The sequence below is a fragment of the Haliotis rubra genome, unplaced genomic scaffold (assembly GCF_003918875.1).
Source record: "Haliotis rubra isolate DU_JTF1 unplaced genomic scaffold, ASM391887v1 Scf2, whole genome shotgun sequence".
In the NCBI taxonomy this organism is placed as follows: domain Eukaryota; kingdom Metazoa; phylum Mollusca; class Gastropoda; order Lepetellida; family Haliotidae; genus Haliotis; species Haliotis rubra.
Genome location: NW_025766002.1, coordinates 1,438,599 through 1,686,200, shown reverse-complemented (window position 1 = coordinate 1,686,200; position 247,602 = coordinate 1,438,599). Strand labels below are relative to the sequence as shown.

Here is a 247,602-nt window from a genome sequence, read left to right as displayed (position 1 = left end):
GGTCATCAATTTGTACACGTTTCTAGGGGGTCATCAATTTTGTACATAATTTTTGTTAAATGCCATTGATTTTGTACATGACATGCAGGGGGTCACTTACTTTGTACATACATTTTAGTGTGTGTGTGTGTGTGGGGGCATTCACATTGTACATGCTTCTCCATAAAAATCACCATCACTCTCCCTAGCCATAAATTATGGACGGTCCCTTATCTCTTTAGAGCTACACTCACGAGCCTTATTAGAGATTACAAAATGATCGCAGTATAAAGTAAATTGATTGATAGCGCAATGAAAATTTCCCTTTTTGTAAAGCAGCCATTTGCCAAACGATCGTCTCGTTAACGACGTTATCTTTGGTAAACCTCATAGTGATTCTATGTACTCTTAGGTCCTCGATATCCGATGACCCAAATCAGTCAATGACGGTCTCTTCGGTTTTGAGTTGACGTATTTGTCTCTGCAGACTATTTTTCAGAGTCAGTTGGGTTTGCGTGCGTGCGTGCGTGCGTGCGTGCGTGCGTGCGTGCGTGCGTGCGTGTTTTTCTACTCAGTTGTCCGTCTCTGGACATGTACAGGTATCCTCTTGAAACATGTATCCACTGCCATCTAGAATTTCAGTAATGAATGATCATACATTGACATGTAATATATATGTGGGGGTGTGTGGTTATGTATGTATGTATGTATGTATGTATGTATGTATGTATGTATGTATGTATGTATGTATGTATGTATGTATGTATGTTGTAGATATTATCATCCATAGCTACACGGTTACAACAAATGCAGACCCTCAGGCGGGGAACATATTTGTCTTCAAGTATACTGTCTCAGACATCTGCGTTTCAACTTTTCTGAATTATTTCTCTAAATATAAAGTTTCTGATCTTTGCCTACTACAACCTGAGTTTCGTCTGAAGATATAACTTTGAACCAATGTTTGGTTTAACAGTCCAGTGTAGATGGCATCTGGCAGAGGTCCTCCAATTGAACCGAGTTTGAGAGGATGTGGTTCTATTCTCTACTACCCGCCTGCCATAACCCTTTTCATCTAAACGACTGACGGCTGACGAAAGGATTGAAAAGAACTGGCTTTTGTGGTGGCGAGTTGGTGTCTTCCAGGATTGGACGCAACCCAATAATGCTAGAATGTACTAATATACTAGAATGTATACTTTACTAAGAAAGTGTAATCTCAATCATAATGTTTGGTGAATTTCCTAGAAATTTGCAGAAACATCTATGTGATTCACATTTTCGAAAATAATTCAGCAAATCTGAAGGCTCGTTCCGAATTTTAAAGAGCAGTGCCAAAATGAAGGGACAGTAAGCGAAACTTTTATGGAAGATTTGTGAGTAACAGTCTTACCCTGCTTAGTGAGCATAGAACTTGCGATTCGTTACATACAAATATTAATTATGGATTATGAAAAAAATGTTTGCTTTCAGAAACGCCGAGTGGCGCATCCAATTTACGACTTCATCAAGCTTCGAGGGCATGTTTGAATCTCTAGAAAAGTCTTCATGGTGGAATGAATAAATGTTTTATTGTGTCTTAAACCACGTTCTCCTGTTTAAGCGACGAAGGGGACCAACAACCGCCACACGAAACGGGATTTTGTAATATCCAATATTATGGAAAGGCCACTCCGGCATCCGTGCTATATTTTCAGTATTGTTTTACACGATTCTAGGGTTATCGCTGACTTTGTGATTTCACTGAAGACAAAGATATACACGCTATTTCCTCTGGGTTTGTTTCCTCGAAACAAATGGCCGATCATCTAGGTATATTGTCACTGATGGGGTCTTAACACTACCTAAATAGTGATAAAACCCCGTCAGTGACAGTATTTACCTTAAAGCCAGGTTTTCGCGTGACAAGTCCCTGTGCTAATATCAGTCGATTGGCAAGGGGAGGTTCCTGTTGATTACGTTGATCATTGAGTGCCCCATGTTCTGTAAGGAGATTCACCATGTAGTCATACGAAAGGCAAGATCACTGAGCCACTATCAAACTATTCTCGTTGATGATATGACTCTTTATGACATTTAACTGCGCGCCAACAGCGGTCGGTAACATAAAGAAGATAGACTTTCGTCGGACCAATGAACTCCTACACCATGTCCTCAAGTTGCAGTTTTCTCTGAGTTTGCACCTCTCCGGACGCTCCTGCATGTTCCTGTTCTGTGAGGAAGAGGTGTCTGATCGTTCCAGGTCCTGGACGATCCTTTACTTCACTAGAGAATGGGTCTTCAGCAACCCATGCTTTTCCTGGGATTAACGAGAACGGGTGGTCAGGCTAGCTGACTTGGTTCATGCTTGTCATCCTTTCCCATTTGCGTAGATCGATGCTCATGGTCTCAATCACTGGATTGTCTGGTCCTGACTCGATTATTTTCAGACCGAAGATAATACAGGCCATAGCTTAAATATTGGGGCGTTGAACAATAAACAGACAAAACAAAGAAATCAGTTCAGAAGATTGTAGTGCACATGCAGCTAATATGAAGTATATACAAAAAAGTGCTTAGCGCCTTCGCAACACGTGAACATGCGATTTGTGAAGCACGTACTTTACATGTATGTACATACTAGGGTATGATCGTATGTTTGGGCGAAAATGATGTTATGGGTGCGGATGAGGAGTGTGTTGGTGAACATATGACGCACTTCACATCAATTACCTTTGACAGGACCCGCAAAATCATTCTGATTCTTGTGGACTTGATCCCCTCCCAGCATACCTACTGAAGCAATGCCGTGAACAAGCGCTCCCTCTGATCACATCCATCATAACAAATCACTGATGGAATCACACGTTCCTGACTGTTTCAAGAGGGCCTATGTCAGACCATTGCCGAAGAAGGCTGGCCTGGACAACTTAACATTCATGTCCAAAATCTTGGAGAATGTTGTGTCTTCTTGTCTCCAACTTCATCTTGCAACAGACCCGTGAAAATCCGGGTTAGAAATGATCTTCAGTAACCCATGCTTGTCATAAGAGGCGACTAAAGGGTTGACACGTGTCATCGTATCCCAACTGCGTAGAGCGATGCTCATGCTGTTGATCACTGGAATGTCTGTTACGGACTCGAGTATTTACAGACAGCCTTCAAATGGCTAGAATATTCGGCGTAAAACAACAAACGCATTCGGTTTTAAAATTACATTTAGCGGTCTTAAATCAACAATAAAGAACCGCAAAACTGAAAATAGAGTAGCTTTATCTTCTAATTATTAGGGGCGGTGGGGTAGCCTAATGGTTAAAGCGTTGGCTCGTCACGCCGAAGACCCGGGTTCGAATCCCCACATGGGCACAATGTGTGAAGCCCATTTCTGGTGTCCCCCGCCGTGATGTTGCTGGAATATTGCTGAAAGCGGCGTAAAACCAAACTCAGTCAGTCAGTCAGTCTAATTATTATCTTAGAGACATGTGCAAGTCTAGCCCGGCTCGGGAACAAAGCTCTTGACACCGTAAAGGTGTCGTCAGTAGGTAAGGAGCTTGGCCTGGTGCAGTTAAAGGGGGGTAACTCTGTCAAACCGCTGGCAAGGTAAACAAAATGGCAGAAATCAACTTGGTGCCAGTGCGTCTTGTACGTGGTCAAACCTGTGCATTATGTTCCTCTTTCATATTCCGGAAGTCGTATCGGTCCCTACAGTCCGAAACATCGGCAATATACCGAAAATATCTACAGCAGTTGGATGTGAAAATCGAAGGACTTATTTGTTCATGCTGTGTTAACAAAATTAACCGATTGAACAAAATCGACAATGACATCTTGACGAAAATGGATATTTTGCAGGCTGCAAGACGAGAGCTGATAAAAGAACTGTACGAGTCACACTACAAGGAAACATATCCTCCGATGACAGAAGAACAGAAAAATGAAAACGCCTGCAAATATAATGTTCAGTCATGAAGTCAAATCACGAAGTCGATATGGTTGTTGTCAGTTTCGACCAAAAGGCTGTAAACACACGTTTGGTAAGGCTTAGGCTAAGAGACGGAAAGCGATTTTGGAATCACCAGTTCCAGCAAGCAACAGACAAAGTACATGTACCTACATAGCTATCTTGCATAGCTGGTCATGAGAGATGTAACCTGAGGCAGGTGCAGATTGTAACAGCTGAGGCAGTTGTAGACAATAACAGCTGAGACCAGTGTAGACAGTAACAGCTGAGGCAGTTGTAAACAATATTTGCTGGCTGAGGCAGGTGCAAACAGTAAAAACTGAGGTCGGTGTAGACCGTAACAGCTACAGTGTGCAACATATCAGGCCGACACAGGACTATAAGCATGCACTTTGTAATGATTTAGTATCACATATCTATGATGTGAGCTTACAGTACAAGACTTACAATATGTCAATGGCGATCAGGTTTATATGCTGGCAAATGACCCAACTTCATCTAGGCCTATACAGGGTTATAAGTGTATCTGTTACATGGTTCTGTGAAGTGCTTTGAAGTTAAGGGGGTCCATTAAGCGCCAATCTGCAAAATGTCTTAATTCAAAGGCACCCCTAAATTCTCAAACTCTCCACATTAGGATTATGACCTGTAATCATTCGTGTATATTTTGAACACTGCTATGTAATTGGATTGATGTACATCATAACATTTGGCTTACCATTCAGACTTCAAGTTGTTCGAATGGCTTGATGTTTTGTTAGGACTGTTAGGTCCTGAATATATTTGGTTAAAGTGGAGTCCCATTTAATTAAGTGAAAACGTACCGATGAATTTCACTTTGGTATGTATTATTGGTATGTATTACAAGGGGGTATGCACATTAAATGAAACCCCGAGAACAAGAAGGGTTGGTTTCTACGGTAGTCTTAGTTAACGCTCATCACGGACCGCACGTGTGCATTTTTATTTCACTATTCCAACTACTGCGCGTACCCCCTTGTAAAACAAACCAATAATAGCTATTTGAAACTATGATCGTTTGTTAATCAGCTCTTAATTTCACTTTATGTGATTTACTTTTGTTTAAAGTGAAATTCTTCAGTACATTTTCACTGCAAACAGACTATAGTTCATTTTTGAGAATTCTTGTATGTACCATCAGAAAACACTGTTTTCCACTTTAATTTTATGCTTAACAACATGTTGAAGATTATATTTTGAACTTGTAAAATTAAAGCGATGCATCATATCCTGCTAGGATACTCATTTGTGGCCCAGCATTGCATAGTGTGTAATATTCACTCTTATGACACTTACAATAAAAGGTGTAACCGTCTTAAAATGTCTAATTCTTTTGTCAGCATCATAGGGCATTATGTACTATATCAAATGATTATTTCATGTATGTTTATCTAGTCATTTATTTATGATATTTTCAAGTACATGTAATACTGTAAATCAGTCATAACAACTGTTAGACATTTCACCTTTTATTTGTGATGTAACTGCATAAGGGTGCTTAATTGTACATGATGTATATGCTTGACAGTCTCTTTGTCGAAAGCAATAGCGTAAGGAATAAAAGATGGCTTGTTGTACATTGATATTAAATCTAGGTACATTGAGGTATGTAACTGGCTATTAAGATAGATTTGTAATTGTTATATAAACATCAAGCGATTATCAATGAATAGCAGAGAAAGAACTTTGAGCAGAAGTGCCAAAATGTGCAAAGGAAATCAACTTTATTCACATCACTGGTGAGTGGTGACACATTCATGCACAAAAAACAGCATCCTGAAACATGAAATTAAGAAGAAACACAAGTTTGTTGTTCATTTAGAAATGAACTATTATCAACATTGGGGTTTAACGTCAATGAAAGGGACCTCTTGATTTTCATTCTTAATTTCTAACACTGATTTTTATCGAGTATATGCAGATTAAATGTTATTTCCTTACTATTTATTATTTTATTTCCTTCTCACTATCCAAAACCACTGTGATCAATGTGATTAAAAAAGTAGGTTCACCATGAAAAACATTTTTTATTTGAAAGTACAAGTGGACATGAGCATGTGTCCACATGCTGTGGGTGAGGTGAGCTGAAGTGGTGGGCTGAGCTGGGGTGCAGTGGGTGAGCTGAGCTGTCTAAAGCGCCAGGCTAGTGATCCACCGAGCTGGAGGTGTCGGGATTCAGCCCACCTGTGACTGGAGTGTAAAACCTTGGAGTCAACATTGTGTGCCGACTCTTTCAGTGTTGTCACAACCCTAGTGTACAGTACACAACCCTGTGCATTTAAAGAACCCACAAATCCGTTGGTACATGACCAGATGTGACATGAATATGTGGCCACATGAACGTTCAGTGTACAAAGTACTGTGACTATGTGTCCCTCGTTAGGATGAAAAAGCCACAATAACTTGGTATTAGCCTCTAGTGGCTGCAAGAGTTGTATACTCCCCAGGAGTTGAGATTGATAATATGATGTGCCATTGAGATTGACATCCAATGATCGAGGGGAAAAAATACCAGCCTTGAGGCATGCAACTAGTTGTGTGGATATGTAGACTATATAAATATCCTATAATAAAAGTGGGAGAGTAAGGTCATATGGGTTACACATAGAAACAACCCTTTCTATATGTAAGTTGATTTCACGTATATGGACCATACAATCTTGTGATTGACATCCATGCAGTTCATGGACTCTGATGACCCTAGTTCATTAAATCACCTCTTGTGCCAAGCAAAGGCAATTTTACTGTACAAAACGATTGTCCATATCTGCATCATGCTTATATCAGTGTAGTTAAATAACAGTTTGGAGATATGCCCACTTTGGCTTATTACGAGATATCATGATGTCAGTCTGTAAATAACTGGACTGGAGACAACCAGCAACAGTCCAAGCCATCAAGCTGTGATGACCTACAATTGCCAAGTTGTACATAATGGAAAGCCTGCTTGCCTATTCTCATTTGTTGTCTCAAGCTGCAATGGTGCCCTGGCTCTTGTCCCAGTGTTACTCTTGATATGTTAACAAGGTTAGAGTATGGTAGACCCTTTCAGCAGAAGCAACAACCATGATATGACTTTTGTCAGATTGCATTGTATGGAGCATATAAGTACTTCTTGATGGGCCATCTTGTTTGCATATTTATTGGATTGTGATACCAAGTTTATTGCACTGATAACAGGAGTCAGTGTATGATGAGGTGAGGTGAAATTGGGTTTAACGTCCTGCTTGAGAATATTTCGCTCATATGACGACGCGCATGCGTGTGTATGTGTATGTGTGGCTGCTTGTACTAGCCCAGACTGAAGCTGGTTTTATAGTGCTAGCCCACTGAGATACCATGCCGCAGTGAAACATGAATACCCCACTCAGACACATTATACTGACTCGAGCCGACCAGTCCTTGTTGTACCCATTAATGCAGAAGCCAGGCAGGGACCAACAAGTACCATATTTTAATGTCTTTTGGTATGACGCGGTCGGTGATTGAACCCGCGACCTTCTGCTCTCCGGGCGGACGCTCTAACCACTACACCACGGAGGCGGTCCAGTGTATGATGAATTATGAATCCAACATTGAAGCTGCTTTGTCTCTTACAGAAAGGTTTGTTTGAATGTTTGGATAAAGTGTGAGTGGAAGTGTTTTGGGCAAGAATGTGTACCTCTAAGGAGCAAAGGAACACCCTGTCCACAGAGCTATTCCTACTCACAGAACTGTGTATATATCATCAAGTATACGGACTGGCTAGCAATTCTGCCATTGAGTAAAGTGTAACAATTTACATAACAACATAGACAAATATTCAACAAGAAATGGTTTATTTAGTGGTAAAATATATTAAAAAACAATGTTAATAGAAACACTTGTAAAGTTGATAACACTGCCATAGTAATTAATTGCACATTTCATGGACATATTTATAAATAATTTTTGTACATAATATCAAACGAAACATGAAGGAGTAGTAATAAGATATGAATACAATTAGCAGAGATGAATATCCTCAATGTTTGTAGTGGGTGATTTCATTGTTATCCACTATCTTGTTAAACATGCAATTTTCAGATAAAATATTTTAATAAAACTCAGTTAATTAAAGTAAGGGCTCAATTTAAGCATTTAGAACTTGCACTAGTGCAAAATGCATTCTCCTATTTATTTATTCATAGAGTTCACATTCATTAAATGTAACCCATATGCAACAAGTTGAACAACAAAAGTGTGATTTTGGCTTTTATTCACATTGTGATTTTGTAAACATATGAACTCAATTTCTCTGAAGATTTCAAGGGTTACTGATATTATATTGACTTGGGCTAAAGATGGATTTCATGTTCCAAAGCTTTGTAAAGATATATATTTCCTACAAATTTGATACAAAACATTAAGTTACAGTGAAATATCTGCTTGCTTTCATTACCCATGAGCAGTTTACTCTGATGAAACATTAAAGAAACTTAAAGTTGAAATTGTTTTACCCCCAAAACATTAAAACAGCATTTGGTTTGCTTTTTGTATTCTGAGGGCCATAGTTGTAGGTAATATAACAGTTATTATACATTTTTATAGACCAAATATGGATATGGCCACTTTTTTGTTGAACATATACCAGCATTTGTTACACATAAAAGTTTTTACTGGTCTATCTCATTTCAAATCATATCTTTACTAACATTCAAACTCTAAAGAACCCTGTGAGTTTCTGTTGACCCTTGACCTGAGGCAGGAGTTGTCGACGGCAACCCTTCTTTGAAGCTGGAGCTTTTTTCTTCCGAGCAGCTGTTGGTTGTGACAAACTTGGTTGAGACAGAGTGGGTTGAGATAAAGTGTCATCTGTGGTCTTCGTGTTTTTGCTCACTTTGTCACAGATCTTTCTCTTCTTGGCTGGTTGATCAGACTTCAGTGGGGGCTTTGTACAGAGATTCTCCTTGTCCAAGGCAGCACAGGTCCCACGCTTCTTGGCAGGTGGCATTCCCAGCAGGATCTGGGCCGTGTCAGGGCACGCATGGACAACTGTTTTACTGAAATGAAGATGTGGAGTAAATTATAGAGTTGCTCAACTGTCACTTTTAACTGTGTCAAACAACTGCAATTATAATATACATTGGTCATTTGTGTCAAAAACTTCAACCAGTATCAGTGTGGATTTTTCATGTTTATTAAAACTGACTTGTTAGATAAGTTCTTGTTACATTCAAACTGTTGAACTAGAAAACTGCAAGTTCTTTAACCTCTACTAGCGAGTGAACAGTTATCGCCGCGCAACAGTTATCGCCAATACATCAGTATCACACGTGCGCAGTTCCGGTCAATTACAATTCTGGTATTTTTCCCACGGTATTTCACAACAATAAAGGACAGCAAAAGAAAATTCTTCACGGCAAGTAACATAAGAGAAAAATTAAAGATAAAGTTATGAAACCTATAAAAAAAGTTAACTTAGTCGGGGGGATGTCCCACGACCTATATCATAGCAAGTTGATGTTCACAAGTCATTAATTGTTTCATTCCCTATCAATCTACTGTAAAATAAACACTCAAATAGTCACAAAATCAATTATTCGAGGTTACTGTGTGATATAAATATATATTATTTCATGAATGGCATGAGAAATTCTGAATGGCGATAACTGTTACAGTTAGTTGTGAGAAAACATCTATTTATACTGCCATGATTCCCTTATACTGCCGACCGCTTCTATATAAATATGATCGGCGGCAGTGAACGGGCTGGACACACGGTGAATAGCTAATAAAGTATCATAATTAATTCTGTTTCATGAATTTAACGAACGACAGAGTAATTTTGCAAATACCGCTAAAATATGGCAATAACTGTTCGCTAGCCAGCAGAGGTTTGGAAATGAGGTGATTATAACTGAGTAAGAGTGGAATGAGCGAGTATAATTTTATGCCGTTTTTGGCAACATTGTGCCAACATCACAGCAGTGGTCACCAGAACAGGGATTCACACATTAAAAGCTTGGCCTTTTGGCTGACGAAAGTAAATACTTTATGACTAAGCTACCTCTCCACGCTTGAATGACCTGAAATGTCACCACAAATTTATCTTTTCGACAATTACTGAACACCACACACAATTGCCTGATGTCTCACCTTGGAAACACAATGACAGAATTGAGCTGTTTACTTGGGTCAACTTTTCTCCACATGGCAACACAACTTCAGAATTTTCCTAAAAGGAAAACAAAAACGTAAGTAATGTGTTTCTGCAATAAAAGCAAATTTTAACAGATCATAAAGAAACTGTTTCAGTTTCATACACCAGCAAAAATGTTATAATTAGGAGATAATCCATTTGTGTTTACATTTTGGAAGTGATTATAGCTGGTTGAATGTTGCTAAATGAAACATTTAGCAGCGTTCAACCAACTATAATCACTTCCAAAATGTAAACACAATAGGATTATCTCCATTCTACCATGACATATGCACCATGAATAAAAGCACGCGTTTTAAATATGCACTCATTACCCTTTAGCGTAGTGTTTTGACAGGCCTAGACTACAATCCCATTACCCTCAACAGCTTATAACAACGGTTCTGCACTGCTTCCTGTTACCTGTTACCGGACAATGGACTAGCCCAAACACATGAACACACAAGATTTAATGTTTTAATTTATGGATTTAATTACACAAATAAATGTATATAATACACAGATATCTTCCTGGCCGTGACATGAATATGAGCAGCAGGTCATGTTAACTTTTTAATGTTAATTTTTGTCTTTAAACAAGTCTCTCATCCCAATTTGAGGAGATGGCCCACAGCGTCAAGGAACTGCATTGGTGTTTCTGTGAACAACATCTGGATGCCAAACGCATCTTCGTACACCTTCGTGCTGCCCTAGTCTATCTGGGAAATTTTCGCTTCTCAGCTTGTTCAACTTTTCCTGGACTCTCAACAAATCGGTAGATGTTGGGGTGTCGGCGTGGGAGACCCCAGGCGGTTGGGAATCCTCTAGTTGTTGTTTGTCCTGACCTGTTGAGTGATGTTCCACAGTGGCAGCCGAAATCTCAAGGCTCGTCGGTCGCTACTCCAGGTAGTCACCTTTCATAATCGCTGAAGGTGGCCGCCTTCTGGTACATCGGGAGCTGCCGCCCATGGCGCTAACCCACGGTCCTGGATACTGTTTCAGTAAAAGGCAGTTCAGTCAGCCTTTTCTTACCTGACATCTGGATATTTCCTAGATCCTTCCTGTAAGCAACAGCAAGTCTCAGATCCTGACCTTCCTCCAAATGGCCCGACAGTAGTGTAAGAAGCAAACCCTTCACTTCAGCACTCGGAAACTCTCTCTCTCTATAGCATGAATAGAAACTGGACATTATGATGTTTACATACTCATACCTTCGGTACTTAGAGTTACTTTGGGTGATTGTTCAGTCATTTCATGTTGGAACCAGTATGGGTCAATATTTTCCTCCATATCCGATCCAAACACATCAAAGAAATCACCGAGGTCAAAGCGTAACAGTTTCAGGCGACATGTTTGTTTACTGTTGTAAGGGTTAATGAGTGCAAAATATTCCTACTTCTAATTTTTTTTAGTAACAGCCAATCAAAAAGAACATGCTTAAATGTCATGGTAGAATATCTGATATATTCCTGATATATTATCAGAACAATATGAAAATAATTAAGATATACACTATGCTCTACTCCAATGTACTGACTGACTGACTGACTGAGTTTGGTTTTCGCACGCTTTTAGCCATATTCCAGCAACATCCGTCGGGGGACACCAGAAATGGGCTTCACACATTGTACCCATGTGGGGATTCGAACCCGGTCTTCGGTGATGACGAACCAGCGCTCTAACCATTAGGCTAGCCCACCGCCCCTACTCCAATGTACAGTGTAATAAAGTACTATTATAGTTAAAGTACAAGGACACTTGCTGTTGGCACCTTTGCTCTTTCATTTAAGCATATTTAGAATAACTATACAAATATTCTGGTAGTTTGGGCATGTGACATGCTCACTTGCTTGTGGCAGACAAGAGGAGTCACTGACTGGGAGTGGGATATCATGACAACCATGTTATAATGATGGAACTAGGAGCATAGCTATAGAGGCTAGTCTCACATCATGTCAGTAACTATCAAGTTCATGTAGACATGCTCTGCTGATGTATTACCCTGACTTACATAGGCTGTGATGTTAGTCCTGTCGGACAGTCGGGTGACATCAGGCTTGTCAGGGCTGTCCTCTTCCATGGCGACAATGTCAGGGGACCTGCAACAGGAGAATGTAAATGCCTACAGTACAGAGTACAACATTCCCTCTGATATCATCCGCGATAGTCCAGGTTAGCTATTCTCGAAACGTTCATAGCCCTATGAACTTAAGCCCATTCTTAACACATTGGCTACGATCAAAGTTAACAAGTCTTAGGGCTACGAACGTTTCTGGAATAAGGGTCCAGGGAATTATATCTTGGTTATGATAAATACCCTGAACCCATCTCCATTATACCCATTGATATCATAGGCTTTGTTTTTACAAGGGAAATCTCAGTCTCTCCTGTCTCTAACTGGGCCAAGAATTGTTCTTGCTTATGAGTCATTTGATTGGATGACAAGTTTTAGCAACTTGCAATTCTTAATGACAATAATGGTAAGATACTCTATGGATGACAACATGTTAATCTATTATGAGACATTTCGGTATATATCCTTATACCATTGCCAAGCAAGAATGTCACATTCTACCTATGTGTAGAATTGAACCTGGGCCATTTGCCAGAGGAGCAAACACTGTAACCACTTGGTTATCCATGCCCACTTCAACCTGTGAAACCATTGTGTAGGTATCAGTCGCTGTGTCCTGCTACACACAGAAACAGGTTCTTCACATACCTGAACTGTGACATGAGGCACGGGACTCTGGTTGGCGTGGTGGGGTTCAGTGCCATGTCACTGAGGTACATCTCACAGGAGTTGTCTCCCCTTGGGTACTGGCCATTTTGTCCAGCAGTATCTTGATAACTCTCAGAGTCCGTCGTCCTATCAGAGATCCTCCTTCTGATGCGGGCTGCAACATCATTAAGTATAAAATTCTAGTTTGATGGTATTGTTTATTACATAATGCAAAGTTTTCATTCACATTCACTGGCCTAAGTGCAGTCACATCTCAGCAGACTGAAACACATATAAACTCCAACTCAGATGTGATAACTTATGGTATTCACTTAAGTCATTAAAAACAGAATGGGAATTACAAGGAAGTGGTCTCACCAACCCTTAGCCAATCAGATGTCTCCATTTAATGGAACCTCCTGACAATATTTTAACATATTGTTTTCATCTGATAATGCAGTTATATACCTGTTTTTCTATAGACCCGAAAATTCAGTATTGACTGAAGAAGAACTCCAAGGTTAAAACAAGGAAATGACATCAAATAACAATTGCATTTCTCCTAAAAAAGATGTACAAATATTTAACTGACAACCTCAATAACTTTTAGTAGTGCCTTTTTAATATTAGTATCCATTTCCTGACAACTAATGTTTGGTTCAAGGCATCACTGGTGGTAATCTCATCACAACTGTTGCACACATTTCACACACAATTTTGCTGAAATTATTATCAACACTACTAATTAAACATATAAATGAAATAAATATTGATACATTGAGTAAGTGAGTTTAGTTTTACCGGTTTTAGCAATATTCCAGAAATATCACGCAGGGGACACCAGAAATGGGCTTCACACATTGTACCCATGTGGGGAATCAAACCTGGGTCTCCAGCTGATGAGCTTTAATGCTTTAACTACTAGGCTACCCCACTGCCCCCCGATAAATTGAAAACACTGATATGGACTACAGATTTGATGAACACATTTTGGTGGTTTCTTGCAGATCGTTATATCCAAGTTTTCTTAGTATTTGAAAAATTGAGACCTTTGTCTGGGGTGTGAGCAGTCCTGGTCTCGAGGTCTTCGGACAATCTGTGAGATGCAGTCGTAAAGTTGCTCAGTCACCACCTCTACATCCTCCTTCCTCAACTTAAGCAGCTTACATTTGACAAGTCGATTCTTCACAACGTTTAAGATGCTACATGCAGACCTGAAATCACCACAACATAAGTACAACTTTAGAAAACATTTGAATCAACAAACTGTTGCATGCCGATCATGTTGGGCTCAGGGACCTAATTATTTCCCCCAAATCCAATGGTCACTCATCTTGACCTCATCTATGTCTGAACTGATTTAAAATCAGATACAAATTCTTAGGAATCTTTAAACAAATCACAGCTGGGATATGCCCTGGAAGGTGTCACACCTTTATAGTTTAAGAGATGTGAAAAATGTAAAAGTGTATGAGGTGAGGTTTTATGTGGCATTCATGATAATTTTACCTCTCACATAGCAATGTATACATGTGCAGCTGCTTGTATTCATTGTATTGTACGGTAGACATGATGTCACAGTGTAACATGAATAACCAACTTAGACATGTTATACTGACTCCGAAGTCAGCAGTCCATGTCTAATTACCTTAAGGGCATTTATCTTTATCACCTTGTTGTTGGAGGACGAGTCGGAAGGTGATGCCACTTCTTAGATGTCAATCTCTGATTTGTTGTGACCCATACACACCTGAATGGTTCTGACAAATCTAGAAAAAACAATCAGGACGTAATCTAGGATCCTGGGTGCCTAAGGATGTAACTCTGTAACGTGGAATTCATAGCCATAGACCAATCGGGCCAACTGTACAAGAGAGTCAACAATTGAGGGCTAACCTGGAACATGGACATCTATTCAACAGAACGACAGCATGAAAAGTGAGGTAACGAGGTAGACGGCTTAGAGTTACCTGCTCTTGGCTGTAGGGGGTCCGGTGGGGCCCTGTAGGATAGTCTCACAAGACAAAACTAATTTTTGTTTTGTAAACATTTTATTAAAAAATATAGTTACAACTGTCGAGGATTTAAAATGGACATTTAAATGCTTATATGTACCCCAAGCGAGGACTTCTTCTGAAAAAAGAACTAGAAGAACAAACAGGACGATCTTAATCTAGGATCCTGGCGTCTAAGGGATGCAACTCTGTGAATGTGAATTCAATGCACATAGACCACTGGGCCAACTAAAAACAAGAGAGTCAACAATTGAGGGCTAACCTGGAACATGGACATCTTTCTTCCTCTTGGCCTCGGGTGGTTTTAGAGCAGTGAAGGTGATGGTGGTCCAGCTCCCGATCTGGTACATTGAAGATCACTTTAGCTGATCTGATATCCCTTGTTATAATACTCTAACATCAACTTCCTCTTCTCTAAATCATCCATACTGAAGATCACTAAGAAAATGTCGTCTGCTAGCAAGTAAACAAGGGGGATAACTCTTCACAAACTAATAAAAGGATTAACAGATTTATCTCTCTTGAATGAAATAGAAGCACTTGATAGCTGGTCAAAGTTGTTGTTTACTACTAAATCCAATTAAACATCTTCCTAAAATTCTCAATAATTTCTGGTCATGCTATAACTCCTGATATTTTGCCTTACGTCGGTTATGTAAAAAGAAAAGTAACATTAGGGACCGTTCATAATTTATGGGAGAGGAGGGGTGGGGTGGGGGTGGGAATTTGATTTTTAAGGAGAAGTGTCTGACATTTTGTTCTGGGGAGGTAGGGGTCATCGTTGTGTACACACGTTTCTAGGAGGGTCATCAATTTTGTACATAATTTTTGTTAAATGCCATTGATTTTGTACGCGACATGCAGGGGTCACTTACTTTGTACATACATTTAAGTGTGTATGTGTGTATTATTGAAAATTCACATTGTACGTACTTCTCCATAAAAATCCTATCACTCTCCTAGCCATAAGGTATGGACGATTCCCTTATCTCTTTAAGAGCTACACTCGAGAGCCTTGATAGAGATTACAAAATAATGATCCGCAATTATAAAGTAAAATTGATTAGTAGCGCAATGAAAATTTCCCTTTTTATAAAGCAGCCACATTTATGACGATCATCTCCATTAACGACGTTATCTTTAGTAATGGAAATCCTCGTGTGATACAATAACACTCTTGGGTCCCTCGATATCCAATGACCCCACGTGAGTCAATGACAGTCTCTTTAGTTTTGAGTTGACGTATTTGTTGCTCTCTAGATATATTTTCAAGAGTCCAATTGGGTTTGCGTGCATGCGTGCGTGCATGCGTTACCACGTACGATAACGTCTGTCACGTGCCAGTTATGTCTACTCAGTTGTCCGTCTCTGGACCTGTACAGGTATCCTCTTGAAACATGCTTGTCCTGCCATCTAAATTTCAATAATGAATGATCATACACATTGACTTCGCGTATATATGTGAGGGGTGTGTGGTTGTATGTATGTATGTATGTATGTATGTATGTATGTATGTAGCATATGTATGTATGTATGTATGTATGTATGTATGTATATGTGTAGATATTATCATCCATAGCTACACAGTTACAACAAATACAGACCCTCGGGCGAGGAACATATTTTGTCTCTTTAGTATACCTGTCTCGGGCATCTGCGTTTCAACAACTTTTCAAGATTATTTCTCTAAATATAAAGTTTCTAGTGCTTTGCCTACTACAACCTGAGTTTCGTCTGAAGATATAACTTTGAACCAATGTTTGGTTTAACAGTCCAATGTAGATGGCATCTGGCAGAAGTCCCTCAATTAATTAGAGTTTGAGAGGGATGTGGTTCTATTCTCTACTACCCTTGCCATACATAACCCTTTTCATCTAAACAGCTGACGGCTGACAGAAAAGGATTGAAAAGAACTGGCTTTTGTGGTGGCGAGTTGGTGTCTTCCAGAGTTGGACGCACCTTAATAATGCTAAGAATGTACTAATATACTAGAATGTATGCTTTGCCTAAGAAAGTGTAATCTCAATCATAATGTTTGGGTGAATTTCCTAGAAATTTGCAGAAACATCTATGTGATTCACATTTTCGAAAATAATTCCCACAAAATCTGAAGGCTCGTTCAATTTTTAAAAGGCAATTGTTAAAAATGGAAGGGACGGTAAGCGAAGGCTTTATGTCGATTTGTGAGTAACAGTCTTACCCTACTTGATGAGCATAGAACTTGCGATTCGTTACATACAAATATATTAATTATGGATTATGAAAAATGTTTGCTTTCAGAAACGCCGAAGGTGGCGCATCCAATTTACGACTTCATCAAAACTTCGAGAACATGTTTGAATCTCTAGAAAAGTCTTCATGGTGGAATGGACAAATGTGTTTAAAGTATTGTGCTTCAACCCGCGTTCTCCTGGCTGTGACGACAGAGGAGCCAGCAACCACCACACGAAGCAGGATTTTGCTTGTATCAATATTATGGACGACCACTCCGGCATCATTGCTATATTCTGAGTATTGTTTTACGATTCTAGGGTTGTCGCTTGACTTTGTGATGATTTCACTGAAGACAAAAAGATATACACGCTATTTCCTCTGAGTTTGTTTCCTCGAAACAAATGACCCGATCATCTAAGTATATTGTCACTGATGGGGTCTTAACACTACCTAATTGGTGGTAAAACCAGTCGGTATTAATATTCTGTACAGCCAGTTTTCACGTGACAAGTCCCTGTAGCCATCCATGGCCATCCAGTTGATTACGTTGACCATTAGGTGCCCATGTGTTCTATGCTGGAGATTCACCATGTAGTCATACGAAAGGCAAGATCCACCAGAACCACTATCAAACTATTCTCGTTGACAGTATGACTCCATATGACATTTAACCGCGGTTGACTATGTAAAAGAAAGATAGACTTTCGTCCGGACCAATGAACTCCTACACCATGTCCTCAAGTTGCAAAGTTTTCTCTGAGTTTGCACCTCTCCGGACATCCTACCACATGTTTCCTGTTCACCAAAGCGGGGAAGAGGTGTACAGATCGTTCCAGGTCCTGGACGATCGCTCAACTTCACTAGAGAATGGGTCTTCAACAGCCCATGCTTTCCTGGGATTGCTGAGAACAGGTGGTCAGGCTAGCCCCGAGCTTGAGATTCATACTTGTCATCACTTTCCCATTGCGTATGATCGATGCTCATAGATTCTCCAATCACTGGATTGTCTGGTCCTGACTCGATTATTTTCCAGACCGAAGATAAGCCTGAGCCATGGCTCCAAAATATTAGGGCGTTAGAGCAATAAACAGACAACAAAACAAAATCAGTTCAGAAGATTGCCGAATTGCACCTGCAGCTAATATGAAGTATATACAAAAAAGTGCTAGCGCGCCTTCGCAACTTATGGGCAATACGATTATTGAAGCACATTACTTTATATTTTGCCACTAGGGGTATATATAGTGTATGATCGTATGTTTAGACGAAAATGATGTTATGGAGTTACTTGGATGAAGTGTGTTGGTGAACATATGCTGGCTTTTCACATCAAGTACAACTGACAGGACCCGCAAAATGCATTCTGATTCTTGTAGACTTGATCCCCCTTCAACATACCTACTGAAGCAATGCCGTGAACAAGCGCTCCCTCTGATCACATCCATCATAACAAATCACTGATGGAATCACATTCCTGATTCTTTAAAGGGGAGGGACTAATAATAGACCGGCATTGCCAAAGAAGGCTGGCCTGGACAACTTAACATTCATGTCCAAAATCTTGGAGAATGTTGGTAATGTCTTCGCTATCTCCAACTTCATCTTACAACAGACCCGTGCAAATCCGGGTTAGAAATGGTCTTCAGTAACCATTCTTGTCATATTTGAGCGACTAAAGGGTTGACACGTGTGTCATCGTATCCCAACTGCGTGAAACCTTGATGCTCATGCTGTTGATCACTGGAGATCTCTGTTACGGACTCGAGTATTTACAGACAGCCTTCAAAGTGGCTAGAATATTCGGCGTAAAACAACAAACGCATTCGGTTTTAAAATTTACATTTAGCGGTCTTAAATCAACAATAAAAGAACCGCAAAACTGCAGAAAATAGAGTAGCTTTATCTTCTAATTATTGTGGGGCGGTGGGGGTAGCCTAATGGTTCAAAGCGTTGGCTCGTCACGCCGTGAAGACCCGGGTTCGAATCCCACATGGGCACAATGTGTGAAGCCCATTTCTGGTGTCCCCGCCGTGATGTTGCTGGAATATTGCTGAAAGCGGCGTAAAACCAAACTCAGTCAGTCAGTCAGTCTAATTATTATCTTAGAGACATGTGCAAGTCTAGCCCGGCTCGGGAACAAAGCTCTTGACACCGTAAAGGTGTCGTCCAGTAGGTAAGGAGCTTGGCCTGGTGCAGTTAAAGGGGTAACTCTGTCAGAACCGCTGGCAAGGTAAACAAAATGGCAGAAATCAACTTGTTGCCAGTGCGTCTTGTACGTGGTCAAACCTGTGCATTATGTTCCTCTTCATATTCCGGAAGTCGTATCGGTCCCTACAGTCCGAAACATCGGCAATATACCGAAAATATCTACAGCAGTTGGATGTGAAAATCGAAGGACTTATTTGTTCATGCTGTGTTAACAAAATTAACCGATTGAACAAAATCGACAATGACATCTTGACGAAAATGGATGATATTTTGCAGGCTGCAAGACGACGAGCTGATAAAAGAACTGTACGAGTCACACTCATAAGGAAACATATCCTCCGATGACAGAAGAAACAGAAAAATGAAAACGCCTGCAAATATAATGTTCAGTCATGAAGTCAAATCACGAAGTCGATTGATGGTTGTTGTCAGCTCTTGACCAAAAGGCTGTAAACACACGTTTGGTAAGGCTTAGGCTAAGAGACGGAAAGCGATTTTGGAATCACCAGTTCCAGCAAGCAACAGACAAAGTACATGTACCTACATAGCTATCTTGCATAGCTGGTCATGAGAGATGTAACCTGAGGGGCAGGTGCAGATTGTAACAGCTGAGGCAGTTGTAGACAATAACAGCTGAGACCAGTGTAGACAGTAACAGCTGAGGCAGTTGTAAACAATATTTGCTGGCTGAGGCAGGTGCAAACAGTAAAAACTGAGGTCGGTGTAGACCGTAACAGCTACAGTGTGCAAATATATCAGGCCCATTACTACAGGACTATAAGCATGCACTTTGTAATGATTTAGTATCACATATCTATGATGTGAGCTTACAGTACAAGACTCCTACTATGTCAATGGCGATCAGGTTTATATGCTGGCAAATGACCCAACTTCATCTAGGGGCCTATACAGGGTTATAAGTGTATCTGTTACATGGTTCTGTGAAGTGCTTTGAAGTTAGAGGGGTCCATTGCCAATCTGCAAAATGTCTTAATTCAAAGGCACTCCTAAATTCTCAAACTCTCCACATTAGGATTATGACCTGTAATCATTAGGTGTATATTTTGAACACTGCTATGTAATTGGATTGATGTACATCATAACATTTGGCTTACCATTCAGACTTCAAGTTGTTCGAATGGTTTGATGTTTTGTTAGGACTGTTAGGTCCTGAATATATTTGGTTAAAGTGGAGTCCCATTTAATTAAGTGAAAACGCACCGATGAATTTCACTTTGGTATGTATTATTGGTATCATGTATTACAAGGGGTATGCACATTAAATGAAACCCGAGAACAAGAAGGGTTGGTTTCTACGGTAGTCTTAGTTAACGCTCATCACGGACCGCACGTGTGCATTTTTATTTCACTATTCCAACTACTGCGCGTACCCCCTTGTAAAACAAACCAATAATAGCTATTTGAAACTATGATCGTTTGTTAATCAGCTCTTAATTTCACTTTATGTGATTTACTTTTTTGTTTAAAGTGAAATTCTTCGGTACATTTTCACTGCAAACAGACTATAGTTCATTTGAGAATTCTTGTATGTACCATCAGAAAACACTGTTTTCCACTTTAATTTTATGCTTAACAACGTGTTGAAGATTATATTTTGAACTTGTAAAATTAAAACGATGCATCATATCCTGCTAGGATACTCATTTGTGGCCCAGCATTGCATAGTGTGTAATATTCACTCTTATGACACTTACATTTACAATAAAAGGTGTAACCGTCTTAAAATGTCTAATTCTTTTTAGCATCATAGGGCATTATGTACTATCCAAATGATTATTTCATGTATGTTTATCTAGTCATTTATTTATGATATTTTCAAGTACATGTAATACTGTAAATCAATCATAACAACTGTTAGACATTTCACCTTTTATTTGTGATGTAACTGCATAAGGGTGCTTAATTGTACATGATGTATATGCTTGACAGTCTCTTTGTCGAGCAATAGCGTAAGGAATAAAAGATGGCTTGTTGTACATTGATATTAAATCTAGGTACATTGAGGTATGTAACTGGCTATTAAGATAGATTTGTAATTGTTATATAAACATCAAACGATTATCAATGAATAGCAGAGAAAGAACTTTGAGCAGAAGTGCCAAAAATGTGCAAAGGAAATCAACTTTATTCACATCACTGGTGAGTGGTGACACATTCATGCACAAAAACAGCATCCTGAACATAATATAGAAGAAACACAAGTTTGTTGTTCATTTAAACGTCAACATTGGGGTTATGAAAGGGACCTCTTGATTTTCATTCTTAATTTCTAACACTGATTTTTATCGAGTATATGCAGATTAAATGTTATTTCCTTACTATTTATTATTTTATTTCCTTCTCACTATCCAAAACCACTGTGATCAATGTGATTAAAAAGTAGGTTCACCATGAAAAACATTTTTTTTATTTGAAAGTACAAGCGGACATGAGCATGTGTCCACATGCGCGGTGGGTGAGCTGGGGGTGCAGTGGGCGAGCTGTCTAAGGCGCCAGGCGAGTGATTCACCGAGCTGGAGGTGTCGGGATTCAGCCCACCTGTGACTGGGTGTAAAAACCTTGGAGTCAACATTGTGTGCCGACTCTTTCAGTGTCCCCCGCCGTGATGTTGCTGGAGTATTGCTAAAAGCGGCGTAAAACCAAACTCAGTCAGTCTTTCAGTGTTGTCACAACCCCTAGTGTACAGTACACAACCCTGTGCACTTAAAAGAACCCACAAATCCGTTGGTACATGACCAGATGTGGCCACATGAATATGTGCAAACACCTTGTGCCGGTACAGCAACGTTCAGTGAATTTGTACAAAGTACTGTGACTATGTGTCCCTCGTTGATGAAAAAGCCACAATAACTTGGTGCGCCTAGTGGCTGCAAGAGTTGTATACTCCCCAGGGAGTTGAGATTGATAATATGATGTGCCATTGAGATTGACATCCAATGATCGAGGGGAGGAAAAAATACCAGCGCCTTGAGCATGCACTAGTTGTGTGGATATGTAGACTATATAAATATCCTATAATAAAAGTGGGAGAGTAAGGTCATATGGGTTACACATAGAAACAACCCTTTCTATATGTAAGTTGATTTCACGTATATGGACCATACAATCTTGTGATTGACATCCATGCAGTTCATGGACTCTGATGACCCTAGTTCATTAAATCACCTCTTGTGCCAAGCAAAGGCAATTTTACTGTACAAAACGATTGTCCATATCTGCATCATGCTTATATCAGTGTAGTTAAATAACAGTTTGGAGATATGCCCACTTTGGCTTACTATGACACAGTCTGTAAATAACTGGACTGAGACAACCAGCAACAACCCAAGCCATCATTGTGATGACCTACAATTGCTAAGTTGTACATAATGGAAAGCCTGCTTGCCTATTCTCATTTGTTGTCTCAAGCTGCAATGGTGCCCTGGCTCTTGTCCCAGTGTTACTCTTGATATGTTAACAAGGTTAGAGTATGGTAGACCCTTTCAGCAGAAGCAACAACCATGATATGACTTTTGTCAGATTGCATTGTATGGAGCATATAAGTACTTCTTGATGGGCCATCTTGTTTGCATATTTATTGGATTGTGATACCAAGTTTATTGCACTGATAACAGGAGTCAGTGTATGATGAGGTGAGGTGAAATTGGGTTTAACGTCCTGCTTGAGAATATTTCGCTCATATGACGACGCGCATGCGTGTGTATGTGTATGTGCGGCCTCTTGTACTAGCCCAGACTGAAGCTGGTTTTATAGTGCTAGCCCACTGAGATACCATGCCACAGTGAAGCATGAATACCCCACTCAGACACATTATACTGACTCCGAGCCGACCAGTCCTTGATGTACCCATTAATGCCGAGCGCCAGGCAGGGACCAACAAGTACCATATTTTAATGTCTTTTGGTATGACGCGGTCGGTGATTGAACCCGCGACCTTCTGCTCTCCGGGCGGACGCTCTAACCACTACACCACGGAGGCGGTCCAGTGTATGATGAATTATGAATCCAACATTGAAGCTGCTTTGTCTCTTACAGAAAGCTTTGTTTGAATGTTTGGATAAAGTGTGAGTGGGAGTGGTTTGGGCAAGAATGTGTACCTCTAAGGAGCAAAGGAACACCCTGTCCACAGAGCTATTCCTACTCACAGAACTGTGTATATATCATCAAGTATACGGACTGGCTAGCAATTCTGCCATTGAGTAAAGTGTAACAATTTACATAACAACATAGACAAATATTCAACAAGACATGATTTATTTAGTGGTAAAATATATTAAAAACAATGTTAATAGAAACACTTGTAAAGTTGATAACACTGCCATAGTAATTAATTGCACATTTCATGGACACATTCATAAATCCTTTTTGTACATAATAATATCAAACGAAAACATGAAGGAGTAGTAATAAGATATGAATACAATTAGCAGAGACGAATATCCTCAATGTTTGTAGTGGGTGATTTCATTGTTATCCACTATCTTGTTAAACATGCAATTTTCAGATAAAATATTTTAATAAAAACTCAGTTAATTAAAGTAAGGGCTCAATTTAAGCATTTAGAACTTGCACTAGTGCAAAATGCATTCTCCTATTTATTTATTCATAGAGTTCAAATTCATTAAATGTAACCCATATGCAACAAGTTGAACAACAAAAGTGTGATTTGGCTTTTATTCACATTGTCATTTTGTAAACATATGAACTCAATTTCTCTGAAGATTTCAAGGGTTACTGATATTATATTGACTTGGGCTAAAGATGGATTTCATGTTCCAAAGCTTTGTAAAGATATATATTTCCTACAAATTTGATACAAACCATTAAGTTACAGTGAAATATCTGCTTGCTTTCATTACCCATGAGCAGTTTACTCTGATGAAACATTAAAGAAAACTTAAGTTGAAATTGTTTTACCCCCAAAACATTAAAACAGCATTTCGTTTGGTTTGTATTCTTAGGCCATAGTTGTAGGTAATATAACAGTTATTATACATTTTTATAGACCAAATATGGATATGGCCACTTTTTTGTTGAACATATACCAGCATTTGTTACACATAAAAGTTTTTACTGGTCTATCTCATTTCAATCATATCTTTACTAACATTCAAACTCTAAAGAACCCTGTGAGTTTCTGTTGACCCTTGACCTGAGGCAGGAGTTGTCGACGGCAACCCTTCTTTGAAGCTGGAGCTTTTTTCTTCCGAGCAGCTGTTGGTTGTGACAAACTTGGTTGAGACAGAGTGGGTTGAGATAAAGTGTCATCTGTGGTCTTCGTGTTTTTGCTCACTTTGTCACAGATCTTTCTCTTCTTGGCTGGTTGATCAGACTTCAGTGGGGGCTTTGTACAGAGATTCTCCTTGTCCAAGGCAGCACAGGTCCCACGCTTCTTGGCAGGTGGCATTCCCAGCAGGATCTGGGCCGTGTCAGGGCACGCATGAACAACTGTTTTACTGAAATGAAGACGTGGAGTAAATTATAGAGTTGCTCAACTGTCACTTTTAACTGTGTCAAACAACTGCAATTCAGAGTTGCATCCCATTACTATGAAAGGATTAGCATTTTTTGCTGGGAATGCCAAATTACCTTGATAATAACCATTGGTCATTTGTGTCAAAAACTTCAACCAGTATCAGTGTGGATTTTTCATGTTTATTAAAACTGACTTGTTAGATAAGTTCTTGTTACATTCAAACTGTTGAAGTTCTTTAACCTCTACTAGCGAGTGAACAGTTATCGCCGCGCAACAGTTATCACCAACACATCAGTATCACACGTGCGCAGTTCCGGTCTATTACAATTCTGGTATTTTTCCCACGGTATTTCACAACAATAAAGGACAGCAAAAGAAAATTCTTCACGGCAAGTAACATAAGAGAAAAATTAAAGATAAAGTTATGAAACCTATAAAAAAAGTTAACTTAGTCGGGGGGATGTCCCACGACCTATATCATAGCAAGTTGATGTTCACAAGTCATTAATTGTTTCATTCCCTATCAATCTACTGTAAAATAAACTCTCAAATAGTCACAAAATCAATTATTCAAGGTTACTGTGAGATATAAATATATATTATTCTGAATGGCGATAACTGTTACAGTTAGTTGTGAGGAAACATCTATTTATACTGCCATGATTCCCTTCGGCCGCGTTCTATATAAATATGATCGGCGGCAGTGAATGGGCTGGACACATGGTGAATAGCTAATAAAGTATCATAATTAATTCTGTTTCATGAATTTAACGAACGACAGAGTAATTTTGCAAATACCGCTAAAATATGGCAATAACTGTTCGCTAGCCAGCAGAGGTTTGGAAATGAGGTGATTATAACTGAGTAAGAGTGGAATGAGCGAGTATAATTTTATGCCGTTTTTGGCAACATTGTGCCAACATCACAGCAGTGGTCACCAGAACAGGGATTCACACATTAAAAGCTTGGCCTTTTGGCTGACGAGTTAATACTTTATGACTAAGCTACCTCTCCACGCGAATGACCTGAAATGTCACCACAAATTTATCTTTCGACAATTACTGAACACCACACACAATTGCCTGATGTCTCACCTTGGAAACACAATGACAGAATTGAGCTGTTTACGCGTCAACTTTTCTCCACATGGCAACACAACTTCAGAATTTTCCTAAAAAGAAAACAAAAACGTAAGTAATTTGTTTCTGCAATAAAAGCAAATATTAACAGATCATAAAGAAACTTTCATACACCAGCAAAAATGTTATAATTAGGAGATAATCCATTTGTGTTTACATTTTGAAAGTGAATATAGCTGGTTGAATGCTGATAAATGAAACATTTAGCAGAGTTCAACTAACTATAATCACTTCCAAAATGTAAACACAATAGGATTATCTCCATTCTACCATGATATATGCACCATGAATAAAACACGTTTTAAATATGCACTCATTACCCTTGCGTAGTTTTTTGACAGGCCTAGACTACAATGGTATCCTCCCATTACCCCTACAGCTTATAACAACGAAGTTCACGGTCCAATGCACTGCTAATCCCCTTCCTGTTACCTGTTACCTGGACAATGGACTAGCCCAAACACATGAACACAAGATTTAATGTTTTAATTTATGGATTTAATTACACAAATAAATGTATATAATACACAGATATCTTCCTGGTCGTGACATGAATATGAGCAGCAGGTCATGTTAACTTTTTAATGTTAATTTTTGTCTTTTAAACAAGTCTCTATCCCAATTTGAGGAGATGGCCCACAGCGTCAAGGAACTGCATTGGTGTTTTCAGCCCAAGATTGAGCTGCTCCTTGAGGCGACACAAACGATGCTCCATCTCTCTGTACACTCTCTTTCTGCTCCTCTGTGCTGCTCCAAAGTCTATCTGGGAAATTTTCGCTCTCTCAGCGTGTTCAACTTTCCTGATCACCTCAACAAATCGGTAGATGTTGGGGTGTCGATGTGGGAGACCCCGTTACAGGCGGTTGTGGAATCCCTCTAAGTTGTTGTTTGTCCTTGGACCTGTTGTTGAGTGATGGTTCCACAGTGGCAGATCGGAATCTTCGTCGTCGTCGACCCAGGTAGTCACCATGTAATCGTTGAAGGTGGCCGCTCTTGGTACATCGGGGCGTCGTCCATGGCGTCAACCCACGTGTCCTGGATACTGTTTTGGGGTAAAAGGGGTAGTCCAGCCGCTCTTCTTACCCATCTGGATATTTCCAGATCCTCTCTGTAAGCAACAGCAAGTCCCAGATCCTGGACCTTCCTCCAAATGGCCTGACAGTAGTGTAAGAAGCAACCCTTCACTTCAGCACTCGGAAACTCTCTCTCTATAGCATGAATTGCCGCCAGCTCAAAGTCTGTCTGGACACAGGATGGGGCAAGCAGCCGGTTAAGTCTCTGCTGAACTTCACTACAACGCATAGAAACTGGACATTATGACGTTTACATACTCATACCTTCAGTACTTAGAGTTACTTTGGGTGATTGTTCAGTCATTTCATGTTGGAACCAGGCTGGGTCAATATTTTCCTCCATATCCGATCCAAACACATCAAAGAAATCGCCGAGGTCAAGCGTAACAGTTTCAGACGACATGTTTGTTTACCTTTGTTAGGGTTAATGAGTGCAAAATATTCCTACTTCTAATTTTTCAGTAACAGCCAATCAAAAACGAACATACTTAAATGTCATGGTAGAATATCTGATATATTCCTGATATATTATCAGAACAATATGAAAATAATTAAGATATACACTATGCTCTACTCCAATGTACTGACTGACTGACTGACTGAGTTTGGTTTTACGCCGCTTTTAGCCATATTCGAGCAACATCACGTCGGGGAACACCAGAAATGGGCTTCACACATTGTACCCATGTGGGGATTCGAACCCGGGTTTTCGCGTGACGAGCCAACGCTCTAACCATTAGGCTAGCCCACCGCCCCTACTCCAATGTACAGTGTAATAAAGTACTATTATAGTTAAAGTACAAGGACACTTGCTGTTGGCACCTTTGCTCTTTCATTTAAGCATATTTAGAATAACTATACAAATATTCTGGTAGTTTGGGCATGTGACATGCTCACTTGCTTGTGGCAGACAAGAGGAGTCACTGACTGGGAGTGGGATATCATGACAACCATGTTATAATGATGGAACTAGGAGCATAGCTATAGAGCTATTATCTCACATCATGTCAGTAACTATCAAGTTCATGTAGACATGCTCTGCTGATGTATTACTCCTGACTTACATCAAGTTCAGGCTGTGATGTTAGTCCCTGTCGGACAGTCGGGTGACATCAGGCTTGTCAGGGCTGTCCTCTTCCATGGCGACAATGTCAGGGGACCTGCAACAGGAGAATGTAAATGCCTACAGTACAGAGTACAACATTCCCTCTGATATCATCCGCGATAGTCCAGGTTAGCTATTCTCGAAACGTTCATAGCCCTATGAACTTAAGCCCATTCTTAACACATTGGCTACGATCAAAGTTAACAAGTCTTAGGGCTACGAACGTTTCGGGAATAAGGGTCCAGGGAATTATATCTTGGTTATGATAAATACCCTGAACCTATCTCCATTACTATCATAGGCTTTGTTTTACAAGGGAAATCTCAGTCTCTCCTGTCTCTAACTGGGCCCAGAATTGTTCTTGCTTATGAGTCATTTGATTGGATGACAAGTTTTAGCAACTTGCAATTCTTAATGACAATAATGGTAAGGTACTCTATGGATGACAACATGTTAATCTATTATGAGACATTTCGGTATAGATCCTTATACCATTGCCAAGCAAGAATGTCACATTCTACCTATGTGTAGAATTGAACCTGGGCCATTAGCCAGAGGAGCAAACACGGTAACCACTTGGTTATCCATCCCCACATCAACCAGTGAAACCATTGTGTAGGTATCAGTCGCTGTGTCCTGCTACACACAGAAACAGGTTCTTCACATACCTGAACTGTGACATGAGGCATGGGACTCTGGTGGGCGTGGTGGGGTTCAGTGCCATGTCACTGAGGTACATCTCACAGGAGTTGTCTCCCCCTTGGGTACTGGCCATTTTGTCCAGCAGTATCTTGATCACTCTCAGAGTCCGTCGTCCTATCAGAGATCCTCCTTCTGATGCGGGCTGCAACATCATTAAGTATAAAATTCTAGTTTGATGGTATTGTTTATTACATAATGCAAAGTTTTCATTCACATTCACTGGCCTAAGTGCAGTCACATCTCAGCAGACTGAAACACATATACACTCCAACTCAGATGTGATAACTTATGGTATTCACTTGAGTCATTAAAAACAGAATGGGAATTACAAGGAAGTGGTCTCACCAACCCTTAGCCAATCAGATGTCTCTATTTAATGGAACCTCCTGACAATATTTTAACATATTGTTTTCATCTGATAATGCAGTTATATACCTGTTTTTCTATAGTCCGAAAATTCAGTATTGACTGAAGAAGAACTCCAAGGTTAAAACAAGGAAATGACATCAAATAACAATTGCATTTCTCCTAAAAAGATGTACAAATATTTAACTGACAACCTCAATAACTTTTAGTAGTGCCTTTTTTAATATTAGTATCCATTTCCTGACAACTAATGTTTCGTTCAAGGCATCACTGGCGGTAATCTCATCACAACTGTTGCACACATTTCACACACAATTTTGCTGAAATTATTATCAACACTACTAATTAAACATATAAATGAAATAAATATTGATACATTGAGTAAGTGAGTTTAGTTTTACGCCGGTTTTAGCAATATTCCAGCAATATCACGCAGGGGACACCAGAAATGGGCTTCACACATTGTACCCATGTGGGGAATCAAACCTGGGTCTCCGGCGTGATGAGTGAATGCTTTAACTACTAGGCTACCCCACTGCCCCCGATAAATTGAAAACACTGATATGGACTACAGATTTGATGAACACATTTTGGTGGTTTCTTGCAGATCGTTATATCCAAGTTTTCTTGTATTTGAAAACATTGAGACCTTGTCTGGGGTGTGAGCAGTCCTGGTCTCGATGTCGTCGACAATCTGTGAGATGCAGTCGTAAAGTTGCTCAGTCACCACCTCTACATCCTCCTTCCTCAACTTAAGCAGCTTACATTTGACAAGTCGATTCTTCACAACGTTTAAGATGCGGCGACATGCACACCTGAAATCACCACAACATAAGTACAACTTTAGAAAACATTTGAATCAACAAACTTCTGCATGCCGATCATGTTGGGCTCGGAGATCTAATTATTTCCCCCCAAATCCAGTGGTCACTCATCTTGACCTCATCTATGTCTGAACTGATTTAAAAATCAGATACAAATTCTTAGGAATCTTTAAACAAATCCCAGCTGGGATATCCCCTGGAAGGAGTCAAGGTTACACACCTTTTAGTTTAAGAGATGTGAAAAATGTAAAAGTGTATGAGGTGAGGTTTAATGTGGCATTCATGATAATTTTATCTCTCACATAGCAATGTATACATGTGCAGCTGCTTGTATTCATTGTATTGTACGAGTCATGATGTCACAGTGTAACATGGATAACCAACTTAGACATGTTATACTGACGCCGAGTCAGCAGTCCTTGTCTAATTCCCTTAATACTGTGTGCCAGACAGGGCAACAGACAGTTGAACTTCATTCCACATTTATAAATCAGTAAGAGAGTCGAACCTGATATCTGAAACCTCTTCTGCGACAGTCAACAGCTTCTGTACCAACTCCGTGAGATCCCCGAGCCCCTTGACATGCTGGTTCAGGGGACACTCTGTATCAGGGGCATAGCCCTTCCCACCCAGTCTGATACGCATCAGGAACGATGTGGCAGTCTGTAAGAATATTTTACTTGTTTCAGCTGTTATTTCAAATTGTAAAGAAACTGGCTCGAGTTTGTGAGTTTGTTTTGATGCCACTTGACAAGGGCATTTATCTTTATCACCTTGTTGTTGGAGGACGAGTCGAAGGTGATGCCACTCTTAGACAATTTCTGATTTGTTGTGACCCATACACATCGGAATGGTTCTGACAAATCTAGAAAAACAATCAGGACGAATCTAGGATCCTGGGGTGCCTAAGGGATGTAACTCTGTAACGTGAATTCATGTGCCATAGACCACCGGGCCAACTGTACAAGAGAGTCAACAATTGAGGGCTAACCTGGAACATGGACATCTATTCAACAGAACGACAGCATGAAAAGTGAGGTACGAGGTAGACGGCGAGAGTTACCTGCTCTTGGCTGTAGGGGGTCCGGTGGGGCCCTGTAGGGATAGTCTCACAAGACAAAACGAATTTTTTTGTTTTGTAAATATTTTATTAAAAAATATAGTTACAACTGTCGTAGGATTTAAAATGGACATTTAAATGCTTATATGTACCCCAAGGAGGACTTCTTCTGAAAAAGAACTAGAAGAACAAACAGGACGAATCTAGGATCCTGGCGTGCCTAAGGGATGTAACTCTGTAGTGTGAATTCACGTGCCATAGACCACTGGGCCAACTGTACAAGAGAGTCAACAATTGAGGGCTAACCTGGAACATGGACATCTTCTTCCTCTTGGCCTCGTGTTTTAGAGCAGTGAAGGCATGGTGGTCCAGCTCCCGATCTGGTACATTGAAGATGCGGGCCAGTGCGAGCTCGCTGCGGGAGTTCACCAGAACGTGGAGATACGCCAGCAGCACTCTGTGAGTGAACACCTACAACAGTGGATGAGAAGGTTTACTTCCATTCATGTATAATCTGAATACCTGCGGGCAGGGTTATCGCACATGCATCTTTAACTTACATATCGCAGGAAATTAGGTATCAGCTTCATGTGGAGGAGCTAGCTCAAATTTTAGCTGTTATTGAGCAAGTTTATACCTGTTTGTATATACCTGAATTCTTTGGAGGGATACAATGTAGTATACTATGGTGTGTATTATAAAAAGGAACAAATGAATCTTGTGATAAACTGAGATGAGATAATGTGTCATTGTTTGGTTTTTTTATATTAAACTGGTTATATTGTACAAAATGTATGTAGAAACATTCCTTTTACATTTTCACATGTTTGGATGAGAAGACATGTTGAATAATTATTAATGAAAGAGTGGATTTCCAGGCGGTGAGACTATTCCCAATTACAGCACATGTGCTCTGTATCGAGTTTGAATCGACTTGGTTATATTGAACAATATGTACAACAAAACATTTGATCTCACATTTTACATTTTTGGATGACATGTTGAATATGTACCAATATATACCACCAAGACAGAAAGAGAAGTATGAAAAGTCTTTACATCAGTTCAATCTCACCAACCTGTTGTATGGAAGCTGAAGTAGGTCTTGATCCCTTAACTGGTGTTTCCACAACAAGGGGGAGTAACTCCTCCAGCGATCTGTTACGTTGACTGATGGTTTCAGTGTCTTCAGATGTACCATCATCGTACAGCTCTGTGACGTCACCACCTCTGCACAACTGTCTCATCAGCAGTTTCTACAACAGCGAAACATGCACACCTGTAATTATGTATGTAACCTTTTCATGATGGACCATGGAGTTATCACAACAGGAAAAACAAATCTGATCATATTAAGGCTATTCTGGTGCCAGACATCTTCAACATGGGAAGTGGCGGGGTTATGGATCCACCAAAAATAAAATAAAATAAAATTGACATTTCTGATAATTATAAATACTGCCACCTCTAATGCCAAAGGCTAATGGAATTGAGTAATTGTTCAAAGAGGATTCATTGTGAAATGTGAAATAAGAAATACATTTTGATACCATCAAATCATGTCTTTTTGACAATTTCCATAGAAACTGGGCCCAGCAATAACTGTTTTCATTTTTAGTCCTATTTCTTTTATCTGTAGGGGTGGTTGAACAAGACAAAGATGAGTTTTTTGTTTTGTAAATATTTTTATTAAAATAGTGTTACAGCTGCTGTAGGGTTTTAAAATGGACATTTTAATGCTTTTATGTACCCCAAGGAGAACTTCTTCTGAAACAGAATGGGCACAGCAATAACTGTTTTCATTTTTAGTCCTATTTCTATTTTTCTAGCAAACATCTGATCATCATACCTCAGTTTGACTTCTTGGCACACCTAGAAATACAAGTGTTGTGGTCGACAGATCTCTCTGGAGCTCCGAATCTGTGGGGTCTTTGGTTAACTCATTATTAAAGGCTGTCACGACATCCATGATGTCCACATGTCCACAAGCAGCCAGGAAGGAATTGTACTGAGTCAGCAATTCTACACCAGTCTGGGAGGACAACACTTCATCTGGGTTCAGCTTCGCCGCAGATAGTTTCTGGTAGTAGTCATGAACCTTGCTTTTTTCTGCAGATAGTTTCTGGTAGTAGTCATGAACCTTGCTTTTTTCTGCATCAAATGAGTCCCCTTTCTGCCAAGAAAATGAGACTGGCACATGTATGTGGTTCATTAAAAGTGTCTAGTTAGAAATATTCAAGATTTATAAATGAGGCCTGTAAATAATTGTACCAGACACACCTGTACAGTTGACTCACCTCCTTGTTTATGTTAGCCAGACACACCTGTACCACAGTACAGTTGACTCACCTCCTTGTTCATGTTGGCCAGACACACCTGTACAGTAGACTCATCTCCTTGTTCATGTTGGCCAGACACACCTGTACAGTTGACTCATCTCCTTGTTCATGTTAGCCAGACACACCTGTACAGTTGACTCATCTCCTTGTTCATGCTAGCCAGACACACCTGTACAGTTGACTCACCTCCTTGTTCATGTTAGCCAGACACACCTGTACAGTTGACTCACCTCCTTGTTCATGTTAGCCAGACACACCTGTACAGTTGACTCACCTCCTTGTTCATGTTAGCCAGACACACCTGTACAGTTGACTCACCTCCTTGTTCATGCTGGCCAGACACAGTTGTAAAGCCTGAAGACTCTCCTCCATAGACAACACAGTAACCCGAGGGCTGACCAACAGGCCATGGCTTCGACACAGTCGCGTCACAAACTCTCCCACAGTTGGGTATTTCCCAACATCAGGTATCACAGAGTTTGGACAAGCTGGGGAGATAAACTGGACATTCTCTTGAGCTGAAACAGTGATACTATTTATACAGTAATAGTCTTACACAGTTCCAGGTACAGATTTCATCATCAGGTGGCTGATTCAACTTGAGAGCTGTATTTCCTGAACACTATCATGACTGCAAGAATAAGTTAGCTTCATTTGTCCTGGACCCATAAACTAACCTACAAGCTATACATTAAGAATGGCCATGCCCATGTTAATCTTTGCTACTGAGAGTGTTAACAGGTAGATAAACAGTTTCATGGGGTGCAAAAATAGGTTTTTAATTATTTGAGATGGTCAAATTTATCGCATTTTCCATTAAATAAATCATGGTGATTATTATTTTTTATGATTTTATGTATTCATTTGCCAGGGGACATTGAAAATATTTCAACTATGCCATTTCAATATTTACCATTCCATGGCACACAAGTTAAGCACTATTTCGATACCTGACATATTAAATTTTTATGAAGTTAAAATTTGTCTTTCCTCATTCAACATATTCAGAACTTTTTAGCTGAACAACTCTATTTTTTAACCAGTGATCATTATGGGAGCACAGATGAATCACAATATGAACTGGCACAGTAACGTATGACGACAGACTTCTCTTTATCATGTTTATATGCATTATTTTCATCAGTATTCCACATAATCTTTAAGCATTTTTCACCTACAGTTGCACCTTTGCTGTTGTATTATGAGCTCTTATGGGTATTATGTTAAAATTTCAGTTATTATTGAATAAACATTATAGTATCATATATAGGTCCATTGACAACAAAGAACTGGTACAGCATTCAATATTTGTATGTCTGTACAAATATGACAAGAAGTATCTCATTACCTGAGTCAGTTTGAGTTCTGATGTACTTCTCTACACTTGAAGCAGAGGTAATCGCCTTTTGATGTATAAATAATCTGCACGGCATTGTAAACGTTTCCACACCGCAATGAAGCCTGAAATTATATACGGTTGTTGGTTCAATTGGCAAAATGAAATAGTTAAATACTGTCATATCCATATCATTTCAACATATTTCTGCACAGGGAATGAATAAATAAAGTCTTGAATGTGACAAAGCATATGTTGTTAATCAAAGATTTGAATTATACCCCCAATGAAATATTGTAAATATTAACATATGAATTATATTATAAACAAAATTTGTGAGTTGCATTGTCGACAAAATAATAGATCTGATCAGATCAACTAAAGACTTGTCCTTTATTGCGAACTTCGGTTCAAAATGTTTTTGTAGAACTTTTAGCTGCCATCTTTTCCTAACCGAGAGCTGCCCTACAGTCAATTACATGATTAGAACCCCGTCGCGGCTCTCGGCTAATCTTTTCCTGTTTCTGAATCTGACTCACGCGTGTTCCATATTCAATTATTGTGAAAGAATATTAGTTTGTGGACATTGTCTGCGTAGTATATTTCGAAAAAACTCGTATGTACGTTTGATGTTCCGTCAAAGTCAAACATTGAAAATCATGAAATGAATTTGCGACACTGTATTAACATCAATAAAAGCGATGAAACAGATCTGAAAAACCCTACAGATGTACACAATACCCAGATGAACCTCTTGTAAAAGCTTTTTCATTCATCAAAAACGCGACAAAGAGTGTGTTTTTACCCTCAGATCAATCAGACGCCACTGTCCGGGAATATTGTTTTCAAAATATACACCACGGCCTGTATCGCCAAGTTATTATCCAATCAAAATACAGCCCTGAAAGGGAGATAACTGATTAAAACTCCACACATGGTCGTTTGAGGAGTACACTGTTGAGAGATAACGGCTTGCCCCAACGGCTTATTTCTTGCAATTGCGTGCCGAAGCCAAACAAAAAGTGTCTGAAATCACACGTTAGATTTTTATGCTACATTATCCTTCAATAAATAATAGAAAAGCAACCCTGAGAAACACTTCATTTTCAGAAGCTGAAATATCGTAAATTTGAATGAGTGAGTGAGGATGATGGCCTTTTCGCAATCTTCAATCAGTATCACGGCAGGGAATCAGAAAAAGGCTTCGTATAGTCCGTATACGGGGACCCGGGTCTTCGGCGTAACGAGCGAACGCTTTAACCACTAGGCTACCCGAACACCCTAGCTGTTTTTGGATATATCAATGTCTGTTATCAAAAGTAAATTAATATATTCATTATCATATTAGACCCAATATGTATAAAATGAATATCCTATTTAACAATCAATTAACTTTCAATTTTGTTGTAAAATAATTATGGCTTTATTTAAGAAATAATTTCAATAATTTAATATGTAACTTGCTTGATGTACTTTGCAGTTTGCAGCCTCAGTGAATAAAGTTCAGTTCAGTTCTATTTGAGTGCATGGACATGAAGAAAGAACCTACATATATATGTCTTGTTATTCGTTGAAAATATGATTTGTTGATGTGTAATAAACATCAAGTTTTGTCTGATATATCTTCTTTTGTCATTTTTACATCTTGATATCAAATAATGCAACATGGGAAAATGTTATGAGTATTAACAAATAAAAAAATAATGTCTGGCCATTTTGACTTTTTCTATGGCCATTTTGACTTTTTGATGTAGCCATTTTGACTAGGGGTTTGTGGCCATTTTGACTTTTTTTGTGGCCATTTTGACTTGGATGTTTTATGGACATTTTGACGTGTGGCCATTTTGACTAGGACCCTGTGTATTAGAGACTAATGTACTGGTACCAAACTTAAAATGCCACCCAGTTGACGTTGAACTATGCGGGATATTTAATCTTCACCATGCGTGTTTCAATGTTTTTACCAGTTTGCATTTTAAAAAAATAAACTGAGAAGCATGAGGAACTATCTTTTAGTTGATTTTATGATATGTTTGATATACATCTGAAAAATGAACCGTCCTGACACTTACCACTCAAATATCCCTACTACATTGTTCTAGATTTTCAAATATAATTTGATTTTGTGTTTGTATATCTTAAGAAAGCCCAAATTACACAACTGTTGATGGATGTCTTGGACGTGTAAATCTTCGAACATTTATAAAGTTATAAATTTTACAAAATTACATTTCATACCGGCTCACGTGGCTGCAAATTCATTTCTTTATCCCGTCTAATTATCATGGTACACATGCACTTAAATATAGCCTGTTGTCCTCGATGTACGTTTGGGTGGTTCTGTTGTCTTGTTTCGTTTATAGAATTGTCATATTAACATATATGAAAATTATAAATGAACAAATTCACTGTCTCCATAATATCTGGTCGGTCGCCTGGTAGTGAGGTATGTTTCGGAGAGGGTGGTGCCGTTCACAATATTCGAATTAGAAACTAAAAGTCAACGTTGAATACACACTGCCATTTAGAAAGTGGTCAAATGTGGCATATGTTATATTTGGGATTACACTTTCTCAGTGATCGAAGCACACATTCTTGCACCTAAGCATTGGCGGATCCAGAGGAGGGGTTCAGGGGGTTCGACCACCCCCACCCCCCTTTCAAAATTCCTGGATCCGCCCATGCTTAAGTACATGTATATGCTAAACTGTAACTTCCTTCTTCAACGAATAAAAAATGAAAACAATTTTTTTTAAATCTACATTTTCATGGATCAATACTGAAAAAGTAGAAAGATAAGTTAAAACATAGGGCTCTACTAAACACCAATATTCAACTTTAATGTTAAAACATAAACTGGAAGGTTCGGAGTGAGTTTGTCATGCGAAGCTACCAAAGCCATCGTTTGAAAGCTGCTGTTTTGAAGATAACTGCTGCAGGGAAGTGATAGTACGGGCTGAGCTGATGCAGATGTCAAAAGTCAGGTAAATAGTCATGAGTTCACCAGCGTTCTAGGCCCCCTTTCTGTTATGTGGTGTACACTTTACATCATATATATCTAGGATGTGCCTTGGCTCAGTCGTAGTGGGCTCCCATTCAAGCCGATAAATATTTAAGAACCTGATAAGGAAGAATTCATGTCAACCCAATGTCACCTGTGTCTACGCCCATGTTAGATTTGACTCCTAGTTTGGGAAGGGATTAGTGTTAATTATTTGCTTTACGAGAATCTGAATCTGTGCATTATCTGTGTTGACCATGTAATCGATTAATGTTGACATATGCGATGTTCATATGTAGGTCAATTCCCGAGCTGATACATCACGTTCAGTTGCCATAGCAGCCCGTGTAGCTTTTATACATGCACTTTATGATCATATTTGTTTTACGGTTCATGACCTTCGCTGCAGCCGTACCCCTCCTCCAGCTACACAACGTATAGCCTCACCCGGATTCAGGGATACAGCTTTTTGAGAAAGGGGGCGGTGTGTGTGTACAGTTCATTTTCACCCGTTTTCACGAGAGTTCCAATGGTCATTTAATAAACTTTTAGGACAAAAGGGGAGGGGTGCGCACCCCTTCAAATCCCCACCCCCACACACCTATGGACGTATTATATCATTCACAACAAATCGATCAACAAGTGATGGTGCATATATAGAGTCGTGCCAAAAGTATTCGGACACTTGACGTAACTTCCATAAACTTACATGTTGATTTAGTGTAGCATTAATAATTTTCATGAATTTCAGTTTTGTAAGATCCAAGTCAAATTTTGCACATTTGTGAGGAATCATCTTACCTACAATCATGTACATATACTTTCTGTTTAATTTTCCATTGCTTATTTATCGAATTGTTGCCATTCGATAAATAAGCAATGGAAAATTAAACAGAAATTATATGATTGTAAATAAGCTGATTCCTCACAAATGTGCAAAATTTGACATGAATCATACGAAAATTAAATTCATGAAAATTATTTATGCTACACTAAAATAACAGGTAAGTCTATGGAATTTACGTCAAGTGTCCGAATATAACTGGCATGGGTCTGTATGTACAGTGCCGTGAACTCCTTAAACATGGCGGACTATGGGATTGTGCATTGTGGAACCATACGTAAGCTGATAAATGTGATGTCATTAGTTAAATAGTTGTCGGAAAATTGAACTGAAATTATGTGCACAGAGCAGAGATGATTTCAAATTTGCCTGTCAGTTTTTACAAAGATCCATCCTAAACTCACTTCATGAAATTTATGGTACACCTACAGAATACCGGATACCTACCAGCAATATTGTTTAGTGTCATGTCACCCTAACGCTAACCCTAACCCTAAACCTTACCCTAACCCTAACCCTAACCCTAACACCTAAACCGTACCCTAACCCTAACCCTAAGTAAACTCGCGTGCTTTCAAAGATGGCAGAAGCTATCCGGTATTCTGTAGTCTTACCAAAATTATTTATGCTACACTGAAATAACATGTAAGTCTAGGGAAATTACGTCAAATGTCCGAATACTTTTTGCACGGGTCTGCAGTTCAGCCAGCTAAACGTCGTGTTCCTACTAAGGTATACACCGACGGTTGGAACACGACATTTAGCTGGCTGAACTACAATAGACTAACAGCTAGTCTCTGAAATGAACATATTTTACTGAAAAAAAAGTCCATAATAAAAAATAAAAAAATGTAATGAAAAGGAGCCCTGAGACCTTCTTCATTTTCTGAAGCTGTGGAAATCTAGACTTGCCACATTTTCTAGACTTGCATGGGCTTTCTTGGATATATTTGCTTCAGGGTCTGTACGAGAGACTAGAACTTCAAGTGATGGTGCTTATAGATGATGCTGTGCGATATTGCTATGTACATCAGTGTTCTGTTGGGGACCAATCAGTTACCAGTTGTTTCTAACCTATCCAATAAGTGAAAACGAATTTGATACATTTTGAAGCAAACCATATTTTTTTTCATTTTAAGATAACTGTTATCTGACATGCATGAATGAAGTAATCTATTTCTTACACTAAATTGCACTGTTTTGTTATAAATGTTTGTATTGATTTGTCTCATGACGGTGGCACATGAAACATATTACAACAGCTGTGAGATCGAACCTAGTGCTCACTACTCAAACACGAGAATCATGCTGGTTGAGCCAATTAGTCACTTTGAGCAGTCCTATACGGCAGTTATGACATACTCAGATATGATATATAATGCATATCGTCTAGCACACTAAGATTCATTGGGCGTGTGCCTGCATTGTAAGTTGTATCAGTACAAAGGGAAAGTTGATCAATGGTCTTGAAATGACTTTAATAGAAATAGCACAAAGACTGAATAATTATGCCTAATACAAATTTCAATAACTTGTTGAAAAAAAAATGAAAATCAATTTAATGTCTTCCAGAAAGTGTATTTCCAACACGTATGACTGAACATGATTATAGGAAAGGAAGCAACAGATCATGACGTCTCAAATATGGTGGCACATGTCACATGATCTCTTTCCAGGAACCAATGAGAGTTGGTGGGTCAAAGAGCCAAGTGGCTCAACTAGTCCGACTCTCTCTTAAATAACAGTCACGATCCACACATGGAATATCAACATGGAATATCAAGGTGAAAATGATGATGATAATTATAATAATGTGTCCATTCATATTGCGCCAAACTCCACACTAGGTATGCTCATAGCGCTAACAATCAAAGCACAGCACATTATTACCCCGGATAACCCAAGCTGCCTGTTAGGCACTATATGGTTATAGTCACATGACTTTTTCCACCAGGTACCCATTTTCCTGCTGGGTAAACAGAGGCAATTTTTAACAAATTCACATGAGCCCACATGTATCACATGCTTTGTTGTTGGGGCAGGACTGAAGTCCTAGAAACTCTCAGGAGTCAAACTGCCAAACACTTCACCCATCCAAAGATTCTCACGATGCTTAACTTCCAACAGATTTGTGACCTGAGCTTTGTGCACAGGACCACATGTTGACACTTACATAAGACCTCAGAACATTTATTAACACTCTAAAACCATTACGTTTCAACACAGACATAAGTGAGTTCAGAATCACTAAATCAGGGCAGTAGTCCCTCATAGTCTGACCTAATTTCAGGTTTTTAACCCAAAGGTGTTTGCAAAATAAAAAAAATATTACACATTTGGAGAGGAAAATAAAAATGGACATTCTATAATAAAATTTTAAGTGCATCTGCATATTGTCTTTTCAGGGAGGGTCATGACTGAAATGTACAAGGACTTTTGGAGAGTCAGCTAAAATATTACATATATTGGGAAGGGTAATTATTTTCAGTACATTAAAACATCAATAACCTTGTCAACCTCTCATCTAACCCTTATTCAGTTATGACTTGCAGGAAACTAAATATCATTATTTATTACAATATATTTATACAAACTGTGAAATTAAATACAGTAATAAGTGCTCACTTTTCAACCTGACAGTATGGCAGATAGAAATAAATTGAATGATCCCAACAGAAATGTTATGATAGTGGGCTGGCAGCTATTTTAAACAGTGGTTTGAACTAAGATTGTTCATTAACGCTCAGTGTCTGAAAACAAATATGACTCGTGCATGGATTTAATAATTGCCCTGTTGTAGTTTTGTTATGATGAATAGAGTATGTGCTATGCATACATACTGAACTTTTCACTAAGGGATGATGGACTGCCACAGTGATGTAGTGGGTAGAGTGCCTGTGTGGAGAGTGTCAGCTCAGCGGTTCAGTGCCCTGTCTATCATATACTCCTGAGCAGAAATTAAGCAACGAGTATTTTCAGTGTAATATCTTTATCAATCACAATAGCAATTTTTGCCGACATGCTACTGAAAGGTAAATATTCAAAGAATACATAACCTTTGGAGATTGTCAAATTGATTTATCTGATAACATTGACAACATCACCCGAACACAACCACCCTCAGAAACAACACGCAAAATGTGTGACATGAATGTTCTCCGCTTTCACACATGCACCCTGATCAGTGTAAACCTACCTGTAATCATTCCTCTGGTACAATGAAGGAGTCCTAAATTCATTTTTATGGATGATAATGCCTGAGAAAGAGTTGTTAACGATGTTGTTTAGATCAACAACATCACACATATGGACTGGCCTGCAAGGTCTTTTGATCTTAATCCCAGAGGCAGAGTCACAACAGTCGGAAATGTTTTGAAAAAAGTTAACATGACCTGCTGCTCATATTCATGTCACGACCAGGAAGATATCTGTGTATTATATTCATTTATTTGTGTAAATAAATCCATAAATTAAAACATTAAATTTGTGTTCATGTGTTTGGGCTAGTCGATTGTCCAGGTAACAGGTAACAGGAAGGGGATTAGCAGTGCATTGGACCGTGAACTTTGTTGTTATAAGCTGTAGGGGTAATGGGATGTAGGGGTAATGGGAGGATACCAACATGCTTGGGACATTATTGGAAGTCGTGTTTACAGTCTCCGTGTTCACCACCAGACTCTGGATGACCTTGAGCAGGCGTTACAGAGAGAATGGCAGAACATTCCACAACAGCAATCTTAAAAGGAGCAACCGATTTTATGTTGTATGTAGTGTTGGGAATCAGGTTTAATGAATGATGAGATCATGATTCATAACTGGATCATTCTCACCTATCATGCACCAAGTTAGTTTCATTTTGCTTTTTGTCAGAACACAGAGGAAAAACAAACACAAGTACACACTTGAGAATGTTATTTTGCCAGAAAGTCTGTCCTCTCTTGTTTCCATGTAATATATATGCTGACAGTAGGTTGTAAATAAGTCTTGATGGTAGGTTATAGCAGTGAGACTTGACTCTGTCCTCTCTTGTTTATCCAGGTAATAAGTATGCTGACAGTAAGTTGTAAATAAGTCTTGATGATAGGTTAAAGCAGTGAGACTTGACTCTGTCCTCTCTTGTCACCATGTAATAAATATGCTGACAGTAAGTTGTAAATAAGTCTTGATGATAGGTTATAGCAGTGAGACTTGACTCTGTCCTCTCTTGTCACCATGTAATAAGTATGCTGACAGTAAGTTGTAAATAAGTCTTGATGATAGGTTAAAGCAGTGAGACTTGACTCTGTCCTCCCTTGTCACCATGTAATAAGTATGCTGACAGTAAGTTGTAAATGACTTGATGATAGTTAAAGCAGTAACTTGACTAAGTCCTCCCTTGTCACCATGTAATAAATATGCTGACAGTAAGTTGTAAATAAGTCTTGATGATAGGTTAAAGCAGTGAGACTTGACTCTGTCCTCTCTTGTCACCATGTAATAAATATGCTGGCAGTAACTTGTAAATAAGTCTTGATGATAGGTTAAAGCAGTGAGACTTGACATAGGATGCCAGCTGTTTTGTGTTCAGCTATTGTAAATTGTGTTTGTTTGTGTCATTTGGGCCTTCAAAAAACACACTTTCTTGTTTGGCACCCACCAATCATCAGTCCAGAGGCCTGGCCACCATCTGTACCCTTCACAGGTACTGTTTGAGGGATTTAATCTAATATAAAACCACATTATGTTTCACTTTTTTTGGATCTGTTGACAGTAAATTTGGTTGAAATGGAAAAACACATCCGAATTTTCTCTGAACAAGGCCTCAATATTATGATGTTTGCATAAAAATTAAGAAAGAAGAAAGTGCAAAATAGGTATTCATAGAGATTGCTTTTTCAATCTGTTTGTTTCACCTACCTACAGTTATTTCCTGTAAAGTTATAAATCTTGTGGCTTAATTGTAGAGCGAGAGCCCAGATAGCATTCGGACGTTGGCCCAACGTTGGCAATGTTGGCAAAACCATTGCCAACGTTGGGCCAACGTCTGAATGCTATCTGGGAGTAAGTTGATTGACAGTTTGTATCATCTATGATGACAGTGTTATCATTGTGTCAGATGATACACAGTACTAGGGGCAGTATGAATAGCTTAAACTGAGGGTTCAGTCGGTCTGAACTCAGTACTGAGAGTAGTGGTGTAACGATTCATCTATAGTATCGATGTTTGCATCGTCAACTACGCGATACAAGTGCATTGATACAAAACACATTTAGGCAATTTATCAGGATATTTATATCGCAAGGGTCCACGATACATCAATATATCGCCACAAGAGACGATATATCCCGGTACAACTTCAATACTAGTTAACGTTGTAAGGAGTATTGCATTAGGAATAGGAAGGGAGTCTCTTTGAAATTCTTCTGAATTTTAAAAACAAATTGAACCATTTAGGAATTTGTTTGTGTCTGTTATCTTTGTTACATGGACAAAGGAGTTGGTGTATAAGTGAAAGAGTGTGAACATTTTTCAAACTCTTTGAACTGTAGAATACTTGTCTTTAAGTAATTGAAATATGTTTTAGTTGTTTGACAAATAACACCATTTATTAACAACTGTGAATGATGTCTTAGCTTTGTTAAGAAAGAGAACAAAGAGAAGATACAATTTAGAAAGCATACTTAAGAGTTTTTTTCAGTGATTCTGAATTCTGATATAAATTACATTCAATTGTTTGTGAGAGCATCGGTGGAGAAACACACCTTCCTCAAAGGAAACTTCGGTTTCAAACTTATATATGTTAGATCGAAGTATACTAAATATGTTTGACTTTAAAAGCATTAAATGCTGAACCTGTATTAAATGAACAGCTTTTTAATTGTGTGTGAATGTAACACAAGATATGCTGTATAACAAATAAAGTTTCAGTCATTTTATCTATCATATATGTTCTACTATTAGAAATTGTAAAGTATCGGGATACGTATCGTATCGCCACCGTTGTATCGTGATGATAATTGTCTCGCAGGTTCCTTGCCAATACTTTCATGATGTATCGTCTCACCTAATTAAACTGGTATCGGGATATATCGTTTTGCCACTTAGACCACGATACACAGCTCTAACTGAAAGGGAATGGGATCTTTGAAAGGACGCTTGGTCATTGAGTGAAGACAACCTGTTTAGGGACCATTCATGATTTATGGCTAGGGGGTGATGATGATTTTAAGGGGTGGGGGTGTCACTCATTATGTTCTGGGGAGGTATGGGGTGTCATCAATTTTGTACATAAATATTATGCTTTAACATTTTGGGATTGATTTTTACATGACATGCAGGGGGGGTCTCTTACTTTGTACATAAATTTATGGGGGTTGGAGATGGGGTGTCATTCACATTGTACATGCTTCTCCATAAAAATCATCATCACCCCCTCTAGCCTTAAATTATGAATGGTCCCTTACAGATTTCTGTTTGTGAGCAAATGTGGGAAATGACTGCAATGGTGTGCATGTTCTTTGTATTGTGCTATGTCACCCTGATATGCTCATGCATGTCTGTCTTGGGCTGGAAATGTGTACATGAATATTTAACCTGTCTTGTCACGTGGAAAGTTATCAGGGTCAACACAACTTTATGCCCCACTCTGAGCTCACCTTACACGGCGTCTGAGGTAGGAAATATTTTTATGTTTGTTTATGTAATATGTCCAGGGTTACTGCTGGTTGCAGCCGATTGCTTGTCCTTCAATGTGCAGACACTGTGATACGAAGTATGCTGCAGCAGTCTGTATATAATACTGTTCTTTGTCATATGAGACAGTACATATGTCTTAGCGCGGTAGTTTTTAGTGTGCAGATAGGTTTTAGAATGCAGTCTACAGAAATCTACCCTATCATGATGTCCACGACAATGTATTGTTTTGAGAAAGATGGCATCCTGACACTTGATAATGATTACAATGATTTAGCAACAACTACAATGAATCTTATACAATGTTATGCCTCTTGCAGTGAAAATAATCAAAACGAAAATGACTTTGTGAATGCAGATATTTAACAGTACAGATCACAGTGGCCAGCATTTTGAAAATCTTTTTTAAAATTATTTTTATCACTTTATTTCTTTACTTATTTACAGATACAATTATATGAATAATTTGAGATATATGTACATGTATATTTGACAATATTGTATATAATATATATGATAATAGCTTCATTTGTACATTGAGCGAACATCGAATGAAAGACATTAAGTAACTTCTTTCATGTGATGATGTTTTCACATGGTGACCAAGAATTGAAAAATAATTTATCATATGAAGAGATTATGACATAAAGACCAAACTTTTCTTTGTCGTCATGACCTTTTGAAGCATGTTCATCTTGACCGAGGCTGACTGTATGAAGCCAAAATTGTGTAGAGCAAAGCCCATTTAAGTATATGAGGAAGACTTCATATACAATGTCAGTAAAGACTGAAATGCTGCTAAAACACGAGTAACCAATGTTCTTACACACCACTGGCGGATCCAGGAATTTTGAAGGTGTGTGTGTGTGTGTGTGTGTGTGTGTGTGTGTTTCAGGGGGTTTGAACCCCTATAGGCCCCACCAATGCAAATTTATCTTCAATGTGGTCTTTAAGTCAATTTCAGCAAATGCACACCTGTTGGTGGGAAAGAAACACATATGAGATAACTGGTATAAAGCATATGTATGAGACAGAATTCCAGGTTCATGATTGGCTACTCCATGGTGATGACCTAAGGTCAGATTAAGATGGTCTACTTTCCTGTAACTGTTAAGTTACTTATGTTTCAATGAACCACAGACCTGTTACTCATGCCAAGCGCCTCTACACCTTTGAATATACCTTTTTCACAGTGGTACAGTAAACAAGTATTAATGGCATAAACAAACTTAGATAACAGCATGGGTTTACTCCCAAAAGTTAGATGTCCCAAAAGTCAGACAAATCAATCAGGCATGACTGTGATTACAACCTAGTCTTACCCAGTGATATAAGGAACCTGCCCCATACAATAACGAGATGGTTTTCACTTTTGTACAGAAATACTTTGATCAGAATACTAATGTTGACTGGCTTACTCACTCACTGGGTCCTCCAAATGTGTTTTCACAATGTTCAATTTTGTAATAACAAGATTATAGATTTTGCATGCTTGTTTTTACAATGTTCACTTTGATCAAAACATTATTATAGATTTTGCATGCTTGTTTTTATGATGTTAACTTTGATCAAAACAAGATTATAGAATTTGCATGCTTGTTTTTACGATGTTCACTTTGATCAAAACATGATTATACATTTTTTTATGTTGTTGAGTTTCCATTAACCTAAAGGAGTTACTTCCTTCCTAGCATTGTTTTTCCAGCATAAACAATATAAAATATAGACAGAAGTACAGGGTGTAGGGCTAGCGTTCAATTATAACTTCCAAATAATAGGAAAACATTATCATTATCACTCTACACAAAATCAACCTTCATCCAAACGGCAAATGTATCACTTGCCAAATTCCTGAAACAATAGCCCACACTATCTTTAACTGCTCAAAATATAATAAACAAAGAAACCCATTTATCAATGCTTTAAAACAGTACCTCAGTAATGCTAACTCTTCTGATCTCAACATTCTAACAAACCCAAAATTAATTAAAACAATCACTAAATATCTTATTCATACAAAATTATATCAAACAATCTAGAAACAAAAACAATAGTACAATAATTCCACTTTTTACCATTTTAAAATTGTTATAAATATGTTTAACTTAAACTAATTTTTTAACCTTTTATTATGTTCATCATTATTCACTTAATATTTATGTTTTTAAACATAGGTTGGTTGTAAAGCAACATATTAACAAGAATACAATCAAATTGTTTTGTTTCATGTCAAATAAAGTCATTGTCATTATCCATAATCTCTTCTCTTTGTGTTTGGATTAGTATGTTTGGAGTAGTCCATTAATTAACTAAGGTAACAGTGTAGAGAACCTCAGTGCAACCAACCATAACCTTTGTTGTTTTAACGCGTTTAACTTTTGGGACGTCTAACTTTTGGGAGGTCACCACAGCATGTATCTATTTTTCTTTTTTAATTCTCTTTGTTACCATAATCATAAATTCAAAATGGCTTGAGCCATCAGTAATACGTGTATGAACAATTCTGTAAAAATCACTGGTAAAGACAAAGGATATATTATCACCATTGTGGCTACCCTGGGAACATGCAACATGTACAACATTGGTACATTTCCTGGAGAGATGTGACCAGTTTCTTGAATCATCTTGCAAAAATACCACTAAGACGTGTTTGATGTTAATGACCATCAAAGACTTTTTCAAGTTATAAATTATATATGTTATGATAAACGCCTGATTGTACATTAGACGTCCACATGCTACTATGGAATTAGTTGTATGGAAACTGTAACATATTCAACACCCGGGTCATAATGGCAGCTGATATGTGGTAAAAAACAAACGTGAGTTTTGTGCCAATGTGGTCATGAAATAGATATGAAACTGTTCGCTTATGTGATTATATATGTATGTTATGCCATCTATGAATGTTAATAAATGATAACAAGTATGTATTGTTAGTATTTTTTATTTCTGTGAATAGTTTTACATACGATGAATATAATTATATCTACCATTTCTGATATGCATGCAACAGTATGACGATCATGACATTTAGTAACCATTGATATTTTCACACAAATACATTAATCCGATATTTCCATTAATCCGACATTTTCGTTAATCCGACATATTTCTCTGCAACCACAAGTGTCGGATTAACGAGAGTTGACTGTACCTGACATGGTAGCATCAGAGCATCCCCCAAGCAACTGATTATTGTTATATACTACCCATCAAAAGTTTAGACTCACTAGTGTAAATGTAGCCACTTACTTGTCCTCTGTTCTAAACTAGCTTTTTGCAAAATATTCCATACTGTTTAAAGGTACTGTTTAGTTATGAACTGGTGTATTGTAAAACATATTCGTAACATTGAAAAGATTATTGTCATGAGTTCAGTAAATGATTAAAATCTGTGAAAATTGGCGAATTCTTAACAAAACTTTACACCAAAACGAATCTGTTCACATGCACGACATTTGCTCATGCCTTTCGCAATTTGAAGCATCATCCTTGTGCAATTCATCTGCATAAGGTTTTCAGTTGGTTCCCCCAAGTTGGTGGAGAAATTCATCTTCGATGTAACCACATACATATACATAACATATAGTGAGTGCTTTAAGTGAGTCTAAACTTTTGATGGGTAGTATATTAACCAACCCGTTCATGACAATCAGAACCAAAACTGACTGACAGCATCTGCAATATCCACACCATTATTACATGTATAAAATAGCCCCGATTCTCTTAAGTTATGTGTTACAAACCTGGTATACTGTAGAGGTACACACATCTAATTGAATTGTTATGATAAAGATATTGTAATTGTGAGATACACATTTTATCCAATTGGTATGATTTGTTTTCAAGATTGTTTTATTATTTCAGGTGTGCAATGAAGTTTCCTGATAATATACTAATTTTTTAGGCCTTTCATAGGGATTGCTCTAACATTTCAGATCTTCAGTGGTTCATATTTTTACTTAATAACATTTTCATATCATGTTTCTCAGTTTCATGTGTGTGATAGGTAATAGTGTTGGTTGTTGTACCAGATGTTGTGTTGCAATCTGAGATCATTGTCAATACTCAATAGGCAGAATATGCACTGTATTCCTCAAACAAGACAAAGGTGTACAAACCGTGTCAGGTGTTGACCATCTAGCATGTTTGCCTATAGTCCGTTTGTCTCAAAAGCGGACTGATGAATTGCAATCTAACTCGAAAACAACTAAACATAGAATACTCAATGAAACACTAATCATAATCATAACATCAGACCAACTGTGATTTTTTGCAGAATTTTTACTTAATAAAATAATAATTGTTTAGCAAACTATCATTAAAATTTTGACACAGTTCACTATTAGTGGTTTTGATGAATGTTTACTAGCCAGCATCAATTTCTACATCATTGTCTACATGCTGAACATCATTGTCTACATGCTGAACTTTGCTTTTAGTTATTTACAGGATCCTTCAACACGTTCATACTTCAACCAATGTTAAACTATTCATTCTAATTCAACTTAGTATGTAACACGAGTTCTGATTGGTCAATGCTATAAATTTCCGACCGTATAATCAGCATATACGGTCGCAATTTGAAAACTGATTCACCGAAACCTTTGAATGTATCCCTACACTATTGGGGTAACGCTGTTTCGCAGGACATTGTCATTTGCAGAAGCCATTGGTCCCTTATCCAACAAAAAAGAGTGGAATTTGTGTTAAAGGTCACATAAACCCTAGGGGGTACAAATACATAAATCACTAACTGGCATCGTTATAAATGAAACCCCGTCATTAAAACTACTCATTTCGACCTTTAATTGACTTAAATCGACCTTTTTGACAACAGTGCACAATTCTCACCCGTGAACGAAATTTCAACCAATCAGAGCGGCGCGCCTCTGTGACGTCATATGAGGAATAGCTTTGAGGGCCGATGCAGAATTCATCTACATTTTAGGGGGTAAATTATCGTGTTTACAGGCTTGTATAAACCTGAAATCGTGACAATTGTTGTGGAAAATGAAAGCTATATGTTCTCACAATCTACTGTCATTTAATTTTGTCTCCTGCTTTGCCTAGTTTCCGAGTTACAACTTGTTTTCATAGACGATTCTGTCAAAATCGATTGGTGTCGTTAGGCCCTATTTGTATAATGACTGATCCAAATTGACCCCATTTCTGTGTTGTTTTACCTCGATATTTAATCATGTCATGTCAAAATCTGTTTGTATTCTCAAAACAGTGTCGGACCATAAGTTTTCACATGCAATACAGCAATTAATACTCCCTCGTTGTAACCCGTGTTAGGTGGTATAAACCTACACATGTTATTTGTCATCATTCACTTGATGGTCAGTTAATGAATTTATAACAGGTATAATTAGTGGTAACACACTTAGATTACCCGACAAAGGTTCCCATTTCGCATTTCTTGTGTCTGGAGTAAATATTCAACATTATAAACATCGATCAAAGGATTAACCGATAACACGCTGATTGAATAATTACTTTTATCTTACACAGCGGAATTGTCAAAAGGTAGTGTTTATGTATGTAGATTTACTAATCTATACTGAATACACTCTGTCGTGTCGGTGTCTGCGTAAAAACAACGTCCTTCTTTCAAAGGATTAACCGGCAATACATTGATTGATTGCCCATTATTGGCTAACTAAATTACTGTTTTTAAAGAAAGGTGGACATTATGCAATTAGTTGCCAGGTGTGCTATCTTGGGTGACCAATGAGACTATACACCAATACGTGAAAAGATTTATCACTTTTTCGTATATTAAACTGTTAAAAGACACATAATTTGGAACAGTTTTGTGGATATTGATGGATACATTCCTCGAACAAGGTAATGGCCTGATATTGTTCCTATAACTTTAATCTGTTTTAATTTTAATATTTGCATTTTGTTTTTATTCATTTGTCGTAGCATTCAACAGAATCATTGTTTTCGCCGTGAAGTGTAATGAGACAGACAACATGCACTAGGGTGTGTGTGCGAATTATGATTCACATTGGCAAACTATAAAATGTCTAGATATTACAGTTCTGTTATAAATTCACTATAAGTATCAGCAGATCGTCTGCTTTTATTTAGTTTCAAAATGCATACAAGTGTGATAATAAACTAATTAGGATTGTAAGACCAAATATAAAGAGGCGCACATTGACTAGTATCTACATACTGGTGAGTGGACATTAACCATGGGAATGTAGCAAGAAATTTATCGCAAGCAGTATTGTGACTTCGACCCCACCTCGCTTCCGTGGAAGAAATCGTTATGTTATAAGTTGTGTCATGCAAAATCCGTTTGGTTATGATTCCAATAAATTTTAACAACGAGTAGAAAGTAGTCTTGATTTTCTAACTTGATGAAAACAAACTATAATCTCATTAATTCTAACAGATTTTTTTATTTTTAAAATGGCGGCTACTCTGTCGGGAACATCCGCCAGTCTGAGGATAAATGGTATTTAGGTTTGTTTTCACCGAGTTACAAAAATCAAAACTACTTTCTACTGGTAGTAAAATATGTATTTTATTGATGGCCAATAGGATTTTGCATGACATAGCGTATATCATAACAATTCTCTCGTGGCAGCAGGTGGGTGTCAATATAATACTACTTACAATATTATTGTTACTTCGACCACAACCTCACTTCCGAGGAAGAAATCGTTATGTTACAAGTTGTGTCATAGAAAATCTTTATGGTCATCAATCATATGCATATTTTACTACAACTAGTAAGTAGTTTTGATTCTTTAACTTCCGTGAAGCGATCTGAACACAAGTAAGATATCGTTTCAGGCTTCCACAACGCTAAGCCGCGACTAACAAACATAACCCATTTAGCACCTACTGCGCGGGTCCTGTGGAAATCTGTGCATGGGGACACCATCACCCGACCCCTAGGAGCAATTGGCGACAAAGCAACGATTCGGCATGTCGTCGTTGATGTCGAGAAATCATCAAAATGATGAGCGTGCTACACATTTTCTATACAACTAACTGAAAATCGTTCCTCATATGACGTCACTGCAGTGCTCTGGCGACAGAGTTACGTAACCTGTCTGTGGTTTCGTTGGCGGGCGAGAGGGAAGCAGGCGACTTTTTGGCCACTTTTAATCGCTTGGTATTAATTAACCACAAGTTTTTTAAAGAATAAATTTGGTGTTCCGCATAAGACTAACCACAAATCTTTCATATGTAATGGTTAAAAGAGTAACAAAAAACAAAGTTTAGTGGTTCTTTAAAATGGACAAAACAGTATCATAAATTTAATTTTAAGTTCAAACAACTTACTCGCAACGGGCTGTTGACTCAACACTGTTAGATCATGAAACAAGGTTTATGACGTCACTATGGAGCGTGACGTCACCTGCTATGACCTCATTTGACAACAGAACTGATAATGGCCCGTAGTTGAGGAATCAGCGGGCCGCTCATTTCTGTAACTAGAGGGCGTTTTCATCATAATACCGTCCATTTTATCCATAATACTACGATCTATTCATCATTGTCAAATTTAGTCTGTGTGCACATAATAAACGTGTGTAGTTTGAAAAGGGGAACTACTTTCTCTGGCGATGGTGTAAGTTGAAGGAGTGATATGATTAACCTTTGACCTAGAGGAACTTTGACCTGGTTTAAGTAATGAATTTCTTTCACGAAAAAACAGCGTAAAACGAGTTGAATTAGAATGGGGATAACTGTACTGTGTTTGTCGCAAATTTAACGTTATATCGGCTCCGCTTACGCATCGCCGATATAACTAAATTTGCGGCTATATAACCACCGGTATACGCCCCCAATTCGTCAAACACAGTACAGTTATCCCCTAAGTGTATTCAATTCACTCATCTGTGTAGCATTTTCCTACAACTGTTGATGTTTACAGTGATATATGTTAAAAGATTAAGCCAGTTCTGAACAATTATAGTTTTCCCTCAGTAGTAAAAAACTTATTAGATTTATGAAAAGTGTTTGATGTTTTTGTGAATATGTGTTTGATTATGTTGAAAGTGTTTTTATTGATTTATTTGGTGAATTGGTCACTTGTAGTACCTAGTGTCTGCCATGTTTCAGGTGATTCAGAAGATAGACCAGCTCAACAATGGCAGAAACAAGGAAGGGAATGATCCAGACAGGTAAGCTGTTGTATAATCTGCTACAGTGGTTGCAGTTGGTTACAGGAGACAAAAACAGGTCAGAAAACACTCAAAACTACTTTCATAATTTGGGGAAGATCAACCATGTGGTGAAGTGAAAAAATGAGAAACATGATGCGTATGAATGTATGAGTCTGTATGAGTCTGTATGAGAAGTCTGGATGTGCAGGGAATTAAAGCAATATTTCATCTATGTGATGGCATTTATATTACTTAGTGTGATCACCAGGAATATTGGAATATTGTCTAATAGTCAAGTAACATTATCTGACTATTTTCATAAATGGCTGCTGTGATGAAGCTGAATTTGTTTGTATCCTTCAGAAAAATATTTTAGTGTGACTGAATATAATATTCAAGATATTTTGTTTCATATTCTGATTGTATCTTTGGGAACTCATCTGCGTAATCAGCTGTATTCTGTATAGTGTTTTCCTACAACTGTTATTGTTTACACTGACCTAACAGTACTCCATGAGTGTTTTCCTACAACTGTTATTGTTTACACTGACCTAACAGTCCTCTGTGTAGTGTTTTCCTACAACTGTTATTGTTTACACTGACCTAACAGTACTCCATGAGTGTTTTCCTACAACTGTTATGGTTTATATTGACCTGGCGTTCTCCTACATTGTTGTTGTTTACAGTGACAGGGCTGCTTCAGCCTGACAAGCTTGGTGTGACTCTGACCCATGAACACCTGTGGATAGATTCAGGGGGCTTCTATGTGGAACCAGACGCTAAAAACAAAGCGAAAACGACCATGTCTTTCTCACTCCCCAACTACGGGTGGATAACACATAATCCGTAAATATTGTGCCAATGTTCTTCTTTTCATTTCACATTTAGGCCAGACCAATTTTATTTCTTGTTTTACGGATTTTTGTCCTCAGAAAACCTAAAGGCAGGAGGGAAAAAAATTAAAAATAAAAATCACCAGTCAAAGTACTATTCCTTTTAAATACTAAAAAGTATTCTATTTTGGCAATTTATGAAGTGTATATAGGGCAAAAAAAACAATCCCAAAACTTTTTGGGTAAGTTTACATTTTTGGCCAATATAAATATGAGGATTTTATTTTTTGAGTGAGGAAAAATAATTTTAATTTTTTTTCTTAATCTTGAAAAAATACGACTGGCGGATCCGTAAAACAAGGAATAAAATTGGTCTGGCCTTAGTTACATTTCACATTTTATTATAAGAGTGTATAAAAGTCCTTCTGTGTATAGTATTGTAGTATACATGTATGTTTTAAGTAATAATTTGTGAATATTTTGAGTTTGTTTGAGTTACTTATGTCGGGTGTGATGCGTAACAGAAAATACATTGACAGAAAATGTAAACTGAAAATATCAGGTACATGTATGTTTACTTGCCCAGATTGCACCAGTAGTTGTGCAACTATACTCAATAGTCTTACTTGGGGGGAAAAATTCTACAATAAACATTGCTTGAATAATAGGAGTATTTCTTTTCAGAAATTGGCAGTTTCAGTTTGATTAGTGTGGCCAAATAAAAAAAAGTTGTGGTTCCAATTACACCTCTTTAAAATTTAGGGTAGGTAGGTAGTATTTCTTTTTTGATTTTTTTTTTTGAAGTTAAGTACAAGTTAAAAACACATTTATCAATGTGTAATTGTTTATTCAGTCAAGCTTGCTGCCATCATGTTGACTTTCTCTATCAGAATGACTGATGTCCGTCGGTGCAGGGCAAAAACAATTGTATCTGAACGTTTGTTTTATTCATACTGTTTAAAAAATAGGGTCGGCACCAGAATTCAAGGGTCGGTCGGGTAATCGGAACCACAACACATTTTTATAGGCCTCAACATCTCCTTTGCTAGTTGAATTCTAGGGTTAGAATGCATTTTACCTGATGCCTCTTTTAAGAAACTTGCAAAGCTCCTCCTTTGTAATGGTTCCTAAGTTTTTGAGCTACATCGCTAAAATAAGGTCATTATTAATGACAAAAAATCTGTATGTGTTGTTACGTGTCCTGATTGAGGACATTGATGAGGCTACCAGATGCCAATATGGAAATTTAAGTTTTGATGCTTACTGTGTATGTCAAACCTTTCCTATTGTAGAATTGATTATGTATTTTGAGGTTTAGTTATACTAACATGGTTAAGACATACAAATGGAAGTTATCTTTGTATGTTATTGCCCTGTTTTCCAAATAGTCACACTATTGCATACAGTTATTGCGATAACATCAACAAACAGTTGTTAGGTAAGGTGCATTTGTACCCAATTTAGTAGTAAATGATGACTAATTATGCAGAATCATTGTCTCATTTTCAATTACTAAATACTTTCACTAATTAAGTAAGTTTTCATTTGGGTAATAATGACGTCAAATCCTCCATTTCAAGTTGTATTATACGTTGCATGGGAGAAGTGTTAACATAAGCAGTAATGCTTGTTCACCAATCCCAATTCATCTTCATGAATAAACATATGTTTAAATCATTGGGGTAATAATGACAATGTCTAGATTGAGAATTTTAGATTCTAGACTGTTCAGCATTGACCCTCTTAAAGGGAGACTCCACTCACACCATTTGGCAGCCCCTCATCCCAGTCAGCTTGATTTCATGTCATCAAAACTCTCTCTGTCAAATCCTTTGGTGCATATAAATCTACCATTTGCTGAATATGTCCTTCTACATTGAGATAATGCCAGAGTTTCCCACAAGTAATAACAACAAATAACAATGTCCCTTCCGTCTGGAAAAGGATTGCAGACTGTGGAGCCAAGTGTCCCTTTAAATGAACTTGTTCTATGTCAGATACAGTCACAAGCCCAACCTCAACTATGGCCCTGATGAGAAAGGTGATCTCGCTGAGGAGATGATGTTCTTCAAGGTAGGAGGTGCCTCACATTCCTTTGATGTTATTCTGGCTTTCATCTGCATCAACAACAGTATGTGTGACTATCGATAGTTTAGTAAATGACTTTTTTAATTGTTGGGGTGCAGACTTGCAGCTTCATTGAGTTAATGTTTTATCTGTTTACTTGATCTGGGTTTCAAGTTTCTTGTCAGTTATTAAAGAGGCTGAAACTACTTCAACATGTTTCATATAAACTATACATTCATTTGGGAAATGACTTCAAATCAGACAATTCAAGGAGGACAAAAACTATTGCAGATATGTTGCAATAGACTATCGCTATCACAATAGTTGTTTCAGCCTCTATAGTCACCCCTAGTCGTAGGTATCGGGTATTGTTCTTCACGTCATGTCGATGTGTGAAGCCCATTCTGGTGTCCCCCTGCGCGATTGATATTGCTGGAATAAAAGGCTTCATGTACAGTTCCATCCATCCACCATAGCTCATGAACTGTTTGATATTTCATCTTGTTTTTCAGGAAATATAGTTTATTTTTGTGTTTCCATTGCAATACGTTGGACTTTTTACATTCAAATGAGTGTAGGTTATGTTGGCAATGCTCAATGCTGGGCACCCCTAAGGGGGTCATCTAAGGCACCACAGTTTGCTATTACAGCACTTAACAATGCCAGAAACGTGTGATAGTGGATTTGACTCCTGTTCCCTCTGATTGTGCTGCTGGATCTGTTGCCCTGTACCCATGGGCTACCTGCTCCGCTTCAGCCTTTCCTCTCACGTTTAGCAGACGCTGACAGCGAAATTATGGGACAACTGGAATAATGTTCAAAGCAGCTTGAAAACCAGTTGATTTACTTAATTGTTAGAAACACTGGCCATTTAGACATGTAGCTGCCTGAGAGTCCTGTGTTGGGATTCAAACCATGGATTTTATGATTCATTGTCAGACACCTTGTCCTCATGACCAACATGGCTGTAAGCTGACTTAGAAGGAGTGTAGCTGTGTAATAACTCTAATCACTGCTGAAGACACAATGATGATGGGTTGCTCTGAACACTAACTCCAAGGTGTATTTTTTAACTTGCCATTCCAGAACAATGGTGGCAGCAGTATAGTGGAAAACACAACTATAGGCCTACATCCAAATATAGAATTCCTGAAGGAGTTGTCAGAGAGAACAGGGATCAACATTGTTGCTGGAGCAGGTATTGACATCAAATGGACTTTTTTAATGTATTTTCAAAGCATTTACTTTATGATACAGCATTGGTCTGATTGAAAGATGGTAAAAAATGTGTGACCTCAAGAGAGTGGAGTGTTCCAATGTGTAGGGTGTTGCAGTATGTAGGGTGTTGCAATATGTCAGGTGTTGCAGTATGTAGGGTGTTGCAATACGTCAGGTGTTGCAGTGTGTAGGGTGTTGCAATATGTCAGGTGTTGCGGTGTGTAGGGTGTTGCAGTACATCAGGTGTTGCAGTGTGTAGGGTGTTGCAATGTCAGGTGTTGCAGTGTGTAGTGTGTTACTGTGTGTGGCAGTGTGTAGGGAGATGCTGTGTGTGGCAGTGTGTAAGGTGATTATGTGTGTGTGACAGTGTGTATGGAGATGCTGTGTGTAGGATGATCCTGTGTGTGGCAGTGTGTAGGGTTATGCAGTGTGTAGGGTTATGTTGTGTGTAGGGTGTTGCAGTGTGTAGTGTGATGCTGTGTGTAGGGTGTTGCAGTTTGTAGGGAGATGATGTGTGTAGGGTGTTGCAGTGTGTAGTGTGATGCTGTGTGTAGGGTGTTGTAGGGTGATGCTGTGTGTAGGGTGTTGCAGTGTGTAGTGTGATGCTGTGTGTAGGGTGTTGCAGTGTGTAAGGAGATGATGTGTAGGGATATGCTGTGTGTAGGGTGTTGCAGTGTGTAGTGTGATGCTGTGTGTAGGGTGTTGCAGTGTGTAGTGTGATGCATTGTGTAGGGTGTTGCAGTGTGTAGTGTGATGCAGTACATAGTGTGATGCTGTGTGTAGGGTGTTGCAGTGTGTAGTGTGTTGCTGTGTGTAGGCTGTTGCAGTTGATGCAGTGTGTAGTGTGATGCTGTGTGTAGTGTGTTGCAGTGTGTAGTGTGATGCTCTGTGTAGGGTGTTGCAGTGTGTAGTGTGATGCTGTGTGTAGGCTGTTGTAGGGTGATGCTGTGTGTAGGGAGGTGCTGTGTGTAGTCTGTTGCTGTGTGTAGTGTGTTGCAGTGTGTAGTGTGTAGGCTGTTGCAGTGTGTAGTGTGATGCAGTGTGTAGGGTGATACTGTGTGTAGTGTGATGCAGTGTGTAGGGTGTTGCAGAGTGTAGTGTGATGCTGTGTGTAGGGTGTTGCAGTGTGTAGGGGATGCTGTGTGTAGGGTGTTGCAGTGTGTAGTGTGATGCTGTGTGTAGGGTGTTGTAGGGTGATGCTGTGTGTAGGGAGATGCTGTGTGTAGTCTGTTGCAGTGTGTAGGGAGATGCTGTGTGTAGGGTGTTGCAATATGTAAGGTGTTGCAGTGGGATGCTTTGTGTAGGGTGTTTGTTACGCAGTGTTCTATAAATTCAACTCTCAACACTGTGACTAATCTATTTCAACTTTAATTCTGTTTTGTTTTGCACAAATGTATACAGTTGGTACACTGTTCACTGACTATAACGAAAAACTATCGAGAGGCGTTACAGAATGCAGCCTATCAACTGGCGAGTTACAATGCAAAAATATAATGATAGGCCATCTAATATACGACCGCTCGCCAGTCAAGTTCTAACACTGTGTTTTAGGACAGGTCGTTGAAAGCACGACCGCTAAAGTCCGAAGTTCTAACAAATCTGTTCAAAACTGCTATCGGAGAAACCTCATGCAGGTTCAACTCCATGTGTTTCACGTAGTGAAATTTTCCGAGAAGTACATTGCTTTTGCGCGAATGTTCGTATTTCAGAAACATAAACGCACGCGAATATTCTATGTTTACAAACACAGTTCTCCAGAACAGTGTTGTAATATGTAAGGTGTTGCAGTGTGTAGGGTGTTGTAATATGGTCTTTGTTTTTGTTTTTTTAAAGTGTTTTATATTCACTTTATTTGGTTGAACAAGATACATGGGTAGAATATAGGGTTACAAACAAAGCAGACAGTATGATGTATATCGTATTGGGAATATTTTTTTTATTGATAAATCTCATAAAGGTCCTTTAATAATGTTTTGTAACTTGTGAAGCTAAGTTTTTGTCCTTTTATATCATGTGTTGGTTTTTGCTGTTTTCAACTGTAGGTTATCTGTAACAGACCGACAGTTTAATGACCTACATGCAATGAATTTTTAAGCTCATACAAAACTAATACATCCTGTTTCTTGATTTAGGTTACTATGTGGCCACATTTCAGACGGAATCAACCAAAGCCTTGACCTGCGAGGCGATGGCAGACTGCATACGTCATGACATCCTAGAGGGTGTGGGGAAGACAGGAATCAAATGTGGCGTCATCGGGGAAGTGGGTTGTGCTTGGCCATTGGAGGGTAAGTCGTTGAGTACCAGGGCCCTGTTTCACAAAGCTCTTGTAAGCCTAAGTCCTCGTAACTGTTCTCGTAGCATTCGTAACTCCTATACTGTAAGATTGACTTACGATAGTCGTAACGCTACGAGAGCTTTCTGAAACGGGCCCTTGAACCCCATTATTGAACAGACTGGTTCCCTGCATGCCATGCTTGTGTTAAGAGTTGCCTGAGATGTTGATTCGGTGGACACAATGAGTGACCCGTTTCACTATGTGACATCTTACCCGAAGGCTATGGATCAGAGCTCCTGAGAACAACAATTGCATTGCATGGACGGATTTGCTTATATAATAATCTGCTTCAATGTTTTTTGCATATTTGCAATCATTATTGAAACTGCCTACACTGTCTTTTTACTAATCTGTCATACAGACCCTGAAACGAATATATCAAAGAAAGCACATGCAAGTCTAGAATATGTGGCGAGTCTAGGTTTCCACAGTTCCGGGGTTTTATTCTGTAAAATATGTTTATTTCAGAGACTACAGGGATAAGTTGAGAACCGACCTGACAATTGACCCGTGTTAGCATGTATGAGTGCCACCCACTGGCGCTTGTCATTGTTAGCGAAGGGGCCCCAGGTTGTCCGCGATCAAGTGTAGTGCGACTTGCTACACCGACGTGAGAGTCTTATGAGCAAGGCATGTGCAGCTATGCGAGAAATCAATTTCATAATGCCATGCACGTGCACTAGCCTACATCTGCTCTACCTTTCACAAACCAATTGGGTTTGCTCATTGCCGTGCACCACCTACTTCCCGTAAACACATTCTCTGCGCCTTTCCAACTTATCCTTGTTTGCCAGTAGTTGTTAGTCTATATTTTTACGTGAATACCTCCATGAACACATAAGTGTACTGAAGTCAGTTCTTAAGAATACTTACGTCTTACAGACTGCTTATTCAATAAAAAACATAACTTCAAGGAAAAGATATACAATATATCATATCTTCCAGCGCAGTTAAGTCATACATGCCTTGCATACTCGCAGGGTGGTGGTTAAAGCGTCTGCTCGTCACGCTGAAGACCCTGGTTCGATGCCCCACATGGGTACAATGTTTGAAGCCTATTTCTGGTGTTCCCCACCATGATATATTAGCTGGAATATTGCTAAAAGTAGCGTAAAACCAAACTCGCTCACTCACTTGCATACTTGCAGTGGTCAAATTGTTTTGGCATATGGAAGCATTAACAAAGATGATATTGCTTGGTTACCAATCAAATAACCCGCTCACAATGTATTTATTCTGTGATGTGGATGGAATATTAATAACTTTTGTGTTGAACAACTCACTTCACGTCTCTGTCTTGACTGGACACCTACAAATGAAAAACTGTCAAGCAAATGTGAGTGAATGAATGAGAGTACATTTTGTAGCAAAAAGTATAATGTCTATTTAATAGCAATCAAACCAGTGGTCAATGGCAAGAGTACTTATCCATGCTGTAGTGGTTCACTAACATCATCCATCAAGTCATCATCCCATTGTAATCTTCTCTTACCACGTGCAACAGCTAGTAACAAGCTTATCACACAGAATATAACAAAATGTAACAAATCTGAACCATTGACTCCTCTGGAAGATCGGCTTATGTTGATATTATGTTTTTATAGGTCATGGGACACAGGTTATCTGCAATTTGATTGGCTGAAGTGTAAGTTACAAACAATGTGGTGAGGTGAGGTGAAATTGGGTTTAACGTCGCGCTGGAGAATATTTCGCTCATATGACGACGTGCATGCGTGTGTATGTGTAGGTGCAGCTGCTTGTACTAGCCCAGACTGAAGCTGGTTTTATAGTGCTAGCCCACTGAGATACCATGCCGCAGTGAAGCATGAATACCCCACTCAGACACATTATACTGACTCCGAGCCGACCAGTCCTTGTTGTACCCATTAATGCCGAGTGCCAGGCAGGGACCAACAAGTACCATATTTTAACGTCTTTTTGGTATGACGCGGTCGGGGATCGAACCCGCAACCTTCCGCACTCCGGGCGGACGCTCTAACCACTACACCACGGAGGAGGTCCTACAAACAATGAAGGTAGCAGTGACTCATAGACATAAAAACAATGTGTCAGTTTCTTGTATGATATTTTGTGTTGTATGTGATATACAACCCCACGTGTGTTACAGAGTTTGAGAGACGGTCAATACAAGCCAGTGCTGTTGTCCAATCAGAACTCGACACTCCAGTCATCGTCCATCCTGGCCGTAATCCAGATGCACCTTTTGAGATTCTGAGAATATTCCAGGAAGCTGGTGGAAAACTCCACAATGTAGTGATGTCACATCTAGACAGTGAGTATATATTTATATCCTGTGTAGAGGAGGTGAATATATAAAAATCCAGTCAAGACAATATTATAATTTGTTCCAATCCAGACTAGACAGTGAATAGATAATTATATCCTTTGTAGAGGAGGTGAATACACATTTTATATCCAGTCAAGACAGTATATATGTTTATATCCAGTCAAGACAGTATATGTGTTTATAACCTGTGTTATATCCAGTCAAGACAATATGTATGTTTATATCCAGTCAAGACGGTATATATGTTTATATCCAGTCAAGACAGTATATATATAGGTTATCACGAGTGTGTTTTGGGATGGTTAATATCCTGCATTAGGAATAATCATTGTATTTAGCACACTATTACATAGTGTTTATTCCTAATGCAGGATATTAACCATCCCAAAACACACGAGTGTCATAACCTATTTATCATACAATGTCATTTTTGCTTTATAATTTAAAAAAATGCGATTTCAAATGCCACAAATCATGAAACTAAACTTCGTGGAATGTCTATGACGTCACAAATATGTGCGGAGTAATACGTTACGTCACAAGCCCGGTGACATAATTTTCTCCTGATCACTCAGCGGTCATCTAGTTCCCAGTAAGCTTTTATGCTAAAGCACGTATTGTTGTCAACAAATCTTAGCTTACGTTTGAAAAATAACAACAAACTCACGTGGAACTTCAGAAACCTTCAATTAACCTTTTGAACAACCAAATACGCTTTAATGTTAGCGTGACACTGTACACCGTTCTCTCGCTAACACTGACAGTCGGTCGGGGAACTGATGTTGGTATCTTCGTAAGCCTATGAATTTCTATCTTCGCTCTGTAATCTACTCCATCTATCAAAACCAGGCATGAATTTTCTGGGATCAAAGCACTGGCAGTACCGTAACCACGGCCGTTAATCCGGGACACGACCGCCGACCCTTGACGCCATGTTTGTTTACACTGTGAAAGTAGTCCCTGAAATTTGCATATGACCTCTCTAACTTGCATCAATATCCGTATATGACCCCAACGGCTACCGAAAACATCCGTTGGCTTTATCCTTCCGAGAACACTATCCATTGTATGATAAATGTTTATATCCAGTCAAGACAGTATGTACGTTTATATCCAGTCAAGGCAGTGTATATGTTTATATTCTTTTAAGACAGTATATATATTTATATCCAGTCAAGACAATATATATGTTTATATCCAGTCAAGACAGTATATATGTTTATATCCAGTCAAGGCAGTATATATGTTTATATCCAGTCAAGACAGTATATATGTTTATATCCAGTCAAGACAGTATATATGTTTATATCCAGTCAAGACAGTATATATATTTATATCCAGTCAAGACAATATATATGTTTATATCCAGTCAAGACAGTATATATGTTTATATCCAGTCAAGACAGTATATATGTTTATTACCAGTCAAGACAGTATATATGTTTATATCCAGTCAAGGCAGTATGTATGTTTATATCCAGTCAAGACAGTATATATGTTTATATCCAGTCAAGACAGTATATATGTTTATTACCAGTCAAGACAGTATATATGTTTATATCCAGTCAAGACAGTATATATGTTTATATCCAGTCAAGACAGTATATATGTTTATATCCAGTCAAGACAGTATGTATGTTTATATCCAGTCAAGACAGTATATATGTTTATATCCAGTCAAGGCAGTATATATGTTTATATCCAGTCAAGACAGTATATATGTTTATATCCAGTCAAGACAGTATATATGTTTATATCCAGTCAAGACAGTATATATATTTATATCCAGTCAAGACAATATATATGTTTATATCCAGTCAAGACAGTATATATGTTTATATCCAGTCAAGACAGTATATATGTTTATTACCAGTCAAGACAGTATATATGTTTATATCCAGTCAAGGCAGTATGTATGTTTATATCCAGTCAAGACAGTATATATGTTTATATCCAGTCAAGACAGTATATATGTTTATTACCAGTCAAGACAGTATATATGTTTATATCCAGTCAAGACAGTATATATGTTTATATCCAGTCAAGACAGTATATATGTTTATATCCAGTCAAGACAGTATGTATGTTTATATCCAGTCAAGACAGTATATATGTTTATATCCAGTCAAGACAGTATATATGTTTATATCCAGTCAAGACAGTATATATGTTTATATCCAGTCAAGACAGTATATATGTTTATATCCAGTCAAGACAGTATGTATGTTTATATCCAGTCAAGACAGTATGTATGTTTATATCCAGTCAAGACAGTATGTATGTTTATATCCAGTCAAGACAGTATATATGTGTATATCCAGTCAAGACAGTATATATGTTTATATCCAGTCAAGACAGTATATATGTTTATATCCAGTCAAGACAGTGTATATGTTTATATCCAGTCAAGACAGTATGTATGTTTATATCCAGTCAAGACAGTATGTATGTTTATATCCAGTCAAGACAGTATATATGTTTATATCCAGTCAAGGCAGTGTATTCTTCTTACTACCAATCACCATGCACCAACCATTCTTGTACTGCAGTAACATGTATGGACATTCTTGAGTTTGCTGGTTTACCCTTACTTTCCATATAACACCTGCCACTCTTGAATAGGCAGGACATTTTTAGTAAAAGAATGCATACTGGAATTGAAGGAAAAGCAAGTTCTATGGATAGTCAACTTGTTTATTGCAATGAATGCGGCATTTCAGTGTAGATACTAACACCGTTATCAAGTATCTACACCGAAATGTTGCTAACATTGCAATAAAGAAGTTGACTATCCATAGAACTTGGTTCTCCATCTTTACGACTTCTAAAATGACTCTCAAAGAAACCTACTGGGATTGGCTGTAAAACACATACTTTCCCGAAAACATCAACTTTTCTTTGATTGCAGGAACATTTCTGGACAAGGAACGCCTTCTTGAGTTTGCTGCTGAAGGTGTGTACTGCGAGTATGACCTGTTCGGTATTGAGACGTCCCACTACCAGCCCTATCCCCCCCTCGATATGCCCAGTGATGCTCAGAGAATCCAGATGATCAAGACTTTAGTGGAGAATGGCTATGAGGACAGAATCTGTATTGCCCAGGACATACACACCAAACACAGGCTGGTAGGTATTCCTCAAGGTGTAGTAGGGTTGCTCAGTGGTACAAATAGTGGCACCCTGAGTTTTATTTCCAAAACAACTATTACATGTACAATGGTTATGTTTTAATGTTGTCTTGCTGAAATCAGTATAAAAGGTTATGTAGGCACTACTCAAGAATTAGACAGACAGTGGACTCGTTTAGTCACAGATGGGCTGCCATAGTGACAAAGGTTATGTTCGTTGAAATAATCTTTAAGTACCACATCAGGAGACCGCCTCCGTGGTGTAGTGGTTAGAGCATCCGCCCGAAGAGCGGAAGGTCGCGGGTTCGATCCCCGACCGCGTCATACCAAAAGACGTTAAAATATGGTACTTGTTGGTCCCTGCCTGGCGTTCGGCATTAATGGGTACAACAAGGACTGGTCGGCTCGGAGTCAGTATAATGTGTCTGAGTGGGGTATTCATGCTTCACTGTGGCATGGTATCTCAGTGGGCTAGCACTATAAAACCAGCTTAAGTCTGGGCTAGTACAAGCAGCCGCAACATACTCATACACATGCATGCACGTCGTCATATGAGCGAAATATTCTCAAGCACGACGTTAAACCCAATTTCACCTCACCTCACCACATCAGGAAAGCAGGTTACACATCAAAATATTGATAGGTTTATATGTGAGTCTTTAGCTTCAAACCCTTACATAAAGGCTGTGGTTAGTTAGTGTTATATACTTCTGCACTCAGCAATAGTTCACATATAACAGGGTCAAATATGGACTAGAGGTTGATAGCGAGAGCAACCTGACATGAAGATATTTCTTTTAGAGTCTTTAGTCATTAAATCTGGCTTCACCCTCACATTAGCTTTCACACCTTTTCATGGGCTTTTGTAACCATATCTCAAGTCTCAAAGAAACAGCTTATCGTTGATGGTGCCATACTGAAAAAAACACAGTACTAACGCTGTGGTGTGAAATATTTTACTGTTTACAAGTGAGTTGGAACATGTAAAGCAATTATTCTGTTATTTAGATCTATCCTTGGGTCATATTAGACATGAACTAGTTACAGTAATCATATGGTCAATTAAAAATGTCATAATGATCAGTGTCTCCGCTGACTTCATTATTTATTGGACACTGTGTCAGGCAACTGAATTCTGAGTCTATAATTTAATGCTGCTGGTTTCTTTCCAATCCATATTTTTAGGGACTAATTTTTTATTTCTTTATGGACCTTGAACAGATAAAGATTCAGTACCGTTGCTTTTCCTAATTATTACCAGTCTGTGTTTTATATGCTAATACTTTCAGTTTCTTTTTCAGACCAAATATGGCGGCCATGGATTTTCACATGCACTGGTCAATATCGTTCCCAAAATGCTCAGCAGGGGAATATCTCAAGAAGCTGTGAATAAAATCTTGATAGATAACCCCAAAAGATGGCTTACTTACCTGCGATAGTTAATCAGAAAAACAGGGTATTCCTAAATATATTCTGATTTTTGTATATTTCACCGTGCCTTATCCAAGGTCCTCAGTGAGTTACAGATGGACCATCTTGGGAGTGTTGGAAAACAATTCAGTGTCAATACATTTGAATAATAATAATATTTAAAGCTGGACTTTTGACAGTCATTAGTGTTTGCACCTGTAACACATTTAAGTACTACTAATAATAGTCAAAGTTTAACCTGTGACAACTATTAGTGTTAGGGACTGATAATTTGGTATTTTGGCGGAGGGGTGTTGTGGGATTTTATTGAAAAAAATTAAAATGTCAGAAGAAGATCATTATACTTCTGACTGTTGAAAAAAGGGAAATGGTCTGCCTCAAGGGTTATTTGGTTGCAAAATCATTCTTTTTTAAATTAATGAAAGCTCATAGTTCTATTTTTAAAAATACCTGTTCTAGCAGCTGTAGCGGAAAATATATCTAGTCTCTAAACAAACACCCAAGCATCACCCCTGAATTTCTGATGGTCAGCATGTACACGATATTAATACTTATAAATAATAAAAGTTGACATTGGACATGTGATAGTCATTACTCAAGATTCAAGTACAATGTGACATGAGCCTTTGATGGGCATTTTGAAGTTTGAAGAAACTGAAGACATTAACAATTTAGGGTTAACAACTATTGTGCTAGTAATCACAGTGAGCAAGTTGTTGTCCATGAAGTTTCATGTGTTCATTTAATGACAGAACATACTGCTTTCTTAACAACTTATTGCATGTAGCAACATCTGTGTGTGGACAGTTACAGTGTTATCCAGCTGGAGTGAGTGAGTGAGTTTAGTTTTACACCGCACTCAGCAATATTCCAGCTATATGACGGCGGTCTGTAAATAATTGAGTCTGGACCAGACAATCCAGTGATCAACAACACGAGCATCGATCTACACAATTGGGAACCGATGACGTGTCAACCAAGTCAGCAAGCCTGACCACCCAATCCCGTTAGTCGCCTCTTACGACAAGCATGGGTTACTGAAGATCAATTCTAGCCCGGATCTATGGGTCCCAGCTGGGGTGAGAGGTATATATGCATGGTATACTGTGGTAAGCAGCAGGATAACATTAACAAGACCTGATGGATAACAAGTAGCATTATGATAACTGGCTGAAGCCAGATGTACAGTAAGAATAACAAATAGCATTGCAACAAAATTTGTTATCCATAAAGTTGTATAATTTCCTTATTTACTGACCAACTTCTAGAATGCCAATCAAACTGTTCATGTCATGCCGTACAGCAAGTCATAGGTATTATAATACACAATGATACAATATACTACTCAAAAGAAGTTTAGAACCATCTGACTTTTTCATATGACAAAATAAAGATCTCTCAGTGTCAATTTTAGCAACACGAAGAAGTTCATGTTGTTCCATATGTTTTCATTCAATGGAGAGGACCCATTAGTTATGTTTAGTGTCATCCAGGCGCAACCAGCTTGATATCCACCACAGATGGTGGGCAGATGGGGCAGATAACTCCAAGGCCCTTTTGTCTATTACCCCAGTTCCACATTCATCAGTTAAGTGCATACCTCAGATTTGAGGCATTCCTATACATACCCCAGTTTGAAAGTGGAAGACAGTTATTGGCAGACAAGTGTACTGTCAAAGATGGTCTGAAAGTATAGTGTGTTTCCAGTGGTATTCACTGGTATTACATTATTTATTTTCTTCCTTATTAAAGGCACTATTTCACACCACACTTCTAAAAAAATAAATAATGCATTTCTCTCTATAATACTAACTATCAACCCTCAGGGAAGCTACCATTTAATTTATTACAACAAAAATTACATATTTGGATTACAGTATTAAATTAAAAACTTCGGAATGAATTAATGCAATGTTGCATTAAATCGACTCTCGAGCCCTCTACCAACCGAACATTATTTCAAGCGACCCCATAGAGTTATGTCCCTTGGAGTGCTCTTTACGAATATCCTATAACGCAACTTGTGATTGAAACCAGTTTGGCAAACAGCAACAACATCGCTTATGACAGTATTCGATGTACGGAGGAATTGTTTACATTCCATATGGGGTAAGTGTTCTCTGTTTGGAAGCTGCTCGCCTCAAAGTTTCAATTAACAATTTCAGGCAAGTCGTAAAGGATAATAAGTCTTTTATTGCATCAATAGGAAGCTAAAGTGAGTGCATATGCATATATATATATATTATAGGCCAAAATATTGTCGAAAATGTGTGAAATTGTGCCTTTAATGAAGTGTACCAAGCAGCATTTGTACCATGCTCTTGATAATACTCTATGATGTGCAAAAAGACTTAAGTACTCAGATTGCTCAAGAAACCAAGTCTAACCTGTAGCTATCATACATAGACCTACAGTAAAATACCTTTATAAATGAACTCCAGGGGACCACTGAAATTAGTTTGTTATATCCGTAGTTCCCTATTCACTTTTTTATATGATAATATAAGGTTTATTCGGGACTTTTACAACAGTTCGCTATAGCCGTCAGTTCAGTTATATCCGTGTTCGTTATAAAAGTATTCTACTGTATATGTTGTTATAGATTATAAAATTGTAAAATATATCTGTTTCAGCTGGTTTCCTGCATACCAGCAGTGTTCTCAATCATTGATAGCTAATGTAGCTACATAGAGAACATTGAGAATTTTGTTAAATGAAGTTATTGCAGAGATTTCAGTCAATATTGTTAGAATACTGAATCAGTTAATTACATAACTTGATGATGTGATATTGTGAGATGTTATTGTCTGATCCACATGAAGTCTGTGCAGAATCTGTTTTTAGTGCTAGCTTACAGGGTTCGAATTCATTTTTCTTTCAATGCCCGCACCAGGTGCAACCGAGTGAATTTATAAAAATATTGCTTGTTTTAAACAATCCTATCGCTGTCACTGACTGAAGACGATTCTTTATCAGTATTGCATGCTGCTGGAGGACCCGGAGGACACATCGGGTTTTATCTCTTCATAGGAGGGGCGGTGGGTAGCCCAGTGGTTAAAGTGTCTGCTTTCGCCACGTGGAGGACCTGGAGGACACATCGACCGGGTTTGACCATAGGGAGGACACGTGGAGGACCCGGAGGACACACACCGGGTTTGATCTCTTCATAGGAGGGGCGGTGGGTAGCCCAGTGGTTAAAGTGTCCGCTCGCCACATGGAGGACCCTGGCTCGATTCCCAAAACAATACAATGGGTACAATGTGTGAAGCCCATTTCTGGTGTCCCCTGCCGTGATATTGCTGGAATATTGCCAACAGCGATGCAAAACCACACTTACTCACTCCTTCTCAGGAAAAGCGTTCTCGTTCTTGTTGTGAACTGCTGTGAATGACTACTAGTCAGTGTCTGTAGTAATGTGATTTAAGACATAGTAAATACTTCACAAATTTGCATACCCAATTTTCCTCCATCAACCATGTATACACAGGGTTGATATGTGTTGTGGCAGAGCGGAGCGTACAGTTGTAGTAGGCTATGGACATGAGGCTGTGACTATTTAAGTCAAATGAAATACCAAATATTAACCATAATTATAACGTAAACATTCCCTCTGGATTATGGTAGCCTTATTCCTGTGGATACACAGAATACATACAGAAAATCAAAAGAAATTTTAACACTAAGTCATAGCTATTCCTAGTGGTATACCTAATCTACCCCTGAGTTATCTCCCTTGATCCTGACGTCACTGTATTGTTCTCCTAGAACCCTTCATAATTTTTCTGTATGGTCCACATGCATGACGTGCAGAGAATCGAGTGAAATTTCATTTCAAATCAAGACTTCAATTCTTCATATATAGGTCAGTTACAAATAGCATTCCATTTAATATTCAATCGCATTGCTGTTTTGCATTTATATTAGATATATTTCCAACGTATTTAGGATCTGAAGTTTTCCCGCCCTTTTTGATTGACAAGTATGGCGCAGAGCAAATGTTTGCAATGTCAGAAATTCATGGCGGATGTTGATCCCCACTCTCTGTGTGCTTCCTGTTATAAAGGCTTACCTTGCTCAATCTCGGATCGATGCTTATTGTGTCAGGAAATGTCTGAAGAAGATTGGTTGTTGATGGACAAATCTCGTTCCTTAGTTAGGAAGCGTAAACATTCATCGTCATCAGAATGTTCTAAGTCGAAGAAAGTTCAGGGATCTCCGCCTTTATCTATTAAATCTGAACCGAAGTCTCGTTCTAGATCTAAATCAAAATCCTCTCCCCAGTTGGATATATCTGCGTTCTCAGAACTTTTGGCAGGATTTAAATCCGATGTCCAGGCGGCCATGGATAAATCTGTACGGTATATGGAGATGAGGAATGAAGAAAAATTTAATCACCTGTCAAAACATTTGGAGGATCCTGTTTTATCCGGCAAGACGGCAGATAGCCGCAGTGGCTTGGTGGTCGATGGCAAGAGCCGGGGGCCAAAGTCACTTCCTCCTGAAACCAGGGATGCAATGACCGGGAAAGCCGGTTATCATGCCCTGGCGTATGTAGGAGGCCGGTCCCCTCAGGGGGAGAAGCCTAGGGCTTCAAGCGACAGGGATGGAGTCGGCCCAGCCAGCTCCGGATCCGGGGTGACCGTGGCTCAGGCTACACACTCTGCGTCCTTTGTCCCCGGGAGCCAGTTCTCCGTGGCTACTCCCTGTCGCATACAGCCTGCTACCTTCTCCCACAGCGAGACCGGGCTGCAAGCGTTTCACGGGTCTGACTCGGTCAAGATGGCATGTGATTCCTGCCCCGGCTTTAGCCAGGCCACTGGGTCGGCTGCTATGGATAACGGTGTATCAACCCAGCAGTCTGATTTGCACGGGCCTAGCGGTTCAGAGGACACGGCTACGGACCCGCAAGGTTATTTTGACACAGACAATCCGCCCTTAATCCCGTTAGTGTCTGATGTGACGGACCAGGAGGATTCATCGGTTTATCCTTTTTCACAACCAGAGTTTTCCATGAAAGAAGGCTTGTTGACGGTACAACCTATGGACATGTCAGCACAGGATTTTAAGCCGGGCTGGTCATTTAAAGAAAAGCTGGAACTTTTGCACGGACTTTATCCTAATACTCTACCACCGCCGTCGGACGAGCAGGAGATAGATATTCCCGTGGAACTCGGATTATCAGGTTGCCTTCCCCCGGAACGGATGCCCAGGCTGTCATTACCACATTCATCATCACTTAAGAAAGTGTTGGAGAATTACAACTTAGGCCTCTCCAAGGCTACGAACTTGAGTTCTTTGCCTAGGGTTTCTCATAAACCCATTTATTCCATTCATGATCGTGTTATCCCAGCCAATCAACCAAGTTTAGACAAGGACTTTAAACAGTTACAGGATGCTAGAGGCTCTCGTGACTATGCACCGGTCTGTACTTTCAAGGATTGTAAGGAATTGGATACAGCAGCCCGTTCGGCGATTGACACCATATCTTATTCAAACTGGTTTTCAGCGGGAGTTCACACCTTGCTCCCACCGGTGTTTCAAGATTATACGGGAGTTAAGAGAGACACTTTGATTTCCATGACTGCTCAAGAGGTGGTGTTAGCGCTTTCGTTTCTGGATGTAGTGTATCAGTCCTTAGCCGATGCGATGGTGACTCAAGTGAATATATTGGGCCGACTTACAGCTATTGAGCGGATACAGCGGCTAGATTCAGTGAGGAATTTACCGATTGTTTCAAGGGATTTTCTATTGCACCAGCCCTTGGAATCGGATAACACCTTTAATGGACAATGTCAACAGGCTATTGAGGCTAGAGATGCCTTGACGTCGAGGAACTTGAATCAACGTTTGGCGTCGGCTCTTTTATTCCAAAATAGAGGAAGGGCTGACACTAGATCTAGAAGGGGTTCCAGTGTTACGTCTCGTTCTGCTCCATCTTCAACAAGTCGTAGTCAGAATTTTCAGAGATCTGCCTTTGATCGTGCTTCGGATTCAAGAGCGTGTTCTACAAATGTGGCTTTTACTAGAGGTAGAGGTAGGGGAGGTAGATCTTTTCGTGGATCAAGATCAACTTCCAAGAATATTGACTCAAGTCTCACTGTTCAGCGTTCTCTTCCTTACGAATCGGAAACGTTCCTCGAAATGATATTGGATTTGGACTTTTTATGTCCGGTGACACATCTCCAGTAGGGGGCAGATTGGCCCAATACTTAGACAATTGGAAACTAATAACATCAGACGAGTGGGTCCTGTCTGTCGTGAGCAGGGGGTTTATTCTTCTTTGGCTCAAGCAGCCTCCAGTGACTTGTTTTCCAGAGGGTCGTCGGTTTTGTCTTCAAGGCCAGCGTTTAGCGGGAGCAAACTTAGCGATAAATCAGCTACTGGAGTAACAGGCAATCATAGAACTTCCTCCAGGGGATCAGACATGCGGGTTTTATGCACCGGTATTCCTAGTCCCCAAGAAAGATTCGGACGAAATGCGCATGATAATAGACTTGAAAGTGTTTAACAAGCTATTTTTGAGGAAACAACCACAGTTCAGGATGCAATCAATTGCAAACCTACGCACCTTGATTCCAAGTTTATAAGCATAGATCTAAAGGATGCGTATCTTCATATCCCTATTCATCCAAGATCTCGCAAATACCTAAATTTGCTGTGAACAGCCGCAGGTTTCAGTTCAGGGAGCTGCCGTTCGGAATATCTCTAGCGCCGTGGTTGTTCACAAAAATAATCTCCCCGATTCTGGCTTTTCTTCATCAACGAAGGATTGCAATACACGGTTATCTGGACAATTTCTTGGCAAGGAATGTGGTGACAGCGGATCTCATGAAGCAAACCAACTTTATAATCCACGTGTTTACTCATCTGGGTCTAATAGTTCATCCTACCAAGTATGAACTGGTCCCTTCCACGAGAATCAAGTTTCTGGGAGCAATCTTGGACTCAAAAGCAGGCCGTATTTATACTCCTCAGGATCGTTGGTTGGAAATATCAACCCAGAAACCCTCATGTTACAGAGGCCAACTGCATCAGTTCGTTCATGGATGTCTCTTCTAGGATCTCTAACTTCAATCCCGGATTATACTGTAAGAGGAAGACTAAGGTTGAGAATCCCGCAGATCTGGCTCAACCAGTTTCGGATGGAGGACTTGGAATTTCTCATAACTTTTCCAGACAGAGTCCGAAGGGAGATATTATGGTGGACGGTGGACGTGAATGTGTTGCCAGGAGTTTCATTACATCCTCTGACGCTTTATGCGGATGCCTCGAACACGGGTTGGGGTGCACACTTGGACATCTGGCAAATTCAAGGTGTGTGGAATCTGTCAGAGGTGAATCTGCATATAAACTGTCGGGAGATGTTAGCACTGTTAAACGCGATCTGTTGGTGGGGGAATCGCTTGTACGGGAAGAGTCTCATGTTAGTGTCGGACAATTCTACGGTAGTGGCTTACATCAAGAAACAGGGAGGTACCAAATCTCAACAGCTCCTCGGGATCACTCAGGATCTGTATCAAGCAGTGGACGCTATAAATTGTTTAATCAGAGCGTGCCACATTCCAGGTCGGAAGAATATCTTAGCGGACTCATTTTCTCGACAGGACAGAGTGATCTCAACCGAATGGACTCTCAAGGAAGAGGCATTCAATTTGATAGGACAGACGTGGGAAATTCCAAACATTGGCATGCTGAAGCCCTATCCATATCGATTATAGGGATCAGAATCAAGACTTAATTGATCTTAAATTCTCCCCCCATGAGATTAGAGCCCTAGCTTCATCCTTAGCGGCTTGGTCGGCAGTTCCGTTAGAACAAGTTGTGTCTAGTTGTCAATGGAAATCTCCTAATACCTTTACCCATTTTTACCTGAGGGATGTTGCTCCCTCTATTGAAGGTTTACATTCATTAGGACCTTTAGTAGCGGCTCAGCACCTTGCTTCCGCCTGACTGCCCCTCTTTTTTTTTGGTGTGTGTGTGTGTTGACCTGGCATCTACATCTTCAGGAAGGATGACGCAGTGAGAGATGGTGCCTGGGACTGTCTGAGGGACCACTCGGAAGGATGATGGATGAATACTGGTCAAGGGACAGCATGTAGCAAGACAAATTGACATGGTAAGAGAATTTACATTTAGATGTATCACCTAACCAAGCACAATATGGACAGATTTTCTAACTTCTGAGCTAGGTTTGATGGCTTCACGTTAGATTATGATTTACAAGGAATATTAGGTTTAATGACACAATTCGGGAGTCGAATAGAATCATGATATATTCATAGGAATCTAGCGTAATCCGGATTTATGGCGTCAGGGATTATATAATTCCTACTAATACGGATTAGGATAATCATGATATCTATTATATCAACCATAACTATAGGAAGTTAGAAGACTCTCCATCTCTGGGAATGTATTCCCTCACTGCTACTGACCAAACTGGAGATATAAGTTATTTATCTCTGACTAAGTCATAGTTATTCTTAGGAGGTTGAGTAATCAACTCTCAGTTAGTGGTATAGAGGGTAGTATCTTCCAAGGGTAACCCTCCTTCCTTGCTTGGGATTCAGGCTACCATAATCCAGAGGGAATGTTTACATTAAAATTAGGAACAATTACATGTATTGTTAGTAATTGATAGTAAACTTACCTCTGGGTTATGGGGAGTAGTTCCCACCCTGTGTCCTCCCCGCGAATTTATCCTTAGAAGATATCATAGATGTGTTGTTTTTAGAAAAATTATGAATGGTTCTAGGAGAACAATACAGTGACGTCAGGATCAAGGGAGATAACTCAGGGGTAGATTAGGTATACCACTAGGAATAGCTATGACTTAGTGTTAAAATTTCTTTTGATCTTCTGTATGTATTCTGTGTATCCACAGGAATAAGGCTACCATAATCCACAGGTAAGTTTACTAACAATTACTGACAATACATGTAATTGTTCCTATGTATTCAATCCTGATGGAGGTCAGTGTGGCAGCCTAGTGGTTAAGCTTTCTCTCATCTTGCTGAAGACAGGTTGATTCCTCACATGGGTACTACAATGTGTGAAGCCCATATCTGGTTTCCCTCGCTCTGATATTGCTAGAAGCAGCCTAAAACCATACTCACTCACTCACTCACTGGTGAGGCGGATGTTATAACAATAACGTCTGAAATATTTATGTTAAATTTTGTTACAGATTGCGTAATATTTACCCAGAGTTAAAGACTGTTATATGCTGGACTGTTGTATAGTCAGGTTTCCAGGAATATTGTTACTGTGCTGTTAACCAGTGCCTTGTTGATTCAGAGGGCTCTTACTGTCTTGTGTGTTATGTATATTAGATAGAAAAGTTAACAATGTATTAAATTTGGAATGAATTGGTTACTGTTATCTATCACTGAATATTACTCGTATATCGTCTAAACATTGTATATGGATATATTGAAAGGTTATACAGCAAATATTATTTACAAGATATTTCAAAAACATTATTCAGGTGTAAATGTGATATATTGATGTATTGGTGGACTTTCTGGCTGTGATACTCTCACCAAACATAGCGATGTAAAGATCTCAAAAATGCATTTGTGATATATCGCCAACTGTGCAATATGTCATGTGTTGTTGCAGTAACAGACTTGATGGATTGGTTTATATGACTACTTAGTAGCTGATCTAACATGACAAAGTACCCATGGTCATGATGAAACAGGTGTTCTTTAACTCTCTTGATTAGTATACAACAGCTAGGAGATGCTGCATTCATTCTCCCAGACACTCCAGCACATTGTTGTACTTGCCAGTACATTGTATTACATGCCAGCACATTGTTGTAGTTGCACATTGTTGCATGCCAGTACATTGCCAGCACATTGTATTACTTCAGCACATTTTGTTGTAGTTGCCAGCACATTGTATTACATGCCAGCACATTGTTGTAGTTGCCAGCACATTGTATTACATGCCTGCACATTGTTGTGTTAGCACATTGTATTACATGCCAGCACATTGTTGTAGTTGCCAGCACATTGTATTACATGCCAGCACATTGTTGTAGTTGCCAGCACATTGTATTACATGCCTGCACATTGTTGTAGTTGCCAGCACATTGTTGTACATGCCAGCACATTGTTGTACATGCCAGCACATTGTTTTACATGCCAGCACATTGTTGTACATGCCAGCACATTGTTGTGTTTGCCAGTGCATTATTTTACACATCATTATCCACTGGTCTGTAGTGACCAAATTTGACATTTTTGTGTACCAATAGATTATGATCCTCTTATACTTTCAATACAAAAGTACAGGAATGTTATGGCTTTATTACAATGTTACTCTCAAAATAATTCAAGGAAAACAAGAATGACTCATTGTCTCATTGTTAGCAAACATTGGATATTTTTTCTTGAATACTGGCATTTTTGCATTGCATGCATATGGCACAGTAAAATATATTTACCACTGCACAATTCTTTCTTTTGCATAAACTTAAACATAAAGATATTACTGAAATACTGTTAGAATAGTGCGACTCACAATCAGTGTTTGCCCTTAAACCTGAAAAGCTGCAGGCCCTATGGACCCAGGGCCTAGATTTTCGAAGCTCTCTTAGAGCTAAGATAGTCGTAAGTGCCATACATTAACATTAGCTTACGACTATCTTAGCGTTAAGAGAGCATAAAAAATCTAGGCCCTGGGTGCTGTTGTTCAAAACGTTAGCACCAAGGCTACCTTAAGCCAGTGTTAAAGTATGGGAGTTACGGTCACCTTAGCGTTAAGATCGCTTTGTACAACGGCACCCAGGACCATAAATAGTTGTAGGCCCTGATCAGAATGTGTAGGCCCTATATTTTAGCTACAGTATAAGTAATTTCCAGCAAAAACAAATGTGACAACATTTGCTAAATTGCTTCCTCGAAAATGATAGTCGTTTCACTTACAGACGACAGCTGTTGATCGAGATAAAAACTAGAAATTGCTGAATGATATTTTCTGAAAAATAATACTCTATAATAGTTATCGGGGATGAAAAAACTCAGTCAGCTTCGGGCCAAAGGACCAACATAAATTTGGAATGCTGCTCACAATGGTATTCACTGCCTAGGCAATGTAACCATGGTAACTGGAGCCTGTAAAGGCCAGGAACTGTCCATATATTTTCATGTCTGTGTGTTTAAATTAGAAATGTATATGTCATGGACTAATAGGCTAGTAATAGCTGCAGAGGATGAGAATGTTATGTGTAGTGTTTCGTTTGTGAACTGTTATCCATAAGTGACTCAACATTATTTTGTCCATATGTAGCATGCACTGTTTTATAATATATTGTATTTCTAATAAATATAGCTTTGTTATATGTGTTGCCCAAGAACTGATATTTAGAAAATAAAATATTGTTCATTGCACCAGACAATAGTCTACATTTTGTTTATGCTACCACCAGGTCATCCACCAAATCATCATGGCATCCTCTCAACCATCATTAGGGGTGGTGAGGTAGTCTAGTGGTTAAAGCATCTGCTCATCATGCCGAAGACCTGGGTTCGATTCCCCACTTGGGTACAATGTGTGAAGACCATTTCTGGTGTCCCCCGCCATGATATTGCTGGACTATTGCTAAAAGTGGCATAAAACCATACTCACTCACTCAGTGGAGGATGGGCAGAAACAGTATGTGGTTCCTATTTCAGCATATATAACTCAAACTAACATTGGTACCACGCAACTATCAAAGGTAAAGTGTAATATATCAGTAAAATCCTGGTTCATGGTGATGCTGCTGATCATTGGTTGTCTGGTCCAGACTTGAATATTTACAGACCATGGCCATGTATAACACATGTTATATACTCAGCAGTAAAAAAAACATCAGTACAAATTCAAAATAAGATAGGCACTGTACTCAAATCATTACAGAAATAGACATAATTACATTTTTTGTGTACAATATCTTGACACGTCAATGAATTTCAAGACATTACGTGAATGTTTACAGTCCATTCAGACTCTTGACTTCAGTATCTAGTGTGACCACCACGTGCGGCAATAACTGCAGCACAGCGTCTATGCATGGAGTGCACCAATCGATTGATGAAGGCCATTGGCACCTGGAACCACACTCTGAGAAAGGCCTGGTGCAATAAATCGGCTGTGTTCGGCCTTGGTATGACATTATTCAGTCTCCTCTGAATTTCATCCCAAAGATGTTCAATTGGGTTTAAATCAGGACTAAGGGTCGGCCACTGCATAATGTTGACACCATTCTGCTGTAGGAAGTCCCATGTAGCTCTGGCAGTATGGGCCCGGGCGTTATCAAGCTGGAAATGTTTCGGTGACGTGCAAAATATGGTATGACGTGGGGTCTGAGAGCTTGGTCGATGTAGCGCACTGCTGTGATGCCGCCTCCTCTCCCTGGACCAAGGTTCTGGAACACCACAGGACCCACTCTCTTCCACCCCACACCATGATGCTTGCACCTCCCCATGAGTCTCTTTCCATAACACATTGGTCCAGTAACGCTGGCCACGTCGCCATATTCATGTTCTGCCATCTGCAGTTGATACGCAGTATCGACTCTCATCTGTGAACAGAACAGTTCTCCATTGCCTGTATCGCCAGTTTTTGTGTTGTAGGGCAAACTGTAAGCGTTCACGCCGATGACGAGGGGTGAGGATAGGTCCACGGTAAGGTCTACGGCAATGGAGGTGCTGTTAAGACATCAGCATACTGTATCAGTACTGACATGTCTGGCGTGCTGTTTCGGATGCCTGCATGAAGGGATTCTGAACATGTCTTGTCGTCGTTTGTGGTCACCCTTGGTCTGCCAGTACGGGGGCGATCATTTGTGGTGTTGGTGGCCCGGAAACGTTGCTGCAGCCTGTAGATGGTCCGAACGTTGACCTGGAAGTGATTGGCAACGGCTTGTGCAGTGTGGCCAGCTTCAAGTCTTCCTAGTGCCTGGTTCCTCTGAGCTGTCGTGAGTCGCGACATCCTGCTGACGTTGTAATGTGAATGTTTCAACCAGGTTTGGGCGTGCATTTTATAGGGCTGGTCCTTGTGAACAGCACGTGCAGCATGGGTTGCATGAAAAACATGGAGAACACTGTACCTTCTCCGAGATCAGGTTGCGTTTTTGAGACCATTTCCTGGGTTCCATTCTGAGTTTGGGAAGGAATGCCTTTGCTCAGGTAAAGTTGGAGATGTCAAAAATATACAATCAAACCATTAAATGCGTTTGCAGTTATCCGTTTCTGCGAAGGAAAATTCCAAACTGACGTTTCTTTTGCTGCTTAGTATATTTAGGATTACACTTTCTCAGGAAAGTACAGATTCTAGTACTTTTGTTAGGTTGAGTCCCATCCGGGTTCGAATCCACACCCTCAGAGTTAGACACCTAATCACCAGCACACAAAGTCAATGGCCTAATCTGCTCAGCCCCTCCAACAAAAGTAGTAGAATCTGTACTTTGCTGAGATAGTGTAATCCCAAATATAACATATGTTACATTTCACCACTTTCCATGACATCATGTATTCATGGCCATATAGCTGAAATATTGCTGAGTGCACAGTTAAACAACTAACAAAACTATTGTAGTGATATGGGGACAGTGTTCAAAGAGTTTGCTCCTCGCTTCTAACCCCTACCACCCACCCACCCCCACACACACACACACACACACACACTGTAGACACAACAACACTACCCTCTGGAGAGGCTTAAGCTACACCTGTAGTCAAGCTATTGTTTATTCACCTGATGAATTAAGTACATGAAGTTTTACTGAAGGGTCATCCTCCTGGTGTACCAGCCTACATCTCCTGGGGTAACCAGCTGTACAATGCTGATGCCCAGTCCGTGGACCATGTTGGACCAGCCATAGGTATTCAATACCAGTGTTGGAATGTATAGCTCTCTCTCACACAACCTGTTCTGTTGGTCTGACCATCAGCTCGCTCACCTGGAAACACAGGTAAATACAGGATACCAACAGCAATGATACAGGCATAGATGGTTTTAGTATTGTTGTGGAAAACATGAGTACAGCAAACTCACTCACAGCAGGTGTACGATTTAACAGTTGTTCACCAGATGTATTTCTTGTCCTCTCATTAATTACCTATTTTATATTAAAATATTTCTTCATAGAAGTCATGTATGATTAATTGGAGGAATTGTGACCCACACATGATCACACAGACCTGTAACTGGTGCAAATGGATCACTATATTCAACCAAAAAATATAATTTATCCAGAAAAAATCCTTTTTTTGTTTCATATATTTTCTTGGGCAAACTGCCAAGACGCAGAATGCAAAATGTATTCCCAAATCTCCTAATAAATAATATCACTCTTGAACCAAACTTTATTACAAATATACAAACATAAATCCCTTGAAAGTTTGTTCTATTTAGCATAATTTAAGAAAGAAAAACATTTTGCATAAAGATGAGAAACTCCCAAAACATACATCTGCTGACTGGAATGTATTCTAGCATAGATTGCGGACTTGAATATTTTTGGGCATAGATCTGCTGACGTATTTTGGGAGCATAGATATTCTGACTTGCATATTTTTGGGCATAGATATGCTAACTTGCATATTTGGGGGCATAGATCCGTTGTCTGACGAATCAGAGGCAGGCCTTCCCAATAACCTACCTGGACAGTGGGTGGAGCAGCTAAGACAAACTCAATAGTCTGGGCCATCTCCTCAGCTGTCAGTGCCTAGAATACAAACAGTACCTATACCAAAACCATACAGTAAGACCAACTAAACTTCCAAAATCTTATGAATATGAAACAAGGATTCTCACAAATCAATAAACGAAATCCAGAAGGTATTATTATATTATTTGCCAGTGTTTATCAATTAAAAGAAATAATTCTATTATTTATTATATGTATTTGTAAATGTATGCAACAGGCATGAGTGGGTGAGTCAGTATATTCTATGTTGCTTTTGAACAGTATTTGAATTAGAGAGTGAGTGAGTTTTAGTTTTACAACGCTTTTAGCAATATTCCAGCAATATCATGATGGGGACACCAGAAAAGGCCTTCACACATTGTACATGTACCCATATGAGGGAATCATTTCACCCAGGTCTCACATTGTACCGGCGTGACGAGCGAACGCTTTAACCACTAGGCTACCCTACCGTCCCTGATTCAAACAAAGGATCATTGTTTTGAGGATACACTGCCTGGCGATCTGCTCGGCCTCGAGAGAACTTGGGCCAACAATGACACCCAATCGTCACCACTCGCCATTTTCAGTAACCACCAAGAGCCTTGTCCCGGAATTATGCGAGTGGGTCACGAATGCCATGACCCCATGTGTGACCATACCTGTCATTCCTGGACAATCCTTCTTGCAGGTTACTGAAAGTCGTGACGCCATGTTCTGCGCAAGTATACATGTCATTCAGAATGGGACGTTGTCATGTCACATGCAGACGTCATTTTGAGGACATGGACGGGGAGGATGTTCTACCAACTGAAAACTAATGTCTTATACGTGGTTTTAAGGAAAACCTCGGTATCATTTCTTATGTACTAAAAAAACATATCCCCAACAAAATATTATATACAAAACGTCCGTGGGCCTTGACTTTGCGTGGGTTTATTGTTCTTGGACCTCACCTGTCTAGAGGCGTACACTTCTTCTGCAGCCTTTGCATCTCCGAGCATCGTCTCAGCAAAGTGAGTTTTTATCAGGCCGGGGCTTATACTCTGAAAATTAACGTCAGTACTTGCATAATCAGGGCAGACTGAAACTTGACAAAATGAACAGAAATGTATTTTCTACAAATATAACATGCTGACTCGCGTTTACACATCCGTCGCCATCCAGAAAACGTCCATACCTCTGGTATTTAGGCAAGGAAACACGTGGAGGTGGAACAATGTGCGTTCTAACAACCCAGGTCTTGCTCTAGTCTTAATGCGGACATTCTACGATAGATTAGAAGAAAACCTAAAGATCACGTATGTATCCACATTAATATACCTCTGTCTAGAGACAACATCAACGGATATAATGAAGAAAAAACCACTCAATTTGTGATACGCAGATAGAATGAATACACAGTACCATTTAGACAGTGGTTTAGAATCTGTACTCTACTGAGAAGGTGTAATACAAATATTAATATTACATGTGTTATACGCCGGTTTAGTTACGTGTGTATAGGTTTAAGGGCACAACATACGTAAGTGTAGGTTTTCATGCCGATTTAAGCGCCTTCAAACAGTTTCATGGAAGGGGCCAGGCGTTCCCATGTTCAGATCCTACAATGTTTTCACCACCAGTCTATACCGTGTATGCCCAGCTTGAGCCTCAAACAACATCATATTTACGGCAATTTGTTTTAAAAAAACAAAACAACAACAACACACAAACAAATGGGATAAACTTATTAGGTGTTAATTGATTACTCACTGTGACTCTGATATGCGAGTTAATATTGTAAACACAAAAGTTAAGTTCCCACCGTGTCTCCTCGAGTTAATGACGTCACAGTTTTTCAACCAATCAGATTATTTTGTACAAGTTAACTGATTACTCACTGTGAGATAGAGTTAATGACTCTTCCCAACCCGGTGACCAGATAAGCTGAAAATGGAGAGGTGAGTGAGTGAAAGTGACTCTAGGCAGCACTCAGCAATAATCCATATATACAACGACAGCCCGTGCAAACGAGCCCGGATAAGTCAGTGGTAGGAGAAGGACCAGCCACCCAGGCCGTAAGGGAAAGGTGAAAGACCATTCAAGCCAAGGAACCACCCAATACCCGTACTTGCAATGGTTATCTATTTTGGACATCATTAAAAACGGTACCAATGTGCTGACAATATGTCACTCTGGACCTTCAGCGATAGGGCCCGGCGAAACGCCTTGAGAGACAATTCACGGAGTCTGTCCACTTGATTCATTTCGTCAACTCTTATCATAACAATAGGCTAAGAATCCATATACTTTCATTTGTTGTGTTTGTTGTTTAATGTCTGTTTAATATCCCAGCTATGTGAGGGCACCATGTAAATAGTTAAAAAAACATCGGCTGATATTATGAACAACATCGAGTGCTGCCTTGGTTCGACGGAACGTTGCCATTCAAGTCACGGTGCCTCATCACCGGATCCATTTACCTCCCTACCTTTCCTGACAAGCATATAAGCTATCATCATTACCATGATTTCAGCGTGGAATCAACATGATTTGGAAATCAAACAGGCATATCATTGAATACATATATCATAATGCATTTTAAATATTTTACACGCGTATATTTCTTAAAGGTATACCATCAATCTACTAGTCCAGCGTATATAATAAATATGCTAAATTGTGTGTAGTCAGTCCCTGGGACCAACTACACTCAGGTAAGGGTCACTGTAACCAGCCCCGTTACAATACCTGTAGTCTGTCTCAGTCCCTGAACCACATTATTTTCTCTACTGCTAAGCCCTCTCTGCAGTGTTAAAGCCCTAAATAAAACAAGTCTAGATTTCCTCAGGTTCTGAATCTCTGGTCTCCCCGGGGCTCCTTTTCAATTTAAATGGGCTTGTTTGTTACTATCAAACTTATATAGGAAGGCGTTTCCTATTCTCGCGGTACTTACGGATATCGGCTGAAAAAATAACATAAACAATTCTTATCGTATGAATGCTTGTTGTTTTTAAATGAAGGGTCCTCTCCTCTATCATCTACATCTATCAGCTGCCAGATCCATCAGGTGAATTACCACTCATGAGCCCGGTGATAAACAATGCCATCCGCCATTGACGAAATGAGGCTTCTCCTATTCTCGCGGTATTACGAGGAATTAACGTTATTGAGTGTATGTAAGAGTCATCCTGCCGGAAAGGGCGGGAAAAAGTAATGATATGTCCAAGTTGGTATAAACTCCCCAATATTCGTGACACTGCAAGATTTTGATTATTCACCGACTTGGTCCACTTCCTAGTTACCAGTCGGTGATGTAAACAACCGCTAAGTGTCACGCATCGGCGATTTCGGCAGAAAACGTATTTACCGCGAGAATAGGAAACCCGCGAGAATAGGAGACGGACCTATATATATTCAGAGACTAAGCATTTGTCTACAAACCTGTTGATGTTGATGATATGACCATCGTCCACTCCACGCTCTCTCATGGACTTGACGGACTCTCGCGTACACAGACACAAGGCCATGACATTCACCTACTGACAACAATGCATTATGCAGTTGACACCATAGTTAATAAGTTATCGGAATCGCCTACATTCGGCCCACTACCAATTTGTTCAATGGGTTGTTTGGGTTTCCTATGCTATATTGACCAGATCAATGAGTGTATATTTGGTGTGACGCCGCTTTGAACATGGTAATGCCCTAAGTGATGAAGGTCTGAGAAGTTTACTGGTGTCTTCGAGGCCAACATCCCGAACTCGGGGGAAAGATTGCGTGTAATCTTACATACCTGCAGGTGACAAACCTATGTAAGCATAACTGGTATCAAGCATACATTTAAAATCGAATTCCAGGTCCGTGATTGTTTATTCCATTATGATGGCTATGACGGTTTTATGACGGACTATTTAATACAATTTGCAGATAAGTTAGTAGTGAGGCGGTCGAACAAACTTACTTCTGTGTTGAAATATTCGGCATGTGAATAAATGCTATTATTCATATCTAGTTTTTATCACCACCTTCGCCAATACGAAGGATGTGTTTGTGTTGAGGGACACACTAGGTAGGGGTAGTAAGCAGTAAGCCGGATGACATCACCCATGTGACCTTTGTGAAATGTATTACTGCGCCGGGAATAGACAAACTACATGTCGATTTGATGCTAAAGCTTTTGCGTGTGTAAAGAACAAATTACTGCACTCGTGCTTCATTTATGTTTCAATTCGTTGTCAGGTAAATATTTTGATTTCCCTCGTGAGTACATTGTGTGAAGTCCATTTCTGGTGTCCCCTTGCTGTGATATCGATGAAATATTGCTGAAGTGGCATAAAACCATACTCACTCACTCTAAGAGGCATGACTGACTGACTGACTGAGTTTGGTTTTACGCCGCTTTTAGCAATATTCCAGCAACATCACGGCGGGGGACACCAGAAATGGGCTTCACACATTGTACCCATGTGGGGATTCGAACCCTGGTCTTCGGCGTGACGAGCCAACGCTTTAACCACTAGGCTACCCCACCGCCCCTAAGAGGCATGAAATCTGACAGACACTCGTGTTGTATAATCTTTATTTCCCGCTGCAGCAATGCTCAAAGATGATTGGTCGGTTCAGTCATTATGACGTCAAGTTGTTCATAACAATACGATCACCCGTCTTGCATATTGTTCATGACCTCACGAAATGACAACATTATATCAACAAGTTCATCTACTCAAAATAAACAAAATCAGTGGATATATAATCAATGGATTATATGATTCGACGAAGACTTGATGTTAATAAAAATGCGCGTTTCTTTCATCTATTTATAATTGCAAAAACTATACCTCCCACATATTGTTCCACTGCTCACTATCGCCATCGATGATTGGTGCGTCCAGAGCGAGGCCAGCGTTGTTTATACATACGTCAACGCCGCCCCACTGACCTTTGATCTTTTCAAACATAGCCAATATCTCATCCTGTTTCCGCAGGTCAACTTTGATTGGCAGAACCTCGCCCCGCCCAGATGATGAAACGCCATCAGAAAGTTTCTGGCGAGAAAAAATATCTTTTAAGTATCGAAATTATATTTTACCAGATACTTTTTGTCGATATTTTGTATTCAACAGCATATCTCTTTGAAATGACATTGATCGCATGATAGCAAAAGCACGGCTTGAAAATAGTGGGCACATCCAATGACATCTGCTGGAAGACATTATTCTCGGGTGAATGTTCTGATCTGTTTGTTTGTTGTTCACCTGTGAGCACCTGGGTGAGAATTATCTTCAGCAACCTATGTTTGTTCCAAACAGTGACTAAAGGGATCGGGTAGCCGGCTACCTGACTTGGATGATCCATGTCATCGTATCATAATTGCGTGGATCGATGCTCATGATGTAAATCGCTGGCTTGCCTGATCCAGATTCGTTTATTTCCAGACTGCCGTCATATTTCTGGAACATTGCTGAGTGTGACGTTAAACAAACAAACAAACATGCCTTGTACAGTAAGGAAGCGTGGTTCCTTCTCAGAGTAACATGTAGCCCGGCTCTGCAGCCTACCCTAACATTGAACCTAAATACCCTTAGGTCCGTGTTAGAGCAGAACTATAGGTCAATACTTCAGTGGCGCAGTGGTTTTGCAGCTAAACCGAAGACCTCGTACGTCACAGGTCAACTCCCGGGTGATCGAGGCAATCTTGGTAGTCTTTGGATTGGATTCATTTCCATCATGATACCCCCCGCCAACATAAAACGCCCGTGTCAACGGAACTTTGAAAGAATGTATGTATATTCTGAGGTGAAGTATTTAATAGTAAATATGAAAATGAAGGTTTATTCGTCTCTCACACCTTGAGTTTGTCCTCGCTTCTTGCACAGGCCACAACCTTCATTCCACGAGACGCAAGCAACTTCACAGTTGCCTCCCCCCTACTCCCATAGACGCACCTGTTACCAAGGCAACGCGACCCTGCCACCGATCCATATTGATACTGAAATGTGGAAAATCGACTTAGTTTCCTGCTTGTACATACTGTTAACGTGTGTTATATCAGTAGTTATATACGTATACTGATTGCTGCAAAGACCAACACCAGCAGCACCATCCTGTGAAAACAACAACAATCGTCAATAAGTTTGGTTAATTATATGAAACAAAAACAAACAAGTTAACAACAAAAAATACCTTCTGACTAATTATATCGTATTATTTGAAATAAAAATAATTGTTATACATTACAAGCCACCATAACTAACACAAAATCATACTTAATAACTGTGTAATGATTTGTGATTAACTATTACACCATTTAGTGACCGTTTTGTATGGAATGTGTATTTGTGGTCTAAGTGCAGCTGCATGACGTCGGCCAGTATATTATCGAGTCTGCACAAGGCTATCTAATGATCGACATTATGAACACTTTTCCACGATCAGCGACCCGACTGTGGTGCACGGGGGGGGTGTAAGGTTACCAGTATACATGTAGGTCTCTTCCGTGTCATTGTTCGTGCCTCTGGGGTCTAGAGAATACAGGCCGTTGGGTAGCCTAGTGGCTAAAGTGTTCGCTGGTCACGCCGAAGACGAGGGTCGATTCTCCACATGGGTACAATGTGTGAAGCCCATCTCTGTTGTTCCCCGGAGTGATACTGCTTGGGTATTGCCAAAAGCGGCGTAAAAACATATAACAACCACTCACTAGGTGGATATAGCGACAGAGGCGGGTGTTCGATACCCTGATCGCCTCATACGAGGATCATGTTAAAGATGCTACTTGTTACCCTAAATATAGGGGATGAAACACGGTCAGCTCGGAGTCTGGGTTGAGAAACCATGTTCATCAAATGGCGGCATACTCTCTCTCTGTGGGCGTGTCGTCGTAAATAGAAACGTCAAAATCCTTTCTACAGTCATAAGAAATCTCTGCCAAAAGCAGAGTCGATTGTACGTGACTATATCACCAGCAGATATTTGTTTCAGCAGTATTACAGCAGTATGCTGTTGTTTGTAAACAAATCGGGTCTGAACCAGACAATCCAGTGTGTTTATGAATCACAGTGATGATACCAGGTGTTCGCGAAATGGTGAACGTATGCTGCCCCACCGGAATCACCCGTCATGAAATATATGATGATACCAGCCTAGTTCATATGAATAAAGGTGATTCCAGCCAATGCTTGCGAGCACACCTTGGTAGGCAAAGTCGTCTAAACATATGCTGGAGTCTAGCCAGCCATACAACTGCAGTAGTTTTAACACGACCTTAAACCCCAGATGACATCACTGCAGGTAATTCTACGGTTCCATTTGTGAATGTTGAAGCCCTTCCTTTCCAGTTTATACAACTGTAGGCAGCATTAAAAACCCGCATGGCCTTTTAGTGTGGGTGACAGAAGTGAACCACTGACTAAAACTTTGATTAGAGAAAGAGTTGTTGTTGTGTTTGGTGCTTTTGAGGTCGCCTTCGCCGGTTGGCATGTCGGCAGACCTATGAGAAAGAGTCGCGGGGAGAGCTTTATATACTCGCGGTATTGATAATGAACAACGTTCGTATTTCTGTGGCGTCTCTAGCTTGTGGAATCGAACTATTCAACCAACAAACGTGCAGTATGCCAGTTTATATATTATACAACTGCCAATAATCGAGTTACAGTCCAGTGAAATCCACGCTGCCCGGGTACGATGACAAGATCTCAATGTAGTGGTCGAGGCAGATCACTGATCCGTTTAGTCGTCTCTTATGACTGAAGGGTTATGGACAATAACTATCACTCAGAATCTGCAACGAGCGTGGGTAGCGACGAACACCTGTGATTCAAACTGACCTCTGGGAGAATATTAAGAAATGTTAACACCATTATATTATTCTGCTATACACAACTGATGTATGACATGCCTTTCTAACACTGGACATAATGCATACAGTGTCTGCTATATTTATTTCCGGGTTATACAAACACCTCCTTCTGAACGTTAACACACGATGTGTGACAATGTGGTGTGCTGAACTACACGTGTGTTTGCTGTGTCAACCCGTCTACCTACCTGTGATTCACGTGCAGACTGCAGGCCGTTGTTTGCACCACGTGTACACTGACGTCAACACAAGTCCAGCATCGACCGGAACGGCACAGAACGAGGGATTTTAGTGCCGCTTCTGTCAATGAGGTGGGAAGTAACGATCTCCCAGTTCAGAGATCTCACATTTGTTTCAATATTGGGACACAATGTGTTTGTACATCATGTGACTGGAATAATGCTTAATTTTGAAGAAAGGAGAGATTAGATGAAATCTGTGTAAAGTTGACATCAAGCTTACAGTGCTAGTAAAACTGAGATACCATGCATGAGATGAGTATACATGATCAGTGTCTGGACTGGGTCCACGAACATGCCGAATCTATATCTTGTGCTGTAGATGAGTTAATTAGTATTGTATTAGTAAATAAATACCAATAACTATATGTTTACTGTTATGGACCATTGATACTGCTATTCCTGTGAGTGGTTGTTCAGGTAGGTCCCCAGTGCACTGCTTTGCAGGGGGTTATTTTGCAGTTAAGATGGCTCTGACCTGCTCCCATAGTCTGCAGGTGTCCCTGAAGAGACATATATTTATTATATGGTCTCTGGTTAAAGCCAATAATTCCCGATGAACAAAACCTAACTACATTTGGGTGCAGACATAGTTTGTGCAGGAAAGGGATTTCATCACACTACCAGGTCATACCAGTCATGGCAAAGATTAGATTGTGCACAGGCGGATACAGTGGGAAGGTGCTGGGGTGCGCACCCCATTTGTCCTGAAATTTATTTTAACCATTGAAAGGCATCGTTCGCACACACACACACACCACCACCACCAAAAAGCTGTATTCGCCCTTGTTGTGTATTACCTCAGCCAACCAGCAGTAAACTGAGATGGTTGATCAAAGTGAACCACCCATATGCCACTGCTTTGAAAGTCTTTCAATTCTGTCACATGGCCTGGGCCTAATGAATAAGAAAAAACCCAAAGTGATTCAGGCCTTTTATATTTATCACTTGGCCAAATCCATGAGCATGGTTGTGGTGTGTACAAAACTAGAATCAAAAGTTAGGTGGAATTTTGATTCAAATCCTTTGTCATATAGGTTCATGGCACACAAAAGGGAAGCAACTCCATATAGCAAAGACTGATTGTGTTTCTACAGATTGCTGTACAGGAAGGATTGATTTTAGATTCGTAGAGTGCATGTGAGAAAGATGCAGATAACAGCCATCATTGTCTTGCAGCCAGGATTAGCAAAGGATCAAAGATGATATTCAAACCCAGACCAACACACACACACACACACGCACGTACGCACCAGACACACACACACACAGAGCAAAGGAAGTCAACTCTCTTCCTGGCGTGTTGAAATGCTGACCATGTAACTATCTGAGCAGTCAGTTGCACAGCTGCATTAAACACAACTGAGTGAATGAGTTTAGTTTTACGCCGCCTTCAGCAATATTCCAACAATATAAGGGCAGGGGACACCAGAAATGGGCTTCGCACATTGTACCCATATGGGGAATTGAACCCGTGTCTTTGGCATGACACGCGATTGCTTTAAGCACTATGCCCCCCCACCACCCTACAATGAACATGACATCACAACAGTGCTTATTCTGTTTGAATCACCTTTATTTATATCAGTTGGATCAGATATATTTGGTTTCATTTTTTCACAAAACTCAATTTTTCAAATAAGTCTATAGCACTAAATCAACAACTTTTACCAAATTAAAATTAATCTTATTGAACATGGATAAAATAACAATAAAGTCTTGTCAGGTAGCTTCTTCAAAATTAACAGACATAAATCTGAAACTGGCCATAAATTTTGTATCTAGAAATGCGTCTTGAGTTATTAAATATGCATTTTTGACAAGGAATAATTGCATACGGTGGGTGAAAACTGCTGAGTAAGTAGTATTTTATAGTCATTACAACTGAAAATACTATGAAAACCAAGGATTATACTTCTCTTGATCCATATCTAACACTTGCATCCATAATTTTGTTCACAAATGTATTAAAATGTCATAATAAAATAATTCCCATATGTTGACAGTTCTCTGGAATCCAAGAAACATCTGTACATTTCATTGAACAGTGCACAGAATCTATGAAAATGACAGATTAAAGAACAAACACAACACACAAAACAAATATGCATTTGAAATACGATAACCCCTTGCCAGTTTCCAAAACCTTAAGGTGTCTGCTGGTATAATGCTGTGCTTCCTGAGCAACTGGAACTTGTTAATACGGCCGTTCAACCACATAATCTGAGTCAGTCTATGGCCATATTAGTGCTGATGAGACATCACTGGAGGTCCATCACAGATACGTCATTATGTGTCGAACAAAGACAGGACTAATGCCAAGACAACTTTCTACTACGATTAGATTGTTTGTGTGTTTGTTATTTCATGCTACAGTCAGCAGTATTCCAGCTATATGTAAATAACTGTGTCTTGACCTGTCAATCCAGACATCAGGAGTATCTATCTACACGACACGATGACATGCACCACACAATCATGTGGGTGGCCTCTTATGACGATAAGATTGGGTTCCTGAAGACTAATATTCTTACATGGAACATCACTGGGGAATAAAACTCATTCATACATACTGACCGACACTGGCTGATATAGCTATATCTCACCATGTTACAATTTTAGGGAATACTCAAATTAATATTTTCTATGTACATGTTAAAAGATAAGCCCACCAATTGGTCGAAAAAATGATGTTTTCTTACATGTTCTTTTCACATATGTTTACATAAAAAAATTTAGTTCTTATTAATTACACTATTAGGCTTATTAAGCAAAATTATGAAGATTGTGAGTGATTTGCCTGTATATGGCGCCTGTCATCAAGAGTGGGAATATGGCACAGTAGTACTTACCACAATAAAATGCACACTAACACCCTTGTTTTGAAACTGGCAAGGTACATCAAATCTCTTAATTCTAAAACTCTCAGAAAAAGTAAATAATCTGAATACAGACATATACATATTCCTTCATTGGTCTCTACTCTGTCCAACAAATCAATCTTAACATCACTAACACTGCCATAAGTGAGTGAGTGAGTGATTTTAGTTTTACGCCGGACTCAGCAATATTCCAGCTATATGGCAGCGGTCCTGCTGTAAGTTTAAGTTAGAGTAAGGAGCTACAACCACTTAGCACTAAGATAGCTTTACAGACCAAGGGTTGCAATCACTTTAGCGCTAAGAAAGATTTGTTGACTGGGTCTGATCCTGAATAATTTTACACAATCATTTTACTTGGCCTTATCCACCCTGACTCGTATTAAATTCCATAGAATGAATTTCACAAATATTACAAATTCCTTCGTGACAATGTTGACAAGTTTCACAAAGCCATCTAACATCTCTATCATGTCTTGAGTTTATTTAAAAGTAAGGAGCTAGAACCACCTTAGCACTAAGACAGCTTTGTGGACCTGGGCCTAGATTTTCGAAGTTCTCTTAGCGCTAAGATAGTCGTAAGTTAATATTAATGTATGGCACTCACGACTATCTTAGCGTTAAGAGAGCTTCGGAAATCTAGGCCCTGGGTCTGATCCTGAATTATTTTATACAATAATTGTACTTGGCCTTATTCACACTGACTCGTATTAAATTCCATAGAATGCATTTCACAAATATTACAATCTTTGTGCATAACTTCATCGATTCTTGGTTAATTCTAGGCATTATTTACATATGCACAATATCAACACTATACCAACATACAGATTTCAACAAGAAATGGGTTAAACAGGGAATACCTGCTTAATGCAGAACATCTGGAACCTTCATTCATCATTCTTTCATTCAATCAATGAAACATCTAAGCGAGATACAATTAATCATTGTCAACATCATAGAATAATATTCGGTAAATATTGCAGAATTGACATGGTATAAAAGTAACATATTTTGTATAATTTCAACCAGGTTTCATTAGATTAATTGAGTCAGATGCAATAATTCTGATGATAAAAACATCATATAGTGGAATGCTCTGATATGTAGGAAGAGCAATCTAAACAAATATCTCTACATGAAATGGAATGTTTGTTCTGTGTTAAGTGTACACTTCACAGGGATTACAGGGTTATCTCCCTTGGACTGATTGCCTGCAAGGCTAGTGATTAAAAAAATGGGAATAGGTGAACACATATTTATTGAGTATCATCATTGTCAGGTAACATGTATTTTATCTATCATGTTAATCAACTCAAATGTTTAATCAATTACAGGTGAGACAAATTTGGTTTGATCAGGTTCACGCAGTACCTGATTGCAATTAATAAGTCAAAATTAAGTTATTAAGTACTTAAAGATGTAATAAATATCTGCTTCTACTGCTTGAATGATCAGAATTTCATGGCTGTTGTATACACTGTGTAGTAGTATATGCAGTGTATGCAAACACATAAAGTACTGAGAATGACAGCATATTGAAGGGTGACATGTGCCCTTGCAGTCTTTTAACACATCCATCATCGCTGCACTATCATTTGTATTACCGTTATTACAGCTAGTTAAATTTAAGATGGAAACACAGTTTTCAATAAAAACAATTTTACTTGAAACAATACAAAATGGTGACTATCACAGAAAATTAACTTTATTTATTTGTAAATTGCACATTTTAACATTAACGTGAACACTTAAATTCTTTCTATCTAAATATTGTCAGTTAATGTAAGTTAGTGGGAATACATATCTAAAATTATGATAAATATTTACAGTCTGACTTCTAATAATACTGTTTCATGGTCTTTAATGACCGGACCTGCTACAATCCTCTACACCTTTAACACTAACAGAGTGGAGGAAGCGGGTCTGAAAATGCAATAAAACGTGACATGGCCTATATATCATGATAATGATATCATTGGCAGAAATATGACGAATTTTCATAAAAAGAAACATTCTTGGAGAAAAGTTACCTATCGTTGATTGGCAGTAATGAATAACATTTCCAATGCTGATGAGAAACTAGAGCAGCCTTATGATTCAGGTATGTGTAAGAATTTGATAAAATCAAACTGAAAGTAAGAACATGTTTCCAGATTGAAGGTAAGAAAAGATATATTCAGTCATAAATCTAAAATCTGGTCTTTTCAATTTTCCCATTTTTCTTCTCCCTTGTACTAACACTGTGTTATTGTCCTGAAAATAAATCTGTTATTATCTGTTATAAATCTGTTAACTACCATAGTTCAGTTGGGAGCATGACCTTTGCTGAAGGATGGGCACCAACAGTTACACAAGGTAACAAGGCTAGTTTAGTACCACTCGACAGTCACCGGAATCACTGGAGAGACTCTCCACTGAGTATTTCAAATTGATTTTTGTCCCTACACTTCCCCCTTCATCAAATTTCTTGTCCGTGTGAAATGTGATTTAAAATAGCTTTACAAAAAGATCGAATACAACCCTGAAGCCCCAAATGTTTTTTAAACTAAAAAAAATCAGCTATAAGAAGGATAACTAAATTTGTAGTCAAACATCAAAATATTGAACATCACTTAAACAAATTTTCTCATATAACCAAAGCCCAGAGTCAAATTTCCAAGTCCAATCCAGCTCGATACAACACAATCAATCTCTGTCTTGATCAATAAATGTAATTTGAGAGTGAAATACATAACAGTATTTTACAAGCTATTTGGTAGTAACTCAGCTGGGGTTACTGTGATAGAGTGTTTCCTGGCTTCCTGGCTTCTTAATTGTTTACATTGGTCTGAGCTGAAGTTGAAAATACAACCATGGAAATACATTGATCATTAGGGGGAGGCGACCTCACAGCAGATTGTTGTATGGAAAACTAGCATTTTATATTTCATGGATATTTATGAACAAACTATCTTTATCAAGGATATTAAGGAACAGATTTTTTTTTCGTAAAGGCAATTTGGAAACAGATTAAGTTTTGACAAGGATATATTAACAGAATACTCATCAAAACATTACAGCATAGATATACCATGACAGTCACCATTCAAAACTTGGGTACATTGGGATCTGAGATGCTACTTTCCGACTACAGAATATATGGTAGTTGACGTACATCAGTAAAAACCTTGAAACACAAGCATACCGATGTAGAGAATTAGAAATAAAACATAATTTTTCTAACAAAAAAAATAATTTGGTTTTGAAAGACAATAAATTTTCACCTGAACAGAATGCTTATGTTTTGCTCATTTACTGAGAATTCATGGGTGTTTCTTTATTAAGACATCAAGGTGTGATGGTGCTGAAAGTCTCAATAACAAGATATATATCACAGATGTTTCCACTTGTGACACTTTGCATCAAGAAGAAGATGCAATGCAGAAGATGCCAAAATATCACTATGGGAATTAAACCTGGAACATCTCTCCAAGAAGCAAACACATGACCTGCTGGGCCACCACAAGGTTCTTGCTCCTAGCATTGCTCTCACCAAGCTAATCCCAGAGAGCAACACTGGTATATAGACTATATCAGTAAGATCTGAATTAACAAGGAAGGGTAAGTGATTACACAGTTGGGACGGACACAATCACATGGTGTGATCTAACACTGGACGTTACTTCACAGCTGCAAGCCGTATCACACAGCAATCAATACCATCAGTCATTTCACTTACGCATTAATGAATCATGAAAATTCAAGCACAGAGCCAGACTGCCTACCTATCGAGAAGCATAAAAATAGTGCAATTCAACAAATTAATCATGACATTGGCAACTAATCTTGCCACCAAATATTTTTTCTACCATTAAATGAATATGCAGGGCAGATAATCAAATAGATTCTATTATGTGTTTGATGGTGTTGTTATGAAAATGTCCTTGTCGGTCGTAATTCCAACATATGTTCGTTATTGTTAGTGAGGAATTTGCATTGATTCTTATTATTGAGTGCCATAAAAAGAGAGACCTGTCATGAAAATGTCAAATGTATTTGATAGTTGTAATTCATACAATGACTTCAAGTTAATTCACCAAGATTACCATAAGTTCGGAACATCATTAATACTCTTAAATGAAAATTGTCATAATAGGGGATTAAAGTGCAGCCATATAATTTTGTCAGTGAAAACATAAAATGTTATTGGCGCCTTCTGACATTTACTTGTATCGATGTTAAAGACATGTTCATGGCATATGATAGGTTCTTGCAATTTATTTTACCTTAGATTGACTCATTATACCAATAACGGAATTGCTGAATCGCATGTAGTTCACATTACTTTAGCTTGACATTAAAGACTTATCAATGGCACAAATGACTGGAAACCATTGTTTATTAGAAGTTCATATTCTTGAATAATATCATATTGATGAAGAACGGCATTAATGGTTGGAAAAGTTCAAAAAGTTTCCTGAAAAGAAACACCTGGGATGTAAATGTTCCTTGAGACAGAAACAAATCAATCCTTAAGCTGGGAGTACGATGCTCTCTGTTTACAGGGCCAATCTTATTGAATACCTGGCTCAGCATCCAATCTGCCAGTCTGAGAGATGCGGGAGAAGGATCTGCCTCCTTACCAATGTTTACCTAGGTCATTATTGGCTTTATTGAAAACCTTGGTACCAGCTGGTCTCACACACCCAGTCTCCAGGAACAACTGTTTGGTCTGGTGCTGTAGGTTACCATAGTAATCCTGGAAATTGGTAGTTCCATGGTTGGTCTCATTGTGGAATATGTCAGATGGCAGGGACCTCAAAACCTTGACATTGTATTGTCTTGAACACTCCAACAATCCGTAACAGCCTGGTGCTGTGTGTTGATAAAAGCGATTTTGGAAATGGTTGCTCCATGGTTGGCCTTATTGTGGAACATGTCAGATTGTAGGGGACTTGAAAACATTCACGCTAGATTGTCTTGAACACCCACTAACCAGATATGGCAGGCTGATAGTCTGCTGCTGTGGGCTGGTAATGGTGATTTCTGGAATTGGAAGACCCCATGGAAGGGGTGGGTTGGTAGACTTGACTTCTGTTCGATGTTGTTATTTCCTGTCCATACAAAGCAGCCATTGTTGTGGGTCTTGTGCTGGGAATGCAACTGTCTGGACCATGTTTATCCCCTGTTGTGAATCACTGTACTGAGTCCTGCAGTGCTAGTAAAATTCTGTCCGAAACAGACAAACGTGATACAAAACCTGGGGCTGTCATCTCTTAATCCTACATATTATATAATTTTGCAAATCAGTTCAATTTCTTCAGATCATATTTATTGCTGTGGTAATATTTTATTTCTGTACAACTGGTCACCATTTCCAACAGTCGATACAAACCATGCCTTTCAGAGCTAATCTCACTGTCATACAAGCTGTCACAGCTGACCCAGCTGAGCAATGAAGCTGAGCATTAAATCAAAGAAAACATATAACAGTTTGGATTAATTAACTGAGGGAAAGCCATAATTTTAGTAATATCAGTTTCAGTAGACATTCACTGCCATCAAAAAATAATAATTTTCATGAAAATTTCAATACGGTAACATATACTATTCAACATTTGCTAAGGATCACTTTAAAGATGACTATATAGATACTTAGCAAACATTGAGTGGTATAATTGAATTTAAGGAGGATTTCTCCTGTAATCATAATAGTATACACACAGTACTAGTAGCCATTACAAGTGTAAAATAACATTTTCTGGAAATTGTGAGAACAAAAGATAGGTTTAGACATTCAACAGTTAGCTTCTCTTCTTGTTCTTGGTCCAGCCTTGCTGTGAGGGCAACTTGCCTGTACTTGATCAGGTAACTACCATCCACTGATGTTTGGGTTGATGCTTCCAGCACAAGGGTATCATCCACCATCGGTGTATTAACTATCACACATTCATTCAGTCATCAGTCTTCACTCCACACAAAAATATTTGCATCTGTGTCTATGTACAGTTGTAGATATACATCTTATGCTGTCAGCCAAATGCATCCTCTGCTGGTGGGACGTAGGAAAAGCCCTCGAACACGCCGTCTGCCTCCATGACACTAGCGCTGACTAGCTTGCAGCTGCCTGCTGACCGGCCAATAGAAGCTGTGAAGAGAATGGGCAGCATGACATCACTTGAGAGCTTGAAACTAAATAAACATGTTGATAAGGGCAATAAATTGTGATGAATTATTTATTTTTACCACTTAAAACAACAACATAATTACACCTTGAAATAACTACAGTGACAGTTGCAGATGAGATGGGTAGATTGAGACACATTCCACAAAGTGAACTCACACTAGGATTGTCATCTGTAAATATCAGCATGGGTTTGTGATTGTCTTAGCACTAAGATGGGTCTGTGGAACTGAACACATCCATATTTACCTAATGGTTCCACAGTAACTTACCAGATATGGGCTCACGAACAAATTCTGGGTCAAAATGTTTTAAGTCCAGCTGGCCGCTCTGAAACAAACAAAACAGTAGATTAAGCAACAATATCCAATAATTTTGTTATTTGGGGAATGGGGTATGATTTCGAACCAGTATCAAGTAATATTGTTAATGTCTGCTTCTCCACTCACCACATTGGGGTTGTACGGAGGTTTGACCTTCCTGTCATCAAGGTCAGCCCAGTTGATTTCTACGAAGAAGGCATGGTTTTGAATCTCCTGGAAGTCTCGCTTGGCACCAATGCGATTCTCCTTCTCTTTTTGAAGTAGCTGAGAGTAAACAGATTATCATCATCATCATCATCATCATCATCATCATCATCATTGTTGTGATACATCATCATACCCATCCACCCTATGTTTATCATCAACTGCATGTAAAACCTTGATTATCCCCAGAATGAGTGAGTGAGTGAGTGAGTGAGTGAGTGAGTGAGTGAGTGAGTCTTAGTTTCCTGTGGGAAGAAAGCCCTAAATGATCCAGATGTTATATTATATGTTTACTACTTTTGTAAACACACCAGTATGGTGCAGACAAACCTTGAAATAAGCAGGATGAACAAGGGTAGGACCCAATGATCACATTATCCCCATAGCTAATCACAACTAGCGCTTCAAGACGTGCAAACATAGTTGACAAGTGACGATAATGGGTCCCAAATGCCTGATTTGCTCTGATGATGAACCTTTGCTGCACATGCTCACTGGTTTCATCAAAGACGTATGTCAGCCTCATTGTGAGCTTACTCCCAGAATTAACCTCACAGAAAGTAAGATGAATGAATTACCACTAAGCCTGACTGACTCACTCATACACTGACAAGCAAATTTAAATGCACACAGGTAAATTGGATATAAAAAGTCCAAAGTACACCTATTAAAACCATTTCAAATATATAAACCATTTCTTGTTTCGAACACTTTTTGCCACAATCACACATGGGGTTAAGTTGTTTGTAGCTGACTGTTTATATCAATCAAATTAAATTTTCATGGTCGTGAGTCGTACATCCAAATGTATCTGCAAGGATTTTTTTCAACAGATTCTACTGATTTCTCCAGAAATATTTGATCTTTGTGACCTACCCCTTCTAATATAGACCGGGCAGAATAGGAGACATTGGTGCGCAGTCGAAGAGGTTTATACAGGATGTTGTCGTACATCTCCGCAGTGTCGCGACTGTAAAACGGAGGCTACAAAAAAGAATGTGGTTGTGATGAAACAACTTCGTTATTGAGGCTGCATATTGGAAATCCATCTCTGATATGCCTCACAAGGATGCAATTATACCTGAAACTTATCAAATCAGTGCAAGAGAGGTTATCCGTCATAAAGGTAACTCAAAATGATAAAGCCTTGCATTCCATTGTATCTTAGTCACTGTTTATGATAGCTCCGCAAATAGAATCAATTCTTATATTGATTAAGTTATTGTTAGCTTCAACTCCAATCCAGGATTAAGATATCTGTATGACAAATGAATTGGACAGACATGCCATAGATTAATGTAAGATAAATGTATTGCATAAACTTTTCATGAAATTATATTTTTTGTTGAATTATTTTTCTTCCAATAATTGCAAGAAGGATCTTTACACATTAATAAAAATGCCTTTCAGTTAATTTTAACTGACAGTCTGAATGATTGTATTTTTGCTTCTTTGTTGTTTAAAGATGCACTTAACAATATTCCATGTATTGACATCAGACAGTATATAATCAAATCTGGACTAGACAATCCACTGATTGATATTGTAAGCAACAGTCTATGCACTCAAGGTACAAAGACACAGTTTGAACCAAGTCATCCAGCTTGACCATCTGATCAACTGATTGCATGATATGACCAGCAGAAGCTGCTGTGGATCTTGCCTGAAATACCCACAGGTTTTGAGACAACTGGGCAGCACCATTGAGAACTGCAATTGATTTGGGCTCGGCCAACTTTTTACACCATACTGATCAGGTTTTCCAGCATCATCCATTATTCAAGACATTTCTTGTTCCAAACTCTTTTTCACTTATAAAAAAAATGTCAAGATGACTTCACACAAGAAATAGATCCTTCACACTGCAAAAACAATTTCATTTAATCTGTTTTTTAACATACAAAATAATATTAAAAATGAGGTCTGCATCTCTCTTGAAAAGGTTTGGACCTTTCAGCTAGAACTTGATACTTGAAGTGAACATTGATGGCTGCATACAAGAGCAAGTAAGTTTTCATTAATGTCCATGGCCTAAAGATCTTAGGCTGAGAGGGCAGAAAAGCAATAAAAGACATTCTTACCAAACCATACATCATCTCATACAGCACCGCTCCAAGGCACCACCAGTCCACGGTCTTGTCATAAGGCTGTTTCCGTAGCACCTCGGGGGCCAGATACTGCAAATTACAACATCGTGGTGAGGAAGGCATACGGGAGTGTTGATGGTGTTGAGAAGGGGGGTTGGTTTCGACTGGAATATTTTTGTACAATGATGTCCAGATGTGGCATCCATAAACCAATCTACATAGTCTTTTAAGTATAAAAAGTGACTGTTGATATGGACACCATATTGATTTGGATAAACGGTATATATGTTACCAGAAACAAGAATAATCAGTGATTATGTATAATGCCTGTTTCATTCAGGGTTATGTTTAATTACTGAAATTTTCAGTAATTAGATATAATCACTGAAATGAAGCAGAGAAATTATACTTGTTTACTGAAAACATATTCTTGGGTATAACTCCTTGTGTTTATATTGTACAATGAACTCTTATACGAAATAATACTGTAACAAGGAAGAACCATGTTTATTAGATTTAATCTTAATTTACAAGACAACATTAGAACGTAAACAATGGTCAACTACATATTAGGAATCTTTGATGATCACAGGCTGAGTCATTTGTGCAGAGAGACTGTTGAACGATACATAGATCATCTTGGTCATGGAAACATTTAACATTCCACAATAGAAGTGTTTGTTTGTTCATTTCAGTGATTATGTCTAATTACTGAAAATTTCAGTAATTAGACATAACCACTGAGTGAAACAGGCATTAGACATAATCACTGAAAATCTCAGTGATTATACATAATCACTGATTATACTTGTTTCCTGTACCATATATACCATCATGGACATTTAGAGAGGGGATCATGAGAGCAAAGGATCATGGGACAAATATAGAGAAAAGGATCATGGGACATATACAGAGGAGGATCATTGGAAACATAGAGAAAAGGATCATGAGACATATACTGAGGGGGATCATAGGAGATAACAGAAGGGATCATGGGAAATATAGAGAGAAGGATCATGGGAGATTCACAGAAGGATCTTGTTGAAGCTGACTCCCTTTCTGTGTTTGTCACCATTATACTAACACTCGAGGATTTCACCCAAGAGACCTGGGCCTAGATTTTCGAAGTTCTCTTAGCGCTAAGATGGTCGTAAGTGCCATACATTAACATTAACTTATGACTATCTTAGAGCTAAGAGAGCTTCGAAAATCTAGGCCCAGGTCTCAGCCCCCAATAAGCTGACATGCCATGATACAACTTGAAAACTGTCTTAAAGGGGCACAAAACACGACTCACTCACTTACTCCCAGCAGATTTGCCAAAAGGTACTAATATGACTTACTGTTGTCTACAAGACTTGGTTACGCTGATATGACTTAAACCTCTATGGTTAAAATGTATAAATGACTAAAAGAAAGGGTTAGAAGACATTCTAAGATTATTTCAGATGGGCATTGGAATCAAGACTACAATATGGCAAATCAAACATAAGTTTGTGGGGTTCTGAGGTCGAATCATGATTCTTGCAGTCAGAAATCTGAATGGCAAGTTGTTGAGAGAGTAGACGACAACCTTACGTTCACTATGGCCAAGCTTCAACTGGGATTGACAGTTAATTCCAAGAAAAGTTGTTGTATTTGTTTCTTTAGCTTCATTCTGAAAATGGCTCGCAATCTCAGAGAATGAACCAACTTTAGGTCACAAATGGGCCTGAAATGACTCATGTTTTTCACCACAGTAAGGATCCAGCTCTGTCTCTCAGAGAGCAGATCGTGGGTGATGTGAAGTATGGGGTGAAGTGGGACTGTAGGGGGATAATGACACGATGAGACACATCATGCAAGAACAGCATCTACATCCATCTTCAGTCTGACCACTCAGCTCTTTTCCGTTCTCCCACATAATCCGAAATACTTCGGTCATTACTAAAGCCAGACATTGTGAACAACAGAAAGAAGCTTCCTTTCTGCTTATTGGGCATCTTTATCATTAACAGGTATTGACTGATTGTGTCAGGGAAGGGTAGTTAAGTATAATCCTCATCAGGAACATGATGAGACTATAGCATGAACTGAGGCAATAGGAGTGAGTGAGTGAGTGAGTGAGTTGGGCTTAACAATACTGTATTGCACTTATATCATGGAGTCAGCTCAATGAGTGAGTGAATTGGCTTATAACAATGCTTTTAGCAGTATTCCGCCAATATCACAACTGGTGACACCAGAAATGGGCTTCACACATTGCATCTGTGTAGGAAACTGAACGTGGTGCTTCGGCATGAAGAGGCCACCCCACAACCCTGCTGAATGAGGAGGGGAAGATCGAAAGAGATGCATGACATTTACCACTTTGGGTGAAATCCACGAGTACTGGTATGGTGCCTACAAACCTGGAAACATGACCAGGATGATCCAGGATTTGAATACTGCCCAAGGGATACAACTCCGCGAATTGCATCACCTTTAACCAATTGGGTACCCATGTCCCCTAAATTGGAATACACATATGGTTGAAAGTAATATTATTTAGAATACTAAATCTCCAGCATGATTCCACCATGTATCAATAACGTACAGGATTTTACAAGCTGAAAATATGTAGTACCCTTGACCTTCGATCTTGAGAGTTACAAAGGTGCTTCTAGTGTGATAGGTCCAGTGTGCTCCATTATGGACACAACTCATTACAATGGCTGAGCAGCTACACCAGTGTGTACAGACAAGAGGAGCTGGAGGTGATTGATTCTTGGACCACACCCGACTGTTAACTATATTACACAATATCAGGGTGCTTTTATTTCCACACATATAATTAGATTAACTTTTTTGCTGCACAAATAATGGGTTCAATCATTGTGAAAGAAATGCAACTCACTCACTCACTGTGTATTTTCACATTAAGTGAGTGAGAGAAGTTTCTAACTTTCATTAATTAAAGAAATTATGGCTTTTTAAAGAAAAATGGCATCTATTTGATAAGTAGAAATCAAAATACCAGTAGATTATATGACCCACAGTTTGACAACTTATTATGAAACATAAAAAAATCCTATGCAATAACCTGCAAGGTCACTATAAAGCCAAGCTATCTTGAAAGCAACATAATCATAAAAGCATAAAAATGCAACCAGTCTTGATAATATCATTTCTTCTCTATAGATTTATCATTCTTCTATTAATAACTGCAAACCATATTCATGAATAAAGATCTTATGAGAGATTTATGCACAGATTATTACAGAAACCGATGCTCGGCAAAAGAAAATTCCAACAACAGACATGATGACTGATCAGTGACCCTCTACGATCTGTCCAGCTCAGATGATCGGCGACGTTCTTGCTTGTCATCACATCAGAAATATAGAACAATCATACAGAATATTTAGTTACCCTGGCTACTATTGGAGAAGTGACATTCCCGACTGCTGCCATCAAATCAGATACAAACATGGCAGGGGACATCGCTCAAACTATGTCACACGTCACAACTGACGTCATACACAGCATCCTGTCATAGGGAATTTACAACCAAGACAAGTGACACGTATTTATCCCAGAATTCCTTGTTATGTTCGGACCACACACAGCGAAGATGATGCTTCATACGTCTCCCATCAATATCGTGCTGCTTATTGCTGGGTTTGCCGGACAACCAAATCAATAACTAGATGACTCTCCGTTTTCCATCTCTTATGGCCTCATGGACATATTTTGTTTCAGCCATTTTTTCTGTATTTATATCACATTTTTAAATGATAGGACTTTGTAGATTAGTTCAATAAGGAAAGTGACAGTGATCTGTCTCACCACTTGCACGTGCTGTCTCACAAAACCTGATTTATTAGTTTCGTGAGGAATATTTTTCACAATATTGATGGGAACGGTAAAATAAATCGTGACTTCAGTATTTATATTTAATGCCAGCCAACATTGCTAATGCATTTCTGTTGTCTCTGATCTCAAATGACAATTTTCAAATCATGTGCACATAGAAGTGTTTGCTTCTGAAATTAGTTCAGCCAAATATGCATCAAAAAGTTTTCTCTCCACCTAACAACCTGGCAGTCTAATGTTTCTGTCATGTTCATTTCTGTGTGACTTGTTCGAGATACAAGCTATTGAGGACTCTTTCACAAAACAGTAATTAGGTATATTGCGTGTGAATATACTTTGAATACGGTGGCATGTATTTTGTGGTATATGTGTGCTAAAGACTTAGGGGAGGTAACTTGAGTGAGTGAGTGAGTGAGTGAGCGAAACACGGCTTTGAGGAGTATTGCAGTAATAGGTCAGCTTCATACAGCAGTAACGCCTCTTGCAGAACGTAGATGATAACATTTTGATGATCCCCACAAGTGCTGACAAATCTAGACACAAAATCCGGGTAAACAGAACACAAGTGAACGAGGGAATTGTCATAGGTGGATCCATAAATTTTCAAAAGGGGGGGTTGGGGGTGGTTCAGCCATTGCAAATCATTAACTTCAATGTGGTCTTTAGTCATTTTCAAATGGGGGTGGTGGGGTGTTGAACCCCCTGAACCCCCCCTCTGGATCTGCCACTGATTGCGACACCTTAAACAACCTGGCCAGCGGTGCAGAATACATACAACTGGATATTCGTGACCTGCTCACCTCAGGAGTGCCACAGAAGGTGGAGGTCGTCCCCATTCCTTCAATTCCTTCCTTACACAGTCCGAAGTCTGTCAATACTACATGACCCTGAAACAAAACAAACGACATCATGAAAACGTATTTTAGGCTACAATAAATTAAGCAGTATATTTTTTTTAAATGCACAAAAGCTGTGATTCACATACAGGGGCAGATATAGCTTTTTGAGAAAGGGGGGTGCACAGTTCATTTTCATCCATTTTCACGAGAGTTTCAATGGTCATTTAATAAACTATGCACATACAGCATGAATGTTTAACATGTTATATTCTGAGTAAAGGGAAAAGAAAAATAACATAAATTTTCTTTGTCTTTGGATAATTGGGACAAAAATGTGAAATGGGAGGGATAAAACTACAAATAGCCAATGGTCATCTACACCATGAATATGCATTCAAAAGGTAATTCGTTGACTGCAAATCAACAGCTGTAAGCACACGATTACCATGTGTACTATGTTTTATCTTCAAACCGAGCACTAATGATAACATTTATTACCCTAAATGTGGGTAACAGGCAAGGGAGAAGTGAGTGAGTGAGTTTAGTTTTATGCCGCACTCAGCAATATTCCAGCTATATGGCGACGGTCCATAAATAAGAGTCTTGACCAGACAATCCAGTGATCAACAGCATGAGCATCAATTCAACCAATTGGGAACCGGCGACATGGGTCGTCATATGAGGAAGCAAGCCTGACCACCTGATCCAGTTAGTCGCATTCTTACTACATTTCATGGGTTACTGAAGATCAATTCTAACCCCGATCTTCACAGGTGGCAAGGGAGAAGGTAGCATGTGTGTCCATTACCAGTAGTATCATATTGATTCCCCTGGAAAATGAAACCTATATCAACTACAAGCACGCCATTATTTCATATTTAATATAAAATCACTGCTTTTAGCCTCCTATGAAATTTCATTTAAATATTAACAGAAAATAAGAAATCCAAGCCCATGGAGAGATGACATATCACAGCAGAATGTATTTGCGGCTAATGTGACACAGATCAGGTGAATTTGGAAGTCATTATTGAAATATGTCTGATCACGCCCAGTATGAAGATGTATTTTCAGAACATATTTGTGATGGATGTCGGAATCAATGTCAGGCTTTACTGAGCATGAGGTTTCCTGTATGAGTGAGTGAGTAAGATTTTATGCCACTTTCAACAACATTCCAGCAATATCATAACTGGGACACCAGAAATGGGCATCACACATAGTACCCATGTGGGGAATCAAACCCAGGTATTCAGTGTGATGAGCTACCACCTTAACCACTAAGCTACCCCACCAAACCTTCCTGATATCAGAGAATCCCTTCTGTACAACCACACTGGAAAACAGTCCATCTGAATTTATATACAGATGAGAGAGAGTTGGGTTGAACACAGGTTGGACCAGTATTCCAGAGTGTCAGCTTGAGGTGGGAGGAATCCCCAGCCATCAAGTTCCATTACCTCCTCGCGCATACGGTGACCCAGAAACATAGTCGCAAACCAAGATTTCTTTTGCAACTGTGTAGCTTAACCGCAGCACATGTAAGGATTAACTCCCCCAACCCCCATCGCGTCCCATTGTGTACAGATGAGCACATCAAGTAAGATGATGAACTCTTCTGAAAAGTGAATGAGCCATGGTTTCAGTAATCAGCCCTGAGTAGCATTTGTGGAGCAATAGACTAATCTGAAGCCCATGTCACTGAATCTCCCCACCTCTATTGGTGAATTATGGGGGCTTAACTACCTAGGTCTTACGCATAGATATTGCCAACTGAATGCTCTACACCTCAGCTTCTTTCAAAGGATTAACCGGCAATACATTGATTGATTGCCCATTATTGGCTAACTAAATTACTGTTTTAAAGAGAAGGCGGACATTATGCAATTAGTTGCCAGGTGTGCTATCTTGGGTGACCAATGAGACTATACGCCAATACCTGAAAAGATTGATCACTTTTTCGTATATTAAACTGTTAAAAGACTCATCATTTGGAACAGTTTTGTGGATATTGATGGATACATTCCTCGAACAAGGTAATGGCCTGATATTGTTCCTATAACTTTAATCTGTTTTAATTTTAATATTTGCATTTTGATTTTATTCATTTGTCGTAGCATTCAACATAAATCATTGTTTTCGCCGTGAAGTGTAATGAGTCAGACAACATGCACTAGGGTGTGTGTGCGAATTATGATTCACATTGGCAAACTATAAAATGTCTAGATATTACAGTTCTGTTATAAATTCACAATAAGTATCAGCAGATCGTCTGCTTTTTATTTAGTTTCAAAATGCATACAAGTATGATAATAAACTAATTAGGATTATAAGACCAAATATAAAGACGCACATTGACTAGTATCTACATACTGGTGAGTGGACATTAACCATGGGAATGTAGCAAGAAATTTATTGCGCAGTATTGTGACTTCGACCCCCACCTGGCTTCCGTGGAAGAAATCGTTATGTTATAAGTTGTGTCATGCAAAATCCGTTTGGTTATGATTCCAATACATATTTAACAACGAGTAGAAAGTAGTCTTGATTATCTAACTTGATGAAAACAAACTATAATCTCATTAATTCTAACAGATTTCTTTATTTTTAAAAATGGCGGCGCCCTATCGGGAACATCCGCCAGTCTGAGGATAAATGGCATTTAGGTTTGTTTTCACCGAGTTACAAAATCAAAACTACTTTCTACTGGTAGTAAAATATGTATTTTATTGATGGCCAATAGGATTTTGCATGACATAGCGTCATATAACATAACAATTCTCTCCTGGCAGCGAGGTGGGTGTCAATATAATACTACTTACAATATTATTGTTACTTCGACCACAACCTCACTTCGAGGAAGAAATCGTTATGTTACAAGTTGTGTCATAGAAAATCTTTATGGTCATCAATCATATGCATATTTTACAACAACTAGTAAGTAGTTTTGATTCTTTAACTTCCGTGAAGCGATCTGAACACAAGTAAGATATCGTTTCAGGCTTCCTGGCAGCTAAAGCGCGCTCACAAACATAACCGATTTGCTTACGAACTTCGGGGTCCTGTCGAAATCTGTGCATGGGGACACCATCGCCCGACCCTAGGAGCAATTGGCGACAAAGCAGCGATTCGGCATGTCATCGTTGATGTCGAGAAATCATCAAAATGATGAGTGTGCTACACATTTTCTATACAACTAACTGAAAATCGTTCCTCATATGACGTCACTGCAGTGCTCTGGCGACAGAGTTACGTAACCTGTCTGTGGTTTTGTTGGCGGAGAGGAAGCAGGCGACTTTTTGGCCACTTTTAATCGCTCGGTATTAATTAACCACAAGTTTTTAAAGAATAAATTTGGTGTTCCGCATAAGACTAACCACAAATCTTTCATATGTAATGGTTAAAAGAGTAACAAAAAACAAAGTTTAGTGGTTCTTTAATCTTCAAACCGAGCACTAATGATAACATTTATTACCCTAACTAAATGTGGGTAACAGGCAAGGGAGAAGTGAATGAGTGAGTTTAGTTTTGCACTCAGCAATATTCCAGCAATATGGCGGCAGTCTGTAAATTATCAAGTCTGGACCAGACAATCCAGTGATCAAAAGCATGAGCATCGATCTACGCAATTGGGAACCAATGACATGTGTAGCCGTTAGTCGCCTCTTACGACAAGCATGGGTTACTGAAGATCAATTCTAACCCCGATCTTCACAGGTGGCAAGGGAGAAGGTAGCATGTGTGTCCATTACCAGTAGTATCATATTGATTCCTCTGGGGTATTTAAAATGAAACCCTATCAACTACAAGCTACGGCATTATTTTATATTCAATATAAAATCACGTTATAGCTCTCCTATGAAATTTCATTTAAATATTAACAGAAAATAAGAAATCCAAGCCCATGGAGAGATGACATATCACAGCAGAATGTATTTGCAGCTAATGTGACACAGATCAGGTGAATTTGGAAGTCATTATTGAAATATGTCTGATCATGCCCAGTATGAAGATGAATTTTCGAACATATTTGTGATTGATGTCGGAATCAATGTCAGGCTTTACTGAGCATGAGGTTTCCTGAGTGAGTGAGTGAGTGAGTGAGTGAGTGAGTGAGTGAGTGAGTGAGTGAGTGAGTGAGTGAGTGAGTGAGTGAGTGAGTGAGTGAGTGAGTGAGTGAGTGAGTGAGTGAGTGAGTGAGTGAGTGAGTGAGTGAGTGAGTGAGTGAGTGAGTGAGTGAGTGAGTGAGTGAGTGAGTGAGTGAGTGAGTGAGTGAGTGAGTGAGTGAGTGAGTGAGTGAGTGAGTGAGATTTTCTGCCACTTTCAACAACATTCCAGCAATATTATAACTTGAGACACCAGAAATGGGCATCACACATAGTACCCTTGTGGGGAATCAAACCCAGGTATTCAGTGTGATGAGCGACCACCTTAACCACTAAGCTACCCCACCAAACCTTCCTGATATCAGAGAATCCCTTCTGTACAACCACACTGAAAACAGTCCATCTGAGCTATATACAGATGAGAGAGAGTTGGGTTGAACACAGGTTGGACCAGTATTCCAGAGTGTCAGCTTGAGGTGGGAGGAAATCCCCCAGTGATCAAGTTCCATGTTTACCACCGTGCATACGGTGACCCAGAAACATAGTCATGCAAACCAAGATTTGGGATTTGCAACTGTGTAGCGAACCGCAGCACATGTAGTCCCAACTCCCCCCAACCCCACGTGCCCCAGTGTACAGATGAGCACAACCGCAAGATGATGAACTCTTCTGAAGGCGATGTGAATGAGCCATGGTTTCAGTAATCAGCCCTGAGTAGCATTTGTGGAGCAATAGATGGCGATGGATGAAGCCCATGTCAATTTCATTCCCCCACCTTCCCCATATTGGTGAATTATGGGGGCTTAACTACCTAGGTCTTACGCATAGATATTGCCAATCGTCTGAATGTCGACACCTCAGCTTCTCAAGATCACTTATGTGACGGAATTACACGCAGGTTCTGAGGTCACTGCATGTTCTTTCACAGAACTGGCAGATGCCAATAAACTGTTATCAGGTTATTAATCTTGAGTGGAGAATCTTTCAATAAAACCCTTGGCCATTTTATCAACAGTGAGTGAATGAGTGAGTGAGTGAGTGAGTGAGTGAGTGTGAGTGAGTGAGTGAGTGAGTGAGTGAGTGAGTGAGTGAGTGAGTGAGTGAGTGAGTGAGTGTGATATATACTACTCACAAGAAGTTAAGGAACACCTGATTCTTTCATATTGCATAGCAGATTACCTTTACTAATATAATAGAATCTGGTTTTCTTTGACAACTTTCAAGATGGCTTGCACAAAATGACCTCTTGGCCAGTGGTTGATAGAATGAGCAAACAATTGATCACAAATAGTAGAACTACCAGAATACCATTTGTCCCTGATCCCTGTTAGTGCAGGGACCTATGCTGCTGGAGGTCCTGGAGGGAAACCCAACTGGGGAATCTGGCCATGCTGAACACGACTTACTGAAGCATCTCCCATATGTCTTAGTATAACAAGGGACAGTGGAGTAGCTTAGCGGTTAAATCATCGGCTTGACAAGCCAAAGGTCAAGGTTTGAATCCACAAATGAGCAAATTGTGTGAAGCCCATTTCTGTTGTTCCCCAGAAATGTAACATATGCAGCTTAAAATAAACACGCTTGCTCACTCACTCACTAATTCATTCAGTTCTAAAACATATTCCTTTCCCACTCTACTAAAACTTTATTACTAAAGAAGTGAGTGAGTTCAGTTTTACATCGCTATATTCCAGCAAATAATTATTATTAAAAAGAAGTACAAAAATAAAAGTTTAATCTTTTATAAAAGAATTGTCCATGCTAGTCTTTATACCAAGGAGGTAAAGGAGTAGCTTAGTGGTTAATGGTCAAACTTGGCACAACAAATACCTGGGTTTGATTCCAGACATGGGTACAATGTGTGAAACCCATTTCTGTGTCCCCTGCTGTGATATTGCAGGAATATGGCCAAAAGCTGCATAAAGCCTTTGCACTTCATCTCAAGGTCCCCTGCCATGATGTTATTGGAAAATATCCAAGAGTGGCATATTCACGCATACCTTATTCTCAGTCATTTTATCACACAAGCTGATTGACTTTAGTTTTCCCTGGTCACACAATGGTGTCCATATTATACAACCTTCTCTACCACATGTAAACAAGGTCACAGAATTGGAGAAATTACAAGGGAAGGAGTATCTGCATGCGTCATATCAGACAGAATGTGGTGCCTCTCGTATATTTTGCTCCACAGTGTACAGATCAGGGCCTAATACCTGTCAATAAACATGGCCTCTGCACGGTGTGGGCAGTCTTACCATGGCTTCACTAGGCTCTGGGTAAATCATGTACTTTTTACGTGACAAGCTTATCACTGATATTGAAGGAGCAAATTGGTAACATAGCTAGCATTTATCATTGTTAAATTATATCAAATACCACACAGAGCCAAACATTTTGACATAAAGTAATATAAAAAATCCTGGTCTGACATGTGAACTACTTCTTCATGGCTTACCTTGCGTAATCAAATAATGTTTGCATGTCTTAAAATATTTCAATGGATTTTCTGACCATATGTTTCTATATGGAAATAGACTTACCTGGGAATCTAATAATATATTTTCTGGCTTGAGATCTCTGAAAATTGAAAATAAAATGAAATAAGAATGGATTTGTAACTTTAGATAAGTATTGTCTGAATGTAACTTTAATACTCACATGCCATACTTCACATCAAATTTAGACAAAAAACACACATTGTGAAGAAATGAATTTTGTGAAATTACCCAGTTCTGATTTTTAATAATTTAATCGTGCATTCATTTTGTCAGTTACGTCAATGATATTAAAGGAAGGTTGGAATCAAATTTTGAAAGTCAATATACTTTGTCCTTATACAATTCTCTTTAAAGTAAGCCATGTAAACTAGTACAAGTCATGACAGAATGCAGGTGACACTAACCCAATGTTTGTAGCTCACCTGTATATGATATTATGGGAATACAGATAAATCACCCATATCTGAACGATGGTTACTCACTTGTATATGATATAAATGATATAAAGGGAATACAGAAAATGCACATGCATATCATAATGAGGGATTACAGGTAATTCATCTGATGATAATAAGGAAATACAGGTAACTCATTTGTATATGATATTAAGAGAATACAGGTAATGCACCTGTATATGATATTAAGGGAATACAGGTAACTCATCTCTATATGATATTGAGGGAATACAGGTAACGCACCTGTATATGATAATAAGGAACAACAGGTAACTCATTTGTATATGATATTAAGGGAATACAGGTAACGCACCTGTATATGATATTAAGGGAATACAGGTAACTCATCTCTATATGATATTGAGGGAATACGGGTAACTCATCTGTATATGATATTAAGGGAATACAAGTAATTCACCTGTATACGACACTGAAGGAATGCAGGTAACTCACCTGTATATGATATTAAGGGAATGCAGGTAACCTATTGCACTAGCCATCTCTGCTGCATAAAATTTGGCACGTGGTTCAGGGAAGTATCTCTCCCTTTGTAGATGAAAAAACAACTGAAAAATAAATGAGATTAACATCAGTATCGGTGTACATTGATACCCAAAACAACAAACAGGCTGTATCGCCAGGCATCTTGATGAATGCTACCATCAAAAGTTTAGACTCACTTAAAGCACTCACTATATATTATGTATATTTATGCAGTTACATTGAAGATGAATTTCTTCACTAACTTGGGTTAACCAACAGCAAAACTTATGCATGAATTGCAAGAGAATCATGCATCAAATTGCTGAAAAGCATGTGCAAATATCGTGCATGTGAACTGCTGCGTTTTGGTGTAAAGTTTAGTTAAGAATTCACCAATTTTCACTGTGTTTCATCATCTATTGAACTTATGACAATAATCTTTTCAACGTTACGAATTTGCTTTACAAGATATCAGTTCATGTAAACGGTACCTTTAAACAGTATGGAATATTTTGCAAAATCTAGTTCAGAATAGTTTACTGAAGTAAGGCAACATTTACTCTAGTGAGTCTAAACTTTTGATGGGTAGTATATTTCCTTGATGTCTGTTTGTCACATGAATATTTCCTATAGAGCCTAATACCGTGTTAATCTGCATAAAGTAAAATAGTGTTCATTTGCCATGGAACATGCCACTATAAAGAACCTTATCAATCACGCCACATGCCACAAAAGTTACTTTACACCACCATTGCCATATCTGCCATGGAAGAATTAGCAATGGTAGATTCTATAAACTGGAACCTTATCAATCAGGCCACATGCCACAAAGTTATCTAAAATCACCCTTGCCATATCTGCAATGGGAGAATTAGCAATGGTCAAGTCTATAAACTGGAACCTTATCAATCTGGCCACATGCAACAAAGTAGTTTAAAAATTATTACAAGCATAAGGGCAAGGTCATTACTTTCAGTGCATGAACAACCTCTCAACCCCTGTAATAAATGGCTGCTCCCTAGCAACTTCCTTCATTTTACTGTATTGTTTGAGAATCAATGATGAAAACCTTCCTGCAAGCCATCACTTGTGTCTAACAATTCTTGTAGCAAAATGAGCTAAATCACAGCAGCTGGCACTGACAAAATGCAGCAATGCTATTGCTTCAAGATGTTATCATGACATATCTGTTTTCATTTGGGCATTCCTTTGAAGACGGTAACCAAAATGCCCCTAGACGTCCTCACCAACATCTTCTGTATGTCTTCATCACTACGATTCTATTCTATTACTGTGTAGCATTATCGTATGCCCTCATGCCTACAGACAAACCAATACTTGTTTCCTAACCAAACACCGGAATAACTCAATCCAAGAAAGACCAAAACTTCAGGCCTTGTAACACGGAGACCTGGTTCTCTATCACTAGGGATGCCATGATACATCGATATATTCTAAGACGATAAAATTATTGATAGATTCACAAGTGTATCGATATTTAGTTTTGAAAGTATCAGTTTATGTATCGCTTACATTTTGCAATTGTATCATGTTTTTTTATGTTATGAGAGTTAAAAATGATTATTTTTATGCACAAAGATGGGAAATTATAACTTTTAATCTCTGAGAATAAAAAATGCTGATCTTTTCATGGACAATTATAAAATATGAAATATTAATATTCAAAATGTAACTAAATACACAATAATGCTGCAAAAATAGGTATCGTGATACGTATCGAATCGTGACACATATCGATTCATGAAACTTATGTATCGTGACATCCCTATCTATCACAAATGCAGATAATGCCTCTTCCCGATCTCCCAGACTTTACCAGATTCGTGATTCCTTATCATTTCAAGCAGTGTAATAACTAATGGTAAAAAGATCAATCTCTATTGGTAACTAAGGTGACAATTATTATGGGGGCCATTAATTTATGTTACAAACAGAATATGTTTAGTCACTGCCTTTTCATTTTTTTTCAGAACAATTGTTTTTTTCCTGAACAAATACATTTACTTTTTTCAAGGATAACCTGAGGCTAACATATATTGATCTAAAACTAAATCTCTGACCCTATATACTGGCTGGTCAGTAATGCTTGTATATTCTACTGCCCTAAGGAATAGCATTGATTGTATGGCCAGGGGTTGACTCTCAAGAACAGTACAATGTGTGAAACCTATTTCTGGAGTCTCAAGCCGTGGAATTGCTGGAACATTGTTAAAACCATACTCACTCACTCAGGAATACAAATCATGGATGTGTTCCTTATATATTGGCACTGACTTAATCATTCATTCTGAATTCTATATTCTATCCTAAATCTGTCTTTCGAACAGTATATCATAAACTGTATCTTTGAAACTATACATTTTAAAAAACCCAAACACCTGGCCCCTAGCCCATTTTATTACAACACTTCACAAAAAACACACTCTTCCCCCAAATACCTTTTTTCATCAACAACAGGACGTGAGGAGCATCCCACAGAAATTCTGCAGCCAGTATTGACTGAGGCCTGCAGCTTCAGGCTATACATGTTCTAGTTACACACATGAAGCTGCCGAGACATGATGGATTGTTCGTAGTAAATTCCACAATCACTTTGTGAAAACACAACCAGGAACACAACTTGATAGCTCCACAAACAAATAAAAACCACTGACCTCATGTAAATCTGGTTGTAACCATTAGCAAAACTATATCCTTCAAATTTATGAGCTCATCACATCATAAATTACTTGGAATCAATTTAGTTCCACTCTAGTATCAATGTCTGTGTTAAGATTAAGGTAAGGCCATAACAAATAAATTGTCAGATTTTCATCCCTGACTGCCTCACGAAGCATCCACCCCACATAATTTTATTGTTCCTAAGTACCTACTGAAGGGGAAAATGGCTACTAGTGTTCCCCCTATCTAATACATGGAATAACCAAATACATTGCTTTGTTCACTGTTTAAGCATTCAGCAATATTACTACAGTAAATTAGTTAACGAACACTCTTACAACAAGCTGATGTATAATACAAACTGTATATTTGGTCCTTTCCACTTGCGATAAATTTTATTTGAAATGCGCATAACAAACTTCGGTTATAAGAAAGGTAAGATACTTTATGGATGACAACTTATTTTCTTTTGCTTGACAATGGTATAAGAACCTATACCAAAATGTCACATCACAATATAATAAAGAAGTTGTCATCAATAATGTATCTTATCTTTCTTATTATTCATCAAATTCTGAAATGTCAATCAAACAGATAAACTATGGTTATAACGAACTAAAATTAGTGGTTCCCTTATGTTTGTTATAATCATAGTTCACAGATCATGGAGATGGACATGAGTATCAAGCTATGCAACTGGGACACCTTGACATGCATCACCAAGCCTAACTAGCCAATCCTGGGACACCTTGACATGCATCACCAAGCCTTAGCAAGCCTAACTACCCAATCCTGGGACACCTTGACATGCATCACCAAGCCTAACCACCCAATCCTGGGACACCTTGACATGCATCACCAAGCCTTAGCAAGCCAAACTACCCAATCCTGGGACACCTTGACATGCATCACCAAGCCTTAGCAAGCCTAACTACCCAATCCTGGGACACCTTGACATGCATCACCAAGCCTTAGCAAGCCAAACTACCCAATCCTGGGACACCTTGACATGCATCACCAAGCCTTAGCAAGCCTAACTACCCAATCCTGGGACACCTTGACATGCATCACCAAGCCTCAGCAAGCCTAACTACCCAATCCTGGGACACCTTGACATGCAACACCAAGCCTTAGCAAGCCTAACTAGCCAATCCTGTTCTTGGCACCTTACACCAAATAAGCAGACCAGTCACACATGTATGCTTCATGTGAATCAAATACCTCAGCATTTAATGGTCACAGACCCCTTGAACAGTTAATTTACATAAATATCATACAAATCTGTCTCCCATATATGTCACAGTTGTGAAATATGCGGATGAACGTCTCAAAATTTATTTACTGTGGTCTATGAAACAGTGAGGAGAGTCTAATTTTAATTTGAGTGAGTAAGTTGGGTTTAGCACTGTTTCTAGCAATAGGCCTATCCAGCTCTATGTTGATGTGTGCCACAAGACAATAACTTTCATTTTGTAACCATGTGGGGAACAGAACCCAGGGTCTTAATCATGATGAGCAAACACCTCTAACCATTACACTAACCCACTGCCCTTAAATTTGAGAGATAAATGTGAAACTCATACTTTAATCAAACTAGTTAGGTTTTATGCCCTCTCTAGCAATATTCCAGCAAAATAATGGCAAGGGACAACAGAAATGAACTTTAACATTGTCCCCTTGTGAGGAATAGAACCTGGACCTTCATTATGACAAACAAACACCTTTAACTATTAGTTATGCAACTGCTCTTGTTACTTAAAAGAGTAAGAAGAGGAGTGAGGAAACACCTGAACGATATGAAACTGATATATGTAGGCATGGGATTCAAGCCAGGCACTGACCACTTTACTCAAACTGACCACAGCATATTTACTGTGCTGACAAACCAGCAAGGCTTTGACCAAACTGACCAGAGGCCCGTTTCACTAAGCGATCATAGCACTAAGATGATCGTAACTACCATATTTTAACATAGATTTCGACAGTCTGGCGCTACGATGATCGTAACTACCATACTTTAACATGGATTTACGACTGTCGTAACACTAAGATGATCGTAACCCCCATACTTTAACATAGACTTACGACTGTCGTAGCACTAAGATGATGGCAACTACCATATTTTAACATTGACTTACGACTGTCGTAGCACTAAGATGATCGTAACTACCATATTTTAACATTGACTTACGACTGTCATAGCACTAAGATGATCGTAACTACCATATTTTAACACTGACTTACGACAGTCGTAGCGCTATGATCGCTTTGAGAAACGAGGCCCTTAAAGGTAATATGTTGGGTTATCATAGATCATAATCTGAAAAATATCATAGATTCAAATCCACAACCAGAATTAGGTTGTTTGTGGCCCTTATGGACAATGAGCAAGAGCTTGTACCACTGTGCTACACCACACAAGATGAAGGAAGAGAAGAGAACAAGACAATATCTGTCCTCACCGAGTCTAATCTCATTTGCACTGGCTCAGCTGTCTTAATTCAAACTCACATGGGATTCTCAGCTCTAACATCAACAAAATGACGCCAAATTCAAACCCCCAAAACTATCATTGAATTACCTCGCCACCATTGACGTAGTCGAGGATGAAGTAGAGTTTGTCTGGGGTCTGGAAGGAGTAGTGGAGGCCGACGAGGAAGGGGTGTTTCACGTTCTTCAACAACACATTCCGTTCGGCCATAATGTGTTTGACCTCATTGCGCTTCATAATAGCCTGCTTCTGTAACACCTTGACAGCGTAAACTTTAGCCTCCGCACGATGTTTGGCCAACAGCACCTTGCCAAAACTTCCTTTGCCAATCACTTTTAAGAATTCAAAGTCACTGGGACGAACACTGAAAAGCAAGAAAGAAACAACTCTGAGTGTTTGTTTGTGAAATAAAGCCACAATATTTCAGCTATATGAAAGCGGTCTGTTTACAGTCTGGACCAGACAATCCAATGATAAAACTCAAAACAAGGATAAAAAAACAAGCTTTACTGATTTGTTGACAGGAGAGTAGTATCAATATTGTATAAAGACAATGAAACAAAAACACTCTCCACTGATGATGGTGTACACACTATTGGACCGAAGGACTTTCATGATTTATCACTTACAAGTGTCATGTTTTTCTATTCAGCAGCACAAAATAGATGATACTCAATGGATTTGATACAGCACACTTTCATCAGGGTTTTTTAGCTTTTCTTGGGTCCATGAATACTATTTCCCACTGTTTGAAGAAGACAACATTCTAAAGCGGAGAGAACACTGAATCCCAGAGACATGTTACAGAGAAACAAAGGTCTTCTTTGCATGTCTTCGATACAAAAGAACACTTACCTTGTCTTTTCACTCGGTCCCAGATTAACTGGGTTGGCATCTTTCCCATTCTGGAAAATAAAAACACAAAATGTACAGACCTATCAGGAATAAAGTGGCTGTAAGTGTAAAATAACCAACATATGATGCGAGCTGAAACTGATAATGAAATGTAAAGCAGTTCCTCGCCACAGTATTTACATGGTGCAATCTGAAAAACATGCAGCCACGCAAACCTGTGACATAAACCAATCTTCCTGGGATATTCTTCCAGTTCTACAAAATCAATCCGTGTCTGCCTATCTTTCTTTCTGACCCCTTCTGAAGTGAATGAGTGAGTGAGTGAGTGTGAGTTTGTGAGTGAGTGTGAGAATGAGACAGAGAGAGAGAGAAATATGTGTGAAACTGTGTGAGTGAGTGAGGACTAGACTTTATGTCACTTTTAGCAACATTTTGTTTAAAAATTAAAGTCAAATTAGCTGATATTCATCAGTCTCTGAAACAAGAAAACTCCATGATGCGTGAAGTGCCACATGGTAAGATTGCTCAGCTTGAGGCACTGTCTTTATCAGCTGATCAACATCAACAAATACACCTTCAACCTATAAAAAGACAGATACATAAATCATAACAACCCATTTAACAAAACTGAATCTTTTTTTCAAAATGGAGTGTTACTTTTGTCATGATTTTCAGACATTGATGAGGTGAGGTGAGGTGAAATTGGGTTTAACGTCGTGCTTGAGAATATTTCGCTCATATGACGAAGTGCATGTGTGTGTATGTGTATGTGCGGCTGCTTGTACTAGCCCAGACTGATGCTGGTTTTATAGTGCTAGCCCACTGAGATACCATGCCGCAGTGAAGCATGAATACCCCACTCAGACACATTATACTGACTCCCAGCCGACCAGTCCTTGTTGTACCCATTAATGCCGGGCGTCAGGCAGGGACCAACAAGTACCATATTTTTAACGTCTTTTGGTATGACGCGGTCGGGGGTCGAACCCGCGACCTTCCGCTCTCCAGGCGGACGCTCTAACCACTACACCACGGAGGCGGTCAGACATTGATGAACTCCCCTGAGGTAGTGTTGTTTCCCTACACTCGCCTGAGGTCGGAACCATACAATATACCGACATTCACTGGGAAATAAACGACAGTTGGCCTGGTAGTGTTTATCCAGACAAGGTTATCTAAGACTGTCAATATTCACACTTGGGAAACATTTACATGCAACACACTTTGATTGATGAATTATTTTTTAAAAGACGTTTTGTCTTTCTTCTGGCCAGATGATCCTTATTAGGCAGAATGGGGTACTTGAGACCCCAAATTCTGAGATGATTCAGGTTATGGGGGACCTTATCTCTAAATGGAGCAAGGCTGAGTGAGTGTGAGAGGGAAACAAAAATTGATGCAGATCTAAGACATTTTTCACTGTAGTGAAACTGATGAGCATGTGGATATTGCTAACAAACCAAGGATAAGTTTCTGCATTAATCTGGGACTCATTGAAGGGAGAGAACTCTGCACAGTAAATTGCAACCCTTCCCATGTTTGTAGTTAAACACCACAATCAGGATTATCTGAGCTATATGATGGCGGTCTGTAAATAATAAAGTCCGGACCAGAATACCAGTGATTGATATCATGAGCATTGATCCTAGCAATTGGGTTATGATGACATGTGGGGTGGTGCGGTAGCCTAGTGGTTAAAGCGTTCGCTCGTCACACCGAAGGCCTGGGTTCGATTCCCCACATGTGTACAATGTGTGAAGCCCATTTCTGGTGTCCCCCGCCATGATATTGCTGGAATATTGCTAAAAGCGTCATAAAACCAAACTCACTCACTCACTCACTATGATGACATGTGTGAAACAAGTCAATGAGCCTAACCACCCGATCCTGTTAGTCAACTCTTACAATAAGCATGGTTTGCTGAAGACAAGAGGCTCCATCCATACTTAGATGAGGGAGGAGTGAGTGAGTTTAGTTTTACGCCACTTTTAGCAATATTCCAGCAATATCAAGGTGGGAACACCAGAAATTAGCTTCACACATTGTACCCATATGGGGAATCGAACATGGGTCTTCGGCGTGACGGGCGAACGCTTTAACCACTAGGCTACCCCATCGCGCTGGATGAGGAGGAAGGCTTCCTGATATGACATAAGAGCAGATTAGGAGGAATGAGTGAGTTTAGTTTTATGCCACTTGTAGCAATATTCCAGGAATATCACAGCAGGGGACACCAGAAATGGGCTTCACACACTGTACCCATGTGGGAATTGAACCCAGATCTCTGGTGTGACGAGCGAAGGTCTTAATCACTAGGCTACCCCAGCACCCCATATTAGGAAATGAGGAAGATGATGATTTATATGCGAATGCAGATGCAGAAAAGGGAAGTGAACAATTTGCCACTGATTCACTAGCACATGGATCAGACAAACAATGAATAATAATCACGGCAAATTACGGATTAGAACTTATTGATATAGGATCTGGATATGTCTGAGAGATGCAAAGGGTTAAAAGAATAGACAATCCAGAGACGTCTGCCATCATCAGTGCTGCATACAACATACATGTGGAGGGTCTGTAACGGCCATTTATCAACTTCCCCACACAACAATGATCTGTTTCTGAATGCAATCAACAGCACCATGTCTTCCACAACATCAATCACTGAATTAATGTCAGACAGGACACATGCTTGATGGAAAACCACAGTGAGGGCTGGTGTTAATACAGTGCATTATAATCATTAGGTTGTGCATCGTGTGCATGATATCCTGCAGTCAGACTTCCATAGCATGTCATGCCAATCCCCAAAATTGAATCATTAATTCCTAAGAGACTCAGAATTACTGTCGGAGGATCAAATTTTCATTCTCTGAATTAGATCATTTTGCATAAAATTGCTATCAAGTAAAATAATTCAACTTATTGAGGACTTATTTCAGTGATATTTTCATGTTACAACAGTCCTTTTGAAATTCACTATTTACAAATGTTCAAGAAATAACAGAAAATAGTAATACTTTGAGAAAGGGCAAATCTTATTCTTATTCTCATAAATGTAAAACTCTTTACCTGAAAAAAACCACCCCTCCTATATTTTTTTCAGTTAGGGACCGTTCATAATTTATGGCTAGGGTTGGTGGTGATAATTTTTATGGAGCAGCATGTACAAGGTGAATGACACCCCCCACCCCCCCACAAAAAAAGTTTGTACAAACTAAGTGACCTCCCCTTGCATGTCATGTACAAAATCAATGACCCCCCTCTCCTTCCCATAATTTCTAAGCATAATTTTAAACATAATTTTATGTACAAAATTGCTGAACCTAGTACCTAGTACCAGTACTAGTACCAGTACCTAGTATGTGTGTACAAAATTGCCATTTAGAGAAGTGAAAGAGCTTATTTTTGCTACAAACCTGACCAATGGTGGATCGGGTTTCCACCCTTGATTACTAGGGCAGAAATCAGTAATTCGAGATGTATTGCTTTTTCTTCAGAGTGAGATGATGATATTAGCATTACATATAATTAATCAGGATAATTAATGTCATGTCCATAATCTTGATAGGACAATATTGCTTATCAGTTTCCATAATATGACAGAATTTATAATTACTTATTTTAATAAATGTCAAGTCCTAAAATACTTTTTCAGGAAATATATGAATGTACTCTATAAGCAAACTGAGATGTATACTAATAGTTTCAAAATACTATGAATTGTGTATTATATCAACATACTATTCTCTTCAAAACAAATTAACGTTGAGAACTAACTGCACACTAGAATACCAGATCCTCAGATCAACTTCTTCTGCTGTGATGTAAGCATTCCTCTGCACTCAAGTAGTACTAGATTACAGTGGCTTCTGCCCTACTGAAGCATTACCCATCAATATCTACTTATGTGGTGAGGCATAACGAGCACAATCAATATAAGTAATCCCCAAATCTACTGTACAGACACAAGCTGAGTACAAGCAGCACCACATCAAAGCACTCTTCTTGATGGTGTTGTAATGTTCATTCACCCAAGGAAACATTGTCTGGATTGTGACTTTAACTTCAAGGACACTTCATATTTGAGACATCAGTCATTAGGAGTTGCCGCAGCAAAGAGTGAGTGAGTGAGTGAGTGAGTGAGTGAGTGAGTGAGTGAGTGAGTGAGTGAGTGAGTGAGTGAGTGAGTGAGTGAGTGAGTGAGTGAGTGAGTGAGTGAGTGAGTGAGTGAGTGAGTGAGTGAGTGAGTGAGTGAGTGAGTGAGTGAGTGAGTGAGTGAGTGAGTGAGTGAGTGAGTGAGTGACATTTTGTCAGTTTGGGAAACTTTCTTAGAGAAGGATTTGATGGAATATCAGTTCATCTCATCCTATATTTCTCCACGGCTTGCTTTTTGGTAAATCTACCCAAGGTCTGGATCCATACCAGTGGTTCTTGTGATCTCAAATTACCTGCCTTTGATTTTCGTGAACATTTTACTGACCTTTCAAATGTTGAGATAAGGAAAAAGGTAATTGGTAAGAGAGGACTTTGGTTTACTGAAATTTAGCCCTGTGATATAGAGAACAATTTCATCTCATAATAATATATTACCTATTACACTGAGATATAAATGGCTACCAGTGCATGGAACCACTCACTGGAAGCTTGGACCACGGTGGCCTTGATCAATCACAGAGAGTGTAATGTTTGCTGTTTCTTGTTGAAACTTACTTTTTTGCTGAAGGCACATTTATGTCCAAATAAATTGCAATTAGCGTTAGAGAATTAGGGAACGGATACACATCAAAACTTCCAGCCTATACTGACAATGAAAACCAAAGGCCTCTTGACAACTCATAAAACTATGTCAGTTTTCACATCAAAATTAACTCCAGTTGAGTCAGTGCAATGGATAGAATGACATTGGTAGCTATAAATTCCAATGACATTATTAGCGAACTCCTGTGACTGAGGTAACAGAGTGCACTGATTAGATAGAGAAAGATAAGCTGTATTACTTTACAGAATGACAAAATGAACTTGTATCATAAACAAACAAAAATAACAAGATTTTTCGCTTTCATTTTTTAAAAACTTGATGTTACATTTCAGTATTTCAAATTACATAACTTACTGGTATCATTTGATTGGCTACTGTTTATGAAATATAAACCTCATTTCAAAGACAGTATTCTAAACCTAAACAACAACAACAACAACAACACTGTAAACCTCCTATCCACATGGGGTGTTGGGGTAGCTTAGTGGTTAAAGTGCCATGCTGAGACCTAGGTTCGATTCCCTACATGGGTAATGGCCGGAATACTGCTAAAGGAAGAGTAAAACCATTCTCACTCACTCACTCCTATTCACAGAGTAGGGGGATATTAGTCTTTATCAACCTGGAAATGATGACATATAGTTTAAATTAGTTCCAGAGACACAAATAGATGGATGTGGATTTTTTGATAATGAACTAGAAGTTAAAATTTTAGCTGTACCCAGAGACAATATTCCAGGATATATCTATTCATAATGTTATCAATAATTTAAAATCCTTTATTGCTGGAAATTGAGTCTATGGAGCACTACTGTTCAGGTTTTAAAATGATGCGTTGTTTTGACAGACTCTGCAGCATTCCTCTACCATAAAACTGGATGATAAATGGCAATATCAATATTTATTTCATGCCTGTCAAAACAGATGAGCAAATCAATATGCTTCAATTGTAACAATGTTGGACAGAAGGTGATTTTGTTTACTGGATCATAGGGTATATAGATGTTGTTTTTTTATAAATTGCAATATGATATTTATCTTATGGTATAGTGTTCAAGATATCTATATTTCTGTTTTCATGAGAGTTAGAGACTCCACATATTCTTTACAAGAAAAGAAATGTGTTTTTAGATATTTGAGTGGCATCAGTAAATTTGATATTTAACAAACAACATTGTTTCATGCAACTGCAGTAAGGAAGGTGATCACAGATACTGGGTTAACATGTCCAACACAGAGGTTATTATTGTCGACGTACCTTTTATTAATGAGTATGATTCTCTACAAAGTCACATTATTGTTTGTATCATACACTTTATTCCCGAACTGGAATATAGTGAACATTACAACCAATAATTCCTCCTTGGGTAACTTTATTATCCAATTAGCTCATTATTACAAACAAATAGGAATGACAAGTCTTTATGGACGATCAATCTCTTTATTGTTCAATAGCGACATTTCGGTATAGATAATTATACTGTTTTCAAGCATGCTACTGAACAATAAAGAAGTTGATCATCCATCAAGACTCACAACTTCTAGAATGCCTCTCAAACACTACAAACAAATAGTACACCTTATCCTTTAGAACTTCTAGTCTTGGGTTCTCATGGTGATGACTGAAATATATCACTTCCAAACTCACTCCACAAAAACATATTAGGCATCAATAATCTGAAAAATGGCAACAGTGTCCATAGAACATGATACTTACTGTTGATCTATGAGACTTTTTGCAACTCTTCGGAACCCTCAAACAATCCATCCCACCACCATGCCACTCCAAACACAATGACTTCAGACTAACATTGTTTCTTCAAACTTCCTAGTTTGGACATCATCAACCCTTGTACGTTCCGGAATAGATACTTATACTGTTTTCAAGCATGAGCGGTATAACAATATAAGTATCTATACCGAAACATCGCTATTGTACGTTCTGGAATAGATACTTATACTGTTTTCAAGCATGAGCAGTATAACAATATAAGTATCTATACCGAAACATCGCTATTGTACGTTCTGGAATAGATACTTATACTGTTTTCAAGCATGAGCGGAATAACAGTATAAGTATCTATACCGAAACATCGCTATTGTACGTTCTGGAATAGATACTTATACTGTTTTCAAGCATGAGCAGAATAACAGTATAAGTATCTATACCGAAACATCGCTATTGTATGCGTTCTGGAATAGATACTTATACTGTTTTCAAGCATGAGCAGTATAACAATATAAGTATCTATACCCCAAACATCGCTATTGCACGCTCTGGAATAGATACTTATACTGTTTTCAAGCATGAGCCGGAATAACAGTATAAGTATCTATACCCAAAACATCGCTATTGTGCGTTCTGGAATAGATACTTATACTGTTTTCAAGCATGAGCAGAATAACAGTATAAGTATCTATACCCAAACATCGCTTATTAATACGCTTCGGTATAGATACTTATACTGTTTTCAAGCATGAGCGGTATAACAGTATAAGTATCTATACCAAAACATCGCTATTGTACGTTTTGGAATAGATACTTATACTGTTTTCAAGCATGAGCAGTATAACAGTATAAGTATCTATACCAAAACATCGCTATTGCACATTTGGAATAGATACTTATACTGTTTTCAAGCATGAGCGAATAACAGTATAAGCATCTATACCAAACATCGCCATTGCACGTTCTGGAATAGATACTTATACTGTTTTCAAGCATGAGCAGTATAACAGTATAAGTATCTATACCAAACATCGCTATTTATGCTTGGCATAGATACTTATACTGTTTTCAAGCATGAGCGGTATAACAGTATAAGTATCTATACCAAAACATCGCTATTGTACGTTTTGGAATAGATACTTATACTGTTTTCAAGCATGAGCAGTATAACAGTATAAGTATCTATACCAAAACATCGCTATTGTACGTTTTGGAATAGATACTTATACTGTTTTCAAGCATCAAGCGAATAACAGTATAAGTATCTATACCCAAACATCGCTATTGTAACGCTTCGGTATAGATACTTATACTGTTTTCAAGCATGAGCGGTATAACAGTATAAGTATCTATACCAAAACATCGCTATTGTACGTTTTGGAATAGATACTTATACTGTTTTCAAGCATGAGCAGTATAACAGTATAAGTATCTATACCGAAACATCGCTATTGTACGTTTTGGAATAGATACTTATACTGTTTTCAAGCATGAGCGGAATAACAGTATAAGTATCTATACCAAAACATCGCTATTGTACGTTTTGGAATAGATACTTATACTGTTTTCAAGCATGAGCGGTATAACAGTATAAGTATCTATACCGAAAACATCGCTATTGTACGTTCTGGAATAGATACTTATACTGTTTTCAAGCATGAGCAGTATAACAATATAAGTATCTATACCGAAACATCGCTATTGTACGTTCTGGAATAGATACTTATACTGTTTTCAAGCATGAGCGGAATAACAGTATAAGTATAAGTATCTATACCAAGCATGGCCATCGCTATTATGCGTTCTGGAATAGATACTTATACTGTTTTCAAGCATACGACCTTAGAATAACAGTATAAGTATATCTATACCTCAACAAAACATCGCTATTGTGCGTTCTGGAATAGATACTTATACTGTTTTCAAGCATGAGCAGTATAACAATATAAGTATCTATACCGAAACATCGCTATTGTACGTTCTGGAATAGATACTTATACTGTTTTCAAGCATGAGCGGAATAACAGTATAAGTATCTATTCAAACATCGCTATTATGCGTTCTGGAATAGATACTTATACTGTTTTCAAGCATGAGCGGAATAACAGTATAAGTATCTATACCTATAAACATCGCTATTGTAATGCGTTGGTATAGATACTTATACTGTTTTCAAGCATGAGCAGTATAACAATATAAGTATCTATACCAAAACATCGCTTATTATTATGCATTTGGAATAGATACTTATACTGTTTTCAAGCATGAGCAGTATAACAGTATAAGTATCTATACCAAAACATCGCTATTGTACGTTTCAGAATAGATACTTATACTGTTTTCAAGCATGAGCGATATAACAGTATAAGTATCTATACCAAAAACATCACTATTGTACGTTTCGGTATAGATACTTATACTGTTTTCAAGCATGAGCGATATAACAGTATAAGTATCTATACCCAAAACATCGCTATTGTACGTTTGGTATAGATACTTATACTGTTTTCAAGCATGAGCGGTATAACAGTATAAGTATCTATACCGAAACATCGCTACTGAACAATAAAGAAGTTGATCATCCATCAAGACTTATCATTCCTATTGCTCACAACTTCTAGAATGCCTCTCAAACACTACAAACAAATAGTACACCTTATCCTTTAGAACTTCTAGTCTTGGGTTCTCATGGTGATGACTGAAATATATCACTTCCAAACTCACTCACAAAAACATATTAGGCATCAATAATCTGAAATATGGCAACAGTGTCCATAGAACATAATACTTACTGTTGATCTATGAGACTTTTTGCAACTCTTCGGAACCCTCAAACAATCCATCCCACCACCATGCCACTCCAAACACAATGACTTCAGACTAACATTGTTTCTTCAAACTTCCTAGTTTGGACATCATCAACCCTTGTGATTCATGAAAACTGCCACTAGTGTAGCCATTGGTCATTTGACCTTCAATGGCAGCCATCTTGCCTTCTGGCAATGTCTTTTGGGGACACAGATGACATCATGACTGACACACATACCAACACTTAAATGCCCTTTGCTACCAACTCAAAACAATATTCAATTTTTTAGAGATTTGAACTTGCATATGAACATCAGTATTCAGACAATGGAGTAACATATTTTAACAATGACAGAAAACTATCCAAAACAACAGACGTCCATTACCATGTTCAGACAATACTGTTGAAAGGTCACAGGAGTTTGGGTTTGGATTGTGGCAATTCCAAATATAGGATTGGAACAAGCATGTCTGATGTCATTGGCTGGTTCTTGGGCACCTAGAGGCTCAATGACCCTAAAACTGTCAGTGTAGTGGCTTGGAGGCTTGTCTGATTAGGTAATGGCTGACATTCCCAATCATCGTTAGGACCAAGGATTGATAGATTAACACTAATTACCCTTGGTTCCTAACACTTCCATGGGATCTGTTTCTTGTCAAATGCTGAGAGGATAAATGTTACTTTATGATACTGATGATTTTAGATGTGGACGTCTCTTCCGATTTAACTTAAGCAACAGTGCTACACTTGGTTCCTAACACTTCCATGGGATCTGTTTCTTGTCTAAATGCTGAGAGGACAAATGTTACTTTATGATACTGATGATTTTAGATGTGGACGTCTCTTCCGATTTAACTTAAGCAACAGTGCTACACTTGGTTCCTAACACTGCCATGGGATCTGTTTCGGGTCTAAATGCTGAGAGGATAAATGTAACTTTATGATACTGATGATTTTAGCATGTGCATGTCTCTTCTGATTAAACTTAAGAAACAGTACTGCAGACAATTTTGACTTCAAACTCTGACTACATAAATAGATTTAGTGGAAACAATATTTTCCTATTTACAGAGTACCAGGCACCTGTGCCAGCATTGATTCTCACAGCTGCACAATTTGTAAATGTATGTTAAATCACAGGACTTGTGACAGCATTAGAGAGTAAACATCGTTTCCTGGCAGGCTACTTTTTGCAGCTGGTGCTTCGCGGCAACCAAGAGTTCTAATCAATTTCCCCATGCAGTTTCTTAACCTGGAATACAATACTAGTTCTGAGGATGTCTGAGTGACTTCAGTTTCACATCCTTTTGAACTGCTTATCATGATATCCCACCATGGCTGCTTAATGTGGCAGGAACAAGAGATTGAATATGGTTTGAAACTGCTTTTTGCAGTATTTCATCAATATCATGACAAGGGACACCAGAAATGGGCTTCATACATTGCACCATGCAGGGAACTGAAACCAGGCCTAGGCATGATGAGCGAATGCTTTTACGTCTTGGCTACTCTATGCACAGCGGGAAAACCAATGTGGAGCAAGAATGTTATATTGAAGATCATCATCTGTGCCACTCTGTGCCAATTTTGATGCTTGTACCATCTTTTAACATCACCACAAGATTTTGGCTGAATCTATCTCGTTATTAAAGAGCAGCAGGCAAAAATGCAACTGTCACTGATAGATGATTTGTGAGAGTTCAAGCTCACGTGGATATGTGGGCCAAAAAACACACTTCTGAGAAAATGTCAGTGTGTTTGGTTTCAAACTGCCTTGAACAGTAACCCAGTTACTGAAATATCCCTGCATGTCAGCCTGATGAAGGCGGAAAGCCAGACTGACTGACTGACTGAGTTTGGTTTTACGCCGCTTTTAGCAATATTCCGGCAACATTACGGCAGGGGAAACCAGAGATGGGCTTCACACATTGTACCCATGTGGGGATTCAAACCCGGGTCTTCGGCGTGACGAGCCAACGCTTTAACCACTAGGTTACCCCACCGCCCCCGGAAAGCCAGAAGCAGTAAAGATCTTACAATAACATTTACCAGAATGGTAAAAGCAATAAGCATGGTATGATACTTACAAACCCAGAAACATGGTTTCACAACTCAGATTTAAACCCACAATCAAAGGGACATAACTCTGCCACTAGGGTCCCAAATGAGGAAGAGAATACAAACAGGTGCCCAAACCTATCCTAGTAAATGTAATCCTACAAGATTTTTAACGACATCTTTATGACTGGCATATTCCATCCTCTCATGTTACCCTGTCGCTGAATGTCTTCAGAAACTCGAGCATACCCAATCTCATTCCATATCTGCTTTTAAGTTTCAATTTCAAAGAAATCACCATCAAGTTTTGGAAGCATATAGAACTGAATTTGGTCTGTGAGAAATATGACTTGGATATAATTAATTCTCTACAATGCTCCTTTGTTATGCTGCCACATATCCCAGCAACCACTGGGGCAGACAGAGCCAGGTACCATGTAGACACAAGCCAACCATAAAATAAGAGTAAATTGGGTTAAATTCCAGAAAGCTTTCAGTGGCATGGCGTCAAGGACAGGTTCCTTGTCTGCTTGGGACCGAGCAGTTGATTTCCTTCAGAAGGCTCACATTGATTCGATAAACATGTCCAGGAATAAAATACAATTTGTGGAGGAATGAGCCATTGTTGTTTTGGTATCAGATGTCAATCTATAGTTTGGGCTGATTGAAAGCTTCATTTGACTGACAGGCTCATATATCATAACTGAACAGATTACCATGACTTACCAAGTTTTACTCCTCAAGATGCAAATGATAGCTGTATGCGAAATATTTCATGAAAAGATTTCCTTGGTTCAAATAATAAGCAATGATTATTTTGGACAAGATGATTTATTGCTTTCATGATTGATTGATTGATTGATTGATTGATTGTGAGTGAGTGAGTGAGTGAGTGAGTGAGTGAGTGAGTGAGTGAGTGAGTGAGTGAGTGAGTGAGTGAGTGAGTGAGTGAGTGAGTGAGTGAGTGAGTGAGTGAGTGAGTGAGTGAGTGAGTGAGTGAGTGAGTGAGTGAGTGAGTGAGTGAGTGAGTTTATTCCAGCTACATGGTGGTGGTCTGTAAATAATCGAGTCTGGACCAGACAATCCAGTGATCAACATTACAGCATTGGTCTAGAGTGAGTGAGTGAGTGAGTGAACTACATATAGCACTCCAGCAGTCAATAGGTACCAAGTATAGCTGAGAAAGTAATAAGCCTGCCTCACAGGCAGCTTGCGTTGAATACTTCCCCGAGATTTAACAATGAATATCAAGTGCACATATAGCCATTGACTGGTGTAGCACTTTAAACATGCTTTAGGTGGTGGATTATACATACTGTACCCACGTTATAATCATCCTAACGCTAAAGACAAGGCACACTGATAGACAGATGAAGTCTGTCTAGCCTTTGATACTCATAAGTTGACTCCTACTACACGTAATCAATTCTCGATCTTTTCAGCCATGATATCACAACGGTCATTATTCTGATGAAAAAAACTCATTTGCTACATTTATTTTTTCCACGATATCCTGATAGGCATATTCCATAAATATGGAAATGAGTAAACGTGGAGTAAACAAACACAAACACATTGTTATAGATTTCATACATTTTTTAAGCTGTTTTGAAAAGCAGGCCAAGGAGAAATAAGTAAAACTCTAGTCAACCTTTGACGACACTAAAATGTGTAAATTCTAGCGGAAATCGTATGAGTTTATGAAGCCTTATTCTGACAACATATTTGTGCAGACATAGAATTGTAATCATTCCCATTGGGATCCAGAACATACAGACATGCAGTCTAGATTCATCTTGTAGAAATGACATCAAGTAGGATGGCTCCAGTATTTGGTTTTCCATAAATGGCTATAAAAATGTTTCCATGGCAACCAGATGTCAGAAATGTTCCTGAAATCCCTCATACTAAAGTGAGCCAGCCACTTGGTGTAAATCTTCGCAATTTAATTGCACTCTTTCAACATTAAAAAGCTGACTAGCAAGTTTGATTCAAGATAATCAAACCCTCCTGTACTCAACTGTTTATCAAATGAGTAGTTCATGAGTGTAGTAACTAAAAATTCACACATGTCCTGGTCTACATTGTCTAGATTGAGATGGTTACCAGACCCCCAGGACCCGTGAAGATCTGGGTTAGAATATTGATCTTCAGTAACCCATGCTTGTCGTAAGAGGTGGACTAACGGGATCGGGTGGTCAGGCTTGCTGACTTGGTTGACACATGTCATCAGTTCCCACTTGCGCAGATCGATGCTCCTGCTGTTTATCACTGGATTGTCTGGTCCAGACTCGACTATTTCAGACTGCCGCCGTGCAGCTGGAATATTGCTGAGTGCGGTGTAAAACTAACTTACTCACTCACTCACCAGACCCCCAGAGACTACTCCCTCTTTCAGTGGTATATAAAGTTTAACAACCTAGGTATGCATCACAGGGATCCATGTGAGGATATGGGCTGGAATTGTTTGTCCAGGCTTGTCGTTAAAAGCGACGAACAGGATTGGGTGGGCAGGCTTGTTACTTGGTTGGTGCATGATTGTGTCATAACTGTTTAGACTTTTATCAGTCACTGGATTGTCTCGTCCAGACTCCATTATCTACAGATGTCAATCATGTAGCAGGAATATTGTTTAATGCAACATTAAAAGACATTGGAGTGAGTGAGTGAGTTAAATTTAACGTCACATCGGTAATATCTCAGCCATATCGTGACGAAAAAAAGACATTGGATACATATCACAATGCATATCATACCATTGTTGTATCATACCATTGTTGTATCATACCATTGTTGTATTATACCAATACTAATAATCAACTGATGTTCATTAAAGATACCGATAAAGCTAAATTATGTAAAATACTCACCATTATATCAGCGTCTTCAAAGTTATCAGAGTCGACTCTACGTTGGGCATTTCGTTGCTTGTCTAGTGAGAGGAAACTCCGCACATCAGGGCTACAATACCGAAATGACAATCAGAATAAGCAAAATGTTCATTTATGCCGAGGAGCATAACCATAGTATTCATCCCAACACACGCATATAAAGCACAAGTTAACCACCAGCAATATTCACATATTCAACATCTGTTGCCAGGAGTATAGTTCTAGTTTCCTGCTGCTCCCACGATATTAACACTTTCCATAGCAATTCTGGCAATGGATGGCTTGTCTTTCCCATTTGGACAGTAATCGCTGCAGACAATGCATAGGACCTGTTTTGTATCTATTTTAACATTGAAGCTTTCGGAAGGAAATACATCAGTTTACAAATGAATTTTTTTGCATAAACCTCTCTGTACCATCTCCGACATTGCACTATATTTTGAGTTGACTTAGTTGATGCATCATATCCCATTTGAGTAATTGACGCTCATGACATCATCAATCACTAAATTGTCTGGTCCAAACTTGATTATTTACAAACTGCCACCAATCTGTAGGAATTTTAGGAGAATATGAAAATGTCAGATAATAATGGTACTTTTCTTGTATCATGTCAGTGATAACTGAAATCAAAATTTGACAACAAGATCTCATTGCGTAAATTTATGTCCCGTCGTCAGATATTTCTGCTGAATAGACATATTTGAATATTGGATATTTAATTACATAGCGGTATACTCAGACACTCACAGCTGTTGACAAGAAGAGAGGAAACATACACACATACATGTTGATTATGAAATGTACAAGGTGTGTCATAATTTATACATCCTGTTCATGGCAGGTGCCCCTCATTATAGCACTCCAAATGAGAGACACTACACTGACCCATTTACATGGAAGCAATTAACTAAAGCAGTAATAACTGTCAGGGGAATTTAAGGGCATAACCACACATGTGAAATGTACGAAGCCTTGGTCTTTGATGATAAATTTAATGAAAGTGTCACATACAATTATCACAGACATATCTGCATGTGAATGAAATACCGGTTTTGAAAGAAACATATACAGCTGTGGTAAATTATGTTCTGGTTTGCCAGCGTCTATTGCCAAGGTGAAAATATGTAATGCAATTATCAGGCTGAATTTAACCATAATGTTTTCTCTTACCAGATGTTGATCACTGATCAATGATCAAATATTCATGGTTTGAAGTTTTCTGTATTTCCAGTAGCAAGAAACATATATTGCTGTGGAACATTAATCATTTTGCTCTTCTATATCTTTTGCAATTATTCAGAAATATAGAGAATATACAGTAGAATACTTTTATAACGAACACAGATATAATGAACTGACTGCTATAGCGAACTGTTTTAAAAGTCCAGAATAAACCTTATATTATCATATAAAAAAGTGAATAGCGAACTACGGATATAACGAACTAATTTCAGTGGTCCCTTAGAGTTCGTTATAAAGGTATTTTACTGTAATTATTTTACAAAATGTGAATTGACAACATGAAGTGTTTTTCATTTTTATGTTTTATTCTGCAGATGTATCAAAGATCAGATATTTGAGGATTTTAGGCACTTGATCTGTTTCCTGAACCTTAACATACAGTATTCATTTTGGCCAGTGGTTTTATAAATTAATTTTCTGTTAACATCTCATTAACCTCAATGATTCTGAACAGAATAGATCCCCAGCCCATGATGTCTTCTAAAGAAGAAGCTACCACAACTGATCCTGGCTAAAAATAAATATTCTCTTAGAATACAGCAGCACCTACATACAAGTTATACTATGACTGTGGTATTTGGAGAAATCAATACTTGAGTGTAAGGAACAAAACAACAGAACAATATGTGCCATTTATACATGTGAGTGTCCAGATCTCTTCACTAGATGGGGGCGGTGGGGTAGCCTAGTGGTTAAAGTGTTCGCTCATCACGCCGAAGACCCGGGTTCGAGTCCCCACATGGGTACAATGTGTGAAGCCCATTTCTAGTGTCCCCCGCCGTGTTATTGCTGGAATATTGCTAAAAGCGGCGTAAAACCATACTCACTCACTCACTCTTCACTAGATCTTTCCTTAAATGATACAGTCAGCAATATTCCAGCTTCACGACTGCGGTTTGTAGATAATCAAGTCCGCGAATCCAGTGATAGACATCATGAGTATTGACTTATGCAAGTGGGATACAACGACATGCATTAACCAAGTCTGCCAGTCTGACCATCTTCTCCTGGTGATCACATCTTATGAAACCTGTGAAGATCCGGGTTTGAATTGATCTTCAGTAACCCATGCTAGGCAACTAACGGAATCGGGTCGTCAGGCTGGCTGACTTGGTTGACACATGTCATCGGTTCCCAATTGCATAGATCGATGCTCATGCCGTTGATCACTGGATTATCTGATCCAGACTCGATTATTTACAGACCGCCGCCATATAGCTGGAATATTGCTGAGTGTGGCGTAAAACTAAACTCACTCACTCAATTCTTATGTTGACTTAGACTTAGCACAGCAGTTTGACTTAACACACCATCAATGTAGCATTTGCAGAAATCTTTATCTGTAGGGGTGGGAAAAATTATGAATTTGCAATATTTAGCACCATTATTTCTTGGGAGAGTTGTTTTTGTTCTATTTTCTCAAAAGAAAAAGAGTTATATTTTAGATGATTTTTAATACACTGAGTAATCTCAACTGTTTTGTTTTTTTCCATACTTGACATGTCGACAGAAATGTAATAAATGTAAATTATGATTACATTTTCTCGTTCACTTTTTAAAGAAATGGGTTGGCAATTATATGATCCCAGAGATAACAACATAATGGCATGTGACATTAAAATTTAGTGTCTTCATAACTCAACAAAACTGAAATGTCATATATTAATTTGGTGTCAAACTTTCTGAGTATTTTCAGCTGGAATGGTTTAAAAGATGTTATATGATTTTCAATTTGTTAATACTTATGAGTACATATTGTGAAGACACTTGAGTAGATCGATTGAGTATTTTCAGTCGGAATGGTTTACAAGATGTCATATAGTTTTCTTGTAGATATTTATGCATACATTGTGTAAAGTGAGTGAGTGAGTATGGTTGTACGCTGCTTTTAGCAATATTCCAGCAATATCACAGCGGGGGGACACCAGAAATGGGCTTCACACATTGTACCCATGTGGTGAATCGAACCTGGGTCTTGGCATGCTGAGCGAATGCCTCAACCACTGGGCCACCCCCCCACCCTGTTATCAGGAAACATTGGTCTCTGGTGAAATTGTATGAATAAAGAGATTGATGTAGCAATGTTGCATTTGATGTGGTTAAACGTCTGAGACAGTAGTTGTCAGGAATGACGGGTTTCAAAACCCAAAAGGTCACTGTGACCCTGTTTCTTTAACATTTTGTGTTAATTTTGTTGTTGGTTATATTTACTGCAGTTTCTGAATGTAACTGCTACAAAAGTTCAAACTGACATCAACATTGTGTAACCTCAGTGGATGATCATCAAAACACATGGAAACTTGTGACCATACATCCTTACTGTTTTTTTTTGTCTTTTTTTTTTGTCTTGTCTTCTGTCTTAAGATGATTAATGAACTGTCATTAAAGAACCGTAATTTGTACAGCAGCCATGATAAACTCAGCTGACCTTTCAGTCCAAGTACTACAGACACTTTCTTGTCATCCCGAGCATCAAACCCAATCATCTTACACATCTGACCATCCACAGACCCACCCACCGACTCACTTACTTGCCGGTGCTTGTGCTGTACAACCACCCACAGACCCTGGACCAAGTCACTTACACACTTGGCTCCACACATACCACCTGATTACTCTTTCATCAGAACACATGCTGTACAACCACCCACAGACCCTGGACCTAGTCACTTACACACTTGGCTTCACATATACCACCTGATTACTCTTTCATCAGAACACATGCTGTACAACCACCCACACATCCACCCACTCACTCACTCACTCACAGACAACACAGTGTTCCAGCTGGTGGCACAGATACAGATAACCGCAAAGAAGCAAACAAGGTGCAGCCCCAGCTGCTGTCTGGCATACAGATGTTCTGATTGAAGGGCTGGCTGCATGGTGTAAATATGTACATGTAGTACAATGTACAAGCTCACCAGTAGGGCAGGGTCATAGAGACAGGGTTGGTGCAGACATGTCTGTTTTGTTGGAACTGAGGTTTCACGCCACAAAAGTATTAAGCCAATGTGAAACTGAGGTTTGATACCACTTTAAGATTTTAAATCACTTTAAAAAGTTCTACCACTTTAATGTGTTCTACCACTTTAAAATGTTATACCACGCCACTTTAACATGTTATACAACTTTTAGGTGTTATACCACTTTAAGATATTATACCACTTTATGGCTATATGTCACTTTCACATGTTATACCACTTTTAGGTGTTATACCACTTTAAGATATTATACCACTTTATGGCTGTATGTCACTTTCACATGTTATACCACTTTTAGGTGTTATACCACTTTAAGATATTATACCACTTTATGGTTGTATGCCACTTTCACATGTTGTAACACTTTATGGTTTTATACCACTTTCAAATGTTATACCACTTTTTGGTTTTATACCACTTTCACATGTTATACCACTTTAAGGCAATATCCAGCAATATCTCAGCTGGTGACCCCAGCAATTGGATATACTCAGAACCTAAGGTCCTAATCCACAGTGTTACCTGCCTTTCGAAATGTCATAACTCTATAGTTTTTCAAAGGCTCATGAATGTCATAGTGCTACAAATGCTCTGTAGACAAGGCACAAGATCTTTGGGGTAGAGAGCAAATTCTGTAAACACAAGGCTAACCTACTGGACCCACTTCCATGCATACAGAACAAAACAAGCATGGTAAATATTTTTGCTGATATTTTAATGAAATTCTGTGCTTTTTTTTAATACAAACAACATCCTCGAAATACAAATGATCCCTGAGATTGTTTTGGTAGATTCTGTAAACACAAGGCTAACCTACTGGACCCACTTTCATGCATACTGAACAAAACAAGCACGGTAAATATTTTTGCTGATATTTTAATGAAATTCTGTGCTTTTTTTTAATACAAACAACATCCTCAAAATACAAATGATCCCTGAGATTGTTTTGGTAGCTACAGTTAAACTTATGACTAAACTTATGAGTGAGTGAGTGAGTGAGTTAAGTTTTACGCCGCACTCAGCAATATTCCAGCTATATGGTGGCAGTCTGTAAATCAAGTCTGGACCAGACAATCCAGTGATCAACAGCATGAGCATCAATCTACACAATTGGGATATGATGACATGTGTCAACCAAGTCAGTGAGCCTGACCACCCGATCCCGTTAGTCGCCTCTTACGACAAGCATGGGTTACTGAAGATCAATTCTAACCCAGATCTTCACGGATATTAATCTTCTGCTGAGAACAATGTAGAATTTCTGCAACCAAACTAAGTTCCTCCTGACAATGGATGAGTGGGATGTGTTTAAAGCTGCTCTTTAAAAAATATTGCGGTTACTAAAAGTGGAAAGAGTGAGTGAGTATGGTTTGCTTTTAGCAATATTCCAGCAATAGCACTGCAGGGGGTTTGCACATTGTAACTATGTTCAGAATCAAACCCAGGTATTTGGTGAGATGAGCAGATACACTAACAGCTAGGCTATCCCACCACTCTCACAGTTAGGGGAGAGCATGAAGTAATACTGGTAGCAGAAATGTTTGTTTGTTTACCGCAGCATTAGGCAGTATTCATATAATGTTGGTCTGTAAATAATCGAGTCTGGACCAGACAATCCAGTGACTGACATCACGTAATGTAGGGCCACCTATGAGCAGTATAGTACTGACAAATAAGGATCATAACTGAGACCAAACTACGGATTTTAGGAGCATGACTGAGTCACAGTGGGAATATGATATACATCAGGGCCTCCTTTCACAAAGCACTAAGGTGATCATAAGTCACTAAGGTAACCTTAGTGCACTGTTAAAGAATGGGAGTTAAGGTTAACCTTAGTAAAGTTTGCTTCGTGAAAGGAGCCCCACGACATTAGGCCTGCTGTATATCATGATTCTTGTTTTCACAATGATATTCACACATTATTCATTTTGTTCTTAATAATCGGCCTTTGTTCTTTAGAGGTTTTCAAAATACAAATTCAAAATACAAATACAAATTCAATATTGACTTAAATATGGCCATTGTCTTTTTTTGAGACAATTAGAACAGATATATCTTAGGTTTGCTAAATCAACAAATATGTGTATGTGAAGAAGTCAAGGTCAGGTCAGTCACACACTGGAAGTAAAGTAAACCAAGGCCTAGTTTTGGTCCTCATGAATGTCACCATGATTTCAAGAACTACCGGAGATCAGGAACATTTACACTTATGATATGATTCATTGATAAAACAGGACCAACGTCACAAGTGATATTAATGGTAGGATTGTTGTAGGGCTGTGTTAATGTGAAGAAGCTAAAACTGCTGTACTGGTCTTCAAAACCCCATGCATAAGGAGCGACTTATGGGATCAGATGGTCAGGCTCACTAAGATGGTTGATGCATGGACATTTCTGTTGTCCCAAGCTGAGATATTAGAATATTGCTAAAAAGCAATGTTAAACCTCATTCACTCACTCACTCTTTGGTACACTCAAACCACATCTTTTAACTACACCCATAATCAAAATATTCAAACTTCCACAATACTAAGCATATTGCAATCAACACCATATGATACAGATAAAAAAGAACCTGCACAAAATAAAAGTGGTTTCAACATCTAACAGAAATAAGTACAATTTGTTATCTCATTTTAACAAAAAATTGATTTTTGATCTACATAGAATCACAACCATTATCACACAAACTATGTGTATTTTTAACAGCCTGAGGGTAAAAAACTATACATTCACTACTCAACAGGTGCTTGAGAAATACTAGTTAAGTAGAACATGACAGTATAAGCTATCCTTGACAGATGAGGTCAATCTCTGCAACGTTTTTCAGTGGCGACTGGGTGACAGATTGTGAAATCAACATGGCCCTGTACATTCATGACCACTAGAATCCACTGAGAGAGGCCCCAGGGTCTGCGTGATGACCTGTATATTTGTCTTGAATCATGTCATTAGCCGTACATGTAGAGAAACAAAGGCCTTGATGGCTTGAAGCTAAATGGTTTTATAACAAACTTAGCTGCAACTTCAGGCAATCTGTTCAGAAAATGAACACTGCCAGAGTTTTTAATGATTCTACTAGAAAATGAGATAAAATGTCTAAGCAGGAAAGTGGAAGTCCTTCAAGTGTTATTTCCTATTTCCGTGTATTCAAGGAGCAACAACAACATTCAACTCAGTTTACATCTTATTACTGCGAAAATCATTAGCGTTGTTCAATTTGTTTTTCAAGTTTCATTTTCAAGTTTTTAAATGACTGTTTTGGATATATGGAGCCCCCCCACTTCTGTAAGTGCTCTGCTGATGACCTCTCAATCAACTTCAAGACCAATACTCAAGCAGTCCTAACAAGCATAGCTTCAGAGTCAATCTGCATTTTCTTGTCTCTATTCCAGATATCTTTTACAGGAAACAGTGAGTGAGTGAGCAAGTGAGTTAATATTTAACATCACATTGGCAATGTCACAGCCATATCATGACTACAGGAAACAGAATCACAGAAGGATTACATAATAATGTTTTAATGATGCTCTGTTTGTTCAGTACAGCTTGGTCTGTGACAACAGACTTGTTTATGACTTTAATAATTGCCCCTATTATTCAAATTTCTAAGCTCAATGAACTTAAAGCAATGGCTTCATTTTTGGACAAAGGCAAGTAAGTATTACATAAGTTTAAGGAAGTGAATAATGTTAAAATTAGAGAAACCAGACAGAAAATCTTTTATGTGTTTATCAAGTTATTATAAATATACAGTGAGTCAGTTCCAGGCCCCTTTTTCACATATGTATATGACAGTTTTAACAGGGTTGGTGAGTGAGTGAGTTAGGTTTTATGCCACTTTTAGCAATATTCCAGCAATATCAGCAGGGGACACAAGAAATAAGCTTCACACATTGTACCCATGTGGGGAATCAAACCTGGGCCTTCAGCATGATGAGCAAATGCTTTAACCACTAGGCTACCCCACCACCCCTGTGCTTTTGTAGCAATTTGCCATGTGGACAGTTTCACTGCAAATAGTATTGTCCATAGTATGCTGACTTCACTGAAGCCACAGCCAGGAGACAATTTCACACTACATCAATGACTTAGACAACTGGGCACAATGACCATTACATTAACATTTTATCAATATCCAATTACCATTTCATTACCATTTTCTGAAAACACATGATCATGTGTACAAAGTTCAAAAAGATCAAGGAAATTCAAGTCAAAGTTGGTATAATTTCAGAGAGCAAATAAGTGCAGGTGTATTGTGTGTGTAAATCCACAAATCAAGACCCATAACATTACTGAGAGGGACCCCTAGTATGCATTTAACATTGTCCTGCTTGAAGCACTAGGTTAATCCAACATCCATGCATGGTTTACAACTGGTAAACTAACAGCAAAGGGACACAACTCTGTATGCTGTGACATTCAGTTAACAAATGTACACCATCATGCTACTTACTGTTGGCACACATTTTTATGAGAGATCAGCTGTTGAATAAATTCATCTAGACCCTCTCTGCGATGACGAATAAATTCTGGATCCAAATTTCCGAATATTTTCTTTCCAGGGAGCTTCAAGTTTGCTTCAGGGTACAGTCTCCGAATCTGAAAAAAACAGAGAAAGGTGACTATCATTAAAGCTTCTGGGATGTGGTTCATTGGGTGAGTGAGTGAGTGAGTCTAGTTTTACCCCGCACTCGGCAATATTCCAGCTGTTTAATTGGAAGTTCTAGATCCATAGAAACGATAAATGTTGAATTCTACAATAAAATCTTGTTATGAAGACTCTTATGTGTCATTGTTAAAAACAACGACTTATGACAGTCTTAGGGCTAAGAAGGAAATGTGCCCCTGTTGAATCTGACACATGTCATGGGCAACACACAGTCTAATGTGCCCTGTTTTGTCACACTTAAGGGGTTTCCTGGTAGGTTGTGACACATTCTGCTGTGAATGTTTAGGGTGTCACATACAGAAAAATATGTCCTTGTTGAGTGTGAAACACAAAGCTTAATGTGGCCATGATTCTGTGACATCAACAAAACAAACTGACTACAAAAGTAGTTGCACTTTAATTACAAGATAACCTAAAAACTATCTACCTAGCTAAAAGGCTGCGTTCTTTTGATAAAATACCTACATATACATCTTAATGATTCACTCGAAGGTCAAACATACGCTATTCCCCTCACCACTAATAGTTACCTAAACAATGATCTGTCAGGAAATGTCAAGACTACTTTCCAGACAGAGATTAATACTTTATAAGAAACAATACCACATGTGACAATTGGTGGCTGCTATGTCTCTCCATGCATGAAAGAACAAAGTGATCTACATCATTCACGGGCATTAAGTTGAAGGTGAAGCTACAGGACCACCGCCTGGGGCCTTGTAGCCTGGCTAAGTCAATAGGATCGTCACTCTGACAAGCAATTATTTCTCACAGGGTCACCACAGCCACCAAATGAGTACCTTGTTTGTGACACATGAATAATATATAGATTTTATGTCTCTAGGCCAGAAGGCAATGGATATAATGAAACCATTGCCCCGATTGACATGAAGTCTGGTTTGCAAAAATAACAACCTTCTCACAGGAATAACACCAGTGTTATAGAAAACATATACTGACTCAGTTCATATTCAGTAAGGAATGGCTATGATATAAGATTTACACATTGATGCTGTGAGCACGAACACATATACAGTCCATTTATATTGTAGGTACCGTATATTACTGTAGATAAGCTGAATTCTGAGGACCAAAAAAGCAGTCCATAGAAGGGGTTTGCTTATCTATGGGTTACCCTGGTAATTCTGATATGAAGCAACTTTATGTATCAGGTTGCATTGCACTGGATCAACCCTCATAATAAAATAGGGGCGGTGGGGTAGCCTAGTGGTTAAAGTGTTGGCTCGTCACGCCGAAGACCCGGGTTCGAATCCTACATGGGTACAATGTGTGAAGCCCATTTCTGGTGTTCCCCGCCGTGATGTTGCTGGAATATTGCTAAAAGAGGCGTAAAACCAAACTCAGTCAGTCAGTCAGTCATAATAAAATAAATCATTGGTTTGTCCGATTCAGGCTTGATTATCTAGGTGGAATATTGTTAAACCAGCTCTTGTTTTATCAAAATTCAGCTTCCTCATACTTCTTTAAAACATTCACTGTCTCAGTTAAGCTTTTAAAAAGATTATTGGCAGATGTAGAGGACATTTTAAAATCTGATGCATAAATGATGAAATTCTGATGCATTTGCTTATCTTAGATTTGAGCGAGGTTTCCACTTTACTTTTTGGTGACCCTTGCCTTTGCACCTATTAGAGAAGGGTCTCACCAGTGGGCCCAGACATGCTCACATCTTTGTCAGCACTTCGTATCATGACTATTTGAAAATGATTCATAATATGTTCATAATAATGTCAGAATTGTACAATTGATTTCTTATGCATATGAAAGGAGTCATGTTACTTTATGTTATTTTTCTTTACTGACTTAACTGGCTAACCATTTCTACTGAAAATTAAGTAAAATGTGTGACCTTTTCAAAGAAGTGAAAAATATACTCTTTCCTCAGACCAATAATCAAATGTTAAGACATGTTTTCTGAGTCAGGATAGAGCTCTTTACAGATATGGTTAGTAAACATTTTTAAAAAAAAACCATTACAATTTACAATGATTTGACATGGAAACATTTACTTTCAAAACTTACATTGAAGCTTTAGTTCAGTAATTCTCCATCCAAAGTGAACGGAGTGTGTCAGTGACTCCAGGTGTTGAACAAGGACTGTCCCTCGTGTCGCATATCGATACAAACTGACAGTCAATCATGACAACTGATAACATCTGGACCTGGATTACCAACTGAGGGAGTTCAGAGGTCGCATGTCAGAGTTCAGAGGTTGCATATCAAAGACACATCACACACAAGGTCATGGTCGTAGGTTTTGTTATGATGTATACCTCCAATATGCAGTTGACAGGGAATTGAAGGATGTGTTTAGTGTGTTTGTTTACACAGTACATGGTATGGTAGTGTTTTTTGTTTTTGTTGTTTAATGCTGTAGTCAGCTGCATTCCAGCTGCATGACAGGTGTCTGTAAATAATCAAGCTATATGATGGAAGCCTGTAAATAGTCCTGCCTGGACCACATAATTCAGTGATTGGTATTGTCAACATGTAGGGTCATGTAGGTCAGTGTAGGTTTTGCTGGGCAATTCCAAACTTGAGTGAGTGAGTGAGTGAGTGAGTGAGTGAGTGAGTGAGTGAGTGAGTGAGTGAGTGAGTGAGTGAGTGAGTGAGTGAGTGAGTGAGTGAGTGAGTGAGTGAGTGAGTGAGTGAGTGAGTGACTTGATTGCCAGTTTGAACAACATCCCAGTTACACAGCATGTCAGTTTAGTGAGGACAAAACCAAAATCTGATGTTTCTAAATGAAAGAACATGTGCATGATGCTGACAAATGCAGAAACACAATCAAGGCAAACCAGCATTTGAAACCATGAAAGTTATGGTTACTTAGATCATTGGACCATGACAAAAAAACATATGAGACTCACATTTTAGTTTCCATATACCACTATACTATTGGGGGTGGTGGGGTAGACTAGTGGTTAAAGCATTGGCTCGCCATGCCGAAGACCCGGGTTCGAATCCCTACATGGGTACAATGTGTGAAGCCCATTTCTGGTGTCCCCTGCCGTGATGTTGCTGGAATATTGCTAAAAGCGGCGTAAAACCAAACTCAGTCAGTCAGTCAGTCACTATACTATTGACACATGAAACATTGAACTCATGAAATGATAGTCAAGGTGTAATCACAATAAATGTCTGTAAAATTCATTTTGGGTGTGAAGATCAACGTCAACTTTGTTGGGTGATACAAGACTGCATGGTGGGATATTGTTGTATACAGTTGCCCTTGCAATTGACCACCATTCTGCCTGAACAACTACCTAAGGTTGCCAGGCTGATGCATGTTATCATATCCTGATCGCATAGATTGATGCTCATAATGTCCATCACTGGATTGTCTGGTCCAGACTTGATTATTTACATGTGGCAATGTAAAAGCACAGCTGACAATAGTCTCACAGTGAGGACAGAGCAGAAGTAATGTGGCAATACAGGGAGCAGAAGTAATGTGGCAGTATATGCAGGGACACAATAGTCCCTGTAAGACAGAAGAAGTAATGTGGGCAGGGACACCCCTGAAGAATTGAGCTTTAAAAAGCTGAAAGTTAATCAAGTGGGAAGATCAAAGGGTAAATCTGTCAATGTGGTCTAACCACAATATAATCCTGTCACCTACTAACTTAACAATACTCTCCATTTTCTCTATCAGCACAGGGTCCATTGGCCAAGGAGTATGTTATTGTACTGTATTAAATGCCAATAAAGGAATTAATGGAACGCTCCACGTGGAAAGATAAGAAAGAAGATGAAGAGATTCTCCAGCAGAGTAAATCAATTTGGGACATCTAAAATCGATGGCGCCAAAGATGAGTTTGCACATGGTTGGAGAGAAGAACAAAATCAATTTCAAGAGACATATTTGTGGTGTTTTTATGAAAGGGCATTTTTCTTCTAAAATTCAAATTATCAAGGTGGATAGGCAAGTAAAGAAGGAAAGCGAAAAAAGTATTATCTGTTATGAGAGGCAGCAAAATTCTTCCTGTTAGTTAAAAAGTAAATACATCTTAAAAAAGATTCTGACATTCTAATTCTGCACTTGATACTGATTCGGTGTAGAATTTTGCCTTGAACTTCTGACTGTTCAGTAATCATTAATGGATGAACTGGTTTCAGGTCTGGAGGAGTTGTTGTCGAGGATTATTCTGTCATCTGGAAGTTTGAATGAGTGAGTGAGTCAGGTTCTATACAACTTTTAACACTAATCCAGCTATATCAGAGAGGGATATATGAGAGTTAGTGAGTAAATATGGTTCTATTCCAGCAATATCAAAGTGGGATCACCAGAAACTGGTATACATTGTACACTGAACCCACATTCGTAATCAGACTCAGATCTTTCGCATGATAAGTGAACGCTTTAACCACAAGGGTACCCCACAGATGTACCATGTACATGAAACAGTACTGAGTTTTCTGTGGATTTTAGTGTCAGCATGATATCATTTGTCTCAAGACCAACGGACAAAGGACGTTGTTTGTCAGACACTTTGTGTTATGACGGTATATGTTCAAACATACATTCAACGTATAATAGTTTTCATACAATGAAGGATTTCAATGCAAAACATTCACACAGATAACCAAACACCTCACAAAAAGTCGTGACATTGTTCACTGCATATGTCTTCTGAAGTACACAGAAATACATGAAAAACATTGCTTATAAACATTCATGTTGGAACTTGGTTGAGGATAATCAGTTACAATATGGAAACAAAGGTCCACTGAACTTCCAAATTAGCTCGTAATCATCTGTTTATTGTCCAAGTAAACTTGATACACTGAGTACAAATCAATGAAATGTAAATGTAGTACTCACCAGGGAAATAAGAATTTATAATTGAGTGCTCAATGATCCATAATAACAATATATTGTGAATGGCACATATTTTTATTATATATTATTATTAAAGGTTTACAACACTGTATATATAAATTTTTAGATTGATAATTGGTATAATTTCATGTACTTGGTACATTTCCTTTTGTTTGTTCAACAAATTTCCAGCATTGTATATAAAATGCTCCATTAATAATATCATATACTTATTGATCATCACTGAAAAACATTCCAACTGTGGATACAACAAATTAATTTATGCATAAGCCATATTACAAGTACCAAATGGATTTCAATGAATTAAGATTTGCACTTTGGGCATTCTATTGCATAGCAATCAATTGCATGCTTCACCTCAGTGTCATACTGCATATGTCATACCAGTGATCGTACCAATGTGACATACTAGCACATCATACCATTCATCATACCAGTGCATTATACCCATTATCATACCCATGCATTATACCAATTATCATACCCATGCATCATACCAATTGTGACATACCAGTGCAACAAACTTGTGCTATGAGTGAGCCTTTGTGGCCTTCTTTAGGGAACAAATCACATTGAAAGTCCTCATAAAATGTCCAGTCTAAAAAAACAGATAAACTTTAATCAGCAATGACCTTCTTTTGGTTTCCCCTACTCCAGTTCGGCTGATAAAAGTCAAGAATATACCAGCAGTCATACAAACTAGTCCAGTAGTGATGACACCACAATACAAAAACTTCATAAAATATTCAGGATTTAAATCCCGATATAGTTTGGGTCAGCAATGACTGTCCTCTGGTTTCTCTTACTTAAGTTCAGCTGATAGAAGAGATTATGCAAGCATTGTAAACATTCGTGTTTACCTGTATTGGAGAATCACGCAGTGAGCAAGTGGTTGACCTTCACTATGTTATTATCTGAATGCAAACAGAGTGTACATAACGCTTGGAATCATATAAACTCAATACCTGGTGCAAACTGGTCAGCAGTCTCAGGTTCCAATTCAGACATTCTTACTATGTTAATGCTGAATGTCTTCACATGAATAAAAGGATTAGGAAAGGTCAAAGCTCTGTTATGCACAATGATGTTCTGTTAGACTGACTGACTGACTGAGTTTGGTTTTACGCCGCTTTTAGCAATATTCCAGCAACATCATGGCGGGGGACACCAGAAATGGGCTTCACACATTGTGCCCATGTGGGGATTCGAACCCGGGTCTTCTGCGTGACGAGCCAACGCTTTAACCATTAGGCTACCCCATTTTGTTAGACACTGGTTATGAAACACTTGTATACATTATGTAACAAAATATTTTACAAAGTTATTCAGTATAAAACAAATGTATTTACTGAAGCCTTAAATCATGCACAGGTCTGAATCTTTCATAACACGGAAATATAATGCTGAGACAAAAGCAAATATTCCACATGAGCTTCTCTTAAGATAGCAATACACATCTGAGTGAGTGAGTGAGTATGGTTTTATGTCGCTTTTAGCAGTATTCCAGCAATATCACGACAGGGAACATAAAAAATGGGCTTCACACATTATACACATGTGGGGAATGAACCCAGGTCCTCGGCATGACGAACCAATGCTTTGACCACTAGGCCACCCCACCGCCCCTGAGTGAGTGAGTGAGTGAGTGAGTGAGTGAGAGTGAGTGAGTGAGTGAGTGAGTGAGTGAGCGAGATTTTATGTCACTTTTATTCTATTTTAATGATTCCATGGGCTAGCAACCATTAACTTTATGATGGGCCTATTTATTTCCATTTAGAACTAGGCCCATGTCAAACCATGAATATTGGAATAAGGACACTGAGCTTTGTTCCTTTGAAATATCACTAATACATTCTCAGAAGATTGTTTTCACTTATGTGTGCTATAAATCTTCAGTGTATGTGTTAATTAAACATACTAAAATGGGAAATAAAAACAGGTTTTACTGTCTGAAACACTCTGTGGTAAAGTCTGGCTCTATATCAAACCCAGTAACTACTCACTTTCCTGAGTGAGTGAAGTGAATATGGTTTTATGCTGTTTTTAGCAATATGCCAGCAATATCACAGCGGGGGACACCAGAAATGGCCTTCACACATTGTACCCATGTGGGGATTTGAACCTGGGTCTTTAGTATGACATGCAAACTCTTTAACCAGCAGGCTACCCCAATGCCCCAAAAGCAGTGTTACAGTTATGTCTATCTTACATCTGTTGCAGTAAAAGAGTTACGATCATGTCAAGTAAGATCACTTTATGGAATGAAGCCCTTACCCTATCAGCTCTTAATCTGAATGGCGAGTTAACCTTATCAACCAGGGCCTAGATTTTCGAAGCTCTCTTAGAGCTAAGATAGTCGTAAATGCCATTCATTAACATTAACTTACGACTATCTTAGCGCAAAGAGAGCTTCTAAAATCTAGGCCCAGTTATACTAAAACACTGCTGTAGATGACATTTCTACTCAGATAACTCTTCAGTCAGAGAAATACAAGTCACAGTCATCCACTTAACTCTCACCGAAATGTCTTGAATCAAAACGCCAGAGCTTCGTTAATCCAGGAGTTTGATGGTTAATAACATGTTGGGATTAATAATGGTATCCATGGTTTCTCAGTTTTAATGGTGCCGACCACACAGAATCTTATCATCCAACAAACTGTAAAAGTTCTATACCAACACCGTGATCATACTTGCTAATAAACCATTAATCACACCATCTAAATATAGGACTGACTACTTAAGGAAATACTCCTCCACCAGTGTACGTTTTCACCCACACAGCTGTGTGGAATCTCTAAAGTATTTACACCAATATTTCTTCCTTCAAACTCTTCCTCATCGGAAGGAAACAGTTTCCGACAACCTTTCGAACTTACACAATAGGGACGTGATATAAGGAAACCATTCCGAAAGATTTATCTGGAAAAACGTCACTCAATGTTCACGGGACTGATAAATTATCTTATGGGCTCGTTACTATTAACTTTATGACAGGCAATTTACATCCATCCGAAAGGGACCACCACCATATAGCTGGAATATTGCTGAGTGTGGTGTAAAACTAAACTCACTCACTCACTCCATCTGAAAGGAGGCACATGCCAAACAATGATAATCTGAATAAGGACACTGAACTTTGTACCTTTTAAACTATCATTAACACATTCACAGAAGATTGTTACCACTTACGGGTGTTATATATCTCAAGTGAATGTGCTAATTAAAGAGGCTAAAATGGGGCTTAAACACCCCCCACCCCCAACCCCGAGCTTTACTAGCTCTGAACTTGAAGTCTAGCTCTGTAAGCCTTCTTGAAAAGCAACAACTAATCAATTTCCTGAGGATACGAGTTGTTATCCACTGATATGAGCCAGACACACTAGTAGTTAACTATAATATATGTACACCTTCACAGTATACATGCATTAAGTACAATAATACATGCTTACAGAATAGATTTCAACTAAATACACAACCAGGCAGCATATTTCTGCTGGCACCAAGGTCACTAGGCATTCTCTATTGATGAAAATGGACAAAATAGGCAACCAAGCTGTCATCAAGTATCACCACATGAAAGGGCTCACCCCACAGCCATTCAAGCGGACATGGTGTCAACGTTAGGAGAGGATGCTCCTTCCTTTGCCACTGTTAAAAGGTGGGCAGCAGATAACCAAGACCGACTAACTATATTCACAGATAGCACAGTGGTGGATGCAGGTATTCCTTGAGTTTGTTTTTAGGTTTCTTCAGCTATAACTTTGTGTTTCACCAAAGTGGAAAAATTCTCAGACCTACATTACCTCAGACTTACCTTCCACATTAAGCTGACATGTCTTGAGACAACTAACACATTTACCACAACAGAGCTGAACCCATCGCACTCACTCACTCATGTGTTGGTAACAGTCAACATCAACTTACAGCCTCACAGTGAAACTCTTCCATTCACCCCTGTATCTGTGTCAGCAGTACCTTGCACTCAGTGTTCCATCCTTAGGATATATCAGAGGGTCCTAATGGGGGTGGGTGCCACAAGACAGTGGTCAAAGGATATATCAGAGGGTCCTAATGGGGGTGGGTGCCACAAGACAGTGGTCAAAGGATATATCAGAGGGTCCTAATGGGGGTGGGTGCCACAAGACAGTGGTCAAAAGGATATATCAGAGGGTCCTAATGGGGGTGGGTGCCACAAGACAGTGGTCAAAGGATATATCAGAGGGTCCTAATGGGGGTGGGTGCCACAAGACAGTGGTCAAAAGGATATATCAGAGGGTCCTAATGGGGGTGGGTGCCACAAGACAGTGGTCAAAAGGATATATCAGAGGGTCCTAATGGGGGGGGTGCCACAAGACAGTGGTCAAAAAGGATATATCAGAGGGTCCTAATGGGGGTGGGTGCTACAAGACAGTGGTCAAAGGATATATCAGAGGTCCTAATGGGGGTGGGTGCCACAAGACAGTGGTCAAAGGATATATCAGAGGGTCCTAATGAGGATGCCACAAGACAGTGGTCAAAAATGTTTGTTGCCTTTTGACAGATATCTGTACATTTAGTTCCACTTTCATTTCATTATTGTAATTCATGTATTGCAAACACTTACTGTTTAATTTTATTATGTATGACTTTAATGACATCATAACTCTATTACAATGAAAATAAAGTTTTGATTTATGCCCAGCAGATTCTTATTAACCTTTTATGTCAATCTTTTATACATGACTCATCTTAATAATAATAATAATAATGCATATTTATACTACGCACATATCCATGCTCTTAGCGCTAACACATTATTACCCCAGACAATCCAAGCTGCCTGTTAGGTGCTAGAAGGTTATAGTCACATAACTTATCCCATTGGGTACCCATTTTCTGCTGGGTGAACAAACTCACTTGCCTAAGCTGAGACCACATGTGTCTTTTTAAATTTAGAACATTACGCCAAACAGTATATCCCATCAGGACCCTCATATCATAACACACAGGGAAGGGAGAACAGAAACTGTTTTGGTTCCACTGTATGATACACTGTGACAACACCTACATTCCTGCACTGATAACCAAGTTCCTTGTAAGGAGTGCTGACAATAGGTCAGCGGGAGGAGTACATGGACTTTCGGTCACCTCATTTTCATTCTGGAATCACTTCCTTTAGTTACAATATTTTCTGAAGTAAAGTGCACTCATTGTCAAAAACAATACAGCTGTCTAGAATGGAGCATTCATTATACTTCCTGTTTTATTGATTTCATACTTACCCATGAAGAACCGGGTTAGAATTGATCTTCAGTAAGTGAGTGAGTGAGTTTAGTTTTACGCTGCACTCAGCAATATTCCAGCTATATGGCGGAAGTCTGTAAATAATCAAGTCTGGACCAGATAATCCAGTGATCAACAGCATGAGCACCGATCTACACAATTGGGATATGATGACATGTGGCAACCCAGTCAGCGAGTCTGACCACCCGATTCTGTTAGTCGCCTCTTACAACAAGCATGGGTTACTGAAGGTCAATTCTAACCTGGACCTTCACGGGTCTTGTCTGGATTGTCTGGTCCAGACTTCGATTATTTACAGACCACCACCATATAGCTGGAACTCACTCACTTCTTTACCATCCATATAGCTGGAATATCGCTGAGTACGGAGTAAAACTAAACTCACTCACTCACTCATTTCATAAATCATAAGACAAAGTTATCACCATGTATTACTTATAATACGACAGCATGCCACCCCATTCGGTATATAGCCGCAATTTAAAACAGCTGAATGTCTGTTGAACTGGATGCTTCCATGCCATACCATGCCTTCACGAATATTTTGATGAAATTCTTAATTCATAATTAGAAAACTGGGCAAACCTTCTTTCTCAAAAGATGACAAGATGGCCAAGATTGTATGACAGTACCTTGAAGATCTGTATAACGTCTTTTTGTATTCAAATGCTTATTCCATGGAAGCAAGAGCTAGACTGAATAAGTGATACAGACCCTTAGTGATGTCTGGAACACCCCGTGTTAAATAGTTTGAGGTTGGAACACCCATGTTCAATAGTTTGAGGTTGGAACACCCCATGTTCAATAGTTTGAGGTTGGAACACCCATGTTCAATAGTTTGAGGTTGGAACACCCATGTTCAATAGTTGCATGATTAGAAAAATAGTTCTGACTGCAACATTCATGATTTGGTAAGGAACGATCTGATTGGTCTGAAGAAAGGTAGTTGTGATTTGTTCAGAGGCTGCTGGAGCTAAAACTGGATAAATATCAACATACTGATTGTTTATAAATGCTGCACTAGGTGATATTCCAGCTTTATGGAGTCTGGACCAGAAATCAGAGTGATCAACAGCATGAGCATCAATCTACGTAGTTGGGATACGATGATGAGATGTGTCATCCAAGTTGCCCCTTGCGACGAGCATAGATTGCTGAAGTCTAATTCTAGCCCAGATCTTCAAGGGTATCAACATATTGAACTACTAAGGCAAGTCTATCTCAGCTTATACATATTAATGCATACATCATTTATACACACGACTTAAGCACAACCACATGGAATGACATTGAAATATGTCACTAGGTAAAACAATAGCAGGGAACTGACTGTCAGAATTGTGTCTATATTCAGTTTGCAAACAATCTTATCTGGCCACGTCTGGAAACTAGTTCAGACTTGTGGTATGCTTGTGTAAACGACAACTTGGCAAATTGCTTACCCTTCTTACACCAGCTCTCAGACACACTCAATAAACACTGAAATTAACTGGGGACATTCTACAGCTTTTAGTCTGAAATACGCCATCTTTTTCAACATTGACTGATAGTCTTTTACTATCAAGATCGACAAACAGAGTACACTCCAAAAATGGCCTTGGGACTGTAGACTGTTTGAACAGGGTGTTCTCAATAATATCATATATGTGATTGACATATTACTTAAAAAGGGGTTCTTAAACACATCAAAACTAAATGATACTAAATTTGCTTCTTGAACATCTTTGTAAACTGTTCTTAGATTTTACAGTTTTAAGGATTTCAAGTTATGGGTCTTCTTCACAAAGATGTAAGTACAGCAAATTTATACGTCATAACATAGACCAGTGAAATAACCTGATATTATATATATTGAAATTAAAATGAAATTAAGTAATTTCAACAAAATAAATTATGTAAACACAACAAACAGTAGTTTGTATACTTTGACAATGCAGTAAGCTGTTTGAAAACCCACATAAATCTCCCAAACCCCAAACACATATATCAAAACAAAGAACTTCCTTAAATCCACTCCAATGTAATAAATATATCAACTTCTAATTCAACACTAAACTACACAATGCTAGATTCTTAAATATAATTTCAACAATGAACAATACACAGTGCATGCTATGATCCTATGATATAAAGTGTAACCAACCTGTCAGTCTATATGACGTAGATGACACAAGAGACCGTGGTAGAGGGCTATAAATGCCATCGTACTGGCTGGTGGGATATTCCACTGCATATGCGTAACAAATACGTCACAACACACGCACATGCCTTGTGGCAAGCATGAGCCAGACAAAAAAGTCAATAAAGTTTTGTTTTATCACCACATCAAAATAATTATTATGATGCAACATAGTTTATTACAAACAAATATCATGTTGATATTTTTGTGTTGAATTACTGTTTTCGTTTGTGAACATGTTTGAGAATATTTTCCAAATAGAACAAGTTCGAGTGCAGTAACAACAGCATATTAAAAGTGAAACAATGTCAACATCCATACAGTAAGTTACGTACAAAGTTATTACTGAATAGCATATTCACTGCATAATAAATAATGATTAATTGTTTACCTACTCTTAAAGCAAGTTATGCCTGTCAAATTAATACAGCATTTCTTACCATGGTAATCACAAGAAACTTGCCACAACGATGTAAGTAAGAAGTGTTGAAAAATAGAACAAAATGTAATCCTGACAGTCTTTTTTCTTAATCAATAATCAATAATCAATGACAATGAAGAATATGATAGTGAAAGAATAAGTTTGCAAAACAAGAAATCGTTTACCAGCTCATCCCACTGACACTGAATATTTGAAACTATGGAGGTATATACACACGTAATAATGACATCTGACACAAACTGACCTGTCGCTGCTCACCTCAGCTAATGGACTTCCACTCTCCTACTGGATTAACCCTTCTACTGGATTAACCCTTCAACAATAAACACTAAACACTGCAGCTGATCTCTGGTCAGCAGTGTAAAGTTCCGTTAAGTTCTGATAAGTTCCGTTAAAGTGACTGTTCCATACGGTACATTCACACATTACTGCTACAAGCTCACCTTGACGTATGCCTCAACCCAAACCAGATGGACAACCTGGCACCTACATATCACATCTTCCTAACTGGGTCAAGGGATTGCAAACAGTTAAACCCAAGTTAGAGGTATAGCCATATACATGTATATCTGTGACTTCACAAATGGGTGCACATGCATATCAAGACTCACTTTGATTGTTTTATGAGAGGTCAGGAGGGGAGAGGTTGATCAATGCTGTATGTAAAATCTTTAAGATGTCAGGCTATGACAATAAATTGAGATTAGGCTGTTGCTTTCTGTATAGTGTTAGCTTTGATGTCTTTGGTATATTTGAGGCTTACTCACCAATAAAAATACCTGTTGTTCTGTTGGCACTTGAGTGCTGAGCCACAATGACAAAGCAGAATTAACCAGATTATAACATGGATATAATACAGATAACATATTGTCAGATTATAGGTTTTTAGATGGCAGTGTTTACCTGCACTATAAGGTGTGTTGCATCACACAGACATTGTAAATACTTGTAGGCTTGTTTGTTCTTAAGACTAACACTCATGGTGACAATCACTGGATTGTCTGGTCCAGACTCGATTTGTTTGCAAACAACATTGTAGAGCTGTAATACTGCTGAAACAAATATATACTCATGATATTGCCACAACTGTATAACCGCCTCTGCTATTAATAGAGATTTCTTATGGATGGGGAAAGAGTTTTGTTGCTTCTATTCGTAAAAGTTAGTGAAATGTTTAATGTGACAAGCAAGAAAACAACACATCTTTGCCTGAAAAAACATAATAAGATCATGTTACAAAACTGGCAAAAGCAAACAGCATGAAACATTTAAGGCCAAGCCAAGACTCTCAATATGTGTCTCCATGGTTACATGTGTCTACAATAAGTGTGTTAAATGAATTAATTACTGTTGCACAAAATGCATTTCAGTAATCACTGTTATAATGTATACATTTACTATAATATCCAATTTAAAAGCACTAGAGGACACTTTGGGTAAAACAGCATGTTAAATAAGTTCATAAACATTAAAAACTATTCATAACTTGAAAGTTTTCATTTAAATCAATATATGTACATAAAACATAATGAAGAAACAAGGCCATCACGTGATAAGTGAGGCCAAGACAATTTTACAAAACAAAAACAAGATATAATTTGGAATAAATTTTAAAACACATTTATTTCAAATAGAAGTGCACTCAAAATTATTATCAGACACAAAGGTTTTATTCTTTATTTTCATTTGAAAAAGTTATGTTTTCCCTAAAACAAGACATAATTTCCTTAATCAAATGAAGCTTCAGTTTCTGTCAAACATTTTCATCTTGGTCAATTAAAACTAATAAACCTTAATATACTAATCAATATTTGATAGGGATAATCTAATACAGAAATATTTACACATGCATGTAATGAGCAGTGAGATTAGTATATCCTATATTGGTTTCCAATCAAAGCTGAGTGGTAAATCCTGATTGTGTGCGAACATAAGACGGACATAAGTACCTCTGGCCTTCCTCCTTAACTTCCTGTGTAATGCATGAGACAGGGAAGAAAGTCAGGTTTCACATGGAAATGAATCAGACTTAGTATCTTAAAGTTGATTTTGTAATCACTGCTTAACTTGAACTTTCTTTTGTTTTTGTTTTTAACTCCACACTTAGCAATATTCCAATTATACAACTGCTGTCGGTAAACATTTGAGTCTGGACCAGACAAACCAGTGATTGATATTAACAGCTCCCATTACTTTTATTCTGCTATAGAATCTCTGACAAAACATGTCATGAAACACCTATACCAAAACAGAATACACAAATCGTTAAAATTTAAAAAAAATGCACATTTCTTCTTAAAATCAAAATTGAAAAATTGAAAAATATTTCAAATTTTCAAAGCTCCCCAAGACAGCAAGTTATTCAGTAACTACGAACTAAACCACTTATTATGAATACCCACTGTGTTGCATGCCTGACATAGGAGACACAAACTGATGCTACGTCCCAAATGCAATGGTGGTAGATCTCTGTTGACCAGTAACTGTCACCTGACAACATTAAATGTCTCATAAACATAAGGAAGAAATAAACAGCTTAGTTGACCCTCCAGTACAGACCCCTGGGGTAGGGTCAGTTCCCTTGCTAACCCCCAAGCATCAGACAGGTGCCCTTTCAGTCTCTATGGCAACATGCTCCTGCCATGGTCCTATTCCAGAAAAGAATCCTATCACTTTGACTACTGTAACTGTGACACATTAGCAGACTTATGACAGGTTTGAGTGAAATGTTTAACATCCCTTTAAACAGTTTCAGTAACCGTATTCACTGTAAGAAGTGCCCTGGAAACATATTGACACCACGCACATCTTTAAAATTGTTTTTGGATATGAACAAATATTTATGAAATAAAAACTTTTGATAAACTTATGATCAAGCATTTGTACATTTATTGCTTTATATGCTTACATTCAATTATGGGAACAAATAATAAGAATGCAAAAACACTATTAAAAAAAACTATAGTAACACAAAAATAAAACCAAAACCAAAAAACCCCAAACAAACATTCAATAACAGCTGCAAGTCAATTACATAAGCCTTCTTCAGCACTGTTGTCAGTAAAACATTTGAAATATTCATAAGTAAATATGAACTGATAAGTACATTTTCAGTGTGTGCTCGGGTTTATTGAGTTGGGGTGGAGATCTGATGGGGAAAAGTTTACTTGTTGATCAGGTGAAGTAATTGCTTCCTCAACATGCCAACTTCATTATTTCATGTGTGCCATTATAACTGGTGAGAAAAGTTGATGGTGGTATGGTGGACAGAAATATGGGGCCCAATGAGTTGGGACACAACTTTCCTATTTTGGTGATGCCAGCCATGCCCCTCAAATAGGTAGGTGATGATTTCTATGTGAAGGTGTTTTTGTGGTTTGTTTTGACAGTGGTGTGTTAATAATCAAGTCTGGACCAGACAATCCAGTGATTGGCATCAAGAGCATTGATCTAAGTGTTGATCTATGACATGTTTGGACTGCCTGATCCTGTAGGACAATTCTACTTGAATCTCCATGGGCTGAACATCATGATGAACAAGGTACGCTGCCAGATGATGGATGGTAAATGGGCAGATACAGCTTTTTGGGAAAGGGGTGTACAGTTCATTTTCACCCGTTTTCATGAGAGTTTCAATGGTCATTTAATAAACTGTCAGGACAAAAGGAGGGGGGGGGGAAAGAAGGATTTGCGCAGCCCTGCACCCCCCTCTGAATCTGCCTGTGGTAAAGAACTTTGCAGAGCTAGTTGAAATATAACTCTCAAACTTCCAGATAGCATTCTTTCACAAACCTGTTTCACCTACAGTCAGCTTCACACAGGAAACTCCCCAAACAGTCAGTTAGAGTGAGATTCTCACAAAGATAAGCTATATATACAGTGGCCCTGAGAAAATCAATGTCCCATAAAACACACATTAGGCCACCTACTCAAATGCACCACATCATATATGCCAGACAACATATTGAATGTGTAAATGTCCCACCCAGCTGATACCAGTACCATGTATCGGACATCTCGGTGGACATGCTTGTCCAGTCTGTCAGTGTCACCAAGGAATGTTGTTGTTGACTTAGACACAGTATGATCCAGAGGATGACCATAAATAATGCAGGATATCGATTAAAGACATTAACTCCAAGATTTGAATTATAATCAAGTCAGGTCTGACATTTTGATTGTCGTCTCTGAATTCATGACTACTGACACTTCCTCTACCATAGGCTTCGTATATATACTGCTCCACTTTTGATAAGAACATTTTAACTTTCAATGTTACAGAAGACTGAGTCTCATAACATGTCAAGTGGACATTTATAAAGAATGACGTAACTGAGGATCACAATTACAAGATAAGTAATGGAAAGAGCATATATTTAACACCAGTATGAAAGCTAAAAACAAAATGTAAGATGTTCTACCCAGTGCATAAGGCGATCCTCCTTCAAACCCCTCTAATTCTAGGTATTCTATATGACCATAGATAGGCCAAAGTTTAGGACCCAAAACAGCAATCTGTAGAAGAGGTCAGTTTATCTAAGGGTTAAACTTTCATCAAACTCATTTTTCTTGTATGAAAAACTTGCCTCACACACAGCAATATACAACAATCTTTATCAGCGGCCCCTGCTGTGACAGAAAGTGTGTATGAGAATCATCAGTTTCCTTGCAGATTATGAACAGAAAACTGCCACACTAAAGCCATACATAATTGTTGGATAACCTTAATGGATTTAATCAAAGAGTTAAACATAGAATTTATGCATTTACACCTTTGGTTCAATTTATTAATTAACTACATTAGTTCACTAAAACTTATTCTCTGAAAACAAACATATGCATTAATTTCATTTTATTCTTTTTAATATGCACCTTGGTTTGAAATTAAGGTAGATATAGTTTCCAGGGTGATAATAGCAAATATCCACCAACGTCCAGGGTTTTATACTGACACTGATATACAGCCTGGGTCCATGTCCTACAATAACTGTGTTTGGTCCTTAATTTAAATAACATGGCACTAAAAATAGCCTTCCAATGAGATTACTCTGATGAGCAAGAGAAATTCTGTGCAGTGTTAGAGATAATAACCTCACCAGTTACATGAATCTAGTGTATCAAATGGGTCCGAGTATTTATCAAAGAGGAACTGGGATACAGTGAACTGGCTAATCAACACTGTACACCAAGAGGCACAATGACAATGAGAAAAGCAATATTGACAAAGTTGATGCCAAGTTAATATCCCTACATGAATAAAAGTTGTAACAAACTTACAACCTACACCATAAAGTTTATTCCTAATGGAAACATAGAATGTCTTTCATTTTTGCAACAACTTTTGTTCGGTTGTCAATAAAACTAAAAGGAGAAACAGTTCTTGTCTTGTACCTAATAATACCTCACTTCTTCAAAGATCCATTGTCTTCAACCGACATGGTAAACAAAAAAACAACACTTTTCAATTGTCAACTGTGCATTCTCGAGAACTACTTTCATGTTGTAATTTATTACCCACGTGGTCAACGTATGGGTAGTTGCATACTAATCTTGTGCGTCACACGACTGTCGTATCGCTTTGACCTGTGTCGTAACGACTTGACCTGAGATTCTAACGATTTGATTGGATAACCGATGACCTCTCAATTAACAAACAAACCAACCTTTAGTTTTACAATAGCTATATCTCTGAGATGTGTTTGCGGAATGAAAGTTACGCCCTAATACCTGACTTCTGTTTAAGACACAAACTATGTCATAGCATTCATGTTATAACTTACCACAAAGTTAACATGCATCTCTCAGTAGCAACACACATTGCAAAAATATTTTCCCATTTTTATATAAAGTCAAATAATTTTAACCTCTGGCACCAATTCAAGATATAACAAACTGAATCAAAACCTATTTTTAAATCTTAAAAAAAATAATCCTTGTAAAAAATCAAAAGTTACATTGCAAGCCTTTTAAAGGCTGTTTCCTGAATGGAAAGTTTTGCACCATTTTAACTGTTCATATACAATGTACCTTCAAATGGAAGTGAGTGTCTAGAGTAATTCTGTGTGAGGTCTTTTGTGCAAGGATATGGGGCATGTCAGCATATACACCATGTTTATGGGGCATCTGCCACCTGATAACAGATGGCTGGATCTAGGGCAGCAGTGTATAGTCACCATCAAGGCAGTGAAGCTGTGTAACACACTCCACTACACAAGCAGTGACGGAAATGTTCAGCAGGCCGTAGTGAAAGTGAGTGAGGGTAGTTTTACCAGAGACCATATAATCTATTACATGGTCTCTGGTTTTACGCCACACTCTGCAATATTCCAGCTATATGGTGGCAGTCTGTAAATAATTGAATCTGAACACAATGATCAACAGCATGAGCATCGATCTATGCAATTGGGATATGATGACATGTGTCAACCAAGTCAGCGAGTAAAGTACAACCCTTTTATTCATTCCCATAATGAATGCTAACATTATTACAGATCATCATCATCATCATCATCATCATCATCATCATCATCATCATCACCACTATACGATTAATATCATTTCAGAAATAGCTTGTACTTGGCAGTATGATTAAATGATCTATATGATCTGACTGACTGACTGACTGAGTTTGGTACGCGCTTTTAGCAATATTCCAGCAGTATGGGGACACCAGAATATGATGGGATTCAACCTATAGGGGATCTTAAACATATAGGGGATCAAACATATGTCATCTGATCATGTTAGTGGAATTAAACCCAGACTGACTGCAGAAGTTAATGGCTGCTTTACTACACTTGGTTACTAACAGAGATGGAAATTCACAATGTTTTTCTGGTTACTCAGGTTTGTTTTGATCTGGTTTAGGTGTGATCATTACGAATCATCTAATCAAGACAAGGTACATATTTCAAAACTAAGCTGACAAAAGTTTGTTGACATAAGTGTATGTCCCTAAGACTGTTATTTATTCAATTGAAAAACAGGTACTTGTCAATACTGTATACTTGATATTATGAAAAGGAAAAATTGCAAATATTGCTAAGGTTGAGATTTTTACAGAAAATGGTTGCTATTGGTGACATTATATGTACAGGTGTGCTAATTCCATTTGAATCCTTCAGCAACATCCTGCTAAAACACAAATATCCAACCAAAACACCTTCAGTAAGTAAATCAATTTCTGTATCAAACTTCCAAACAGGACTGACAATTAAATACCTACACAACTATGTGGTACTATCACTGAACTCCTTCAAAAGCTACTTAAGACTGAAACACTTCAGATACATACCTGTATATCACCTGTACAAGTGACATACTGGTAATTTCAGTACAGGCCGTCAAAATAGACCTTATCTCATCACAGTGAAAACAACATACCTGTATCACTAAAACAGGTGAGAATGTCAATTACTTGCTTCAACTAATAAAATAGTCATATAAAACATACCTGCAAATGTACCTGTGCTAGATGTAATCAAAGGTGTTCAGAAGTTCAGGTAAGGTACTTTTCCACCTTTAGAACAACTTTAAAACATTCAGGCTGTGACACAGTTGGCCAGGTGAGATAAGGTTTAGTCTCAGGCAGGGATATCGTGAATGGACTACACGTACATGGGAGAGTGAGGTGGTTGACTGACCTGGGTGTGTTACCTGAGAATTAATTACCCTGCTGTTCTGTCACTCGCCCTGACATGGTGATTTACTATTTGAATGGACAGCCAACTGCTGGATTGCAGTGTACATATACATAGGTTGTACCTATGGGAATCTGACATTTGAAAACATCTGAGTTATTTATAGCTGGATTGTGTATTTTTAGATTTTGGAATTCCTGTTTTTCAACTTAATCTCTATGTGATTTAGTTTATTTACATCTTGAAACAATGAACATGAACTTTCATAATTGTCTAGCATGAAATTGTTCCAACTAAAGCAACAGTTTGATAAAAGTTTGTTTGTTTCTTGTTTAATGCCACAGCAATGTTCCAGCCACATGATATTGGACTGTAAACAAAAGAGTCCAGATAAATTAGTGATTGATTTGACTGGAAACGATGACACAATCCCCCGGAACGACAGCTCAATCCATCTGGTTGCCTTGCATTACCAGCATTGGTTACTGGGTATCAATTCTATATATGAATCCCTGATGGGATTTTCCAAAAGTAAAAAGTAAAAAGTACCTTGACTACAAAAGTCCTTATCTAATTTTATCAATAAAGGTGAAGCAGTGATATTTCAGTCATGGAACCATTCTATTTAGAAAGGGTTGCCTTGTGGAATGCCAACTTTCAGGACATTGCTCATGTTTTTACAGAAATAGTTAGTGGCAATTCTTGAAAAACAAGTCATCAATTCATTCTGCAAATAAAATATGTAACTAACTGTATGAATTCTGTCCTTGACAATCTGTTCACTCGAATGAATATGGTTCATCCACAATGTCTGTTTACATTGAAAATTGATGTGTGCATGTGACTCAGATGAATTCGATTGCCATCTGGAAAAATTCAAACTGCCTTTGACAGTAAGAATTAATCTTGAAATACGGCAGTGATAGATGAATGATCAGAATTGGTAAAAGATGATTTCCTGAACTAGTTACTTATGGTTCCTCCTGTACTAGATTAGGTATTTCTGAAAAGGATAATTTCTTATGGTCTTGACTAAGTATTTCTGACAAGAATATGTACTTCCTGAACGTAATTAGTTATTTGTGACAAGGATAGGTTCTTGTTAAATGGGATTAATTATTTCTGAAAAAGAAGGGTCACTGCTGAACCGGATGAATTATAGCTGAAAAGGAAGCATCATTATAGAAATAGCATTAACTCCAAACATTAACCAGATGTTTATCTAGAATTTACTGATAGATCTCCTCACCTGTATACTAACTTACAAAAATACAGACTTCTTCCATCTTTCTTATCATCATATTTCACCATAATATTCCTCCCGTCCAACTTGGCAATGCTAAATAACAAATGCTAAAGTGGATACCACCAAACCTGGAACCTCAGAGACATGTTTCGTGTTTGAAGTTTCTCATCACGATAGTAAAGAAGCCAACTTCAAAGCCAGGAACCTGCCTTAATGGCAGCTACGGGAAATAGCCACAGCTTCCTCCAATGATCTGCCCATATCATACAGTAGTATCTGTGATGAATATATGGATCTATGGCTTTGATCACTGACGATTCACATAGATCCCATGTGACTTGGCTGGGAATGGGAACAGACAGGGCTTTCCTCAGAAGTGCTGCTGGGCTACCCTGAAAGGTTCATAAACCTTGTTAGATCTGATTTGTTTATGTGCCATCTTTTTTCACTTATGTGCTATCTTTTTTCACTTATGTCCCATCTTTTTCACCTATGACAGTTCTGCAGGCTAGAAATATCAACTTGATTACTTTTTACAATCAAGGACAGTAATATTCCCTCCACAAACATATCGAAGCCATACCTAAACTTTGATATATAAGGCATGACAGAGTTACTATGGATATATGTGAGTCAGGTGTTCCTAAACTTTGAGTAATGTTTGTTTGGGAAAGTTACAATGTAACAAATATCCTTTTACTAGTTCATCATAGGCATATTGCCAAGAAAAACAAAAGCAAAATACTCACTAAATTACTCAGCAGGGTAAATTTCTTTTATTCAAATGAGTAAGTGAGTCTGATCTGCCACTTTAATATGAGTATTTCTGGGCCTAGCACATGATGATCGAATGCCTCAAGCATTAAGCCACCACTATAGACTAAAAGAACATTCTGAAACTCAAGAGACCCAGGTTCCTCAATTCTTTTGTTTTCAACTGTCTTTCTTGACTTCAGATGCTCTCCCCTAACCCTTACCCCTAAAACCTTTCACGATGGCTAATTGAATATTTATCTATGCAGACGTTTATCAACTGCTTATCGCCATTAAGAAAAGCAATCGTTACTTGTGTTTTGCAGACTTATTTTGAAGTATAGGTCAGATGTGAGGTGAGGTGAAATTGGGTTTTAACGTCGTGCTTGAGAATATTTCGCTCATATGACGACGTGCATGCGTGTGTATGTGTATGTGCGGCTGCTTGTACTAGCCCAGACTTAAGCTACTTTTATAGTGCCAGTCCACTGAGATACCATGCCGCAGCGAAGCATGAGTACCCCACTCAGACATATTATACTGACTCCGAGCCGACCAGTCCTTGTTGTACCCATTAATGCCGAGAGCCAGGCAGGGACCAACAAGTACCATATTTTAACTTCTTTTGGTATGACGTGGTCGGGGATCAAACCCGCGACCTTCCGCTCTCCGGGCGGACGCTCTAACCCCTACGGTTATAGGTCAGATGTACATTAAAAAGGAACCAAAGTCTGGTTTCTTTGTTGTTCTTCAAAAAGTTATCAGCCATGACGCAGGGTGATCAGTGGTTGTGAAACCTATCCCGTCCGTCTTAAAGCTTCCTATACACAGCTGTTTTGTAGAGAAAATGTAAGTTTGAATACTAAATAAGCAATTTTGTTTCCCATAATTTCTTTCTTGCTTTGCAACTGTCATTAGCAGAATCAATCTATTAAAGAATTTTGCTCCAACAACTCTTATGTGTCATCTACATGGAACATGAGAATATATTCCTGTTATTTCAACTTTCTTCTTTTGGCATTGAGTGCAAAATTTGACATTTTGCATCTTTTTGCAACAATCAATTAACTTTGAGGGCACAAGACTTCAATATTCAACTGCCAGCAGGATTAATACAGATGACTATGACCAGCCCAGTGGCCATTGTGATGTGTGGTGAATGTAAGCCAATAAAGTCCAGGAGGCTTGGACATATCAGAAAATACTGAAGTTCGTAAATGTCATCTAATATAACTACAGCATTTAGGATATAAAATTTCCATAGGGGATCCTCCAGATGTAAGTAATTGGATTTCAAAGCAGCTATGATGCTAGCTGCCTCGAACCTTGTCTGATGAATCTGAACTGCAATTATATTATTTTTTGTTTCAAATCAAGCTATTATCATAATGTTGATCATTCTCATGAATATTTCAGTCAACAATGACGACAACAGCTGTTCATTAGTCATCAAAATAATCAACTCTGCAGTTATGACAAAAATCGTTTCCAATATTACTACTTGAATCGTTACGATTATACATCATCTGGAATTCTTGGTTGGAATAAGTCCCATGAACATCAGGCTTGCTGTAACAGCCCATTCGGGTTCAAGGACAGAGTATCCTTCACTGGTCACTGATTCTACCTGTTCCAGGATCTATCAGTTACCAGAAATGGGCTTCACACATTGTATCCATGTGGGGAATCGAAACCAGACCTTCAGAGTGAAGAGTGAATGCTTTAACCACTAGGTTTCCCACTCCCTGCCCCACAGTCAGAAGGGTTAGATGGATTCCAGTAGCTAAAGGTGCTCCAAACACAGAATGCTCCAAAAACAATATGTCGATTTGGGGGTATCAGTAAAGTATGTGATCTCGACAACCAGTTGTCAGACTTTCATTTGGTGGAGAGTATGTGATCTAGACTACCAGTTGTCAGACTTTCATTTGGTGGAGAGTATGTGATCTAGACTACCAGTAATCAGACTTCCATTTTTGTGGAAAGCACAGTGGCTAAGTGGGTTAAATCACTGACTTTGTGAGCTGGCAATTAGGTGCCGAGAGTGTGGGTTCGAATCCTGGAGGGGACTCAACCCCAAAAGGTGCAAGAATCTGTTCTTTACTGAGGAAATATGTGCCACAAACAGCTATGAAATGGAGTTAAGTAATATTAACTTACTTGCTGAGGAAGTTTAATCCCACATATAACATATGGCACTCAGTTTGTTCTTACTGATCAGAGACTTATGGTAAGAGTTTAGTTTTACGCTGCTTTTAGCAATACTCCAGCGATATTACGGCAGGGAACACCAGAAATAGGATTCACACATGGTACCCATGTGGAGAATTGAACCCAGGGCTTCAGCATGACAAGTGAACGCTTTAACCACCAGGCTAACACCCCACCCCCCGATCCCTATGTACAAGACATTATATCCATGGGTGCTTAAAACCAGTATGTACCAGTGTATACTTATTTCTATCATTGAGTACAGCCTTCTACTGCCTATTTCCCTTTATACACTTTACCATTGGCGCTAATCTGTATGTACAGCTGTGTGTACACAATGCATTAACAGGGTATAACATGATTATTGTATAGCACTCTGGCACATGTCCGTCAGACATTTTGTCATCTTGGGAGGTATGTAGACATCTTCATAACACAGGTGCGATGAATCAAGACACTGTAATTTATTACTGTGTGTATAGGGTGATCATATATGGAACAATACGTCAGCCAATTCACAAAATCTGAACTCCCTGCATTGACTCAGAGATAAGAAGATTCCCAGTCAGTTTTACGTTGGTTTTATCAATATTCCAGCAGTATCACTGTACAGGACACCAGATATTGGCTTCACATAGTGAGTGAGTTTAGTTTTATGCCACACTCAGCAATATTCCAGCCATATGGCAGCTTTCTGTAAATAATCGAGTCTGGACCAGACAATCCAGTGATCAACAACATGAACATCGATCTACACAATTGGGATACGATGACGTGTCAACCAAGTCAGAGAGCCTGACAACCTAATCCTGTTAGTCACCTCTTAAGACAAGCATGGCTTCACATAGACTCTTTGCATTGAAAGTTTCATAGATGGTGACGAATGTAGTGATCATCATCATTCCTTGGCAGTATGGGTGAGTGAGTATGGTTTTACACCGTTTTCAGCAATATTCCAGCAATATTACAGTGGGGACACCAGAAATGGGCTTCACTCATTGTACTCATAAGGGCAATTGAACCGGGTATTTGGTGTGACGACTGTACGCTTTAAGCATAAGACTACCCCACCACCCTCCTTGGCAGTGTGGAGTGTTGCTCATGACTTCAACCAATGATTTGCCCAACCCTGTGTCTGCAGGATGCAATCGCTCCTCTAATAAAGCAGCAGAATGCAAGCAGATATCTTATATCACTGTCACAAGACTAACAGTAACACTTAGAATATGTTCTGCAATGTGGCTGGTTTTCAGTATGTGGGTAGAAGGGCAATACTTACAATGATGTCAGCAATATTTCTGTCAGACCACATAGGTTTTATAACTGATATGAGCATGCAGTTGTTCTGACAGGTTTTATCGTATGAGTGCAACTTGTGACGGGACAGACTTGATCTTTTGATTCATTTATATACATATCTGACGTAGGAAATTCCCATAACATAGAGCCGAGGTTACAAAGTTATCAGACTAGCATTGTTATGGACGTCTGCCAAGATTTTTTGTAGAAACTATTTGAAAAATTACTCTCCAAGAGTGAAATGTTTCTTTGTGACAAGTAAAGGGAAGTAGGGGGGTAGTCTGTAATCTGTGGAAAACATACATGTATTCCAGTATATTCTGGAACAAACGGAAACCATTCCCAGGCCTGCCCTAATACATCTAGCCCACGGGGCCCCATTTCAGAAAGCTATCGTAGCGCTACAACTGTCGTAAGTTTATGTTACAGTACAGGAGGAACGACAGTCGTAGCGCTACGATAGCTCTGTAAAATGGGGCCTAAGTCCATTTAACACCATGTGGTACTGGAGGACCATTCTGATATGGAGTCCTCACCAGGTCAAATTGTTTTTGTTTTTTTTTTTTGTTTGTTTTGTAACGTTTAGTTTAACACCACACTCAGGAATGTGGTGGTGATGGTCTGTAAATATTTGAATGTGGACTAAACAATACAGTGATCAATATCATGAGCATCGATCTACCCAACTGGGATATGACTATATGTCAACCACCCAATCCCATTAGTCCGCTCTTACGATAAGCATGAGTTGCGGAGACCTGTTCTAACCCAGATCTTCAAGGGGGTCAAATAATGTGTGACATCTGGCTATGTAGCCAGAAATTATAGCTGACATTTTTCGGGGGTTTACAGCTCACAGAAAAATCGACACGACAACAGATTGTTTCTATCGTTGAGATTTTTATCCTGAGTTGGCAAACTAATGGTGATCATGTCACTGAAGTCTTACATTAATTAACCATAAATAATGCATTAAAAAGTAATACAGATATATAAGTAATTTCACCTTTGTGTTTATTTGAAACTTTTCCCAACTACTGTTAAAAGAGTGTTCACTTTCTATATAACGGTATTTGTTTCATGAAGACATTCAAATCTGAATCATAATGTCTCAAAAAAGAAAAGTTGTGAAATGAGTATTTTTAAATTAGTTGTCAGGGATATATATCTAATATTCTACTTAATATAATTTGGGACAGGAAACTCCGTGCAGATCAGAAAAGAGAACATGTGCCTCAGGGATTGTGCCTAGAAGGGAAATAGAGATAATTTGCCTTTGGTGAGCACAATGCAATTTCTTTATTCCGAATATAGCATATTAATGATTTAAGAAATACAGTTCGCTCTACCACCATGTATAGTGTAATAAAGCACACTTCGCCCTGAACTATTATAGTTAAAGTACGAGGACGCTTGCGTCCGAGTGCTTTAACGTTATAATAGTGTATAATATACACCATGTATAGTGTAATAAAGCACACTTTCGCCCCGAACTATTATAGTTAAAGTACGAGGACGCTTGCGTCTGAGTGCTTTAACGTTATAATAGTTCAGTTTAATCCGAACGTAAACCGTCATCAAACTGTTATCATTTGTTTTTTTCTGGTAACGTTCGTCTTAACATAGGGGGGCAGACACATCAATAGAACAGCGGGCCAGTTAGCCCTGTGCGAGGATTCTTAATTTAGGTCACGGACACCGTCATTTGTTTTCTGCCTTAAATTAATCGTAATTATCCTTAGAAAGTAGTAAATTTGGCATCTTAGAAAAGAAATACAGTTCGCTCTACCACCATGTATAGTGTAATAAAGCACACTTTCGCCCTGAACTATTATAGTTAAAGTACGAGGATGCTTGCGGCGGCGGTCTGTAAATAATCGAGTCTGGACCAGACAATCCAGTGATCAACAGCATGAGCATCGATCTACGCAATTGGGTTCCGATGACATAGGTCAACCATTAGTCAGAGAGCCTGACAACCCAATCCCATTAGTCGACTCTTACGACAAGCATGGTTACTGAAGATCAATTCTAATTCGGATCTTCACAGGTTGTGGTAAAGTAGACACCTAAGAGAGCCATGATACATCTCATCATGACACCTGAGCCGGTTTTATTGTCAGAATTCCATAAAACAGCCCTGCTTGAAGGTGACTGACCGCACTCCTTGGCCTCGTCTACTAGAGGACACAATCAAAACCACTGTATACCAGTGAATTAATATTTGGGTCACAAGTGACAGAATATACCTCCACTACCACTAAAACAGGTCTGAAATACTGATGAGAGATTGTCTTGTCGGAAGCATCAGTGAATACGTGCCCCAGGGCACGGAGTGTCTCTGACAACTGGACAGCTGTCTCAGAAAGGCATGTTCTGGGCATATTCCGGAGAAACAGAAGACAATAGGGGAAGGTACCTCAAGACATTATCCCCCCTTGGTGTGGTAGACCTACCTTGGGGCAGTAGACTATGTAATGAGGTAATATGATAACCCCTATTCTTGCCACGTTAGGCTTACCCTTGCTATAGTGAACCTTCTTTTGATATTACAGGCCTATCCTTGCCACGTTAGGCTTACCCTTGGTATAGTGGACCTTCTTTTGATATTACAGGCCTATCCTTGCCACGTTAGGCTTACCCTTGCTATAGTGGACCTTTTGATATTACAGGCCTATCCTTGCCGTTAGGCTTACCCTTGCTGTAGTGGACCTTCTTTTGATATTACATCCTTGCCCTAGGCTTCCTTGCTATAGTGGACCTTTTGATATTACAGGCCTATACCCTTGCTATAGTGGACCTTTTGATTTGCCTATATTAAGCTTACCCTTGCAGTGCCTATCCTGATACTACAGACCTATCCTTGCCACGTTAGGCTTACCCTTGCTATAGTGGACCTTCTTTTGATATTACAGGCCTATCCTTGCCATATTTAGCTTACCCTTGCTATAGTGAACCTTCTTTTGATACTACAGGCCTATCCTTGCCACCTTCTTTTATTAAGCTTACCCTTGCTATAGTGGACCTTCTTTTTATATTACAGGCCTATCCTTGCCATATTAAGCTTACCCTTGCTATAGTGGACCTTCTTTTTATATTACAGGCCTATCCTTGCCATATTAAGCTTACCCTTGCTATAGTGGACCTTCTTTTTATATTACAGGCCTATCCTTTTCCATACAATTATTAGGCTTACCCTTGATGTAGTGGACCTTCCTTGGATATTATAGGCCTCTCTTTGAAATGTTAGCCTGACCCTTGACATAGTGCACCTTCCTTTGTTTATTACATGTCTATAATGGCCATGTTAGGCTTACTCTTGATATTGTACACCTCCCTTTGATATTACAGGGCTGTCCTTGATATGACACATGGCTTATTGATATGAATAGTATCACTCTTTCATTTACTCGACATACCCTCAGATGACTGATATACTTCAAAGATAACCTGTGCACATTTGGTATGTTAAACATAAAACATCAACACCAGGGCCTAAATTTTCGAAGCTCTCTTAGCCCCAAGATAGTCGTAAGTTAATGTTAATGTATGGCACTTACGACTATCTTAGCGCTAAGAGAGCTTCAAAAATCTAGGCCCACAGAGTAATAAGTGTAGATTACCTCCAAAATCTGATAGTGTCAAGGGGGCAGTGGGGTAGCCTGGTGGTTAAAGCGTTCGCTTGTCACGCCTCAGATGGGGTTCATTTCTCCACATGGGTACAATGTGTGAATCCCATTTCTGGTGTCTCCTGCCATGATATTGCTGGAATATTGCTAAAAATGGTGTAAAACTAAGCTCATTCACTCACTGATACTGTCACGTGTAAATGCCAAATCAGTGGTGACAATTACATAAATGGATCACTGACAAACAGTGTCTCCCCCAAATGGTAAGCATAACCGAAGCCCCAGTCACTTGGACAATTTGATTAATGTGGAAAGCATTTGTTGTGAGAAGCCGCACAACAATACTCCTACAGTATCATGGCTGCATGTAAACAATTGAGTTTTAACCACATGGATGAAACAATCCAGTGATATGATAGCACATTTGCTGATTTTATCACTTTCTTCGTAGAAATGATCAGGCGTTGATAACTAACGGATCTCTCACATCAGCTAAACAGTTGGATAATGGACATACATCATGAAACTCTGGACAGAGATCAATAACTGTTAGGAACAGAAATGTAATAATTTTCTGGTTTGCCAAACGGGGCTCATAGAAATGTTTAGAAGTGCTCTTTGAAAGCTTTCTCACAAGGAAAATATGTCTTTGTCTTCAGATTTGGGAGTGTAATTTCATCAAAGTGTAAATTTGAGATTTGTCTACTTCCTGTTCAGTCATATTGATTAAACCATCCTTAGTTTCTGCATGGCCTGGTTATATATACTATATAAACCACACATAGTTTTTAGCATATGTCCATTTTCCCAGATCCTACAGAATCAATTATGAAATGAATCCAAATCAAGATTAGAAAGATTTTTCAAGTCAAGACTGCCTCAGCGTGGAAGAATGGCATTTTCTGGATTTTATGTATCTATATCAATAATTAGTTGTTTACTAATACTACATTGTAACAGGAAGCCTCATGATGTCATTGACCAAAAGCATCAGGGTCCTTTTTGTACCGTTACTTGATTAAGCATGTTGTGTTCGACCAAATGTTCATGTCATCAGTTCATAAATCATAAAACAAAGACGAAAACACGACACTGGACACCAGGATTTGTTTTTGCAATTTGTAGATGTATGTTTTAATGATAAGAAAACTTTACTTTGGGGACTAAATGGCAAGCTCATTTTCCATGTGTCTTGCTGGTGTGCTTGTGCAAAACACCATAAACATCAATTCTAGCTAAAATTGTTAGAACTGTTAATGGTGTTATAGTAACTGACAAACTCTGAAACTACACTTGCGTGACTGCCAATTGAGTGTGCACTCTGTCATCCCATCTTTAAACCTCAATCACAAAAGAAGGCAAGTTAAGGCCATGGCCCCTGCCATGGAATAACCCACCGTCTTTGACCAACCATTCCACAAGTAGGATTATTCCTAGCTTTTCACTGAAACTGTCCTTACTTTTATGTGATCTGAATTTTGGGTCTGACAAGAATACATCATATTGAATGAGGAACAGATATTCGCGGTTTTACTCACTTCTACCCAAGAAACGTCAACATTGCACAACGGAAACACTCTGATTTGTAATGATCATCATAAAGTGTTTTGAGGGAGTAAGAAAGAATAGGTCTGAAAGAAGTCCACTCTGACATTCATGGAATTCTACAGGCTCTTTGAATCAATGAATTTCAAAGACTGGAAGAAAATCTACCATGTCTGCAGCTACAACCGATGTCCTTTGTAAGGCATACGTTGTCAGGTGATGAAATTACTGGTAAGTCTTCTCAAGCTGTGAAGATTTCCATGATCACTTCTTAACAATGGCTTATTGATTACTGAATTACGTTGCTGAGAGGTTGCAAACATATTTAACATTGGATATTCTTTTCCAATAACTGTACTTTCGAAATGATGTAAGTGATAGTCCAACCTCTTGCTTCTGGGCTTGCTGCCTTGCTGTTACACCTTCATTAAAAAATGGTCTTTTACAGCGAAATACCTTTAATGTTTTGCAGTGATTGTAAGTTTAAAACAGTATCATTTGTTTACTTACCACGTGCAATATGAATTGATATGATGGGAGATAACTGGAGAAATGCCAAGAAAATATCTGTAAAATCTTGAAATAACGCACTCTTTGTTTTCTGTAGTTTTTTTGCACTTCTGGTTTTTCCAATAACAAGTCCCAACTATTGCTACATTAAAATCTAACAAATTGTTATCAAACCATACCTAACCTCAATGTGATAAATTTGTAGATACTACATCTGCAGTATATCGACATCCTTTGCCAGGCCTTTGTCATGGATTTAATATGTATTGTACAGCCATGACTTGATCATTAATTGACAAAATAACATGCAGAATGTAACAGTTGGTTATAGCTGGAAGCAGGCGTCTGACACACCCTGGACATATGAACTCGGGACTATTTTAAGGTATATTGAAAAAGTCAGGTTTCAAAGCAATAAGTTTTGACTTAAAACTAGATGAAACAGTCTCCTTCGGTTTACTTTGAAACCTATGATCACTTTACACAACGGGATGTTTTATAGACATCAAAACAGGTTCAAACAACATGAAATGCAAAAAAGGCTGTTGTAAAGTGAGTGAGTGAGGTTTTACGCCTCTTTAAGCAATATTCCAGCAATATCATGGAGGGGACACCAGAAACGGGCTTTACACATCACACTTTAACCACTAGGCTACCACCCTGCCCCGAGTGTGTGAGTGAGTGAGTGAGTGAGTGAGTGAGTGAGTGAGTGGAGTTTAACGCTTCAGTGAAATGTTTTTCAGCTTAAAGTGGGAGGGACGTCTGAGGTGAGGCAGGTTGCACACATATACCAATTAAAGAGAACAGAAATTCCATAAAAGTGACTAGTGAATAGAGTGAGTACTCCAGGTTACTACATCAGGTGATGGTGTGTCAGCCCACTACAGGCAGAAAGTGTTAAGCTACACAGCTATATCATCATGGCAGGCTGGTTGTTGGTTAAGGTCACAGTCATCAATATTCCGTATGATGGCACACTGTAAATCAAGTCGGCACCAGACAATCAAGTGATTTATAATGCGCGCAACAATCCATGCTGTTAAGATACAAGGATAGGCTTTCAACCTTACAAAGTCTGTCCACCCAATCTGTTCAGCTACCTCTTACTTCAGCTACTGGGTACCATTTCCAATAAGAATCTGTTCAATAACTGCTCTGGGGGAACGCTTCCCCAAGAGAAAACAGTACAAAGGAATGATTTCACTTCAGGGCCTAGATTTTCGAAGCTCTCATAGTGCTAAGATAGTCGTAAGTTAATGTATGGTACTTACGACTATCTTAACGCTAATAGAGCTTCTGTAATCTGTAATCAGAAGATCCTGGTATGGCAAAGGGAGATAAATCCACCTGCACACTTAGACCAACAGCACCCTTCCTATACATGTCACAGATATTAAATCAAAAGTTCAAGGAGACATTTTTCTTTCTTTTTATCTCTTTATTCCTAAATACATCCCAAACTACCAAATACAAATATATTAATTTTAAAGGAGCTATAAATATTAATGATTATACTGCATCCTCGGTCCTACCAGCAATAAAGACTGACATATGCGTAATAGACAAAAATAGGATCCCTTTGCACTGAAGTGCACAAACAGCCCTGTTCACTCCCTTCCTCTCTATGATGCAGCAGTTGTTGTTTGACAATGCTACAGACCTACTGCCAGCATTGTGTGCTATACAGCAACATTACATTGATGTAATATACATGACCAGGTGTGATATTATGTACTCAACACCCTAAGGGAGGCAAGCATTTCTCAATTAAGGACTGTGTCGCGTTTATTGATTTTGATATGGATATCTTTCTATTTACATTTTCGTCATGAAAATCTATAATCTTACATTCCCCATAAGCTGTAAATGCTGCACTATGAATGCAAAAATCATTTTCTGCAAAATTCTTAAGCTTCATGGTTGTAAAGTAGAACTTTATACAAAATGTTCTTCTGATGCCAAACAATGAAATATAATAATATCTTATCATCTCGGCAATAAAACAGGTTACATTGAATGACATTTAGCTGTTTACACAACACATGTTTAACTATCACTGTACATGGCAACACATTCAGTTACGAACAAAGTAATTTATTTTAAATATCTTTTCCCTGTTGTGTGATTGAGTGAGTGAGACGAGAGTTGAGTTTAACACTTCTGTAAACTGTTTTTCAGCTACATGTGCAAGGTGAGTCTGAAGTGAGGCAGGCTTCACACGTATACCAATTTAAGAGATTTGCAGAACAGCAGTTCTCTAAAACCAGATCTACTGATCACCTCTGGTGCTCCTTTCTCTACAGCACACAACCTTATTTTCCTACTAAACATTTTTTTGGTACCATTTAACCATCTTCTGTGTTCAAAACACATTACACAATCTGCACTTGGAAAAAACAAAAACGTTGTCAAGCTAAGTAAATATTTAATCACTGAAAAGAAAGGAGTGATGCTGTTTCCCTAGACCACAAACAGATTTGACCGACCTGCAGGATCTACAAACATTCATTGAACTAAATAATTCAGTGGAATGGCCCCTGAGCAAGCAGGCTTTCAGTTGAACAATAACTACCACTGTTAATGTTATCTTTGTACCAGAGTGCCATTAATTGAAGTGGAGTTTTTTCTAGTTCCTACTGCACAGTATTGCCAGAGGATGGCAGGGCTTTACTATCATTGACTGACATGCTTGGCAGAGTTACCGGGTATGTGAAAACTGGAAATACCGTAAATAATTCAATTGTCAAATACTGTAAATAACTGAATGTCACATGTACTTTGGGTAAAAGATAATCATGTCATGTAACTCTGTGATGACTCATTACTTGGGTCAGACTAGAGTCAACACATTTGTTTTCATTTTCTGGTGATTTGCATAGTCATTTGTTGATGACATTCAAAGGTGATAATGCCACATTCAGCAATATTTTAGCTATATGACATTCATGTGTAAATAATCAAGTCTGGACCACCTGATCAAGTGACTGACATCATGAGCATTCATTGAGATATGACAAATGTATCAACCAAGTTAGTGAGTCTGACCACCTCATCTGTTCAGACCACTTTCATAAAGCAGAGATGCCAACCCTGAATCTAAGGAAAACGGAGTCATGACTGGCTGAAAGCCATGCCTGAGCACCAAAGGTGCAAATTGGGGGTGAGCGTGTTGTCGCTCTGCTATTTTGTTTCACTTTCATATGGACTATGACATGTATATGGAAAAACTTTGCGAAACTTCATTGTCAATAAAAATAAATTCAGAATTTGTTCTAAAAAATCGAAGTTTTTAAAGAGAAATCGGAGAGCAGATTTTGTATTTCTTTGAGTGGCATTTCTTCTTTGAGTGGCATTTTAGAGGCTGAGAAGTACAAAATTGACAAACTTTATGGATAACAACTTCTTTCTTACGAGAGTGTGACGTTTTGATACAGATTCTTGTACCGTTGTCAAGCAGGAATGTAACACACATATCCATAAAGTTTGTCAGATTTTGTATTTGAAAATCGGAGTGTTTGGCATCTCTGATAAAGGACAAGACCCATGAAGATGTGGGTTAGAATTGGTCGTCTGCAACTCATGTTTGTCTTAAGAGGTGACTAATGGGATCGGGTGGTCAGGCTCGCTGACTTGGTTGACACATGTCATCTTTACCCAATTGTGTAGATTGATGTTCATGATGTTGATCACTGGATTGTCTGGTCCAGATTCGAGTATTTACAGACCGTCGCCATATAGGTGGAATATTGCTGAGTGTGGAGTTAAACAACTAACCAACCATAAGGGACAGGCATGGGAGCTGAAGACCGATTCACCCCCGGATCACATGGTTCATACCACCGGAGCTGATTACTGTAACTCATGATATTACTGACTGACTGATCCCCATGAGTTTGGTTTTATGCCGCTTTTAGCAATATTCCAGCAATATCACGGCGGGGGACACCAGAAATGGGCTTCACTCATTGTACCCATGTAGGGATTTGAACCCGGGTCTTCGGCGAGACGAGCCAACGCTTTAACCACTAGACTACCCCACCGCCCCTCATGATATTAATGTGTCACCAAATTAATGTGAGTGTTGACCCCTGGCCTAAAATTCATTATGAAATTAATTATTGTAGTCCAAAATTAGCACTAAAATTTAGAACTGAGCAAATTGGAATTCAACTAACACAATGACAGTCACAAATTTGACACTGCTTGACATACCATCTAACTTCTATAAAATCAAAAGAAAGAAATTCAAAGTAAGAAATATTCAGATGAGAGGCCGTGGTCAATGATGAAGATTGTACAGGCTATAACTATTGATACAGGAGTGTAGTGCAATCCCTCGAACTTAACACGCAGTGTTATGAATTCATCATGATTGCTGTTACTCTGCTAGGCATGTTCACTGCATGAATGTTTTTCGTGTGACTATATGACTATTTCAAACATTACCAGGAACAAAGACACCGCCATACGCCACTGAAAGACTGTCACAACAGCCTGATCAACTTGTGCACACAGACTGACTACACATGACACTGGACTGGGAGAGAAGCACTTAACAGTCTAAATCTAGCGCTCAATGACGTTATTTATCATGAGCTTTGTTTGGTATGGCATCGTTCTGCCAGGAGAACTAGACATGCAGTATACTCCTATATGTACAGATGAAAAAAACATTCATTCATTCTTTCTATATATTGTTTATATTTTTCACATTACTTTCATACTCGCATTTATTTTTTTACAGTAATTGCCAAATTGGATTTTGTTAAAGTATCTTAAATTCATGATACCGAAGAGAAACATGTCAGTCTATATGGTTTTAAGTTGCATTTAGTAGTATTCCAGCAATGGGTTTCACACATTGTACCCATGTGGGGAACTCTTCTGTATGATGTGCTTTAACCTCTGGGTACTCCCGCTGCCCTAGAGAAACAGGGAAACAATATACGACTTGGTGTTTAGTTCAGGATTTAAGGTAAACACTTCTGCCCAATTAGAGAGCAAAACAATATTATAAAATGCTGTCTTTATCATCTTAACGATTTTATGAGAGACGGTTGAGAGAATTGTAAACACATCCCACGACCAAAAATATGTCCTTGTTTGTCTTAGCTATCCCGGGCAGTCGTCATTGTTAAAGGTCATAGATAGAGCACAATCATACTTCACATATATGTATTTTATAAAGAGAATCTGACAAATTCTTTCCATAGGCTCATTTGTTTGGATTTATCTTTCACCTGAAATAGGTTTTCTTGACAAAAACCAGTGAGTGATCAATAGCACTGAGAAGCTGATAGCTGGTATTCTTGGCCATGGCTCTTATGGTAATCCTACTTTTATAGTTTTCTGTGATCAGATTTAGATGCTATATATGAATAAAACCCACTGGTTTCTTTTTCTTGTTTACCAGTGCAACTGAGAGCTGTAACATTATCTCGGTGAATGTATGATACCTTATGACAATATCAATATTAACCTTTTTACAATACTTTTAAAAATCAAAGATAAAACAATTATGGGATAAAAATGTCATGTTGAAAGAACTACAAAAGGGAAATTTAATCCTTACATTCATGCAAAGTTTTTGTTTTCATAGGTCTAAAATTCATACTAATATGGTACAAAAGTACTAAAACAATAACGATCAAACTCCTAATATAGAAATATAGCAATGATGACACTTCTATCACCATTGAGAAAATATCAGTCAAACTTTAACCATATGTGAGGTGAGGTGAAATTGGGTTTAACGTCGTGCTTGACAATATTTCGCTCATATGACGACGTGCATGCATGTGTATGAGTGGCTGCTTGTACTAGCCCAGACTTAACCTGGTTTTATAGTGCTAGCCCACTGAGATACCATGCCGCAGTGAAGCATGAATACCCCACTCAGACATATTATACTGACTCCGAGCTGACCAGTCCTTGTTGTACCCATTAATCCCAAGCGCCAGGCAGGGACCAACAAATACCATATTTTAACGTCTTTCGGTATGACGTGGTCGGGGATCAAACCCGTGACCTTCTGCTCTCTGGGCAGACGCTCTAACCACTACACCACGGAGACGGTCTTAACCATATGTAAACTACTATGTCACAAGTAAACTGAATATATTTCCAAAACACATGGGTATGACTTAGGGCTGGCTATTTAAATAGATCATATTTATCGATGTTCAAAACATATCGATAAGATAAGAAGTCTGAAAGAATTTAACATATTTCACACCTCTGGTGAGTGGTGATATGGGGCACGGTGGTTGAGCTGGCTAAGGAGCCAGGCTAGTGATCCAGTGAGGTTGAGGTGTCGGGATCGAGCCCACCTGTGACCGGGTGTAAAAGTCTTGGAGTCAACTTTGTGTGCAGACTCTTTCAGTGTTGTCACAACCCCTTGTGTATAGTACGCAACCCTGTGCACTTAAAAGAACCCACGAATCCGTTGGTAGATGACCAGATTGTGGCCACATGAATACGTGCAAACACCTAGTTGCGGGTACAGCAAGGAGCAGTGAATTTGGACAAAGTACTGTGACTATGTGTCCCAGTCCACCCAGCTGTGAATGGGTACCTCGTTAGGATGAGAAAGCCACAATAACTCGGTGCGCCTAATGTCTGCAAGAGTTGTTTACTCCCCAGGGAGTTGAGATTGATAATATGATGTGCCGTTGAAATTGGCATCCAATGATCGAGGGAAAAAATACCAGCGCCTTGAGCATGCACTAGTTACCTGGATATGTGCGCTATATAAAATATCCTATAATAAAAAAAATAATACTAATAATATGCATAGGTTACTAACGAAAAAGCACCCTTAACGTAATGTAGATGCCCAGAAGATACTTTGTGTATTGTGTGACTACATTAAAACTTGATTCTGTCATAAGTTTATGTACGATATCATCGATGACAGTATTTTCATATTGATCATCATCAACAATTTTTCCTATCGATGATATTTCTCATAATCGATCTTTTCAGCCAGCTCTAGTATGACTAAATGTTTTACATGTTTGTCAATGTGTTATAATAAACGGCACATGTGAAGATGAGGATTGATCTGTATGAGGTTTCTCCTACATATAAGTTGAACATGAAATTCATTGAACATAAAAAATCTTACAATGATGTGAACCAAAATGAACTTACCTTTTCATAAAGCGAATGGAATTCATTGTATCTTCGGAAGATGAACCATGACTGTTCGTCGGCATTGACAACCACTTTGTATACCTGCAAGGGGAGAAAACGGCATATCATGTCCAGAAATCGTCTCTTGGAGCGAAAGTTACTTTTTTTCCTTCTCCCCATTGTGAAGCAATCAATGTCCAAAACTCTGCAGTCAGTGGTCAGATGATGTGATACAGAGAACCCAAACTGTTGCTTTTATCACACAACCTTTGTCCACAGATGACAGAACAAGTCGTCATTGTCATGCGATAAATGCATCTGCTTGCAATACGAATATACACCGAGATGCCGGCGCTTCATATCCCACACAATATGTATCCATGACATATACAACATAACAGCCTCCTCCTCTCCATCCAAGTTCAACTATTGGGAGATTTAAGCATGGTGGGGAGCCTCCATCTCACTGTTTCACTGACTGCTTGTGTGTGTGTAGCTCTCTACAGCGATTGATCGAGCAAATGAATGAACTGGCATCAGCCGCTAGTGACATCACTCCGCCATTATAATACACCAGATTATGTTCTCATTAGCCAGGCATGCACGACTTCATTGAGGCGATGAGCTTGTCGACAAGGCCCTGGCCTATGGAACATAAAGTGATGTCATCTGTGACAGGTTTGACTAGAAATGGATGGAATGTATCACTCGACAAGCTGGGTCCAGTTTACTCAATCTTAACACTCAGGTGCTCAAGCGGACGGGATTTCGATATTTGGCAAGACAATACCTTTGTGTTTATTTCTGTGGTTTCTTTTCCACTGAGTTTAACACTGTCAACATTCTGTGGATTAAGCTTAGAAAGGAGATTTGGTTAATCAGCTGGCTACAAAGAAAGATAATTGTTAAGATTCAGATAGTGGTGCTTGACCTCTGTGCGATGGGCTGTTGACTTGTTCAGTACTATGTTATTTCTGTGCTGATGTCTTGATAACTGAGCCCCACAGTCTACACAACATGTAGATAAGGTTATGTCAGAGAACATTCCTCAGACCAAGTCATCAGCTGTATGGATGAACAAGGGTTACAACACAGAACAAATGCTATAGCAATACTAATGATTCGATATATAATAAAAAGAATAAAAAGAAGATGTAACCCAGAAAAAATCTCTATGTTCAATACTAATGATTGTTCCAATCATGAGATGTATGTCAGTGATCTGATTCTGCAATGTTCTGTATAGTTCTGTCTGTTTTTAAAAAATAGAACATTTGTTGCTTTTATGGTAAAAACTACTTAGATTTTTATGATAAGAAATAGCATGACATCCTCGATCAACCAGGGTATTATTATTATGACACATGAAAATGCCACGGATACCCTTGTCACCATAGCTTTGTTATGAGCTCAATCAATCTTTCACTGACAATTTCTAAATTTGATCACAGTTGTGAGTGAGTGAGTGAGTGAGTGAATGAGTGAGTGACAATTTCTAAATTTGCGAGTCATAATTTTCTTTATAGGATTAAAGTTGAGCTATTTTCCTATTTATTTTTGTACTTCAAGTGAAAATATTTTAAAGTATATTTTGGAATTATCCATTATAGGCCAATTTGAGGTCCTTGATGTTCAGGTTAGAATTTATCAGGTTGACTAGTATCCCAAATCCTGAGCAAGTGTTTCCAGAAATTTATATTGCCAAATATTCAAGAATTACTTCTCATGTAAAACCTCGAGCACAGAATTTTCAGCTTGATATCAACACTCAATCAAAATGCCTCTCCTGTGTATAATTTTTGCGTACACCTAGACTAAAAAACTGTGGCTTCATCCCAGCAAGCGATCAATGCATTTAAATGCATAACAGTACTGTTATAGATCATTTTTTTAAGGGAAAGATGGCTCCTATGAACATGGGAAGAAAGTCCTTTAGCTGCAAAACTTTCCTGTTGTGCAAGCAATGACAGAGAAACACTGAAGCTAACAATGGTGATACCACTGATTGCTCAAAGCATGAAAGATCATTGTAATTTGATTTGGAGTTTCACATGTATTAGGATTGGTTATGTAGCATAGAGGTTAAAGTGTTTGCTCATCACACTAAAGACCTGGGTTCGATTCCCCACATAGTAAGGGTTGTATTCTGGAACTACAGTCTTTAATCCTTCAATAGGCAAGATTGGCAAGGCCAATGTTTTACTACCACCCAAAACGTGACAAAAAAAAGCAGGCAACATTAACCTTTTCATGAACTCCTGGAGCTATCACAAGTGTTCAAATCATTTTCATCACTCTATTGTCTTTTGTGCCCTATGGAATCTACTTGAGACAGTTTTCTCTAGCAGTGGTATTTTGGATTTATCAATATTAAAACTTGCAACTGTACAGATAAAGGGTAATTGTAGTTTGTAACTTTTTTTTTGCTGGGATTCAAAAAGCAAAATAGCTTTACACTTGTCACAGGGTACAAAGTATGTGATCTAGAGTTGTGAGACTTCCATTTTAGTTGAAGCTGCACTGGCTGAGTGGGTTAGATCACTGACATTGTGGGCTGGCAATTAGGTATCTGATGCTGAGAATGTGTGTTTGAATTATATACTCATGTAAACTTAGGATAGTAATACAGGGGTGCAATATGGTAGTTTATTATATACCCATGTAAACTTAGGATAGTAATACAGGGGTGCAATATGGTAGTTTATTATATACCCATGTAAACTTAGGATAGTAATACAGGGGTGCAATATGGTAGTTTATTATATACCCATGTAAACTTAGGATAGTAATACAGTGGTGCAATATGGTAGTTTATTATATACCCATGTAAACTTAGGATAGTAATACAGGGGTGCAATATGGTAGTTTATTATATACCCATGTAAACTTAGGATAGTAATACAGGGTGCAATATGGTAGTTTATTATATACCCATGTAAACTTAGGATAGTAATACAGGGGTGCAATATGGTAGTTTATTATATACCAATGTAAACTTAGGATAGTAATACAGGGTGCAATATGGTAGTTTATTATATACCAATGTAAACCTAGGATAGTACACCAGGGGTGCAATATGGTAGTTTATTATATACCCATGTAAACTTAGGATAGTAATACAGGGGTGCAATATGGTAGTTTATTATATACCCATGTAAACTTAGGATAGTAATACAGGGGTGCAATATGGTAGTTTATTATATACCCATGTAAACTTAGGATAGTAATACAGGGTGCAATATGGTAGTTTATTATATACCCATGTAAACTTAGGATAGTAATACAGGGGTGCAATATGGTAGTTTATTATATACCCATGTAAACTTAGGATAGTAATACAGGGGTGCAATATGGTAGTTTATTATATACCAATGTAAACCTAGGATAGTACACCAGGGGTGCAATATGGTAGTTTATTATATACCCATGTAAACTTAGGATAGTAATACAGGGGTGCAATATGGTAGTTTATTATATACCCATGTAAACTTAGGATAGTAATACAGGGTGCAATATGGTAGTTTATTATATACCCATGTAAACTTAGGATAGTAATACAGGGGTGCAATATGGTAGTTTATTATATACCCATGTAAACTTAGGATAGTAATACAGGGGTGCAATATGGTAGTTTATTATATACCCATGTAAACTTAGGATAGTAATACAGGGGTGCAATATGGTAGTTTATTATATACCCATGTAAACTTAGGATAGCAATACAGGGGTGTAATATGGTAGTTTATTATATACCCATGTAAACTTAGGATAGTAATACAGTGGTGCAATATGGTAGTTTATTATATACCCATGTAAACTTAGGATAGTAATACAGGGGTGCAATATGGTAGTTTATTATATACCAATGTAAACTTAGGATAGTAATACAGGGGTGCAATATGGTAGTTTATTATATACCCATGTAAACTTAGGATAGTAATACAGGGTGCAATATGGTAGTTTATTATATACCCATGTAAACTTAGGATAGTAATACAGGGGTGCAATATGGTAGTTTATTATATACCCATGTAAACTTAGGATAGTAATACAGGGGTGCAATATGGTAGTTTGTTATATACCCATGTAAACTTAGGATAGTAATACAGGGGTACAATATGGTAGTTTATTATATACCCATGTAAACTTAGGATAGTAATACAGGGGTACAATATGGTAGTTTATTATATACCCATGTAAACTTAGGATAGTAATACAGGGGTGTAATATGGTAGTTTATTATATACCCATGTAAACTTAGGATAGTAATACAGGGGTGCAATATGGTAGTTTATTATATACCCATGTAAACTTAGGATAGTAATACAGGGGTGCAATATGGTAGTTTATTATATACCCATGTAAACTTAGGATAGTAATACAGGGGTGCAAACGGATGGCATGGTCAAATTCCGTATTGCACCCCAGATTCCGTATTGAACCCCTGCCGGTTGTTTTATTAAGTAACAGATTCATGCAAGATAAGAGGGTATATAGTAAACATAGAACGTTATACTAGTGCATTTGGATGTGTTGTATTGAAGAAGAAGATGTCATGGGAGCAGAGAAACAAACTCGTTATTCGAACTCGTTTCTCTGCTCCCATGACATCTTCTTGTTCAATACAACACATCCAAATGCACTAGTATGATGTTCTATATATATAGTTCTAATATGGGTTTCCTATAGATTGCTGAACTCCTGTAAACCACAACGTTTAAGTAGTTATACATACTGATTCCAGATACAAGTTATTTCATATCTAGCAGTATGATCAAGGAAAATGTATGAAACACATTCATTGCTCAAACGCTTTCCTCTCATCAATAGTTTGGGTGACAAACAGAATATGACAGTTTACCATACATTTTTAGGAACAGGGTTATGTTTTCATTAAATTCATGTAACTTGTATGTGCAGCACATCTATCTAGATTACTGGTCATGCATTATACATGTGTGAGTGTGGTTCTAGAAATATCCAGGCCCCGTTATTAATGATAAACCAATTAACCAGAAAATACATACAGTTACCCAGTATTGAGAGAGCAACCAATCAGTACTAAGGAAATATGAGGCAATATGGATTATCAGTCCTTAGGGAAATAATTGTGGAGGTTGCGAGCCTTGGAAACACTTTCACCTATATCTGTGGCCTGTGGGATACTTTTCAATATAATTATTAGCATAATTACATAAAACTGCAAGAGCAATTTCAGATCAAACACCTATGTAATTCAATTCAATAATACAAAAACTACACAGAATATTATGACAGATTTGGGATACTTTTCAATACAATTATAGTTTAATTACATAAAACTGCAAGAGCAATGTAACATATGTAATATTTGGGATTACACTTTCTTTATAAAGTACATATTCTAGTACTTTTGTTGGGTTGAGTCCCATCTGGGATTCGAACCCACACCCTCAGAATCACCTAATCGACAGCACACAAAGTCAGACGCCTAGAATGCTCAGCCACCTTGGCTTCCACAAAAATGAAAGTCGGACAACTGGTAGTCTAGACTGCGGACTTTGCGTACCCCTCTGATAAGTGTTAATTGGTACGGCTCCCACGTCCGAAAGCTATGACAATACACAATGCCATTTAGCAATTAGGTGCCTGACTCTGAGGGTGTGGGTTCGAATCCCAGATGGGACTCAACCCAACGAAAGTACTAGAATGTGTACTTTACAAAGAAAGTGTTATCCCAAATATAACATATGTTACATTTGACCACTTGCTAAATGGCATTGTGTATTTTCATGCAAGAGCAATGATTTCAGATCTACACCTGGCTATGAAATTTTAATTCAAAAATACAAAAAACTACACATAATATTATGATGGTGCTATTACTCACCATTGCTAACCAGTTTGAGATGAATCATGAACAAAACATCAACCATCTGACTCTGAACATCATACTGAACACATGTATATAATCTGATTCTCTGGCCAGCATGAACAGGTTTCGCGTTAATGTGGTTACATGTGGAATTGTACCACCATGGCTGATGAAACTGCTAGTGTTCTGACAGCTGGGAGTGATGAAAGCCAGACACAAGGAACAGATTGTCTACAATTTCAACCATTTGGGCCATGTTCATCCATCAAACATAGATGTGCAGAGGTACCAAGATTAAAACAGTATGTTTAATTGGAAACACTTTCAGAATCGTCATCGTATTCTGGATTATCACCTGCAGCAGCCATTAGAGTTAATAAACTCATTGATGCTAACATCAGCACAGCCACATTTATTCATTACAGGGTGGTGGGGTAGCCTAGTGGTTAGTGTGTTTAATTACCATGCATGCGACCAAGGTTCTATTCCCAACATGGGTACTGACTGACTGACTGAGTTTGGTTTTACGGCGCTTTTAGCAATATTCCAGCAACATCACGGCAGGGGACACCAGAAATGGGTTTCACACATTGTACCCATGTGGGGATTCAAACCTGGGTCTTCGGCGTGACGAGCCAACGCTTTAACCACTAGGCTACCCCACCGCCCTTCAACAGGGGTACACTGTCACCAACAAGTCTGGGATGACAAAGGATATCATAATCATCATCAGCCACAGAATTACCAACATCACCAATGCCAACATTATAATTATTATCATACAATTCATATTGTAAACCAAAAGTCACTGTGTTCTTTAATCTGATTGGTTGAAAAATGTGATCAAATGGTATTTGATTCCCGGAAATTCTCTGCGTATTAATACATACAAACATGTCATTAAAATCATATTGTGACGTAAAGTCCGAATGACGTCACAAATGAGCAGTTCCAGATGCTACCATGGGAGACAGCCGAAACGTCCAGCTGATGACATTTCACTGCTGTACCCGTACTCGATGTCAATGAGTGCAGGCACAAAAAACGTGTGTGGACCTTTTGGTTTACTTTTGTGTTTACAATGTCGATAAACATCATGTGTTGGCGAATTTCCGGGTGTTAATGAGTATTTGAAGCATGGGAATATTTCATTTGAAACCTCTGGCTGACTCCGTCGGTTCCAAATGAATTCCTGTGCTTCAAATACTCAATAACACCCGAAATTCGCCAACACATGATGTTTATCTCCTAATTCTGTTTGTTTGTAGCCTACAGAGCTCCAGATAAGATTTAACTCATGTGGGTACTGTACCCACTGTATTTTTTGGGAGTGGGTATTATGAATGTTGAGTGGGTATTTCATTTTCCATTACCCACTGCTTTCAAATATGTGCGTATTTCTGTCATTTTACTCACCTAAGTATTATGTCATTGAGTAAGTTTACTAAGCAGGTATGTTCTGCATTATGTCATACCTAATCAAAACCAACTTAAATATAATGGAAATGATTTCATAAAAAATCACTCATCCTATACTGACAGTAGAACACTTGTCCTATACTAACAGTACAACTTGATAGCAATCGATGTCTTTCTCATTACGCAAGCGATTTTTATAAATATATTCTGTACGCATTTGTTTTAAACTTTTTGCGTATCTAACATTTTAAATGCATAATTGGTACGCAACAATTATTTGTTCAATGCGTAATTGGAAATTTTCTATGCGTATTTTACCCGGATACGCAGCTTATCTGGGCCTCTGGCCTATCAGGTTCTTGTAGCCTAATAGTGAATCTGTCTGCCCGAATGGTTAAGAGAATATGACCAAGATTCTACTCCAAAAGTGGGATCACTGTCACCGCCAAGTTAACTCTTATGGCAAACATAGGGAGTAAACACACACCATAAATGATAAATTGTTATTGTGGGTGGTGGTGGTGGTGATGATGATGATGATGATGATGATGATGATGATGATGATGATGATGATAATGATGTTTGATTATCTGTTGTTTAATGCCAAATATTCAAGTTAAACGAAGGTAGACTATAAACCATCACGTCTGGACCAGACAATCTAGTGATTGACATTCTGAGCACTGATCAACGCAATTGAGATACGATGACAAACAAGTCATCCTGACCACCTGATCCCTTTGGTTGCCTTAATGATAAGCATGGGTTGCTGAAGACCAATTGTAACCCGCATCTTCATGGGTCTGATGATGGCTACCTATTGGCCATGTTAGAAATCATCAGACATCTTTGAACAGAAAGTGTCACCAAGATACCCTTGGAAAAAACAAAACAAAATGTCAGCTTTGCAGACCTTGGGATTTCAAAGGTGATTTTGTAAATGTTAACATTTATGATATATGTCTGACAGACAACATACTGATCAACAACATGTAATCTCAATCAAACCTTTCATTCAAATAGGAGAAGAATTCCAACAACACACATAAGACACACTGCACAATTCATCTTGGTTCAGTTTCATAACTCAGGTTACACTCACAACCTGACACTGTAATTAACTTCATAATCACTGCTGGCATCCACAACAATAACAGCAGCATGATAAGCATGCTTCAGGCAAACACTATTATTCATCATTATGATGACAAGCTTCCAGGTAGATATTACCTAGAGCAACAAGCAAGCAACCATGCATGGAAATGCCACCATCGCTAATAACACTCCTTATCTGCCCAGTCGTAATTATTACAATGGTAACAAGTTTAGTGTCACAGCTTATGATGCATGAGCTGTAATTTAAGGCAGATATATGTACAGATGGGTTATTTGCTTGGTCCTCGATACATGTCAACATGAAACCTTGAGCTCAAGGTCTTTCTGGATTATCATGTAACTAAGTAATCAATCTTCCTACCAAGGTTGTACAGGCACGTGTTTTGAATGTGAAAGAAAAAACTTTCTCAGCTAAACTCTCCGATTGCATGCAAACGAGTGTACGTGTCTTAAAGTACACCTGTCATATTATCAATTATTTAAAGGTTTGTTTGTAGATGCAACTGACACACTCAGAAATATTCCAGTTATATAAAGGGCGGTGGGGTAGTCTTGTGGTTAAAGCGTTGGCTTTCACGCTTAAGAACTGGGTTTCATTCCCCACATGGGTACAATGTGTGAAGCCCATTTCTGGTGTCCCCAGCCATGATGTGGCTGGAATATTGTTAAAAGCGGGCATAAAACCCATCCTCGATAATCTCCAGGGTATACATTACAATCACTCTCCACTGTAGAAAGTGCTGAGGACCTCAACACTTTCTACAGCTGCTTTGATTGTCACGACTTTACCAATGAGAGAGCTCAAGTTAGTGAAGCCGTACAGGAAAGTGAAAGTCGTATCCATATATCAGAAGCTGACGTCATTCAAAGCTTCTCCAGAATTAACATCAGAAAAGCAAAAGGACCTGACAACCTTGACGGCATTGTGTTGAAGGAGTGCAGACTGTGTACAGTTTTCACTAGATTGTTTCAATTCTCAGTGAATACACACGTTATTCCTTCGGTCTGGAAAACAAATTGTACCAGTTCCTACACAACAACCTAAAGAACTCAACGACTACAGGCCAGTTGCTCTCACATCTATAGCAATGAAGTCGTTGGAACGCATCTTGTTGAGACATCTCCGTCAGGAAGTTGCCAACATACTGGACCCGCTTCAGTTCGCCTACAGGTCAAGGAGAGGAGTTGTTGATGCCACACTGTCACTCCTTGATAATGTCTATAAACATCTAGAGACACCTAAGTCATACATCAGGATCCTCTTCGTTGACTTTTCCTCTGCGTTCAACACTATCCAGCCACACATCATGATACAGAAACTGTTAGACATGGGCGTTAACTCATACCTCATCAAGTGGATCGAAAACTTTCTTGTGGACAGACAGCAGTACGTGAAAGTTAACGGGGCTGTATCGAGTAAACGGACCACCAACACTGGTGCACCACAAGGCTGTGTAATATCTCCTGTTCTTTTCACCCTCTACACTAATGATTGTGCAAGCTCGAATTCAACCTGTTCAACTGTAAAGTTCGCAGATGATGCAGCAATTGTCGGCAATCTGAACGACACTGATTCTGAAGAACTGTATAAAGAGGACATTAATCATTTTACGACTTGGTGTGCAGAAAACCACTTACTCTTAAATGTCACAAAAACAAAGGAACTGATAATTGACTTTTGGAGTAAACCCACAGAAATGCTTCCAGTCATAATCAACGGTGAATGTGTTGAGACAGTGTCGGAGAATAAGTATCTGGGAACCTTCAATGACTTTAAGTTGAACTGGAATCTTAACACTGAAGCCCTATACAAAAAGTGTCAACAACGTCTTCATCTCATGAGTAAACTGAGATCTTTTAATGTTAACCCATCTGTGATGTGATCTTTTTATGTAGCATTTATTCAGAGTATTTTAACATTTTCCTTCCATTGTTGGTATGGGTCTCTCTCAGTTCATCTCAAATATAAAATAGACAAAACTGTTAACACTGCAAGTAAAATCGCTGGAGTCAGATTTGAATGTTTATCATCAATATATGAGCGGCAAATCGTGAATCAAGCTGTCAAAATCATATCTGACCGTACTCACTACTTACATTCGGAATACAACCTCCTCCCTTCAGGCCGCCGCTAAAAAGTACCAATTGTGAAAACTAAGAGAGCCTGTACACCCTTTATTCCAAGTACCATATCTCTCTTAAACAACTGTGAAGATACCTAAATCAAAGAACTTATGTAAATATGTTTGGTATCTCTCTAATGTGTCAGTAGATCTGCTGATGTAACTCTGCTGTGAGTGAGTGAGTGAGTGAGTGAGTACATGCGTGCGTGCGTGAGTGAGTGAGTGAGTTTGGTTTTATGCTGCTTTTAGCACTATTCCAGCAATATCGCGGTGGGGGACATCATAAATGGGCTTCACACTTGTAGCCATGTGGGGATTTGAACCCGGGTCTTTGGTCTGACGAGTGAATGCTTTAACTACTAGGCTACCCCACTGATTCTGATAGAGCAAAAGGTGTTTAATGAAGCAGACAGCAATATTACATCTACAGCAAAGTTTCACCAAAATTCATCAAAAATGGAGTGAGTATGTGAGTTTAGTTTCAGGCCGCTTTTAGCAATATTCCAGCAATATCACAGCACCAGAAATGATCTTTACACATTGTGCCCATGTGGGGAATCGAACCCAAATCTTTGGCATGATCAGCGAATGCCTAGGCTACCCCACAGTCCCCATCAAAAATGGACCAGACAAACAAGTGATTAAAACCATGAACAAGGATCTGCACCATCTGGCTATCAGCAGCATCTGGGTATCACCAGCATCATACCTTTCTTATTATTCCTGAGGTGACTAACGGGATCAGGTGGTTAGACTCGCTGACTAGATTGACACATGTCATAGTATTGGTTGTGTAGATTGATGCTCATGCTGTTGATCACTGGAAATGTCTGGTCCAGACTTGATTATTTACAGACCACCGCCATAGAGCTAAAATATTACTGAGTGCGGCGTTAAACTAACACACCAACCAACATATTATTCCTCAACTTCCAGAACGCTAATCAAACAGCGAAGTACCAGTGTATCCATGGCTATTGAAACCCGGGGATCCATAGCATATGGACCAAACAAAACCATTGGTTCCACAAGTATCTCATACTTAAGAACAAAAAAGAATTCACTCTTTTCTGGGACATACTCTGTACAATTTCCAAAATCATTTTACAACCTACTGACTGACTGACTGAGTTTGGTTTTACGCCGCTTTTAGCAATATTCCAGCAACGTCATGGCAGGGGACACCAGAAATGGGCTTCACACATTGTGCCCATGTGGGGATTCGAACCCGGGTCTTCGGCGTGACGAGCCAACGCTTTAACCATTAGGCTACTCCACCGCCCCCTTTTACAACCTACATTAATAAAGGATTGAAATACCCTGTTTCATACATGTCTCTGAAAATTGATTGTGATGAAAACCAGGACAGCTATTAATACAAATGATCCAACCACAAAATCTCCCTGAGTTCTTCAAGGGCAGTTCACACTGCAATCATTCAATATTAACCTCAGGTCAATATGTATCTAATTACTGTAATTGTGGAACAGCCAAGACTGGCCATTGCGCGTGGTTCTGCACACCTTATAATCCATTGTCATACGTCAGGCCTCTGCGTCATGAGTTTGTGTGGTTTTAATAGCAAAACCTTTCATGCCTGATGGATGAGATTTAGATAGGGACTGACAATTAATGTGTGTAAACCACACAGTACAAGAGTGAACGAGTGTGTGGACAGGTGTGTCTGTAAGACAGATCTGAATTTTAGGCCGATTTTTACAATTTTCAAGCAATGTCATGGTGAGGGACAACAGAAATCAGCTAGCCACATATTGCCCATTTGTAGAATCGAACCCGTCTCTCCAGCATATGAGTGGACACTTCAACCACTAGGCTACCTAAGTTAAACTGCCCTTTATGGACAAGAAAGATTGCCGCCATAAACCCCTTCTCTATTTATTCGGTGATCTGCAAATATGGTTCCATCAAACATTCATGCTACATATGGATGACATCTATCAATAATTAACGTACACAGATGTACTAAGAATGTAAGGTAAATATAAAAACTCTCCCCTTCACATTATAAACTATATAATGTAATGCGAACCTAATGATTACATTCGCATTGCCTACAAGATCTGTGTAAGCTCCATGTTGTAGTTTCCTGGGGCTATACCATTAGGTGTATTGACTGGTTTGTAGATGGGATAGGACCAGACCACCACCTCTTTAATAATTAATCCCCCAAACTCAAGCTGTCAATACAACTGTCTGTCACCAGTCCAGTGCAGTGTCTGGTTTGGACAGTTCTTCTCGATATATCATTAATTGTTAAGGGTCATCAAATCATAGAGCATATATGGAATATATATATTGGTAAATGTACAGGCCCTGTTGTATTATCTTAAAGTGGTATGATAGATGCCTAGTGTTAATGAGATGACTTATGTATTGAAATGTTGTCATGAAGGTATCAGCATATGTACTGAAATATTGAAATGAAAGAAACAAGCATATGTACAGAACCATTGCCACAAAGGTACTAGCATAAGAACTGAACTATTGCAACAAAGGTACTTTACAGCTAACACTTTGCTATTTAGGATCACAAAAATTCGCAATTTTACTTAAACATAGATTAGTAATTTGAAATTGTATCCATTTAAAACTGGATAAATAATGATGTGGTAACACATCTTTAAGAAAACAGCTACTTTAAGCTAAACGTAGGCACTTGATACATGAGTAACTATAAAAATGGTTTTCTTGGCACCAATCAACCATTTTGCAAATCATGGCACATGTCATTGACAAGTACACAACAGCTGTCAGTAGCAGGTATGGGATCCACAAGATGAAATGATATACTGAAATGTAGGATCCATGCTTACAATAGGCTTAGATATTTAAAGTTTTCTGTTGAATCAATGATTTGATCCTTAGCAAAGTGTGAATAGTATAGTATATGAACTGAATGACTGCAACAAATCTACTACCATATGTACTGAACTATTGCAACAAATGTACTAGTATTGGGACTGAAATATTGCCTTAAAGGTAGTATTTATATACTGAGATATGAAATATATCAATTAAAGATGATATCTATGTGAAATCTCTCTTCATATGGACTGATTTGCTTACTTCTTATAAACAAGAAATTTTGGAATTAAAACCCAATATCTTTGGCTTGGCTTGGTTTACAGATCATTATGTGAAAAATGCCATGGTTATTTGAAAAAATGCATGAGTTACTTCCCTTTGAGCCTCTATGATACGGCCTGTTTCAAACTTGTGGCTGCCATATAGCAGGAATATTGCTGAGTGTGACGTAAAACTATACTCCCTCACTCACTCACTTGTTATCATCATTGGTATGTCAGCACCATATTGGTTATGCCCCTTTCATACTTCTCATCACTGGTATGTCAGCACCATGGCTCAAAGTTCGTGTATGCATCAAAGTGTCACTTGTCTAAGGCCTGCAACACTTCTGACCATCTTTCCACATTAAGAAGATGTAAAAAGTTCTGAGGCCACATCTGAAAATCTCTTCAGGACAAAAATATCCATTGAATGCCCAACTACTAGTCATCCCTCATGTCATTAGGGGCTGTGGTGGTTATAATGTTTATTTCTTTAATAGGATACGGCCAACATGAAATATACATTTTACATACTTTCAAAAAGCGCATTCCCAACATGTGCCTCCCACCACCCAACCCCTTTACAAAGACCTTTCGTGACAAAACAGCACTAAAAAGAAGATAAACATTCATGGGTAATTCAGATTATAGTTTTGCTTTACCTGAAATATATGCTAAACAAATTTGGCTAAGTTGAAGGTTAATACTTCAACTTTGGTTTGTAAAAGATTCATAAACTTCATCATGTTTGGAGACTTGTATACGTCCAGAGGTAAGTAGCGACGTCTAAATGTCAAATACTTAGGACAAACCATGATAACATGATATTCATCCTCTATGTCACTTTTGCAAAAAGGACGTAATCGGTTTTCTAAAGCTAATTTTGGTCGAGCCCATCTTCCTTTCTCTCTTCATCCTCCTGCATGTTAGGCACGTTTTAGGAGTAATAATGCCTCAGAAAATTTGTGAATACTAAAAATATTTCGAAGATTTGGCGGAGCCAAGTGGAAGGCAGCCTGCTGGACTCACGCATGATCACTCATGACACTGAAGGCCTGGGTTTGATTCCCTAAACAGGTGCATCATGTGAATCCCATTTGGGGCCTCCCCTGCCCTGATCAAATTGCTAAAAATGATGTAAAACCATGTTCACTTGATAGAGAATTCTGCCTCAGGCACAAATAAGTGAATCAGAATCTGAAATAACTGAATGTACAAACTTCTAAGGTGTGTCTCTGATATTTATAGTATGTCTTTCAATATGGCCCTGCCCTATCCCCTAATTTAGCCATTCTTCAGCCTTCATTTCCCCTGTTTTGCCTTAATGTCCCTGGCAGAAAGATACACACAGACCTATCACGTCCCATTGTCAGAGGGCGAACTAACATTACCTCCCTCTTTTCCAAACCACAACTCACGTTAAAATTAATCAAAATACTTTTGCCCTGACCTTTAACCCTAATCAGGGCCTAATTCGTAAACCCCAACCCCAGACTTCTGATCGCACATATAACACCCATTGATCTCATCTGCTCCTGTGAGAACGGAGAATTTCGGCTAAATCTGGACCATGAAGATCCTGAACTTTGATCAATATTGCCAATACAAATCACTTGAGCCAAATATTGTGCCAAGTTGGCAAAATTACATTGGGGAGGATGGGATTGGAGCTGTTAAAATTCTGGATTGAGATGGAACACTTTGTGTCTGAGAGGCCTGGATGTAACACACACACACCGAAATTACACGTCTTGTTTAAAAATAGGGTGATGTTATGTCAGGAGTTCGGAACATATTTGAGGTTTGATTCAATCTCCAGCCCTGAGTGGGTTTGTCAAGTACACTTCGAATGTAAAAGGTTGTTTGGCTAGCCTGTGTTTGACAGAAATGGTAAAATCTGCCTGTTTCAATAATAAGCTCCTTCCTTATTTGAAACATGTTTTCAGTCAGTGTAATCAGATGTTAGTTCTCTCTGTGTATCACATGTATCCATGAAAACATCAAACAAGACCCGATTAATTGTAAACTGTTCCATCTTTAAGCACTTAGTACCATGTGAAAATTATTTAATTTTTTTCCCCACAGATCCGGATGTACAAATAGCTGCAGAAGTATCTCACTTTTTCAAAAGTATTTTGTGTTACAACAGTAAAGCTGTACCCAGTGCTAGGAAAAGGCAACAAATGGATCAGAATACTGACATGGCTGATGCTTGTCATTGTCTTTGTGCAGATCGATGCTCATGATGTCATTTACAGAGAGGGGGTGGTGGGGTAGCCTAGTGGTTAAAGCGTTCGCTCATCACGCTGAAGACCCGGGTTCGATTCCCCACATGGGTACAGTGTGTGAAGCCCATCCCCCGGCCGTGATGTTGCTGGAATATTGCTAAAAGCGGCGTTAAACTAAACTCACTCACTCACTCACTCATTTACAGGATTGTCTAATGCAGATTGTATCATATATAGACTACAGATGGAATATTGCTGAGTTATGATTGAAACAGCAAACAAAACACAATATTCTCATACAGGTCTCATTCTCTACCCTAGCATCATTTTTCAACCAATTCAACTGATGGTATATTAGAGAATACCCAACCTCACCCATGCCATCCCAAACAAGTGTAGAAGTGAGCACAGCTCACATACCCCTGCTTCCCACTTTGGGACATGGAAATGACTGATATTGATATATATAATGTGACAAGGATCAGCAGCTCACAAGACTTTCTCCTTGACTCTACTAAACTTTATATACATGTTAGATAATAGTTTTGCCATGTACTGATTACAGTAATCTTTTTGTGTTTTTCGTGGAAACCTGACATACAATTGAACTTGACTGTGTCATGTTGCACACAATGAAGTGGACGTAGATGAAGATTGTTATTTTTTAGCACATGGCATATCTGTGGGTCATGATTCACATGTGTATTAAGTTTGGTGAACCTAGCATGCATAGTTTCGATGATATGCTGTGGCCAGGTAACCATCAAACACATTTTGCACTAAGTCATGTTTCCATGGAAACAGCAAAAAAACAACAAAATTCTGAAAAAAAATAAAATAGCAAAAGGCACATCAATGGGTAATGATTAACATGTGTGTGAAGTTTGGTGAACCTAGCATGTAAACTTTAAGAGATATGCTCCGGACAAAACCATCAAACACTTTTGGCACTAAGTCGTGTTTCCAAGGAAACAGCAAAAAAACAACAAAATTCTGAAAAAAAATTGACATAGAAAAAGGCACATCAATGGGTAATGATTAACATGTGTGTGAAGTTTGGTGAACCTAGCATGTAAACTTTAAGAGATTACTCCGGACAAAACCATCAAACACTTTTGGCACTAAGTCGTGTTTCCAAGGAAACAGCAAAAAAACAACAAAATTCTGAAAATACTTTAAAATAGCAAAAGGCACATCAATGGGTAATGATTAACATGTGTGTGAAGTTTGGTGAACCTAGCATGTAAACTTTAAGAGATATGCTCCGGACAAAACCATCAAACACATTTGGCACTAAGTCGTGTTTCCATGGAAACAGCAAAAAAAAAACAAAATTCTGAAAAAAAATTAAAATAGCAAAAGGCACATCAATGGGTAATGATTAACATGTGTGTGAAGTTTGGTGAACCTAGCATGTAAACTTTAAGAGATATGCTCCGGACAAAACCATCAAACACATTTGGCACTAAGTCGTGTTTCCATGGAAACAGCAAAAAACAACAAAATTCTGAAATACTTTAAAATAGCAAAAGGCACATCAATGGGTAATGATTAACATGTGTGTGAAGTTTGGTGAACCTAGCATGTAAACTTTAAGAGATATGCTCCGGACAAAACCATCAAACACATTTGGCACTAAGTCGTGTTTCCATGGAAACAGCAAAAAAACAAAATTCTGCAAAACTTTAAAATAGCAAAAGGCACATCAATGGGTAATGATTAACATGTGTGTGAAGTTTGGTGAACCTAGCATGTAAACTTTAAGAGATATGCTCCGGACAAAACCATCAAACACATTTGGCACTAAGTCGTGTTTCCATGGAAACAGCAAAAAAACAAAATTCTGCAAAAACTTTAAAATAGCAAAAGGCACATCAATGGGTAATGATTAACATGTGTGTGAAGTTTGGTGAACCTAGCATGTAAACTTTAAGATATGCTCGGACAAAACCATCAAACACATTTGGCACTAAGTCGTGTTTCCATGGAAACAGCAAAAAACAAAATTCTGCAAATACTTTAAAATAGCAAAAGGCACATCAATGGGTAATGATTAACGTGTGTGAAGTTTGGTGAACCTAGCATGTAAACTTTAAGAGATATGCTCCGGACAAAACCATCAAACACATTTGGCACTAAGTCGTGTTTCCATGGAAACAGCAAAAAACAAAAGTCTGCAAATACTTTAAAATAGCAAAAGGCACATCAATGGGTAATGATTAACGTGTGTGAAGTTTGGTGAACCTAGCATGTAAACTTTAAGAGATATGCTCCGGACAAAACCATCAAACACATTTGGCACTAAGTCGTGTTTCCATGGAAACAGCAAAAAAACAAAATTCTGCAAATACTTTAAAATAGCAAAAGGCACATCAATGGGTAATGATTAACATGTGTGTGAAGTTTGGTGAACCTAGCATGTAAACTTTAAGAGATATGCTCCGGACAAAACCATCAAACACATTTGGCACTAAGTCGTGTTTCCATGGAAACAGCAAAAACAAAAGTCTGCAAATACTTTAAAATAGCAAAAGGCACATCAATGGGTAATGATTAACGTGTGTGAAGTTTGGTGAACCTAGCATGTAAACTTTAAAAGATATGCTCCGGACAAAGCCATCAAACACATTTGGCACTAAGTCGTGTTTCCATGGAAACAGCAAAAAACAAAATTCTGCAAATACTTTAAAATAGCAAAAGGCACATCAATGGGTAATGATTAACATGTGTGTGAAGTTTGGTGAACCTAGCATGTAAACTTTAAGAGATATGCTCCGGACAAAACCATCAAACACATTTGGCACTAAGTCGTGTTTCCATGGAAACAGCAAAAACACAAAGTCTGCAAATACTTTAAAATAGCAAAAGGCACATCAATGGGTAATGATTAACATGTGTGAAGTTTGGTGAACCTAGCATGTAAACTTTAAGAGATATGCTCCGGACAAAACCATCAAACACATTTGGCACTAAGTCGTGTTTCCATGGAAACAGCAAAAACAAAATTCTGCAAATACTTTAAAATAGCAAAAGGCACATCAATGGGTAATGATTAACATGTGTGTGAAGTTTGGTGAACCTAGCATGTAAACTTTAAGAGATATGCTCCGGACAAAACCATCAAACACATTTGGCACTAAGTCGTGTTTCCATGGAAACAGCAAAAACAACAAAATTCTGAAAAAACTTTAAAATAGCAAAAGGCACATCAATGGGTAATGATTAACATGTGTGTGAAGTTTGGTGAACCTAGCATGTAAACTTTAAGAGATACTAGTATGCTCCGGACAAAACCATCAAACACTTTTGGCACTAAGTCGTGTTTCCATGGAAACAGCAAAAAAAAACAAAATTCTGAAAATACTTTAAAATAGCAAAAGGCACATCAATGGGTAATGATTAACATGTGTGTGAAGTTTGGTCAACCTAGCATGTAAACTTTAAGAGATATGCTCCGGACAAAACCATCAAACACTTTTGGCACTAAGTCATGTTTCCATGGAAACAGCAAAAAAACAACAAAATTCTGAAAAAACTTTAAAATAGCAAAAGGCACATCAATGGGTAATGATTAACATGTGTGTGAAGTTTGGTGAACCTAGCATGTAAACTTTAAGAGATATGCTCCGGACAAAACCATCAAACACTTTTGGCACTAAGTCGTGTTTCCATGGAAACAGCAATAAAACAAAATTCTGAAAAAAAATTAAAATAGCTAAAGGCACATCAATGGGCTATGATTAACATGTGTGTGAAGTTTGGTGAACCTAGCATGTAAACTTTAAGAGATATGCTACGGACAAAGTTTCGGGACGGAAGGATGGGCGGACGGACGGACAGAATGAACGCCATATACCCCCATTACTTCGTAGCGGGGGTATAATAAAGAACAAAGATAAATATAATATAATTATATAATAACAGTATCTGTCCAATAAAACTGGACTTGCGGCACAGATTAACAAAGACAGAGATGGTGACATTACTAAAGTGGACCTACATTAGTCTTGATAGTTGACATTTAACAATCATAAACGGGGCCTGAAATGAAGGTACTGCCATGGATGTCCCAAGACCAACAATCACAGTTCAAGGGCTACAAACTGGTTAACTTATACTAATGCCTGTTTGCAGTCTTTGCAAACGTGAAATAGAATCTGCTTGTATTCTGCTAACTCAAATGTAATGAATCATCAGCTGCAGATCCAGTATTTTGGAGAAGGGGGGATGCACATAAATCATTATGTCCAAATTTTAGGGAGAAATGCTCTTCAGGGAAAGTATTTTCAGGGGAGAGGCAGGGGTGTGCACCCTCCTTTGGATCCGCCCCTGATCATATTAATAGACCAGTCAGCCCTTATCCTAATTGCTCAGAGATATGTCTCACTTTGTGAGTAAGCTGGGTTTTAAGGTGATTTTAGCAATATTCCAGCAATGTTATGAGAGGAGAACCAGTACATGAGCTTGATACATTACTCTATTACTTCAGTGATTGATATTATGAGCACGGGTCAATATTGTCAGGGTACAATGTGCACGATCGACCAAGCCAATAAGCATGACTGTCTGCTCTAGTATGTCACGTCCAGTTGGTCTTTGTGACAAATACTTTAACCCTTAAGCTGCCTGACCATATACAACATGGCAGTACCACATGGAAAACTATATGGTAATAACTTGCATTCAATATACATGCACGTTAAAGCTCTTTAATGGACAAGAATGATTGAGTTTAGTTTTACATTGCACTCAGCTATAGTCTGTAAATAATCGAGTGAGGATCAGACAATCCAGTGATCAACAACATGAGCATCAATCTATGCAATCGGGATACAACATGTGTCAACCAAGTCAGCGAGCCTGACCACACAATCCTGTTAGTCGCCTTTTTACAAGCATGGGTTACTGAAGATCAATTCTAACCAGGATCTTCACGGGTACCAAGTCATTGAGCTGACCTCTTGCACCATTATGTCACCACCAGTTGGTCTTTGTAACAAATGCTTAACCCCTAGCTAACCCATCATATACAACACGACAGTATCACATGGAAAACAATACAATAATAACTTGCATTTAATATACGTGAGAGTTAAAGCTCTGATTATCTACAAGATTTATCAAAACACCCCTAGAATTATTGATTATTCTTCAAAAGCAATTAAAGTTTGTAGTCAGAAAAATACTATTTATACACATAGATGAAAACAGCGCCACATTCCTGTGTTGGATAGCAACCTAGGGATATCTGGAAAAGACTGGAGACAGCAGGGTTAAACTTAAGGAGATAATTGTTATCTCCCTTGCTGTTTCCCAACAGTGAGTGAGTGAGTGAGTGAGTGAGTTTAGTTTTATGACGCACTCAGCAATATTCAAGTTATATGGCGGCGGTCTGTAAAAAATCGAGTCTGGACCAGACAATCCAGTGATCAACTGCATGAACATTGATCTGCACAATTGGAAACGAATGACATGTGTCAACAAAGTCAGCGGGCCTGACCACTCGATCCCGTTAGTTGCCTCTTACAACAAGCATGGGTTACTGAAGATCAATATTCTAACCCAGACCTTCACGGGTCGTTTGTCAACAGACCAAGGTCATCCCGACAGGTCCAACAGAAGTTGCTGCTCAAATGAACAATTGCTCTAATGAGTTTTACGTACAAACTCAGATTGTTTGCTGTGGGAATATTTTCCTGTTCGGAAGCAACTTTACTGAACTTGCTCCCTGCTGACCTCAGTCTAGCCCCTTCCTAATTTAAATTAAGACTAAAGACCTATCTATTTCCTCGGTGCAGTGAATGTTCTACTTATTTTGTACATAACTCTGCCATCTTATTGATCATATTTGCGGCTTGAGCGTTCCCCTTTGTGGTGCAGAATTCAGTGCATCAGAAATGTCCACACCATTATTGTTATTATCAGAACAGCTGTTTGAAACATGCATAAAATCCAAATTGAAACTGTTACGTTGCGATTCTGAAGCGAAGACTTCAATTAGTAGATAAAAGGGACAAGGAGCAGAGGTTTTCATGCTTAGTTTTAAATTATTGCTTTAAGCATGGTGCAAGCATACTTAAAGTACAATGTTGAAATATGTCAAAAGAAATCAAGAAATTATATATTTGGATATGGATATCTTGTGTAAATCCCTGTAAACACCACCTCTATAATACACTCTTTTCACAGCTGGGTAGATGGGGATGTCATCGATGATTGTGAAAACATTACTGCTAGGACATTGCATCAGACAACACCTATCAACAAATGTGAAGTGAAATATGCCCACAGATGATATTGTTACTCAGCCTGACACCTTAAACATACACATGAAAACACTATCTCATTCCTTTGCCTCACAACAACCTCGGAATACTGAGACAGACTGTAAAGTGACAATAGTTATCTCCCTTACTGTTTCTCGAAAGACTATCTTTTTGAAACATTCATAAAATCAAAGACTATATTTCTGAGGCAGAATTTCAGGCTTAATTCTCGATGATGTTCATTTGTCAGTGTTTGGAAAAACTGAAAAGTCATATGTCTAACTGTAGACCAAGAAATGTTCTTCAGCATTTATTAAGTTGTACTGAGGCCCTACAGATAGTTAGAAAGTCCAATCAACAGTCTAGACTACCGGGTGTCCGACTTCCATTTTTGTGGCTGAGTGGGTTAAGTGGTTGACTTTGTGTGCTGGGGATTAGGTGCCTGACTCTGAGGGTGTGGTTTCGAATCCTGGATGGGACTCAACACAACAAAAGTACCAAAATCTGTTCTTTACTAAGAAAGTGTAATCCCAAATATGACATATGTTACATTTGATCACTTTCTAAAAGGCATTGTGTAATCATATCTAGTGACAATGCCATTACTGATGAATTTGGAAATCAGACAACAAAAATAGATTCCCACACCTTAAGGAACAGCTAACACTACAATGTACTTTTCATTTGATAGGTTATAGTGGGCTAATTCAAGAGGACAGAATTCATGTACTTGCATTGTGCACTTACTTTTAGTAACCTTAGATGAAGTTCAACATGTTTGTACAGACTTGCGTGTGTATTTTTGATGGTTTCAGAAAACATTTGTTGATTCATCTTTTTAGTTTATTTATTTATGTGTTTATTTATTGAATATATATTTAAATATACATACAATACTTTTGTTCATCTTTAACACTCTTGTACTCTGTCCGATGAAGATCTGGGTTAGAATCGATCTTCAGTAACCCATGCCTGTCGTAAGAGACGACTAACGGGATCGGGTGGTCACGCTTGCTGACTTGGTTGACACATGTCATCATATCCTAATTGCGTACGTCGATGCTCATGCTGTTGATCACTGGATTGTCTGGTCCAGACTCAATTATTTACAGGCTGCCACCATAATGCTGGAATATTTCTGAGTGCGGCATAAAACTGAATGCACTCATTCACTCTTGTACTCTATTACACAGCTTAGTCATGCCTGATGTTAATCTATTTATAAAAAAAACACATTTTTTTGCAGCTAAATGCAAAACTCTGCAGTTTAAATTTTTTAAACTGTAACAAGTCCATAGAAATCAGAAAATATAACAAAACTAGAACGCTTTTTGACTGTCACCACGCCTATAGTTTGGCATGAAATGCATGTGGACCCGGTTTTTTGTAAATATCTCTTCATCCAATGACCCAATCAATCTCAAACTGTGCAAGTGGATGTTTTGTCAGATAACCTAATCACATTGTAAATCACCGATTTTATGCATTTGTATTAAAGAATCTGTCTATGTAATTGTCAACAAAATAAACAGCAGAACGCAGACGACTTGCAGAAGGAGGGAGTCAATGACCTGTAACAGCAGCAGTGTTGGGTCATAAAGGTAAATGCATGTGCAGTTCATGATAGTTACCTGTGCACTGTACAGAGATAGACCGTTTGGATCATTCACATTGACTGCTTCTAGCTGTCATCATGAAAGCTTAGTCAGATGATGCTAAACGTTTAATGAGAAATGTGTTGAATTTTTTTTTTAAAAGAGAGCAAACGTAGCAAACCGATTTATAAGGTGTCGGATTACATGAAACGTACAACTTTTGCTCTTGGCATGAAAAAGAACATCGTGCTAAAAATTGTGACAAATAAACCAACAACCAATAAACAAAACCTTGTACAAAAAGGTAGGCATCCGAAGTTAGATTCTTTTGACATCAGGGTCATCAGAGATGTCATTCGCAGGCTATTTGCTAGAAATGAACACCTCTTCATACCTGTCACGTGCATAGCGCTGACCTACATTGACGAACGTTGACCTTTATGACCCAACACTGCCGCTGTTACAGGTCATTGGCTCCCTCCCTCTGCAAGCCGTCTGCGTTCTGCTGTTTATTTTGTTGACAGTTACATAGACAGATTCTTTAATACACATGCATAAAATCGGTGATTTACAATGTGATTAGGTTGTCTGACAAAACATCCACTTGCACAGTTTGAGATAGATTGGGTCATTGGATGAAGAGATATTTACAAAAAAAAGGGTCCACATGCATTTCATGCCAAACTATAGTAACACTTGTAACAGTTTTGTATATTTACTACATCTCGAACTACACACAATTGTTTTATTCATTTAGTTGGTTGTGTTTGCGTGTTACTTTCTTTTCAACACTGAAATATTTATGCCAGCGAAAGAACCCACAAATGTATATTCACGAAAATAATAAATTTGAGCAATATTTTTCACGACTACATGCATAATCTGTGTCTCTTAAAGACTTAAAACATTACAGCTAGCACAACAGGCAACATATACCAACAAATTTGAAGTGAAGGAAGCAAATGCATAACAGTGTTGCTCTGGGAGGCTGGTTAGACCAGGAACCATTCATGCAACATTGTGTACAGCACTATCACGGAAACTGTAACATAGTGAAACTGACCACATATTTTTTCTGTTTTTCCCACGTCTGTGTGTCCGAGATGGATGCACTTGGGTGTTTGTCTACGAGCCGGTCTGGCAAACTACTCATGATCAGGCATCTGAAATGGAGGAAACACCCATCAAATATGCTCACTGACAAACAATAATGTATTACGCATTTGGCTGAAACCGAGCAATAAAATCAAAGGTGAAAGACTGGGTGGTTAACGATGTAGAAAGCAGGAGTGAAAAATTACCAAACAAACACAGTAATGTGTGTGGAAAACAGAGAAGTGCATATGCTATTTGTCTATTTGGTTACATTCCGGGAGAGCCACATTTTCGAAACAGATAGCATAAATTGATGTGGCTCTCCCGGCAATAGTTACGGTTGCGTGGACATTGAATGTGGCTCTCCTGGCTATGCTGTCAAAACATGCTTAGTGATTCAAACGTGTTACCGTATTTAACAAAACAAGACATGTTTCCTCATAACTTTATTCAGATCACAACAGGTTTTTTTCTATGATTAGCACAATATGATATACTAATAGGTATATTACATATAATAATAATATCATAAAATAATAATAAATCTTAATCTGTAAAACATAATAATAATGATAATGGTTTAGTTTGTTGCCATGTGTGCAAACAGATAAAATCTCGTAAGATCACAAAACATTCTTTTTTACACCCCCTACTGCAGATGAAGGAGGTCGCCCACATGATCCATATACACCATGTCACTCTGATGTTGGCTCAGAAGCTTGGTCTTCAGTGATGCAATACGAGCGTCAATGGTTCTGTCCTGAAGGTGCTGTCCAGAAAGTCCCATGACAGCAACCTCTGTGAGAGACTGCTCACGTTGAAATAGCTTTAATATCTCGTAAATGTTAGGGTGGCACATCTTGACAAGTCTCTTTACCTTATTGTCCCATCCTTTTAGGTTATTGTTAGATTAATCTTAATCTAGGGACAGTCTTTTTCCAGTATTGCGATGTCATTGAACGTGTTCATTTTAAAGTCCTTAAATTAGCTACCGGTCTTAGATATAACACCCCGAACTTTATGGTTTATGGAGAAATTGGAAGACAACCTATTCAGCTCAAAATCTCTAAACGATTAATTATGTATTGGTGCAAATTGAAAGTTTCTCATACAAAAAAAAAAATAGCAGCTTTCATTCTAGATTTATATTATGGATGATGCTCCCTGGTTAAATCATTTGAAACATATATTTTGTAAATGCGGCTGTATTTGTAAACCCCTTTCATTATACTCAGTCCTGGATCATATCAAAATCTGAATCAATCCTGAAAGACCAGTTTTACAATCGTGGACCAGTGAAATGAATAATATTATAAGATTTTTAAAAACTCACCTTCACTCGACAAATACCATTTTGAGTAATAAACTCTGAGTGAAGAAGCTAAACACCACGCGTGTGAGTAGGAAAGATTATTAGTTTCTAGTGAAAACAATATTATACAATGTGATTTAGAATCATAAATAGGGATAGTCTTTTACCGGTATTGCTAAACACCACGCTTGTGAGTAAGAAAGATTATTCGTTTCTTGTGAAAACAATATTATACATGGGGACACTCTTTTACCGGTTACGGTAATCAATTAATTAATTAATCTATTGGAAATGTGGCTTTACCGACTACAGCAGTGTAATTAAAATGTGGCCTTCCCGGCAATAGTCATTTTTTAAATGTGGCTTTCCCGGCCTGTCACCGTCTATTTTGCACACTAAAATACTGTCCAGCAGAAACGTGAGTAGACTGTAGACTGTGTTGAGCATGGATCTACTATGTATTTAGAAAAGAACAATACCATATCATTTGCATAAAAGGTCATACAACTACAGGTATCAGCTGAAGATAAAGTTTTTTTCAACGAGTACAATGTGAAAATAATCTTTATGTACGATGGATGTCACGGACCACACACCTGACATCCAGTCTGTAGGAGATTGGAGTTGTGTCAGAAATGATACCTACTACGCTGTACTTAGGACTCGGTTTGACATGTCACTGTACAGCGTTTGAATGAATGTGAGCGCACATAATACAACTTCGTCAAGTTCAAACATGAAAAAGCTGAGGTGACAAGGGGTTTAATGTCAAATTCAAGATTACTGGATTTTCATTGCATGCATGTGTGTCTGTTTAACTCGTCAGTTTTATACTGCTAGCCCTCTGAAATACCATACTGTGTGTCTGTTTAACTCGTCTGGACAAATGTCAGTTTTATACTGCTAGCCCTCTGAAATACCATACTGTGTGTCTGTTTAACTCGTCTGGACAAATGTCAGTTTTATACTGCTAGCCCTCTGAAATACCATACTGTGTGTCTGTTTAACTCGTCTGGACGAATGTCAGTTTTATACTGCTAGCCCTCTGAAATACCATACTGTGTGTCTGTTTGACTCGTCTGGACGAATGTCAGTTTTATACTGCTAGCCCTCTGAAACACCATACGTGTGTCTGTTTAACTCGTCTGGACGAATGTCAGTTTTATACTGCTACCCCTCTGAAATACCATACTGCAGTTCTACATGGATACCCTACTTAGACACAGCATGCTGACTCTGAGCCGACAATCCTTATTTCATCCCTTATGAGCGCCACCTGTGAAGATCCAGGTTATAGAATTGGTCTTCAGCAAGCCATGCTTGTTTTAAGAGGCGTCTAATGGGATTGGGTGGTCAGGCTCGCTGACTTGGTTAACACATGTCATTGCATCCCAATTGTGCAGATCAATGCTCATGCTGTTGGTCACTGGATTGTCCGGTCCAGACTCGATCATTTTCAGACCTCCGTCATAAAGCTGGAATATTGCAGCGTTAAACAACAACCAACCAACCAACCAACCTTATGACTGACTGACTGAGTTTGGTTTTATGCCGCTTTTAGCAATATTCCGGCAACATCACGGCGGGGGACACCAGAAATGGGCTTCACACATTGTACCAATGTGGGGATTCGAACCCGGGTCTTCGGCGTGACGAGCCAACGCTTTAACCACTAGGCTACCCCACCGCCCCCAAACCAACCTTATGAGCGCCAGTCAGGGTAACAAGAAGTACAGTGTATCATCTTTAAATTTCTTTTGGTATTATTTGCAGCAGGGATGGAACCACCAGCCTTCAGCACTCCAGGCAGATGTACTACCCACTAAACCATGTAGTCAGTCTAAGAAGAATGAGGGCTTCTGCTGTTTATGTATGAGTAAAACGCACTTGCTGTCTGTTAAAGGTCACATGCAACGTAAAACACAACTTTGCAGATTCTGATACCTTTCGGTATGGACTTACCGAAACAAATCATCAAAAATGCAAATTCAACTTATAAAGTTGAAAAATAACGCGATGAAAAACAACGCGCGAAATCGGAGTTCAAACGATTCACTAATTTTCCCCAGACTTTTCGGGGGAAAACTGGTTTCAACAGCTGGGCTGCGCTCATAGCACGTGCGCAGTGAAATAGGTTCGCGCAAGTTGGAAGCGGGCTGTCTGGTGAATACTCGGTGAAGGCTTTGGTGTGAGCTATTTTCCTAATGTTTTGTTGATATCTCACAGGCACGAGCTTTTTATTTGTTATGACAGTAAATAAACTGTTTATATAATTTCATTTGTCTATTTCACCACACTTTCTTCTTACCGAGTCACTTTCTCAGTTCGATACTTAAAAGCAATGTCATTATTTAGCATTGACACAATTTCTAACTGTGATATAGATATGTCGTTGTCACAGACAAGACTCAATGTCTTGTTTTATTGACACCTGTGTGTCTGCCTGCCTGTCTGCTAATGACAGTATTCAATACACAACTGCGATCACTGACCACATGCAATTTGAACTTCAATCAGGCTATACACCATAAACAAAACGCATTGATTTATGGCCCGAGTTCGGTCTCTGTCACATTATGTAATTACACAGACAGGCAGGTGTGATACTTGTACACATGACATGTTATGATGTCTGTTGATTGCAAAATGTTATACACAAAAAATGAGCATGTATTTACAAACCCAACATCTCTATATATACACACACAATGAGCCGTGAGGGCATCTGCAAATGAACCAGCCGTTACACTTGAGTGCACACCCACCCGCTCTGACTGGGTTCGGTATCCCGGCTGCTTCGTTTCTTGGGAAGTAAACCCAAGTACACAATATTGCACTTTTGATTTGCGATTGTACGCTTATAATTTTGTCTATATGTTTTTTCATAACCAGCAATGTATATTATATGTCATGAATAAGTGATAATTGTGTTTTAATTATGTTTGATTTTTTGGTTGCATGTGACCTTTAAAAAAGTTTAAGTGCACAGATAAGTGCAAAAATCAGGTCGTCAAAATAGGATCTTAAGGAAGACATATCCCTTCTTGTTGCAAGTTGTTCAATCTTTACATGGCACATCAATTTCACTTTACTTAGAATTCACTTCTCAAAGATGTCATATCATCATCTAATTGTTTGTGTGAATACTATTGGAGTCAACAGGATACAAAACAAAATGGAAAGCATAAAGACTGTTACGTTGGACTTCTTCTTCCTGCATGCAATGGTTTCTCCCATTGTTTGTCACTTTTGCAGGAAGTCCTCAAGGAACAGGACAAATTTCAGTGACAATGTAGAGACATTTATCATAACTTGTGAACATTAACTGTTTTTATCATATTGAGTGAGTTTAGTTTTACGCCGCTTCTAGCAATATTCCAGCAATATCAGGGACAGCAGAAATGGGTTTCACACATTGTACCCATGTGGGGAATTGAACCCGGGTCTTCGGCTTGACGCACGCTTTAACCATTAGGCTAGCCAACTGTCCCTTTCATCATATTGACAGAGAAAAATGAAAAGAAAGATAACCCATGACCTAGTTTTGAGAATGTTATTTATGTGTCCCAAATAATTTTACAAAGTGTCAGAAAGTAATGAAACAAATGCCATTCACTTATAATAAGAATAGTAAGGCTCTTCATCTATTGCCGATGTTGTGTACATGCCATGGGTGTAATTTCGTTCATCTGCCATTTCGTTGCCAGTTCAGTCATTAGTATGCACCCCGAATCGTAGCACCCTATTTTGTACTCTTTTTGGGGTACCTTTTTTTATGTAACCACGTGCTGTCCGTGTTGTTGACAGTGTGCCTAGAATTGCAATGCCTGTATGAAAATAACAAAATGCCTCTAAATGTTATGACAAACTACCGACGACTACGTTGTCTTCTTTTCAACAAGCTTTAAAACAAAATAATATGTTAATGGCAACCTGTTACTAACTAGTACATCCAGTGGGGTAGCCTCATGGTTAAAAAGTCCGCTCATTGCGCTGAAGACCCGGGTTCAATTCCTCACATGGGCACAATGTGTGAAGCCCTTTTCTGGTGTCCCCCGTCGTGATATTGCTGGAATATTGCTAAAAGCAATGGCGGTTGTGGTTCACACTGTAACCTAGTTTGCTTTTCTACAGCTGGTAAACGTTTCATTGGAATCAGGAACTGTACCCAAGTGCTTCAAGTCTGCGGTGATCAAACCGCTGATCAAGAAACCTTCACTTGATCCCCAACAGCTTCAAAGCTACAGGCCAATATCGAACCTTCCATTCCTATCCAAAATTCTGGAGAAGATAGTGAAACGTCAGATTGAGGTGCATCTGACTGAACATGGACTGATGGACCAGTTCCAGTCTGCCTACAGGTCATCCCATAGCACAGAGACGGCACTCAACTGTGTCGTGGATAACTTGAAGTGGTCTGTAGATGAAGGTAACTTGGGAATGCTTGTTCTCTTAGACTTGTCTTCCGCCTTTGATACTGTGGATCATAAACTTCTGACAGATCGGTTGGAAAAGGATTACGGTATCCATGGGACTGCCCTCAAGTGGTGTGTTTCATATCTAGAGGACAGAACCCAGTCTGTATGTGTCGTAACACCATATCACCTGCTACTATATTGAAGTGTGGAGTACCCCAAGGCTCTGTCCTTGGGCCACTCCTGTTCACCCTTTATACCAAACCACTCGGCTCTCTAATCCGTGACCAGCATATCGCCCATCATTTTTACGCTGACGACACACAGCTCATGGATAACTTCACCAGTGACCCCCAGAGTCAGACTGAGGTCTGTGCCAGGACGGAGTCGTGTGTGAAAGATATTAAATACTGGATGTCTAAGAACATGCTACAACTAAATAGCGCAAAAACTGAACTCATGATTACTGCTTCTAAATCCAGATTGCAGAAATGTGGTATCGATCATCTTCAGATCGATGATGTAGAAATTCCTGTTTCTCATTGCGTTAAAAACCTAGGTGTGTTTTTTAGATGAGAATCTATGCATGGAGAAGCATATTAACCACCTATCAAAGATCTGCCACCACCACCTCAGGAACTTTGGTTCTATCCGTCACCTCCTTACTAGAAACACCACTGCCACACTGATGAGATCCCTAGTATTGTCGTGGTTAGACTACTGCAATAGTCTCTTGATTGGTATTACCAGTGACCAACTTCACAGACTGCAGAAACTGCAGAACACCGCTGCCAGGATTATCATGCGTGCAAAACTATCAGGTCATATCCAGCCTGCATTGAAGTCTCTCCACTGGTCGAGAATTAGGGAAAGAATAGAGTTTAAGATTTTAACTCTAACTTACCAAGCACTAAATGGAACTGCTCCACTCTATCTCCAAGCCCTTGTCTCACCCTACGTCCCACCGAGGAATCTCAGATCTGCCGATCAATCACTTCTTGTTGTGCCTCCATATAAACTCAAAACTTTCGGACATAGATCCTTCAAACATTCAGCTGCTTGCCTGTGGAACTCTCTCCCTACAGACATCAAATCTGCTCCAACTCTCTCAAGTTTCAAATCTCATCTAAAGACATTTCTTTTTCTTCGCTACTGACTGTCTTGTGTTTGCGCTTAGAGCATGGCCTAGTGTTGTGGAGTCAAGCGCATTACAAATGATCTATATTATTAATTTAAAACTATATCAACTACCTATGGATTCATCCTAGGACACTAAGTTAGATTTCAACTTAATGAGTAAATGGATCAAATTTACATATTTATACTCAATGGCTATGGTGCAGTGACATGTCCTCTGATGTCTTCTTCCAGAGCTGTGACGCCACACTATGATCAAGAAATACAGTTCGCTCTACCACCATGAAGAGTGTAATAAAGTACACTTTCGCCTTTAACTATTATAGTTATAGCACGAGGACGATTGCGTCCGAGTGCAATCTAAAATCATTTTTAAATTATTTCAAAATTATTTCTAAATTAGTTTAATTGTGTCTGTGATTAACGTAAAGCATATGGGACAATATGAATGTCGCATTTCTACTACCAACGTAGTTTAGATCAGTACATGTATCCAGATGAAGCTGACTAGTCACTCGAAATTCCAACAATTTCAACAAGTCACGGGGTGCTACGGAACAGTTTACTGTAGGAGGCTGTACGAGGCGATCACAACTGACATGTATTGTGATGTCGGTTAGCAAGAGTATGTTTGATTACGAGGGGGCAGACTAGAATGGCGCAGTGATGCCAATACATTGTGACGTAATGCAAAAAGGGTACATCATCCCCTGATAAAGTACTGTCGGCACCTTTAATTTTTCACCGAAGCATGTTAGAATACTTAATACACTACATTCACACCAGTGATTTACAGTACAACAAGTATAACAGGGGCATTATTTTTTCAGTATTTTCCAAATTTAACAAAATGCCTTCTTTTACAACTTGTGTTCAAGATTATTTCATTTATATAAAGATCTGCATTCATCATGTTCTAATACATCGACATTTGAAACTTAGCTGTACGTTACATTTCCTTATTACAAGTGTATTCCCAACAAGGAACTGATACTATCATATAAATGCTGGAAAGGAATCTGATTTGTACAAACTTACGACTCATTGAATGTAAAGGGATTTGAAACATATTCACATATTTGAATAAGTAATGTTGTAATTAATTCCAACTAAATATCACCATGAAATGTGAATGATGATCATGATGATATGTAATTGGAGAACAGGAAATTATACATGAATACAGAACAGGAAATGTGCAGAAAATTAATGTAATGGTCACACAGATTTATATTTATTCAGATCACTATTTATCATAAACCGCTACTGTTACAAACTGCTACTGTTGATTTAAACTCAATACTCTGTAAAAGAAATTTCAGGAAACTCATTAAATATCGGTTCAAAGAAGTCAGGTTTGTGTTTACATATTTTTATACTAAGTATACTTAGTAAAATAAGCTAAAATTTATCTCCACTGTCAAAAACAAAACACTGACAGTGGCATAGCTTTATCAACAACAGGAAATGCAATTACTTGTCTGACGCCAAACAAATTGAAGTCTATCAATGATGAACTAAATACAGCTACTATTATATGATAACACGCCAGAAAAAAATCCACAAGGATTCGGTAATCAACTGCTTACATGTCGAACGCTATATAATACTCACAGGCTCCTAGCGCTCGTGCAATTCAGCTCAGAAATCACAGTTACTTTCAGTTCTGCTTAAACCAAACGGGAAGAGACACACCTCTTGACATGACCTATAAAGTCATGTGACCACGTTCAGTTCCGAGAGAATGAGGCGGTTACTCAAATACGACATTCTCTTTTGGACTGGGAATAAACTAATCTTGTCTTTATTAATGAATATATTAAACAGCCGTTACCTATTGATTAAGTTTTAATTGACTGTGATAATGGCTTAGGTCCCCGCCTACCCACGTGTTGCATCAAAACATTGGAAACTAACTTTCATCCAATGGAAAGGCGTCATTCCCTTCACTGTATCGATTGACAATACTTCCCTACAACTTATTACATGACCGCGTTTCAAGTGACGGTTTTACAAATTTAACGTCATGAAAAGGGCCTGAAAAACAATTGTCATTGCGGGAGAATTAAAAAAAATACGACGTAAACTTTAGAGGATAAAAGACAGGCACTATAATCATCAGATAGTAGGGTCTGTAATAATAGCACAATAAAGCACTGCATTGTTTCCATGACGCCCTCCGAAATCAGGCTACTCGAAACATTTCAGATTCCATATATATTAATTCCTTCTTCATCAATCCCCAAATCCCTGTAATCAGAGACCAAAGCATTGCATGGTCTCTGCTGTAATTATGACAAACTTTCACAGTTTCATTTATATGGAATAAATACTGCTTTTGTTTCCTCTGCATATATTGAAAATATGCTGGTATACTTGAAATTGGGAAGATCAATAAAAATGAATAATTATGAAGACTTTAAAAACTCTTCACGCATTTTGTGGTTTTCTTGAAACCTGAGCAACGAGTTTTGGAAGTTTGTAATAAAGATATAATGAAACAAAGATCGGGTTGTAACTTTTTTTTCGCAGATTGAAGCCCCATGGCAGTATTATCAGGGAGATTGTTTGAAGTAACACATCTCCCGATAATGGAACTTGGGTAGAGGGTAAGCTCGCTTTATATACATGTAAATCTAGCGGTAATCCTAGACTAACAACTAGTCTCTGCAATGAACATATTTTACAGGAAAAAAAAGCTCATGGTGAAAAATAATAAATATAATGACATATCGGACATCAGTATTTCCACAGCATCATTGCCACCACAAGCTTTTAAGACGACCATGATTGCAACCATTTTTCGGAACGATCCATGATAGACAGCACCCTCCTCGACACACCTCCTGCTGATATCCCGGACAACGTGTTTGCTAATGTTATAATGAAACGAACTAAAATATAAAAGTCAACGCCATACTTTGTTTTATATATGGTGCCGTTTTAGTTCAGAAATCAGTAGCCGTTTTCGTCAAATGGTGCCGTTTTCGCCAAACATTTGGTGCCGTTCGGCTGTGGTGCCGTTTTAACTATAACCCTGAAAAGGAGCCCCGAGACTTTCTTCATTTTCAGATCTAGACTTGCCACATTTTCTAGACTTGCGTGGGATTCTTGGATATATTTGCTTCAGGGTCTGCATGACACACTAGGGTGATCCGTAGGAACCAGGTTTCATAGTACAACTGTTGACAAAAAGTGCAATATATGGTTCATATGTCCCATAAATAATATTTCTTAATAGCAAAAATGTATAATTTGATCTTCATCCCCTGCTTGGAATCAAAATAATGTGACAGTGTCACACGATATTACTGTTTAGCGAAGTGTTAGAAACGCTTTCTGTGCTTTCACAAAAATGTAGATGACAGTGGTTCTCTTGCCCCATTGTTACTGAAATATTCTTTAAGCTGAAAACTCCTGACAAATTGACAAATCTAACTTGATTACGTTAACCCACCACAAACTGGAACATATCAATGAAACTTATACAAAAGATTATAAGTGCGAACGCGTTCAAACGATTTATATTCTTACCCTTTTCTTTTACACACCATTACATTTAGTCTTACATGTTCTTCGCGTAGGACGTTTAATTAGTATTAATCAACCATTAATTGTGAAATTTTTCATCCACCCTGCAGACTTTTTGCAGTATGTCACACTTAATGATGAGTTGTTACGAAAATAGTTTTCCTGAATTTAGTCCAATCAAAGCCTAGATTACCATTTGCCCCGATCCTTGCATAGTTTCTAGAGAAGCGAACATGGCACCGACTTCAGAAGTGAGTACTGATCATTGTTGTGATTTAACTGGCTTGATTGTTTGTCTCACTATATTTGTAGGCATGATATATTTAAAATTACCTCATGTGCCACATTTTGGCCATGCGATACTCATGTGTTCTTCTCGGCCAACACAATGCTATGACAAGTCGGGTGCTTGTTTATGTTTGGTGACAGTTGTTCAGCCTAACAACTCATGGTAAGGAAACAGTACTTGAATTAAGTTAGTTACAGCAGTTCCCATTCCATGGTCGGCCTCTAATGATGCATGTAAGCAAATCTAATAAATACTTACCTGTACGTGCGAAACATAGGTGGATGCTTGCAACAAGAAATTCTACCCTGGATAATCAAACTATGAGGGTTCTTGAAGCAGCAAATACACTGACATTGTGTGATGCTCACATCCTTTTGCTAACCATGATGGCAATACTGCAGTTTAACAAGCACAGTTTTACCAGTATTTCAAAAAGTGTTCTAAGTAATCCGAGGTAAATCCATATTGTTTTCAACTTAATTCAAATATCATGGAAAAAGGTCACTAGCATGCATATGCACGTGATTGTTTATGACTGAGCGCTATTTGTGATACTAAAATCTGAAAAACTGTTAAGTACAGTACTCCCATCATGCCAGTGAAACAAATCTGCTTATGGAACTGAGTTTCTTTAGCTAATAAGGCCTAATATAAATGTCGTTCCAGTACCACAGATGTCTTAGTGCAACCATCATCTTGATCATATGCCTATATCTTTTCCCAAATTTCATTTGAAGTCTTGGATTGTGATCCTGTAATATTACTATTCATTTGAAATGTTCGATTGTTTTGTGATTGCAGGGTATGGAGGACAAGAATCAAAGGAACGTCATTCTTGTCAATGCATCAAAGCGGGAGTTGTTCACACTCAATAATGGTCTAAAGTCACTCAACAGAAAGTTACGGTCTTCATGGAAATTGGTTCCGTATGTAACTCGCTCATCTTGCTATAAGCAGAACAATATGCATTGAATGAAGATGTCTGGCTTGAAATGGTTTAAATGACATTATTTCTACAGATTTCACTAATTTCACTATTTTCAGAGTGACATAATATCACGATTAAGCAATGATCATGATAATACCTAAAGACAATCCCCTTGTGGTGATTTCAAGATTAGAACTGGTCCTTAACAATCTATGTTTGTTGTGAGGTTGAATGTGACTGATTTAGACACAGCATGTTGTATAAGTCATTGTATATTCTGGACCAAACTTGATTACTGCATGGCTGCATGTGATTAAATGCAGGTTGGACTGTGCATGGATTGTTGCTCAGAATATCAATCACTGAATTGTCTGGTCCAGATTCAATTATGTACAGATAACTTTCATGTATTCACATTCAGGAATATTGCCCCGTAGAGCAGTAAACAAACAAATAAATAAGTCTACCTCTTTTTTGCCAACCGTATAATTTAATAGTCTCCCCTTCCGATAATTTACTATTGATTTACACCATACTTATGATTGTTATGATTATTTCTTGTTTCAGGAACAAAGATGAAATCAGCGAGGACAAGTTGGCCCAAGTTAGGATATTTCTTATTGCAGGGCCAAGAGAAAAGTTTACAGCTGCAGAGGTATTTGAACTTTCTGTTACGACTTTTGTTAGGGCTATTTCCCTCAAATATGATTATCCTTCCACAATGTTACTGACTTTATCTAAATGATTGACTTAGACATTTCTTTTCTTTGAGCTACCTTGTATTTAGTAATGCTGATGGTGATGAAGAATCATTTTAAGAACTCTATATAGTGTTCAAAATTATGGGGACCCAGGGTCGTTTTTATTTTCATCTGTTATCTTTCATATTATGGACCTCATGAAGCCATATAACATTTGGATCTTGACAAGGACCCCTTGAGTTTCTTGCCTAATTTTGGGGCAGTGGGGTAGCTTAGTGGTTAAGGTGTTAAAGTGGTTAAAGTGTTCGATTCCCCACATGGGTACAATGTGTGAAGCCCATTTCTGGTGTCCCCCACCATGATATTGCTGGAATATTGCTAAAAGCAGTGTAAAATTAAACTCACTCACTGGTTTGTTGTTTAACGCCACACTCAGCAATATTCCAGCTATATGGCAACAGTCTATAATTGAGTGTAAATAATCGAATCTGGGCCACATTATCAAGTGGTCAACATCATGAGCATCATTCTACACAATTGGGATGTGATGACATGTGTCGACCAAGTCAGTGAGCCTGACAACATGACCCCGTTAGTCACTTCGTACGACAACCATGGATTACTGAAGACCAATTCTAACCTGGATCTTCACGGGTCCAATTCAGAAGGGGCGAAGGGGTGGTTTAGTTGTGAAGGCGTTGACTCATCATGCCGCAGACCCGGTTTCGAATCTCTACATGGGTCCAATGTGTGAAGTCTATTTCTGGTGTCCCCACCGTGATATTGCTGGAATATTGCTAAATTGGTGTAAAACTATACTCTCACTCATTTCAGAGAAATTGAAGAGATTTGTCTATGAAGTATGATACAATCTAATGTGTGTTGCTGTGTTACCAACTACAGTGCACTCTGTCAAACTCGGACTCTGTCTTTCTCGGATTGCTGTATAAACAGGACTGAACTCACGGTCCCGACGTAATCCTTCTTAGTTGTCATAATAAAAAAGTTCTGTATCTCGGACTCTCATTATTTCGGAATTCGGACCAAAGTGTTGGCCCGATAAGGTAGTTACATGTAAAAACATTGCTATATAATTCGGACTGAGCAGGAAGTCCGCTTGGCCAGTAAACCTTGAATAAACATTCCGTTGATTGGTTTGTGTTTTTTGTCTTATTTACTTAGCAGGAAGTCCGCTTGGCCAAGACCGCGTGGTCTAGCAGTGAATGCTTATTTACCTTTGATGCGACTAACACCAATTGTAAACTATAAATGAGCCGATCATGTCAACTCAGTGTCAATGTCACTATGCACTTAAGATGCCATCAGACACAGTGTGATATCAATCAGTTGTAAGAAGCGATTTTATTGGATAAAGATTGGTTTCTAATGACGCTTTGTCGCCACAGTCTGCTATAAGGGTCGTGATTGGTCAAAATCAGACACATGACCTAAGGCAGCCAATCATATTACGGCAACGAAAACTTATTGTGGACCCGCTGCCGAAGCAGGTGTCCGAGAATCGTTGTTTTCAATAACATTGCAAAAAATAGTTTATAATTCTAATTCTACTGATAATAGGGAGATAACTCCATTAAAATCTGTGTACTTCGGACTTCTGTATAATTCGGACTTTTTAGTCGGTCCCAAGCTGGTCCGAATTAGACAGAGTGCACTGTATTAGTTTGGGACAGTTTAAAGACAATCCATTCCATCATTTCCCATCAAACATTTCCATAACCTCTACTGTCAGAACTTGAATATTTGTGCTGTCATTCCAAAATATACACTTTTCTCATTCATTCAATGAAACAGATGTAGGAATTTACAAGAGTATATTGTATAGCCCGTTCAGGAAGTATTCATAACGTTCTCATTTGAAATGAGCTGGATTTACTTTTCTGACTTAGCATGTGATGACTATGAGTAAAATGTATGACCTAAGGGACCTTTCATAATCTATGGCTAGGAGGGTGATGATAATTTTTATGGCGAAGCATGTACAATGTGAATGACCCCATTCATTTTAACATTTAAAATTATCATCAAAACCACCACTGCCACCCACCCCCTGGTCCTTAAGGTTAAATGAACACTCCAAGCATTGTTTGGATAAACCATCTGGTCTTGGATTTTAAGATTTCATGGTTAATCCTAATTTTGATATACTAATAAAACATGTCTGTGTTCTAGATTGCAGCCATGAAGAAGTATCTGGACAGTGGAGGAAGTATTTTAGTCATGTTAGGAGAAGGTGGAGAAACAAGGTTTGACACAAACATCAACTTTCTCCTCGAGGATTTCGGGATCATGGTCAACAGTGGTGAGTGTCTTGAAGACCAGTTCTTCAGAAAACTGCATACTTCATTTATAATGTACCGATTGAAGAATTCACTGTGCCTACATTTGTTCCTGTCGTGCAGACTGATGAAATACCATCACATACATTGATTTAACAATGGTAATCTAATATATCTCTTGATTTGGTTGATCATTGTTTAGAAACTTCGTTTGTGTGATTATTTCACAAATATATTCCCTTGTTTAAATTTATTCTACAGATGCGGTTGTTAGAACATCATACTACAAATATTTCCATCCTAAAGAAGCTTTAATATCAAATGGAGTTCTCAACAGGTACAGAGTTCAGTTATTCAGTCTTATTGACTACAGAAATTGATAATAATGAAACTAGCTTTGTATTGGCAGGTTTTGAGTCAGCAGAAATGCAAATTTTGAAGAACTGTACTTTTCGACATGTTTACCACCATGCCCACATCCTCCTCAGTTATAAATGTTTCAATTTGTTATTTCATTTGCATACTGTTCTCTTGAAGAAATTTCGGTCGATATTTTTACCATGTTCACAGATACTTTATAACCCTTTCATTAACTTAGTTATGTTGCAAATATTCCAGACAAATTCAGGTCCATTTCAGTAGACTGAAAATTGTACTAAGTAAACCTTGATAGTACTGTATGCATTATCTCTTGTCTAGTGAAAACAGGACAGATCTAAGTAAGAAAGATAGCTTGGGTCATACTGAGACTGTGGCAGATACTATGACCCCGACTTTAGCAATAATGGTGCTGATGTATGTTGTGATTGTTTCCCCAGAGCTGTGAGTCAGGCAGCAGGGAAGTCCTTGTCCTACGGTGGAGATGATGATGCTAACAATGCACAGTAAGTAGACAGTAGACACAATGTACAAGTTGTACCACAGTAAATAGACAGGAGACACAATGTACAATGTACACATTGTACCGCTATAAGTAGACTGTAGACACAATGTACAAGTTGTACCACTGTAAGTAGACAGTAGACACAATGTACAAGTTGTACCACTGTAAGTAGACTGTAGACACAATGTACAAGTTGTACCACAGTAAATAGACAGGAGACACAATGTACATATTGTACCACTGTATGTAGACAGTAGACACAATGTACAAGTTGTACCACAGTATGTAGACAGGAGACACAATGTACAATGTATACATTGTACCACTGTATGTAGACAGTAGACACAATGTACAAGTTGTACCACAGTAAATAGACAGGAGACACAATGTACACATTGTACCACTGTATGTAGACATTAGACACAATGTACAAGTTGTACCACTGTAAGTAGACAGTAGACACAATATACATGTTGTAACACTGTAAGTAGACAGTAGACACAATATACAAGTTGTACCACTGTAAGTAAACAGTAGACACTATGTACAAGTTGTACCACTATATGTAGACAGTAGACACAATGTACAAATTGTACCACAGTAAATAGACAGGAGACACAATATACACATTGTACCACTGTATGTAGACAGTAGACGCAATGTTCAATATCCAAGTTGTACCACTGTAAGTAGACAGTAGACATAATATACAAGTTGTACCACTATAAGTAGACTGTAGACACAATGTACACATTGTACCACAGTAAATAGACAGTAGACACAATGTACACATTGTACCACTGTATGTTGACAGTAGACACAATGTACAAGTTGTACCACTGTAAGTAGACAGTAGACACAATGTACAAGTTGTACCACAGTAAATAGACAGGAGACACAATGTACACATTGTACCACTGTATGTAGACAGTAGACGTAATGTTCAATATCCAAGTTGTACCACTGTAAGTAGACTGTAGACACAATGTAAAAGTTGTACCACTGTGAGTGGACAGTAGACACAATGTACAAGTTGTACCACAGTAAATAGACAGGAGACACAATGTACACATTGTACCACTGTATGTAGACATTAGACACAATGTACAAGTTGTACCACTGTAAGTAGACAGTAGACACACTATACATGTTGTAACACTGTAAGTAGACAGGAGACACAATGTACACATTGTACCACTGTATGTAGACGCAATGTTCAATATCCAAGTTGTACCACTGTAAGTAGACTGTAGACACAATGTACAAGTTGTACCACTGTGAGTGGACAGTAGACACAATGTACACATTGTACCACTGTAAGTAGACAGTAGACACACTATACATGTTGTAACACTGTAAGTAGACAGACACAATGTACAATATACAAGTTGTACAACTTGACTCACTGGACACACTGTACAACATGTACAACACTGATTAACTTTAGACACACTGTACAACACAGATCATTTGTAAGAATATGGTAGACACTGTACCACATGTTCTTTAGTGAGTAGTCTGTAGACACACTGTACAACATTTTCCACAACATGTAGACAGTAGACACACTGTCTACTAGAAGTTTGCAGTTGTCATGGTTGTTGAGATAATTTGCTGTACAGTGTATTTATGCTTCTATATTTTTTTCCTGTTGGAAACACAGTATGGATCTGGGTAGAACTAGTCCCCAGTATCCCATGGCTTGTCATAACAACTGACACATGAATTCAGGCTATGTGACTTGGCCAGTCTTGTGTTACTGTTTCCCATTGATAGGGGTTATTTCATATGATGGTTTATAAACTCCATGTTATTTAATCATTGCAGTTGTTTAGCTGGCATATGGATGAATGCTGTATTAACTCATTGTCCCAGGAATGTACCAGTTGTACAGTAAAGAGAACCAATTGGTTTGTGCTTGCAGGGCTCTGTCGTTCCTGTATCCGTATGGTGCTACCTTGAATGTGGTGAAGCCAGCTGTCGCCGTCCTGTCTACAGGCACTGTGTGTTTCCCTCTGAACAGACCCGTCCTAGCTCTACGTACAAACAAGGTATGTCAGGCACTGCCATGGAACTTCACTGGATGGGTAACTGGATTCAACAGATTTATTTTAGATAAACAATCAGCATGGAATATGGTTGTCAGTTATCATGCTAATGATGTCAATTGGTCCAGCGTTAGTCATGTTGATGTAGCTTTTTGTGTTGTTTTTATATTTCATTTAAGTATGACAGAAAGCAATTATAACAGAATCTTATGACAATATGTGTCGGGTACTTTTGTTTGAGTATGAACAGCGAGCGCTAGGGTAACACAGTGGATATTAGGCTAAGCTAAATGGGTACTAAGTGGGTACTTGGTTAGTTGAGTGGGTACATGGTTAGTTGAGTGGGTAATTGGTTGAAAGAGTGGGTACTTGGTTATCTGAGTGGGTACTTGGTTATCTGAGTGGGTACTTGGTTCGCTGAGTGGGTACATGGTTATCTGAGTGGGTACTTGGTTAGCTGAGTGGGTGTCTGGTTGACTGAGTGGGTACTTGGTTATCTGAGTGGGTACTTGGTTATGTGAGTGGGTACTTGGTTATGTGAGTGGGTACTTGGTTAGCTGAGTGGGTACATGGTTAGCTGAGTGGGTACATGGTTAGCTGAGGGGGTACTTGGTTGAAAGAGTGGGTACTTGGTTATCTGAGTGGATACATGGTGATCTGAGTGGGTACATGGTTATCTGAGTGGGTACATGGTTAGCTGTTTGGGTACATGGTTATCTGAGTGGGTACATTGTTAGCTGAGTGGGTGCATGGTTAGCTGGGTGGGTACTTGGTTATCTGAGTGGGTACATGGTTATCTGAGTGGGTACATGGTTAGCTGAGTGGGTACTTGGTTAGCTTAGTGGATATTTGGATAGCCATACAAGGTCTGGTTTTCATTCTCAGCATGCATTCTGTCTGCTCATTGTGGTATGTATTTCATGTAAGTTCACTTTTTTTCCAGCAAACAAGAGGAAAGATAGCAGTCCTTGGGTCTGTCCACATGTTCCACGACCAGTATATAGACAAAGAGGAAAACAGTAAAATTCTGGTGAGCAGTCAGGATAACAATAGCGTAATTAGCTCTGTGTCACGGAAATTGGAGACACCAACACACCAACACAATTACATCACATGAAAGATTTACTTTACCATAAGTCCTAGCCATACAAACTTTGTCCTCGTCACGAAAAGACAACTTAATGAATCCTAACTTAAACCAACAAACCTGAACACTGGCTTTTTCTGGATTTTAACAGTATGTCTATATTTAAATTTGGATCTAGTCTGGGAGAAACCATAAAAGAGTCACTTGACCATGTTGACAGTAATGTTGATCTTGATGATATTGATATTAATATGGTTGTTTCAGGATGTCCTTGTCCAGTACCTCACCACAGAGGAGATCAAACTGAATGCTATAGATGCTGAGGACCCTGAGGTAATGACAGGCACTGACAGACACTTATCATGATGCTTGTGAAGATTCACTCTTTGAGCTGTTTCATTTATCTACTAGTCCGTACAGTGAAGGCGACTTTGTTTATGTGAATTCTTTTGTCAGCAGCACTTAAGTGTCGTCTGATTAGTCATCATTTTCTCACATCTGGATATTGTTAAGATCATAAGAAATCAATGGTAACTTGCTATTAAAAGAATTGCGTATTCTTTTTCAGTTAAATTAGATAAAATTCTACTATGCTGACTAGTTTGTGGCGTTATATACATATCTCTCTGCCTCTTTATCGCAACTGCCACTTATGACATCAAAGTTGCAGTAAACCATGCATAACATCAACCATGTAGCAGTGTTCAAAATTCAGCATGAAAGTCAAGAGATCCTTGCCCTAGACTAGATTAGGGATCCCTAGATTCAAATAGAATAGAAGACCGGAAAGACTGCTAGACCCCCTTAATTCGGAACACTGTTGTAGTCAGGATGTTATGTTAATACATGTGTTTAACAAAGTGTTAACACTACTGGTGTTGTGTGTTCAGATCAGTGACTACAACCAGCTCCCAGAAGTTGCCAAGCTGGCTGAGGAGCTGAAGACTTGTCTCCAAGAGAGTGACGACATACCTCGTGACATCACAACACTGTTTGATAACTCTCTCTTCAAACTTGATACTAGTCTCGTACCAAAGGCAATCAAGTAAGTATTATGTCATGGCATTTTATGTGGGGATCAACTATTGCATAATGTGAATTATCCAACAGCCATTATACAGGAAACTAAGACCCCAACTAAGACCCCAACTCAAAACTATGGTCATATGTTATTATATGGCAGGGGAGCATTGCAAATACTTCAGGTCTTGTGGCAAATTTTCATTTTGGATGATGATGGATGGATTTATCTTTCTACCATGAGAATATGCTGTTGATTAGATTCAATTAATGCATTGACATCTAGTTTTAGTGATAGTTACCATGGTTACTCGGACCCAGATTTCAGGATATCCATTTGTGCAGACATTGTTTTACAGTCAAGTTAGTAGGAATTGGTCCCAAAAATTTGTCTTAAAAGTAATAGATGACATAGTTTGCTGACATCTAGTTAAGAATTGATTTGACTAACATGTTCATGTCCTTTGATAGACATCGGTACACTGGTTCCTACACCAAATCGGACTTGTGGTAAAGTGACATCTGAATCAATAGAATTATTCAGGTTGAGTGATGGCAGTTTCTAAAGAGGACCTAAATCATTGCAGTTGTTTTGTTGTGCTTCAGAGGTTACGATCAGCTTGGATGTAAACATGAGTCACTGACACTCATCACGCCCCAGTTTGAGACGCCTCTTCCGCCTCTACAACCAGCAGTATGTAGTTTAGATTATTTGTTTGATAATCAGCTATTTGTCTTGTTGAAAATTCTGAAGGAACTTAAGTGTCATCAGATATGACTACTGATTCCAGAAAGATATTCGTTCTTTTCCTTCCTTGTAAGGGCAATGCACAAATGAAGGAAGCCTGATGATGAGATTCTTACTTGTGCCTCTCCTTTGTATGTTTCTACATGTCTGGTCCTGTACTTGTTAGGTGTTTCCCCCGAACTTCAAGGAGCTGAATCCCCCAGCACTGGAGCTGTTTGATCTGGATGAACAGTTCTCGATCTGAGAAAGTCCGAATTGCTCAGATCACCAACAAGTGTAAGTGTTTCCCAGTTTAGACTTAGTCTTACCGGATGATGGAACCTGGTCAAATGAATTCAGATCTCAACCCAAGTGATAAGTGTTAAACCTATGGGAATCCTATAAGTTCAAGTATGTTCCTCAACATGTCTATGACATCCATTAACAGGCCATTTGGAGAGAGTAATACGTACAGATCAAGTGAAAGGTAGCAGGAAGTGAGTGAGTGATTTATTTAAGTTTATTGACTCTGTGAAAAGTAATCCAGTAGTATCCCAGTTGTAGGTGGGAGGAAAGCCCTAAGTGAGGCATGTGTTGGACATTGACCACTAAACCCAATAGCATTGTTACAGTGCTGACAACCTAGAAACAATCAGCTTGAAACGTAGCACAGAAGATAACTACCATCCTCAGCAGGGTTGGAAATAACTTTAAAATTGCTAGTGTACTCCGGTACAGTGGCACATGTAAAATCACTTGCCCTGATAATTTTTTCCACTATACTGGCCGTTTTCTTGTTGATTTAAAAAAACCCAAAAAACATAATTAACCTTGGAATATCAACTGGACACCGGTACAGTGTGATATACAAATTTGCTTGCCCGACAGAAAAAACACTGGACTCGGGCATCGGGCAATGGGTTATTTCCACCCCCGGAATCCTGTTGTCAGTTTTGTGACCCTTTTGTCAGTAGTCTGCAGCAAATGACACTTCATATTCCCTATTTAAATTCTAAATTCCCATTCCTGACAATTTACAAAAATAACAACATTAACAAATTCAAATGTTAACAATATGACAGTTGTTTCCCACTGTGTGTGCAACTGGCAATTATATTGGAATCCCATAAAAATCCCTGTGTTCTTCAAAGTGACTCACTCAAGCATTCCTGTGTCCTGGTACCATCAAAGAGACCTGCCCATCTCACTCCACTACGAGTAGGGGCACGGTTACTCAGTAATCCAAGGCACTACAATAACTTATACAGAGTTGCGTCCCTTGGGCATGACAGCAACCTCTGATTGTGGGTTGGAATCCCAGTTTGCTCCGATTTTGTTTTATTGTTTCAGCCTGCCTGTACTTGTGACTTTCACCTAAGTGGTAAACCATCTGTAGTTCCTCCCACATCAGACTGACATGCCAACTGGAATAATGTTCAAAGAAGCTTTAAACCCAACTCACTCACTCACTCATCACTCATCATTACACATAGGGGACCAAGAACGTCAAACAATATTGCCTGCTTTGTCTATCTCAAATCTGCTAGAACCTTGTCATGTTTGTTTGTTTGTTCAGGTACTGATGATGATCTGGAGTACTATGTACGAGAGTGTGGGGACATTCTGGCTGTCACCAGCAAACTCCAACCAGACTTCAGAGATGCTAAACACATAATTGAATATGTCTTTGCTCAAGTGGTAGAGTTCAAGAAACTCAATCAGGTAGGTGTTAGATGATTTGTTGTGACACCTATAGATCGACATAGGTGTTAGATAATGTGGTGTGGCACATGTAGATGTACATAGGTGTTAGATGACGTGGTATGACACCTGTAGATCTGCATAAGTGTTAGATGACATGGTGTGACACATGTAAATCTGCATAGGTTTTAGATGACATGGTGTGACACATGTAGATGTACATAGGTGTTAGATGACATGGTATGACACTTGTAGATCTGCATAGGTGTGAGATAATGTGGTGTGACACATGTAGATCTACATGGGTGTTAGATGACATGGTGTGACACCTATAGATCTGCATAAGTGTTAGATCTACATGGGTGTTAGATGACATGGTGTGACACCTATAGATCTGCATAAGTGTTAGATGACACGGTGTGATACATGTAGATATACATAGGTGTTAGATGATGTGTGACACCTATAGATCTGCATAGGTGTTAGATGATGTGGTGTGACACCTATAGATCTGGATAGGTCTTAGATGACATGGTGTGACACCTATAGATCTGCTTAGGTTTTAGTTGATGTGGTGTAACACTGATACATCTGCATAGGTGTTAGATCATGTGGTGTGACACATATAGATCTGCATAGGTGTTAGAAGAAGAGATGTGACACATGTAGATCTGCAAAGGTGTTAGATGACGTGGTGTGACACCTAAAGATCTTCATGGGTGTTAGATGACATGGTGTGACACCTATAGATCTGCATAAGTGTTAGATGACACTGTGTGATACATGTAGATATACATAGGTGTTAGATGATGTGTGACACCTATAGATCTGCATAGGTGTTAGATGATGTGGTGTGACACCTATAGATCTGGATAGGTGTTAGATGACGTGGTGTGACACCTATAGATCTGCATAGGTGTGAGTTGATGTGTGACACATGTAGATCTGCATAGGTGTTGATGTGGTGTGACACTTATAAATCTGCATAGCTGTTAGAAGACGTGGTGTGACACATGTAGATCTGCAAAGGTGTTAGATGACGTGGTGTGACACCTAAAGATCTTCATAGATGTTTGAAGACGAGATGTGACACATGTAGATCTGCATAGGTGTTAGTTGATGTGGTGTGACACTTATAGATCTGCATAGGTGTTAGATGACATGGTGTGACACCTATAGATCTGCAAGTGTATCATGTGATTATGGAATCTTTAATTGTGACATCTTCCTATAGTTTCAGCCACTCTCATATGTAATGTGGAAATATTAAAAGATCTTCTGGTTGATGTTGTAAGAGAAAACAGCTCATTTAACTCTAATTTATAAGATAAACATTTTACTGGCCTGCAGATGCAGCAGACTGCTTGCAACTGCCCTGTTCTATCTGTGTGCTAGTCTCCCATAGTTCTGGGTATATCCTAGCTGTGGTAGCCATATCTCAGGTTTTTAATTATTTACAAGCTGATGACTGGAATATTGCTGGCTGTGGTGTTACACATCATAACTGTTCCGTCTGATTTCAGGACAACGACTACAACCCAGTTGAGTTTGGAGGAGGGGCTGACAGCTATGCATAGAATGAATCACCATGACGTCTAGGTCACAAGAACACCCAACACCCACAACTCAAGTTCTTACAGATTCGTGTATATCCCCAACCCAGTTCAAAGTGAAGGACAAAATTATCACTTCGTCATAACAATGAAAAAATATACACAGTTCAGGCGTTAAAGGGAGCTGGGTCAGTCTGCAGTCCAAATATTTTTCATGGAAGTCATTCCAATCAACTTTGATAATCTGCAAAGTCAAATTATATAATACACATAGATCATGAAGTTAATGTTTATGAATTATTCGTACTGGTACATATTTTATGTATTATTAATTGTTTGGCAAAAATGACTGATTACTGAGTTCTTGACTGAAAATGGCCTCCAGATCATGGAGCAAGTTGGGACTGGCCAATTTCTCATCACTAATCATAATATTTAGAGACTGCTAGTTTCTATATTAAAAACATGCAAGGATTGTAAACTTTACCTACCTGGGGAAATAACAGCTTTGATAAATGAAAAGTGTTTCCAGACAGCAATACATTATAATTCATGAATGGGAATTTCCTGATTTGACAAATCCACTTCAGCTGCTCATTTAGGGAAAACACATTCTTGACATCTCATGTGTAGAATTCATACTGATATGTGATAAGTGTATATTTCTCATATAAAGACATGTTTTTACAGATGTTTTAGAGACCCTGATAACCTTTGTAACAGTGTCTAAGTGATAACTGTTATTCTGTAGAGTACAATTTCTGAAACACATTGCAAACCTATGTGGCTCAATTAGTAGTAATGCTTCTACTTTTGAAAAACAGTGAATGTGTAATGTGAGATAAAGAGTGAAACCGAGGGTGGATTGAGGGTAAAATAAGCTCTTCAAAAGTGAAGTCCCCAGCAAATATTCCTTAGGTTATGACATAATAAGAATTGAGAATCTATGACCTTCACAGACCCAACAATAATTTCCACAATAACTTATTTAAAAAATCATATATTGCTTTTCTGATGCATACATATTTAAAAAGTAGTCTCACTAACACCATGGTTACAAATGTTTTTGATCTTGTGTTAAAGGAACATTCCCATAGGATCAGAAGAAGTACACTAAACTGAATAATCTGGGCCTAGATTTTCGAAGCTATCTTAGAGCTAAGATAGTCGTAAGTGCCATACATTAACATTAACTTACGACTATCTTAGTGCTAAGAGAGCTTCGAAAATCTAGGCCCTGGTTGTTATCACAAGTCATAATTCTTCTGTTCTTGTTACAATGCATATTTTCCGTCCTGTAGTCAATGGTTGTAAATGCTCTCAAGACCAAATACTTATCTTAACTGGAGTATGTCTCAGCTGTTTTTTACTTCAAAGTGTCTTTACAATGTTAGATCTGTATATATATTAAGAGTATTTATTAGGTGTTAATGTGTACACGCCTGTAAATTGTTGGATGTTTCTGTTTGTTTTCTTAAGTCTCTATGATTGTAAATAAAACTATCTTTGTAATATATCTTGCTTGTCTAATTATTCCCCTGAGGGGAAATGTGATAGTATGATTATCAGTCCCCTCAGTTCAAGGCATTCCTTGTGTAAGTGTGCCAGATGTCTTGCAGAAGGTTGTCACTTAACATGACTGTAGGTGGAATTATCTTGTACTTTCCTTGTCATATCCATTCATCTCTTTATTGAGACATTTGGATTAAAACGTTTCTGGAGACTTTTAAACAGGGTATATATAAAGGCTTTGAATATTTTAACTATCATTTAACTGGTCTTATCAAACTAATGCTTAGTCTCTGAATATATATAAAAGTTTGATAGAAACAAATAATTCTTTTGAAATTGGAAAAGGAGCTCCAGTTAGATTGGTGATTCAGAACCTGAGGAAATCTACCCTTACTTCATTTAGAGGTTTGCATTGCAGAAAGGGCTAGGCAGAAAGGAAAACAAATGGTTCAGTGACAGACTAGGACTTACCTGGCTTTGGACCATCCTAACCCTTGCTTTACATTGAAATACCTGGGGCTGTGTGGTTAATTTAGTGTTTCATATATCTACACATAAGCTATAGTTTGGCATGAAATGCATGTGGACCTGTTTTTTTGTAAATATCTCTTCATCCAATGACCCAATCGATCTCAAACTGTGCAAGTGGATGTTTTGTCAGACAACCTAATCACATTGTAAATCACCGATTTTATGCATTTGTATTAAAGAATCTGTCTATGTAACTGTCAACAAAATAAACAGCAGAACGCAAACTGCTTGTAGAGGGAGGGAGCCAATGACCTGTAACAGCGGCAGTGTTGGATCATAAAGGTCAACGTTCGTCAATGTAGGTCAGCTGTGCACGTGACAGGTATGAAGAGGCGTTCATTTCTAGCAAATAGTCGGCAAATGACATCTCTGATGACCGTGATGTCAAAAGAATCTAACTTAGGATGCCTACCTTTTTGTACAAGGTTTTGTTTATTGGTTGTTGGTTTATTTTTCACAATTTTTAGCACGATGTTCTTTTTCATGCCAAGAGCAAAAGTTGTACGTTTCATGTAATCCGACACCTTATAAATCGGTTTGCTACGTTTGCTCTCTTTTTAAAAAAAATTCAACACATTTCTAATTAAACGTTTAGCATCATCTGTATAAGCTTTCATGATGACAGCTAGAAGTAGTCAATGTGAATGATCCAAACGGTCTATCACTGTGCAGTGCACAGGTAACTATCATGAACTGCACGTGCATTTACCTTTATGACCCAACACTGCCGCTGTTACAGGTCATTGGCTCCCTCCCTCTACAAGCAGTTTGCGTTCTGCTGTTTATTTTGTTGACAGTTACATAGACAGATTCTTTAATACAAATGCATAACTGTTTATTTTGTTGACAGTTACATAGACAGATTCTTTAATACAAATGCATGAAATCGGTGATTTAAATGTGATTAGGTTGTCTGACAAAACATCCACTTGCACAGTTTGAGATCGATTGGGTCATTGGATGAAGAGATATTTACAAAAAACCGGGTCCACATGCATTTCATGCCAAACTATAAGTGAGGTTAGGCTTAGACTTCACTGTGGCCTATCCAATAAAGGTACTGCATGTAATACATAGTTACACCCCTTAGCCATGCAGGGATCTGCTGTTCATGGGTTCGAATCCTAGATTGACCTTAATTTTGTCCGTGGGCATGTCGGCACCATGTCCGCCTGGTGGGTTTCATCCCCAACTTTATCCCTAAGTTTTTGTTGTTGAGTAAGCATGCTCCTGTGGGGTTTCCGGTTCCCATTAACCAAATCTGGAAGTACTGGACGGCCAAATACTCAGACATGGGCTACGACTTTGGTGCTGTAGCTTAAAGCGATCTTCAGAGCTGAGGTGATCGTAACTCCAATACCTTAAGACTTACGACAATTGTAGCGCCCAGGTTGCTTTGTGCAACGACACCTTGGTCGATAGTACGCCGTGCACTGACAGCGTTAGACGTTACTCGTTATGTCAAACACTGGTTTATCAGGTCCAGTATTTACATGTGGCCGCCATATAGCTGGAATATTACAGAGTGCGGTCTTACACTACTCACACAAATATTACAGAGTGCGGTCTTACACTACTCACACAAACCTCGGACAACACGACTGGCGCCACCATCTATACATTTAATTGGGTGAAACTTTTACTCACAACTCATTACGAACGAAAGGGCGTTATTGCAGCAGCGTGGTTAAATCGTTCGCCCGGGTTCGATCCTCACATAGGTATAAGTGAAGCCCATTTCTGGCGTAACCCGTCGTGATATTGCTGGGATATGGCTAAAAGCGGCATAAAACTAAACTGACTCACTCATTAGGAACGACGGTGCGGTGGGGTAGCAGCGTGGTTAAAGCGTTCGCTCGTCACGCCGTAGACCCGGGTTCGATTCCCCACATAGGTATAATGTGTAAAGTCCATTTCTGGGATATTGCAAAAAGCGGCGTAAACCTATGCTCACTCACTCCCTTATTATAAACGAAGAACCCAGTACTCAATCTTCTTGGGATTGACATTTTGAAAATCGCACAACATTTTAACTCATGACAGCACGAAACATATTAACTATCTGCACGAGCAGGGTAACATGATCTGCTGTTTACATGAAATAGCAATGATGTCGTTTTATGACTGCTTAATGTCACATGGCCCTGATCTATTTGTTCAGGTTTCGCCTACGAACAGGATATGTGATGACACGAGACAGACCTGATCAATGACTGCATGATCCCGATAATCAGCTATTGCAGGTGCAGTCTGAACACTTCGTTAAAAGTGCCAGCGGAGATACAAAGATAATGTTTATTCCTAAAAATGAGGTTAATAAAATAAGCAAAGCCTTTCATTTGAAAGAGAGAGTGTGTATCGATGTACGACGCACTAGCCACAGGGGCTTGTAACGCTAAAAAGGCATCATGGTTACTACTGTCACTGAAGCAAAGACCACGTATATACGGGGAACGAACAAAATCCCAACCAGACAAAATCCCATAGGACAGAATTTCTTTGGACAAAATCCCACGCCAAAATGACCAACATAGGACAAAATCCCATTTTTATTTGTTATCGCTACCCCTTTTCACCAAGAACCCAGTGAGTTAATTATCATGTTTTATGACAGAGGCCAGTGAGATAAGTTGATTAGCATGTTTTCGTAACAGAGGCCAGTGGCTGCATTGATAAATTAAATTGTATAAATGTGTCTGTGATGATGACAGTTTGTATCAGTGTTCCTAAATGGAAGTACCGAAGGGCAATAAGGGAGGAGTTGAAATAGAATTAGATGGATTTTTGCACTCTAAAGAAGGTTACAATTAAGAGCAGTATTACTAGGTGGGAATGTTCAAGGAAAACTGCATGAGAATGTCGTCGGCCGATGAAGACATCGTTGACAATGGAGAATCCGGTTCTTGTTACATCTCATGGTCATTCAGCGGACGTGTGACATGTAGAAGTCATGAAATTGAGAATCCAGTGACCAATCAACCCTGGTGAAATACGACAACAGCCCATCCGATTGCAACGTGTACCCCTAGTCTTCAAACTTGATGTCTGGAATGTCCATGATGTGACCCTGAACAATCAGCAGCGCACCAATAATCCTACTGAATTTTGGAATTCCATTTTGGAGCATTTAATCGGCCATAATTTATTTTAGAGGTAAAATAAAAATATCTACTTTAAAATAAATTGTATGTAATTTTTCACACTGTTGGGATTTTGTCCGCAGTGTGCAGACATTTTGTCCTATTGGATTTTGTCAGGTTGGGATTTTGTCAGGGTGGGTTTTGTCCTACCCTCGTACATACCTTGATGCCCGTTTTTTGTGTGTGTCACAAACCCCTGTGGCGGTAACAATATTCCAACGATGTAACCACTTATTTGACTACCCCATCGCTCTTCCTTTCATTTGAAATACCACAGAGAAAAATGGCGACCATCCTCAAGTTTGAACTCAAACGGAGGCCATTTTGCTTTACGGTTTTCCGATACAGCCAGACTGATGCTGGGATTTGGCATGCAGGTTCTTTCTCATGAAGAAATATTTGTGATTTTTGTGATTTGCTTCTTTTTACATCTCGCAGAAAATGTAAAAATGTTGTTCTCACAACGCACTAGGCTCTTGTCTTGACAGCAGGTTATGGCCATACGAAAATTCAACTTTATTCATGGCATCACTATTTGCAAACACCTATTTTCTCTTTTTCTCAGAATCCTTTGCACCAGTGGTTGTTTATCTCACAATAACTATTTGACCGAAATAAGGTTAATGGGGAGCCACAAAGCCTTGTAACTATATTTTTTGTTTTTCTGATACAAGTTCGTCTGTCAACCAAGTTGAAAAAGTGCATGTTGTGTGACAATAGGTATTTTTCTCAATACAATGCAAAACAAACACCGTTGAGCCACTACCACAGCGTTTAACCAAAGGCTTGCTTTTATATACTACCTTCCTTGAGTAAATTCAATACATAGTAGTTGTGTTGTGTGCTTTGTATCGGCTGGCCACTGGCGGCTCTTATGCCAAACAATGACAAAGGCTACTGCTACCGGAATGGTTGTTTTTCTAGCACTTCAGAACCATATCTCACCGGCAGTACTTGAGGGGAGAGAATATACCCTTTTTGTCACTGGTAGTGAGTATGTCCATCAAACAAAGCATTATATTCACATTGTAGTGTGAACATTTTCCTCTTATAGACAGTTAAATCATACTGTGGCGTTTGTGTGAGTGCGTGTGCGTGTGCGTGTGCGTGTGCGTGCGTGCTTCGTCTTGTCATATTTTTCAGATTTTACCCACCCTATTTCTTTTCCGACTCCAAAACATATGTAATATTTTTTCTTTATGACCCCCTCCTTCTCCCCATAACAATTTCCCAACTTAACACTCATGACTTCCCAACCATATTCACACTCATAATATATCTATTTGAAAAATAAAGGTGTTACATTTTTTTCATTATGAAAATTTAACAAACTCTACACACCCTCCTCTATGGCTGTGCCACTTTTCCATCTCTCTCTCTCACTCTCTCCTCTCTCTCTCCCTCCCTCCTCTCTCTCTCCCTCCCTCCCTCTCTCTCACCCACTCTCTCTCTCCTCTCCTCCTCTCTCTCTCTCTCCCTCTCTCTCTCTCACCCTCTCTCTCTCTCTCTCCCTCTCTCTCTCTCTCCACCCTCTCTCTCTCTCCCCCCCTCTCTCTCTCTCTCCTCCCCCCCCTCCCTCTCTCTCTCTCTCGCTCTCCAGATACAGTAGCATGCGGTCCCACGACGCGAAGAACCTCAGACTGTAATATATCATTGATGTATGTAATTTATTAATGACTCACGCAATCATTACAAATACATGCAGCTGACATTTTGCTAGCATGCTATACTGTTTGGTAATGCGAATATATTTAATTGTTAACCGACTCTTCAAGACGAAATGGTTGCCTACCTACCAGGGTTCAATTTATCAGGTGAAGATGGCAACTGATGCAAGCGGGGAATCCGAGGATTAATGGTTTGACATATAGAATATCATACAGCTTCATTTATTCACGGCACCGGAGGATGTAATGTGGAAACCAGGCAGTAAAAAGTCGTAGTATCATCATGACATAATAATGATGGTAATACACAACTACAGGCTGATCCATAACCTTTCTTAAGTAGCATAGTATCAAGGGAAATGAGGTTCTTCATTATCGTTAGCCATGACATGTTATTCTCGTTTAACGCTGTACGTCAGTAATGTTACATCTGCTTGAGGTGAACAGTAAAATAATGAAAAATGCCCAACAGCTCCAAGGCAACTTCACTCATGCTTTTCATCATTTTCCCAATCACCACAAACACAAATAACATTTCGACTCTTAAGAAAACTCGCATATCGTATCCACCACTATCGAATGTGAATATTGGAGTAATACGTTTCCATGACAACATTTGATGAATAAATATCATCTGAAGCCCGCAAATTGAATGTCAGTGGATGACATATACTTTTAAGACGATTCGTTCTATCTCACACCGTCTCCATGGTGTATTGATACATATTCTTTATTTCCTCCAATTGAATGAAGATTACAATATGCAGTGATAATTAAGTCACATGATTAACGTTGATTGGTGATATAATTAAGCATGTTCATAAACATACAAGCTTTTTAGCACGTATCTTCATTTCCTTTTAACATGGCTTAGATTCATGATTACTTCTGTCCACAATCTCTTTCTAGTTCCACTATACATTCTACTGGACATCCCCCAAATAAAAACTGGAAAACATCATCATCTTTCTCCCAGATCTTAATCTTTATATCCCAGAACATCACATATGGTTTTGAGGAGTACATTTCGGTAATTCATATTGATCGTACAAGACACGTGCTTTACAATATCATTGGCAACAGTTTTACAATAACATTCTCTGGAAACAACTTCAGCTGATCCAAAGTCTTGCAATATCAGTTAACTTGTCGCTCTTCTCAGCGGCCTGTTTTCAGAGATAGAGTTCATTACTTGTTCTTATACTGAAGGGGGCGGTGGGGTAGCCTAGTGGTTAAAGCGTTGGCTCGTCACGCCGAAGACCCGGGTTCGATTCCCCACATGGGCACAATGTGTTAAGCTCATTTCTGGTGTCCCCCGCCGTGATATTGCTGGAATATTGCTAAAAGCGGCGTAAAACTAAACTCAGTCAGTCAGTCAGTCAGTCTTATACTGAACTCTTGAATTAAGATGAACATATTATACATTATCTCGATGAAATTTAATAGCATCACTTACGGCCTTGGAACAGAATTTCTTATTAGTAAATTGGCAATTACTGACATAGTTGACAAGTGTATATTTTAGGTTATACGTCTGTACAAGTTGCAGCGTATTATATATTAGATATTTTCTACAACATACAGTGCATGTAAAACTATCTGTACACATAAATGGACTAGGAAAATTACTTTAAAATCACAGTTATACTTTACATTAATAACTTTCCTAACAGGTAGCGTGATCTATGTAATACTGTAGTGGCATGATACCGATGGCATCCAATACAACAATACTGGGAGAGCGCCAGTGTAGTCCCTGAACGTTCGTTTACAAAACTGACGTTGTACAACTTCAAGCATTTCATAATCTTTAAGAGTACGTTTATCCCATACGTTGCATCCATAGAGGCCACGTGATAAGATTACTCTCTCCCAGATACGTGCTGCAGATGTAGGGTCAAGACACCAACATACAACCCTTTAGTAATAGTGTTGATGTGGACACGTAACTTTTCACATGCACATTTTGTACACTCAAGTGAAGAAGTGAAGTAATGCCTTAACGTTTACACAAGAAACCGTAACAAATTATATGCAAGGAAGACCTACTTTAACTGACAATTATCTCAGACACCGAGCAACATGCTTTCATGGACGTAGATGGTACTTTACTTCCACGTAGTAGATGATGTTTTACTTCCACGTGGATGATGCGTTACTTCAATGCAGCTAGATGGTATTTTACTTCCACGTAGATGACACTTGACTTCTACTTAGATGATACTTTACTTCTACCTAGATGATACTTACTTCTACCTAGATGATACTTTACTTCTACCTATATAATACTTTACTTCTATGTAGATGATACTTTAATTCTATGTAGATGATACTTTACTTCTACCTAGATGATACTTTACTTCTATGTAGATGATACTTTATTTCTATGTAGATGATACTTTATTTCTACCTAGATGATACTTTACTTCTATGTAGATGATACTTTACTTCTACCTAGATGATACTTTACTTCTACCTAGATGATACTTTACTTCTATGTAGATGATACTTTATTTCTATGTAGATGATACTTTACTTCTATGTAGATGATACTTTACTTCTACCTAGATGATACTTTACTTCTATGTAGATGATACTTTACTTCTACGTAGATGATCCTTTACTTCTACCTAGATGATACTTTACTTCTACCACCTAGATGATACTTTACTTCTACCTAGATGATACTTTACTTCTACCTAGATGATACTTTACTTCTACCAGATGATACTTTACTTCTACCTAGATGATACTTTACTTCTACCTAGATGATACTTTACTTCTAATGTAGATGATACTTTACTTCTATGTAGATGATACTTTACTTATGTAGATGATATGTATGTAGATGATACTTTACTTCCATGTAGATGATACTTCTACCTAGATGATACTTTACTCTATGTAGATGATACTTTACTTCTATGTAGATGATACTTTACTCTATGTAGATGATACTTTACTTCTACCTAGATGATACTTTACTTCTATGTAGATGATACTTTACTACTACCTAGATGATACTTACTTCTACCTAGATGATACCTTACTTCTACCTAGATGATACTTTACTTCTACCTAGATGATACTTTACTTCTATGTAGATGATACTTTACTTCTATGTAGATGATACTTTACTTCTATGTAGATGATACTTTACTTCTACCTAGATGATACTTTACTTCTACCTAGATGATACTTTACTTCTATGTAGATGATACTTTACTTCTACCTAGATGATACTTTACTTCTACCTAGATGATACTTTACTTCTCACCTAGATGATACTTTCACTTCCCATGTAGATGATACTTTACTTCTACCCAGATGATACTTTACTTCTATGTAGATGATACTTTACTTCTACCTAGATGATACTTTTACTTCTACCTAGATGATACTTTCCTTCTATGTAGATGATACTTTACTTCTATGTTTTACTTCTATCTAGATGATACTTTACTTCTATACCTAGATGTTACTTTACTTCTACCTAGTAGATGATACTTTACTTCTATGTAGATGATGCTTTACTTCTATGATTTTGCTTTACTTCTACCTAGATGATACTTTACTTCTATGTAGATGATACTTTACTTCTACCTAGATGATACTATGTAGATGATACCTTTCTACCTAGATGATACTTTACTTCTATGTAGATGATACTTTACTTCCATGTAGATGATACTCTCATGTAGATTTTACTTCCATGTAGATGATACTTTACTTCCACCCTAGATGATACTTTACTTCATGTAGATGATCCTTTACTTCCCATGTAGATGATACTTTACTTCCACCTAGATGATACTTTTACTTCCTACCTAGATGATACTTTACTTCCCATGTAGATGATACTTTACTTCACCTAGATGACACTTTACTTCCACCTAGATGACACTTTACTTCATGTAGATGATACTTTACTTCCATGTAGATGATACTTTACTTCCATGTAGATGACACTTTACTTCCATGTAGATGATACTTTATTTCATGTAGATGATACCTTACTCCATGTAGATGATACTTTACTTCACCTAGATGATACTTTACTTCCACCTAGATGACACTTTACTTCCACCTAGATGATACTCTTTACTTCCACCTAGATGATAACTTTACTTCACCTAGATGATACTTTACTTCACCCAGATGATACTTTACTTCCCACCCAGATGATACTTTCACTTCCATGTAGATGATACTCTTTACTTCCATGTAGATGATACTCTTTACTTCATGTAGATGACACTTTACTTCCATGTAGATGATACTTTACTCTACCCAGATGATACCTTTACTCTCCATGTAGATGATACTTTTACTATGTCTGATATGTAGATGATACTTTTACTTCCACCTAGATGATACTTTACACTCCCATGTAGATGATACTTTACTTCCATGTAGATGATACTTTTACTTCCATGTAGATGACACTTTACTTCTACCTAGATGACACTTTACTTCTCACCTAGATGATACTTTACTTCCATGTAGATGATACTTTACTTCCACCTAGATGATACTTTACTTCCTATGTAGATGATACTTTACTTCTACCTAGATGATACTTTACTTCTATGTAGATGATACTTTACTTCTATACCTAGATGATACTTTACTTCTACCTAGATGATACTCTACTTTACTTCTACCTAGATGATACTTTACTTCTCACCTAGATGATACTTTACTTTCACTAGATGATACTTTACTTCTATGTAGATGATACTTTACTTCTACCTAGATGATACTTTACTTCTATGTAGATGACACTTCTACTTCCATGTAGATGATACTTTACTTCTATGTAGATGATACTTTACTTCTATGTAGATGATACTTTACTTCTACCTAGATGATACTTTACTTCTACCTAGATGATACTTTACTTCTATGTAGATGATACTTTACTTCTATGTAGATGATACTTTACTTCTATGTAGATGATACTTTACTTCCACCTAGATGATACTTTACTTCTATGTAGATGATACTTTACTTCTATGTAGATGATACTTTACTTCTACCTAGATGATACTTTACTTCTATGTAGATGATACTTTACTTCTACCTAGATGATACTTTACTTCTACCTAGATGATACTTTACTTCTACCTAGATGATACTTTACTTCTACCTAGATGATACTTTACTTCTATGTAGATGATACTTTACTTCTATGTAGATGATGATACTTTACTTCTACCTAGATGATACTTTACTTCTATGTAGATGATACTTTACTTCTATGTAGATGATACTTTACTTCTATGTAGATGATACTTTACTTCTATGTAGATGATACTTTACTTCTATGTAGATGATACTTTACTTCTATGTAGATGATACTTTACTTCTATGTAGATGATACTTTACTTCTACCTAGATGATACTTTACTTCTACCTAGATGATACTTTACTTCTACCTAGATGATACTTTACTTCTATGTAGATGATACTTTACTTCTATGTAGATGATACTTTACTTCTATGTAGATGATACTTTACTTCTATGTAGATGATACTTTACTTCTATGTAGATGATACTTTACTTCTATGTAGATGATTCTTTACTTCTATGTAGATGATACTTTACTTCTACGTAGATGATACTTTACTTCTATGTAGATGATACTTTACTTCTACCTAGATGATACTTTACTTCTACCTAGATGATACTTTACTTCTACCTAGATGATACTTTACTTCTATGTAGATGATACTTTACTTCTACCTAGATGATACTTTACTTCTATGTAGATGATACTTTACTTCTGCCTAGATTATAGTTTCCTGCTACCTAGATTATACTTTACATCTTCCTAGATGATACTTTACTTCTATGTAGGTGAAACTTTACTTCCACGCAGAAACTTTAGTCCCGCGAAGATGATACTTTACTTGCATGCAGGCGATACTTTACATGGGGTATAGATGATACTAATATCCACGTCGAAGACACTGTGGAGTCTACTTTGGGGGTGACATCATCTACCAAAAAATATCGACCTACTTTCTCGAGTACTCAGCAAACGATGGGGATTGTTGTGAGTAACCTGTAAACTTAAAAATAGCGACAGGTATGTTTGACTTAATACAGTATATCTTCATGAGCTGACGTCATTTTAGTTCTGTTTTAGATTGACAAATTGAAATACAGTGAGTAAATGTGAAAATACGGAAAAGGACAAATGAAAACGTGTATATATAACCGGATTACCGCTCGGGTGCACAATAAAATATCACAGTTTGATTAACGATATGCAGCATTATATTATCTTCGTATATGAACGTATCGTCTACGCATATGTAAGTATCGTCTACGTACATGAAAGTATCGTCTACAGTACGCATATGAAAGTATCGTCTACGTTTATGAAAGTATCGTCTACGTACATGAAAGTATCGTCTACGCATATGGAAGTATCATCTACGTACATGAAAGTATCGTCTACGCATATGGAAGTATCGTCTACGCATATGGAAGTATCGTCTACGTATATGGAAGTATCGTCTACGTATAGTCTACGTATATGGAAGTATCATCTACGTATATGAAAGTATCATCTACAGTACGCATATGGAAGTATCGTCTACGTATATGAAAGTATCGTCTACGTTTATGAAAGTATCATCTACGTATATGAAAGTATCATCTACTTTTATGAAAATATCGTCTACGTACATGGAAGTATCGTCTACGTACATGGAAGTATCATCTACGTACATGAAAGTATCATCTACGTACATGAAAGTATCGTCTACGCATATGGAAGTATCGTCTACGTATATGGAAGTATCATCTACGTATATGAAAGTATCATCTACAGTACGCATATGAAAGTATCGTCTACGTTTATGAAAGTATCGTCTACGTACATGAAAGTATCGTCTACGCATATGGAAGTATTATCTACGTACATGAAAGTATCGTCTACGCATATGGAAGTATCGTCTACGCATATGGAAGTATCGTCTACGTATATGAAAGTATGATCTACGTATATGAAAGTATCATCTACAGTACGCATATGAAAGTATCGTCTACGTTTATGAAAGTATCGTCTACGTACATGAAAGTATCGTCAAACTGTATGAAAGTATGATCTATGTATATGAAAGTATCGTCAACCTGTTTGAAAGTAACATCTGCGTGTATGAAAGTATTATCTACGTGTATGTAAGTATCATCTACGGATATGAAATATGTATGAGACATTAATGCATACTATCAATTTAACTCCCAGCACAATCAGCTATGGGTGAGTGAGTGAATTGGGTTTAATTTTGTTCAATATTGCCGTTACATCAAGGCGTGCCATATGGATATGGAAACAGACCGAGGTGATGCAGGACGGAGGAGGCGTTTAGCACTTTGGTAAAACACCCAAGCAATGAATTGGTGCTGACAAGCCTAGAAACGTCATAAGATTCGACTGACAGGATCGGGTGATCAGGCTCACTGACTTGGTTGACAGATGACATCGTATCACAGTTGCGTAGATCGATGTGCATGCTTTGATCAGTGGATTGTCTGGTCCAGACCATTTACAGATCGCCTCAATATAGCTGGAATTTCTGCTGAGTACGGCATAAAACGACATACAAACCCATTCTATCACATTCCGCTCTAGCCTCGGAAAAGTTGCTTCTGGGTAAAACGCTCTGACAAGAACTTCAGCTGTCGATTGTCAGAAATAATTGATGTGAATGACTTCTTTGGAATGAGAGCAATGTTTCTGTCTCCGAGTTTGACTTGAAAATAACTGATATATATTATGTCGTCGGATCTCAAAAGCTATAGTATCCATCTTATGAGGGTCCGATATTTTCCGAATGATGTTACGGAAAGGAACGAATGGTGACGAACGCTTGTATTCCTTCACCCATGATCTATGTGGTCCCAAACAACACCTGTTGTCTGTCCGAGGGGACATAGTTGACTTGGTAAATTGGTAGTCATTGCACCCTAACGATATGATTAGGATGTCTGATCGTCCCTGCATTGTTAAAGCTTACAATCTATCCTCGCTTGGGTGCTATTCATTGACAGAGCTAGATATATATTATACAGGTTTTGTATTATCTATGGATGCCATCTACCCTACAGATAAGTTGGTCGTAAACAGTTTGATAATGTTAAAACCGCATAAACCTTCAACATAGAGGCGTCCATGTTCCACCTACCCAGCATCATCACTCAGATATTATTTAGTCCTGAAGAGAAATGGCGATCTCAGCCAGTTCAAATGGCTTGGTGGGTTAAACCTTGCATAACTCTATAAAGTACTTTTTTTTTAGTTTAAATGATAATTTCTAAAAAATATAAATAGCAACCTGGGGTCCTTGTACTGACCGCTTATCTAGACTTGTCTCTTTAAAGGATAGAATTACTATACATCCATGGGCTTAGCATTCAGTACAGCCTTTGAGCAAGGTTAGGTTAAACCCAGTACACGATGTCATTTTTCTGAGACTTAAATCAGCTTCGAGTTAGCAGCACAGACCTTATATGATATGGACCATAGCTAATTTGACTCTTGGAATCCCAATTAACCGCTTCATTGCACACATCTAGGAGGTGGAGTGGAATGGGTTTGAGATGGCTTGGAGTAAACCGTTTTGCCAGTCTCTTGCAAACACGACCTCCCCTTGCTTCGCGTGTGTTGCCTGTTTGTTCAAGTACATCTATATGATATATCAATTAAAAAAAAACCCACATGCAACTGACAAGGCATGTACACGTTGTTAGTACGTTTAACTATACATGAAACTTGGAAATTGGTTAGAAAGTAAAATTAGACAGTCATGGATTTGATTACACGATGCGTCAAGAAGGTATACTTGTCCTTGCCGTGTCCTGCTTGAGTGCTATCTTGACTGGTTTACATGTATATGTTTTTATTTCTACAACAACCACCACTACTACTACTACAACTACTACTACTACTACTACCACCACCACCACCACCACTACTACCACCACCACCACCACCACCACCACCACCACTACTACTACTACTACCACCACCACCACCACCACCACCACTACTACTACTACTACTACTACCACCACCACCACCACCACTACTACTACTACTACTACTACTACTACTACTACTACTACCACCACTACCACCACCAATTCATTCATTCATTCTAGAATCGATTTCGATTTTATTAACAAGAAAACACTATTGTATATATTATTACCAAAGGAATGCCACGGTGAAATTATCAATCTGCTATAACTAATGTATGCATCTTTAAGAGCGAGACAAAACTTCGCTGATGTAAAACTTTTAACACGCCTACTTGGTATCTAGTGTCAGTATCCTACCTCTAGTAGGGTAAAGCAAGGTTGTGTTTTGGGCGCTGTCCTCTTTATGCGTCTTGAGCTTGTGTTAAATTTTGTATGCTGCTTGTGATCATGGAATATGTGTTTTACAAAATATTGAAGATCTGATGTTAGTTATCGGCTGATGGAATTATCCTTTCCTCCTATTACAGAGTCTACTTGACGTACTGACAATTTGGGGAATGTGTGTAAATCTTAATTTGAATCCAGTGAACTTAGAAACATAGGATAATAGTATGAATCCTGGGCACTGGTCAATGTTAAATACGGTAACATACTGCACATGGTAATTATCCTCACAATGTAAACATGTTTTAAAACATGTGAAACTCTTGCTTTCTTTTGTTTAGTAATAACAGGTTTATAGATTTAAAATTTGTAAAATAATCGACAGTAAAATTGATATCTGGTTCTGAAATAAAGCGTATTAGAGGGTTACAAGTATACTATTTTGAACTTTTTCTTGGAGTGGGCAAACCTAAAGCAAACAAAACTAATGTGAGTGAAACTGGACGTCGTTCTGTGTTTATAAATAAGGGTATTTACATACAACTAAATGCTAAGCTTTTGCTAACGAGTGCAGGTAAATATCTCTCTCAAAATAATATATTGGTTAAACTGATAGACGGGATTGTTAACGTCAGTTAAGCATCACATGTGACATAAATTGTATCTAATACTAGTTTGGCATGTCTGTAATTATACCAAAGCGTTGGCCATAAGAACATGTTTCGACTGCATGGGGAAGACATTTGATATAGCATGGCACCAAGTTTGGCGTCCTCCCCGTCCTTATTGCATTATGCTAAAATATAGTCTCTTCCACAACCAGAGACAGGTTTGGTTATAGCAAACTTCCCAAAATGTCGTCAATACTTTCGAGTTACCATTATGTAAAACGTAAACATTCCTCATTACAGGCATGAAAAGATTGTGACCTTCCTTTAGGAGTGGTCTTTTTTGCATGTATAAAGTATAGTCACTGGAAACATAGTTCTTTTATGGCCAACCTTATTAGAGTGATATCATAAAGGTAGAATAACAGTATAATGGTAAATATGTTTAATTTGGGATCGGTGAGCATATAACATATCGATCGTGTGACAGCAACAACGGCAGCACACACATGGTGGTCGGCGTGACAGTACTCGGTGTATGTTTATGGACGTTTTGGGAACTAGCAATGTCAATGACACTGGGTTTAATGACGCCGGACAGTAGCAGATGTTCAGTCTGTCCTTTCTGTAAAAACCTCGCCATCCTTTTCCTGTTGATGATAACTATTGTATGGCCTCCAAGACAGGGTAATATACTACCCATCAAAAGTTTAGACTCACTTAAAGCACTCACTATATGTTATGTATATATAAGGTTACATCGAAGATGAGTTTCTCCACTAACTTAATGGAACCATCTGCAAACCTTATGCAGATGAATTGCACGAGGATCATGCATCGATTTCCTGAAAAGCATGTGCGAAGATCGTGCATGTGAACAGCTGCGTTTTGGTGTAAATTCTTTTCAACGTTACACATTTATTTTAAAATACATCAGTTCATGTGTAAACAGTACATTTACACATTATGGAATATTTTGTAAAATCTAGTTTAGAACAGATGACTGAAGTAAGTGTCTATATTTACACTTAGTCTAGTCAGTCTTAACTTTTGATGGGTAGTATACATCCCGTATTATCCCGTATCGTTTGATCTCGCGAGC

At 38.5% G+C, this 247,602-nt stretch overlaps 4 protein-coding genes, 2 long non-coding RNA genes and 1 pseudogene across 8 annotated transcripts; 3 read left to right on the top strand and 4 right to left on the bottom strand.

Annotated features, from left to right (window-relative positions):
- Positions 1 to 10,086: 10,086 nt before the first annotated feature.
- On the bottom strand, positions 10,087 to 12,873 carry LOC124275335. The gene is made up of 3 exons (XR_006898247.1): positions 12,823 to 12,873; positions 12,112 to 12,199; positions 10,087 to 10,136 (listed from the first exon to the last, which is right to left on the bottom strand). It is a non-coding gene; the product is annotated as an uncharacterized LOC124275335 (long non-coding RNA).
- Positions 12,874 to 24,376: 11,503 nt separating this feature from the next.
- LOC124275256 (PCNA-interacting partner-like) lies at positions 24,377 to 35,506 on the bottom strand. The gene is made up of 15 exons (XM_046710736.1): positions 35,442 to 35,506; positions 34,713 to 34,825; positions 33,683 to 33,882; positions 33,166 to 33,198; positions 32,875 to 33,123; positions 32,105 to 32,281; positions 31,332 to 31,496; positions 30,474 to 30,628; positions 29,791 to 29,956; positions 28,742 to 28,917; positions 28,054 to 28,128; positions 26,979 to 27,186; positions 26,536 to 26,658; positions 25,851 to 25,927; positions 24,377 to 24,736 (listed from the first exon to the last, which is right to left on the bottom strand). The coding sequence occupies exons 1-15, from the start codon at positions 35,474 to 35,476 to the stop codon at positions 24,391 to 24,393; spliced, it is 2,298 nt and encodes a 765-aa protein (XP_046566692.1). The 5' UTR covers positions 35,477 to 35,506; the 3' UTR covers positions 24,377 to 24,390.
- A 2,125-nt stretch (positions 35,507 to 37,631) lies between these two features.
- On the top strand, positions 37,632 to 67,597 carry LOC124275334 (phosphotriesterase-related protein-like). Of its 2 annotated transcripts, none has more exons than XM_046710830.1 (9): positions 37,632 to 37,684; positions 53,316 to 53,377; positions 54,046 to 54,205; positions 56,190 to 56,265; positions 57,346 to 57,457; positions 59,610 to 59,765; positions 61,944 to 62,108; positions 65,032 to 65,249; positions 66,553 to 67,597. In XM_046710830.1, exons 2-9 carry the CDS (start codon positions 53,344 to 53,346, stop codon positions 66,688 to 66,690), a joined length of 1,059 nt encoding a protein of 352 aa, XP_046566786.1. In that variant the 5' UTR covers positions 37,632 to 37,684; positions 53,316 to 53,343; the 3' UTR covers positions 66,691 to 67,597. The 2 variants fall into 2 exon arrangements, with proteins under 2 accessions (XP_046566786.1, XP_046566788.1); XM_046710832.1 differs by lacking the exon at positions 37,632 to 37,684 and adding an exon at positions 45,004 to 45,198.
- Positions 67,598 to 80,383: 12,786 nt separating this feature from the next.
- Positions 80,384 to 89,475, bottom strand: LOC124275332 (annotated as a pseudogene).
- A 1,530-nt stretch (positions 89,476 to 91,005) lies between these two features.
- Positions 91,006 to 214,601, bottom strand: LOC124275329 (serine/threonine-protein kinase Sgk1-like). Of its 2 annotated transcripts, none has more exons than XM_046710827.1 (15): positions 214,513 to 214,601; positions 206,003 to 206,102; positions 181,268 to 181,351; positions 142,299 to 142,444; positions 133,587 to 133,677; positions 119,353 to 119,402; positions 118,588 to 118,861; positions 113,295 to 113,407; positions 112,429 to 112,465; positions 105,741 to 105,827; positions 101,101 to 101,196; positions 99,896 to 100,003; positions 98,942 to 99,079; positions 98,765 to 98,822; positions 91,006 to 98,456 (listed from the first exon to the last, which is right to left on the bottom strand). In XM_046710827.1, exons 2-15 carry the CDS (start codon positions 206,090 to 206,092, stop codon positions 98,341 to 98,343), a joined length of 1,488 nt encoding a protein of 495 aa, XP_046566783.1. In that variant the 5' UTR covers positions 206,093 to 206,102; positions 214,513 to 214,601; the 3' UTR covers positions 91,006 to 98,340. The 2 variants fall into 2 exon arrangements, with proteins under 2 accessions (XP_046566783.1, XP_046566784.1); XM_046710828.1 differs by having other exon boundaries at positions 214,488 to 214,569.
- On the top strand, positions 102,598 to 110,387 carry LOC124275333. The gene is made up of 3 exons (XR_006898246.1): positions 102,598 to 102,607; positions 107,155 to 107,192; positions 110,340 to 110,387. It is a non-coding gene; the product is annotated as an uncharacterized LOC124275333 (long non-coding RNA).
- A 2,033-nt stretch (positions 214,602 to 216,634) lies between the features above and the next one.
- On the top strand, positions 216,635 to 231,177 carry LOC124275330 (intraflagellar transport protein 52 homolog). Its single transcript, XM_046710829.1, is given in 15 exon segments — positions 216,635 to 216,680; positions 217,520 to 217,644; positions 218,214 to 218,301; positions 220,538 to 220,667; positions 220,906 to 220,981; positions 221,463 to 221,528; positions 223,452 to 223,578; positions 224,519 to 224,605; positions 224,927 to 224,995; positions 225,553 to 225,707; positions 226,289 to 226,376; positions 226,597 to 226,668; positions 226,670 to 226,706; positions 227,986 to 228,131; positions 229,634 to 231,177. Coding segments are annotated over 15 exon segments (1,338 nt in total). The 5' UTR covers positions 216,635 to 216,662; the 3' UTR covers positions 229,688 to 231,177.
- Positions 231,178 to 247,602: the final 16,425 nt, after the last annotated feature.

Coding starts and splice junctions, on each gene's coding strand:
- LOC124275329 (XM_046710827.1), bottom strand. CDS start 206,092: ATGAGTAGTTTGCCAGACCGGCTCGTAGACAAACACCCAAGTGCATCC. Junction 105,828..112,428: donor ATATATTATTAGATTCCCAG/GTAAGTCTATTT, acceptor GTTTTGTTTCAG/GGTCATGTAGTATTGACAGA. Junction 99,080..99,895: donor CCCGGTCTATATTAGAAGGG/GTAGGTCACAAA, acceptor GTTTACTCTCAG/CTACTTCAAAAAGAGAAGGA.
- LOC124275334 (XM_046710830.1), top strand. CDS start 53,344: ATGGCAGAAACAAGGAAGGGAATGATCCAGACAG. Junction 54,206..56,189: donor GGGTGGATAACACATAATCC/GTAAATATTGTG, acceptor GTTCTATGTCAG/ATACAGTCACAAGCCCAACC. Junction 56,266..57,345: donor AGGAGATGATGTTCTTCAAG/GTAGGAGGTGCC, acceptor TTGCCATTCCAG/AACAATGGTGGCAGCAGTAT.
- LOC124275256 (XM_046710736.1), bottom strand. CDS start 35,476: ATGAATGAAAAAGCTTTTACAAGAGGTTCATCTGG. Junction 33,883..34,712: donor CAGAACTCAAACTGACTCAG/GTAATGAGATAC, acceptor TCACTGTTTCAG/CTCAAGAGAATGTCCAGTTT. Junction 30,629..31,331: donor AGAAGATGTCCATGTTCCAG/GTTAGCCCTCAA, acceptor ATATTCTTACAG/ACTGCCACATCGTTCCTGAT.